Source organism: Diabrotica undecimpunctata, chromosome 5 (assembly GCF_040954645.1).
Source record: "Diabrotica undecimpunctata isolate CICGRU chromosome 5, icDiaUnde3, whole genome shotgun sequence".
In the NCBI taxonomy this organism is placed as follows: Eukaryota; Metazoa; Arthropoda; class Insecta; order Coleoptera; family Chrysomelidae; genus Diabrotica; species Diabrotica undecimpunctata.
The window spans coordinates 19110501-19350665 of NC_092807.1; the positions used below are offsets into that span (position 1 = coordinate 19110501).

General features: G+C 33.7%; 1 protein-coding gene and 1 pseudogene across 1 annotated transcript; one reads left to right on the forward strand and one right to left on the reverse strand.

Moving 5' to 3' along the window:
* Positions 1 to 24828: 24828 nt before the first annotated feature.
* Positions 24829 to 148290, reverse strand: LOC140441140 (homeobox protein Hox-A4-like). The gene is made up of 4 exons (XM_072531604.1): positions 148134 to 148290; positions 122899 to 123440; positions 40324 to 40487; positions 24829 to 34366 (listed from the first exon to the last, which is right to left on the reverse strand). The coding sequence occupies exons 2-4, from the start codon at positions 123407 to 123409 to the stop codon at positions 34136 to 34138; spliced, it is 906 nt and encodes a 301-aa protein (XP_072387705.1). The 5' UTR covers positions 123410 to 123440; positions 148134 to 148290; the 3' UTR covers positions 24829 to 34135.
* Positions 148291 to 174464: 26174 nt separating this feature from the next.
* Positions 174465 to 174581, forward strand: LOC140442537 (U2 spliceosomal RNA; annotated as a pseudogene).
* The last annotated feature ends 65584 nt before the right edge of the window (positions 174582 to 240165 follow it).

The window sequence follows — 240165 nt, forward strand, 5'->3', positions numbered from 1 at the left end:
GTAAAAATTAGCCAAATCGATCGAGTCGTTCTCGAGTTGCTATAAATTTTTTTTCATAAGTGAATATTTATGTATAATATGCATATTACTGTATACCGCAAGGTTGCTACACGCGTCTTGATCACGCTAAATATTATTTCGGGTCTGTTAAATAACTATAAGAAGTATTCACTTCAAAAACAGGTGTTATCTTCCAGGGTTAAAAGAAGCAGTACATTATGTTGCTATACATTTGTTACAGTTTTTCCTTATAATATAATCGCATTAAAATACACTTCTATGAAAGTTAACAAACTTTGATGCTTCGTTTTCGTGGATCGTAATAATAGATATATATTTTACGCCAGTTTTCTGAACTAGTAAAGATCTACATTCCTAACGTCAATTTACTAAAAGTAAATTTCCAATCTCTTGAACATCTTTAATAAAAGTTTTCTCCTCGGATTGTACTCGCTGTTAGAAACTCACCCTAGCAATAAATTATGAGTTTCTCGACCAAAATTACAAAGATTGGAAGCAATCTAAAAGTTTTCAACCAATCAGTGGGCAACATTACCCCTTCCGAATAGAACTCGATCAGATATCATCCTCTCTCGCCTCAATGGCTATTGTTTTACGTATGTTATATTTGGCCGACTGAGATGGCGCCAATTTCGATTTCCGTCTATTTTGATGAACGGCGAATCTATAAAAGGTCACTAAGATATTTTCTTAATTTACATCCGCTGTTTTTTGATTTTATTATGTTTAAGTGAGATAAATAAAGTAAAAATAATGAATCTTGTTTTGATGTTTGATGATAATTTTCATATAGAGCTTCTATTAAAGAGTGATAAACTTATAAATAAATATTTAAAGATAAACCATAACTACGAGCCCCTTCCAATATCAGTTGGCCCACCTATGGATTTTGCAGTTTATGTCGATAACCATAAACAAATTATACTCTGCATGTTTTTATAAGTTCCCATATTAATTAATATGGCATTTTTATTAATATTTATTAAATATATCGAACAGAAGTGCGCTGAAGGGTTTTAGGGGTGAAAACTACCCCTAATTGTCAAAAATTATAAAATAACATATTAAACCTGAATATGGGTAAGATTTGGTTTGAATTAGTTAAATAATGATTATTTTATACTTTTGAATATTATTGAATGAGTTCCATCATATTTCAACCCTTAAAAAGCAACCCTTGTTAGAGATTAATGTAAAAAAATTACTAATTCTAAAAAAAAAAAATCTTTTTGGAACCCTTGGTTTTTAAATGGGGTGAGTTTAAAGGGCTCGAAAAAGATGGTGCTTGATCGTAAATCGATGCTTTAAACGGCTATATCTCGCCAAATATTCATTGTACAACAAATGTAAATAAAGGAAAATTTTAGTCATTAAAAAAGCTACAATTTAGTACTTACATTTTTATTTTTTTCATATATTCAGTTATTTCGGGGATATTTAAAAAAAGAAGGGTAAAAAATATGAAATTGTAAATCGTTTCTCGCTTTAAGCTGTACTTTTTCTAAAACTAAGCATTTTCTTATTTTCATCATAACTCACTCAATTTTTGAGCTAGACTCTTTTTTTTATGATAGGTCTATTTATATATATATATATATATATATATATATATATATATATATATATATATATATATATATATATATATATATACCCGGTATTTAGGCGTTCGACGCCCTTCCGGTAGGGATCTATGGAGGAGTATCACCTAGCCGCAAGCCCTTATCTCTTGCCGTACTGCTCCACCATAGGCCGATCAGATACCAGCATATTCTAGACTAAGCCGCAGATTCATTTTAGAATTTTAAACTGCTGCGTTAGCCTTTTTGTTTGCTGCACACCGAGCCGGGGATCGAACTGACATCTCTCGCATTGAAGCGAAGGAGAAGCCAGCCGCCCAGCCCGCTTGGCTAATCCGATCGACAGGTCTATTTATGCTCTTTAAAAAAGGTTCTATGAGTTTTCTTCCAAAAATGCATCATTTTCCCGATATTTGACTTTAAATGTTTCAAATTTGGCATTTGAAGAAAACCGCTGAACATTGATAGGCCGTATTTCGGTTCCTATTATATCGCAAAACATTTTAAAAAATGAATTTTATTTGTCTTTTTAAAAGCTACAAATTTGTTCTCCACAATTTTTTTTGATAAAATGCACCATTTTCGAGATATTCGCGAAAAATCGATTAAAAACGTCGATTTTTTTGTCTAAAAGTTGTTACTTTCAATCGCGAATAACTTGAAAAATATCAGTTTTACAAAAAAAATGTATAGAACATTTTTAATTTAGAATCACTTTTTTAATCGAAACCTGTAGTTAAAACGTAAAAAAAATTTTCACCCCCGAGATAGAGTGTCAACCACCCCCAAGGCTTTGGCGCACTTTGGTTCGGTATAGATTTTGATCCTTAGGCTATTACCTACCTTCTGTTAAAATTTCAAGTCAATCCACGCAGGACGAAAAAATTGCGAGGTGAAATGCTTCATTTCCTGGACGTATTTTGTAGTATTGTAAAGCTTTTTGCCATTTGTGGATTGTACATTGGGTCGAGGTTTTTTTTGTTAATATTACATATTTTATGCGTTTTTTAAAATTTATTATTATTCTGTTTAATCAATAGTTTCCATTACGTTATATAATATTTTCTATAATTAGGAAATTCAAAAATGTTGTTCGGTGCATTAAAACTTCTAAAATTTACGCTGCGCTTTTATTTTTGTACTCTAAAATTTAATTTTCTTATCAATCTAACGTTGGGCCAACTGATATGGGAAGGAGTTCATATAAAGATAAAATCATCCAAATTAAATTACGCCAATTAGGGTAAGGAGGATAGTAGTTGTTTCTGATTATGATCATAATTACATAAAAAAATATTTTGTACATTTTTTAAATTTGGTTTTTAAAAAAACTAGGTACACTGGGACAATCAGTATAAAATATATAAAACAAATTTGTATATAAAAATGCATACAGACCAAGAAAACATTTAATAAAAATACAATATACATCAAAACCCATTGTAATTAATTATGAGTGAAATATTTTGAAACACTCTCTCTGCTCAATGCAAAAAGTTATATTACATTTTTCACACATCCATCTAACTCTCATGTGGCATTTGCGACATCTTCAAGGGTTCCTGGTTCTTTAAGGAAAAGGCGAACATGAGTATCCAGTATACTCTTTGGCAGCGAACCAAATGGTTTGATAGATGTGGATCGTCTTTGTATGGCTTTGTTGAAAGCTCTGCAGTAATAGATAATATTTCTTTGAAATGGTAGCAAATCTGTTTTGTCATTTTCATTTGTAATCTTACATAGTTTCTACGCATTGACAACTGTCACATTTATCATATAGGTAAAGAGCACTCACCACCATTTTTTACATGGATGCCGATTCTGTAATTATTTACCCCTTGATCAAGTAAGTCCACACCGTCCATTGACAAATTGTAGGATTTGAATAACTGAGGTTGTGACATGTCTATTTGTTCTTTCTCTTTTGCACACCAACGCTGCACTTGAGCAAGGGACTCTATGGTATCGTAATTGTTACCCATGGTTACAGCACTGTTGTCGTTCCATCTTAAAAATAATGAAGAACTTTCTTGATCGTGATCATAATATCCACAATATTTTCTCTTCATCTCTTTGCCTTGTATAAAAGGTCATTTTTTGATATAATTATCACGAACTGTGCTCGTAGCTCTGATACTTTTTTGTTTTAATGTCACTGAAAGTTCATAACTCGCAAAATAATTATCGAAAATTATTATGTGATTAGTTTCAACTGTAATAATACTTCGGAACTCCAAAACAACTTGTGATCCTAGTGGCAGTTTAGACTTTTTCTGGTTCATCTGTTCTTCGCTAGCTGAAGGCTTAGCTTTTCAGTAAGTATCAAAAGCATAACAGTAACCAGTAGAACTGCACAACACCCAATCCTTGTAGCCAAAACGTACAGGCTTTGATTTGATAAATTGCTTAGTCAAATGGTGGCCAATGTGTTTGACATTGCCTCATCGATGAATATATTGTAATGAAAAATGCCCCATTGTTAAAACTTAGCATTCAGCAAATCCATAAGCGGTCGTAGTTTAAACATTTTATCAATTTTAGTATTGTCCGCAAATGTATAATATACTTTTTAATTTCTGTAAACCTATTTCTGCTCATTGCCTTGGAAATAAATGAAACTTTCAGATCTTCATCCAAATTCCAATACATCCTTTCACGCGGTAATTTATAATACCCGGTAAAACAAAAAAATTTGATCTCATCTTTTGTAATTTTAAAATTATCATTAATAGAAGCGGTTGGGTACAGACTGGTTTGCTCTACAATATGATTTACAACTTCATTAACAAATAACTTTAAAAAATTTGTAATGTACAAGCTCCACTTTTACCCTTTTTATTCGTTATTTATATAAACCATCTAAGTATCCGACAACTTCGAGAAGAAGGAGAGCCCATGTATAGTAGGGAAAATAAGCGCATTTGATTGAATATGGAGTTAGATATAGAAGAAAGACAAGAAGGTAACTCGCTTAAAAGCGAACTCGAAAGTAAGGAAAATATATTCAATACTATTGAATCAAGTACTAAAATCGTGCAACCTCGTAAAAAAAAGCTAAAACCGAGATCAAATTTCATTGGGAAAAGGTGATTTAGGAAGTTCGATTTTATCTTGGAATGATACTTTTGTGCCACCATTAGCATTATGTAAAAATAGTCATCCTGTATGTTTGGGAAAGTATGTAGTATTTATTTTCATATTTTACATTCAATATTTTTCTTTTACTGCACTATAATGTGATCTTATTTAATAGTATTTTCAAGCTGCACACACACACACAAAACGTTATAATTAAGTGAGTTTGTCGCCATTCGGAAGCGAGTTCGCCATTCGCCTCTAAGTTTTACACAATCGGTCATTGAAGAGCTAGTGAAATATACTATTATGTACGTTACTCAAAAAAATGTTTCAGTATTTGAAGTATCAAGCCAAGATTTGTATGTATTTATCGGAATTCTTCTGGTTAGCGGTTACCCCCCTTTACCTCGTAGATGACTGTTTTGGGAAGCAGCAGAAGATGTGCACAATACACTTGTATCTCAATCAATGTGGCAATAACAACACCTTACCTCAGGGAGACAAAATGGGTCTGAATGCACTGAATACAAAATTTTTCCAATATGCTCCCTTGCAGTCAAATATATCCATCGACAAGTCAATCAATCCGTATTATGGAAAACATGGCTGTAAACAATTTGTACGTAGTACGCCAATTCGATTCGGCTATAAAGCTTGGGTCATGTGTAACAAATTAGGCTATTGCTTACAGTTTGATATTTATCAAGGACGAAAAAACAACTAAATATCTAATCAATAAAAAATTTAGCTAATATTTTACAAAGAGAATATTCTGGTTTGCGCTTTTCATTATATTTTGATAATTTTTTTACCTTCCCAAAATTAGTATACCAACTTACTCAGATAAATTTCAGGGCAAATGGAACAGTAAGGGAGAACAGAACCATGAAATGTGTATTAAATAATTCAAATATAATGAAAAAACAGAAAAGGGGAAATATGGATAGTGTGGTTAATTCAGACAAAGGTATCGTAGGCATAACATGAAAAAATATCAGTGTAGTAACAGTATTGTCGACTTGAGAATATTGGGAGTACGAAACTGGAAAGCCAAGGCGAAGAATAGGAGAGAATGGAGACTTATCCTTGAGCAGGCCAAAACTCACCATGGGTTGTGGAGGCAATGATGATAAACAGTATTGTCAAATAAATTTGGTGTTAAACCCCCTGCAAAAATGCAAATGATTTTCGGTCAAAGACAAAATGATTGTAGAAATATTACGGTCACATGTCATAAAAATGTATAACACATATATAGGGGATGTAGATCAAATGGATAATAACATATTTAGTTACAGAATTGCTATGAGAGGGATGGAGACCTCTTCATTGTACAGAGAGCAATGGAGATGTCAATGTTGAACATCTCGCTCAGAGACAGAGTTTTAAATCAAATGGTAAGGAGAAAAACTATTGTTTCGGACTATGAACCAAGAAAATTTTAGAATGGTGACCTAGACATGATGCTTATCGAAATCTAGGACCTTCTCCAACTAAGTGGTCACACTAGATCAAGCGCACCCAGCACAACTGGATTCAGGGTGCTGAAGATCGGTTTCTTCTTCTTGGTATGCTCTTCTTCCTGGCCCACGTTTTCCAAATATTTGTCGTTACAGGATGGCTTAAAGGAGAGCATATCTGGATTCATTTTGCATAATATGTCCGAAGAATTGTAACTTTCGAGATTTGATGGTGGTCAGTACCCCGGTTCTTATTCATTCTTCTGAGGACCTCCTCATTTGTGACTCGGTCAGTCCACGGGATCTTAAGTATTCTCTGATATAGCCACATCTCAAATACTTCCAGTTTTCTGCACATATCTTCGTTCAAAATCCACGATTACACACCATAAAAAAGGACAGAGAAGACGTAGCATCGCAGCATTCTTACTTTTGTATCAAGAGAGAAATTGTGACTCTTGAAGAAGGCCCCCATCCGATTGAAGGTGGATCTAGCTTTTCCGATGCGTGCTCTAATCTCCTGGTTGTTGGTCCATTCTTCATTTATTATGGTGCCGAGGTAGCAAGATCGGATGCAATGGAATTATTTACGGAAATCCTATATTCAGCAGCGGACGCAAAACGGTTAATGATGATAATGATGAGAGAAAAAAAGTGGCATATCCCAATATTACATTGGATAATTGACTTATGTGTTATTAACGCTAGTCAGCTAACCCGCTCTTATGGATATAATCAAGATAATCTACATTTTAGGAGTGAAATTGAATATTACCTCAAAAAGTCGCCACTTAATAGTTAATAGTTTGCACGAAGAAGGTGTTTCCTGTGTAAACATAAAACTACTAAAGCATGTGAAAGTTGTCAAATTTCACTTCACGATAAATTTGTTGACGAATTTCATAAATTGGGTACATTTATATTTCAATAAATTAAAAAAAACTTATTTATAGTTTTTATTTCATTAAGTGCCCAATAGGTCCTTAACGACCCACTCTCAAACTTTTTTTCATGTCTTATTTAATTACAATTTAAACATAAAATATTGATTTGAATAGTTTTAATAACATTTATAGTTCTAGGCAGTAATGGGTTAATATGTTAGCATGCTGTTTTCGCTATCTTTGACATGGTTTAAAAGATAGAGCAATAGTTGGTGTCATCGCTATAGCAGCAAAGGATAAAGAACTTCTATGCGCATCAAAAGGTTCTTGATTACAAGCAACTTCCAAAACAGGTTCAGAGCATTTGTTCTTATTTGATGGACTTGCGAAAGGAGATGTATATCTTGAAACTATGCCTATACCTCCTGACTACGTTACTTCAAAATTCTGAATATTTGGATCTTGGTTTTCAGCGATTTATTCCGATTCTTGGAGTAAACAGTATTGCCCAAAATAAACAGTACTGAAACTGAAACATAGACCTGTATTGACCTGTCAAGTAATCCTTAAACAATTAATTATTAAGGCCTAATTATTAAAAATGGTGTTAAGTACAGAGGAGAAAGTGTTTCTTGTGGAGCATTATTTTCGCTCATACGGAATCTAATAATAGTGCAAGTTTGCAACACGTGTGTGATCAATTCACACAACGGTTTAATAAACGTTCTGCAAGTAATGCTGTAATTTTGCAGGTTGTCGAAAAGTTTAGAAATACGGATAGTGTATTGTGCCAACAAAAAGGGATCTCAGGGCGTCCCAGGGCAGTTAACAACAACGATAACCGTAAACGTGTTTTTGAGCGAATCTTGGAAAATCCGAAAGCCAGCCAGACAAGAACAGCGTTGCATCTTGGCTTAAAACGAACTTCCTTGCAAAGAATCCTGAAGGAGCTGGATCCATTTTCGTATGTGATTCAGGTACATCAACAATTACATCCCAGGGATTATCACAGTAGAGTGGAATATTGTGCCAGAATTCTTGCATTACAGTATGAAAATCCTAAATTTTTGAAAAATGTATGGTATTCGAGACCAATTTTTCCAGCAGGATGGGGCAACTTGCCATACTGCTGTCGCAGTTCGTCAATTTCTTCAGGGACATTTTTCAAACAAATTCATTTCACGATTTACTGACTTCCCCCTATCCTGCACATTCTCCAGACATCTCCAGATGCATACATTTGGGGCATGGCTAAAATTACCGTTTTTAATCGAGCGCCACAAATCATCCATGAGTTAAAGGATGCCGTTAGCGCCTTCTTCGCGGACTTGAGACAACCTTTATTCCATAACATGACGAGAAATCTGAAATATCGGTATGAAGTCTCTTCTGGAGAGAGGAGGAGCTCATTTAGAACATGTTATAAAGTGTCAATAATATGTATTTTTTTAAAACAATAAAATAATTACAAGTTCAGTACTGTTTATTTTGGGCTATACGCTGTACCGTATTTCTGTTATAAGCTACTGTAGTACCATTATGGTGTCATAGCCACCTTCTTTATATAGTTCAGCTGGAAGATTATCTATTCTGGTTGATTGTTTTCTGGCTAGTTTCTAACAGCGTCTTTAAATTTAAGAATCGTTGGTAGTTCCTCTTTTTTCCCGTCTGTTTTGCTTACTTCATGCCAAGTTTTCTTCTTTTTCTTCATCTATATTAATTACCTGGTTAAAGTATACCAACCATCTATTTAATATATTTTTCCTTGTTGTTAATAGGTCACCACTATGACTTCTAGATTGGGTTGTCGTTGCCTTGAATTAATTTCTGTTGATGTTAACTCTCTTACGGAATGCTCTGAATTCTTTCCCTCTGTTAAATTTTTCTATATATTTAAGTTTTTTATTTAAATGGTTTAGTTTTATTCTTTTGTGTATCCTCTTTTCCTTCTCTTCTCTTTACCTGGTAATTTTCTAGAGTTGTTTTAGTTTGTCGGGTAAACATCTTTCTGTAGGATTCATTTTTTCTTTTATTGTATTCTTATGTTCATTGTTAAATCAATGATTTTTACTTTAATTTATATTTAAATGGGAATAAGCCACAATTAAAGGTTAAAATACGTTTATTGACGTTTCAATTTCCACTTCGGAAATCGTTCTCAAAATACAAACATTAGTAAATTAAACAAATTTTGTTTTTTGTTACTTAGTGAAAAATTCTTCTAATAATTTAATTTTATCTGACTCATCTATATTGACAATTCAGACATACCTTATACATTTTAAAGTAGACGACTTTAAAATGATATTGCCAATATTGTTGAGTTGCGTTCCTGGGACGACTTTACTTATAAGATAGTTCATTCGATTACATGAACTCAACTTTAACTTGAGAATATCCGTCAGAAAAGATCATAACATGTAATTCGTCTTTAAAAAGACAAATACATGCCATGATGACAGTAAAATTCTCCTGTTAGTGATTCCATAGTAAATTATGAGGGAAAAACCAGGAAAAAAACCTCATAATACTATCCCGACATGGTAAGTATTTGATCGTGCATTTAGTTTACCTTCAATAAACTCCAAATCCCGATTTTATATGTTTATTTAAAAAACATAAATGATGTATTCTCTATATGTGACTGACTTACCAATACTGGTATTTTCCTTTTAATAACTTCCTCTTTCAATATGGGTAACCAGATCCTACTACATTCTGCCGAGGAATTCGCGACACAATTGGTCTCATTTAGCATAATTAGAGCCGCTTCTTTGATTTTTCTCTTTTTACCATCCGTTTCTTTTAGGACTATATTTGAATCATTATTGAGTTATATTTAAATAACTAAATCTCAATTTTGAGGTTTGAACACATATTGTATTATGATTTGCTAATAAATAAATTCTTATCCTAATAAATCGAAAACGAAGGTAAAGTTTAATGATTATAACAACTATTTGTTAAAAAATGTGTATATTACTATAAGCGGTGTCAAAATAAAAGTTAATGAATATAGGTGAATCAATCTCCGACCATCGTCCTATGGCTATATTTGTTCGATGTATACTGTTGTCTATGGACAGGTGGCTTAAGTTCATCGTTTTACTTTTTGTAAGCAGGAAAGAGACGTAATGTCAAAATTAATTCGTAAATAATGTCATACCTATTCAAAGTTTCAGCGGGTAGACTGGATGTTATGAATACAACGCCACACATTTGTATTAGAAGCAGTTTATTTAACTAGTAGGTCATCCTTCGTCAGTCCTTTATCCATACTTGATATAAATGTATTATTTCATTGACATATCAAACAAGTTTTAAACTTATTAAAAGATTAAACTTATAGAATAATTTTCACCCTGTACACAAGAGCTATAATCTTAAAAGCAATTTGTAATATCTCGGAGGTATCGCGAAATATCCACTCCTAGTAGAAAGTTGCCATCGACACCCTGATCATAGCTATCTTGTCATTGTTATTCCGAAGGAGTGGATCGAGAGTGCCGTTTTCTGCACCACTACTCTCGCTCGTTGATTGGCCGTCTAGAGTCGCGGGGAAACAATTACCAATCAACCTATGCCGCGGGGTACACGACGCACAGCTCTAAAGAGCCCCGGTTCGACCTACACCTACGCGGGAAAAGTGTTTTTATGAACAGAAGAATAGGGGTAAAATTCCTTTGGGCTGATTTTCGACGAAGTGGTGTTTTGGAGTTTACAAAGTTTTCTTGGGATCCTTTTTCGCAATTTGTTTCATCAAATTAGGGAAATGTGCTCGACGATCCTTTTGCTTGGATTCAGATGATGATATTAATGTTGGACGATGGGAGAATTAGCGATGAGTTTTGTTGAAATGAAACGAGTCTTTGGTAATTTTGGCTTGGAGTCAATTGGCTCGTTTTTCGTGTGGAGTAACTGGGCGATATTATGAAATATTTTTGTTCATTTTGAAAAAGAATATTTTCATTTTTAAAAAGAACATCTTTGTCTTTAAGTAAATGTGTTTTTAAGTAAATATAAACTTTATTTTCTAATTATGGTATATTGTTGTATTACTCTTCTGTTGATATATTTTTGTTTCAGTCTGGCTCTTCTTTCTTTATATGAGAATTTTGTACAAATGCTTGATTTATTTACATTAGTTTTTAGGGCAGTTTTACTTTTGTCAGTATATAATTGATACGATTGTTTTCGTTCTTTCGTAGTAGTAGCTATTATTACTTTGACATTTATATATCTTTAAGTTGATATAGTCGGTTGTCAGTCTGAACTGTCTAGTGAATTTAGTAATTATTTTTGCGAAGTTAGTTACTTTTTGACAGACTAGAAGTTTCTGGGAATTACTATACAACCAAGCACACGTACCTATAGCCAATAGATCTTTTAAATATATACTACCCAAAATTTTTTGGGTTCAGTATACACTTCCACTATTTATATTAATTCTTCTTTTTTCAATGAAAGAAGTCTGTAATAAAAGTTTATTTAAGCTGTTAATACTGTGAGCTAGGAACTTTTGTGTTGTAGGTTTACAGCTATGAATCTTTCAAAATATGCCCGAGTTGAGCGAATGGACCTTAGGTAGTTTCCATGTATATTTATACTCGAATAATTAATACGAATAATTAAATACACTATGGCTGAGGGATTTAAAAATATAATACAGCCAATAATGCTTCTGCTTCTAAAAGTATCATGGCATTAGTGAATAAATGTATTTTCAAGATATTCTAAGAACACCAATAAGTGTTTGTTTCTTTATTCCCATTGTTGATCTGGCTTGACACAACATCAGTAGCGATAATGGATTACGACTGATTAACTTAGCAGCAGCACTAAACATAACAGTGACTAGCACCTATTTTGAACACAATAATATACACAAGGTAACGTGGACCTCTTCTGATGGAAAAAGCATGAGCAATCACATCACTATGTATGTATTTATCTACGTATGCATGTATAAAAAAATTGAAAAGGAATCCAGAACGTCTGCACTTCTGGACGTCTGAGATTCTAGATAAATTTGGATTTTATTATCGATATTATTGATGAAATTGAATTGGATTCCATTTGCCTGGTTGCTGTTCGGAGGAAATACTCAGTAGATTCTGTGGACGAAAGATGCCTAAGATAAGAATATATACCATCGGTTTTGTGGTTATTTAATAACGCCTTTAACTATGCTGTAGTTCTACTCAGATTGGTTTTGTCTTTTGGAGCTCTCGTTAGCTGCCATCTACGTCTTAATATTCGTTTCTCAATAATTTTTTGTTTGATTTTATTGGGTATTTTATGACTAGGGCGGTTTATTTCTTAATTGTCATTGATGCCCATGCAGCTTCTTGTATGGATTGTTTGAGGTATTCAGTGGCATTGTAAATTTCCAGGTTTGTTTTTAGTGAGATATTTAATTCTAATTTATTAGTTAGTATTTCTCTGAATTGTTCTAAGTTTGTGGACTTGTTAGTTAATGTAGCTGACGGTGTTCTGTAAAGGATTTCTCACCTTTCTTAAATTTAAACAGAAGAATTGTCAGAAGACATCATAACAAGAAGAAACCCTCAAGTGGATGTTTGGTAAACCCATGGTGACACCAAAAGGTAGGTAAGTAGGTTTACTCATGGATATGGTTTTAAGATTGTTGTCTTGCATACACATACAAAGTTGTCTTCCTTTTGTAGAAATAAGTCTATATCCCCAGTGTGTATGTTTAGCGTTGTAGTCTCTGCCTGCCAAGAATCTGTTTTCAACAAATCTGAAGAACTGTGTGAAATATTGTTTGTTTATATTATGTCGTGGTGGGCAGTAGATAATTGATATTGTTAATGGCTCTTCCTAATCTTCAATAGATATGCTGGTGGCTTGCAAATAGTCTTTAATGATTTTGTTAATTGTTGTTTCGTGATGCTTACTTGATTTCTTGATTATGACTGCAGAATCGCCGTATTTCGTCTGGATGATTGGTGCTGTATATTACATAATTTGAAATAACTGCGGCTGGTAAAGTGGGTTTCAGACATAAGCATTATGTCAACGTTATTGTTAATAATAAAGGGTTTGACCTCTTGAACATGTTGGGCTAGCCCGTTGGCATTCCAGAGTGCCATTTTGAGAAACTTGGTCATTCGGATAGTGTAGCGATTACTGTAGTCAAAAGGTACTTATTTGTTCAATGAGTCCTTTCATCATTTGTTTCAGTTCGAACATATCGTCTTTGGTTTCGTGTGATGTCTGGTTTTGGTGTTGCTGCGCACTAGATGATGTAGACCTGAGCATATGTGATGCTGAGTTGTACGAGTATATATTGTTCTGATTTATTATTGGTAGGCTTTGGACGAAGTACCGGATATTTTTTCTGCTAAAATTCTTTGTATATCAAACAACCCTTTTAGTTGTCTGGATGATTGCCTTCGCATAGTATTTTATATTAGTTGATCTTTCTTTCCTTGGGCATTTGCTTGTCGCGTGGTCTCCAGTGCTTTTGACACAACGTGGCCTGTAATTGCAATAATTCTTTGTATGTACATATCTTTGGCACCCATTGTGGTATGTCTCTTTTCTGTCGCGGTGGTTCAAATTTTATCTTGTGGTGAACATATATGGTTTTGTTGTTTGATGCTGGTTTAAAAACAACATAAAACATAGGCAGTGGATTTTTGATTTTGTAGTGTTTGATATTTCAAACGTTCTCTACACAGTGTTCATGTTTTTCTATAACTCCTTTTATGTTGTTTACGTTGACTGACTGGTGTTCAGAAATGTAAAATAATGAGAATTATTTAAATTTGCCGCGCATTTGTAGACGGGGCCTTAGCTGTATTGGCGGTTGACACTTCATGTCTTGCCGAAAAAGAGAAGAGTCGCCACCCGCCAGCCGAGAGTGACAGTCGGTCGAAAAAATAGGTTAACAGATGGCATGTCGATATAGTCGATATTATTTTGTTATAACAGTTTGGATAATAAATTTGGTATCTGTGCACATATTCTTTAATTTTTACTAGAGATACAGTCCACTAACGAAGTTAAACCAGCGCACCAGTTACAAGGGCGAACAGAATCATTCAAGAGAACAAGAATGGTCTAACCTACGCCAACAATAAACACTACTACTACTAAGGATTTCCACAGTTTTCACTGTCTTCCTTCACTCAACCGTTTTCTCCAATTTTCCCTGTCATTCCAGTCTCCATCTCGCAGGGTTCTTTTCTCCATAGCCTCGTCGATTTCATCTCTGAATGACCTTCGGGGTCTTCCTCTCTTTCTTCTTCCAATCGGGCTCCATTCTGTGATTTTGTTTATCCAGCGTCCTCTGTCCGCTCTTCTGACGTGGTCGTACCAGGATAGTCTCTTCTCCTCTATATAGTCGATTATGTCTGATTGCACTCCCATTCTCCGCTTAATCTCTGCGTTTTCAATTCTGTCTCTTTTTGTAAGTCTACAGCTTCTCCTCAGGAACTCCATTTCTACTGCTCTTATTCTACCTCTATTTCTCTTGTTTATTGTCCAGTTTTCGGACCCATATGTCAGGATACTTCTTGTCAGGGTGTTATATATTCTCTTTTTTGTCTTTATCGTAATGTTCTTATCCCACAACACTGAGTTTAGTTGTCTTATACAGTTTCTTGTTTGTCTCAGTCTGTTGTTTATATTTTCTTCTGTTGTTCCCTGGTTCGATATTATGGTTCCTAAATACTTGAATTTATCTGTTCCATTTATTTGTCTTCCCTCGTCTATCTCTAGGTTTCTCATATCCTTGTTTTCTGTTGTTAGGTATTCGGTTTTCTCTAAGTTTATTTCCATTCCGTTGTTTTTATATTCTTCTTCTAGTTTTCTGAGCATAAAGCTGAGATCTTCTTCATCTTGTGCGATGACTACTTGATCGTCGGCAAAACTTAAGGTGTATAGGTATTCGTCTCTTACTGGTATGCCCATTCCTTCGCACTTTCTCCTCCATAGTTTGAGTGTCTTTTCCAAGAATATTTTAAACAGAGTAGGGGACGTAGCACAGCCTTGTAGAAGTCCTTTTGTCGTCTTAAATGGATTGCAGGCTTTATTTCCACATTTAATAGCTACTTTGTTTTCTTTGTATAGTGCTTTAACTGCTTTTATTAGTGTTTGTCGGATTCCGAGATCATTCATTGCTTCCCATAATTTGACTCTAGGTATTGAGTCATATGCTTTCTTTAGATCAACAAAGGCCAGATGGACCGGTCTACCTTTTGCCATTTTCTTCTCTATCAGTTGTTCTAATGTGTACGTATGATCTAGGCATGATTTTCCTACTGTGAACCCTGCTTGGTCTTCTCCAATGTTTCCTATTATTTCAGTTTCTAGTTTTTCTTTAATAATTTTTCCGTAAAGTCTACCTACCGACGATATTATACTAATTCCTCTATAGTTTTCACATTTTTTCCTGTTTCCTTTCTTATGTATGGATGTGATGTATGCTTGTGTCCATTCCGCAGGTATTTCTTCTCCATTTACAATATATAACAATAAACAACTGGTGCTTATTTTTCAGTACTACTCGGAAGCTACGTTCTTCTTTCAGGTTAAGTGTATGACATTGTGTTTTTTTGTCCGCTAGGGCTTTAGTTATTATCCTATAATTTTCCGATGCTTCTGGTTGGACTTTTTGCCTTGTTTTAAGCTAAGAACCTTTATTTCATAGCTATCTTTGGCGATTTCGTCCAGCAATTCTATTAAAGGAGTGACATTCTTAACTCCACTAATAAATATTGAAGGTGGTTTGGTGGTTTTAGGTTTTTCATTAACATCTGTCTGTGAATTGCTGTCATTCTCACTCTCTAAATCATTATCTAGACTTTGAAATCTGTTAGAAGTAGTGGTTGGCGAATTTAACCAATAATCATTTAATTTCGTTTGCTTTACAGTTCTTTTATCAGGTTTTTGTTCCTTTTTCTGTTTGCAACTGCTTCCCCTTTTTTCTGTTTGACCTGTTTAGTGTATATATTGATTGAGGTTTTGGGGTTGTTGGTTTAATTGTATGGTGTAAAGAAAAAGTTTGGTACATGACCTTATATATTTTGTTGTTTAGTGAGCATCTGTGGTTGTGCAAATTGCATTAGTTGAGGTTCATACTGCCCTGTTTATATCATGGGAGGTTGCATCATATTTTCGGTCGTTTGTAGCATTATTTGGAACGGCTATATCATGTTCGTATTTGGATGTTTTCTTGTTTATGGGATATTTGTTTAACTTTCCCTGACTTCTACTAATCCACTTATCAAATAATCGTAGGTTGATTGACGCATTTTCGCCATCAGCTTTCGGACAGGACTATTAGTTTATTATTTATTTATTTGATTTTTATAACCGGACACACTCATTGGAAGATATATCTCTTAATATTACAAATATATTTTTTTTTTGGGTATTGATTTTTTTCATTGATTTCACTGATGAAAAAATTAAAACTAATGAGCTGGTTTTTGTTTAATGTTGATACTTCGAAGGTTCGAATAATAAAAAAGGCTAGAAGGATGAGAAAGTAAAATACTGAGAAGCATTTTTCTTGACGCTATATCAAGGCACAAAGCATGAGGTGCTGGGGCATACACAAAGAATGCCCGTAAAAATAGTACTAAAGATGGTCTTACGATGAGCAAGTGGAAGGAAAGGAAGATTAAGGGCAAGATGGGAATAAAAGGTTAAGAATAACTTAAAGGAAGTAAAAAACTTTTTTCTGGATCATGGATTTTCCATTTTTCAAAGCCTTGTATATCTGTTTTATTGTTTGTGTAACTGTTTAATTTTATTTTCACTGCAAAAATCACGTTTCATAAAGAGTAATACAAAAAGAAATAATAAAAAGAAACTATATCAATAACTTAAATACTGGGGTGCAAAAAACTAGGAATCATTTTTTTACAACCAAACAAAATATACCCTAATTGAAAAATATCTCTAAAAAGATACAGAAACTGAGACGAGGACATTTTATTTCGGAATAAAAAATTTGTGCTGTCTCTACCTACCGTTTAATTTTCTAATAGCAGTTCTCTAGATCCATTTGTATCCCTTGAACCCTCTCGATCGCCGATCAATTTCAATTAATCAAGTAGCTTCCGATTCCACAAGAACAAAACAAATGAAAATGTGGTTTCATGGGCGGACTTTTTACGACATCTTCTAGGCTTTTAAAGAGGATCAGTAAATTGCACAACTAATTGAAATAACAAATGACAAAAATAATTTGGTCGATACTACTAGTCGATTTTTTACCCTTTGTTTCCTTATTTATTTAACAAAATTTACCATGTTCTGGCGAAGTTAATTTAACTCATTTAGTTAACTTAGGAATGTGTGTATTTGTGTGTATATAATGACATTAGACACATCAAGAATATTTGCACATAATAATATAAATTCGCATCATGATTCGCATTTTGCTTTAACAAAAAAGTAAACTAATAAATCTTTCCATAAAACGAAGTGACACAGGTCAAAACATGGCTTCTTGAGTGAACTTTAGTTAAACTAGAATAACTTTAGTTAAACTAGAGTGAACTTTAGTTAAAATTAGAACATGAAGGACGTTATTTCTTTATATGAATATATGATTTAGATTATGTTAAAGTCTCCTTAAATAAAAGACACATTGAGATGGTTAGAAGCGCTTTCAATAAGATGAAAACAGCGTTATGCAATGGAAAACTGGGAATAGAAATTAGAACTAGAGTATTGAGATGCTACATATTATCTCCCCTTTTATATGTAATTAAAGCCTTGACAAATTACGGATGCAACTGAAAAAAGACTTGCCAGCTTTGAGATGTGGTGTTATTAAAGAATGTGGAAGTTATTATAGACTCAACACGGAACAAACACGGAGACATTAAAAAAGATGAAAAAAGAAAAGGAAATACTATAAGATGAAGGAAAAAAAAATAAGCTACTTTAAGCACATACCAAGAACTTAAAAATATGAGTTGATGAGAAAAAAAGGACCGGGGAAACGACGCACGTCCTGGTTTTAAAACTTCAAGCAGTGGAGCGGAAAAACAACAAAAGCACTCTTCAGAACTGCTACAGACAGAGTAAAATGGGCCATTTTTGAACTTTCATGTGTGTTCCAGGTGTGATATTGCGAAGCCATCTGATGTTTTTGCTTCTCTTCCTACGCCTCTACGGCTTCCTATCTTTAGAATATAGGGTCCTTCTTTTATTAACCGTTGTTATTAATTTTAGCTCTTTGTTTATGTTCTTCTTGAAGAACAAAAACAGCATATCTAGTACATCTAGTACTTGTTGATTTGTTATGTTTTGTCTCCATAATATTCTAAGCAAGTATTCTGCGATAGGGCCACATTCTTCCTCTTAGTATGCCTTGTCCTTTAACCCTTGAGTAATCGGATACATGCAAATTATATGAACAGTCGAGTGGGGTCTGTGAGGCCCATTTTCTATTTTCAATTATAAAATAAACAACATCTTTAATAACACGCAAAAAAAGTTAACAAAAATGTACTTCTCTTACATTTGACAAACAAAATTCTAATCCTAATTTTATTTTCATTGCAAACTTCTCATATCGGTTTAACATGCTCTAAGCATAGCCATTTTTGGCATTTGACACACAAATATTGTGTTTTACTATTTGGACAATAGGCGCCACGACCTCGTGTATTTGGACACGCAGGCGCTGGATCTGCATGTACTCCGCTTAATTTTTGGGCAATATTTCTGATATCCTTTTGTAAACGAGGGTATCTTGCTCTAGTTAGCATGTTATCTCTTGTCAAGGCTAAGCCAATTGATTTCAGAAACAATCTTTGTTCCGAAATTAGGTCGTTTTCATTTGCATTACATTTATGTATGACGTGAGAGTTTATGCCTGCAATGTTGAGTAAATTATAAAAAATGACCATTGACCATATTCGGGTGTTTCTGCTTACGTTATAAGATGCACATTTCTGATCGACTGAGTCAACCCCCGATTTAGTAATGTTATAAAAAGTGATCATATTGTGCTTACAGGATCTCCAGAATCTTCATCAATCGAGTCATCATAGTAAAAAGATGATAACAGCGTCACGACTTTTTTTCTTTGGTATATACGACACCAAAGTAATGGATTTGGAAAATGCAAACATAGACGAGTACTGTGATCTGCTGGGATCAAGAAATTCCTATGGAATTTCCCTTTTATTTTTTCGAATTGTTCCAACAATTGTAATTTTGTGCTGCTCCAGCAGGCATTTTACAATTTCGTAACTTGTAAACCAATTATCCATGGTTTACAAGTTACTAGACGAGTTACTAGATATTTCTAGACGATCCAAACACAGGCTCACATATTTTTTCCACTAAATCGGTGGCTTTAGTACTAACACGATATGGCCCTGGAAGCTGAGCTTCAACGTATACTTTCATATTTACCGTGTAAAAACATTTGGTGTCCACTAAGGAAAATACTTTAATGCCATATTTAGCTGGCTTATTCGGGATGTACATGCGGAATCCGCAACGTCCACGGAATGCAAAAAGCATCTCGTCTCTCGTCTAATGTTAAGTAAGATCCAGGAACGTAATTAAGTTTGCATTTCTGATTAAATTGGTCAAAAACGTTTCTTATTGGTGGAACTTTGCCTCTGGTTCCTCTTTCTTCTCTAGTATTTACGTCATCAAAACGCAAGCAACATAGTAGCAAGAGTACAAGTCGCCTACGAGCCATAGTAGCTGGAAACACTTCTTCGCCTGTTCCATTAGTAGCCCAAAATTCTTTGCACTTTCGGCGGCTCTAGGTATAATAGACCAACTAATGCCTTTATTCCCACAGTATCTGTAGGTCTGGCTTCATTCAGATCTGCATAATTGTTTCTTGGTTTGGAAATAAATATGTTTGTGTTCTTTACAATGGTTTCGAGAATATTATCATCAATAAAACATTTCCAACACTCTAAGGGATCAACGGCTTGACGAGCATTTCCTTTTGAACCTGGTAAGTATAAAATTAAATTAGAACTTCTTGTTCTAATTTAATTAGGATAGATAGAAAAGATAGGATACCCTATCTTTTGCATAATAAAAGAACCGCCCATTTTCCGTATTTGTTTAAAACTATTTTGAAGTTGCAGGTTCATCCCCCAATCCTTCCTCCAATTATGTTTCCAGTTCTTCCTCCCATTCTTCTTCTGTGTCTGTGTTGTGGTCACTTTCTTTACACCTGTCTGATTCTGGCTCGCTTTCCAAATCAATATTTTATTTTTCTACTTCATCATAGAGCTATTGTAATCTTTGAGTTTCTTTCAGGTAAGGATTCATCACTGAAACGTTAAATAGAAGAGAAAAAAATGAAAGGCTGGAACATTACTATATTTATATATATATATATATATATATATATACAGGGTGTCCCAGACTAATTTACCGACGCTATATCTGTTAAACGAATAGAGATTTTCGAATGGGACAAAAAGTTATCTATTCTACTTGTAATACACTTTAATGTGGCGAAGAAAACATTATACCCTAAATATTAATCTCTTAGTTACAACCCCTAACTTAAATTTTTTAATGGCACCCTGTACATTTTTTATAGTTTTGGATGTGGTTTTCTATCGTCTATTCAATCGATTTCTTAAAAATAAAATGAGTTTGTAAGGTATCAAGAAAATATCAGTTTATTTTTGTTAAATTAATCAAGATAGCCTTAAAAATAGAATAGAAAAGAAATATTATGCTTTATTATCACTGAAAACTTTACTATTTTAACTACGTAGTATAACTTCTTACGTGCGTACGAAGTACACACTTTTTTTATTTAAACATTATTTTTAATTTTTCAAAATTTGGTCTTTGTAGGAGCATACGTTATCTTCCAGTGTGCAAAATTAAGTGTGCAAAAATTAACAAAAAAATCTCTTATAATAAAATCACAATATTTGAAAAACTTTTGCGGTTATTTTACGTCTTGAATATTACCTTTAATTCAGGTTGCCATGATTGGATCTGTCAAATCAACAATTATCATTTTTGACGTTTGGTTTTAGACCAGTAATAATTATATTTGTTGTAATTGTGTATCTATAACATTTCAATAAGCCTTATTTATTTTCGCCTGGCGAGTACGTTGATATCATTTTAATTTATGGAGAATGCCTAAAAAATAGGAGAATTTCCTGACAATTATATCAAGAAAGGTTTCCAAATCGAAACATTCCAAGCGAAAAAACCTTAAGAATTTGGAACGCTCACTTAGACAGTGACAGTTAGAATGGGGCATTCCAGAAAGTTCTGTGCATATAATTCTCAAAGATTTTAAGTACCACCCTATTAAAGTGCACCTACTTCAAGGATTACAGCCTGGTGATGACCAAAGACGTCTTGAGTTTTGCAAAAATGATGTTAAAAATCAGTGATGATCCACTTTTTTTATCAAAAATATTGTGGAGTGATGAGGCCAGATTTTACAATAATGGTGTTGTCAACCCTCACAATTCCAATTATTGGTCTCCCGTGAACCCACATTGGATGATGGAAACAAATTTTCAGAATATTTGGGGTATAAATGTATGGTGCTGTTTATTTAAGGGCCATATTATAGGTCCTTACTTTTTTAACGGCACTCTAACACGCGTTCGATATTTAGACTTTTTAGAAAACATTCTACCCGATTTGCTAGAAGATATTCCTCTTCATGAGCGTCAAGAAATGTGGTGGCAACAAGACAGAGCTCCTCCACATAATGCGAGAATCGTTAGCGACCACCTACAAAACCGTTTTGATAACCACTGGATAGCAAACAACTGTCCAGAAATTATGTGGGCCGCACGTTCATGTGATTTGTTACCTCTTAACTCTTTGTTTTGGGGAGCGATAAAAGATATTGTTTATCAATCAAAACCGCAAAATTTGAGGAATTAAAAGAAAAAATAGGACAAGCATGTCGCCAAATTACTCCCAAAATGATTCGAGCCACATGTACCAGAAATCTTCTGGAACGATTCGAAATGTGTGTTGCAGAAGGTGGGTTACAATTCGAACATTTAATGTAAATAATATTAGTTAGTTAGTTGGTGTTTTGATTTATTGAAGTTATACTTCTATACGCGCGCTCCACGTTGGAAATTTGTATAGGAGTGAATCTGTAAAATCATTACATATGTAAGATAATGAGTAAAAGAGAGACAGAAGATATATTTTCTCTCTCTTCCTCTATCGAATATAAAAATGTTCCTTTTGTATATATAATTTAATATTATATATATATATATATATATATATATATATATATATATATATATTATATAAAGATATATATACATATAATATTATAGATATAATAAAATATTTATTAATATTATTATTTATGTGATATGTTTTGTATTATTTATTAAATGTTCATAGTTATATTATTCTTTTGTATTTCAAAATAATAATCTCAATAAATCACTGTATGATCCAGAACTGTCAATTTTGAAATACATTTGTGTTATGTCCTCGGTAGTGTAGTAGTCAGTATCCCCGCCTGTCACGCGGGAGACCGGGGTTCGATTCCCAGTCGGGGAGGACTTTTTTGTTAATATTATTACATTATTGTCATTTTTAAATACTTATGGATATTGCATTTTAATTTGTATTGTATTATTATATGGAATTATGTTGCACTGTATTGTAGTGTATTTTTTTTATGTATATTATTGTCATTTTTAAATACTTATTAATATGGCAGTTTAATTTATATTGTATGATTTTAGGTCTAAATTTTGATATTTTAAATATCATTTTACCGTTTTCTAAAATAAAATTAGAAGACTTTTCTAACAACAAAAAACAAACTTGTACTAAATATAAGCAAAAGCCTAGCTCGTATATGGAACTTGCTTTGCTAAAAGACAGTTCAAATCGAGAAAAGCATATCTACAATAATACTCATAACATTTTATGCCCAAACACAAATGCTGAACAAGATGAAAACACAATTGTATTATTATATTAATAACAAAATAAACAATGAATTTTACTGCAGAGTATGTGTAAAAAAAATTTGCATTCAACTCCTTTCATACATATATGAAAATAAAAATATACATTTTCATCAAAATATTGATTCAATCCTTCATTGTTAGTAAGTTGTTATTAATTCTGTTTCTCTTTCTGATATGTCTTACCTATAGAATTACATATGTAATGATTGTGCAGATTGACTCCCAAATAAATTTGTAACGGCGAATGCGTGTATAGAAGTGTAACTTCCACCTTTTCTTTTCTATTCTATTTTTAAGGCTATCTTGATTAATTTAACAAAAATAAAAAATAAACTAATATTTTCTTGATACCTTACAAATCCATTTTATTTAAAACAAATCGGTTAAATAGACGATAGAAGACCACCTCTACAACTATAAAAAAATGTACAGGGCGCTATTAAAAAATTTAAGTTAGGGGTTGTAACTAAGGGATGAATATTTAGGGGATGATTTTTTCTTCGCTATATTAAAGTGTATTCTCTATTTTGTTAATAAATATGGCCTGGATGAATTAGTCTGGGACACTTAATTAACAAAAATAAAAAATAAATTGATTTCTTGATTATTTACAAACCGATTTTATTTTTAATAAATCTGTTGAATAGACGAGAGAAGACCACATCCAAAACTATAAAAAAATATACAGGGTGCTATTAAAAAAATTAAAGTTAGGGGTTGTAACTAAAGGATAAATATTTAGGGGATGATTTTTTTCTACGCCATATTAAAGTGTATTACAAGTAGAATATATCACTTTTTGTCCCATTCGAAAATCTCTATTCGTTTAAGAGATATAGCGTGGGTAAATTAGTCTGGGACACCCTGTATATATATATATATATATATATATATATATCATGTCATCATGCAAGGAAGAGTAGAGGGAAGAAAAGGCTTGGGAAGAAAGAAGAAATCAACAGATATTTCAGGTTGCAAAACACAGGAAAGCGTTTAAAGAAGTGATCGACAACCTTTGTTAGAAGATGGCACAATAAGAAGAAGACGCATTTGGTAGTAGCATAAACGTTTATTTAACATAATTGAGTAAGGTGTACAGTAGCTACACTTCCTGCCAAGTATGACAAGAATATGTCAAATAGTTTTAAAGGACTGGGTACAAATAGTTTTTTAATTTTTAAATAAAACACCCTGTAACTCAGTAAGGAGCTACATTTCATTTAAGAGATTTGGGTTCAACCTTATTATTTTGTGTCCAGGAATCTTCAGTTAAAATATTTTCAATTATTAATGAAACATCCTGTATACCACATTATATATTGCCCTTTTTAGTCCGATCGTTTGGTAGTTCTTCCTCAACAATATCTTGTCAAATAATTTCTGTAGAATTTCTACTAACTCATTTAGGGTGGTCTGTGTTAGATTCATTGCTAGGCTGTCAATTCCAGCGTCTTTGCCATTATTAGTTGTTTTTTGTTCTGGCTTGCTAATGGGCTCTGGCTATTTATTATATATTAAACTAAAATAAAAATATTGGTATAATTGATGACACGTTTGTTAGATAAATATAATTTGGTTCATCCTTTTAATCAGTATATACCTATTCTAATTAACAATAAATCCTCTCTTATCGACAAATAGAGTAATAATCTGTAATGTATCACGCCACCCAAATATTCCTCAGTAAAATACGCATATTTGAAATAATGGTTAATATTATAATAATCTTTTAAGTCAGATGGAAATCAAATATGTTACTGATATCGTCAATCAGATAACTGATTAATCCGTTTCTTATCCCCAATGTGAAGGTATAGTCATATGAAAACACACAGTATTGGTAAAACTTTTTATTAATTACATTATTTTATCTTACTTAGATAGAAACAGAGATGGACTGGATTGTAATTGTACGTGTTGTGTGAAAAATACAAATTTGTCGGCCTAAAAATTATAATTTTAACTAATGTACATACCTAAACTACTTCTATTGTGGTAAGGAATGGTAACCACCCCCAGAGAAAAAGCACATATTGACATAGGGTAGATTTTGGTCTTTGAGCTATTTTTTATTTACTGTCAAAATTTCAAGCAAACTCATGCATAAAAAAGAATTCTTAGCAGAAAACCGTCAAATGCTAGACTACTGCTTCAGTTAAAATTACAAAGATATATGGTTAGACAAAAACCTGGAAGACACAAAATTATAAGGCTTTAACATTTGTGTGTTCTGATTTAACTTCGCGCAGTCGTCAATAATATAGAAAATGCTACGATAATCGCTCACGTTCGACACGAAATAAACTCAAATTAGGTAAAAATTAGTTGTTCAGAAATATACACACTCAAAAATGTTTTGCATATTATCTGTAACGCCACTGAACGTTTCTCATTTGAAATTTTTTGCGCTGTTTTCTTTTTGTCTACTAAAATAATGTATTTTATTGCTTGTTTTTTGTTTCTTAATCGTCGAAAAGATTCTCAGTATTCATATTGTGTTCATCAGTTTTCGAAAACCGATATTTGTAAAAATTGGTTTGCGTTTTATTCACTTTGTAGTAAACAATATGAATAGACAAGTGATATCTGAGTTCAACAGAGCTAGAATCGTTACTTTGATTGAAGAAGGCCACACACAAGTCGACGTTGCTGTCCGGGTTGGAGTTAATCAGAATGATGTGTCTCGGATTGTGAAAAAAAAATCGAGAGACGAATTCTGTTAGCGATCGTCCAAAAAGCGGAAGATCCAGAATTACTACCAATGTCCAAGAACGCTTTTTAACGTTAACTGCCGGAGAAACCCCACTGTGACTGCCCCAGCTATTAGAAGAGAGCTCCAGCAAGCTCATAATATTTTAATTTGCGATCAGACTATTAGAAACAGGTTATATTCGGCGAATTTATTTACAAGAAGACCATTGTTTGTACCAAAGCTTACGTTAGAGCAGAAAAGGACTCGACTGGAATGGTGCAATGAACATTTACAATGGCATGACAACAAATGGGGAAACGTGTTATTTTCTGATGAAACCAAAATTAGCCTTTTGTCGGATAATCGCCGAATTAGGATTTGGAGGAACCCAAATCGACAGGATAGACTTAACCAAGCTGTCCAAAGAGTCCCATATCAAGGTGGCTCCATAATGTTTTGGGGCGGCATCATGCTAAATAATAAAACTCCTTTAATTCCTATTGTTGGTAACATGAATGGACAAATTTATATTGATACCATTCTTAGGCCTGTTTTACGCTTGTGGCGAGGGGCTGTTGGTCCAGAGTTTATTTTTATGGACGACAATGCGCCTCCCCATCATATGAGACATGTGGCAGATTTTTTAGAGACAGAAGATATCGTCAGATTACAATGGCCACCTTGCTCACCTGACCTCAATCCCATTGAGCACGGATGAGATATGCTCAAAAGAAAAATTCAGTCTCGGCAGCCACCCCCAAGGACACTACAAGACCTTAGAATAGCAGCGATTGAAGAATGGGGTACCATGGACCAGAACTACATTAGTACACTTATAAGAAGCATGGGACATCGCATTCAGTCTTGCATTGATACAAGAGGTGGAAATACGGTATATTAAGTATTGGTTCCTATATCTGTACAAATTTAAAAAAATTTATTTATAATACATATTATAAATAATGATAATAAATTGTTAATCCTTTAAATTTTGTTTATTGTTTTTTTCAAAACATACAATTTTATATATATAATAAAGTATTTTGTTAAAAAAAATAGATTTTACCAGATTAGGTGGATAATTTTGAAAATATTACATTATGCAAAACATTTTTGAGTGTGTGTATTTAAAACACTTTACAACTGTTTGATGTCAAGAATATTGTACGTACTTATATAACCCAGTTCTTCTCTGTATAGGAACCTCAAATATATACATCAGAAACACGTAAAAAATAATGAGGTAGTACTTACAACTTAAAGAGATCCAATAACAACCAAACAAAGCTGGTTGGGATGAAATAAATTATCCTATATACACATAATATACAGTATGCTACAAAATTCTCCGAAAGTGTTGGTTTATCAATACCAAGAAATATTTACCGTTCTCTATCTATGTTTATATAAACATAGCTGCATTTCAACTAAAATTAGTATTTATTAATTTTCCTATTATTTGATAAATACTAAATTATATAATAATTTTTTTTGCAAATAAATGTATTTTTACAATCAATTAATACTAGTAATATTCTTTATTACAAGATAGGTATAGTTAAAGTATATTTTACAAAGGTTCTGAGAAATGCATGTGAGTACTTTTTAATAAATTATATCATGGAAAGGTTATATAGTGAAAGTATTGGTTCAGTATACATGGGTGTGGAAGTGGGATAGTCTCCTCCCACGCAATTGTTGCCTGCTTGTTTTGTAGATAAAGTAGGCAGGTTTATGTTTTGGTTGGATTTGGTTTTAGGCGATTTTTCTTGTAGTCCTCCCCCTAAGTGCCTTCTCTGTTGAGGTTGGCGATCAATATGGCAAAATTCTCTCTATTCTGAGCTTGATGAATTAATTCATTTCCCTTTGTGTAGGTCCAATCTCTGATGTTTCGTAGCCAAGATTTTTTCTTTCGTCCTATGCCCCTTTTACCTTCAATCTTGCCTTCTAATATTACTTGGAGCTGCTCAAATTCCCTATGGCGCATTATGTGTCCTAGATATGACGTTTTTCTAATTTTGATAGTATTGACCAGATGAGGGCGTGTGTTCATTGCTCTCAGTAGTGCACTAGTCTCTTTCTTGTAGTAGGCGCTAGTATTTACGAGGACTTATTTAATTTTTGTTCAATAGTTTCGAATTTGTTAGCCTGGTCTGCAATGGCACAATCGTTTGCTTATTTAAAGCTTCTGTTAAACTTCTAGTAAGTATTTGTCAGCAAAGTATGCGCACTCTTGGGCGAGACAGTGTGACGTCACTGTCGGTAAGCGTTGAATCTGCATTAAAGGCCGAGTATGAACCATAGCCAGGTCCGGTACCATTTGTTAACTTTCGGACAGTCAATTCTTCTTCTTTACCGTAGTTAATGTCCGAACGAAACTACACCGACCCTGGGGATGTGACACAAGCATGTAACTATATATATTAAATTAGAGTTGGGGTTAAAACCCTTCCTTGTGACAGTCGATTCGTTTGTGTCCCTCAGCGATTTCTATTTGCTCGGAATTCTACGAAACATCTACGATTTTGTAGCAATCTGTTCATTGAATAAGTGAGATTTAAGTCTTTTGTCATGCTATAAAGTTCCTTAAGGAGTATTCTATGGTTATCCATATCATAGGGAGCTGTAATATCTATAAAAACTACCCCAGTGATTTTGCGATTTTGGAAACCATCTTGGAGAAGAGGATTAATAGCAGTTGTCAGCCTGTTAAAGATGATTCGTTCGAAGACCTTATATAGGTGACATAGCAGCGATATTGATCTATAGCTCTCGAATCATCTATAGCTGTCCTAGGTTTTAAGAACTCCATGACTTTGGATTTCCTCCATATATTTTTTTCATTTTATCAGATTAAGATCGATTGTTCATTAGTTTTGCTAGCCATTTCTTTTTATTGTGCCGAATTTCTTTATTTGTTTCCTTATTAAATCATCAAGGCCAGTTGCTGTTCCATTTTTACAGAAGCTGATAGATTTGTTGATCTCCACCAAGGTAAAACGTCTTGAGAGCTCCTCGGCATCCCGTTTTAGCCGTCATTAGATTTGTCCATACAAAAATTTGGTGAACTCCTGATGTTCCCACTTTAAACAGTTGCTGAGCGATCTGGTCAGCTTTAATCACATTTTTAGTGATTTGTATGAGATCGCAGGTCAAACGCCTTAATAGTGACCACGATTTTTGGCTATTTCTTCCCATATCCAGGTTCTCCAATATTATCCATTTTTTTTTTAGTTTCTGTAATTTAAGAGATCATTTTTTGTCCTTTAGCGATAGTCTTAAGGGTGTCGTTTTCAAAGAGACTGTAATATTTATTAAGTTGTCAACATTTTCTGGGGTTAACCATTGTACATAGCTAATTCTACGTTCTCGAGGGATAGTTGCCTGGGGACACGTTTTAACAGCTTTTACAAAGCATTCGAGATCTCTGAGATAGACCTTCTATGGTAAGATGTCAACTAGTAGAAAGACCAAGAAAGAGGTGGATATAAAAAGTACTTACCGATGCAAGGGAGGTATTAAAGGTGGATAAGTGGAGAAGAGCAGCAGAAGAAAGAGATGGTTGGAGGAGTAAGCTGGGGAGGACTTTGCCCGGCTTGGGCTGTAGCGCCATTGGAGAGGGAGAGGGAGAAGGTAGTCCCTTTAAATTATTCCGTTATATAGGAGCTCAAAATTCTTAGAAACCAAATCGATATAAAAATTAAATTAATTAATTAATTGCCTGATTAAAAGAAACCTTGTATACGGTTATAAATATACACAGAGTCGTAGGCTGCTTTGTAGTCTATAAATATGTGATGAGTATCACTGCCATATTCAGTATTTTTTCAAAAATTTATTTCAGGGTTGCAATCTGATAAATTGTCGATTTACCACCTCTGAATCCAGCCTGGTATTTTCCTACTATCCGTTCTGCATATGGTGCCATATGGTGACATAGTACTGTGGAAAATATGTTATATGCTGCATTTAGAAGCCTAATTCCTCCGTGGTTAGAGCATTCAAAGATATCTTCTTTTTTGTGTATAGTGCAAAGTAGTCCAATATTCCAATCATTGGGGAGGTATTTCTGTGTCCATATTTCTTTTATAAGCTGCTGTAATGCCATTACTGTATTATGGCCATCTTCTTTATATAGTTTAGCTGGGAGATTATCTATTTCGGGTGATTTGTATCTGGCTAGTTTTTTAACTGCATCTTTAACTTTAAGAATCGTTGGTGGTTCCTCTTCCCTCTCGTCTGTTCCCCTTAGCTCATCTCTTTCGTCTTCCAGGTTTTTTTCTTCTTCCTCTATATTAAGTGCCTGGTTAAAATACTCCACCCATCAATTCAATACATCTTTCCCTGTTGTTAATAGGTCGCCATTCTGCATTGTCTTGTGGTTGCCTTGAATTCTTTTCTGTTGATGTTAACTTTGTTATAGAATGCTCTGAATTCTTTCTCTCTGTTGAGGTTTTCTATATATTATTTAAGTTCCTTATTTAAGTGGTTTCGTTTTTTTCTTTTGTGTATCCTCTTTTCTTCTCTTTTCTTTGTTTGGTAATTCTCTACAGTTGTTCTAGTTCGTCGGGTAAGCATCTTTCTCTGTAGGCTTTCTTTTTTTCTTTTGTTGTATTCTTGCATTCATCGTCAAACCAATGATTTTTATAGGCACAAATTTTTGTTTCTATTTCCTCTTTTGCTGCTGCTTTATTGTTTTCCTTTATTCTGATCCAGCAGGAGTCTATAGCTGTCTGGCCTTATTCATTTGCATTTTGATTGCTTAGTCTGTTGGTGATGTTGTACTGTTCTGCAATTGTCGCCTCTCTCAGCTTTTGCACATTCCATTTTTTTTTATCCATTTTATTTTCTTTGCTAGTGTTTGAAATTCAAGCCCTCAATGTTGAGATCACTAGGCAATGATTTGAGTCTATTTACGCCCCTAAAACTTCGCCAGTTTATTACGTCTGTGAACAACAACATTACGTGTGAACAAAAAATATTTGGGATAATAATTTATGTTCTAAAATAAATAACTAATAAAACATTATACATTATCATAGAAAGAAGTGTCAAACATAACATAACAGGCTACTGTTCCATCCTAATGCCCTACTACAAGACTACAACCACTAGCACAAACACAAAATAGGAGACTCAAGAAACATAAACAGGAGAATATCAACAGAAGACCTAAGGAAAGACTAAGACTTTTTCATTGGAGAAGTAACCCATCGCGCTAGTAAAAGGAGACACAATAAGCTCCCAAGCCAGTATATTATCTTATAAAATTATGTTAATTTTAATTTCTAAGTAAACAAAAAAAAATGAAAATAGCCGATCTTATTGCGCATCATGTATTTACCGCATATTTGTTAGAATTATTGTAAAATCGTAATTGACTCAAGTATACATGTAATTAAAATATGAGCTTTTTGTTTTGAAAATATTTTCTGATATATATTTCTTGGTATATAAAAATGATGTAAAATCGCAACATATCACATACCTAAATAATCCCCATAATCTTACTAAATGAGATTATTTTCGTAATTGAACTAAAGTACCTACTAATATTTTATTGTTTCTATAAAACTTATCGTAATATGTTTTCGAGGATTTATCTATTTTATATGGCACATTTTCAAACTATCAATTTCAATTTTAAGTGCCAAAAAGAGCGTAAACATTTGTTATAGGTCAATCAAGCCATTTTACCGTTTTATAGAGTTCAATGTGTGGCCATTTTAAAGTGATATATTTATTAGTATTAATACTCCAGTTGTCCGAGACGAAAATGCCACTGAATCTCTAAAACTCATAAGAACAAGCTGATTTTTGCTGAGAATGTCAAATTTGAGACCCCAGAAGAAGAATTTTGTCATTTATATCCCCGGGCTTCCCTCTAAAATCGCCTTTCGCTTCAAGGTGGTTCATACTACACAAAAAGTGTAAATAAACATTTTTATTCAGAAGAATATGGATGGGCTAGCAGCTCCCACAGAATCCGTGCAGAATCCCACACCGGAAAACCGATGAGCCTCACGGATTCTGGAGTAGGCACAAGCTCAACAAAACGCGTCAAACTAGATACGAACAAACAAAAACAGTTACCACTAGCCATATACAACTTCCAATCAACGGCTAAAAATGAAAAGGTCTACGAATTAGAAGAAGAACTATCCAAGATAAAGTGGGATATTGTAGGATTGTCAGTAGTGAAAAAAAGAGGCAAACAATGCATGCATCTAAACTCTTGGAAATCGCCCATACTATACACGGAAAATAGACAAGACATATGGTGGAGTAGGATTTCTTATCAAAAAGTATCTCACATCATACATTTCTAGATATAAAAGCATTTATCAAGGTTATACAAGTGTATGCTCCCACAACAAGACATCAGAAAAAGGTAGTTGAAATGTTTTACGAAGATTTGATAACAGCATTAGAAAAAAATGGTACAAAGTATACCATCGTTATGGGAGATTTCAATGCAAAATTAGGTAAAAAGAAGAAAATACTGAAACTAAAATATAGATGCATGGTTATGGCACACGAAATGAAAGAGGAGAAAAATTATATAACTTTTTAGAACAACAAAATTTATATGCCATGAACACACACTTCAAGAAACCAGCAAACCGAAAATAGACGTGACATAGAAATGCTGAAGGAGGGGAGTGAAATTATTTTCGAAGAATTGAAAAATTTTTTCAACGAATGTTTTCACAGAGGAGAAGTCCCAGATAATTGGAATAAAAGTTTGATAATACTTTTCTTCAAAAAAGGAGACAGAAAGATCTGAAGAACTATAGACCAATCTCCCTGCTGTCCCAAATATACAAACTGTTTATGATAGTAATAACTAACAGGTTAACGTCGAAGCTCGATAGGTATCAACCGGTAGAGCAGGCAGGATTCCGAAAGGATTACAGTACAGCGGATCATCTTCCTATAGACAAAACGCTAATAGAATAAGCCAATGAATATCACTTGAACTTTTACATTGGCTTCGTTGATTATGAAAAATCATTCGACTCCATAGAACTTTGGGTAATAGAGAGAGCTATGAACAACTGCAGGATAGACTCCCTATACAGAATGCTCATACATAATATTTACAAGAAAGCTACAATGAAAATACAAATAGATGCGAAAACCAAAGCTATACCAATCAACAGATGAGTTTGCCAAGGAGATGTTATCTCACCAAAGCTATTCACACTTGGACTGGAAGACGTGTTCAAAGACATTAACTGGGCAGATAAAGGAATAAATGTTAATGGAAGAAAACTGAGTCATTTGAGATACGCTGATGACACTGTAATATTCGCTACAAGTTTCGAAGAACTACAGACCATGATGATGCAACCATTTCAAGCTTCGGAAAAAGTAGGTCTTAAGATGAACTTGGAAAAAACCAAAATAATGACAAATACACCGAACATTAGAGAAATAATGTTGAACGATATGAATTTAAAAACAGTAAGCGAATACATCTACCTGGAACAGATAATGAAAGTTAACAAAGAAAATTAAACTGCCGAAATTACGCAAAGAATAAGGTTACCGTGGGCAGGATTTGGAAAACTAAAGGCTCAAAGAGCAACAGAAAGATCAATTTCTCGCTTAGAGTAAGACTTATAGACAAAAAAAAACAAATGGATTAGAAGCAAAACCAAAGTAAAAGGCGCAGGAGAACATGTGCCAAATTAAAATGGAGCTTCGCAGGAGACAATGCCCAACTGAAGGATAAAAGATGGAACCACGAAATACAACATTGGAGACCATGGTTAGGAAAGAGAAGCAGACGAAGACCACAAATGAGATAGGCTGGTGACATTAAGAAGATCGAAGGACAAAACTGGAAGCAAGTGGCGCAAAATAGAAAACACTGGATTGACTGATTGGGGGGAGGAATATGTCCAAAGTTGGATTACTTAAGGCTGAAGAAGAGGAAGAAGTTCAAAATTATCTTAGCTAATTTTTTTCCTACGACTCCCCTTGCGAGGGGGGGGGGGAGTTTCAGGGAAATCCGGCGGTAGAAATGGCAAACTTTTTTGCATCTTATTGGGGTATCAAAATTGACATTTTCAGCTAAATTCAGCCTATTAAATCATTAAGTAATAGATGTCATTTTAAAAACAACATTATAAACATATTTGGATTAAATCGATGTTAAGGCGTCATCTTTAATAAGCTGATCATTTACATGTATTACTAAGTTGATTTATGTAAAATCGTGCAATTATATTTTGAGAAAGAACATTGTTTACAAACCCCGTATATTATTTTTGTTTTATTCATTTCATTGAGCTTGGCTTGACTTGTACAAGGAAAAAATTAGATACGTGATCGTTGCGTTTGAAAATGTATTTTGTTTAAAGAAAAACCGTATACCGGCTGTCTTAGATGTACACTCCTATCGACATTGAGCGAAATTCTGATATATTTACACTTTGTCCACTAACTTATGTCTCTAAACAACGTATGGCCTATAGAGAGATTCGTTTTCCTCAGTCCTTTTTGAGGGTTGGCACATTTCTGTTGTAGTAGTACATTCTGTTGTTTCGGAACTCGAAGAACACGATTTGAAGCAGCTTACAGGTTGTGATTTACTCTCCGAAGGTTCTTTGGATGACTTGGCTTCTTGATGGGCCTTTTTACTACGTTTCCATTTCATTCTGCGATTTTGGAACCATATTTTCACCTGCAACAAAAAAAGAAATTTTTTAAAATTTTTCTTTCGATTCGTTTTAATTCTTTTCGTTTTTTTTAGGTTGATGCATGGAAAACTAAAATACTGGCATAGCTTTACTTCTTCAACTTCTTTTTCAAAGAGATAAGAAAAACAGAATATAAAAATTTATAAGTATGCTCACAAAAATAAACATAGATGATCTGGATGTAAAACGCATTCTTGAATATAAAAATAGAACAGGAACCTGGTGTTAAAAGATTCTTTAAAATACTAGACTAGACAATAACACATGAACTTAAGGAAATACTGGACAATAAAAGATTTCAATGAAGAACCTAAACCCCACTTAAAATGTATGAGAAGCTATATAAGGTTGACCCCTTTTTGGAATCAACAATACAGGCTGGTGAGAACGTGCTACATGCGATAGCCACCAATAGAACAAACAGGTGGTGCGAGCTGGTGATGGGTCTGGATATGAAACAAAACAGCAGATGTGCTTGAAGGTTGATTCAAAGACTTGGCAACGATGCCGTCCTGATACCCAACCTGAGACAAGTCACACCCAATCAGATAGCCTACCGTCTCCTGACGAACAGTAGGTCAATATCAAGGAAGAACAAAATGAGAGTTCAACGAAATGTTTACGAAGAAACGGATGGTCTAGGTACCTCAATTTGTCAGAAGGAAATGAGAGATACGATCCATCAAATGAAAGATAATTAAATAAATAAAACGGCTGGCCTAGACGAAATACGAAAAGAACAAATAATGAAAGAACTTTGGACCAATAACCGTTGAGTAGCTTGTACGAATCATAAATTACTCCATATGCACACCACAAATCCTTCAAATCTGAAGAAAAGCTGGAGTGGTGGACCTCTTAAATCCAGGAAATATCCGGCGGATACAAAGAGTTTTAGACCTGTCTTTCTTTTGTGTCGCATTTTCAAGGCGTCCTAGAGAATGATAATTAACTGGATTGCTGAATTTATGGAGACTAAAATTATTACAGAACAAGCAAGGTATAGATCCAGAAATTTCTGCTGCAAACACTAAACTTCACCCACATAGAGAAATAACAGGGGGAGCGTTGATAGGCTCAAAAGTCGGTGGAGGGATCAAAAAATGGTCTCCGACAGGGAAGTCTCCTTACGCCGATTTTATACAACACATAGGTATACCAACGATCAACCCATAAACGAACAAACAAAACAATTAATTTACGCTGATGCTACAGCAGTGGCAGCTTCGGGAAGAACCTTCAAGGAAATTAAAGAAAAATACCAATGCTCCAAGACTTATTCCTATACTATTATTATAGTGAATTAAAACCCAATCCCACAAAAGCGCAGGTGTGTGCTTTTCACGACGAGAAGCTTTTTCTCGCTTTCAACGAGATGCCAAAATATCTTGGTATAGCTCTAGATAGAACTCTGCATTACCGATACCACTGTCAAGAGGTCAAGAAAAAAGTAAGCGTAAGAAATACCACCATCCACAAACTAACTAATAGGTAATGGGGAGCACAACCACACACTTCCCGCCTTTATTCCTTAGTATTATGTTTTGTAACAGCGGAATTTGGAGCACCAGTGTAAATAAATTCTGCTTACGCTAAAAACGTCAACATAGCTCTCAATAAGACAATACATATAATATAGGGTTCCCTGAAACCGATATCAATGAAAAGATCGATCCCATAGTTAAAATCGTTTCCCCACCTATCAGAAGACGGGTCACGCCAAAGGTGGAACCAAAGAAGTAAGAGATGGATTGAAGACACTCTTTATATGACCACCAAACTCAGCAAAGCTAACTAAGTTCTCGAAAAAGCTTCCAAAAAACATCATGGTTCGTCCCCGAAGCAACTAAAGGACAACGAATAAACCTAGGGCAAGCGCCAGCTACTTCAACACTTATTACTCCAGAACAAGTTGATGATGGATATAATTAACTTTACCCGACATGGAGAGCGCTAAACGGACTAAGAACTGGCGTCTCACATTGTGCTAGATACCTGAGAAGATGGGGAAGCCGATACCTGTGACTGTGTCGCAATTCAGAATAGTCACTACCTACAAACATGCACAAATATAAGGAAGACCTGCGCAGCTAATGACAGGATCACCTATATGGCCAACCATTGGAAATATAGAATTCAAGTCGTTGGTGTCTCGGACACGAAAAGTAAGTAATTGATCTTATTAAAAAAGTTTCATTTAATTACCTAAATGTCTAACAAGAATCTCAGATGCGGCCTAACTTTAATACTTTTTTACTGTATTTTACTATACATATTCAGAGGCTGGTATCTTTGGAACATGTTCATAGGAGAGAGGCACTAGAAGGTATAAAATCAATAAAGAACATGTAACATTAGAAACCGACAGGAAGACGAAAGCAAAGAAGAACCAGAAGTTCAGAACAATATAACCGTAAAAAGATGGAAAAAAAAGAGCACAACATCTGAACTAAAAAGAAAAAATGTATTCGACTGTCAAGTAACTGAAGGCTACATATTGATAATTGATATTGATAAAGAAGAAATTTGTATATAAAACACCATGAGTAACTCCCGACCCTGTATATACGACATTTTGTAATAGCCGAATATATACAAACTTCGCTTTGTATCAAAACTGTTTTCTTTTTCCTAAGAGTTATGGCTGGAGTTAAGAAGAACATCAAACAAACAGACAGAAGTTATAATTCACGATTAGCTTGACTAACTGCTCCGAATATGACGGCCGTTTATCAAGTTTCTGCCGCATTTTCGCTCGGTTATTACAGTCTTGATAACTTTTTAATGCATAGACTCGCCTTAATTTGTGTAATCGTCAAGAAAAAGCTTTTAACTCAAGCCGAGCTTTAAAGTTTAATCATATTTTATTTATTATTATAAAGAGAAATTTTAAATTTTTAAATTTTAAAATTATACAAAATTATACAATAATATGTTTATATATATATATATATATATATATATATATATATATATATATATATATGAGGTCAAATACCAAAAGCACAGACTAGCAGGAGTTTTATTAACACTATGGCGAAACTGACATAATAACATTTTTTTGTACGGTGTTTGTATACTGCTACAAATGACCGATTATCAGTTAATAAACAGCGAATACCCTAATCTAAGGGGTTACCCTATGGTTTACTCTTATTTAATCTATCAACTAATGCACTACAACTAAGATGCGATAACATTACAGCACTGTAATCTGTTTTTTATACTAAACTGTTACACATTTACACTAACTCAAATGGTTTTGTCCCTATGAGTCTTCTCTTTAGTTCAGTGTTGTCAAGAAGCTGGATTGTCTCGACATTCACATGACTATGCAGCCTCTGTTCGTGACTTACTGCCGTTCTCTTAATTACTTCAGTCACAGTTTCCATACTCAGGTCCTGGTGGAGGTTGCTGTTACGGATATACCAAGGAGCATCAACAATGTTCCTCATTATTTTATTTAGAAACCTCTGGATAATATGTAGATTACTAGCTTTGGTACAGTCCTAGAGTTGGCACCCATATACCCATACTGGCTTCAGTACTTGCTTGTAAATGGATAATTTATGATAAATGGATAATGTTGAAATTTTGACATGGACTTTTCGGCGCAGCCTTGCGTCTAGGGTGATGCCCAACTATTTTTGCTGATATTGCATAAGGAACTTGGGTATCATTTATTCTAACTGGGAAATTTTCTATTTTTTTAATTGTAAAGTTAATGTGTGCAGATTTAGTCTCCTTTAATTTTATTTATCATTTTCTGGTCCAGGTATGTATTGGATTTACTGATAGTTCCAACTTATCAGTCGCTTCTTCACTAGTGTCTTCTATCGCTAGCATGGCTGTATTATCCGCAAAGATGGCAATCGTGTTTTGTTCTAGCTCTGGAATGTCACTAGCTGTGAAATATCTATTGGTAATGTATGATTTTAAGATCTCTGAATACTGTTGAGGCATGAACGTTCTTAGTTTATAGTTTAAACCCTCATGCTAGACTTTATCAAACATCTGTGCTACGTACAAGAAGATTATAGAGCAGACTTTCTTTTCTTCTAATGTTTTTTCTATTATATTTCTTATGCTGTGAACTTGATCTATAGTGGAATGTTTATTTCTAAAAATTGATGATTTGGTATAAGATTTTTTCGTTCTATTATTGGTTTTAATCTTTTCAATAGAAGTTTTTCAAAAGGTTTTGACATCACCGGAAGGAGTGATATTGGTCGATAGGATGTCACTTTATTAGGAGGTTTACCTGGTTTGACAGTCACATTGACTTCGACTACTTTTCAGAGTCTAAGAACATATTTTAATATAAAAGCAGGATTTAATAGGTGTGTCATTTTACCTATGGCTTTTCTTGGTAGATTTTTTAATGGTTCTCCTATTATGAGATCATATCCTGGAGCTTTCTTAGGATGTATATTCTCTTTTATCTCTGTTGATACTTCTCTAAATAATGGCAACATTATTCTTTCTTCGGCTTGGAATGGTTCTTCCCATTTCAGTTCTTCACCATAATTGTCGTTGAGTTTGAACATGTTTTCTAAATAATCTGCAAATCGTTCTATTTTCTGTTCGTTCGATATTTCTAATCAAGAATATATAAAGTCAATCTGAGAGCAATATTGACGTGCATTAGAAATAAGACCCTACACAGCTACAATGCAAGGGCTATTGAAAATTGCGGATATGAGAATACCAAAAAGACTTACAGAAAATAAGCTAAGAGATCGAAAGGAAAGACATCAGAAGAACATCCGTGTAAAAATGTATTGGTAACCGTCCACAGGGGCCTCGATTTCTCCAATATCTCTTAAATTGGAACTTTAACTAATGTGCATAGTGAGATTTTAATGACAACGAAATGATTTCTGACTGACATTTTAACCTTAGAATTAAATTATAATGGTGTCAACATTTTTACAATTTTTATTAAAAATTATTATTATTAGTGCAAAAAGCATTATTGTTAAGCATATCTCGGTTTCCTAATGTCAACGTTGAGCCCATTAAATTACTCACAGTGTTACTTATATACAACTGCTAAAAAGCAAATAAATATGCAGAAAACTTGGTAGCTTCTGTCGAAAAATTGAAGAATTTCAACAATTAATGTTATATTTAACTGAAAATATTTAAATACCATAAAATTATTATTAAGAAATAGCACTAAATAGATATCAAGTTTTTCACAAATCATCTACATTAAAAAATGCTTCTTGCAATACAATTCATCTGGTCTAAGTATTATATTATATAGACCAGGTAATGGCCTATAAATACCTAGGTCATGAGATTCGCATAGGAAAAGATAACCAAACCGTTGAGCTTCTCCGTCGTATAAGACTGACTTGGGCAGCCTTCGACAAGCTGAACCATATTTTCAAATCGTCTGATATACCAATATGCCTTAAAAGAAAAACGTTTAATCAGTGTGTTTTGCCAGTGTTAACTTACGGTGCGGAAACGTTGACCATGACAAGGAGAACAGTTCAAAAGATCCGTGTGTGTCAAAGGGCGATGGAGCGTGCTATGTTGGGCGTTTCACTACGAGACAAGATCCCAAATCGCCAGATACGACAAAGAACAGGAGTGGCTGATGCAGTAGAGAGAGTAGCAACACTGAAATGGAATTGGGCAGGTCACGTGGCTCGAATGACAGATAATAGATGGACAAAACGGATACTGGAATGGAGACCAAGAGATGATGCCTACCGAAGCAGAGGTCGTCCACCAACACGTTGGACTGACGATCTAAAACGTTGTCATAGGAATTGGATGCAAGAGGCACAAGATCGAAATAGATGGAAAATTATGAGGGAGATCTATGTCCAGCAGTGGATAAGCGAAGATTGAATGATGAAGTATTATATTATATCTTATAGACGCCATTAATATTTTTTAAATACCAAGAACATTTGTAGTGGCTTACCTGTGTTTCTGTTAACATTAGATTAGTTGCCACCTCAAACCGTTTTGGCCTGGAAAGATATTTGTTTTGCCTAAACTGTTTTTCTAATTCCAAAAGTTGCTGCGAAGTAAATGCTGTCCTTGGCCTTCTTGTTTTTCCTAGTAATGCGTGACCAGGACCACATCCTGAAACAAAGGAGAAAAAATTATATATTTGATCTCTAGCTCTATAGATTGTTTGATATATTTATATACGTTTAAATTAATACAATTTCAATCAACGTTTTAGTTTTTATTTGAATATGAACCATGAATCAAAGACACCATATAACTTGTCAAATTTAACGTGATACTTGGCCGATTTAAAATTAGGCTCCACCCACGATGCGCATTCGACCACAACACAATTCGTCCTTATTATTTCTTGGCTCTTCGAAGTGCAAGGTACTTGTATAGTCTGCGACAAAGTTTTTTTATTTTACTTATGTTTAAAGTTACTGTGTGTTGAAGAAATATCGTATTACAATAGATTTGACTTTTTAAATAATTATTGTTATATTTTAATTAAATTATAAACATGGGTTTTCATTCAAAATTAGAAGGCAAAGTCTTGTCTGGACAAACTAGTGAGGTAACAGCAAATGTAATTATTTTTATGCAGAGAGGAGCGATGCAAAATCCGCATGTTAAAGATTTTAAAAAAGTTAAAAAGCGTGCTTCCTTAGCAACAGGAGTAAGTATAGCCACTATAAAACGGATCTTTCGTGAAATGAAAAATATAGAAGAAGGTGCTTCTACATAATTTTCGAAGCCTAACAAAAGAATGAGATCTGCCCCAAAATCCAACTTGGGCGATTTTGACAAAGGTTAACTTCGGCGTATAATAATAAATTATGTCACGGAAAAACGGGTTCCTACATTGTGACATATTACAAAAAAAATTAATGAAGACAATATTTATACAGGGTCGCATGAAACTTTGAGAAAAGTTTGAGTCTTCTCAAGAGAGATATGGGATTTCGATGGAAGAAAGCGAAGAATAACAGGAAAACCCTAATGGAAAAACCTATACAAGTGCCCCGGAGGAAGTTTCTCAGAAATATTAAACAATATAGGGAAGAAAATCGGCCCATAATTTACATGGATGAAACTTATATTCATTCCTCTTGCACAAACCCAGAAATAAAACTTATGAAATAGATCAAATTATGAACAATGCAGGTCACTCTGTCTTAAGACTACCTCCCTACCACCCGGACTTAAATCCAATTGAGTTAGTGTGGGCTGCTCTAAAACAATATGTGGCAAATAAAAATGTAGATTTTAAATATAAAAATGTTTAAACATGCTGTGATGAGTTTTTCTGCAAATTTTCCAGTCGCCGAGGAGAACAAAATTTATTTTGCCAATTCGACGGCTGAGTGACCGAACACACACAGTTTGGACAGCGAGACATCGACCCACGTCGATGGGCGATGGCCCACTGTCTGAACAACACATTTAGGGAACAAGAGTCCTAAGTAGTCATTCAGTTTTTAGTCATCCAAAGGGAGAAAAGTTCTTCTAGCTACCCCTAAAATTAGGTGGCTTAACCACATACGGAAGATGTTCTATTAAAAAGGGTCTCCAAAGTAAAAAATTAGTACAGTCTCCTCTGCGAGGGGGAGGGGTGGAAGGATAGCTTGTGGGTCAGATAGGTACCACTCGAAGGGAGTGTGACCGGTTTGATCTTCAGATATTTGAGTCCCACTATTCCATTGGAACACATATCTCTGTAGGAGCTGCGTTGTAAGCTTGTGTGTGTGTGTGTGTTTTTATTTAAATTAAAAATTATTCTTAGGCTATTTTCTTGTGGCATAATAATGTAATTTACTATTTTTATTTGGAATAAGCCACAATTTTAGTTTAAAATAAGTTTAAAATAAAAAATAAAATATTACGACAACTCTAGTATAAAAATTAGGTAATAAATGTTTCGTCGGTATGTTCCAGGTATCAGATTAACTACTATTCTTTTATTCTTGTAGAGTTTACTGTAACGCAAATGTAAAGCTTTCATCTCTGCCAATATTCCTCTTATTAAATTACAGAACGAGACATTTATAGAAGTGTTCGAAAAAACTGCCGCTTAAACATGACTGAATGGTCAATATTAATGAGTCAAATAAAATATAATTATTAAAAGAATTTTTTACCAAATTACAAAACAAAATATTTTGTATTTTGAGAAAAATTTCCGAAGGAAAAATTGAAACGTCAAAATAACATAAAATATAGACATATCATAGAAGTTACATTAATAAATAAGGCCACTCTCTGTAAACTTGTAGTATGGAGTGTACCAACGAGGTGAAGAGATCGAGCGCATTATGTATCTCTTTTCCTCCCAATGCGTTCTCACTTAATTTTCTACGCAAGTGGACAAATTTGTCAAGTATCACCTTAAATTTGACAAGCTGTACTATACATGATCTGCTCATTAACTTTACACAGGTAAATAGGTAGATCGAGAGGCAAAAGAATTTTACAAACAACTACAAAAAGTGCTTCTATCACTTAAGTCACAAGACATACATGCAGTGTGTGTCAAAAGATGCGGGACGGCCGAATGTTTCGAGAAATTTAACATCATCATAAGTGGCTCGACAATCCGTTGTGAATCTTGCCATGCTCACAAATAAGTCGCCACATCTGTCGATTCCTGGCAACTTCCTTCCATCTTCCCTTAGAACCTGTAGGTCTTCTTCCGCATCATCAATCCATCTCCTTTGTGGTCGTCCTCTACTTCTTGTGCCCTCTGGTTTTGAAAATGTTAATCTCTTCGTATATTCGTGATATGACATCCTAGCAATGTGTCCAGCCCGTCTAAGTCGCTGCACTTTAACGAATTTCGCAATATCTGGATCGGTGTATAACTGATATAGTTCAAAGTTGTATCTTCGACGCCATAGCCCATTTTCATTTACGGCCCCAAAAATCTTTCTAAGAATTTTTCTCTCAACAATACCAAGAAGTCTTTTATCATTTTGAAATAGGGTACACGATTTAGCTCCATATATCAAAACCGGTCTTATTAAGGTCTTGTATATATTGAGATTTACTGTACGTTTTATATTTTTATTTTTAAATGCTTCTCGAGACCGTAAACAGTTCTGTTTGCTATTGCTATGCGTCTTTTTATTTCGTCGCTTGTCGTGTCGTGTTTGTTGCGTTTACTAGCGATCCAAGATATGTGAATTCTTTGACTTGCTCAAAGGTATGGTTGTTCATTTGAATTCTCTGTTGGATATTTCGGGGGTTTTTAGAAACCACCATATATTTAGTTTTTTCCTCGCTTACCACAAGTCCTAATTCAGTTGCCGTGTAAAACACTGCACCATATCTCTCATACTTCTGTCCACTATAACTATATAGTCAGCGAATGCGAGAATTTGCGTCGATTTATTAAAAATAGTTCCATTCGTTCTAATATTTAACTGTCTGATGGCCTTTTCCAAGTCAATATTAAAGGGGAGATACGCCAGCGCGTCCCCCTGTCTTAGTCCATTATTAATGTCAAAAAACTTAGAGTTTTTCCTTCAATTCTAACGCATCAGCTTACTTTTTGCATTGTTAGTTAGGTCAACTTAACTAACTTAGGTGGAATCCCAACGTCTATCATTGCGTTATATAATGCAGTTCTTTTTACAATATCATAGACTGCTTTGAAGTCGACGAAGAGATGGTCTGTATCTATGTTATATTCTAGTGACCTTTCAAGAATCTGCCTAGGTGCTTGAATTTGATGTGTAGTTGACTTTCCAGCAGTAAATTCGCATTGATATTGACCAACAGTATCCTTTGAAAAATATTTAAGTCTTTCAAACAATACATTGCCGAAGAACTTATACGCAGATGCTAACAGAGTAATGTCTCTATAGTTCTGCCACTCCAGTTGATCACCCTTTTTATGCAACGGACATATTCCCTTTAGCCACTCTTCTGGTACCAATTCATTCTGCCATATAAGTACTATTAGTTTATGGATTGCTGCAAAAAGTTGATCACCAGCTTTATTATACATTTCCGAACAGATTTCAGAGAAGAAGAAGAAGAAGAAGAAGAAGAAGAAGAAGAAGAAGAAGAATTTCATCGATTCCTGGGGCTTTATTGTCTTTGTGTTTTAGGATGGCATTTGACACTTCTTCTCTTGTTGGCTCTTCACTGTGTAGTTGACGTTGTAGATTTTGTTGATTGTCTATGTTGTATCCTCCTTCAATATCGTTTATATTTAAAGTTCGCTGAAATGTTGTGTCCATCCGTTAAGAACTGAGTTTTTATCATGTATAATTTCATCGCTAGTGTCTTTACAAATTTTTAATCGTGGTTTAAATTCTCGACGGCTATTACTTAAGGATTTATAGTATTTCCTCGTTTCATTTTTATCGAGTAAACTTTGTATCTCATTGAGAGTATTCTGTTCGTATTCCCTCTTCTTACGTCGATGAATACGTTTTTCCTCTCTTCTAAGACGTCTATACTCTTCTTTTTTTTTCCGTGTACAACCTCTGTCAATGGTTTTTTGATACGCTGCGTTCTTTCTATTTGTGGCCATTTCGTATTCATGGTCAAACCAATGATTTCTTTTTTCTAACTTGGTTTTGCCCAATATTTCAACCGATTTCTGTAACACAATATCTCATATATATGCCTATAGTTGGTTAATGTCTTCTTCTAAGTTTTTTGTCCTTATTTGATCTTCTCTTTGCTGTCTGTATACATTTGTAAGGTCGGGATCTTTTAGTTTATTTATCATTATCATTATCAGGAGATTTTCAAGTTCCCTTATGTATATCTTTATGGAAAATTCGTGTCTTAGCTATTACTATGTTCTTAGACATCGCAAAGTTTATGATTCTGAGACCGTTATCATTAGAGTCTACGTGTAGGCTCTATTTTCCGATGGTGGGCGAAAATATATTCTTTCTTCCATTGGCAATAAAGTCTCCTGCTATTATTTTGATGTCATATTTTGGGCACTCATCGTACTCTAGGTTTAGTGCCTCAGAGAACATGTCTTATTATCATCCTCTTTTTCTTCCGTTTGAGCATGGATGCTAATGATACTAATTATGGTCTTTAAGTCTTATTTAACATATCCTATGATAAATAGCTTTGAAATCAATTACACTATGTTTGACCTTGATGCTTACAATAAATCCGGTACCAAATCCGTGTCGGGTAGGATGTCCACTATAGTAAATATTGCAGTTATTTTTTCCCAGGATGCCTGAGCTAGTCCACCTCATTTCCTGTAAAGCAATGATATCTATTCATTTCTTGTATAAGCAGAGCCGTGGCTCCAGGCTGATAAAGGCTTCTTACTTTCCACGTGCAAATTTTTAAATCATTATCCTTATTTCGGTTGTGAGTTCGTCGTAGGTTAGATAGTCCGGTTTCTTTCTTTGTAGCTCTCATGAAAAAACGTTTTTTTACAGGGTTGGTTAGTTAACCCAACGCCAAACCTCCTGTTCGGAGGGCCATTTCACCAGCTCTCGTCAGTTCCCGACCCAACTTTCCACCCGGGTTGGATACCGGATCTCCAGTTGGATTGCTCGATTTACAGGAGACACCAGCGTGAAGGTAAGAGTCGGATTTGAGTAGAAGAGGCTAATTGTCGCGAAATTTATATCGGATAAAAAAACTGAAACACAAGTGTTCAAGATTTTTAAAAAATCTATCAAATAACATCAATTATGAATTCCCAGCTTACCCTTTGGGGCTGAAGCTGGGAATAACTTTAAAATCTTAAACAGGAACCCCTATTTTTTATTGAAGATTTGTATTTCTTATGTCGCTAAAATCGGAAAAAAACGGCAAATTGTCATGGTGGCTACCAATTTCTCAATTTGGACATTAAACTTAAGAAAAAAGTGGTACCGTATGCGGTACTGTAGACTAGAGCGGAGCTCATGTATATACTATGTTTTCTGTATTTTTAAAATTAATAATATTTTTAAAATTGAATAAACTAACTTTATTATTTTTTTAAAGATTTTTTATAGATGTTAATAAAATTGCAAAAGTTTACATGTTGTATAACGGACTTCCCTCGTCGCGTAATGGACTCTTCCAACTGTTTACTGTGACTGTGAATCACGAACCGCTATTTCGTTGCGCTACTTCCGTGATGCTCGCCTCAGTACTTTACTATAAAGAAAAAGTAACACAACACCAGTACGAAAGCTTCGTTTTAAAAGAGAAGAGACAATATATGACAATTCTTATGTCCGCTCTAAGTTGAAATAATAAATTAAGATGTTTTCAGCTGGTAAGTGACCGGCGTATCCACTGTGCTATCAAGGGCGGTTTCTGTTTTGATTAATTTAGTTAATTTTTGTATGTTACAGCAGAAAAGGCTAATTTATTTCGTAACTAACTCCATTTCCACACCATTGCACATGTTGCAATTATCGATATTACTCGATCAACATATTATAATAACAATAAAAGCATGTAATTGCCGTATTTAGTTTACCGTATCAAAAACCACCCCATATAATCCATTTAAACCATGCTGGGTCACGGCTCCGAGCACTCATAAACATCCACCTCATTTCTATAATTGCATCAACCCGGCCCCTTCTCTTAAAATGCACAACGCCTAATTGTTTGGAAAAATATTTAACTTCAATTCTTCTAGATTGGGGCATTCGTTTTGTATGGTGTTTGAAATTGGTATAATTTATATCTGAATCTTGCAGATCGAGCATTAAAATATACATGGCACAATAGATAATAAATAAATAATATTATATTAATATTTTTATACGAATAAAACTTTTAAATTAACAAAAAGTAATCAATCAATAAGATATATGACACAGGTAAAATACCAACAGACTGGCTAAAATTAACATTCGTAGCATTACCAAAAAAATCGAATTCCTCACAATGCGATGATTATTGAATATTAAGCTGGATGACTCATGTCCTTAAAACTTTTCTCAGAATTGTCCATACACGAATTTACAAGAAGTGCGAGTTCCAGATAAGTGACACTCAATTCGGATTTCGAAACGGATTGGGAACACGAGAGGCTCTTTTTGCTTTAAATGTGTTAACGCAACGATGCAGAGACATGAATGTAGATATATATCCATGTTTTATTGACTATCGAAAAGCATTTGACTGCGTTAACCATCAAAAGATGATTGAAATTCTGAAAACAACTGGAGTTGACGAACAAGACTTGCGAATTATCTCAGAACTATACTGGCACCAAACGGCAACAATTGAAATAGAGCACACAACATCCGAAGATATACAAATCCGACAAGGAGTGAGACAGGGTTGCGTCGTCTTATCACCGCTAATATTTAATTTGTATTCGGAGTCTATATTCAGAGAAGCATTAGACGAGATCCAAGGCGGCATAGACAATATCAGATATGCTGATGATACCGTCTTAATAGTAAGCAACGCACAAGAACTACAAAATATAGTAAATGCAGTAGTTCACCACAGCGAAATGTTCGGTTTACATCTAAACGTTTCCAAAACTAAAACTTTAGTCTTTTCAAAGACACCAATAAACGTACATATGTATACCAAGGGTCAAATAATAGAACGGGTAAATTCCATAAAATATTTGGGATCAAATATCAATAGGGAGTGTAATCCAAAAAAAGAAATTCTATCAAGAATCGAACAAGCAAGGAAAGCATTCATGAGCATGAAAACATTTTTTACAAGATCAGACCTTAGTCTGCAGCTTAGAATGCGAATGATCAGATGTTACGTTTTTTTCTGTCTTACTGTATGGCTGTGGAAGTTGGACAATGGACTCTGAAATAGACTTACTTTACTTTTTCGTGTCTGGATCCGACTACAGTTTTTCTGCCCAATATCGGGCTACGTCTTCATACTTTGTATTTGCGAGCCATAAATCATCGAGGGTGCACTGTGATAGGCAAAGTCTGCATACTTTCAGGTGCTCCACGTTCTGTATTATCCCACATTCACAAAGTGCGTCGCTGTCTGTCTTGATGCCCCATTTAATGAGGTTCTATTTTACAGGGACAACACCTGTGCGTATGCAATTGAGTGTCCGCCAGGTTCACCGGTTCATTCCATTAGGTCGTTCTGGATGTAGGGGGAATAGTTCGGGTGGTTCGACGCTGAGATTTCTCATAAACCTTTTCCTTGATTTAAGTCGGCTGATTCCTGGCGGTTCGTCAAACCCGTATAATTGGTGCGTTCATCGAAAGTTTGCCTGAACTTTTCCACATATTGTGAGGCGCATCTACGGTCGTCTGGTGATGCAAATCCCGCTACCCAGTACAGTAGGGGTAGAGGGATAGGCTTCATACAACCGGTAATTATTATTCTACACGTTTCATTTAACGCCGCGGTGACTTGTTGGGCGTGTCTAGATCTACCCCAGACTAGACAAGCATATTCCCCTGTTGAGAAACATAAGGCCTCAGCTGTTGTCTTCAAGACCTGGGGGTTTGCAATAGAAAGGAAGGGGGGTTGTCTAAAATAGAAAAAAGAATAGATGCCTTTGAGTTGTATATATATACAGACGAATGTTGAGAATTCCATGGGTACAAAGAGTTACTAATGTTGAGGTACTTCGTCGCATGTGTAAACAAAAAGAATTACTAAGAATAATCAAAGAGAGGAAAATGCAATACTTGGGTCATGTGTTGAGAGGCGAAAGATATGAATTACTTCAAGTTATACTGGAAGGAAAACTACAGGGCAAAAGATCAGTAGGAAGACGCCAGAACTCATGGCTGAAAGATCTGAGGAGATAGTTCGACCGCTCATCCGCAGAAATCTTTCGCGCAGCAGTTTTCAAAACTACAATTGCCATTTGGATCGCCAACCTTCGAAATGCGAAGAAGAAGAAATGCCATGGCGATCGCCATGAGAAGAAGAAGAATTAATCTGGAGTTAAATGTAGCACATAAGTAAAAACCGGACTAAGTGCCGAAATGTTAGTTAAGTGGAAACTAAAAAAAAACATGTAAATCAACTTTCCCTTATTTAAATAGCTTTAAAATACAAAAATAGGTTGTAATTGGTAGCCTGATAAATTTTATTCATAAAGAATATAAATATTTTTGCTATATTTGTTTTAGTAAAATTTAAAAGAATGTAATTTTTGAAACGGGCTAAGAGCAGTACAAGTTTTGGTAAATATTGTGCTAAGTGCCATATATCTTTATAAAATAATATATAAAAGAAAGAGATATATGCAGAGTTAATAAACAATAATAGGTTTAACTGAGGGCTTAAATTAAAATAATAGGGAAAACCTGTACAAATTATTTTGAAATTAACATGTAATTATTATAAGAAGGAACAGTTTTGATTATATAAAGCTTTACTATAGGCTATTGTAATTAATTTACTGAAGTAATTCCTTATAAAATATTTTGTTCTCTCTTTCAAATAAGGTAAAAATTTTTCAAATCTTCTTTCTTCTCTTGTTTTATTTTACTTTTACCATCCAGTGGTACAAGTAAGTGTTTATTTGTTTTTCAGTTATATTCTTTTAAAATACATTTGGTTCTGCCCATGGTTCGAATTCGTTCAAGGTTTTCTTGACACTTGCCAGCTCAGGATGTTCTTTTGAAACTTTCAGCCATCGAGCTTTAGAAATTTCGAGTTTTGTGGTGCTGAGATACTTGTTTGTTGCTTCTTTAAAATTACCAGTACAAGTATCAATGAAGGCTTTTTATGACAGAACCTAACAACCATCTAACACCTCTCCAGCCGTTTTCTTTTCTCAGTTAATGCAAAATCTCTGTCACATGACAAAAATGAGTGACCAAAAACTAAGTATTTGTGTCGTATTTCATGAAAATAACCATTAACAACAAGGTAGATCCACAAAAACAACATCATTTTGTTTTTGTTTTGCTCCGAGCAGTTATCACTCCATATAATAATTTTTTTTTGTTTGTCATTCTAAGGGTGACTGCTTTAAGTAAGCAAGAAGATATTTCGCCACTTATTCCATCATGCAAAATAAACATTAGTGCTTGATTATTTTCCCCCAAATGAACACCTATATTGTAACATGACAACTGTCGCAAGTAATACATCTGCAACTGTTTCAAGGTAGGTATAGAGAAAACCAGTTGGAGATCCATAGAAATAGTGCAATACCAGCTGTTTGGAAGCTGCAATTTTTCATGGTCCAGTTTCATCACATGTCCTCAGTTTTTCTATGGTGTAGTTCTAATTTTTGTTGATTTACAGCCTTGCTACTTGGTAAATTTTAAATTTGATTTTTAAGTAAATCACAAGTGGCACAAGTATTGTGGCTTTCCCGTTTAGGTAACGATTCAATATTTTTTGTAATGATAGATTCATCCTCTTGAGTATACATACTTCCTAATTGTTTACCTATCTCCTCTTAGTTCTACGTATACTAAATTACCTTGTTTTTTTGCTTTTACTACTGTTTCAACTCTTCGTTTCGTTATATTGTGGACTTCTAGAAAGGTCTTTTTGCACACCTGTATAGTTTCACCACTTCCGTTTGGAATAGTAAAATAAATCGAAGCTTGACGCCCACTTGCACCAGGTTCAGAAGGACTATAAGATCCGTGCCATCTCCACTTTACTTGACAAACACTCATCAATCCAATTAAATAAGTGTTTTGTTTAACGTTGTCACCAATTTTATATAAAAACTTGAACAATAGTAGTTTTTGGTCGAATGTAACTTTTCTGCAGTTATATTTACAGTTACAGGATAGCTAGAAATAAATAAAAAGGCATTACAGGCTTTATAGAAATGCCAGTAATAACATTTTTATTTACTAACTCTACACATTCTATCGGCAAAAGATTTAAATGATCTAAGATCATTCTTAGAACAATATAGAGCTGGAATACCGAAATGAGGAACTCGTGGAACCCCCCTCGGTAGATGAAGTGAAAATATCTATAGAAAAACTAAGGAACCATAGGTCCCCAGGTAGCGATGGCATCCCAGCAGAGTTATTTAAGCACGGTGGAGAGCAGCTCACCAAGGTGATGCGAGAAATTGTTTGTAGAATTTGGTCTGAGGAGCAAATGCCTGAAGAATGGAGCTTAGGCTTAATTTGCCCGTTACACAAAAAGGGAAACCAACTGGAATGCAATAATTACCGCGGAATAACTCTCCTAAATACAGTATACAAGATATTGTCAAATATTTTGCACGAGAGATTAAAGCCTTATACTGAAATGTTTCTAGGAGAATATCAGGCGGGATTCAGGCGTGGACGTTCAACCATTAACCAGATCTTTACACTACGACAGATCCTCGAAAAAGCGCAAGAGTTTAACATGCTATCAGCAGTAAAAATTTAAAACGACTCATCAACCCCATTTCAAATACATAGGGGGTTAAGGCAGGGAGATGCGCTGGCGTGTCAGCTTTTTAATGTCGCCTTAGAAAAAGTTGTACGAGACGCTAATTTAGATAGCAGGGGAACAATATTTAATAGATCAGTCCAAATTCTAGCATATGCAGATGACGTGGACATTATAACAAGAACTAGAGCGAGAACTGCGGAAATCCTAACCGAGCTAGTAGCAGCAGCAGAACGAATGGGGTTACAGATAAATCAAAATAAAACCAAATTCATTTCGACTAACACAAACACAAGAGCTGGAAATGTTGACACAAATTTAAACATCAATGACCAAAACTTCGAAGCAGTCAAAGAGTTCATATATCTAGGGACATCGGTTAACCCCAATAATAACACATCTGAGGAAATAAAAAGGCAAATAATAATTGCAAACAGGTGTTATCATAGTCTATCAAAGTACTTAGCTAACAAACGTCTGTCTCAAAAAACTCGTATAAGGCTGTATAGAACACTGATAGTCCCCGTTCTCACATATGGATCAGAGACATGGATGCTAACGAAAACAGATGAATCCGCTCTATCCATTTTTGAAAGAAAGGTGCTACCCAAGATATTCGGAGCGGTCTGTGAGAACGGAATATGGAGGCGTAGATATAACTTTGAACTGCAGTATATCTACAAGCATACGTTTGGTGGTAAAGATATTACCACTATAATTAAGCGAAACCGCCTGCAGTGGGCAGGACATGTAGCCCGGGCCCCTGAGTCAAATATGATAAAAAAGATTCTAACAGCGCAACCCGTGGGAATGAGTAGACGGGGTAGACCAAAGCTGAGGTGGATGGACGGGGTAACACAAGATGCCGAGAATATCGGAGTCGGCAACTGGAAAATGCAAGCGAGGAACAGAATAGAATGGCGTAGAAAGCTTGAGAAGGTCGAGGCCTTCTAAGGGCTGTAGCACCAAGATGATGATGATGAAGATCATTCTTAGATCATAATTAAACTTAAATTTAATAATATACTAATATAAATTATCTATGTAAATACAACCTTGCCTACCTCATTTGGTGGAGGTTCTTTAGGTGGCATGATTTCACTTTTAAAGTTTTGGTATTGCTTGCCCTTTAACCGCAACTTCTTTCGAAATTCCACTTTTTTCCCGACTCTTTCTTACGTCGTTCTGTTTTATTTCCAACATTAACACTGCTACATACACTGTTGTCCATTGTTAATAATTAAATACACAATTCTAACCTCAAACAAGACAATCTCACATGTCACACAGCACTATTGCAGTTTGTTTGGTCTATTCTATTGTCTCTTAGCGCGCTGGCACTTAGCCTGGGTTTTACTTATGTAATACAAATGAAATTTTTACAATCTAACTATTGTACCTCATCATCATCATCATCATAAACGTGTACGTGTCCACTGCTGGACATAAGATCTTTCCATCTATATCTGTCTTGTGTGGCTTGCATTCAGTTACCGTTAACATGCTCCTTGTTTTGGCTTCCACTCGACAATACGTTTTGTCCATCGGTTGTCTGATAATCTAACGACGTGTCCTGTCCAATTCCATTTAAGCGACCTGATTTTTTCGATAGCGTTGGTGTTTTAGTTCTACGACGCATTTCTTCGTTTGATTCATATGATTTAATCGACTTCTTCAACTTCTTCAAGATAAGCAACTTACTTTATCACTCATACGTAATAAAACTAATTAAACATTTTTATAAATAGGAATTAGTAGCGGATAAAAAAAAAGGGTGTGAAAAACGTGTTGGACTGAAGCGGCAGATGTAGCTATTTTAGGTCATGTTTTTATGGAACCTACTTCAAGCACTAAAAAAATAGAAATAATAAAAAAATAAAATATTGAAGCATTAGAAATTTCATCCGTACATCACCATGGCATAAACGTAAGGCGATATCTAAATGAACGGTTTCCTAGACGACCTAGAGGTTTAACGAAGAGGTTTTAATGACTTCCCCCTAACTTCACTGGAATACTTTTTAAGGGGGTATTTAAAGAGAAAGCTTATTAAAATACCATTCCTGCTTGATTGGTAGAACTAATACGACGAATATTGCATCAATGTAGTGTAGTCTAGTAACCCCTGAAATGCTTTAAAATATTCATCGCAATTTTAAAAAGCTACTTTATAATTGCATGGACGTTGGTTGATATAGTTTTAAATAATAAATTAAATAAAAAAATTTTTGAATAAAATCCTTTATAAAAAGGTATATAAAAAACCCAGTTGGGCTATGTTGAATTGACAAAACGTTTTTCGGAATAAGTATTCCATCATCAGTGTCCTAAAATAGTATTTAACCACTTAATTAAAAAGAACATGAAATAATTTAAGTTTTGACTAAGGTTAATGTAAAATGTGGTTAATACTTACTAGTTAATACATGGATGTAGCCACTAAATATGTGGGTAAAAACCCTTTAAAAATTATTAAATGAAATTTAGTTTACATTATGTCTAATTTACAGTTAAGATGGTAAAGTTACCGTTGGATTGGTAACATGGCGACATATGACTCTACATTAAGTTGCAAGTCCTGAGACGGTATGTCTACGAGGACTTTATCAAAGCAACTGATATTTTTTATTCCCTATTTAAAATTAAAGTACTCTTTCTTTGGTACCAAATCTCATTGGCTTGTATTGTTTTTTTTGGTATTGTTTTGATATTAATTATTTATAAAATTATTTAATACATCAAATGCAACGAGCGTTATTTTACAATAATTTAATTTTTATAATCCACTTGCCATTTGGAGCACTTCTTTATCCAAATTATCATCGATGTTTATATAATTATTCATAGTTTCTCGAATTTGTCAGCATATTGCGCTTATAAAACCTGTGGCCAAAAAGGGCCGTATGTTTGCAGTGTATTTATCACTGGGACCCCTGATTGTGCCATTGTCATGATAATTTAATATCCTAATACATTTAACGACACCCTAATTTCACCCTCGTACGCTCTAAAAGCTTAGAAAGGGCACCAGAAAGATTCTACATAGAAAAGATTTCACGGGTGTAATGTAGGGCCTGTAAAAATTGCAATTGTTGCGATTTAATTAAAGCTTGTTTTAAAATATGAAATAAACACGAGTGAAATTGAATATTTTTAAGCAGAAGGTAAAGTTTGAGAAACATCGTAATGAGTACTGTTTTAGAAAAATCGGTTTTAATATAAAATCTTTGTATATAAGCTGCTGCTTCTTTTTTATTTATTACTAGCTGGCACGACCTAGCAATACTAGTCAAAAAAATGAATGGAATCTGGCTCGTTTCCGGAAACCAATATATGTCGTCGATTTGACTTGGTCAATGACACAGCACAATTAAGGGATTTTATCTTTAAACTTAAATGCCTGGCAATATGGACACACAACGTCTATTTGTCCAGTAGCAATTGAATAAAGCGCAATGAGAATAAAACGCTACATTTGTACATAGTTTTATTCGATTCCATCGATTTCGTTCAACTTAATTTCGCGCTTCGCGTTGGTCGTCAGTTTGACATGCTCGCATATTTTACATTTCTATATATTTTATGGCTTGCAGCCTTGCGCATTCTACGGTCCAAGTTGCTACGTCCAATTGGTGGCATTTTTAATAATCAAAATTTAACTAAAAATAAAAAATTGGTTTCTTGAGTGGTTCTGTATAACCATATATAGCACGTGTTAGCCAGTTAACTTGTTAATTAATCAGGCTAATTAATAAGCCAAGTTAATCTGGATGGAGGCCTCGATAGGGAGAAGGTCCTTAGGACTCAACCTCTGTGGTAGAGAGATAACATAATATAGTCAGTTTTAAGAATAATAGAGCTATCTACCGACCCAACTGTCATGAACAACCGTGTGCGATGGAATATGCAGTCAGCCAAGACTCATCCCGGATTGTAGTGATACGAGAAGAAGCTATTAAATTAATTAATAATTAACTTGTTTTATAATTTATTTATGACTCTAATGAGTATCAATTGTTTCGCCGAACATTTTCGCCAAAGAGAATCAATCAACTTAATCAAACAGATAAAAAATAGAGTAATAAAACTATCAGATCCTTCATTTCATACAAAAAACCTACAAATCCTACAGAAACCTTTTATTTCAAACGCTTATCCAAAACCATTAGTGAATAGGACTTTGTTTAATACTATCCATAATGAAGATACTTCACCTTCCTTCGCGACTAACAATGCTGATCCTGATGTCTTAAGTGGGAACTCAGTCTCTGATACTCCTATCAACAAATATTTTTCATTACCATATTTCAGAGATATCACTCCGGGGTTAACAAGGATTCTGAAAAGTGTTTAAAATAGCTTTGGTAATAATAATAACAACATTAAACTTAATCTGGCTTGTAGATCAGCCCTAACAATTAATAATCTTTATTCTAAGATAAACTATAACACTCCCATAGATAGGCTTAGTAACATTGTCTACAACATTCCATGCCTCTCTTGCAGCAATTCCTACATCGGCCAAACATCTCAATTATTGAAATCACGTATTACACTACACAAAAGTGATTCTCGACTTCACCCTGACCGCTGTGCATTAGCTAAACATGTCCATTCCACTGGTCATCTCATGGACTATACTAACACTACAATTCTCCACCGTGAGAACAATAAATCTAAAAGAGAGTTCATTGAAATGTCTTATATTTTCCTTAACAATTTCTCCATTAATGTTAAGAGTGACATTAAGAATCTAAGCGATATATACCACTTCTTACTTAAATCAGATACCAAGAACAATACAACATCACAGATAACTAACTTGACTGATATATCCATTAACAACTAACCTACTTTAATAATTAATTTTCATTAACTAAAAAAGATAACATTCCCTTGCTTTTCTTAGATACATCTCAATAAGATATTATAATAATACATGAACAATAATATAATTAAAAATAGAAAATCTAAAATAATATTTCCCTATACTGGGATTTAATTTCATTCGGTTTTACCAATGAACCTTAACGACATAAAGATTCAAAAGAACTAATTGAATTGTTTCTGGCTAAAACAGAACCTCACATTTAAACTTTCTAACCATCAAAAATTTAGTTATTGCCGACAATTCAAAGAATTACCTCCTTTTAAATGTAGTTACATTGGGTTTTTCGATTAACCTTGGGTAAACCTTTACGTTTTAAGTTCAAAGCTACCATACATTTCCAACGTTAAAAAAACTGTTTTTTGCACATAGTAACAAAAAACACCATTATGTTGTTACTAGCAAAGTTTTTTAATATTCTAACTCTACAATTCTAAGTTACGGTAAGATCAATAATGTTTTTAATAGACAATATATGGTAGCTAATTATAATTTATTCTCTTTTAGCCCTGAAGAAGCCAAATTAATTCTCTTTGGCGAAAACGTTCGGCGAAACAATTGATACTCATTAGAGTCTTTCTTGCAGATTTTCCCAATATTTAAGAGTTTACTATTTAACTTATCTGCAAAGATAAAATTTCTTTTCTATATATATATATATATATATATATATATATATATATATATATATATATATATATATATATACATGAAAAAGGATTTTTTTAATTAATGTCGAGCGAACCACTGGGGTATAGGAGATAACAATGGAAAAACACATACAAAGGTTACAATATTAACTACATCATATATTGTAATGTCTTTTATTTCTATAACTTTCAGAATCTTATATAGATAATGTTTAGATTTTGATTGTCTCTCAGAAGCTCTGATATGTCATTGAAAAGGTTGAGCTTACTTCTTGTTTCCTGGAATATTTGATATTCGGTTAAAATATGTTTTACTGTAATGTTTGTTTGAGACTGCTTGCAGTATGGGGGGTTGTCTCTTGTGATTCGGTAAAGATATATATGGCGGCTGTGACCAAGTCGGAGTCGAGTAAAGATGACTTGTTTTTTGCTAGGTAACAAAAAAGCGGGTTTTGATAAGATATTATCTTTAATTTGTCTTAGTTTTTTGTAACATTGCAACCATTTGTTTTGCCACGCACTATTAACTATGTTTTATAAGCACAATTTGGCACTATTTTATTTAGTTGAACATGATCATCACTTGCTGCTGCCTCGTCAGCTAGGCGATCTACAACCTCGTTACCGTGTACTCCAATATGAGATGGAATGCAGATAAATACCATGTGTTTATTTTCCTTTGCTACCTTTTGAAATTCTTTTGAAATGTCTTTATGAATAGAGTTGCTGGAGAATATGTTTTAAATGTCACAAAGGGTGTTATCAAATCAGGTATGAATTTGTAATTTCTCTGGTCTGTTCTGTTAATGTAACGTGAAACTAATATTCGCGCACAATCAATTTTAGGCGATAACTGGAACCCCATCAGTAAGGAAGAACTGTATGCATATATCTGGATATTGCTTATTGCCATATGCTTCAAGGCAAATTTCAAACCAATTTTGGAGCTGTCGAGTACAACACCCAGCGTTTCAGAGGCCTGTTTCCCTGCAACAATTTCCCGCAACAGAATCATGCCTTTGCTTCGACTTCTAATGTTTGATGATCTCGCAACACATCCAGAAAGACGCGCTTCGGATAAGTTAGCTCTAATAAGAGAGATACATGACATTTTTGCCTAAGGCCTATACTCTCAACCCTGGTGTTTGTATTGACAAACAGCTTGTGCTTTTTGATGGAAGATGTCCATTAGGGTCTACATGAAATCTAAGCCAGATAAATATGGCATAAAAATTTGGGTATTGTGTGATACGACTAATCTTTTGTTGGAATCTACAAGTCTATACAGGAATGACAAATAACGTACTAGAACAAAAAAAGGTAATAATTGTGTCGTTTTGGATTTAGTAAATGGATTACATCTACAAAAATCTAAAATACTTACAGGGGCAATTAGAACAAATCATAAGGAGGTATCTAAACAATTTAGCCCCGACAAAAACCGAGCGGAACATTCAAGCCAAATTTAGTATACAAAAAAAAAAAAAACAGGAGCGTTCTGCTGCTCAGCACGCAACATTCTGACCTAAATATCTCTAGTGAAGAAACAGCCTATAAGCCCCAAATTATTTTGAACTATAACAAACGCAAAGCTGCAGTAGATAGTTTAAATAAAATGGCCAAGGAATATTCATGCAATCGTAATTCGCAATTCATACAAAGCGGTGTCCTTTAGTTGCATGTTTCAAATGACATAAGTGATATAAATGCACTTTCATTATGCAATATTTACATAAACACATTCAGCCATAGATATGGTACTAACAAAATTTTCAGAAGATTTTGAAGATGCAGAGCCAACTGAAAATCACAGGAAGCGTAACCAATGTAAAATTTGCAGTCGGGATTTTGTCTGGAGGGAACATTTTAATATTTAAAAAAATATATTTTCAAATTTCTTTAGTTCTAAGTTTAGAATGATGTTTCCTGTTTTTGTTCAGTTGTAATTAACAATATGTTTTATTAATATTTTTTAATTATTTATTGATACAATGCCAGCATTTATTATAAATAAATACATTATTTTACAAATTATAAATACATTATTTTATTTCTTATCATCATCATCATCATCAGTGGCGTTACAGCTCTTTATGAGCCAAAGCCTTCTTCAGAACAATCCTCCATTCGCCCCTGTCTCTGGCAACTCTTCTCCATGCTCTAATTCCGATAGACTTCAAATCATTTTCTAGGTTGTCTTGGTACCTAAGTCTCCGTCTTCCTCTTCTTCGTTGTCCGATCGGCCCTCTTCGGTCAAAAACTTTTCTGACTATGGCATCTTCCTCTCGTCTGATTACATGACCTATCCGTCTGAGGCGTGCTACCTTAATGAATTTTACAACGTCAGGTTCTCCAAATCTTCTATACAACTCAAAATTGTAACACCTGCGCCACAAACCTTGTTCTTTTATGCCTCCATATATTCGTCTTAGTATTTTTCGCTCAAAACGTTTGAGCAATTCTTGGTCATTCTGTGTTAGTGTCCAAGTTTCTGAACCATATGTTAGCACTGGTCTTATTAGTGTTTTGTATACAGTCAGTTTAATTTTTCTAGGCATTTTTGAGGCCATCTGTCTTCTTAAGCCATAGTAACACTTATTGGCGAGCACTATTCTTCTTTTTATTTCTTCACTGACGTTGTTATCTTTGGTTACCAGCGACCCTAAGTATATAAAGGTGTCAACTCCAGTTCTAGGTCATCAATTATTATTCGTGTAGGTGTCGGGTTGCTTGACCTAGTGCAACACATATATTTGGTCTTTTGAACATTTATATTTAGTCCCATTCTGTGTACAGATGCTCTTAACGACCGAAATGCTTTAGTCAGAGATTCTGTGGACCTACCTATGATGTCTATGTCATCTGTATTTTATTTCTTATAACAACTTTATTTTTTTATCAATTATCATTTTTGACCGGGGATCATTTTTTACCCCCGCTGACCACCCTGTATGAAAAAAACATTGGTCGGCGGAAGCTTAAGGACAGATTTCTTAGCTGAGTTATACAGGGATGAGTGCCTTAAGAACCGGCAAAATATCGCAAAAGATAGAAAACATAATACGTTGTGAAATAAAAAGAGATGAAAGCAGTAGAGGTGAGAAATTGCTAGGTAACAAAAAAGCGGGGTTTGATAAGATATTGTTTTTAATTTGTCTTAGTTTTTTGTAACATTGCAACTATTTGTTTTGCCACGTACTATTAACTATATATTTTAAGCACAATTTGGCACTATTTCATTTAGTTCAACATGACCATCACTTGCTGCTTCTTCGTCAGCTAGGCGATCCACAACCTCGTTACCGTGTACTCCAATATGAGTTTTGCACCTTTGCAACATTTTGATATTCTTTTGAAATGTCTTTATGAATAGAGTTGCTGGAGAATATGTTTTAAATGTCACAAAGGGTGTTATCAAATCAGGTATGATTGTGTAATTTCTCTGGTTTGTTCTGTTAATGTAATGTGAAGCTAATATTCGCGCACAATCAATTTTAGGCGAGTACAAAACCCAGCGTTTTAGAGACCTGTTTTCCGTGCAACAACATCCCGCAACAACATCATGCCTTTGCTCCGACTTCTAATGTTTGATGATCTCGCAACACGCCCAGAAAGACGCGCTTCGGATAAGTTAGTTCCAATAAGAGAGATACATGACATTTTTGCCTCAAACTGTAAAAAGGCCTATACTCTCAACCCTGATGTTTGTATCGACAAACAGCTTGTGCTTTTTGATGGAAGATGTCCAGTAGGGTCTACATGAAATCTAAGCCAGATCAATATGGCATAAAAATTTGGATATTGTGTGATTCGACTAATACCTATTGCTGAAATCTACAAGTATATACAGGAATAACAAATAACATACCAGAAAAAGAGCAAGGTAATAATTGTGTCGCTTTGGATTTAGTGAATAGATTAGGATCTGGCTATTGTGTAAACACGGACAACTTTTTTACCTCGATACTGTTATCGAAAGAACTTCTAAAATAATCTAAAACACATACAGGGACAATCATAAAAAATCATAAGGAGGTATCCAAACAATTTAGCCCAGACAAAAACCGAGCGGAACATTCAAACCAAATTTAGTATACAAAAAAAAAAGAAGCGTTCTGCTGCTCAGCACGCAACATTCTGGCCTAAATATCTCTGGTGAAGAAACAGTCTATAAGCCTCAAATTATTTTGAACTATAACAAACACAAAGCTGCAGTAGATAGTTTGAATAAAATGTCCAAGGAATATTCATGCAATCGTAATACAAAGCGGTGTCCTTTAGTGGCATGTTTCAATTGAGATAAGTGATATAAATGCACTTTCATTATGCAAGATTTACATAAACACATTCAGCCATAGATATGGTACTAACAAAATTTTCAGAAGATTTTGAAGATGCAGAGCCAACTGAAAATCACAGGAAGCGTGGCAGATGTAAAATTTGCAGTCGGAATTTTGTCTGGAAGGAACATTTTAATAATTAAAAAAATTTATTTTCAAATTTCTTTAGTTCTAAGTTTAGAATGATGTTTCCTGTTTTTGTTCAGTTGTAATTAACAATGTGTTTTATTAATATTTTTTAATTATTTATTGATACAATGCCAGCATTTATTATAAATAATACATTATTTTATTTCTTATAACAACTCTATTTTTTTATCAATTATCATTTTTGACCGGGGATCATTTTTTACCCCCGCTGACCACCCTGTATGAAAAAAACATTAGTCGGCGGAAGGTTAAGGACAGATTTCTTAGCTGAGTTATATACCATTAAGCCGTAGTAAATTTTTGATCGAATTGATGATGAAAAGATTCGTAAAAAAAGTATATCGTTGCTCCAGGAGATCTTCGATAGTGTCTGTAAAATATGAACAAAGAAAAAAGAAGAGTATAGACGTCTAAGAAGAGAGGAAAATCGTATCCATCGACATAAGAAGAGGGAATACGAACAGAATACTCTCAATGAGATACAAAGTTTATTCGATAAAAATGAAACAAGAAAATACTACAAATCCTTAAATAATAGCCGTCGAGAATTTAAACCACGATTAAAAAATTGTAAAGACACTAACAGTGAAATTCTACATGATAAAAACTCAGTTCTTAACAGATGGGCACATTTTAGCACCCATCTAAATATAAACGATATTGAAGGAGGTTACAACATAGACCATCAAAAAAAATCTACAACGTCAACTACACAATGAAGACTTAACTGTAAATGAAAATGAGCTATGGCGTCGAAGATACAACTTTGAACTATATCAGTTATACACCGATCCAAATATTGTAAAATACGTTCAAGTGCAGAGACTTAGATGGGCTGGACACATTGCTAGGACACTAGTAATCACGAATACACGAAGAAAATAACATTTTCAATACCAGAGGGCACAAGAAGTAGAGGCCGACCACGAAAGAGATGGATTGATGATGTGGAAGAAGACATAGAGATTCTAAGGGTCAGAAGATGGAGGGAAGTTGCCAGGAATTGACAGGAGTGGCGACTTCTTTGTGAGCAAGTCAAGATCTACAACGGATTGTCGAGCCACTTATGATAATGATGAGATACTTTGTTTTTTAGTTAGACAAGCTGATTGAGCTTCACGAAAAATAAAAAAAAGGATTAAAAATAGTAAAGAAATCTACAGCGGCAAATTGTTGCAACGTCAAGTAATCAAGTAATTCGGAAAGACGCAGTCATCTAAAAGTTTTTATTATTTAGCCGATTTATTGGCTAAAATTAATTAATCGTAATTTATTATATGAGTCAAGTTATTCTTTTAAACTAGACCTCGATTTTTTTTTATAATTAATGAATATAGACAAACAACAGTTGTTTACAAAATAGTTTTCTCTCTTCTGATTAAACATTTTCATAAATATCTGAGAAAAACAAACCGAAACTAATGTCTCCTACTCTTTTACAACGCATGAAGCTTCACTAGCCCTCGACAAAACTACGCACAATCACAAAAACTCCTTAAATCATTGTTGGCAAACAGAACATTAAGCATCGCCGAGTATAATACCTCAGATAATGGCTCAGAAACGTGGAACACCGGCTGTAAATCAGCTCTGAACGATCATCGAAATGTTTTAAAGCTCTCCTGCGACTTCGCCGATTGCTTTCTGATATATGGCGATATGGGGGCGCCTTTTTGACTATAAATTGCCCGCATTACGGACTTATATGGCTGCGAGCACACTTTTTAGTACTAGAATTTCAAAATTAACATAAAAAATCAGAATATTTTTGATGTAATTTCAATATTATTCAAAAGGAGCAGACAGATTTTGTCATATATAGCACAATATTTTGCTAAGGAATAAAGGAATCCTCTTTCCGGAGTAGGTACATGTTTTGACAGATGTAATATTGTTTCGAAACCTGAGGTTTTTCATACTGAAATTAATTTACGCTTTAATTAGACTTTAACATTGGCAAATGGACAATATCGACAAATAACCACAAACATGAACCCATATTAAGACTTGTAGCACATAGTTTCTATGTATATGTTGCTCTATAATAACGCTAAATCGTTGACAAAATTTTATTGAAAAGATAATATACTTGTAAATATTAAGCTCAAATTCCATTCCTGTTGTTTAAAGATACAAATATTTCAATAACCGCTCTAGCAGTAAGACATTCGGAAAATCCAATTTAGTCTTGACAGATCCTTAATATCAATAGCTGATTCAGCTGCTGTCTAAACATATGTAAAACCCCGCGAACACAAAGAACACTTAACAAGTCGTAACCCAATAGAAAAGAGTTATCAGAAGACCAAATAAAGCGCTACGACATCACAGGGGGTGCAGAAAATTTATTAAACAAACATTACCACTCCTAGTATACATATAAGCTATCATTGATGGTATGGAAAATACAGTGTTGTATTGAGGAGTCTGCATTTTGTTTCTTTCGCTTTCAGTGTTTGTCAAGGACACCAATAAATTTTGTGCGAGCGGAAAAAGCGAGTCAAAGCGATAAGATAGTAATAAATAAAATAATCAGATGATATTTCGTCATTTCTCAGATCGCTACTTTAGTCGCGAGAGTTTCTACTATGATCTTTTGATATCTTTTATCTAATTTTTGGTTATTATAATGTTATTTAAGAATGGTGCTCGCCAGTGTTACTATGGCTTAAGAAGACAGATGGCCTCAAAAATGCATAGAAAAATTAAACTGACTGTATACAAAACACTAATAAGACCAGTGCTAACATATGGTTCAGAAACTTGGACACTAACACAGAATGACCAAGAATTGCTCAAACATTTTGAGCGAAAAATACTAAGACGAATATATGGAGGCATAAAAGAACAAGGTTTGTGGCGCAGGTGTTACAATTTTGAGTTGTATAGAAGATTTGGAGAACCTGACGTTGTAAAATTCATTAAGGTAGCACGCCTCAGATGGATAGGTCATGTAATCAGACGAGAGGAAGATGCCATAGTCAGAAAAGTTTTTGACCGAAGAGGGCCGATCGGACAACGAAGAAGAGCCACTGATGATGATGATCTAATTTTTGTTTCAAAGTATGCTATTTAGTTTTTCAGGATCTCTTCGGAGTAGGCATTAAAAATAATTGGCGACAATATGCATCCCTGTCTCACTCCACATCTTATTTCAATTTCTTCTGACAGCTGTTCGTTAACACGTACTTTTGCTCGCAGTTTGTAGTATAAATTTGATATGATCCTGAGGTCGTTGTAGTCAATCTTCTTTGATTTCAGGACATTCATTAATTGTTTATGTCGTACTTTATCGAATGCTTTATTATAGTCATATTTAAATATAGAAGGTATTAATAGAAATTAATACCTTTAAAAGGTACTCATTTTGAAAATAATATCGATGTGGTCGCAATTCATGAAACCCATGTAGAAAACGAAGAACATATTCTCGCTAGAGGAAGAATTCATGACTATGATTTATTGGGTGCAACTTACCATCCAGCTTATGGAGTGGCAACCTATGTTCGAAACAAAATAGAAAATGCACACATATGTTCTACATCAGACATAAATAACATTCATACGGTTACTATACAAATTGGCAAAATTACTGTTAGCAATATTTATAAACTCCCAGCAGTCGTGGCCTCCGAATGTTATTCACGCCCACCCACACCCCTCAGTTTATGTTGGAAACTTCAACAGTCATCATGAACTCTGGAAGTATAGGCACTGTGATCAAAACGGCGAGGCTCTGCCAAACTGGAGCAAAGAGACTGACACTTATTTAGTCTTTGACGCTAAAGATCGGGGATCTTTTTGATCTGCAGCCTGAAGGCGAGAATACAACCCAGACCTATGTTTTGTTTCCACACATGAAAACAATTAACCACTGGCTGCTTCACGTACGGTACTTCCTAGTACTCCCTAATATTCCACATAGCCAACATAGACCAGTTGTAATAGAAGTTAACATCAAAGTACCAATAATATCATCTTTTCCTAGACCTAGTTCCTAGGTGGAACTGTCAAAAAGCAGACAGAACGACTTTTACTGAGAGATTGGACGAATGTCCGGGACGGATAACACCAACACGTGTAAACTACATGAGATTTGTTGGCACGGTTTCCTCTACTGCATAGAAAACTATACCCAGAGGATATCGTAAAGAGTATGTCCCAAGATGGGATGAAAAATGTGAGAAATTGTATCAAAAATACAACGAAAGCCGAGACCGACAAATTTCGGACAAACTACTACACGGTTTGAATGCAGCCAGACGACAAAAATGGATGAAAACTGTGAAAAAAATAGACTTTAGTAAATTAAGAAGAAAAGCATGGTCTTTACTTAAAATACTTGGTAGTAGCAGACTCCCAACTAGAAATAAAGTACCAATAGCTCAAAACAGAGTGGCATCCCAGATTATGGCAACCTCAAGAGCACCTAGAGATCGTGACCACATCACCAAAGTAAAACAAGAAATAAAAATACTCAAGTTTGCATGCCCGCCTACATCTGAATACTATGACGAGTTTACTCCAGAAGAAATTATTTTAGCAATATCAGAAATTAAGTCTGGAAAGTACCCGGCTTCGAGAAAATCCATCCAGAATTTTTACTCCACTATGGCATATATGCTAGGAAGTGGCTGGCTGGCTAATTTCTATACAGATATGTTAAAATCAGGAGAAATCCTTCATTCACTCAAAAAGGCTTCCATTATAGCCATATTAAAACCAGGAAAGGCGAATGATCAGCCTCAAAACTACCAACCGATTGCACTACTGAGCTGTGTCCATTAACTGTTGGAACGCTTAATCTACAACAGAATTAGTAGCAATATATTTGAATTGATACCTATTGTGCAAGCAGGGTTCAGACCTAAGCGCAGCTGCACAGATCAGATCCTATCCCTAACAACACATATCGAAGCAGGTTTTCAAGGAAAACAAAAAACATCCGTTGCTCTCATTGACCTATCAGTTGCATACGATACTGTCTGGAGACAATGACTAATCTGCAAACTAATCCGTGCCATCCCCTGTCAAAAGGTAACTAAACTCATTAATAGCATGCTCACCGACAGATCTTTTCAAGTCACAATTGGCAACTTTAAAAGTGTCCAAATGAAACTCAGCAATGGGATCTGTTTTGACACCCTTACTGTTTAATTTATACATCGCGGGCCTACCTGGGTCAACTACGCTGACGACTGCGCCATAGCAGCAAGACATAATACCATGGATGTTACAGAAACAATACTAACGGATGACCTTGCCGTTATGGGAGAATAGATGTGCTGGCAGCTTATATAGATGGGGAAAAGCCCTTACTCTTGAGTGTAACTCCTTGTGTCAGAAGAGATTCCAAATTCTGTAAGTAAAGAAAAGAAAAAAGCAGGGCCTGCGTAGCGCAAGCGGTAGGATTCTTGGCTCGCAAGCCGGTGGTCCGGAGTTCGAATCCTACCGCCGGCAAGAACATCTAGACATTTTAAAAATGTCTATAGGCCCCAGGTCGACTCAGCCTGAATAAAAAATGAGTACCTTGGGTAAAACCAGGGGTAATAATAGACGGTTGAAGCGTAGCACTGGCCATGTTACCTTCCTTGTATACCGTAGGCCCTAGATATAGCAGACTACCCTGCTATACTCCCAAAGCCGCGACAGCGGTATAAAACGGGAGACTATTATTATTAAAGAAAAGAAAAATTGTATAAAACTTGCACGAGACACTCAGTCGAGGCGAAAAAACTTTTGGGCTGAAAGAGTGTCATTATTATTTTAAAACGAGTCGAAGATTTAATTTGTGGAGAGAATCTAAACGAGTGCTGTTTTTCGTAACGGTTTTGGAAGGAGGAAGTAGAGAAACACGTGTTGGAGAATTTGGACAGCTTTGTGGGAACACAATCAGGAGAAGCAATAGGTGTCCGTCGGAAAACATCACGGAGATTACATTAAAGGTCAGTCAAATTATTTGTGACATAAGAGTTGTTTTTGTACCATATTTGTTTTGAAATCCATATCAAGTCGCAGTTGATATATCCACAAAGCCACATGGCAATCACCAGACGGTCAAACAAAAAACCAAATTGACCATGTACTAATTGATAGTCGACATATTTCGGACGTACTAGATGTAAGAGCATGTAGAGGTGCTAATATAGACCCTGACCACTACCTTGTAAGAACAAAACTCAGGACTCGTATATCAAATGCTAAGAAAAACCAGAGCACAAAATCTACGAAACATAATACTAATGTGCTAAAATCTGAAGACGCTAGGGATAACGACAGGAAAATGTTAAATGAAGAGCTGACAAGAATTGACGAAAATTTAGGTATAGAAGAACACTGGACCAAATGCAAGGAAGCTATCCATACAGCGGCTAAAGGCTTTTTAAAACCTAACCAGGCTAAAATAAACGAAGATTGGTTTGACGAAGAATGAAGATCCATTACTACTACTACTACTACTTGTCGGTTTATAACGTTCTCCGCCGTTTTCCGACTTCCAATCGCCACTTAGACCGGTTGTTCCATAGATCTTCTTCTATGGTCCTCTCTCTCAGTTCATTATTTATTCCTTCGCTCCAACTTTTTCTCGGTCTACCTCGTTTTCTCTTTCCTTCTGGTTGCCACTTTAGTATTTCTTTTGGCATTCGTTGTTCGTCCATTCTTTGTAAGTGTCCGAACCAGATAAGTTGTTTTGTTGTTAGGTCATCTGTGATTGTTCGTTTGATTCCCATTATTTCTCTAATGCGTTCGTTGGTAATCCTTTCTCTTCTAGATCTTCCTGCGGCTCTTCTCCAAAAATCCATTTCCGTCGCTTTCAGCGTTGACAGTGTTCTTTCTTTCAGTGGCCATACCTCACAGCTGTATAAAGTGATACTTTTTACTATAGTCCATTAAGTCCATGAAGATCCATTAACCATCACAAAAATAAGGCATATAAGAGACTTCAGCAGCGCAGAACGAGATCAAACCTGGAAGACTATGAAAATCTTAGAAGAGAAGAAAGAAGGACGTTTAGAAGAAAAAAGAAAGAGCCATACGAAAACGCTCTAAACGAGATTGTTACCCACCACAATAGAAAAGACTCGCGAAAATTCTACCACAAGATAAACAGCTGCAGGAAAGAATTCAAACCCAGAATAATAGCATATAAAGAGAGAGATGGTTCAATAATTAGTGATAAAGAACAGATACTAAACAGGTGGGCAAATCATTTTGAAGAACTGCTTAGCGACAGTCGTAAAGAAGACCAAATAGAAATTACTTTGACTGAAATGGATGAAAACGCTCAAGAGCCGCCCCCACCGAAGAAAAAATTAGAGAAACCATTTCAAAACTGAAAAATAATAAAGCTCCCGGTTTGGACAATCTTCCTGCCGATTTCTTTAAAAATGATGGTGACACCCTTTTTAACACATGCATAAATTAGTAACCGAAATCTGGCAACGGAAGGAAACACCCGCGGACTGCAAATTTGGCGTAATCCATCCTCTTCACAAAAAGGGAGATATGATGGTGTGTGATAATTATAGAGGCATCACCCTACTTAATGTGTCATATAAAGTATCGTCCAACGTATTGTACAGAAGATTGATCCCCTATGCTGAACAAATAGTTGGGTACTACCAGTGCGGTTTCTGACCCAATAAATCAACAATGAATCAAATCTTCACAGTCAGGCAGACTCTTGAGAAAACGCTTGAGTTCGGAGTCGACACCCACCACATATTCGTAGACAAACATACAAAAACTTCTACAGGCTATGGTGGAATTTCAAATGCCGCTTCATCTTGTTCAACTAACTGACTGTTCAAATGGACTGAGACAGGGAGATGGACTGTCGTCTCTCTTATTTAACCTTGAACTAGAAAAAGTAATTCGAGAGTGTCATATTAATACGAATGGCACCATCTTTAATAAATCTGTACAAGTGGTTGGATATGCAGATGACATAGACATTATTGCTAGGTCCACAGAATCTCTGATCGAAGCATTTCAATCACTAAGGGCGTCTGCACTGAGAATGGGATTAAAAGTAAACGCACAGAAAACCATGTATATGTATTGTACTAGATACATACCTAGACTATTAATTGATGATCTGAAACTGGAAAGTGTGGACACCTTCGTCTACCTGGGCTCGCTGCTGACCAAAGACAACAATGTCAGCAAAGAAATTAAAAAAAGACTAGTGCTTGCCAATAACTGCTATTACGGCTTGAGGAAACAAATGACCCCAAAACTACCCAGAAAAATTAAAGTTACCATATATAAACCACTAATAAGGCCAGTTTCAACATACGGGTCAGAAATGTGGTCACTTACACAGAACGACCAAGAATTGCTTAAACATTTCGAGAGAAAAATTCTAAGGAAAATGTATGGAGGAGTCCAAGAACAGGGTTTGTGGCGTATGCGCTACAACTTTGAGTTATACAGAAGTTTTGGGGAACCCGAGATTGTAAAATGTATTAAAATCGCCTTCGATGGATAGGACATGTAATTAGGCGAGATGAAGATGCAACGATCAGAAAAATTTTCGACCGAATAAGACCAGTGGGAAGACGAGCCAGAGAAAGACTAAAACTTAGGTATCAAGATAACATAGGGGTTGATCTAAAATCCATCGGAGTTAAAGCATGGAGAAGAGTTGCCAGAGACAGGGCGAATGGAAGATTGTTCTGAAGAAGGCTTTGGCTCATAACGAGCTGTAATACCACTGATGATGATCAAGTCGCAGTTATTGGGACACACATTTTTTATCCATAATTTCTTAGGGTTACAAAATAATTGATTTAAAGAGTAGAGTTTCACAGGGAAAAATAAAATCAGTTAAAAGTAAAATTAAAATCAGATAATTGACACATAATTAAAATTTGTTTTCTTTTAAGAATAATAATTAGAGCAATTTTCACATTAATTAAATAGATTTGGTTAAAAAGGAAATAACTAAATTAAGGTTTCGTTTGTTTGAAGATTAGATAAGAAATTGGGCACGGTCTTTATGTCTTATATGGTATAATAAATAAATGGTATTTGAAATTTTATAAAATTTGTGTTGGTTATGCTACTAGAAGCCACGAATTAAAGGTAAATTTTGTGCAGTAAAGTAACCCTGAGAAATTTGATTTGAGCAGATCATAATAATATTTATATATATATATATATATCCCATGTTCCACTCGAACATCGACAAGAAGCAGACCATCCAGAGAGACTTGAAAATGGCAAGTGAGATCTTGCCGAAACGTCGTCAAAATGGTTTTTATCAAAACCAACAACATTTAACGCGGAGTCAAACCCGGAATACCATTGATATAACATACAGCTCCCGCGGAAATATCAAAACTAACATATATATATATATATATATATATATATATATATATATATATATATATATATACAAAAAACTATTAGTTAATAGAGTATCTGGTAATTGTATTTTAATTTGGTCATTTATTCATTCCCTCCTAGAAGTCTTACTCCACCGCTGATCCGCACAAGCCACGAACAGTAAAGTGTGACATATCTCGACACATATGGCATTTAGAGCATAAATTAAGCACAGAAAATCCGAGTAAACCGCATGGAGGTGGTGTACGACCCCTGCAATTTGCAGCCCTCTCTCTTTCGCGCTGTCGATGGATCATGATACCACCACTCTCTCTATGCTGCGATAAATTACTTTAAATGAAACCATTTAGTAGCTAATTCGTTCTCTCAATGATACCCCTTTATCATCCCAGTGTTTGTTGGTGGATAACGTGAATGCGAGTTTTAATACTAATAGCTCCATGGAACATTTGTTAGTTTAATTAGTCATCTATACTTACGGCCACTGTAATGCAAATAATAAAAGGTATTGTTATTTATGTATGTCAGAAATATGATACAATGTACAGAATACAAATATTGAACATACAGGAACAAACTATGTAAAGACTAATAACCATTTGCGCGTATGTACCAATAAGCCATGTTACATTACTCAGATTGTGTAATTCAGATTCAGATTGTTTAATTTAGTTTTTTGCAACAACTTTAAAAATTTTTATTAAACTATATTTAATTTAGTCTTTCAAATTTTTAACCATGCATTTCTCGTTCTAATATTCTCTCCATCGCATATCTTTTCGTGTATTGTGAACCTATTATAAGCATCACATTAATTAACCTAATAGAAGAACTTAAAAAATATAAAATACACATCATAGCAATATAAAAAACACATTTGACTGAAAACAACATTGAAAAGAATAGTCCATACACGTTTTATACAAGTGGAGGCGATAATAGGAATTTTAGAGTGGGTTTTCTGGTACATGAAGACGTGGAGCAGGTATAAAATTGCTCTGATAGCCGATTATGTTGACCATAAAATGAACGTAGTAGGCGATACGTATTTCGAACAGAACCATGATTTTCAAAATAAATTTTCACAATTTGGAAGCATTGTTCAGGCGTCGGTCTATTGATGCTGAAATGCCAAGCCAAACTAAACATAAATCACTTGACAGCTGTCAAAATTAAATCACAGTAAATCACAGTTAAAAAAGTGTTGCTAACTTATATTTCTATACCTCTAAAAAACACCCATTATTAGCAAGGGTGTCAGTATCTTTGAGTATATCTATTTACATCGTGCAATCGCATTCTGTCAAATGTCTCAGTTAAACCTACGAACTACTTTATATAGTCATATGTGTTGCGTTCGATTTTTCTTTAATTTGCCGAAAACGAAATATCAAAACAACTGTTTTAAAATAATATCGATTATATTATTCTTATAAAATTTTACAAAAACAAAAACATAACATGAAACAAAACCTAAAATATAAAACAAAAACTTTAGCAAATATTTTTTATTTATTTATTTATCGTATGGCACTTGACACTTTTACATTTAAATTTACATAATATATTTTGTATAAAATATAGTACATATATGTTTACAAACTAACATCTAACTTATTTATATAGCCTATCGACTCTGAAGTCGCCATTAGGAAATCCTCTGACCTTCCTTGATAGGATCTTGCGGGACACTGTTCTGTGATGTGACAGATGGTTTGTGGTTATCCGCAGTCACAGAGTGGGGATGGTCGTTTATCCCATTTGTGCATCATGTAACCGCATCTGCCGTGTTGGGTTCTGATTCGGTTCAGTATGTGTTGCGTGGTAAGTCAAAACCTGGTGGTTTTTGTGTGATGCAGGGTAAGCTGCTATTTTGTTGTTCCATCCATTCTCGAGTTTAAGTGAATCAAGTGGTCGTTAAGTTGAACTCATTTTCTACTGCAGTCTGTGCTGCTTTTATTGGCGGTCGTCTGGAGCGTAGACGGTTACCGTTGATCTATATCTTGATGGATTGGCACGATCTCGTTACTAAGTATCTTTCTGTACTCACTAGTGAGGAAGTGTATGCTCCGTAGTTTGGGTGGCGGAATGTGGCCCAGTACTGGGAACCATTGTGTAGGGGTGGATTTGATAACACCAGCAATCATTCTCATTGTATTATTCAATTGGGCATCTACTTTGTGTATATGTGGGCTATTAAGCCAGGCTGAAGAGCAGTATTCCGCGGTTGTGAAGACAAGGCACAGGGCAGATGATCGCAAGGTGGACGCCGATGCTCCCCATGTTGTGCCGCACAGCTTTTGGATGATGTTATTTCTGGATTTAAGTTTTTCCGTTGTTTTTGACAGATGTTCCTTGAAAGATAGGGTTCTGTCAAGAGTCACTCCAAGGTACTTTGGTGTTTTATTGTAGGCGAGTGTGATGTTTTCGAATTGGACGTTGAATGTTCTTCCTGCAAGCTTCTTATTTAGGTGAAAACTGGAAACCTCTATTTTGGTAGCGTTTGGTTAGAGACTCCATTTACGGAAATACTTTCTCACTGTGTGTAAGTCTGCCGTGAGGATTTCTTCTGTTTGTTCAAATGACTTATACCTTGTTTGCAAGAACTTGGTCATCGGCGTAACCAAACTTCCTTAATCTGGTTTCTGATATATCAGCGATGTACAGGTAAAGAGAAGAGGAGCTACGACAGATCCCTGAGGCAGTCCATTCTTCAGTTTTCTTGGGGTGCTGATGAATCGTTCGGTCGGCTAGCATGCTGTTGATTATTCAAGCGGTGGATTTACAGGAGATTGTACGGAGGAGCTTGTATATCATGCATTCTCTTCAGACTGTATCATAGGCCGCTGTTAGGTCTATAAATTCGGCTGCAGTTTTAAGTTTTCTCTGGAACCCTGCCTCAATAAATGTGGTAAGCGAAATAACCTGATCTCAGCAGCTTCTTTTCGGTCGGAAACCTACCTGATCAACCGGTATTGATTCAAATAGCTTGGGACTAATTCTGTTGTAGATTCTACTTAGTAGCTTGAACGTCGCTGATAGTAGGGCTATTGGTCAGGGTTGTTATCATTTGGTTTTCCTGGTGTTAATATGGCAATTATCTTTGAGCGTTTGAGTTCCTGTAGTATGGTACCGGTCTTCATAATGTCTGTGAAAAAGTGGGTCATCCATTCTCTCCATTTATTAGGAAGTGGGAGTTCTGCTTCCTAATTTTCTTAGTAGTGTCCATGCTTGCCGACTTGATGTTTGAAAATTAAGACTTTCTACAGTTTCCGTCTATTTTTGTTATCTCTCTGCATCTAGACTATCGAGCAGTTCATCGGCTAATTCTTGATCGCCGCTTTCAAGGAAATTTTGGTACAGTTCTTCACTGTTATGGGACCAACCAGGAATGTATTTTTTTCCGTAGCCTCTTGGTATATGATTTTTGGCCGTGCTTATTACGGCTCCAACGAATCTTTTGTTTTTCTGATGGTAGGTGGTATCCAACCTAGAGTCTTGTCCAGTTCCGCAGAAAAGCTACCCCACATAGCTTTCTTTAGATTCCACCGTGGGCGAGGGATGGATGTGAATATTGGAATCTGGGTTCTAGGAATCTATAGGAATCTCTATGATCACTGGGCGGTGTTGGCTGTGTGGGAAGTCGTGCATTACTTTTCGAGAGACTGCTAGAGGTTGTCCGTTTTTATTAGTAGAGACAAAACATAGATCAGGATTGTACTCCTTCTTCCATGCTGCTGACATGAATGTAGGTTGGTCTTTAGCATCAAAATGCTATGCTATGCTACAAACGCATCCTGCCAAATGTCTTAGTTAAACCTACGAAGTACATAATATAGTCATATGTGTTGCATTCGATTTTTCTTTAATTTGCCGAAAACGAAATATCAAAACAACTGTTTCAAAACAATATCGATTATATTATTCCTATAAAATTTTACATAAACAAAAACATAACATAAAACAAAAACTTTAAGTTAACTTTGATTTATGTCCAATTTAATTAAATCATATAATTCAAAGAACTACATAAATTGAGATCTATATTTTTGCGTGTGAATTAATAAATAATATATTTTCTAAAAATTTTAACAGTATATTCTAGTTATACTATAGATAAGAAAATAAAGAAAAGTATTCGTATTAGTGATAGCAAAGAAGTAAGTAAAATTTTAATTATAATTTCAAAGTTTATTAAATTAGCGTTTTTAAAATAAATGCTCAGATCTGTGTTTGCACATTGTCATCCTTATCACCACCACCAACGTATTCGCTCTCCGACCATGCCATTAATTGGCCTTATTCAATGCGAACATATAGCCAGCAAACAAACAACGTTGACAGAATAATAGCGCACTTTGGGCTCCCCTCATTACATTTAACGAGCCGTCCCATTCTAATTCGATGGTTTGTTGATGTTAAGCCTGTTTAGAATCACCCTGTATTTATATAAGTTATATTTTAGCAGGTGGCCATCTGTCGTTGTGACAAACGACAAACGACACAATTGTCGCTCTCTGTGGGTGACGATAAACGCGATTAATTTATGTATTATTATGATTGCGCATCCATTGGGGTTAAATGGCTTTTTTCTTTTGACATATTTCAGCTTAATGGAAGGGTAAAACAGTTTAAGGTGGCACAGTTGTAATTGCAAAGCTTTAATGGATTTAATAACACGGGTTAATACGGAAAAGTTTTGTAACTTTTGTTTATATTGTTCAATAATTACAAAATTTTAAATTCCAAAATTTAATAACATCGATGGATATTGAATTATTTTTAAGCTACGCTGACGATAGGGGAGAACGGTGGAATTCCGAGTGGGTAAGAACAAATTAACACAATTTTTATAAAAATGTAAATTAAACCGAGATATAACGAAATAAAGTAGGTGTAGGTAATATGTCCATGTACGATGTACGGTAATATGGCCATCTAACAAATTTCCTACTATTTTTTTGTTTAAACGATAGAAATCTTGATACTAATAGTAATACAAATTTAGTGTCGAAATTGTTAAACAGATGGTCCCACATTCATTATATGTCAGCACAGTACGTCATTTTTGTAAAAAGTCGCCATTGTAGAAGCTGGATATTAATTCCATAATTAAAAAAAAAATCATAACTCGTTCTAATAGGTAAGTTTTTATTATATTAATTGTACTTACTTGTTTCGTAGACCTTAATATTCGTGTACATGTTCTTATTTTAGTGCATAGTATTTGATTTATTACATTTTTTCGTAGACAAATATCAAAATACAGTGTTGAGTAATATGGCCAGGTGAAAAGTAGGGTTATATGGCCATGGCCATATTTATCTCCCTGTGGCCATATTACTCTACAATAAATATTTTGCTTGCTGTATTGATATTCTTTCTTTTGTTACAGAAATCAAAAATGCCTCAGTATCAGTGCAGGGCCCTACGAGGCAACTGGACCAAAGAAAATTTGTCAGCAGCTTTAAGAGAGGTGGAAAATGGAACCGCAGTTAACATAGCTAGTCGTAGATATCACATCCCAAGGCGGACACTTCGACGATATTTAGAAGGGGGAATGCAAGTAAAGTCTTGCAAAAACTATACTTACAAATGCCCAAGAAGCAGAATTAGTTCAACGTATTATCCGTCTTTCATAAATTGGATATTCACTTACTACAAAGGTATTTTGTAAGTGTGTATATCGGTATACAGAACTCAATAAAATTCCAAATCCTTTTCAAAAAAAAAACAAAAGGAATAGCTGGTCGTTAATGGCTACGTAGTTTTATGAAGCGAAATCCTCAAATCAGGACTAGGAAAGCACAAAACTTAAATCATGCTAGGGCACAAAAGCTTAATAAACTTATTATTGTAAAATATATTTTATTAAGCTGAAAGGTATTTTAAGAGAAATGGACATAATCGATAAACCCGAACGGATATATAATGTAGACGAGAAAGGTTGTAGGTTAACACTTCACCATCAGCAGAAAGTTTTGGCACAAAAAGTCGCAAGAAGAGTACATGTTGTTGCAAATGAACATGGACAAAGTATTGCCATCGTTTCTTGTGTTAATGCTCTTGGTGCAGCAATCCATCCAATGGTGCTTTTTAAGAGTAAACGTAGTAAACTAGAACGGGTTGACTCATTACCTCCAGGTGATGTTGTTGTGCAAAAGACAGCATGAATATTGAAACTTGTTCAGTTTGGCTTCAACACTTTGCAAAATTTAAGACTGATGGTCCATGCATTATCATACTTCACGATGCAAGATGTCACTTGGATCACACTATTGTAAAAACTACCGAAAGATGCGGAATCACTTTATACTGTTTACCTAGTAATACTACTCACGAGCTCCAACCAATGGACAAAGATGTATTTAGAGCTTTTGAATATTACTGGGATGATGAAGTTATGAAATACTATTCTATCCATAGGGATCGTGTTATTACTAAACTGAGATTTGGAGCAATTTTTTTGATTGTTTGGGACAAAACAATGACACCATCTTATATAAAATCGTAGTTTCCTTCAATAGGAATTTATCCATTTAACCCAGAAGCTATCCCAGAGATAGCGTTTGCTCCTAGTACTATCACGTACCAACATCAGGAAGATAAAGAGAATGGGCCATGGTCAAAAACTAACGTTGGTAATAAAGCAGATGATTGTATCCCGTCAACTTCAGGCATGCAACACAAAGATTACCGTTGTCATTCTTCTTTGGGATTACAATCGAAAAATAGCTTAAAAGAAGTATGTCTGGATACTGATAATAGCAACTCTTGTCGTCCATTCACTTCGGGTATTCAACCGAAAAATCGCCCGAAAAAACCCTTTTTAGACACTGATAGTAGAAACTCTGACTCATGATGAAGTTCTTGATTCAGAAGACGATCAGGGGGATTCCTCAAACATCCACAATATTTCATTCACAAGTATGCTCGAAACTCCTAAAAATGCAGCAATCAAGAACAATAACAAAAAGCCAAGAAAACTAGCTATCAATAGTAGAGCTCAAGTTGTTACTAAAGATTTATTCGGTAGCTGCATTAGAATAAGCGATTCAGAAAATATTAAAGCCAACACGTATACTACAGGTGGTAAAAGTCCCATCAATGCTACGAAAATTACCCAATCCAACAGAAAAATTGAAGTCTTTGCCTGCTAAGAAAAAGGGAACAAAAAAACAAGAATCTTGGTTCTGGAAATTATGCAAGGAAGACAGAATGGTAGAAATGAGACTATTTAGCGTATGTAGCACTTATGTCCACGAAGAGTGCATGGGTCTCACAGCCAAAGACAAAATTGATACATTCTTATGCCCTGATTGTGAAAAATAAGATATTAAGTTTTTCTACTGTATTTGCTTAACATTTAATAAAACTGTTAAAAATTCTGAAACTATTTTATTGTTTTATGTGTTAAGTTTCATAGTTAGAGATAAAAATTTACTTATTGTAGAGTGGCCTTATTTCCGACACCATGTTGGTAATATAGTCAATAGCAGTAATTTTTTAACTGCGTCATAAATTGTCGTACATAGGGCTCTGAAGCACTGACTTTACAAAGAATAGTTACGTTTTGCCTATTTCCCAAGAAGTCACTGAACCTACCCATTTTTGGCCTTTTTCTCCCAAAATGTCTACTGGTTTTTGTACGGGAGTAATACCAGTCTCGTCAGTACTATAAATACGTTCTTCAGTAAATTTATATTTATTTATCACAGTTTTAACATTACTAAAAAATAATTTTACTTTTTCCAAGTTGAAAGCAGTGATTTTATTCAGACTAGTAGCTTCAGGCTGGCGTAACCTGATCTGTGGATTTCGCTTCTGGAGTAGTGCTAACCAATCTCTTCCCCCCTTATTTTTCTGTATTAAAAACATATTTTATATTATCTCCGAAGTTATCTGGAGATAAACCAAAAACCATTTTGGATAATTTTAAAATGTACTCTGTCAATTCTGCTTCCTGTTTTCAGAAAATACAGGCTTTCAGCTCAACTTTCCTTTTTTTAGAATTGATATTTTCATTATATCTCGTAATGTCGACTCTAGTATACCAAAACTTTGGCCAACTTCTCTTATTTTTCGTCCAGATAGTACAACTTTTGATTTGATTTACAACTATTAATTGACATTCTTTATAGCTGAATTTAAGAGGCGTAAACTATAATATCTTGGACATATAATCAGAGGACCAAGATATGAGTTCCTTCGGTGAATTCTCAACGGTAAAATCGAAAGAAAGAAATGGATAGGACTGAAGAAACTCTCTTGGTTGAGGAATTTGCGGCAGTGGACAGGTTTGACAGCGGACCAATTGCTACAAGTAGCGCAAGACCGAGATCAGTATAACAATATTATAAGCATGGTAGTCGCCGACGTTCCGTAGGGATATCGCACTCTAAGAAGAAGATAGCTGAATTTATTGCTTCTTCTATGCTTGCATGAAATTACTTCACTCTGATTGCGCGGAATCGCCCAAAACATATTTGTGTCGTTCCAAATTAAATACCTGATGTTTATTAAAGATACACCAATGGAAATTATATGTAAATGATGTAAAAACTATGTATATTTCAGACAAAATACTGTACTACACTTAGGAAAGGATAACTACAGGATTGCTCCTGTAGTTATCCTTTGTTAAGTTAACATACTCCTTTTCTAATTTGGCTGTACCGTACTGATGACGACCAAATAGTCAGAAATACGTATTTATGGTTGCCTTCCATTTTTTTTCCTTGTCGCGAAACATGCCATGCCATGGTAATATTTATCTCAAAGGGTATTAGCATCGATGGAAAGATATTCAATCATCTCAGATATGCCGATGATATTGTTCTCAAAACAGACAACTTAGAAGAAGCCAGAGTTACGCTACAACAACTACAGCAAGTAACCCAGAAAGTCGGTTTAAAAATAAACTATGGAAAAATAAAAATGATGACCAATCTCGTCCCAAATGAGCTAATAGAAATCTAAAATTCGCCCATAGAACTTGTGGAAAAATATGTGTATTTGGGTCACGAAATGAGGTTAACGCGAGATAACCAAACATGCGAGCTACTCAGAAGAATAAGTCTGGGTTGGGCTGCATTCGGAAAAATGAGAGACGTATTTAAAACAAATATACCGATACCGAAGGACACAACGAAAGATGGAGAGATCAATGCTTGGAATAAGCTTAAGAAATAGAATAAGAAACGAGGAAGTTCGTAGACGAACTGGAGTGGAAGACATTATCGAACATATTACAAGGCAAAAATGGAGATGGGCAGGACATATTGCAAGAATGAAAGACGACAGTTGGACAAAAAAATTGCTTGAGTGGAGACCACGGGCTGACAAGCGAAGCCGAGGAAGACCCCCAACGCGATGGACCGACGACCCCAAAAGAATCGTGACCGATTGGATAGCAAAGGCGCAGAACAGAAACAGATGGAAAAGTCTAGAGGAGGCCTATGTTCAACAATGGACAACTCAGGGCTGATTGATGATGATGATGATGATGATATTTATCTCCCTATGGCCATATTACTTTACAATAAATATTTTGCTTGCTGTATTGATATTCTTTCTTTTGTTACAGAAATCAAAAATGCCTCAGTATCAGTGCAGGGCCCTACGAGGCAACTGGACCAAAGAAAATTTGTCAGCAGCTTTAAGAGCGGTGGAAAATGGAACCGCAGTCAACATATCTAGTCGTACATATCACATCCTAAGGAGGACACTTCGACGATATTTAGAAGAGGGAATGCAAGTAAAGTCTTGTCTAGGGCGAAAAACTATACTTACAAATGCCCAAGAAGCAGAATTATTTCAACGCATTATCCGTCTTTCATAAATTGGATATCCACCTACTACAAGGGTATTTGGCAAGTGCGTATATCGGTATACAGAACTCAATAAAATTCCAAATCCTTTTCAAGAAAAAAAAAAGAAATACCTGGTCTTAATGGCTACAAAGTTTTATGAAGGCAAATCCTCAAATCAGGCCTAGGAAAGCACAAAACTTAAATCATGCTAGGGCACAAAAGCTTAATAAACTTATTGTAAAAGATATTTTACTAAGCTGAAAGGTATTTTCAGAGAAATGGACATAATCGATAAACCCGAACGGATATATAATGTAGACTAGAAAGGTTGCAGGTAACACTTCACCATCCGCAGACAGTTTTGGCACAAAAAGGCGCAAGAAGAGTACATGTTGCAAACATGTTGTACAGTTGCAAACGAACATGGACAAAGTATTACCATCGTTTCTTGTGTTAATGCTCTTGGTACAGCAACATCCAATGGTGCTTTTTAAGAGTAAACGTAGTAAGCTGGGTTGACTCATTACCTCCAGGTGATGTTGTTGTGCAAAAGGCAGCATGAATATTGAGACTTTTTCAGTTTGGCTTCAACACTTTGCAAAATTTAAGACTGCTGTTCCATGCATTATCATACTTCACGATGCAAGATGTCACTTGGATCACACTATTGTAAAAACTGCCGAAAGATGCGGAATCACTTTATACTGTTTACCTAGTAATACTACTCACGAGCTCCAACCAATGGACAGAGCTGTATTTAGAGCTTTTGAATATTACTGGGATGATGAAGTTATGAAATATTATTCTATCCATAAGGATCGTGTTATTACTAAACAGAGATTTGGAGCAATTTTTTTGATTGTTTGGGACAAAACAATGACACCATCTTATATAAAATCGTAGTTTTCTTCAACAGGAATTTATCCATTTAACCCAGAAGCTATCCCAGAGATAGCGTTTGCTCCTAGTACTATCACGTACCAACATCAGGAAGATAAAGAGAATGGGCCATGGTCAGAAACTAACGTTGGTAATAAAGCAGATGATTGTATCCCGTCAACTTCAGGCATGCAACACAAAGATTACCGTTGTCATTCTTCTTTGGAATTACAATCGAAAAATAGCTCAAAAGAAGTATGTCTGGATACTGATAATAGCAACTCTTGTCGTCCATTCACTTCGGGTATTCAACCGAAAAATCGCCCGAACAAACCCTTTTTAGACACTGATAGTAGAAACTCTGACTCATGATGAAGTTCTTGATTCAGAAGACGATCAGGGGGATTCCTCAAACATCCACAATATTTCATTCACAAGTATGCTCGAAACTCCTGAAAATGCAGCAATCAAGAACAATAACAAAAAGCCAAGAAAACTAGCTATCAATAGTCGGGCTCAAGTTGTTACTAAAGATTTATTCGGTAGCTGCATTGGAATAAGCGATTCAGAAAATATTGAAGCCAACACGTATACTACATGTGGTAAAAGTCCCGTCAATGCTACGAAAATTACCCAATCCAACAGAAAAATTGAAGTCTTTGCCTGCTAAGAAAAAGGGAACAAAAAAAACAAGAATCTTGGTTCTGCAAATTATGTAAGGAAGACAGAATGGTAGAAATGAGACTATTTAGCGTATGTAGCACTTATGTCCTCGAAGAGTGCATGGGTCTCACAGCCAAAGACAAAATTGATACATTCTTATGCCCTGATTGTAAAAAATAAGATTTTAAGTTTTTCTACTGTATTTGCTTAACATTTAATAAAACTGTTAAAAATTCTGAAAATATTTTATTGTTTTATGTGTTAAGTTTCATAGTTAGAGATAAAAATTTACTTATTGTAGATTGGCCATATTTCCGACACCATGTTGGTAATATAGTCAATAGCAGTAATTTTTTAATTACGACATAAATGGTGTACATAGGGCTCTGAAGCACTGAATTCACAAAGAACAGTTACGTTTTGCCTATTTCATAAGTTGAAAGCGGTAATTCTATTCAGACTAGTAGCTTCAGGCTGGCGTAACCTGATCTGTGGATTTCGCTTCTTGAGTAGTGCTAACCAATCTCTTCCCCCCTTTTTTTCTGTATTAAAAACATATTTTATATTATCACTGAAGTTATCTGGAGATAAACCAAAAACCATTTTGGATAATTTTAAAATGTACTCTGTCAATTCTGCTTATTGTTTTCAGAAAATACAGGCTTTCAGCTCAACTTTCCTTTTTTTCGGTTTGATATTTTCATTATATCTCGTAATGTCGACTCTAGTATACCAAAACTTTGGCCAACTTCTCTTATTTTTCGTCCAGATAGTACAACTTTTGATTTGATTTACAGCCATTAATTGAAATTCTTTATAGCTGAATTTATTGCGTATTCTATGCTTGCATGAAATTACTTCACTCTGATTGCGCAGAATCGCCCAAAACGTATTTGTTTCGTTCCAAATTAAATACATGATGCTTATTAAAGATGCACCAATGGAAATTATATGTAAATGATGTAAAAACTATGTATATTTCAGACAAAATACTGTACTACACTTGGGAAAGGATCACTACAGCATTGCTCCTGTAGTGATCCTTTGTTAGATTCCAGAAATACGTATTCATGGTTGCCTTCCATCTATATACCTATATTGTTTTTTTCCTTGTCGCGAATGCCATTATATTTTACTTTACCCATATATATATATATATATATATATATATATATATATATATATATATATATATATTCTTTTATAGGATTTTGTGATTAGGTGAGCATGATTGTAGTCATCGATTCGGCTTTGAGGTATTTTGTTTTATTTAGATTTATTCTTAAATCCTTAACCTATTAACACAAAATATTACCTAATTAAATATTATACTATTTGCATCTTGAAAATATCATTACTAAATAATATATTGAGCAGGATATATCAATAAAAGGAAAAGATTAATTTAAAAATCAGACCGACTAACTTCTGTCGTACCATTACAGCAATAATAAAAATAAACCAAATAAGCTATAAATATTTTTCCTAATATCCTTTCGACAGCGCCATGCACTTTTTGAATCTTCGTCGAAGCAATGACTCTACTTTGCTTCTTTCCCCGAATTTAGGATCCCGGCACGGCCGCTTGCGTTTAATGCGCATTATATGTGATAATTAAATGCAAATTGCAGCTCATCTAAGCGGCATTGCTGAAAACAGCGCACTCTTGATGAACTGTAATCGAATTACGCTAACAATGAACGCTAGCGATTCACTTGAATTAGAGAGACTTCTCTCGTTTTCGTCTCGTCTCTTGTTCGCGTTACTGTTCCGTGATAAGGCTCGTTCACAAGACGATTTGCTCATAATTGTGTTTATTTCTCTGCCTGAGAGAGAACTTTATTCTCTGTTTGCAGTTTCTTGTTTCGAAGCTAGTTTTAATTTTAATTGTTTAGGTACAGTTCAACTTATATAGGAGTTAATGATGAAAAATATCGGTGATACAATTATTACAAATACATGTGTCTTCTATTTAACTATTTATATTAAACCATACGAAAATAAAATTATTTTATTTCACTAATACACATCATGCTTAACACATACTTTCAACCTAGCCTTAAAAAGTCGTTCGAGATGCCCATTTAGACAGCAGGGGACCTAAATTTTACTAGATCAGTCTAAATTTTGGCATATTTTGATGACGTAAACATTATAACAAGGACCAGGTCGAGAACCACGGAAATCTTAACCGACTTAGTAGCAGCAATAGAGCTGATAGATACATATAAAATTAAATTTATGGCTACTAAATGACATATTGTGAATGACCAAAACTTCGAAGTGGTCAAAGAGTTTATATATCGAAGGACATCGATTGACTCCAATAATAACATTCTTTTTCTTTTTCTTGCTTTATATAAGCAGTTGTCATTGTTGATTAACGGGTTGTTACCTCTACGGAAGCTTGCTTCTCCAGTTCTTGAGCGATCGGCCGATACTGCTTATGCCAATAATAAGACATCAGGCAAAATATAAAGGTGGATCATAACTACAATAGATGTTATCATAAAAAGTACTTAGCTAACAAACGTTTGTTTCAAAAATCTGGGAAAAAACTGTATAGAACACTGCTACTCCCTGTTCTCACAAATGGAACTAAAACCGATGAACCTTTTTGGAAAGAAAGGTATTACGCAAAATATTTGGAGTGGTCTGTGACAACTTTAAACTACAGAATATCTAGAAGTATAAGTTTGGTGGAAAAAATATTACCACCATAAGTAATCAAGCGAAACCGTCTGCGGTGGGCAGGACATGTAGCCAAGTCCCAAAATCGAACATGATAAATAGGATTTTAACAGCATGGCCAATTGGAATAAGAAGAGGGACAGAAAAAAGTTAAGGTGGATAGAAGGCGTAACATAGAATGCTGAGAAGATCGGTGCTTCCAACTGAAAAACTGCAAGGGATAGATCAGAATGGCATAGAAAGCTTGAGAAGGTCTTTTAATAGCTGTAGCACCTTGATGGTCATAAATGCAAGTCATATCCAATTTGGAACAACCCGAAAATACTCAAATATTTACAAACATTGTAGACAAACAAAACAAACAACCCACGGTATGGTGGAGATATATAGATGATGTGTTCTCCATTTGGCCTCACAGATCAAAAGCATTGAATAAATTTCTGATGGACAGCCAACGGTAACTCTGAAAGTATTCTTTTGCCTGATAGGTCACGACCTAGTTATGAGTTTGAGGAAGCTACAGCATTTGACTCTGATGGTTCTTTGACGGATTCGGCTTATCAATATTTAAGTAAAAAAATATGTCACTCTGATGATTACGTGATGCTATTAGATGATGACGACGATGGTGATAATATTCCTACTGATGACGATGACAATTTTCTTACATATAAAAAAGAAGCTTCAGATCCTCTCTTGTTTTCAAAAGCTGCATTTTCTGAACGAAGTGGGAGTACTACATCAGTCAACGTTGACTCTCCGATGTCCATCTTCCACCAACGTTTTGGTCAAAATATGCTGCAGCATATAGTAAAACAGTCTAATTTATATGCCCAGCAGCTTGAGATGACACTAAAGTTAAACGTTCAGGAGCTCAATGCATTTTTGGGGTGCTCGTCATAATAGGATTTCATTCCTTACTGAATTTTAAATTGTATTCATATTTTATATAAATGATAATTCACAAATCCCAAAACAAGGTGAATCCAATTTTGACAAACTATATAAAATTCGTCCACTGATCGATAATATCAACAATAAGTTCAAACAGAATTATGTGCCTTCTCGAAATATATGAATCGATGAAAGTATGGTTGGCTTCAAAGGTAGGTCAAGCTTGAAACAATACATACCTCTAAAACCAACTAAGCGAGGTTTCAAAGTTTGGGTTGCTGCATTGCATGTACTGAAACGGGATATATGTATTCGTTTAAAGTGTACCAAAGTAAGTCGAATGAAAGCGACAATTACTCATTAGGGAAAAGGATTGTTCTATCCCTTTCATAAGACGTGTGGAATAAAGGTCATTGCTTTTACTTCGACAATTTTTTTAGCAGTATTTCTCTTCTACAAGAACTATCTTAAAGACAATCATTTGGCTATGGGACATTTATAATTAACCGAAAATATTACCAAAAAGACTTTTTACGAAGTGAAAAAGGTATAAAACTTGGAGATTCCGACTTTGCTCAAACTGGAGACATATCTGTGGTAAAATGGAGAGATAGAGGAAAAAAATGTGTGGTGGTGATCAGCAATATGCATAATCTTGCTGAAAAAGGAACTTTAAAGCGTACTAGTAAAGCTGGAGTACAGGAAAAAATTGAATGTACAAAAGCAGTTTGTGATTAGAATTGATTTATGGGAGACGTCGACAGATTCGATCAGATGCTTTCTTGCATCTGCTATACATCCTAAATGCTACAGCAGTAAACAGATATATATTGTATAATATTGGAATGAAAAGAAATTCACGCAAGCCTATGTCACATTTGGCATACCGCAGCTTTTTTGCCAATGAGCTCATAAATAATTTTTCAAGTAGAAAATGAAGGAGTCCTGTAGCGACAACATTTCGTAAAATAAACAAGATTGAAGGACGAAAGATGTCTACTGATCCTGTAGTTAGAAGTTCGATGGTTTGTGAACATTTACTTGTAAAAGGTACCTCTCGGCGATATACTTTCTGTAGCACAGAGAAGAGGCCAAAGCGATCTTGCATGATATGCAAAAAATGTGATGTTGCCCTTTGTTTGGAATGTTTTACACCTTCCATTTGTAATTGTCTCTTATAATAATTGTCTTTTGAATAAAACGTTGTCTTAAGTGTTTTTTTTTTATTTAGTAACACAATTTCCTTAATAAATTGAACAAGCAACTGATTTTTCAATCTGTGAAATTTTCAAAGTCGTTGGGACCGCAATGGTCCCTTGGTTGAAAAATCAACCACATAATGTTCGACAAAGAAAAAAACATAATGACCAAAGTATACATTATGGCTCTATTTATACTTGTTTTGCATCGTTTTGCTAAACCTAAGCTTTGGACGACGTAAAAAAAAGTTTTGCGACTTAAAGGGTTAATACAGTTTTGCTCTGATCTCTCGATTGATTCGAACAAGGCTTTGTGGAGATCACTTTAAAAACAATATGAATATTATGGTTTTAAAGTTCATAATTGTTCTTTTAAATTTGTTTTATTGATATATATATATATATATATATATATATATATATATATATATATATATATATATATATGTATATATATATATATATATATATATATATATATATATATATATATATATATATATATATATATATATATAGAAAGAGAGAGAGAGAGAGAAAGAGAGAAAAGGAGTACGACCGTCAATGCAATATAAATTAAGGATCACTCAGAAGAGTAGTGGGTTTTTTCGGTCAAAAGGTGGAGAAAAAAGACAAAGTTGATGGCTACTTCATCTATTTATTGAAGACGTTTTGCTTTCTTAATCAGAAAGCATCATCAGTTCATCTAAAAAGAACAATATGAAAAAACCACACAAGCATGGAAAAGTTGTTTTATGTGCTACCTTAAAAAGATATGTAGCAGTCAGTGATAACAAAGTTGTAAAGACACTTAAGTAAATGGTCATTATACGATTATGATGTATAAACAATAAATTGAACTAGATAAGTTAACAATTTGTTCAAACTAAGCACAGCATAAAGAACATGTGGTTTTGTTTTTTTATATAAATTTATAAGTTAAAAAAAACATTAAAAAAGAGAATGAAGAACTAAGAAAATCAAAGAAGCACTTCCAACAATATAGCAATAGTTATGATTTAATTTTTACTTTACGTAGCATTATTGTATTAATTAATATTGAAATTGAATAATTTAATGTATAATGAAATTACCACTCCTGGCTTCTTGAATGCTGCCGGTAAAATGGAGTTCAATTAAGACAATCACGCCATCAACGTAAAAGACAGTCAAAAACAAATATAACAAGCCAGTTCTGTCTACACTATATTTGATTTTAACGAAATTTTATAACTCAGATAATTTGTAAAGAGTAGTATACTTAAAGCCTCAAAATTGAACTTATAGCTGTTACATTCCAATTTGAAAACAAAATGTTTGCCAATAGCCCAAACATCTAGATTCTTTGCCCTGACACGCCAATTTTTCAAAAAGGTTCACAAAGAGAGTATGCGTCATCTTATCGGCTGGCGAAAGCAAACAGACAGACGCACACAGGGTGACGTCGACGTATATCCAGCATCGTCTTGACGATTGCCGACGTTGGCGTCGCATGAGAGGCGAGGACTACGATTGTAAATTGGGCTTGTAAACACATTCTAACATGATCAGCACTACATTAGGTCCGGGCGGCTCTGTTACGCTACTAAACTAACCGGAAAATTTCGTGAGGGGGCGAGGGAGACCAGGAGGCAGGGTGGAAACTTGCCCAAAAGAAGTGGTGGGGCGAGGGAGGGACTTACTCGAATTTGGAAAATATTTAATATTCATGGATGGTCAGTTCTAGTACGCTTAAACAAAAATAATGGAGACAATGATTTATTTTAAAATTTAACCACACAGTCCCCTGTGATCACATATTATCTGCTATAATTGTATTATAATTAAAAAAAATTAAATTACCAAAAATATTTTTGAAGACATAAAACTACACTTACATTAACTGCATACGCTAAATTTCGTGTAGTCTCTGTAAATTGGTTAAAAGTATTTATGTAGGCATATCAAAACATCTACAAGAAACAATTTTTTCAGTTTTTAGGCTTCATCCATCGAATTAGAATCTATGGAGAGAGCATCACGTGATTAAAAACGACCTCACTTCGGCCATATTGTTAAGATTGTTTTGACACTTTTGACAGATCGTATATGTTTGTTTACGTTTGTTGTTTTTCGAATATTTTTAGTTTTATAATACTTTTATAGAAACTGTAATAATATATTGTGATGGTGCATAATAATGGTTTCTCGTTCTCAACGTAGTTGCAGTAGCAGAAGCAATGTTAATAAAAAATCTTCAAGAATAACATTTTACAGGTTAGTATACAAATATGTAAACAAAGTAATGGCCCGTACTTCAGAGAATAAATTAATAGTATTTGACTGTATTAATTTATCTTTATGTATAATATATCGTGTTTTTAGTGTTTACCGCGGGATAAATAAATCATAGTTTATTAAAAATATATTGCACTTTTTTAGATTATGATTCAATCTTCTGAATAACTAGTCACATTTTTATAGTAGTTGTATTATTATCGAGTCCGGCCATGATCCCACCGCCATATTGGTATCACCGTTAGCCACGCCTACCTACGCCGTTTTTAATACACACGTTAATATGCTCATAGCTTCTCCATAGATTCTAACTCGATGGCTTCATCATATCACTTTTTTACAAAACTAAAAAAGCTACAAAATTTTTTGTGGTGCCTAGATTTCAGTTGTTTTATATTACTACTTAAATCCTTAATTTGGGTCATAATCTGGAAGGTATTGAATCCCTTAAGTTTAAAATTATCTTTCTTGTCATCTATAAATCAAACATTTTTTTTTGCCCCCACCAAATCAATGCGTGAATTTATTGGAAAATGAAGCAGTGAAAGAGAAAATTAATCATTTATGGAGATTTCAATTTTAAGGATTTAAAATGGTCAGTTTAAACTTAGCTTATTGGAAATAATTCCAATGTTCCATTATACAATTTATTTTTGCAAACTAATCTGAACCAATTTGTAACACGACCTACTAGATATCGGTAATACACCTTCAGTTTTAGACTTGATAACCACAGGTATATCGTACCATGTCGTTCTTCAGACACAAGCTCAATTGGACATTATTGGTGCAATAAATAAAAAATAGTCAAAGAATTTAGTAAAATATATTATATTAAATTATATTTGTATTTTCGCGATTGGTAACTGACTGGTTTGGTATTAAAAGCTCTTTAATTGCTTTGAACATTTTCCTGTGAATAGGAGTGACCAAATCAATTGGTAAATTTAACAAAACTAACTCTTGAAAAGTTGAATTCTTCATTCAACTTTTCAAGAGTTAATTTTGTACTAATTTGGGGGGAAACTATCTGAACCTTGTAAAACAAATAACGGGCTGCGCCAGGGAGACCCTCTCTCCTATATACTGTTTAATCTGGGTCTACAAAAAGTAATAGGTATGTCACAAATCACAACGATTGGTTCAATTTATAATAAATTAGTGCAAATCCGTGCCTATGCTGATGATATCAATATTGTTGGGAGAACGGAAAATGCTGTACGAGAGGCGTATGTAGCATTAAAAGAATCAGCTACAAAAATCTTCTTCTTCTTCATGTACCATGTCCTTTTAGAACGTTGGTTACCATCATAGCTATCTTAATTTTATTCACTACCACCCTAAATAGCATGATGCTTGTATCAACATCATACCAATCTCGCAAGTTCTTCAACAGTGATGTTCTTCTTCGTCGTGGACTGCGTTTGCCTGCTATTTTTCCTTGCATGATATTTTGTAGCAACCTATATTTGGGACCTCTCATTACATGTCCGAAATAGTCCAGTTTTCTCGGCTTGATGCTTTTTATGATCTCAGTAGTCTTGCTGAGACGTTCTAGTATTATGGAGTTTCGAATCTTCTCCATGCAAGAAAAATTATTCTATAGCACCACATTTCGAAAGCCTCAAGGCGATTTAGATTAATTTTATTCACAGTCCAGGACTCGACACCATAAAGTAAGACCGAGAACAGGTAGCAGCGAAGTAGGCGGATCCTGAATGCCAATGTTAGGTCTCTGTTACATAACACCTTGGACATCTAGCCTGCTCTATTCTAGATCTAATTTCGCTGTGACTTTCTGCGTTACAATTTAATTGCTGTCCAAGGTAAACGATTTTATCAACTTGCTCAAGTATTCACATGGTATTCACAGTGGTATTATTTAAATATATAGACGGTTTTATATGCTGTTATTTACTTATTACGAGTATTTTGGTTTTCCGTATGTTCAGATCCAGACCTGCCTCCCTATAACTCTCAACGACACTATTAAGTAGTGTTTGCAGATCTTCTTGACTAGAAGCTAGGAGTACTGTATCGTCCGCATATCGCAAATTATTGATGACTTCACCGTTCACAAGTATTCCTTCTTGTTTTTCAGAAAGTGCTTTTCTGAAAATTCTTTCGGAGTAAACGTTGAAAAGCTGAGGTGACAAGAGGCATCCCTGCCATACTCCTCTTTTAATATTAAGAGCCTGTGATTCCACACCATCTACTAAAACTGATGTTGTTTGATTCCAATATATATTTGCAATTATTCGAACATCTCTGCCGTCCAAGACAATATCTTTTAGAGCTTCGATCAATATAGAGTGCTTAACACAATTAAATGCCTTTTGGAAGTCAATAAAACAACAGTATATGTCTACAGATATATCTCTACATCTTTAAGCAAGTACGTTCATTCGAAACAGTGCCTCTCTCGTTCCAAACCCGTTATGGAAACCAAATTGTGTGTCATCCAGGTATTCCTCACATTTATTGTAGATACGACCATGTATTACCTTCAGAAAAATTTTCAATAAGTGGTTTAACAAACTGATGTGGTTCTATAATCAGCACAGGTTTTTGCTGTTGACTTCTTAGGTAGAGCTATAAACAGTGAATTAGACCAACCATTAGGTAGTTGTCCGCTGGTATAAATGGTATTGAAAAACGAAGTTATAGCCTCTAAAACACTGCTATCATTTATAAGCTTGTATGTTTCAGTTGGAATTTCATCAGGACCAGTCGCTCTGCCATCTTTTGATGATTTTATGGCTTTTATAACCTCAGAGCGTGTTATTAGGGGTCCGTCGCAGTTAGTAATATCGGGAGGTGAACTACTCTTATCGTCTTCGAATAGGTTCGTGACGTAATGTTCCTATTCTTTAAGTTTGTCCTCTACTTCAAATATTACTTTACCATGTTCATCCTGTAGCAATGCAGTTTGTTGCTTATTGAAGATACCAGCCGCTTCTTTCACTTTTTTATACATGTTAAACGTGTCTTATTTATTTTCAAGTTTTTTAATGTCATGACACTGTTTGGCTAGATGTTGACTCTTTGCTTCTCGTATTTTACGTCGAATTTCTTTTTGTATGCTGTTATAAAGTGTGCTAGCAAATATGCTACAAAAATTGGTTTAATAATAAACACCAACACAATAAAGTATATGAAAATAATCATGCAACCACAAATCCTATGACCATTTATTATAGAAAACGACGTCATCGAAGCAGTGAACGAATTTCTATACCTGAGAGCGCTCCTTAATACTGAAAATAATACTACCGCAGAGATAAACCGCAGAATTTGCACGGCCAACAGATGCTATTTTGGGCTCAATCTCCTCCTTAAATCCACAATTATATCGAGAAATACAAAAATAAAACTCTACAAAACAATAATACGTCCAGTCCTAACATATGGTTCAGAGATCTGAACTCTAACAAAAAAATCGGTTGCCTTTAAAGTCGGTTTTACGGGCGAAGATTTTACGTGACAACGTCTTTTTCTCGGTAGAATATTTATTGATATGAATATTATTAAATTGCACAATAGTAACAAGGAATTGAATGAAAATAAGAATTGCACAAATTTTAACTATAGAAATATATTTTGTTTACTAAAACATTGTACATGTAAACTTAAACTTAACTAATTTCTATTTGAGTGATTTTGTTGAGGATAGGACGATGATAGGAGAAATATGAAATGAAAGGAAGTGTTTCTGCTGTAATGTGTCTTGAACGCCAAGAACGCTCGAGAAAGACAGAGACCAGTGATGTTCCGTGGAGCTTATCCAATATCGGGAGATGCCTTCGGCAAAATTCGGTAGATTTCGGTAGATCATATGCAATGACGTAAATTATATATATATATATATATATATATATATATATATATATATATATATATATATATATATATATATATATATATATTATAATACAGTGCGTCCAATTAAGTGAACACCATAATGGAATTTTTTTTTAGTTTTATGACCTAAAACCTAAAATCAATCATCAATTAAATTTTTTGAGCCATATACACGAGGTTTGTCAAAAAATATGAACATAAAATTCATATTTTTTGATAAACTGCCTATATTACTAAAAAAATTTAATATCTGATGATTGTATTCTAAGTTTTAGATCATCCAGAACTTTTTAGAAAGAATAACTTTTTTCCATAAAACTAAAAATAGGAAAGTTTCCCATTATGGTGGCGACTTAATGGTTCAAAAGTTAAAGACCTTAAATAATTATGCTGAACTAATTATTAGAAATAACCATAATTCATTGAATTTTGTTTAATAAATAAAGAATCAAATTATTGGAACCAAATGCTCACATCAGCTATTATGATACAAATAAGGTTTAATAATATTTTGAGAAATAGTTATAGGTCATAATATTTACAGAAAGTTAAAACGTTCTGGTTCAAATAGATGTAACAACCATTATCTGCTAATGGATTAAGTCGGCAGTCAAAGAAAACCGACAGCACACACACCGTCATTTAGCTAATAATTTATCACTTGATACTTGAGATTCTTTGAGAATTGAAGAGATGTGTGTGAATGATTATGATTACGGAATGATGTTTATACAATATGTTATTATTAGGTATAAAATTACGAACTTGAATCTCGGGGTATTTCGCTTTCTTTGCATCTTTGCAAATATATTTTTAAACACTATAGGAAAGTATCAAATGAATTTTAATACAAACGTATTAAAAATACCAAGTATTAGGTTACACTGAAAAGTTTTTTGATGGTAACACAAATAAAAAGATAAATTGTATTATCCGAATTTATTTTCAAGTCATTGTGATATTTGTTTTAAAATTAGGTAGATTCAAGGGGCAGTTCGGTAGATCGGTAGATAGGAATCAAATTCGGTAGATCTACCGAAAAATCGGTAGACGGAACAACACTGACAGAGACACAAGCACAGAAGCACGCACCGATTCAACGCGCCTAATTCTCTAGTGCTGCGCGCGCAGCGGACCGATCATGTTTGAGTGGGAGAGAGACGCAAGGCATTCGCCGGTCCGGCGGGCCTCTCTCTCGTTCGGTGACTCACTGTAACAGACGTGAGCGGGCGTTACACTTTTTCATGAATGACTCCGAGTCACAACCTAATTTAAGACGTTGTCACGTCAAAAATAATGAAAACATGTTAGGATGGTTCGAAAGAAAAGTACTAAGGCGAATTTATGGAACGTGAATTCCAATGGAGTGTGTAGAAGACGATACACCTTCAAACTTTACAGAATATACCAGGAACCTGATATCGTAAACATATTAAGATAGGACGTCTGAGGTGGATAGGGCATGTAATGCAGACGGAACAAAATGATCCAGCTAGAAAAACGCTCCTTGATAGAACCATTGATCAAAGAAGAAGAGGAAGACCTAGAACAAGGTTCCTTGATAACATCGATGAAGACATGAGAAATATGGGAATACGTGCTTGGCGGAGAAAAGCGATGAATAGAGACGACTGGAGAGAAATTCTTGAGGAGGCCAGGACCCACGTAAGGTTCAGGGTATGAGATTCTTCATCCAGTTGTTTGCATTTTTTTGTCAAGATCTTAATCAACAAAATATTTTTTATGAAGAAATATTTAATATAGATCTTGTTGGATCATATTAGTAAAAAATATATAGTGAATTTTACAATTTACTATTATATTTGTGTACCCCGGAGGTAAAGGACACTATGTTCATTTTTATCGAAATTTAGATTATTGCACTTTTGAATATAACTTTTCTGGCTCTACACATAGGTAAACCATACTATGTCCAGAGACAATTTTACGGCAAGTTACCGACTTTTTAATAAACACCAAGTCCACTTCCAGTCAGAGGTAAACAACACCATGTGGACTTGGTGTTGTTTACCTCTACTATATGTGTGCACCGTCATTTACCATCCGGGCATAGTGTTATGTACCCTTGTACACTTCCCGTCTGGAAAATAAAACTGATACACTTTTTTTCCTAATGTAAACCAGTGTTCAGACTGGACACAATGGTTCGTAAAACAATTCATTGTTGCCATCAGAGATAACGGAATTGCACTAAATCTAAATAAAAAAATAACGTTCAAAAATGTATTCAGATAAATATTATTTTTATCATTAACAACAAAAAACGGTATCTAAAAAATTTAATAACCAGAGAGACGGTTGAGTTAATGTCCAAAATGTTTGAAGAGGTTTTTAATAATAGAGATATGACAAAATACTATTATCTCAACAGTTTCGAATTATAATACATATATTTAAATTCCACACTTGTTCACTGTAAAAGTTCTTTATTTTGTATTAATTTTAAATTAAATTTTTAATTTTTCCAGTGTGTTTTATTTATTCTAGTATGCCACAACTCAATACAGTTTTGTGCTACACTTCCCGTCCCATCATATAAAACTGGTACACTTTTTTTTCCCAATGTAAACCTGTGTTCAGACTGGACACAATGGTCCGTGAATCAATTCGTTGTTGCCATCACAGATAACGAAATTGCACAAAATCTAAATATAAAAAATAACGTTCAAAAATGTATAAAGTTTTTAGATAGGTATTATTTTTATCATTAAAAACAAAAAACTGTATCTAATAAATTAAATAACCAAAGATAGGGTTGAGCTAATATCCAAAATGTTTGAAGGGAACATTGGAATGCATCTACTGTAATTTTATACTTCAATTACCTACCGAACACGAACTGTATTTTGTGTCAATAAGTTTAGTAACAGGCAAACTACCAAGATTAAATTATTATTTATTACAAGAACAATAAATGTGAAAAATTAACATTATACTTTATCCTACGTATTATAAACTATAAAATATCCGGGACGAAAAAACGCTTTATAAAACGTGACAGTTACAATCCAATATCTCACTGTAATGTTTTATTATAATAATTTATTAGATTGATTATCATTATTTTTGAATTGAAATATTTTCATAAATTATAATAAAACACAAATCTATGTGTGGGTACTTAATTGAGATTATGGAAAATTACAATAGTAATAGGAGAATTTTTTAGGATGCATGTTTAAATAAATGTGACTGACTGATAGAGAATGCTCGATAATGTTTTAGTTTTTAGTATACTCAAAACTGGCGGTCTGTCGCACAGCCCTGCTTTTAGCTGGTTTCATATAATATTTTCGTTAAACTGGCAACAGTGCCCTAGAAATTAGAATGACACATGTGACAAAACCAACGTACACAACTTAAAAAACACGATTTTTGGTTATAAGAGTTGTACCAGTTTTTTATGACGCGAATTGTACACTTTACGAGAAACGAATGACACCTCTCGATTTGAAATTAAACATAATTTAAAGTCGTGTCTAAATTTTTGATTATTTAACATTATTTTTGAATTAAAATATTTTCATAAATTATAATAAAACACGATTCAAGTCCTACTTTTAGCTGGTTTGATATAATATATTCGTTGTTCTGGCAACGTGGCCCTAGAAATAAGAATGACGTATGTGACAAGATCAACTTACACAGCTTAAAAAACACGATTGTACCTGGTGGAATTGTCATAAACTAAAATCAAGGAAGTAGACGAAAATGATAATTTGTTTGGAGATTAAAATTCGGATATTGATAAAATCTATGAGCCTGTAAGTGGTGAAAGCTCAGAATCGGACGACAATGTCGACAATGATATGAGACGTATAAGTAAACCAGCAAAAACAAAGATAAAAGAGAAAGCTATTATTACTCCTACGACTAGTGGAGCAATAACATCTTCTTCAGGACAATTTATCCCTAAGCAGTGATGCAGGCAATTTCAATGAACATAATGAAGTTATTTTAGAAGAAGAGAAAAGTGTTAAAAGAAAGGTACAAAATATAACTAAGTACGAACAAAAAGGTAAAAAACGTGTAGTAAATGAACAAAATTGGGCCTGTAATGTTCGCAAACGAAAAATAGCTGGTGGGAAAGAGTATCTCAGTAAAAGAGGCAAAAACATGCCTGTAAAAATGTTAAAGCCTCCTTGCATGTGTCGCATGAAATGCTCTGAAAGATTGCCAGAATACGAAAGACAAAAATTTTTAACTCATACTGGACTGAGACAAACGTTTCAGATGTTAAAAAGCAATTTATCTTCTCATGTGTCGACATCCAACCTACTCTTCGATCAAGAAAAAAAGACCTAAATTTTACCAAATCTAAAAATAATACACTACACTACCATTTTACAGTGAACAATCAGCGATTGAAGGTGTGCAAGGTTATGTTTTTAAACACACTTTGTGTATCTAATTTAGTAGTAGTAAATATGTTGAAAAAAAATGAGCCAGGAGGTTTAATAAAAGCTGATCAAAGAGATAGACACACGCCAATCAATAAAACTCCTACCGAAACCATAAATGGTATACATCAACATATTAAATCATTCCCAAATTGGGGATTTTATAATGGCTAAAGAGTCACCAAAATACAAAGTACTATCTGGTGATTTGCAAAAATGTTTGCATTCACCTCTAACAAACAATTGTATTAGTTTCTACAAAAGGAAGCTTTGGACTTTAAATTTTACATTATATGATGCCAGTGATTTTTTTGTACAATGTATGATGTGGGACGAATCGAAAGGGGCCCGAGGTGCAAATGAAATTGCCTCGTCAATTTTGAAATGGGCCGACAATACAATTCCAGGTAGTCAAGTAGAGGACATCACTCTTTGGACCGATAACTGCTTTAGACAAAATAAAAATATAAGTATTATAATGTGCTATTTTTGGATACTGCATACGTACCCTCAAATAAAGACGATCACTCAAAAGTTTTTACTGAAAGGGCACACATATGGAAACAGACAGTGTTCATGCTTTAATCGAAAGAAAAAGAAAGAAACTCTCCAATTTGGCCATTTTAAAATCATGGGACTGACATCTAGTTAGGCAAACATCAGGTAAATACACAGTGTACAATATGGAACTTGCAGATTTCAAAAACTTCAAAACACTGTTCAATAAGAAATTGTCACCTAATCATCCTTTGGTAAGTAGAAAAAAGAATGTTAATAAAGACCCTGTTCTACTGTCAATCTGTGTTTACTTACAAGTCCAACAAGAACACATTGAAAAGCTCTTTTATAAGACTGATTTCAATAATAAAAATATGTATGAAGTAGACTTCATGAGGTATCGAAGACAGCAAGTAACGTTTCCAGCCCAATTAAATCAAGTCTCAGTAATCCGATTACCAATCACAAAACAAAAGTACAATGACTTAATTGCACTACTGCTTTTTGTTCCGTCAGTTTGTCATGCGTTTTATCAAAATTTAACACATAGCGATGTAGCCACAAACGATTACCCATAAGAAGATGAAGATGATATGGAGCATCTTTCACAATTTTGAAACTTGTCTATAATTTTACTTAATTATTATAACATTATAATATTTACCTCTCATAAAATAATAGTATAGGCTGTTTAATGTGTTTGTATTGTTTATTTCGTAGATATCTTAACATGCAATGCCACTTTATTTAAAAAAGTTGTTAGAGGTAAACAACACTATGTCCAACTACACATTTTTAAAAAAAATTTAAATAATGAACGGTAAACTTCAGGTATATAACACTTCATGGAAGGAAACACGATCATACATTCCACAATAATAATATATTAATCTTGGTTAAATATAAAAAACATTTGAGTATTTACTGATTACAAATTTAAAAAATGTTAAAACTGCTCTCCTGAAAATGTAAGAAAATGGACATAGTGTCCTTTACCTCCGAGGTACCGATTTTTAAATGAATAATTGAGTGATCAATTTCACCCCATTTTACGGTACTAATATTACTCTGCAAATAATTTATCTAATTATTTTGATAGCATTAAACAAAATTAAATATCTATTTGAGCATACAATTGTCGATAAAATATCATATGTAATTTCATATTAAAATTTTGGATTAGTCGCTGGCATCTGTCGCGGATTCAGATAATAATTTAGGAATAGTATGCCATTATCTTTACCAAGGGCTTAAATATACCCAAATTGAATAATTGGACTCGATTAATAAATATAGATTAGTTGAAATTAGAGATAAACGACAAATTGCTGTGGATAATTAATTTTGATTTTCCAGATAAACAACTTTTGTCTATAATTTACTTATCGATATCACTATTTTATAGATAATTGAAAAAATAATATAACCATGGAATACGTATCTATATGAGGAATTTCCAATCCAATTCTGGTGAAAAATACTTTAAAAATTATTGAAACTAAACAAAAAATTATGAGAAGCACCAGATAAATATGATTGTCTAATCATAAAAACTAATTTGCCCAAGACTGTTTTAAAATAAACCCGTTTTTTATTTGTTTTCTCCATTAAAATTATATATCTTAAGCACTATTAGCAGTGAATCAACGATTGCAATTTTCACACCTTTTATTAGTGAGCAATGGCTGTCATATAACAGTTAAATTAAATTCTTTAACTGAGATGTCAAATTTTAACTCCACCAGAAGTGAAAGAAGCTGCTGAAATTGCATATGGAAGAGCAGTCCGTGATGGCACCCTGAGTATGATGGCTCCCTGAACGCAGCTATACTACAATGTGCCAACTTCACACTGTACTGCATAAATGCGTAAACGTCACTTTATTTGACGGGAACGTTAAAGTAAGCTGAGTTATCAAAATTAAGGTATGTAATAAGCTTGTAATACCTACTAATATTTGTTGAATAATTTTATTGTATTAATTTATATTGTTAAGAAACATGCCTTGTACGCGTTGTATTAAAGTTAGAAATAAGTAAGGTTAGAATTTAGTTATGTAAAACAAGTTTGTTTACTTCGTTGCGTATTATTCAATGATGGAACCTTAAACGTTCGGCTTTGTTGGCATAGAGTGCCATCATGGTCAAATGCAGCATTCTTATATATTTATTTTATTGTAGAAACAACAGGCAATTCGATAAATAAAAAAGGCAATCTTGGTAAGAAGATAATATGAAATCTGCGCTGAAAGAAGTAAGAAACAAACGTATGGGTTGGGAACGTGCTGCAAAAACTTACAATACCTGCAAGCACGTTACGTAAAAGATTTCAGGAGAAAAATCGTTTTGCTATAGATTTCTTCTTCTTTAAGTGCCATCTCCGCGGCGGAGGTCGGCAATCATCATAGCTATTCGGACTTTTGAGACGGCTGCTCTGAAAAGTTCATTTGATGTACATCCGTACCACTCTTTCAGATTGCGCAGCCATGACATTCTACGCCTCCCTATGCTTCTCTTTCCTTGGATCTTTCCTGCATAATCAGTTGGAGCAAGGTGTTTTTCTCTCCACGTGTAATATGTCCGAGATATTTCAATTTTCTTGTTTTAATTGGGTTTAAAATTTCTATTTCTATATTCATCGTTCTCAGAACCTCTTTGTTTGTAACGTGTTCTGTCCACGATATTTTCAGAATTCTTATAGATTTCAGTAAAGGTAATTTGGCTACTAAACATCCTACATTTAGCAAGGAGTTTAAAGACATACTGGTCACCCATTTAAGAATTCTTGAAATCCGTTTTTTTTTGTTTAAACATGGTAGAACTTCGTAAACTGGCATTTGAAATAGGAGAGTACAACTATTTACCACGCCCTTTTAATAAATAAAATGAAGAAAATGGCAGGATGGGATTGGTGCACAGATTTTTAAAAAGAGAGACTTTATAAGTTTGCGACTACCAGAAAAAACTTAATTAGCTAGAGACCAAGCGGTTAATAAACCAAAAATTATGGAATTTTTTTTAACGTTGACAAAGGTTATTGACGACAATAATCTGTCTTCAAACCAAATCTAGAATGTGGATGGAAGTGGCTTTTCCACTATACATTCCAGATCTGCAAATATATTCGCAACAAAAAGGCGCCAGTAGGTTGGCATATCTTAAAGTGCAGAGAGAGGTACTCATTTTATAGTGATTTGTGCCATGAATGCGATTGGAATATTTATTTCTCCCCAAGGAAAAAAATGAAACAAGATCGTGTAGACCACACTTTGATAGGTTGGTTAGAATTGTGCTAAGAAAATGTACGGGATAATGGACATTTTAGAGATTTCGTGAAACCATCATCGACCTCAAAAGTGCTTTTATTAGTTAATAGGCATGGAAGTCATACGAACTTAGATGTATTGCAATTTGCAAAATAAAATGGTATAATTCTATTTTGTCTTCTGCTTCATAGCACACATCGTTTACAACCATTGAAAGTAAGCGTTTATGGGCCTTTAACTATTTATTATGATCAGGAAATTTGGAATTGGTTGCAATCAAATCCAGGTCGTGCTGTGACGCACAGTCAGGTAGGAGAGTTATTTTGTAATGCATACAAAAAAGCAGCTACAATAGAAAATGCTTTGAGTGATTTTTCTAGAACAGGAATCCAACCGCTAAACATGGGTATATTTTCTGATTATGTTTTCGCTGCTACTGAAACTACAAATATTGTAAATAATAACTAAAATGACTTGCCAAATGAAGTCACTGAACTTGAAGAATCAGCTAAAGAGGCAGTCCTTTCTTCAAAAGTAGTTTCCAAATCAAGTTCTCCAAAACCAGACGAAAATAAAATGTCAAAATTTAAGGAATCTCTCCTTCAAATATCACCGATACCTAAAGCGCCTACATCACTGGATCGCCAAAGAAAAAAACGAAAAAGAGGGAAAACAAGAGGTATTTTAAACAACTTACTAGCTACTACAGCAGTAGAACTTGCACAGGCAGCAAAGAAATTGAACGATAGACGGAAGAAAAATGAAACCATGAAGAGAATAATTGATGAAAGCGAAGAAGCGAAAGAAGTCAAAATAAACGAGAGCTACCATGAATCCTGGATGACCTGAATGACCTGGATTCATTTTCAAAAGTGTAGCAGTTGGTGTTATACAGAATGTACAGGTGTAAACAGAAAAATTTAAGTGTTTAAGTGTGAATTATGCTTATAAATCTTTTTAACTACTCAATAGAGTTTTTAAGTTCCTTTACAGTTTTGTTTTATTTATTTTGAAATATTTAACTTGGAGGTCAAAATAAACCATAAAAAACAAAAGTATGCCATTATATCCGACTATTCGAGTAAGATGGCATACTTTTTTTTCAAATTTAACTGTCAAAGTCTTAGTTTTGTTTTATTTGTCAAAATCTTTTGTTATTACAAAGAGTAACGTGTTACTAACTTTTTCATAGCTAAAACAGTCTTTTAACTATTTGATTAAGGATTTCGCAGACAATTTTTGTTAGGGGTTCCAACATAGACTGGTCTCCCCTACTTGAATTTATTACCACAAAAATCAAGAAAATTGTATATGGCGGCCTATGAAACTTTCTTAAACTGGATAATGGAAAAAAATATAAAATCCTTGTTGTTTCTCATCATCTCATCTACACATTGCCTTTTATATTAAGAACAGATGCTTCGATACATATATTTGCGGGACTGTTGTCCCAAGTACAGGAGGCAACGAGGTATCTTTTGTCTCTAGAATAACAAAAACTCATGAAAGGAAATACAGCGTTACTGAATTAGAATTTGCAAGGGTACTTTTCTGTATCAACAACTTAAGAGTTTATTTACTGGGTTCGAACTTTATGGTCGAAACAGACCATGCTGCTTTAATTCACATAATGACGAAGAGACTGATTAAGAATAGAATACATCACAGAGTATTATTGGTATAAGAAAATGACTTCGAATTTAGATACATAAAGGAAAAGATGACATCATCGCAGACGTCTTTAGCAGGAATGTAAATTTAATTAAGGAAGATCAAAGACTACTACAATTAGGAATTAATAGACTGAGGCATTTATTCTATGAGAGAAATCATGAGAGACCAACAAAATTTGAATGAAACAGTGAAGAAGGACAGAAAGAGAAAAGAATATTTCAATTAAAAGATTAGGAAGAGAAGGAAGAGAAGTATATGTTATAACCAACGAACCGGCAGGCGAAATTATAGAGAATATTTACCAAAACAACAAAAATATTGCAAGCAGGAAAGTTTAGCTTGTTTTAAAAATATACCACGATAAAATGCTATATATATCAGTGTTTGTTTGAGCTAATGTTCAAAAACCACTGAACCGATTGCAATAAAAGTTTATGATAGTGTATTTGTTGGTCCAACTTAGGAAATATGATAGTTTTTATCACAATGAATGACCCTTATTTTTTTTAATTCATATTTAAAAAAACCGTTGTAAAGTTTTTCATAAAGTTTCGTCTGCATTGAAAAAATTCCTTCGTATATATGCATTCGTTGTTATCCTGTACTATGTCCGATCGTAAAATTGCCCTTTCGATAATAAAAAAAACCTCCATCACAATTCGGAAAACATTATTCTCCCTTGTACCCGAATTAAAGGCATATCCATAGGGCCATTCTCCCCCTTCCTGCACGATGCCCCTTCCTCATCCTGCTTTCCTCTCCCTGCAATTAGCTAACTTGATTTGGGAGATCCCTATCCAAGAGCGGATCACATCTCGCAACGTGTTGTCGAATGTTTTGTTCAGTTGCCTCCGGCTCCCGGCTAACTCGATTTTGCGCCACGGAATTTTGTACTTTTGTTTTAAACGCAGTTTTCGCCATTCGGATTACTACTACTGTACGGTCATTAGCGAAATCGATATATTTTTTTGAACGAAAATAACTCAAAACAACATCCTTCATTTATGGCATATACGTATAAAAAATTAATCCAAAAGTACATTTCCTTAAATTAAACATTTGTTAAAAAGCATTCTTACATATATGATGGCTTTTTCTTCGTCTTTCAGCATTTCAGTTGGAATTGTATTCTTTTCATAGGCTTTGTTCTTTCATTTTCTTTGATGACGTTCTCAATTTCGTTTGCGCTCATTTGGGACATTACTATTGAGATATAATCGTTAGTTTCAGATTCCGTTTCGAAAAGTAACGTGAATTGTTATTTTAGGCATGCAGATAAAAAAATTTAGCCGTAAAACCTTAAGATTGCTTTAATTATTTGTGTTGAACTATATATTGCGATTAAGAAAAATATACTAGAAGCAATAAAAACGAATTTGAAGAAAAATCTAAAAATGCTAAAATGCGAATAAAAATAAAATGAAAATAAAAACATTATAGATTCTCAGAACAACTAAGATATGTTAAACAAACAGAAAAACACGAGGCATTTCGTGAGAGCTTTGTCAGACTGAATGAGATAGTACACCGTACTATAAATAAGTATGTGGTTAGGTTAGGTAATGATAAGATCATTACACTATAATCTCAAAAAAGAGACTTAAATTCGCATGACCTAGAAAATCATATAATTTTTCGGAAATTCTCAATAATTCTAAGAATTCACCGTTGAGTAATAACCAAGGTTAGCGGATGAAATTGTTTTGACGACTCCAAATGTCATTATATATATATATATATATATATATATATATATATATATATATATATATATATATATATATATATATATATATATTTCTAATTATTTACGACCGTACTGTGTTAAATATTGATTTATTTATAGACCGATATTATTTATAGAGAATTAATTTGGCTTCTTCAGGGCTGAAAGAGAAGAAATTATAATTAGCTACTATATATTATCTATTTAAAAAAAACACTGGAGATTTTACCGTAACTTAGAATTGTAGAGTTAGGATCTTAAAAAAAAACTTTGCTAGTAACAACATACTGGTTTTTTGTTACTATGTGAACTCAACCATACTTTGCAGAACAAATATATCGTTCGATCTTTACAGAAACATTGCGATAAAGAAACTACCATTTCCTGAGCGAATAAAACGTATTGGTCTTAATCTAGAACAGTTCAACCTTACTATGCCTATTCATGTAAATTTTTCTGCTTGGATGATCAAACCTCCAAAAATAGACACGTCTCTAAAAGAACTCCCGAAAGATTCCACACATCCTTTCCTTATACAGCAAGCTTATAAAAATGTAATATCCAAATACCCAGCAACCCATCAAATCTTCACTGATGCTACCAAATGTGGTGAAACGGATGCTGCAGCCTACATCTACGAAAACGTCAAGTCTACCATACGAATCTCAACAAATTGGGGTATATATACCAGAGAACTTATGGCAATTCACCAAGCCATAAAAAATGTGGTTTAATCAATGAAAGCAAATTTGTTATCATCACCGATTCAATGAGCGCATTACTTGGAATAAAACAGCTATATAAAACTCACGCCATACTTCTCAAGATCAAATAAGAGTTATCTTATCTACAGACTCAACCAAAAGATATTTCCTTCATCTGGGTACCTTCCCATATGGGAATAAGTGGTAATGAGGAAGTGGACAAGTCTGGCAAGCAATGCAACAACCGACCAAAGTATTGCTATCATAAATCAAATGCCTTAGACCGATCACAAAGTAAATATCAAAGCCCACATGTACAGAGCGTGGCAAACTACTTGGGATCACGCCAACAAATTCAAAGAATGTCTAAGTCAAGTAGGAACCAAACTCATCTTACCAAGTAAAAGAAAAGACCAAGTCATCATCAACTGACTCCGAATAGGACATACTTTCCTTACCCACAAGCATATCTTCAACCAGGAGGCTGCTCCGATGTGTACCAAGTGCAACACTCAGTTATCAGTGAAACATATAATTGTCGAGTGTCCAGTGAAGCAGAACGAAAGAATTTCGTGTGCTCTTAGTGACAATTTAAAAAGTGTACCAACGTCAAACTTACAGTCTTTATTAAGTTATCTTAAAATGACTAAACTATATACCAGATTGTAAAAAAATATTATTTTTTTTATGTAACAATATGTATCTTACTGTTTGTGTATATCCCTCCTCTAATAACCCTTAGTAGTTGATGCGGGTATATTTGTTTAAATAAAAAAACTTAGAACAAGATTCTACGGCATACATAATTAATAATTCGAGGAAAATAACGATACCATACATTAAAGGATTATCAGAAAAATTTAAAAAGATAGGAAATAAATTCATTTCAACAACATTCAAAACAACAAACATATTGAGATATATTTTATCTAAAACTAAACCTAACAATGAACAAGAAAGGACAAAGAATTGCATTTATAAAATACCTTCTGAATGTGATCAGTTTTATTTAGGTGAAACATCAAGGCCATTAAATGTTAGAATAAGTGAACATCGATCTTATATTCAAAATAGTGAATTTGATAGATCTCAAATATGTAAACCCGCGTGGGAAAATGAACATAGGGTTCAATAAAATGATTCAAGTATTGCCCTAAAAGAAACAGATGGTAAAACGAGAAAAATCAAAGAAGCGGCTCTAATTATGCTAGATGACACCAATTGTTTCACAAATTATTCGGCAGAATGCAGTAGGATCTGGTTATCCATATTAAAAAAGGAAGTTAATAAAAGCAAAATACCACAACTAGTAAGTCAGTGACATATCGAGGATACATCATTTATGTTTTTTAAATAACAAAACAGAATACATAAAATCAACATTTGTTGTTTATTTAGTTTTAAAAAATTAGCAATGGGATTAGACATGGGCTAATCATTATCTCCATTATTAGCAGATATTAATTATCCTTCATATTAATAAAGGTTTTCGAACAAAACATTGTGCACAAAGTCGGCACAATACATAAACATGTAATACATAAAGACATAATACACAAACGCATAACATACAAACAAATGAGACGAAGCTATTTTTCGATCCCCCCGTAAATTTCCAGTTACTACAAGATGACCTTGATTGCATTCGAAATGGTGCTCTACTTGGATGCTGCCTCTTAATGTGGACAAATGGGTAGTTCTTCACATGGGTGAAAATAATCCGTGTCTTTCTTACTCTATTAATGGGCGCGTGTTAAAAACAGTAAAATCACATAATGATCTAAGTGTTATAATTAATAAAAATCTAAGTTGGTCGGAACATATTTTGCATATTTCTAAAAAAGCCAACAGTAAATAATATCTACTAAATAAAACGTTTGCGAAAGTGTCATTTATGAGCTCAGTTCATCTGTATAAACTGTACATTCGTCCAGTTCTGGAATATTGCGGAACTGTTTGGTGTCCGGTATTAGTGCGCGATCGTAATATACTCGAAAACGTACAGCGGCAGTGCACTAGGATATCTTTTGGTCGCTCAAGACCTACGTATACAAAAAGAATGAATATGGCAAATCTCACTACATTTAAATAACGTCGACTTCTAGGCGATTTAATTATTACGTTTCGGATAGTAAAATACAACTTTGGAAATGTGAGGGATATGTTTATACTAGAAAATGACAATCGTCTTCGTGGCCACAAACTTAAGTTTAAATAGGAAACTTTTTTAACAACAACTAGACAATTTTTTCTCTGTAATCGAGTGTTCTCGATATGGAATAGCCTTCCCGCTGAGATCATATACACTAGTGGCAAAAATTCTGGAAACTTATTGTTTTTTTAGCAAGACTCGTCTCATGATCATGATTTATTACTATTACAATTACATTTTTATTTTATTGTTTTATATTCCTGCATAATATTTTATGTATTTCTCACTCTTTTTTTATTAACATCATTATTTAATAAAATATGGAACCAGATTCAAGCGAAACGCCGAAAATCCGAGATTTGTGAATGGCAACATTGGCAATACTGTATTGTGTCAGGGTTTTGCTAGTCAGTCAACAACCCAACTGGAAGCGGTTAGGTGGCCTTTAGTGCAGTTTTGTGCTGATTCCAGTGTTTATTAGTGACATTAGGTAGCTGTTACTAAGGTGATATTGTTTAATTGTCGGAGAGGAATTCATCAGCGTCGGTTCAACGAAAATGGCAGCCAGAAACCCAAAACGTGTTGACTGGTCGCCAGGAAAGAGAGCCAAAGCAATTATCCTTCGAGAAGAAGGTTACATTTATCAAGAAATAGCAAACAAATTGGGTGGTGGCGCCACAAAATCAGGTGTAATGAAAGTTTGCAAACGTGGAACCAACAAAATCAGCAAAAAGATCTGGCAGAAAACCCAAAGTTAGTCACTACGATGTGCGTAGAATATGCCGACTTTCTTTAGAAGATCGTCGCAGATCCGCAAAAGATATTAACGGTATTGTCAAATCAACTGGATTACAAATATCGGACCGCACTATCAGAAGAAAGTTGTGTGAAAATGGATTGCGAGCACGAATTCCTAGAAAGAAGCCGTTCCTGAACAAAAAACAGAGGCAAAAAAGCATTGATTGGGCTTTGGCATACAGAGGGTGGACAGGAGAACAATGGAGTAAAGTAATTTGGAGTTATAAAACCAAAATCTCGATCTTTGGGAGTTACGGAGTGAAGTTTGTTCGCCGCCGACCGGGAGAAGACCTTTTGTCCCAGTGTACTACGGTCACTATGAAGCATCCTGTGAGTGTTATGGTATGGGCTTTGCATGACCACTAATGGAGTTGGACGTTTAGCAGTAATAGAGGGCAATATTAATGCAAAAAAATATCAGGAAGAGATACTGCAAGCCAAACTGCTGCCGACTATCAGAGATTTGTTCGAAGGGGATGCCCAACAATGCACCTTCCAGCAGGATGGAGGACCTTGTCATACGGCTAAGACTTCCGTGGAATGGTTGAGAAACCATGATGTTACTGTTCTGCCTTGGCCTGGAAATAGTCCCGATCTAAATCCAATAGAAAATTTATGGTCAAGGCTGAAAGTCTTAGTATCACGCCGAAACCCAAGCAACAAGAAAGAACTGATAGAAGCCATTATTAAAAACTGGTTTAGAGTTATTACACCAGAAGATTTGCCTCGTCTCGTCAACTCCATGCCTCGCAGAATTTCCTAAAAAACAAAGGTTATCCTACCAAATAATAATTTTGTTGATAATAATCATTGTTCCATTTTTTTTAAATATATCTACTAATAGCTAACGGCTGTTGTTTTATTTATTTTTAAATTTTTGAGGATTTTACCCCTTAAAATAGATGTTAAATATTAAGTAGAGGCATAAAACGATGTATTAAAATTATAGATAAACGTATAAATAACAAGTCTTGTAAAAAAGAGGAATGCTGATAACAAAACTAAAATTTTTGAAAAGTTTCCAGAATTTCGGCCACTAGTGTATGCTCCATCTGTCAATATTTTCAAAATTTAAACTGCATGACCATCTGCTCCATAGTTGAACATTTAATTTGTACTAAACACTTGCTATTGTTTTTGTATATTTATTTAGTTAGTTAGTGCTTAATATGTAACTATTGTAATGTAACCATTTAATTGCATACTATATAACATTGTATTCACATGGGCATATGGGTTTTGTGGCCCCTGCTCAAATTTATTGTAAAATAAAGAAATAACTAAAATATTGCACAAACACACAAAATAATCAAAATTTAATATCAACCTGAGAGCACAAATAGATACCCCCTCAGAATTTTTTAACTAAAAGCGTGGCTATTTTTCTATAAGACCGCTAAACACCTTTGGTTACAATAATAGCTCACATTTTTAAAATAACCTTTTTTAAAAACGATTTCTGGAGTGGAGAAACGTCAAACAGAAACAAACAGACGAGAAACAATAAGTAGAAAATGTAATTTTTGTTACAATCAATGGTGGCTTAATCCCATATAAACATAGTATTTAACTTAGACATGCCATAATAACAGTTTCAGAACCAATTGAATTGAAATTGTGTTTAGGTTATGTTAGGTTAAGTTAATTTTCAATAAATATATTAAGTAAAATAACAATACCACAAGAAAATAGCTTCAAAATAAAAGTTTTTATTGAACCAAACCCCGTACATTTAATTACAGTATATTAATTGATAGGACAATTAAAACAGTTTAACTGCAACGACTAAATTACGGGAACCAAATTTTGACGTTTCATGCACTAAACAATAAATAACGTAGCAAAAAACAATAAGCGGTATGTTACATATTCATAAATCGATAGAGAATTTTCAATTTTTGACGAATTGTTCATTCATTGTCGAAAATTCCATTGTCAATATTTCCGCTTCAGATAAACTCGGCGTAAATATTTGCTATTCATTCGGTCGAAACATATCTATCAAAATCTTTAATAATCTACAATTGACATATGATGTCTTTTTCGTTATTTAATTACAAATTTGGCAACGATTTTTTTGGCCTTAGGTTTGAGACCTATTTAGTCAGCCAATTGGTTGAATAAGTAGAAACAAATAACTTTTATCCTTCTTTTAAAGGCTATAGCGGGATAACATGGTCAAAATTGTACCATGCTCGATTCAGTTTTGGGTCTGACCATTCGAAAGGACATAAATAAAAACCCACTCAGTTAATTTTTCAAGTCCCTAGGTGCCTCTGGGGGTTCGCTATAGGAAAAAAAGTATTTTTTTAAAAAATATTTTTTTTAGACGCTTTATTGCTGCAAAAATCTGAAAAAATTCATGAAAGCGTATTTTAATAATAAAAAACTGCCTGATTTTTTTCAGATTTTTAGCTTGAAAATTGAGCCCAGGAAAAATATTTGAAATTTTCAGTGATATTTTAGGTTATGTCGGAAATTTTTGGCCAACTATAAAACAATTTTTTTTATGGGTTTTTTCCCGTTCTGTCGAATGGCATAGGTATTATTATCATTTTCAACGTGAAAAATGCCTAAAAATCGAAAAAACTGCTTTTTTGGCATTTTTCTGAAGTTTTTGACTCGTAACCTCAACAACCTACACCTAAATTATAATTCATATTTTTATATGTATTCTTACCTTTACAATCGAAATAAGCTTTTTAAACTATTATTTGTTTCCTACAGCATGCTCCAAAAACCGAAAAACCCCGTTTTTTCGGCGTTGTTTTTAAGCTTTCGCTATGTAACCTCTAAATTCAGTGTCTAAATGAATGGTAATTTACATTATAATTTAATTAATTAATTTACATAGCATTAGTTTTATCTCACAACATTCTCAAAAACCGAAAAACCCCATTTTCTCCATGTTTTTACTGCATAACCTCAAAAGACTCTAAAAAATGAACCATATTTTCGATATCTTTTAATTAATTTTTACAGCTGCTCGTACGCAGGAAAACAAAATATTTGTTTTAGAGGTAAAGAAAATTTATATATTTACTAATTAACAACCTATATTTACAATATTCTATTTAATCTAGTTACATTGAATGACATAATAATTACATTTTATTAATCTTCCTCACTATCCTCGTCGATTACCGGATCAATCACCGTTTCACCAAATATTTCTAAAAGAAATTTAGCTGGTCTAATAATGTCCGATTTGTACCTAGCTTGCTTAAATAATATATAATAGCAGCAACATGTGAGCAGGATCCAACATTCATTAGCACAATCGCACTAGTGACGTAAAATTGCATTGTAGCCAATAGATTCTGTTTTATACTCAATGTAACATTTATAAATTTTCTAATTGCGTCGCGTAATATCAACTACCATGCGGCGCAACTATCAACGCCATGCTTTATGTTACAATCAAGCTCCCTGGATATGCGGAATGTAGGGCTAAGACATGAAGGCCAAAACAGTTAAGTAAGTATAAAATATAAAATAAAAGAATAATGATATAAGTATGGGTATAACGTATCTATCTACTCTTGTATCTAAGCGGAAGATTAGGGCATGGACGAGCGTGGTACGAGCTTATGAATGTATATAACAAGGATCTCCAAAGGTATGGAACTATATAGATATGCGTCTGTGTATAAGTGCATGTACATTGTGATATAATATCACGTATATAGATATATTTGCTAGCTTAAAATTCCACAACTTTTGAGTGTACAAGTGCGTTCTAATTCACGATTCATTTTTCAGAGTCTTTTGAGGTTATGTAGTAAAAACATGGAGAAAACGAGGTTTTTCGGTTTTTGAGAATGTTGTGAGATAAAACTAATGCTTTAAACAGCTGATTTTGATTGTAGAGGGAAAGATACACGTGAAAATGTAAATTATTATTCAATTAGACACTGAATTTAGAGGTTATATAGCGAAAGCTTAAAAACAACGCCGAAAAAACGGAGTTTTCGGTTTTTGTAGCATACTGTAGCAAAAAAATAATAGTTTTAATAGCTTATTTCGATTGTAAAGATAAGAATACATATAAAAATATGAATTATCATTAATTTAGGTGTATGTTGTTGAGGTTATGAGTCAAAAACTTCAGAAAAATACCAAAAAAAGCAGTTTTTTTCAATTTTTAGACATTTTTCACGTTGAAACTGATAATAATACCTATGCCATTCGAAAGAACGGGAAAAACTCTTAAAAAAATATTGTTTTAAAGTTGGCCAAAAACTTCCGACATAACCTAAAATATCACTGAAAATTTCAAATATTTTTTCTGGGCTCAATTTTCAATCTAAAAATCTAAAAATCTGAAAAAAATCAGGCAGTTTTGTATTACTAAAATACGCTTTTATAAATTTTTTCAGATTTTTTGCAGCAATACAGCGTCTAAAAAAACTTTTTTTTTTAAATACGTTTTTTTCCATAGCGAATCCCCAGAGGCACCTAGGGACTTGAAAAATTACACACTATACTAAGTTTGATTGGAAAAGAAGGTAAGACATTAAGATGTTTACAATTAGCCTGAAAAAATAAACTCCAAAATCTGAAAATTTACTTCAAAAACCAAGTACCTCTGACATCAGGTTACTACTACAAGATTGTAAAAATAAAATCAGTGAAAACAATCACTCGTATACAAAAGAAATAGGGATTTTTTATGAATAAAAAAATTTCACATTTTTATACCTATGTTAGATTTAAGTTTTAATTAAATATTTTATATCTATCCATCATGTTGTTCTGCTTTATTGTGTTCTTCCAATATTTGTAGGTAGTAATTAATAAAATTTAGTTTTTTTTATTATTTATCACATTAACAATGCACCTAATCCTAAGACTAACGAGCATTTTATGTTTAACTTAATCTACTACTGTAGTTTCCTAGGTATTCCCAAGGGTTCATCTTAGAATCTAATAATTATTGTTGCACACTTCACTGTTGTGGCTAGGTTCACTGCCCGAATTTAAACTGACAGTGACATTTATAGATTGATCACTATCACACAAGTTCAAAAGGTTTGGTGGGTTTGAGCCTGCGGACTAGGTCTTGATTATCTAAAAGTTCTAACACTTCCCTGTTCGTATGGTTGTGGAGTCAGTTTTCATGACCTTTGACAATTTTCTTTATTTCTTCTTTAATTGTTGTTATAGGAAGTTCCCGATGTAGGTCTTTGTTGCGGATATACAATGGGGCGTTTACTATGTTTCTTATTATTCGGTTTTGGACTCTTTGAAGGAAAGCATAGTTACTCTCACTAGTACAGCTCCATAACTGTTAACCATAGGACCATCCTGATTGGAGCATTTGTTTGTAAACTATTACCTTGTTTTTGATTGTAAGTTGTGAGCTTCTATCTAATAACCAATATAACTTCTTGTATTTCAGTTTAAGTTCTTGATTTTTCTTTCTGATATGTTCCTGCTACTTTAATTTGCTATCATATTTGAGCATAATCATTTAAATTTCGTAACTGATATTTTAAAATTCAACTGATAGGTACATTACTTTACATAAATCGAAAATTCAACATTAATAACTAACTACACTACTACACAATAAAACTGAAAATGAATATTTTTATTTCATTTTTTATCCAACTTATTTTATATCCATCAGTTTTTTCCAGAATTTTTCAACCCTCCCGTCAAAGTAAAGGATGACATGTGACAATGTGACATGAACAAATTAAGAACGCTAATTCGGAAATGTTCGTTAGGGGCGTTGCAGTAGGATTCATTCCTCCCGTGACCGGCTAGTGTACAAAATTACAAAATGTACATGTTGCCAAGTTTCCCTTTAAGAACATGGAACTTGACGAAATATTTTAAATTATTTCGTATGTTTAAATTGAAATTTAAACACTTATTACATCAACCTATATATCTGTCACAATTTTTAGGTATCTACTTAAATTAAATTTATTGTGTACTTAAGGTACAACGCGTTGTACTCGCATGTGACATGTTGTACTAAAATGAATAAAGCCGGAGACACACATGCCTATTATTAGCACAATGGTATACCAATACCTAACAAGCACCAGCTACTTTCCCCAAACTGGCATGCTGCTTCCTGGCATGCTAGCTAATCGCAAAGAATTTGATTTTTCTTGGTAGTAGCATGCTATGAGATGCAAGGCGCATGCGTGGGGAGTGTCACTGGCATGTGTGAACGCGCGCTACCGCTACGGGCATGCCAGTGGCTAGCAGAGGATTGTCAGATTTTTGTTGTCTATTAAAAATAAAATAACCCGTGACAATGCTTACACACCCAAATCCCAAATTTTTCTCTTTTTTCTTTTCCGCTTCGGATTAATTATTAAATTTCAAACAATATTTGCTTGTTTAATTCATTCCGAATACCTTCCATGGATACCCTGTTTTTTTGTTGTGAAACTCACAAATTTTTAATTACAAAACAAGTACTTTAGTTTTAGAAGAAAACCACCCGATTGTGACTACTAGCACTGGCATGTGTAAAAATCTATCCTGCTTTTTCGCATTGCCAGTATAGACAAGCGAGCTACTGGCATGCCAATTACTAGCAAATGTGTTTTGTGCTATGCCAGCTACTTTTTCAATTTACTGGCATGAGTATAACCGGCTTAATGCCCGTAAAGCCGGAGATACACATGCCTACAGCACAATGGCATACCAGTACCTAGCAAGCACCAGCTACTGTCCCCAAACTGGCAAGTACGTTAACTGGCATGCTAGTTCCTGGCATCCTAGCTAATCGAAAAGAATTTGATTTTTCTTGCTAGTACAACGTTTATAGCATGCTGTAAGATGCAAGGCGCATACGTGGGGAGTGTCACTGGCATCTGTGAACGCGCTTCTGCTGCAGGCATCGGCATGTCCGTAGCTAGCAGAGAATTGTCAGATTTGTTATGTTGGTGATAAAAATTAATCGTTTTATTTTTAAACTTGTTAATTTAAAAAATGTTTAGTTGGGGTAATGAAAAAACCATCAAATTTATTGTTATATATCGAGAATTGGAGTGTCTTTGGAATTCTAAATCATCTCTATATAAAAATAAAATAGCCCGTGACAGTGCTTACACACCAAAATCCCAAATTTTTCTCTTTTTTGAGTTCCGCTTCGGATTTATTATTAATTTTTATTCATTCCGAATACCTTATTAACTACAAAACAAGTACTTATGAAAACCACTCGATTGTTTACTAGCACTGCATGTGTAAAAATCGACCCTGCTTTTTCACCTTGCCAGTATCGGCAAGCGAGCTACTGGCATGCAAATTGCTAGCAAATGTGTTTTGTGCTTGCCAGTTACTGACCTATGCCAGCAACTGGCATAGGTCAGTAACAATTGAAAGTACAATTTATTAAAAACAGTAATTAATATTTTAAAAATGGAACTTCAAAGCATTTCTACTGTCAAGTAATTTTCCGAGAAGGCACTGAAATCTATTTTAACTAATCACAAATAATAATATCCAACTAATTTATGATACGCCCTGGTGTTAATATAAAAAACGACACTGGTTTAACCAGAACAAGGAGTTCATTAATAAAAAGTATTAGTCACACTAACACCAGGCTTAACGATAAGTTACACAGTGGCGGCCCCAAACAATAAATATTTTGGAATAAATATTAAATTAATATAAAAAATTATAATGATATTAAGAATTTATAAAGTAATAAATTATAATTAATAAAGTATTCAGAAAATTATTCAGTAACAGATATTTTAATCTTGTTCAGTAATAATGACAATTAGAAAGGTCAAGTTAAAATATATCTTAATATGGTAATATGTGATTAAAAGAAGTTTTCTTTTTATTATAAAGCTAGATTTGTCTTTTTGTTACATTTATAACATTCATGTTTTTTTGGAATATCAAAATTTTTTATTCAAACCAATTAAAAATATTACTTTTTCCGAAAATATAGTGAAATTTCACCACATATTTCATGTTAGCACCAGGAAAATGACAAACCACATCATGCTACTCACGCTTGTATACAAGCACTTATACAGCACTACAGGTAAAACTTATTGCAAAAAGAGATTTGAAATTTGTTATAGGGATTTCTTCTTACCTGATTTTCTTCAATATGTACAAATTAAATATGTGTTTTAAAATACACTAGCAACAAAAGGCTACAAAATAAGTATGTACAAGAACAACTTATAGCAATGCATTGCTGAAATTAAATAAAAACAATACTCGCTGAAAGTTAATCACGTTTTATACATAATTATTTGTGTAAAATTTATTTATATTCACGGTTCTTTTATATAATTCAGCCTTTAGTTATTTATTTCGCTACTAAACCTCACTTTAAGAAAAACTACGAATGAGTTATAATTAATTTCAGTTAGTTTTGTGCTAAATGTAAAGTAATACCTTAAAATAATTGATATAATTGATACTGATCAGTTGATCAATATTTTTTCCTTACATAAATGGTAGTGTGTGTTTGTGTGTAAGGAGAAGTTTGTCTTCGAACTTTGTCCAGTAACCACAGATCAAGTAAATGGTACTCAATATCAGGAAAATTAAAGAACTATTCCCATATACTTTATAAAGCATTTGATGAAAAATTACGATTTGTTCTCGCTGCCAGAATATTTAATGAAGTTCGTTTAAATTGTATAGGTTGTAGGTCGATTGGCTAGTTTATTTCAGACCTTAAGTGAATGTATTACAGTTTTATGTAACTACTCGATTTTTATAAGATAAGATTTCATAAATCTTTAAAAAAAGGAATTCTAGTAGCAACTTGATCTACTGGGCTAATTTTAAATGCAATGAATTATGTCTAAGTTGAGTATTTTTACGTATTTAAATCAATGGGTGTAAAAGTTTACAAGGTTAGTGGTATTCATTCATTATAAAATTATATCAGTTGTTGACTCCAAACACAAGTCACGTATGTCATTGTATTGGTCAGTCCCACGCTACAAATTTACATTCACAGGATACACTGAATTAAATAACTGATAAAAACTTTGTCTTAGACATGTTTTCAAAAGTATTTTGAGATAACACAAACATTCTAGAACAAAATCGCACACTTTCTCATGAAACAGCCTACGGTTATCTCACTCCAAGTGTGTTTCCTTGAAAATATTTGAAACTTTATCGACAAAAACGCTGTAAATTAATTAAATAAAACCAAAAGGGATGCCACAGAAACCACTAAACTTGAATTGATATAAGTTTATAAATAGGTCGATTTGTAACGGTCTTTTAAAGGCGTTTGAAGCAAAAACAAGGCTTTCGAGATAAATATTTACATGTAAAATATACGATTGTGTCTTATTTATAAAATATAGTTATAGAATATTTATTACAGTAATTTAATTCGCACTTTTGTTTCGAAAGTAATAGACGCCATTTTTACGAGCACCAATGACATCATTCTATCACAAGTAACACTGAATGGTACGTTTGTTATAATATCATCTGATATACGTACATGAATTAAAATAAATTTTTAAACTAAAATATTCGCCTTTAACATTAATAATGTATGTATTGTATTTGATAGAACATACGTTAATCAGCGCATTAATCAGCGCCTCCATTTATTTTTCCTTCATGGTTGTACCAAAAATACTAACACCTTGAGTTCTAAAATAAATTTAGACCTTTTCTAAACATTTTTGTTGCAATCTAAATTATAAAATGCAATAAAACCAAACTCAAAGTTGGTCGACCAAAAAATTCTAAAGGACATACGACTCCCTTTTCTCCAAAAATTGTCCCGCCTATGCTTTAAAGTAAAGTATGTAGATTTGTAATCTAGTGTACGTTGTTAAAAATATTTTACACAAGCTTTTATATCTCTATCTCACTCGATACGAGTACTGGAACTACTTGTTTGTCTGTTTTTTGGGAAAGATTGTTACAATTGGATAAATAAAGAAGAAGAATTACTTAAATAATAAATATAATTGTTGAAATTACCGAAATAAAAGGTAAAATATGATGTTATGGGACAGCTAATGGATATACCTTGTACGCTCTTGCCGCCATATTTTGAATTTTAAATGAGTTATACTCACCACAAATTATCGCTATCACTATAATCCAACATATTGTTACATTGTATGATAAATATAGACATATGATATATATATATATATATATATATATATATATATATATATATATATATACAAATGAGTGACAGAAAAAAGAGTACCTAGTAATACTGAATTTATTATAATTTCTAGGAATATACTTGTTTAAGTTAGGACAAAAAACGATCAGTGTTTTTGTTATATTGTCTGTTCTTATATAAAAAGTAAGTAAGCGATACCTAATTGTATTTTGTGAACACAATTTGGCATTTGATCATTGTACAATACGTTGGCTTACTTTGGCCACATTATGCGTAATAATAAATACTGATCGACTTCTATCGACTTCTACAGTTGATTCTACAAGGCAAGATGGAGAACAAGAGAGGCCCTGGACGTAGACGTATATCCTGGTTGGCTAATCGTAGCAAATGGACTAATCTAACGTCTATTTCGAGCTGCCGTGAATAGAATAAGATGGGTCAACGTGGTCGCCAATATCGCTAGAAGATAGGCACCAATAGAAGAAGACAATGAGTTGTGAAGAGCTGCTTCAATATGTTCATTATGCCTAGAATGAAAAGATGAGCCAATTCTCAAGAATTTAGCAAGTTTATAGGTGGAAAAATGCAAGGTTACTAAATGCATGCTCATCAGCAGAACACAACAACCTCCGATGCAATTGACATTAAACAACCGAAAAATAGAACAAGTGGAGACATACACATACCTTGGAACCACAGTCAACACAAAATGGGACCAGTCAACAGAAATAAGATCACGAATTGAAAAAGCGCGAAACGCGTTCAACAATATAAAAAAGTGGTGCACAAGCAAAATCTCAATGGAACTAAAATTAAGACTGGTCAAGTGTTATGTCTTCCCGGTCTTGTTCTATGGAGCAGAGGCATGGACCACAACGGAAGCCACCCTGAAGAAACTAGAATCCTTTGAGCTGTGGATATATCGCCGTATTCTTCGGATATCCTAGACAGACCAAATCACTAACGTAGAAGTAATGCAGAGAATGGGCAAAAGCAAAGAAATAATCTTCACCGTAAAGAAACGGAAGCTTGAGTACTTCGGACATGTCATGAGGCATACTAAGTACCGGCTGCTACAGTTAATAGTCTAAGGAAGAATCGACAGTAGGAGGGGACCGGGAAGAAGACGACACTCATGGATGCATAACCTGCGACAATGGTTCGGACTAACATCGACCGAACTGTTCAGAGGTGCCGTAAACAAAGTCAAAATAGCCTTGTTAATAGCCAACGTCCGAAACGGATAGGGCAAAGGAAGAAGAATAGGTGGCAAATAGAGAGCTTGCGTGAGGCCAATTTGTCCTTTATAGAAATACTCACGAGGGTACAGAGAAGTACCAATACGGTACTCTGTTCTCTGAAGTGGCATCAGGAATGCCGTACACAAAAAGCTAGAGATACAGAGATGCAGTGTTACTTCAGAGATGCAACCCTGTCCCTGACCTCCCATAATTGTCTCCCAATCTCCTGGTACATGGGAGAAATTATCTGCTGGACCCATTCTCCCATCTAATTACCACAGTTTATCTTCTTATATCTGGGACATGTCATGAGGGGCAAACGTTGCAATTAATAATGCAAAGAAGAATAGAGGGTAGAAGGAGTCGCGGAAGAAGACGCAACTCCTGATTAAACAATTTACTGCACTTCTGCTGACCTCTTTAGACCAGCGGTATCGAAAGTGCGAATTGCCATGATGGTTGCCAACCTTCTTAGATGAGATGGCACATAAATAAGAAGATCTTCCCATATCCTACTCTGATGTCGGATAGCGGCATCACCAGTACCAAGATAGAGCGTAAGGAAAATGATCCTGGATCGGTTTATTATTGGATACTACAAGTTTTAAATTAACCGAACGATTACCGGTATAAGTCATCCCCCACTGGTAGGTCAACAGCTATAGGTTAAATAGCCCACACGTGGTAGGGCACTTCATTGCCCTGGAGCAATGAAGAGCTGAGAAATTAAATCCGAAGACGAAAGAGCTAAATTAGTCAAAGGCATTGAGATGTGGAAAGCCACGGGATGACTACCACAATAAAGTTCCGCATATATATCCTTAGTAAAATCATCACGGACCCACTAATCGATAATTTACTTAATGATCATGAAGCTCGGAGAGAAATGGAAAAGTTTTAAATGACTTGCGTTTTAATTAATGCTGTCGATTTGTTGTAATGAAACAACTTTATGAATACTGTCATGAATACGGATAATGATGAATTTGAAGAAAATTAAATGCATGATAACTAAATCCGCAAATTGGTTGTTGAAAACACTGTAATTGAGAATGTGGATATCTAGAAATACTTGGGAATATAGATATCATCAAATGTAGGTCAAACCAAAGAAATTAAGACACATATTGAAATAGCAAATGCATCATTTGTTAAACTTAAACAGTTTCTTTGTTGTCGGGATATAAGATTAGGACTACGCCTAAAGATGCTTCGTTGTTACGTGTTTTCTACTCTTCTTTATGGTTTGGAAGCATGGATATTAAAACAGGTGCATCTGAATGAGTTGGTCGCCTTTAAATTTTGGTGTTATAGAAATCCTGCGAATATCATGAACTCAAATAATGTCAAACTTAGAAGTAACTAGAAGGATAGGAAATTAAGCGGAAATAATATTGACGATCAAAAGAAGAAAACTTAAGTATTTAGGACATCTGATAAGAGAGCAAAAATACTCATTATTGGATTCTATTATGGAAGACAAAATTCGAGGAAAACGAAATGTAAGAAGGCGAAGAATATCATAGCTCAAGAATTTGAGGGAATGGTTTGAATGCAGTAGTCAAACTATTTAGAGCGGCGCCAACAGGATCTGCTAGCCATGATGATTTCCAACCTTTGATAGAAGATGAAACTTAAAGAAGAAGAAGATGCTGTGCAAGGGTGAGGAGGCGACGTGGTGAAAGGCGAGATCCTCAATGTTCTATGAAAAACTTGTGCACCACACTGTTGAAATTATGGTATGTAGGGCAGGTCAATTATAGTGTTCATCAGAAACAGCATTGCCAGGCGTGTGTTTCCACCAGGAGGTGAAACATTCACATTTAAGGACGTTTTTCAACCCACTTTTCCAACAAGATTATGCTCGACAGCATAAATCCAGAATTACATTGGCCCATTTTGAAGACAAACTCGATGTTTAGGCTTGACTTTACAATTTTCTGTACCGTCGCCTTATGGATAGGAGCATAGTTTGGCAAAGTATGGCTAACATAGAATGGAGACATTAGCACCAAGAGGATGAAATGGATCTACAATTACCAAAGGAGAAATTGAAAAAGCACTATACCATATGACAAATGATAAAGCCATAATAACGGATGAAAAACCTATAGAAATCTTAAGACTAATAAGAGAGAACCACATTGATATAATACTAGTAGAATTATTTAATGAAATGTGGAGAATATAAAATAATCAGCTTGATGAAACAAGTTTTAAATCTTTACATACTTTAAACAGCACTACATACTTGGAAAAGAAATTGTAATGGTATGGGAGATGAGTTAAATAATACTTACATATATACACAACAATTTGCAGATAATCAAGCTGTCACTTTAAACGAAAAGAAGCTGAAGTTAGCTGTAGAATATCAGAAAGGGAGACTAGTATTTAATACCAAAAAAACCAGAGAACAGACCCAGCAAATCTTATACTAGATAACAACAAGGAGAGATTGTTGATAAATACAAATATCTACAAAGAATATTTAATCGAGAAAGAATAGAATACCAAGAAATTAACACCAAAATAGTTTAAGCCAGAAAAGCTATAGGATGCCTTAACGGAATTCTCTGTCTGGAATAAGAATATAATAAAAAAGAAAAAGTTTAATATGTATAAATAAAAGTCTGGTAAAAAATATGCTATTAAACGAATATGAAACGTGGCGATTCACAGATAGAAACCGAAGAAAAATAGAAGCCACGGAAATGGAGAGAATAAGAAACGAAGAAATCAGAATAAAGAAATGGATAACATATAACAAAAGAAGCTTATATAGTACGGGCTTGTACAGCAAATAAAAAACAATATCTGTTCGTATATAATTGAAGTGAGGGCTCGAATAATAATACAATATATACAGTATTCTATTTCAAAAAACCAAATTGACTAATAATATCAGAAAAACAATAAATCTGGTAACATATAACATTATTTGCCAACCGTTTGGAACTAAACAAATTTAAATAAAAAACTTACCGGTTAAATCTGGTAACCTTGGATAAAACATGCCAGTTCTTGCAAACCATTCCAATTGCATTTGATGAATGTGATTTTGGTTGTGGTGTCCTACGGGCATATGAACTTTTTGAACCATACTTCCATCTAGCGAGTGAAATGCGGAGCTTTGGTTTTGCGACTGATACCCATAAAATCCTCCTCCGTTGGGATAGATGTGACTCAGTAGTCCTGGCCTTGGGACAAATGTGCTTTGTGGTACTTCTTCGCTACCAGGGGATATAGGAGGACTTCTACTTCTCGTGGAAGTTGGGGATATACTTCGTGAGGTTTCTGGAGAATTGACCTGGTCTCGATCTGTTCTGGTTATTATGGAATCTGTTCTGGCAAGTAAAGCATCCGATCTAGATAATAAAGCATCTATACAGAAGGATGGTTTGTTTTCTTGAAGTTTAGTGCTCATATCTAGAGATCTGGTTTGATATTGTGGAGATAATATTTGACGGTGATCCGAATCCAAGTATTGCGCCATATTTCGTTACTCGCACGCTTAGGTGAAATAACTGAAACAAATAAATAATATTATCTAACATAGATAAGACGCTGAGGAAAAGTTGGTATTTGTCGAGTAGCTAGAAGGAGCGGTAAAGAAGTGCAAAATACCCAAAATGGAATGATCAATAGAGCAACTGGATTTATAAGGGTTTCTAATAAAAAATGCTCTAAAACAAAGCCGGAGATGAAGCTAGTTACATATTCTTTTAAACAAAAAAGGTTTCTTGTAGTTTTTTTCTAAATTTGATCGTTTTTGAGCTATAAATAATTTAAAATGGAAAATGAAACGAAATATTGACGATTTTCAGGCTCAAAAACACTAGTAAAAAATATTATTTTTAAAATCATATATATACAATAGGGTGGAGCGAAAAAATCGATATTTTTTTTTGACATGTAATACCTGCGAAAAGTTGACCCTACCTATATATGCTCCTACCTGTATACTTGCTCCTAAAATTTCAGTAGAAAATAAAAATATCTTCAGAGCTCCACTGCGCATCAAAAAAAGAATAAAATCAAGAAAAATCGATTTTATTTATTTTTTACTTTTAATAAATAAAAGAACCTTTTTTTTATCGATGTTAAAGAAGTAAACCAAGAAGTATGAAAGAATTTCAAAAGAAAAAGGGAAAAATTATCTTAAAGATCACAATCCCTAGTATAATGTACAAGATAATATTACAAATTTCAAGGAAGACAATATATCCTATTCGTCGTATTCTGAGTTGTCGGATGAACTTGGGAATATTTCAGAAGGTTAACCCTGAAACTTCAACAATCATATCACGTCGCAGTGCCAATCAGCAAATGATATTATATATTCCCAATTTAGCATGGATTTCGAAACAATTTGGCATATCAGACCGGTCCGCAGCAGCACTTGCATCTGCACTACTGCAAGATCTGGGAGACATTTCGAAAAATGACACCTCTTAAAATATCTTATGTGGACCATGTTACCAACGTTGACGTCCTACAGCGCATGACAAAAGAAAAAGAAGTGCTTAATTTAATTAAACAACGTAAGCTTGAGTACCTCGGCCACGTGATGCGGAACGGAGAAAAATATCGAATTCTTCAACTCGTTATGCAGGGTAAAGTATTTGGCAGAAGAGGACCGGGACGCCGTCGTATCTCGTGGTTGAAAAATCTCCGACAATGGTTTGGGATGACCTCAGCGGAGCTGTTTCGCAGAGCAGTCAACAAAACCATGATAGCCTTGATGATCGCCAACATCCGGACCGGATAAGGCACTGAAGAAGAAGAAGACACCTCTTCCGTTAGTAAAAAAGTAAGCTCCGAAGAGCACGTCAAAAACACCGTTCTGCTCTGCAAAGTGAATTCGAATCATCCACCGCAGAGATAGGAGGATTATACTTCGATGGCAGAAAGGATAAAACTCTGTGCCAAGAAAAGGTTGGAGAAAAACTTCATCGCAAGATAAAAACCGAAGAGCACATTTCGTCACTTGAAGAACCAGGTTCTAAATATCTAAATCACATTACTCCAACGTCAGGTATAGGAAGACATATTGCCACATCTATATTAAATTTTTTTGAAGAATCCGATATTGGCACAGGTAATCTTTTGGTAGTAGGCTGCGACGGTACAGCAGTCAACACTGGGAGGAAGAATGGGGTTTTACGGTTTTTAGAGACAAAACTGAAACGTCCTCTGCAGTGGTCAATTTGTCTGTTACACATGAATGAATTGACCCTCCGGCATATCTCTCAATATCTCGATGGAAAAACTTCGAGACCTCGTGAATACTCTGGCACTATAGGTAAACTACTGGAGTCTTGTGAAAATTTGCCAGTAGTCCATTTTGTTTCTATTCATACCACTCTACCACAATTAGATGCTGCAGTTATAAGAGACCTCAGCAGTGATCAAAAGTACTTATACGAAATTTGGCATTCGGTTTCTAGTGGAAAGTGCTCGATAGGTTTAGCAACTCGTAATCCGGGTAAATTATCACATGCACGATGGGTAACAAAGGCAAATCGTATATTGCGTGTTTACGTCGGAAGTGAAAATCTTTCTTTGGTTTTAAGATCTTTGGGTCAATTTGTGATAAAAGTTTATGCGCCAGTGTCGTTTAATATTAAAACAGAGCCATCGTGTAGTGAAAGAGCAAGATACGTCTTTAAAATATTTCAATTGTCACGCTACCTGAGCAACGAGTTAAAAGCCGTCATTGAACCTGTTAATTTAGTAAATGGTTTATTTTCTATATTAAAAGTATTTACAAAATAAGAGATTTGTATTGTTTTCTATATTAAAAGTTTTTATAGAATAAGAAATTTGTATTTTCTTGTCTATTTAAATGTAGAAGACTTTTTGAAACTATAAAAGTTGGTAAAAAGCCTAATAGTTATTAATATATTTAGCTTCCGCGCAATTGCATTAGAAAAAAAAAATTTTATTATTTTTTTTTGTTTCACACTGTAGAACCCTGAAGATGAAATAGGAGAAAAAAAATACATGGTACCTTCTGCTCTATGCAGTAAGGCTCTCGAGCGTTTTCATCCATTTTAGGCAAAGTAATTTCTATTTGGTCTTCTTCACGACTGTCGCTAAGCAGTTCTTCAAAATGATTCGCCCACCTGTTTAGTATCTGTTTTTTGTCACTAATTATGGAACCATCTCTATCTTTACTATTTCAGTTTACATAAAAATTAAATTAGAGTCTCTAAGACCTATTTCAAAAATACATTGAATATAAACAACAAAGCTACACATACAGCTTTAAAGAAGATTACAAATACAGGTTTTATATGAAATGACAGAAGAGGTAATAATGAAAAGGCTGGACGTCCAAGGATAGATAATAAAAGAAAGAATTTAAGAAGGCACATAGATTCTTTCCCTGTAATAGAATGTCATTACTGCCACGAAAAACATATGAGTACGCACACAAAAAACATATTTATAGGGGGAGTTGAACTTATCTGAAATGTATCGATTGTATTTGAAGCAGTGTACAGAAAATAATTGTTAGTCTTCTAAAAAGCATTTATATGAAAATATTTTCAATACTGAGTATAATATTTTGTTTTTTCAGCCAAAAAAAGATGCATGTTGTATCTGTGAAGATTTTAAAAATCTATCCAATGCAGAGAAGCTGAAAAACCAGAAAAGCTTTGATACTTGCATTAATGAAAAGAACCAAAGTCGATTAAAAAAAGAAAATGATTTAAAAATGTCTTCTTCGTCAACTGTAGTATGTTGTTTTTACTGAAAGCAGTTTAAGTTGTTCCAAACGGAGACAGAAGTGATTTTTTATAAAAGAAGGCTTGCCTGTTATAACCACACAAATACGATATAAATAATAAACAAGGATATTGCTATTTACGGCACGAAGAAGTAGCTCGTAGAGATGTTAACGAAATAGGTAGTTGTTTGCTAAAATATTGAGGGACCATGTTACGGTAAAACATATTTTACTCAGATAATTGCCCTAGGCGAAATAAAAATAAGTTTGTATGGGCTCTTTATTCCTACATTGTACTAAATACACATACTGAAATCATTACTCACAAGTTTTTTGTGGTGGGACACATCCAGAACGAAGGCGATGCAGCATGCTCTTATAGAACGTGAAAAAAAACGTGCTCTGAAAGGAGGACCACTGTATATGCCTTCACAATTAACACCTATAATAAATTTGGCAAAGAAAAATAAAAAACCCTATATTACTAACGAATTACAAAATGTCATGGATATTAATGCTTTGGTTAAAAATTCAGACAACTATACCAAAAATAACAGCGGAGAAACAATTTAACGGACTGATATTATGAGTTCATTTTTGAGCCTTAAATATCGTCATTTTTCGTTTTATAGTTTTGAATCATCAATCATCATAGTTTTAAATTGCAAAATGCAAAAATATTTCATGGGTTCATTTTTTCGAACGAACCCCCGCTTTTCGCCTTATCTAAATAGAACTATTCAATAACAATTATTCAAATCATGCGACAGTATACTAGGAGATAATATTATCTGGGAAACAAACAACAGATATTGAGACAAGATATAGACATATCAACAAATTGATGAGGTTAGTAGTTTATTTATCAAAGGTTGTGGCTTGATATCGAATTTCTACCTGACTAGAAAAACATGTTTATCGTCAAAATCCCCAATTTGTTAAACCAAAATTGAACCAATTTTGTGTGGTGATGTTATAAAAATATTGATTGAACTATAATATTTGTAGTTAACATTATAAGATAAAGAATTTGTTTTAAGAACAAAAATGTATTAGGTTTAAGAAACACTCACATATTTTAATAAGATTAAGACACATAATAAACGACGATATTAGGAGACAAATGCAAGTATGAAGTAATATAAGAGAAAACATAGAAAATAGCAATTTGTCTGGTATGGACACCTCAGATAACTGAAAGAAAGCAGAATCTCCAAAAAATATTAGAGTACACCCTCACAGAGAAACAGAAACGAGGAAGACCGACAGCAACATGGATGAAGGGCATAAAATCCGTTTTAATATATTCGAGCCCCTTCCCATATCAATTGGCCCACCTATGGAATTTGCAGTTTAAGTCGATTACTATAAACAAATTATACTTTGTATGTTTTTATAAGTCCCCATATTAATTAATATGACATTTAATTGTAAAGTTATCGATGAGAAAATTTGTTCAATCATTATTAGATTTTTTAATTTTGGCAAATACTACAAGATACAGTGTATAAGATTCTGGCCATATCAATTAGAAATAAAATTAAAACAAAAGTTGAAAATTGTCTAGGTGAATATCAAGCAGGTTTCAGAGCAAACAGATCGGTAATAGACCAAATTTTTACAATGAAACAAATTTTAGCTAGCTCATACGAACTCAACCTAACATTACACATGCTGTTTATTGATTTTAGACAGGCATATGATTTAAATTTCCACCAAAAATAGTAAGACTGACTAAATGCATACTCAATGATACTAAAAGTAAAGTCATGTTAGAAAGACGGGTTTCGGATAGCTTTATCACCAATAGAGGTCTGCGACAAGGTGACCCGTTATCAACAGATTTTTTCAATTTGATCTTAAAGAAGATTTTACGAGAATGTAACATCTACACTAGAGGCACAATATATCATCACAGGCATCAATACGTAGCATATGCAGATGATGTTACCTTAATAACAAGAAGACCTGCAGAATTAAGAGAAATCTTTACTAGAATAGAGAGAATAGCCAGGGAATATGGTTTAGAAATAAACGAAGAAAAAACAAAATATATGTTGATGAGGGGAAACGAAAATCATCTAGAACAGTCCTTTAAGATACAAAGCCCAAATAAAGAATATAACTTTGAAGTTGTTAGCCAATTCGATTACTTGGGAGTAACAAATAGGAACGAAGAGAACCAAAAAATCATAAAAAGAATGGCCAAAGGTAGTAAGAGTGCTGGGAGCCTGACCAAGATACTGAGGTCGAAGATAATATCCAGAACAGCAAAAAAACGAATATATACAACAAATATCCGATCTACAGTACTCTATGCTAGCTAGACCTGAACACTAAATAAAGATATGGAAGTAAAATTAGATAGATGGGAACGAAAAATTCTTAGAAGGATATACGGAGGTGTAAAAGAGGGGAACATCTGGCGAAGAAGAACGAATGAAAAAATAATGCAAATATATGGACAACCAAAAATAACAAGACTCGCTAAAATTCAAAGATTAAGATGGCTCGGACATATAGCAAGAATGAAGGAAGGAAGAGTTCCCAATGAGTTAATAAACACGGAGGCTGGTACAAAAAGAAAAAGAGGCCGCCCCCGAAGAAAATGGCTGGAGTCGGCAAAAGAAGATCTGAAGTCGCTGCGGGTACAAGATTGGAAAAACTTAGCACAAGATAGAAAGAAATGGAAGAAAACCGTTGAAGCCTTAGGCCTTTGGGGCCTGTTGAGCTGAACTATATATAATTTTGGAAAATTCAATTCGGAAATCGCCAATATGTTGCAATTGTCACGCTATAGTGTAAGAAATATAGTCAAAAGATGCAAAACTACAGGTTCGGTCGTCAAAAAAGTAAGTAAAACAACCGAAGCAGACCGAAGGGCATTAAGACGCATTATAGTGAAAAATCGACAAGCAAATTATATGGAGTTAAGCGTTTTATGGAGTGACGTTATTGAAAGACACATTTCTAGATCAACATGTCACCGAGAGGCCCACAAATTAGGATTTGGTACTTACAAAGTAAGTTTTATAGTTGAAAAGATTAGTACGAATTGTTTTTAATAAATTTCATTTTATTTTAGGGTAAGGAAAAGCCACTTCCAACATTACAACAAAAGAAAAATTGACTTAGATGATCAAAAGAGCTTATTGGACTCTTGAAGTTCGAAGAGAAAAGTCAAATTTCCTGCATCTGTCATGATCTGGAGCAGCATGTTGTCTAAAGGTGTTTGAAAGTTGTAAATACGGACAAATATTTGAATATTTTAGAAGAATCTCTTTTACCGATTATGGAACACCGTTTAACATCAGTGGAATATTTTGTCTTTCAACAGGACGGCGCAGGTTGTCATACATCAAAAAAGAGTTTAAAATGAATTAAAGACCATGGCATACTACTTCTGGAATGGTTTTCTTACAATCCCGACTTGTCTTCGATCGAGACTTTGTGGTGCAAAATAAAAAAAAGCTTTGAGAAAATATCCTGCTAGGTCCGTTACCGAATTAAAGGAAAAATTGCAAGAAATATGGGATTTGTTTACATTAGAATTTTGTCAAAACTTAGTAAAAACTATGCCTCGAAGAATTGCGGATGTCATTAAAAATAAAGGAGATGTAACTCAGAGGTAAACTTTCACATTTTTTTTTGTTAATATTACATATTCTATGCGTTCTTTAAAATTTGTTATTATTTTGTTTATAGTTTTCATTACATTATAAAATATTTTCTATAATAAGGAAATTCAAAAATGTTCGATGCATTAAAACTTCTAAAATTTTCGATGCGCTTTTATTTTGTTCTAGAGTTCTAGAGAAAACACTAGAATACGGTGTAGACACGCACCACATATTTATAGACTACAAGGCAGCCTACGACTCTGTAAATAGAAGAGAATTGTTTAGAGCAATGATAGACCAAATCAGTTGGTAAGTTTAACCAAACTAACCCTTGAAAAAGTTGAATGCAAAGTACGAATCCAGGGGGAACTCTCTGAAGAGACCCTCTCTCCTGTATACTATTCAATCTAGCTCTGGAAAACGTAATACGTACGTCACAAATCACAACTACCGGTTCAATATATAACAAATCTGTGCAAATCTTAGCATATGCTTGTCATCCAGGTGCCACCAATCACGCACCTCGACGTGCATCGCCCTTCCTTCTGGAACTTATAATTAAATTTAATTGGTTGAGAAATGAAAAAGTTTCATATAAAAGTTAATTTATCTTTAAATATGGGACATTTTCAGATCTCAAGTCAGTAGTGTCTAACTCATGGTTTTACCCGTGTACGGTAGCTCCCTAGAGCACTTTGCTCGAAGGGCTCTGTTTCTTTTTTTTAAGACTCTGAAGCTGAGTTTTTTTCTTCTTAGAAAGAATGTGTTTTATTTCAACCCCCTAATAAAACCACAATGGCATTGTCTCTTCAAGATAATGCCACAATAAGAGCGTACCGGCCAACTACGCAATATAACACCATATTGCGCAATAGTTGGACAAATTAATAAACACGGAATTTTGCACCAAGTTGCTAACACATTTTCATACGTTTATTAATTACACCGGAGACAACATGGCGCCCAACCTTCAACGAACTCTACCACGACTCCGAGATGTTAGAGTTCTCATGCTCCGCGATCGAAAATCGCAAACAGTTCCAACACGATGCCTGCATCAAAACCACTCAAGAAAACAGCGGGGAGAAGCATCGGATGTTAGTACACCAAACTAACATGCCGATATCCACCTTCTGCAGCCCTGAAACCGTCGATGTGCCATATCTCCGACGAGCCAGCCTACTTGATGCTAAGTACCTGATGCAATGGATGTCTCCGCAGTAGCCAGTCACTGCCTGCCCTACCATTATGTGGTCCAGAGCACCACGGAGGCTCAGACAAACTCGCCTATGACACACCGGCGACATGCAGATGGGAAACGTACAGCTAGAGAGGACGAAGCCGCCGTAGAACGAGAGCACGTCGTCGAGGATGGACCTGCAGATGCTGTCAACAACACCGACCACCGCCTGTGAGTGTTTTTGTGCAGTGCAAGTGCGCGCTACGCGAGTGTAGTGTGTGTTAAAGGACTGTAAGTAGATCTGACAATATGGACATATACACTTTTAATATATTTTATGCATTTTTTTTTCTTTCCTATATGTGATTTGTAAAAAAATTGTTTTCTTAAGTTTTTTAATAAAATCAGCTTTTTTTATCAGCCTCAGAGTCTCCAAAGCAGGGGGGATGTCATCAAGTGCCACCAATCACGCACTTCGATGTTCATCGCCCTTCCTTCTGGAACACATAATTAAATTTAATTGGTTGAGAAATGAAAAAGTTTCATATAAAAGTTAATTTATCTTTATATATGGGACATTTTCGGATCTCAAGTCAGTCAGTGTCAACACATGGTTTTACCCGTGTTGGGTAGCTCCCTAGAGCACTTTGCTCGAAGGGCTCCGAATCTTTCTAAGACTCTGAAGCTGAGTTTTTTCTTCTTAGAAAGAATGTGTTTTATTTCCACCACCTAATAAAACCATAATGGCATTGTCTCTTCAAGATAATGCCACAATAAGAGCGTACCGGCCAACTACGCAATATTACACCATATTGCGCAATAGTTGGACAAATTAATAAACATGGAAACTTGCACCAAGTTGCAATCACATTTTCATACGTTTATTAATTACACCGGAGACGACATGCTGATGATATCAATATTGTTGGGAGAACGGAAAACGCAGCACGAGAGGCGTACGTAGCATTAAAGGAAGCGGCTACAAAAATGGGTTTAATAATAAACACCAATAAAACAAAATACATGAAAATAGGTACGCAACCACAAACGCTACGGCCACTTGTTATAGAAAATGACGTCATCGAAGCAGTTAACGAATTTGTATACCTGGGAACGCTCGTCAATACTGAAAATGACACTACCGCAGAGATAAACCGCAGAATTTGCACGGCTAATAGATGCTATTTTGGGCTTAATCTCCTTTTTAAATCTACAGTTATATCAAGAAATACAAAAATAAAACTCTACAAAACAATAATACGCCCAGTCCTAACATATGGTTCAGAAACCTGGACTTTAACAAAAAGCAATGAAAACATGTTAGGATGTTTCGAAAGAAAAATACTAAGGCGCGTCTATGGAGCGGTAAATGAAAATGGTGTCTGGAGAAGACGATACAACTTCGAACTCTATAGGATATACCAGGAACCAGATATCGTAAAACACATAAAGATAGGACGTCTGAGGTGGGTAGGCCATGTAATGCGGATGGAGCAAACCGACCCAGCTAGAAAAACGCTCCTTGATAGACCTATTGGTCAAAGAAGAAGAGGAAGACCCAGAACAAGATTCCTAGATAACATCGATGAAGACATGAGAAATATGGAAATACGTGCTTGGCGGAGGAAGGCGATGGATAGGGACGACTGGAGAAAAATTCTTGGGGAGGCTAGGACCCACACAGGGTTGTAAAGCCAAAATGATGATGATGATTTTATTTTTGTTCTCTAAAATTTAATTTTCTTATCAATCTAACTTTGGGTCAATTGATATGGGAAGAGGCTCGTATACAATATGTCCCACTAAGTTGGAACCATATAGAAAACTTTTATTATCAATTTTACAAAAAAAAATTATTCTTTATAAAAAGTTTTGCATGTTTAATCTAAAATACAATCATCAGGTATCAAATTTAATCGGTAGTATACGAGGTACGTCAAAAAATATGAATTTCGCTCAAGAGTAAAGTACCTTTATATTTCACAATATAAAAAATTGTTATTAAAAAAAGTAGATCAGAACTAAAAACTATGTTTAAATACACAATTACATACATTTGCATGAAAAAAATTGGTTTTATTATTTTTTACTAATTATTTTATTTTGAATGAACATTGTGATTAAGAAACACATGATAACCATATAGGTCCTAAATGTTTTCTAACAATTTTACATTTAAAACATGTAATTAATGCATGTTCATTTATTTTGGAAATATGATAATGCAAATATTAGGATAATTCAATAAGTAATGTAACTAACATAACATTATTACTGGAAATAAATAAATATTTATTTTCCGCTCATTCTACTAATGCCTTGACATATTCACCTTTTCTTTCAATACATTTAATCATTCTATTCACGCAAATTCACGTAATACATTTCTTATTATTTGTGGAGAAATTTCTTGGCATGTTTCTAAAATTATTCTTTCCAAATGGTTAACATCTTGAAGCGGCGCTTTCTTGTAGAAATTTTGTTTTAATTAAGAATTAACCAAAGGGGTTAGGTCAGGAGATCTAGCAGGCCAAAAAAGATCAGAATATCGGTAAATATCTTTTCCATGGAACATATGTTCAAGGTATTCCCTAACATTTAATATACTGTGGCCTGTGGCAAAGTTGGAAATAAATGCAATATAATATAATAAATACGTTCTTGTAACGGTATTTTGTCCATGAAATCATTGATATGAGTTAGTAAAAACTGCAAATATCGTTCGGCGTTCATAGCTTGGGGGAAACAAGTCCTATTAACCTTTTATTATAAATGCCGCACCACACATTCGTCTTAACTGAATGTTGGTCACCAGATTTAATACTAAAATTTGGATTTTTGTCGGACCACTAGCGACAATTCTGTGACGAGACTATCCCATTTGATGAAAATGTTGCTTTATCAAAAAAAAACTATATTCCTCGTAAAAAAGGTCCTCTTTTAACTTACCTTGGACGATATAGCAAAAATCAAAGCGCCTATCAAAATCCCTTTCTTTGTGTGAATGATTCTTGGTCTAAATGGCTTGTATTTAATTAGTTTTAAAATTCTTGCTATTGTATTTTCACTTTCAGTTTGTTACATCAACGATTTTCTCTTACGCAATAAGAATTATGGATTTTCTATTCTAGAATTCTCCCAGAATCAAAACAATTTTAATTTTATTTTTTGTACTTAATGTTGCAGGCATTTCTACTAAATTTTATAAACACTTTCCAACAAATTTGTCTAAACACAATTGATGTTTTGAAAGTAAATGTCAAAAATATCTTGCTATAAACAAATAATATGTTAATCAGTGCACCTTAGATTTCACGTAACTATTGTTTAACTTGCATTAATATTGTAAACAAAAATGTGGATATGTCGAGGCATTAGTAGAATGAGTGAAAAATAGATATATATTTTTTTCCAGTAATAATGTTATGTTAGTTACACTAGTTATATATTGTTACGATAGATAATGACGTGTCATATGACTCAAAACTGTAAACATATTTATTGCTTATATCTTTTTTATTCAAGTATTTTCTATATAATACATATACCTGCCGGCAGAAACCTCTAGAGCCATGGGTCCCCCTACGATATAAAAAAAATCTGTTTACATTGATGGAACTACTTTGGATGGAAGGTCATCGATTCATCGCCGGGATTCCGGAACTAACGGCATTTTATATTTAAAGAAGGAACTCTGCTGAAAACAGTTAGTTTTTGAACATCGCGTCGAGTTTTAAAATGTAACGCACGTATTATAATAAATGTAGATAAATTATATAATTATTACTGTAAAATAAATTAGTAATAAAGACTTTAATAAATTTGTAAGTGTTATAAATAGAACCTTTAATAAGAAATAAAAACAATAAATTAGATTAATAATAAAAACAGTACAGTATGTTCCTATTTGCAAAATAAATGCATATGCATAAATTACGTGTTATTTGCAAATTTTTTAGAACAGATAAGGTTATCATTGGGTTCTTGATCACAAGAAACAAAAATGTTGGTTCAAAATAAAAAGATTAGTAAAAAATAACAAAATTTATTTTTGTAATGTAAATGTATATTTAAACGTAGTACTTTACTCCTGAGCGAAATTTATATTTTCTGACATACCCCGTATACTATCTATACAATTTGATATATGATGATTGTATTTTATATTTTAGAACATGCAGAACTTTTTATAAAGAATAATTTTTTTCCGTAAAATTAATAATAAAAAAGTTTTAAATATGGTTCCAACTTAGTGGGACATATTGTATATATGTATATACAGGGTTGGCCACTCAAAAGAGTTGGATTTTGTAAAAATAAATTAGGTCAATTTTTATTCTAAAGTGGTCATCTTTTACGGATATAGATATCTGTCAATTGTCAACCCCCTCTCTTCCAGTACTCCAACACTTAAAGTTTAAACATTGGAGTTATCTATTTGAATTTTTGTAGTTTTAATTATAGATTTTTAATTATTTCAACGTGGCTATTATCTATAACAACTTTTTAATTATGACATCAGTTTGTCATGCTTTATTCTGCCAAAAACCTTTCGACAGTCTGATAACAATAAGTCAAAAATAACAGTTGTTAATATACCTGTATTTTTGAAATAGAACCTAATGGTAAATAGAGCATTTTGTATACCCAAATCATCATTTAATCCAAACTTTGTGCGCAGTACTTGTTTATTACCTATATTACTTTGAGAAGATCTGTATTGGGAAACTCATAAGACCGTAGAATAAAAATTAGAGATGATAAAGAATAAGTGGAAGAAACACAAGAAGAAATGGTCAAAGATCAAGACAAAATAATCACTCTTACATTACCAGAAGAGATAACTGGGCTAATCAGAAAAGGCTCAGTAAAAAAAGCACCTTGATCAGATGAAATAACAAACAGAGCGGTAAAGTATCTCCCAATGAAAGTTATTGTATACCTAACAAACATATCAAATGCAATACTGAGATACAAGCTTTTCCCAAACCGGAAGAAGTCCACGTAATCATGATATTCAAGCCTGGAAAAAACATCATATTCCTGCACAACTACAGCCTAATTAGCTTACTAGTCAGCAAGATAACAGACAGAGTAGTCCAAACCAGACTCCAAGCTGAGTCTCCTCCTTCTCATTCCTTGAGCCCTTGTTAGGCCGTGGTGACAATCTAAATAATATTAGCTTGCTGTCTTCATTGACTGCGATCCTGTGCCATATGGATAGCTTCATGTAGAAATTTTTCCACCAGAGTATTTATTTGATCTGCACATCGTGTTGGGGATCTTCTTCTTGGTCTTTGACTTTTTATCTTTTCTTCTATGGACTGACATTCAAAATAAATGAATATGGATATAAAGGGGCTAACGAAACTCGTCACCTTGAACTTAGGCGACCGGAGGTTCAGGGTTCAGATAGGACATGTCCTTTAAACGAAAAACAAAAGAGCCAACAAATAAAAAATCAAACAAGCAGCCTAAATGAAGACACATTTATAGCAAACACATCAATAAATTAGCAGGCTCTGGTAACCAATAAGAAAAGAAGAACTCAGTAATAAGAATATACCAATATTAACGAGTAAATATTGTTAATTATTTAATAATTTGATATCAATCCGACAATACAACATGTTTCAGAATTTCATTTAAGAGACGGCAAATGCCTACAAAATTGAGGCCAAGTAAGTCAACTGTCAGATTGGTATTTCCACCCATCGCCAAGTTATAAACATTTACATGTTAAGCATTAACCATTTTTATTTTAAAATTTTTTAAAAGTGATTTCTGGATTGCAAAGGGACATGTCAAAACAAATATAAAATGTAATTCTAATTACAATCATTGTGGTTTAATCTCATATGAAATAATATTTAATAATAAAGTGAGAAGGTAAACGACCTTATAAAATGTAAGCAGTATAAGAGTCAAGTTAATTTTTATTGAATTTAGTCCAGTTAAAGTCACCACCCTGTATATTAAGAGAGGGTCTTATATATATATGCAACACCCATTTCTAAAATTGGGCTCAGATCGCTCAGGAGAACTAAACCTACATAAAAGTTGTAGTTGAAACTGTTTAAAAATTGGCGTATGCGCTAGAACTAATAAGAATATTTATGTACCTAAAACCAGGTTTATGTTGGATAAACATTTACTATGAATTTTAAATTTACATACATGTAATATATAATGAATGTTTATATGTGAAAGAACACTTAAAGAAAACAATGATCTTACGTACAGGACATCATATTGAACTTTCTGTTCATTTTTAACTCTACGTCAAACCGTATTCAGTATAAGGTATACAATAAAACTCTTTAAGGGCCGGTTCTACAATGCTAGTATATACTGAGAATAAATTTATACTTGAAATAACTTCAATAATGGTGTTCTACAAACAAAGAATAAACAAGGAATAATATTCTCGGAGTATATCTGTAGAATAACTTTATCCCTCCAAAGTTGAGCAGATATACTGAGTATAAATGTATAATGCATTTCTATTGGTCGGCCACGGGTTGTTAAATCTGTAATATTTTAACCTCACTTTATGCCATTTGATCTTTGAACTGCCGTTTTAGTTTTAGTTTTAGATGATGAAGATTTTGAAGAAGAAATACCTAGGCTAAGGTATCCAAAAACTTTTAAAATTCGGTATGAATTAGATATATATTTACGGAGCATTTGAAGTTTTAACAAAATTAAATGATTTATTACAAAGTATTTTGAAGAGTATGACGAATTAGAATTATTCACTCGTTTTCGTTTACAGAAACATACGTGCAGAATTTTATTGCACCAAATAGAAGGAAAAATATTGTCTCAGACTGAGTGCAGTCATACCATATCAGTAACTACTAAACTGTTATTAACCTTAAGATTTTATACTTCTTGTTGCATGCTAATAGCAGCTGCAGATTTTGTAGGTGTTAGTAAAATATTTGCTTGTTGTTAGTAAAATTTTTATAATATCGCACGATTTCCATATGTACTAGGAGCAATAGACTGCACTCACATCCGGATCCAATCACCAGGTGGAGATCAAGCTGAACGTTTTTTTTCATGGAATGTTCAGACTGTATGTGATGCAGAATTGAGAGTAATGGACATAGTGGTGCGGTGGCCAGGATCAACACATGAGCAAACAATTTTTAATAACTTTAGATTGAAAGCTCGCTTAGTAGAAAGGGAATTTGGTGCATATTCTGTTCTGCTGGGCGACAGTGGATATGGTATTAAAAATTATTTGATAACACCTCTAGCAGCTCCAAATAAACCTACAGAGATGTGGCACACTTTTAATTTAATTTAATTTCATTTAATTTATTTTATTCAAATTTTATTTATTTATTTTATATTATTTTTTTATTTAATTTTATTTTATTCTAGATTGGTTTACTTTATTTTATTAAGGAACGCGCATGGGGCTGTGTTTACTGCTTCGCGTAGTGTGTGGTCCCGCAATATTTCGTTATATTGCGTTTCGTTGAGTTTCATCGCTTGTCATTTCGTTTTCGTTTCGTTTCATCGAGTTTCTGTTGTTTTTATTTTTTCACAAGTCTGCGCGATCCATTGAACCGACCAATGCATTCCGTCCGTAGCCGCAATATGAAAGCTATCTATCTATCTATCTATCTATCTAATTAGCCTTCTTCGGTCCATCTTCGGGCCCCCTTCATAAAGATGAGGAAATTCTTCTGCAACAGAGATATAAGCATCCCTCTACGATTAAGAATGCTAAGGGGCTACGTATTTAACACGCTATTATATGGTATAGAGGTCTGGACTCTCAAACAGAACAACATAAAAAATATTGAAAGTTTCAAGATGTAGTGCTACCGTCGAATAGTTGGGTTGAAAGAGAGAGTCACAAACTTTGAAGTAATGCGAAGGATAGAAAAAGACCCAGAAATTTTGTCAACGATCAAACGAAGAAAACTCGAATATTTGGGTCATCTGATGAGAGGACATAAATACGCACTACTTCAAAATATAATGCAAGGAAAAATAGAAGGAAAACGGAATCCAGGCCGTAGAAGAATGTCATGGTTGCATAATTTTAGAGAGTGATTTGGCTGTAACACTAATGAACTCTTTAGGTAAGCTGTAAACAAGGTATGGATAGTCTTGATGATTTCCAATCTCCGATAGAAGTGGCAAAAGAAGAAGAAGGTCCATCTTTGGACATAGGTCTCCCCAACCCTTTTCCATTCTTCTCTGTCTGTCGCTACAGTCATCCACCTAGAGCCCACGTGCTTCTTGATATCATCTGCCCATCTCATTTGGGGCTTTTCTCTGCTTCGTTTATATTCCCACGGTCTCCAACTTATAAGAATTTTGTTCCATGGGTCTTCTTTTTGTCTTATATTTAGTCTGGCAAATCTCCATTTCAATTTTGCAACTTCTTGTCTAACATCCCTCAATTTTGTTTTCTCTCTTATCCACTCGTTTCTCTTTTTATCCATTAGTCTTATGTGCAACATTTGTCTTCTCATTATTCTTTGGGTTTTTATGATTTTGTCCATGTTTGCTTTTGTAAATGTCCACGTTTGGGAACCATAAGTGAGAACAGGGAGTACGCATTGATTGTATACTTTGGTCTTAAGATGCTGTGGATATCTTTTGTTTTTAAGAATGTAGCTTAGTTTGGCAAATGCCGCCCATGCCAGTTTAACTCGTCTTTTTATCTCTGCTGTTTGGTTTTCTTTGTTAAGTTTCATGGTTTGACCCAGATATATATAATCCTGAACTTGTTCTATTTCATCTTGTCCAATCGTCATTGTGATGTCTTCATCTGTATTTGTTATGATTTTGATCTTGCTGTAATTCATATTAAGGCCTATCTTTCCAGCTTCTACGTCCAGTTCTTTAATCATTTCAAATAATTCTTCTTTTTTATCGGTTATCAATGCGATGTCATGCGATTTTTATACCTTTTTCTTCCCATTATAATCTTTTAAAAATATCTATCTATTTATTTGTATTGATTTTGTTCTTTCAGATACTTTAATTGTTGTTTTGGCTTCCTTATATATATATATTGGCTATTAGTTCCGTATATGTGTGGTCAATGCTGCTGTTAATCAAAGAACTTTTCACTGCCCAATGTTCAATACTGTCAAAAGCCTTTTCGAAGTCTATGAAAGCTATATATAGAGGAATGTGGTATTCATTTGCTTGTTCTATAAGTATTTTCATACTCAGTAAATGGTCACTGGTGCTGAACCCCTTTCTAAAACCAGCTTGTTCTTTTGACTAGTATCCGTCGAATTCTGTCGTCAATCTATTGGTTAAAAATTTTGTTAGGACTTTATACATTACATTCAGGAGTGTTATAGGACGGTAGTTTTTTATATCTGCTTTATCCCCTTTCTTGTGCAGGATAATGGTTACGGATTCCTTCCAGTTGTTTGGGATATGCTTCTATGCTAATATAAAAGCTATGCTTCCAAAATTAAAATTTTAAGATATAGTAAATTGTTCGCACACAAAAATAGATACTTCAAAATTAATATTTTTCTAAGGAAGGTGGCAGAGCAGTCCTCGAATCACCTTCGATCCTAATAAACGACCCGGATTATAATAACTTCTAAAACCATTATTTTCAAGTTAGTGTAGAAATTCAAATCTTTGATTCGAATCTTTCGTGATTGATCTATTACCAAGTTTAGCATACAAATACTGAACACATACCTGTTGACAAATAAGATAAAAATTTTCGTTTATGCAATGCAATAGTAGAACCAATTACAACTTGTGGTACGCAATATTGGATTATGTTAAAAAAAGAAATATAGAAAATAGAGACGCTCGAAATTAACTCCCTTAGATGATCATGTCAAGATTCTAAAATACAGTTAATTATACATGAAGAAAAATGAAGTAAAAATACAAACGAATTTTTCGAAACAAAGAAAGAAAAGAGGATGACTTCCATCCTTATATAAAAACCAAATCCTGGTTCACAATTAAAAAAAAGTCCTTAAAGTAGGTAATTAGAAAGATCTGAAGAGATTGACACTTAAATACAAGAAGCAGCAGATTCTATAGAACCTTTGTATACAGGGTTAGAATAAAGTGTGGAACCCACTATCTTTGAAACAAAAAATAGCCCATTAATAAAACTTTGCATGTAAGTACAATGACACATAACGCCATTGTGATCTGTATATACAGACAAGATATCAACAAAAATAGCGAAACACATAAAAAAGAAACGAATAACACCAGCTTTTAGAACAACTTAGACAAATATAAGTATTAAGAATAACAAGAGCCAAAAGAAAAAGCACATATACAGTTGTGTATACAGACTTAAATGTGGCGACTGCCCAAAAACTTACATCGGTCAAACTGACAGAACTTTTAACAAACGTATAGCAGACCATAAAATTGCTTTCAATAAAAGAAAAGCAGATTCTACTTACGCACTTCACCTTTTAGACCATAATCATTTTTTAATGACGAACTTCAAATTCTTCACAATCAAAATAAAGGCCTTAAGCCATATTTATTAGAATCTATGGAAATTAACAAATAAAAAATACAAACATAATTCTGAATGACCAACCTGAGACAAAAAAAGTTCTTTCCTCCTTAACTTATTCAGTTAAAGGCTATAAAGTGTACATGCATACCAAGAATAGATTGGTAGTAGTAGTGATAAAAAATGTTTAATAAATTTTTGTGGAAGTTTTGAAAACAAAAGTTTTCAGTGTTTTGTTGTTAGGTAGGGAAATATACAGTAAACTCTTTTCTAATGGACGTGTCCTCCATGTGGATAGTTATTAAAGCAACAATAATTGGAATCCATGAGCCTGTACATTTAAATCTCCCTTCAACAGACAGTCAATAAAGGAAGCGGAGAGTAAATTATGTGTAAAAAATTAATTTTAACTCAAGTTGAGACGGGATTATTTTTTAGAGATTTATCCAACGAAACTTATAACCTGAGAGAAGACACCAGAAGATAAAAAAATTGAGTTAAACTGATCTTTCTACCTCCAAATTCTACCATTTGAGTGCCAGCCAGTGGTCACGGAATTATAAAATGTTGTAAAACACACTATAGACAGTTTTTGATTCGAATTCTACTATTGTCGATGAACGAATATGATTTTTCAAATTAGATTGAGAAGTTTATCAACATAACTTAATATTACCAATGCCTCCTTTTGTATCGCTCCTGCACTAAAGAAAGTGAAACGGAAAACAATCATCAATTGCTTTTTTTAAAGCTGGATTCGGTTCACAGATATTGAACCTGAAGAAAAAGATTTGAACGTTTTGCCATTTTCTGAGTTGTCTAGAAGAAACGAAGACTTTTTCATAGATTAAGTTACACGAAAATTTAAGGAATCTTGGGAACTAAAAATCCTGATCAAGAGATCAACTATTCATAGTGAAATAAAATATAACTATCTATAAAATATAGTAATAAAAATAATATCTTAAATAACAAAATCAAAATAGATTTAACCATCGAATAAATAAAAAATTATAATTCTTCTAAAGCTCACAGACCTATTTAGTATGATTTAAAGTACCTAAAATTAAAAAGCCTCAGAATCAATACAAAATACATAAAAACAAAACTTTCAAGCCCGTTTTATGTACCCTTCACGTTTTTTTTTAACTGCGTGAAGAATGCTGCGTTTTCCTCTTTTTTGCTGATGATCTTATACTTTATATTGTGAAAGTTTCTATCACTTCATCAATTTTCAAGATATACTAAGTTTTAAGAAGAGACAAAATATATTTTTAAATTAAAACCAGTAATTTACGACTTTTTCTCATGGCGCCGTCTCCTTTCGAAGGTTGGCGATCCAAATAGCAATTGTAGTTCTGGAAACTGCTGCGCGAAAGATTTCTGCGGATGAGCGGTCGAATCATCTCCTCAGGTCTTTCAGCCACGAGTTCTGGCGTTTTCCTACTGGTCTTTTGCCCTTTACTTTTCCTTCTAGTATAACTTGAAGTAATTCGTATCTTTCGCCTCTCAACACATGACCCAAGTATGCATTTTCCTTCCTGATTATTCTTAGTAATTCTTTTTGTTTACACATGCAACGAAGTACCTCAACATTAGTAACTCTTTGTACCCATGGAATTCTCAACATTCGTCTGTATATATACATATCAAAAGCATCTATTTTTTTTTTCTATTTCTGAGTCCATCGTCCAACTTTCACAGCCATACAACAAGACAGAAAAAACGTAACAGCTGATCATTCGGATTCTAAGCTGCAGACTAAGGTCTGATCTTGTAAAAAATGTTTTCATGCTCATGAATGCTTTCCTTGCCTGTTCGATTCTTGATAGAATTTCTTTTTTTGGATTACACTGACTATTGATATTTGCTCCCAAATATTTTATGGAATTTAACTGTTCTATTATTTGACCCTTGGCATACGCATGTACGTTTATTGGTGTCTTTGAAAATACTAAAGTTTTAGTTTTGGAAACATTTAGATGTAAACCGAACATTTCGCTGTGGTAAACTACCGCATTTATTATATTTTGTAGTTATTGTGCGTTGCTTGCTATTAAGACGGTATCATCAGCATATCTGATGTTGGCTATGATGATTCCGTTAATAATAATTCCGCCTTGGACCTCGTCTAATGCGTCTCTGAATATAGACTCCGAATACAAATTAAACAGTAGGGGTGATAAGACGCAACCCTGTCTCACTCCTTGTCGGATTTGTATATCTTCGGATGTTGTGTGCTCTATTTCAATTGTTGCTGTTTGGTGCCAGTATAGTTCTGAGATCATTAGCAAGTCTTGTTCGTCAACTCCAGTTGTTTTCAGAATTTCGACCATCTTTTGATGGTTAACGCAATTAAATGCTTTTCGATAGTCAATACAATTTACGACTATTATAGGTTAATTAGCATTCCTGTATTACCAATATTGATCTCGTAGGTTGCATAAAAGCTTTCTTTACGTCCAATGTACTACTAAGGTATGCTTTTTAAAAGCTATTAGGCCAACTCTCTCTTGATTTGATCTGCTACTTAAAATTTCTTTCGTCTTTTTATGATTTGTCTCCTGCAATTCATTATATTTCATATGCTGTTATTTTTAAAAGAAGATTTTTATATTTATCCCCTTTACCATTAACGCAACTAGTATACTAAACTAATTACATGATGTTTAGTAAGAATCCGATTTATCATAGCAATAATTCAATAAATAGAACCTTTCAAAAAAGGGTACAATTAAAAATAGGTTCTTATTGTGATAAATGAAATAAGTGACAAAATCGTTGAAAATCTAAGACATATTGAAATTGCAGGATGAATATTCATAAAAATAAAAAAATTGTTTACTCTGCAAATAAGAGAGTTAAGATCCTATGTGTCTAGTACCTTACTGTACGGCGTAGAAACGTGGACTCTCAAGCAAAACGATTTGCGAAAACAAAAAAGCATTGAGGTTTCCGATATGTGCTGCTATATGTCTATATGATATTCAATCTCTAATGGAAGAAGGACATAAAAATCACTTCTTCTTAGTGCGCCGTTCTCTTTCCCTGAAGATTGCCTTTGATGATTAAATAAAATTCATTCATGACTTGCTGAATTTGTTCAAATGAATTGTGTGTATGAATTGTATTACAAAATTAGGACTTATAATAATATTTTTGATAGAAGCTTATAATGTTTTTTAAAAGAGCTTTTTTATTGTTTGTAGTATGTTATAATTGTATTAATGTGGTTCCACTGACTCTCGATGGATTCTTGTTGTTCGTTATTCGCAAGATTGCTCTTTAAATTGTTTGTAATCGCCTGACGGTTGTTTCACATAAAATTCAAAATTAGTTTGTTAGAAGATCGCTGTTATTTTACCTGAAGATCTGAATGATAAACAATATATGAATATATGTCTAGAAAAAGAAATATTCTTACATTGCAGAAGATAAAACAGATGAATCGTTGAGATAAGTAGAGTATTTCGAAGACTTATTAAACGCGAGAATAAAACAACAACTATAGAAACACAAAAACGAATACAGGAAAATGATAAACACAAATAGAAGAGCGAAAAGGTGAAGTAAATGAAGTGTCAGAATAACTAATTGATTATAAAAGTGAAGTGCCAGCAAATTGAAATACGAAGCAGTAAGATTATAGAAACACCAGCACTCCTGGACGTCACATACAACGTACAATTAACCATACTAAAAAGAAAAATAGAAGTGTACACAAAAAATATATTGGGCGACTATCAAGCTGGTTTTAGAAAAAATCGACCAACTAGTGACCATGTATTTATGGTAAAACAAGTTCTCTGGTACATATGAATACAACATACCGACCCACCTTCTCTTTGTGGGTTTTAAGGGTGCTTATGACAATGTAGGTAGATCAAAACTGATGAAGGCACTACAAGAGTTCACAATCCCTTCTTAGATAATCAGACTGGTACATATGACGCTTTAGAACACTACAAGCGCAGTTAAGATTAATGAGAAGAAGAGCCAATACTTTAGAGTTCAAAAAGGTGTAAAACAACGAGATCCTCTATCCACCACACTGTTTAATTTGACCCTTAAAACGATAATAAGAGACAGCAATATGAATAGAGTGGGAAGAATATTTAATAAGAGTCACCAGTGTCTAGCCTATGCTGATGATATTGTACTTTTGGCTAGAAGTAAAAAATAATTAGAAAAAATTGCTAATAATTTTCTAGAGGCCGCAGGAAATATGAGATTACAGATAAATATAAATAAAACAGAATACATGGAGCAAAAGGAAAAGCAGAAAACTAAATATGGAAATTGCATTAGGGATAGAAATTCTGGAAATTGAAGAGGTGGAGAATTACATGTTTCCGGGAGTTCTTTTCACAAATACATGCGAAGAAGAAAAGGAAATAGATCTACGAATAGCAAAAGAAAACAGGTGCGCGAAAACAGGTAAAAGCGGAAGAGGTATCGAGAAATACAAAAATAAGGCTGTAAAAAACTATCCTGCGACCTACTATAACGTATGAGTGCGAGACATGGGTGTTAACAAAGAAACTACAACAGAAAATTGAAATATGGGAACGAAGAATATTAAGACGAATTTTTGGAGGAAAGTTGGCAGAAATAGAATGGGGGCGAAGAACAAATGCTGAAATTTATGCAATATTTATGAAATGCGAAGGGAGAATAAGCGATTTTGTCAAAGCTAGAAGATTGCAGTGGCTAGGTCATCTTGTTAGAATGGAGCACAGTAGAGATGTAAAGAACATAGCATGGAGAACACCGGAGGATAAGGGGCAGACCGACGAGAAGATGGAGGGAAGCAGTCGGAAGATCTATAAAAAAAGAAGACAGAAAATTGGAGGAAAGAAGCTAGAGACAGAAGTAGATGGAAGAGAATTACTAAGCCATGGGCCTAAAACGGATTGCTACAACCTTTTATATAAGATTATAGAAAACAATAGCAAGACTCATGTAAAAAGTATGTCAAAATGAAGATATGCTAGTTCAATGGATTAATGCACTAATATGCCCAATTTACAAAAAGATGATATATGCGTGAAAAAACACTCATCAAATTTTTACTTTACAGTTAATACAAATTAATAGTAATGAACAAAATATAGAATTACACATGAGATTGATTGATTTTAAATATATATACATCCTCTTCTGTCCTTTATCCTTCGTAACTTTGTAATGTTTTTCCATTCGGTTTACTGTTTCTCTTCTGCGTGCATGTTGTGTTTTGTGTGGCAAATTATTTAGTTAATGCATTTGAACACAATGGCGGGATCTAAAAGTTATCACGTGAAGACTAAAGCAAGTGAACATATAGTAAACCTAATTCTGCTGATAAACACATGGCATAAAATGAAACATGTCAATAATTAGTCCTGAATATTGGGATGTCCGAGAGGATTTTACGGAATGCATAATCATAGAAATTATAAAATGAGAATATTTAAAACATGATGTAGTGTCTTACACAACTGAAATCAGAACTTAAGTATCACAGACACAATAGTTGATAAGAACGACAGAAAAGAAAATGGTGATAAAATAATCTCACTGTATGAGGAATGAACAAAAGTGGGATGAGAAACATGAGTTTTAGGATAAGATGAAATGAACAAGGCATGACGTTGACAATGAAAATATTACGTCGCTAGAAATGACAACATATTAACAAAAACACCAAATCTAAGATCAAGAAAAGATAATCAGAGGTGATGTGAATAAAATAAACGGCTTTCATTTAAGTCCTACTGAAACAGGAAGAAGGAGAAAAGAAAACAATACTTAGATGTTCTTTTAAGTAAATACAACTTATTTTACGACGAAATGAAATTGTATAAATATGGGATAGGTAAAAATCATCTAAAAGTAATGCTATTCAGAGAAACAACGACGCAATAACTGAAGCAACAATAAAAACCATTTTGCAGTCAATTTTGTTAATAAATAATTGCAAAAAATATTGTTTTTGGTTATTATGATGATTATTATGTATAAATTAATAATTTATTATTAATTATTAGTAAAAAAACCTCAATTTTTTCTAGAATATATTCATTTTTTTATTCCTAGTGTTTGTTTATTGCTACATATTAACTTCAATATTTGATTGAAATTAAAGATGACTTTATGTTACACTCTATATAAACTCATGCCCAAATAGCACCTCTAGAAACAAAGCCCAATTACCTGTTAAGCTTAATGATCACTTCCAATCAATTTTCAATTGTCCTAATAGTGCGCACTAATCACTCACTATTCCCGATTCATGCCGATTTATGTATACAACAAACTGTCAACTGTCTATTAGCGATACTCAGCTCAGCTGTCAACCAACTAACCGATTTGAAATGTATTATCCTAATAATACCCAACATTACAGCAACATTAGAAGTGTACATATTACATTGAGAGCGTTGCGCGTTTGTAGCCTGCAGCCGATTGGTGGGTGAGATGGGGCTCCGCCTACTACCCTAACGTTGCTAGGTAACCAGCGTGCTCCTTTTGATAGGACTGTCGACTTTTTGATCACTGAGTGCTGGCGTTGATTGCTGCTAGAGGGTTTTTTAAGGTGAAACGTAATTTGTTAGGATTGTGTTTTTGGAGTTAAGGTGAACGGGGATGGGGCGGCATCGCTACCGTTTATTGGGGTAGTAACTTCAATTTTGAAGTGATTTTTAGTTACCTAACTAGTCGGAGTTTGTTGAATTAAATCAGATTTGCACAGCAAAAAATATTATATAAATTATCCTAATCTTTAATTGAAATTTAATAACGAAACATAAGTTTTAGCGACAAATTTAGCTAGAGAATTTTTATATGAAAATAATCTTCTTAGTCTTCTATATAGCTATACAGCCCTTAAAGATGCTTCTCCATGTACTTATTCCCAGTACCTGTAACTCTGCTTCCACATCGTCCAGGAAGAAAATTTTTGCGTTCCACACACATCACAAAAGTTTACGTGTTTTGTACAACTCTCACGCATCTAACGGGTATAATTGAATCTGAATCCAGTCTTCACGCTTAGTGGTCTTTGATAATCTTTGCCGCAGCTAACACATGTTGCTCCTTCTTCATCACCGCTGGAAGAATCGTCGTAAATAATAGATTCGTCCCCATGGTCTTCGTCAGAGGAACAATATTTCGTATTGTTTTTAGCGCGTGGTTTCTTAATTTTACGTTTCGACACTGTAGTACTTTTCTTCTTTTTACGATTAGATTCAAATATGTTTTTTATCAATATTGGTGCTATCGGTTAATATAGTTGTAACTTTCTTACTTCTCTTTCTGAGAGAAGCATCATTAGTTAATGCAGGTGTAGGCGAAATGATATCTAGTAACTTTCCCGGAGTCTATTCCTCTGAATTTTCCTTTTCTGTGATGACTGTTTCTGCAGGCAGCGGAGTAATATCTCTGGAACACTTTGTTTGTTTATGTTAACTGAACGATTGGTAATGTGCTCCGGAACTCTTTCGGAATTTGCTTGTGAATTGCTATTAGTACTGCTTGTAACCAAATAAGTGTATTCTATAATAGATAGTTCAAATGGGATAGGACAATACCAGGAGCTCTAAATGATGCAGTATTTTGAACTGTTGTTTGTTTTTTCCTAGGCTGTGGCGAAGAGTCGACCAAATTGAAGTCTGCCTCTTCTTTGTCCTGAGTTTCTTCTTAAATATACATTACACGACTGGCAATAGAAAGCTTTTAGCGATTTAAAAAATGCCCTAGTAAGAGGGTGTAAAAACTGAGTGGTGTGGCTTGGAAGGCAAAACAGAATAACATCATTTTCGGAAGCCTATTCTAATGTTTCGACACTACTGCAATGGGTAGACTGGCCATCCAAAAGTAGTAACACTATTCCTATCGGTTTACTTGGGACAAATTGTTCTTTAAGTCATCGCAGAAAAAGTTCCTTGGTAACATACGCTGATTTTTCACCCATAAATACTGTTGCATCAGGTGGCATACCTTTATCGAATTCCGCTTTTTGGTTTTTACCTTTAAAAATGCACACCGACGGTATAAAGGCCCTTAGCGTTACAGCATGCGATTACGAAAATCGTTTACTAACAAGATTGTTAGCAATGTGAGTGGGGACGAAGATAGTAAGAGCGAGTCATCTCAGCTGATACGCCATCTCTCCTAGAACTACTCTATACCAATTATCTCAGTCTGTTGATTTTAATTAAGTATTTTTATCAAATTTGGTTCTCTGTATAAGAGTAAGTATAGCACAAAATTAAAACATTTCATTTATAACCGATTCTCATTTATGGCCACATTTATTTTTCTTAGAACTATTCTTTATAAAGTTCCCAGAAGAGTTTCATATTTTTGAGTAAGTGTCTAAATCTCTGAGTCATTTGTTAAAACTGATAGTACCGTAAAACGGGGTTACTTTGCTTCATTTTTTTAGTTTTATTTTCTTAGAGTGGATATAACGTCACTCGAAAGAAGATATGAACTTTTTATTATAAATATCTATTAAACAGATTGTAATACAGCTCTTATTTTAGCTATAGACTTATTTTACTATCTGATTTTCTTTTAGGACAGTGCACTAGGTGACTTTCTTGTAAGGTGTTTATGATGCAATTATTTAAGTCGTTAAATAGTTCTCGGAGTTTTCATGCAGTAGTAGCTTATTATTGATATGTGCCTGATATTGGTTGATATCTAATGGGGGTGTCCAGAAACCATGAGATTTATTTTTAATCATTATGTTCCTTTCTCCTTTTATGTTGAATTGAACTTTCACTAGTATCATTCTGTAACCACTGCTTGTCGTGAACTTGTACATCTTTGAGTACTTTTACATCTTGATTTGTTTTTTGTCACTTATGATGTAGTCGATTTCGTTCCATGTTCTACCGTTTGGACTTTCTCAGGTCCATCTTCTGTGTGTCTTTTTGTGAAAGGGGCTGTTCATGTTGAATAGTATTGTTCATGAAAGTATTCTGCAAAGTATAAAGCAATTATCTTTTTTTTTTAATCTGACATCAATCGAATAGAGCCATCTAAAAAACGCATTACCAAATGTCAGAGGTGGTTTAGTTTTGCTATAAATAAATAAATTTATTTATACCTTATTTGTCAGAGACGAAAATGCCACTAAACCTATAAAAATCATACGACAAGCTGAATTTTTCTGGGAATTTCTGTTAATTTTGGGACCCCAAAAAATATTTAAAACGTTTACTATTCCTAGCCCCCTATTTCCCCCTAAAACCAATCCCCCTCGTAGGGGAAAAACGAAAAACACCGATTTATTAAGAATCTGTACGTCATAGAAAGAAATATTGTAAATAAAAATGTAGCTGAGACAATTTGGAACAAAAATGAATATTAGCAATTTTCGTGTAAAATAAACCGTTCTCTCAGAAATACCGCTTGAAGTGACGCGGCTATGCACGTGAAATTAATTTAAATAAAATTTGTATTAATTCGACAGTAAAAAATCGATATCTTTTGATCAGAATGTTCTAACGACAAAATTCAAAAAGCATTTTAAAGGTGAAGATTGCAGCTTCCTTATGCGATTTTTGTATTTTGCCGAAATTAAAGTAAGTTTCCACAAACGTTCCGCGATTTTTGTCATTTTTTACGATTCTCATGAGATCATTAAAATGTATCACTTTTCCATTAACCGTCACTATGGAATTATCTTTGTTACAGCCAGTCTTCAAAATATATAGCATGAAATTTTGGTTTTGATTTTTGGCAACAAATGTGAGACATTTGAAATATACCTAAAAAATTCCGATAATTTAAACTTTCATAATATTGTTCTGAAGCTATTTTCTTGTGGCATTTTTAAATTAATTACTATTTAAATGGGAATAAGCCACAATTAAAGGTTAAAATACGTTTATTAACGTTTCAATTTCTACTTCGGAAATCGTTCTCAAAATACAAACATTAGTAAATTAAACAAATTTTGTTTTTTTGTTTCTTAGAAAAAAAAACTAAGAAACAAAAAAACAAAATTTGTTTGTACAATGTTTGTATTTTGAGAACGATTTCCGAAGTGGAAATTGAAATGTCAATAAACGTATTTTAACCTTTAATTGTGGCTTATTCCCATTCAAATAGTAATTAATTTAAACTTTCACATTCATTACAAACGATCTAAAACATATAAAGCTCCTTTTTCCGATTATTCAAGTTCCTTTCTTATACACTATACTACTTGGCATAAAAACGAACTATTCTGCTTTGCAAAAAATTCTGCTGAAATTTAAAAATTGCATCAACCAGCCCTGGTCTTCCCTATTGTGTGTGTTTTTAACCCCAAAGTAGGGCTTCGGGCTATTAATGGCTCATAAGCGCCTTTTTGGGCTAGTTTATTAGAGTTATTATTGCCTATGTAGCCTTTGTGTACTACAATCAAGGCTAGTGTCAATTTCCGTGCTTCCGCATGGCCTTTGATAGTGTCTACCATATTTACAAACAAACCATATGGCAATGCATTAAACAGAAGTATAAATACTTCTTTTTGTAATTGGTATATTTAAATATTTTTGAGAAAATTATTCAAAAGGATTAGTTAATATCGAAACGTTTTCGGACCATCATCAGTGATACTTGTACACTGCAAAAGCCACTTACTACTATTCTTCGTTCACAAATTGTTGAGAGCATGAAATATGCCTCAAACTCATAAAACGGTCGTAAATCATAGGCGTTCCTAATATATTTAGCAAAAAAACAATTTAAACTTTCACGACTAATGTTGGTTATTATATTATATTAATAAAAATAAGAATTTAACCATTAACAATTTTATAAATAAGAATACCTTATCTCTTTGGATATTTCAATACTAATCTTCGCGTTTAATCACTTTACTAGAAAACCTGGAATTCATATCCTAAGGTACTATTCGTTCCAAGATAATTAAGATGGAATTCCCCAGATTTTTAATAATATAATTATATTAGAAACTTAACTTGAAAGGGTGAAGTTATTACGAACGAAAACAATTTTTTTGTTTAGTACGTTTTTGATCGCATGTAATTTACGGCTCGTCGGTGTTTCCGCGTCTACGGCAGTAATTAGCGTCTCGAATATTTCTTTTTCGAATCATATGCAGTGCGTGAGTGATTTTTTATTCCATATACCTACGAACATATACGTACCTTTCGCTCGTGCTCGTTTTGTTGGATTGTTTGTGATGGCTTCATCATCAAGTTTTACACCGGTACTGTTGCGTACAGTCAGTAAGTCTGTCTATTCACCAAGAGAGAGGACTATTGTCCTAAATGTTCACGATGCTCTGGTTTCTCAGAATCCCACAAACACTGTTCGCAACATAGTCGAAAGTTGTGCCAACATGACTGGCGTAGGAGAGTCAACTTTATATAGGTTCCTATCAGAAAGAAAAAAACACAAAAAAACCCAAACACAAACGAACACTTAAAGAGAGGGAAAAAGCCTATTGAAATTCATGAATTTGCCAAAAATGGTATTCGAAGGAAAATTCATGGATTTTTTTTCAAAAAAGAAATACCAAACCTAAACAAAATTTTACAAGAAGTTAGAGACGACCCGGATTTGCCTCATATCGGACGAACTAAATTGTGGCAAGTTTTAAAAGAATTAAATTTCCGGTGGGAGAAATCAGACCGAAAATCACTTTTGATTGACCGGGAGGAAAAGATGATGTTGGAGAAGAAATTATCTAAGATTCATACGAAAATTCCGGGCTGAAGAAAGGCCCATCTTCTACCAGGATGAAACGTGGGTAAACTCAGGTCATACTCTAAAAAAAATTTGGTTAGATAAATTGGGTTCTGGTAAACCCAGTAAATTAATAATTTCTCACATTGGCAGTGAAAAAGGATTTGTTAAGCATGGTTTGTTGGAATTTCAGTCCAAAAGCACAAAAGACTATCACGAGGAGATGACAGCTGATGTTTTCGAAGAGTATTTTGAGCAGATGATTGAACACATACCACCAAATTCAATTATAGTATTAGATAATGCACCTTATCATTCACGACTAGTAGAAAGACTTCTAACGAATGCGTGGAAGAAACAGGATATTCTTGACTGGCTGCGGAATAAGTATCTGCTTTACGAAGATGGAATGGTAAAAGCAGAACTTTTAAAAATTGCCCGGCAACACAAATCTAAGTTCAAGAAATACGTAGTTGACAAAATGGCGGAAAGGCGAAACATCACAGTCTTTAGACTTCCACGCTACCACTACGAAATAAATCCAATTGAACTCATTTGGGCACAAATGAAAAGTTATGTGGCTAGAAAAAATACGTCATATAAAATACAAGCTGTACGTGAATTGTTATACGAGTCTTTATAACATATTACAAAACAAAACTGGAAAGATGCAGTAAGACATGTAATAGAAGAAGAACAAAAAATGTGGGATCTTGATAACATAATTGATGCGACCGTAGAGATTATTAACCTAATTATTAACCCTCAAGACGACTCGGATTCCGAAGTTGATCCTATTTATTTTGAATTTGAATAGTTTTCTAATCGTAATTATATAAGGTAAGTAATAGTAGTTGTAATCGTAAGGTATTAAAGGGGAAAGGCGCAAAACGTCGCCTGTCAAAATGTTCAATGTGTTTTAAATGTATCCATTTTTTATTCAAATCCTGAGAAAACTAAAAAGCATTTTTGAAAAATTTAAAGGCAGAATGAAATATTTTTTAGAATAAATAAAAAGTTTCTTTTGCATGCAATATTTTCAATTAAAAATTATACTATATTTTCTCTTTTATTTTCACCCCTGTTACATAACATATTAAAATAAACATTGTAGAAGTTTTCACGGACTTTCTGCCTTGAGTAATAATGTAATCTTTCATTCTGCGTTTAAATTTTTCAAAAATATTTATTAGTTTTCTCCGGATTCGAAAATAATGGATACATTTAAAACACATTGAAAATTTTGCCAGGCGACATTTGGCGCCTTTTTCCTTAATTAAATAAACGTATCTTTTACAAATGGCAAGAAACTTTTTATTTTTGAATAAAATAAATAAGTTTTATTAAAAAATGCAATTTACATAAGTACAATTTAAAAAATATATTTATTTAGTTCAAATAAATGTTTCAATCATATACTCTACGACACTGGTCGTTCATCTCTAACCATTCAAAATACCCCCGTAATAGGATTATAAGGTATTGTATTCCTTCAGATATAAGGTGGGTTAGTCGAAAACGTCTTAAACCGTCAGTTTTAGGTTGGTTTTTACTATTATACCGCATTACCTATCCTCTCTTTATTTCAGTTTTCTAATTAGGGTTAAGCTTGTAGTGAGCTATCAACAAATTGTGAACCGACTATAGGTATAAAAATTTTGGTTTACTGGTTATTTTGGATATACTTAAACTTTTATAAACTTTAAAATAAATGTCTTAATGTCGATGATTAAAGATTTTTAATCAGAAGGGCATATTTAGAACCATTATTATTACATTAATAGACAGACTTTGATAATATCCATCTCCGATAGTTGCTGGGTAAATTTAGTAGCTCCGTAACTATCAGTAACGGCCACAAGCCCGAATAAAATAGAACGGATTGCGTCAGGAAGGGCATCCGGCAGTAAAAACTTGCTTAAACCATAGGAAGTAGAAATATGGAAAATAATTTAGAGGCTATGGCGTAAGCGACGAGCAGTTGCAGCTTCTCCTGACCTCCGCAAAAAGTGAGCTAGAGGACGGAAAGGGCCAAAGAAGCTAGTCCTGAGAGTTGCAACTCTCAACGTCGGAAGCATGACATGTTAAGGAAGAGAGCTCACTGATTTCATGCAGAGGAGGAGGGTTGGTATACTTTGTGTTCAGGAAACTCGTTGGGAAGATAATAAATCGAGAAATCTTGGAGATGGATGTAAGTTAAGATATAGTAGTTCGAATAGTCACGGTAGAAATGTACTAGGTATTATTTTGAACAAGGAGGCGAAAGAAAGTCTTGTAAGGGTAACCAAAAGAAGTGATAGAATAATTAGTGTCCAACTGAATATGGGTAATACCAACGTGAACATCATATATGTGCCTACGCCCCACAGGTAGGGTGTGAAGAACAGGGAAAAAAAGAATTTTAAAGGGTCCTTGATTGTGAGATGCTCAAGATTTCTGTAGACGAAAAGTGTTTTATTGGAGGTGATTTGAATGGACATAAAGGTAAAGAATGAGAAAGAATAGGAAGAGTTCATGGAGTTTTAAGGATGGGAATAAGAAATAATAAAGGGAATAATGTGATTGACTCTGCAGTGGCATGCGATTTAACTGTACGTTTTGATTATTTGATTAATACGTTCTTTTTAAAGACCGAAGACCAGTATGTTGCTTATAGAGGCGGGGAAAGGGAAAGTTAGATAGATTTTGTGCTGTGTAGAAGAAGTCAGCTAAAAGAGGTTACGAACTGTAAAGTGATAAAGGATGAGTGTTGTAATTTTTAGCGATAATAAAATCTCTACACGACCAGAAATGGGAATTTTAAAGTTTTTCTAGAATTATTTGGAAAGTTATTGGTGTTTTGCTCTAAAAATTTTTTAGAAATAATAATAATTGGAGATTTCAACATTGATTTCAAAAAAGCTTCTAATTAACTAAGCAGTTTCCGTGATCTAATTTCTACTTTTGGCCTAACAATAAATATTAATGAATTTACTAGAATTACAACTAGATCAGCAACTTGTTTAGATAACATCTTGACAAACATAAGCAGTGAGATAGTTGGTTTTGGAATTGTGGACCCATGTATTTCTGATCATCTTGCTCAATTTCTCTACTGAAAAACAAAATGTGAAAAAATTCATAGTGCTAATACATACAGAAGACATATAACAAGTAATGGCATCCTGATGTTAAAACAGTCGTTAAATAACGTTAACTGGACTTTCAGTTGTTCCTCCTAAAACAGCAACAGAATTAGCTCAATTTATTACCGAAATGTATGTAAAGTTAACTGAAATTAATTTTCCAATAAAAAAATCACGAACTCATAGTAAAGCTCCAATTTCTTGATTTGATGATGAACTAATAGTGATGACAGAAAATATTTCCACAGTCAAGATAATTGCTGATGTTACAAGACTATAGTGAGTATAAAAAGTTTAAGAAGCACTATAAATCAACAATATCATTAAAAAATAATTGGCTTATGAGAATGTCTTTTCCAATTCAGAAAATATATCTCGTGGCAGTTGGAAAGTTATAAATAGACTTCGGCAAATATGCAAATAAAAATGTAGAAAATATGCGCATAAATATGCACGTGTTTACCCGAAAATATGCAAATATTTTACAAAATATGCATACAAATAAATAAAAAAATCGTAAAATAGTAACAATTTTATTTAAAAAAAAAGTGTACATAACTAAATATTTCCTACTATTCATTTAAGATTTACATTTATTTTAAGTAACTACATCATTTTTAAGTATGAATCAACTTATTTAGAATTATGGTAACAATAAATGACCAAGTGGTGTTCAAAATTTTCTAACAAAAACTTGTGGCTTCTGTCTGAGTACATATATTTATATATGGAAAAACTTCGTTCAACATCAACTGATGTAACGGGAGCATTTTTCAAACTAACCAAAACATTTGGTTCTAAATTTATTGTTTCCGAAATATTTCCAGCTAGAACACTGACTACTTCAGAAAGAATATGGTAACCTTTATTTTTTTCCATAGTAGCTTCAAATTTTTTTAAAATATCTTTTCCAATATTACCTCTAACGTTCCGACAACATGACGCAAATTCTTTTATTAATGCTGTACTTTCGAACAATGACAGTTTTGGTGATTCTAACTGAGTAATTGTTTTTTGAACAAAACTAAAATTTGATTTTATAAATGAAAGTTCTTGTTGAAGCAAGTTACTCTGAAAAGTTTGTTTAGAATCCAAAAGAGATTGGGAACTTTCATCTGTTAACGTATCAATTATGTTCTTTATTTTAACAAAATGATCTGCATAAAAATTAGCTGCTTCTAACCATGTTCCCCATCGCGTTAAAATAGGTTGTGGTGGAAGAGGAATGTTAGGTAGCATTTCTTTATAAAGTTGAATTCTTATAGGAGATTTAAGAAATACTTTTTTGACACTGGATATCATGGTATTTACAAGAGGAAATTTTTTTCGTATTTCCTCTGCAACTCTGTTTAATCCATGCGCTACACAAGTAACATGTATTAAATCTGGGAAAAACATTTTTAAATTTTGTCCTGCTTTCACCATATAAGGAGCAGCATCCGATAAAATAAGCAGTAATTTATTAGAAGGAATAGTTGTCGGAAGTAAAAAAGTTGCTAATGTTTCTTGTATAAAACGCGAAATTATTAAAGCATTTGTTTTCTCAAGTTGCTGGCATGAAATTAGATGAGATTTTGGTAAGGTATCTTCTTTAAGAACACCAATCAATAAATGAGCAATATACTTCTCCTGAGGAATCAGTGGTTTCGTCTACAGATATGTAAAAATAATTATCTGCAATTTCTTCCTTAATATTAATTAACACCGACGAGTATAGCCCGTTCACATTATTTCTTTTTAGAGACCGATCACTTGGAACATTAAGTTTGCAATATTTTTTTAGAAACGAACTAAAATTTACATTTGCTAATTTTGAAAGCGGTATGTTTGCAGACACTAATGCGCGACACAAGTCTTCATTAAAAGTTTCTTGCTCATCTAATTTTTTTGAAGTAGATTGGAAACATTTAGCCATTGAAGTTTGATGTTTTCCTCCTATTTTTCCTTTTTTTGTAATCTGTGAAGCAGTTCTCACATGTTGGTCTATCTGAAATTTCTTCTCACATGCTATCTATAAATAAAAATAAAATCTTTATTTTAGCCCAACCTTTAAAATATAAAAATATACAAGGTGTTTTTGGTTAATCAAATAACTGGTTTGGAAAAAAAAAAACACTCGCTAAGTGTTTTAAATGCAGTATTAATCCACAAATTAGTTTTTGTTACTAACCATTATTACATCATATAACTTATTTTAAAATTCAACAAAAGTTTTTTTTTGTTAATTTAATTAAAATAAAAATAATTGTGTTTTAGAATAGCTGACTTCATAAAAAAAAGTAAAGGTGAAAAATTTTTCTAAATACACACCATTGTATTGTACCATGGACAATTTTTTCTCACTAAAGGAAGCTATTTTTTATTTAAAAACAACCTACGAGTACTAATTTCAAGTAAATACGTTTATTGGTTTTAAAGTTATTGTTGTTATTAACTAAAAGAATTTAATTTTTTTTAATTTTAACACCCTGTATCTCGAAAAGTAAATAAGTTTGACCCCTCATTAACTATATCGTTTTGTTCAATTTTTCGAGAAGTATCTACAGTCAAACGTTGTAAGTGTCATTTGAAAACACCCTGTATGTATGAAATATTAGATATTTAATAGAAAATATTAGATACTTACAATTTTGCCACAGACTGAACAGTAGATTTTTCCCATATCCATAGACAGCTCTTTATAAGGTTTAATCCAAGTTGAAGCACTGGTTGTTTTAGGCATTATAAAATCACAATCTTCCTTTTTGTTACGCACAACGAGTGTTTACGCTTTGAATATCACAACAAAAATGATTTACAAATCTGAGCATCAAATTAGAAATGTTTAGGTACCTAATTCAATAAACTGGGAGATTTTGGAAAATCCCTAAATTAGGAACAAAACTATTAGCCGTTTACCTGCTGTTAAGATACAATAAATTGTAGATTGATTTGGGGATTAGATCATAAAATGCAAATGAGCGAACCCTTAGCGATTATCCAATAACTGAATGCCTCAGTGACCGAGACTTTCTAAGAATGTTGAGGGCTACTTAAATTGATCTTCTTTGAAATTGTAAATGTTTTGTACCTGTAGAGATTACGTACTTAGATCATTTCTTGATTAAAATGACTACAAAATTTTATACAAGAATTGAAATAAATTGGTATGTTTAAAAATTTTCAAATACAGTATAAAAATCTGAACTTTTATGCACTTTATGCAAACTTTTATACAAATATGCCAAAATATGAAATATTTGCATAAAATATGCACAATATGCAAAATATGCAATATGCATATTTGCCGAAGTCTAGTTATAAATTATCACAGAAATAAATTTCAAAATAAAAAAGTCCAAGCGCGATTACATCAAACGATTTCAATAATTACTTGACTTCAGAAGCTAAACATATTAGAAGTTCTTTTAATTCCGCAAATGAAAATGTAGCCATAGATTTTTTGAACGATGTACACTCTCCTTGCCACTCTTTATTTTTATTACTTGTTAGCGATACTGAAATCAGAAATGTTTTGCATAGATTGAAAAATTCACCCTGCACGGATTTTTATTTCTTAAACACAAAAATTATTGTGGAAACAATCGATATAATTATTGACAAATTAATTATATTTTGTAATAATTGTCTTACTAAAGGGATTTTACCAGATGTATTAAAAGTAACAAAAGTGCTACCAGTGTTCAAAAAGGGAGCTTTAGATGAAATTGGAAATTATCGTCCCATCTCAATCATTCCCATTGTCGGCAAAATTTTTTGAGAGTATTTTAAATGTTCATTTGATAGAATATCTAAAAGTTTAGCACTACACTAGCTATACAGAAAATTGTTAGAGATATAGTTGATGGCTTTGAGGAAGATCATTTTGTGTCTTTGACATTGTGTGACTTATCCAAAGCTTTTGACTGTGTTTCGCATGAATTACTATTGGAAAAAATGCATAAATACGGTATTAGGGGAAACACTCTTAATCTATTTAGATCATACTTAACAAATAAAAAACAGGCAGTTTTTCTTAATAACAGCTATTCTGAGTTTAACACTGTCAAATATGGAGTTTCTCAAGGTTCGATATTAGGACCCACTTTGTTTTTTATTTATCTTAACGATTCATTTTACTATACTTTTCCTATAAAATGTGTTTGCTTCGCAGAAGATACAACTCTCATTAATACTTATATTAATCAGCATAATTAAAAAATTAAAATAGATAGTGATACCCAGAAAGCAAAAAAGTGGTTTTTAGATTACGGGCTGAAGCTAAATCAAAAGAAAAATCAGAATTTGATTTTTAGTTCCGATTGGAAGTATATCTCAAGAAAAAGTGTTAAACTATTAGGATTCTTTTTAGATGATAATTTGGATTGGAGTGCTTATACAGATTACTTAAATTCTAGACTTGCTACAAGTATATTTTTAATAAAGCAAATTAGTTTATATGATTTCTAAAAGTATCCTTAGAATGTGCTATTTTTCACTATTCCATAGCTAACTACAGTACGGAATAACTGTTTGGAGTAATTCTTGTCACGCAGATCGAATTTTTAAACTACAAAAAAGAGTGGTGAGAATACTTGCAAGAGCAGAGTATAGGGGATACTGTACAACTTTATTTCTGGATTTAGGCATTATGCCATTATGGAAGGACTGTATGGCAAAGGACTTGAGAAAGGTTTAGGTGAAAAAGACCTGATGGACAGAAATTAGTGGCGACGAAGAGTAAGAAACAGCAACCACTAAAAAGCGAAAAGCTGTGGAAGAAAAAGAAGATAAAGAAGTTGTAAGAAAATGACAAAGTCAGAATAAACATCTAATAGATGGTACGCATCGGATTTAGTTGGGTAGAGTTAGATATGTGCTATTGAAGAAATGGTTTCATCCGATTAAAGAAAATTTCTAAGATAAATGAATATTTTGAATGTGATGAAAATTTTAGTCGAAATTTACGTATACAGGGCGAGTCATAACCATTAGGACATAGACTAAGGACAGGTTATTTGGACCAAAATATGGCCCAAATATGCCTTAATAAAATGTTGCTGAGAAAAAAGATACAGGGTGTTAAAGTTAATTTTTGTTTTTCGTTTTTTGCTAATAGTTTCCCTGTATATTTATAAATTGCTATCAAAATTGGCACAGAGGCATAATCTTAGACAGGAAATAGTATTTTATTTACAATTCCACTATCAAATACCAAACTAATAAACAAAGTTACAACTAACGTAAGGTTTCCGTTTTGACGATAAATCAAAACTAAACACACTTTAACTTAAAAGAACTCACAAAAACTCAAACTAAATGTTCTACATGGTCTCCTCCGATTTCTATGCCTTTTCTAATTCTTTTTATAAAGGATTTTCGGACATTAAAAAAAATATTGTTCTGTCCCCTTATAAGATTAGCTGCATTTTGAATGTATCTCCAAAGTTCGTCTCGTGTATTAATTTCATTGGCATAAACTAAGGACTTCATATGTACCGAAAAATAAAAATCTAGCGGGTTGTACTCAGGACTTCTTGGTGGCCATTGAAAATCACTGTCTCTGCCAATCCATCGTTGAGGAAATACGTCAAGATGATTTCTAACAGCTAATGAAAAATGAGGTGGTGCTCCATCCTGCATTAACCACATTTTTCTTCTTACATCCAGTGACAGATCATCTAAAATATCACTAAGAGAATTTTCCAAAAAGAATAAAAATAAGAATCTCCATTTAAATTCGGAGGAAGAACATAAGGCCCTAGTAGTTGGTCGCCTATAATGCCACACCAAATATTCAATTTAAACTCATGCTGAAAATGTCTAGCTTTAATAGCATGCGGGTTTTCTTCTTCCCAATAATGACTATTTCGCCAATTAAAAACCCTTCGTCTGGTAAAAGTTGCTTCTTCGGTGAACATAATATTCTTAATAAAGTGTCTGTCATTGCAATGTTTATTCAGAATACGTTGGCAAAACTGTAACCGTCGTGGAAGATCTGTTGGAAGTAAATTTTGAACAGGAGTGAAGTAATAAGGATGGAGGTTCCCTTTTTTTAGAAATCTAACAATAGACGACTGACTTACTCCTGTTGCTGCTGATAGATGTCGTGAACTTATTTCAGGATTTTCATCTACTCGAATCAAAAGTTCATCTTCTTGATTAGGTGTGATTTGTTTCGGTCGACCACCCCGATTTTTAGTGTGAAATGACCCAGTTTCACCTAAACTACGATATAATCTTGCAAAAGTTTTGTGATTTGGTTGCCTTTTGTTTGCGTATAACATTCCATACCTTCTGGCTGCCGAGCGACCGCAAAAATTTTCTTGTGTATACGCAAATCATATCTCGCATTTCTTCATTAGTAAAATGATTGTGACAAGGCATTTCAATCAAAAAAAGTAATGATTACTTTTAAAAAATGCAACATTACACTACACTGTCACATCAAAAATAATTTACTCTGAACAAATGACATTTACCAACAACAATTATCTGACAGTCCAAAGCATACTTTTCATTCGACTGCGTTTTTATCGAAAACGGTTGAAATTATCATGTTTAAACAAGAGTACCAATTTTACGTAAAAATGATGTTTACGTCATATTTTCTAATAAAAATTACTAAAAAGTTTCATCAGAAAAAGTTTAGACTCAATTTGATCATTAGGAATGATCCACGTGGCGCCCTCTAAGACCAAACGTAAAATTGTAAATAAAATACTATTTCTTGTCTAAGATTATGCCTCTGTGCCAATTTTGATAGCAATTTATAAATATACAGGGAAACTATTAGCAAAAAACGAAAAACAAAAATTAACTTTAACACCCTGTATCTTTTTTCTCAGCAACATTTTATTAAGGCATATTTGGCCCAATCGCCATATTTTGGTCCAAATAACCTGTCCTTAGTCTATGTCCCAATAGTTATGACTCACCTGTAAAAAAAACTGATCGGCGTCTATGGAACAGTGCGTAGAAGTAAAAAAAATCTATTGACAAACACACTATTACCGATATTGGAAAGACAAAATATTTATTTAAAAAGCTTCTAATTTCTCTTGAGATTTAAAAATACCAAACTGTGTTGATCTACCCAGATAATTAGGCAAAATCGCCATCAACCATTGCAAAATATTGTTATAATGAGCAAACAATTGGAAGTCTAATTGTCCGTACTAGCGTTATACAAATTCCAATTATGTATGCTAAGTCAATACGTGTACCGGGTGGTGAATTGTTGAACGCACAAAAAATACGTGAAAAAAATATTAATTATCAAGTTCCTTCGTTCCTTATGATTTTATATTAAAAGTCATTAAAACTATTTGTAAAAGGCTGGAATCTGTAATACACTGTGTAAAATATTACAGTGACGTTTTTTATTAAATTTATGTTGATTACACTTCTCGACAAAAACAGAATTTTTATGTTTCCTTTACAATGAATCAAATCTAACTAAGTTTTAGGAGTTCTACATGAATCTTCTTTTTCTAGTGCCAAGTCAAACAATAAAGGCTGGCTATAACCATTGTAAATTCGTCTCTATCTTGTGCTTTTCTTAAAAGCGCCTGTGTGTTTAATCCGGTCCAGTCGCGAATATTTTTCAGCCAGGATATTTGTCGTCTACCAGGACCCCTTTTTTCTTCGATTTTACTTTTCGTAATCACCTGGAGCAACTCGCACTTCTCATTTCTAAGTCTGTGCGCCAAATATGCTGTCTTTCTTCTTTTAATGGTGGTCAAAAGTTCTCTATCTCTTCCCATTTTGTGTAACACCATTTCGTTCGAAATATGATTGATCAATGGCAGTGGCGGCTTTTGGGGGTAGGCAGGATAGGCCGGGCCTACCCAATAATTTTAAGAGCCTTAAAATTGAAAAACATATATTCAAAAATTATGTTAATGCATGTAAATAACTTTTAAATGTACTAAATCATTCAATACATTAGCGTCCCTTAAAACAACTATGTTATTATATTACCACAGAAAGCATCGAATCGTATTCAGGCATTTTAAATATCATTAATAGGCCCGATCGGAACTGGCCGACCCAGCTCACATAAGATCCCCGTACAAAAAGCGTTTGAAGTTAAGCAGCTTGCCGGCCAACGATTTATATTGTCGTGTTTATGCTTGCTGTTTAGGCACCAGACGATCGGGCCTACGACGACCATCGTTGTCACTTATAACGTAATTATCGAATTATAATATAAATTTTCTTTTGAATTATGATAAAAAAATATGTAACATAATCTATAATTGTAACATATTTTTAAACAAACAACACAATTGCAAACAAGTGCAGGGTTTCACAAATAAATTTAAAAAAATTCGTAAAATTCGAAGAAAAAAAAATCACATTTGAGTGATTTCTATATCGCCTGATTGTATGCAACTTATATATGTGAGATTGTTTTATAACTGATACATAAAAATGAGTTTTTATGACGCTTTACCAGGTTGTAGTAATAGTAATGTTGATAGTGAGTGTTTGGACATTGTTGTTTCACTATTGGAATCGCCATTATCTAGAAGAACTGAAAGTGATAGAAAAAAAATTATTATAAATGAAAGGCCTACTCCAACATTGTGTATTGACCAAAAAGATGGGAAAAACGTGGGTACATTTAATTGCTCTTGGTATGATGTCTACAAATGGTTGTCTGGAAGTATTACGAAAAACAGACTATATTGTTGGCCGTGTTTGATATTTTCTAATAAGAAATGTGTATAGAATTGTGAAGAATACTTTGATTTAAAAAATATGTCTGCCTCCTTAAAAAAATATTCCAGTTGCAAGGAACATTTAAGTAATTTCCTGTCCTTTAAGGATGTACGGAAGAGGGCGTTTTCTGTTCGCGATTTGCTAGATGAAAAATCAAAAATCGCAAAAATTAGATACAACGCAGAAGTTAAAATGAACAGAGAAATCATTAAAAAATTAGTTAGGGGGGGGGGGGGTCATGACCCCGTGACCCCTCCCTCTGGATCCGTCACTGATTACACATAGCTATATGTAATTTGCTGGCTTGGCCTACCCAAAATTTTACCACACCAGCCGCCACTGATCGATGGTATTTTTAAAATTTTTCTAAAAAGACACATCTCAAAATTTGCCATCTTTCTCATCGAGTCAACATTAACAGTCCAAAGTTAGGCACCATAGAGGAGAGTAGAGTGGATACAACATTTTACCATGCCATATCGTATTTGCAGATTGACACTTTATTTATTTAGAAATTTCCTCATCTTCAATAAGGCTGCTCATCTAGACCAGGACGACTCTTTAACAGATTTACTAAATTTGGACGTGAGAGGTGGAATTAGGACTTTTGTAGAAATAGTTAAGTGATAACTTCAGTAATAATAATTGACTTACCCTTCCTAGAAAAATTAAATGTGAACAAAAGATGTGAATGTGTAAATTTGATAAGCATTTATACAAAAACAGTATTATCGTCAAAATTTTAGAAAATCAACTAAAGCTACTTAAAATAAATAATTCAGTCTCTTTTATTTATTTTTTGAACAAATAAAAGGCATATATCGAGCACAGTTTAATTTAATCTTGCCCAAGTACTTTCGATCCCTAGATCATCTTCAGGGGCATTTCTTCAATTGCGGCCTATCTGACAAGAACAAAATGTCATAAACATATAATTGTACATTACACTACACTACAAAAGGACAAACAAACACTTTAAAATTATTAAAGAAAAGCTACATTGCGTGCCGAAGCCGGAGATAGAATGACAGATTCCGGCTTCGGCACGTTTCCGATTCTGTCTCCGACTTCGGCACGCAATGTAGCTTTTCTTTAATAATTTTAAAGTGTTTGTTTGTCCTTTTGTAGTGTAGTGTAATGTACAATTATATGTTTATGACATTTTGTTCTTGTCAGATAGGCCGCAATTGACGAAATGCCCCTGAAGATGATCTAGGGATCGAAAGTACTTGGGCAAGATTAAATTAAACTGTGCTCGATATATGTCTTTTATTTGATCAAAGTTCATTTATTCGAGCATTCAACCTTATATTTTTTTTATTTATGTAAAAGGACATGCTGGTATCTCGGGTAACACCAAAGCAGATTATTTTGCTAAAGAAGCGGCTTCAAAAGGATTAGAAATTAGTTGCCTCAATAGAAGTGATTTAGTCTCGCTGCGTAAACAAGAATTAAAAGAAAACTGGGAAATTGAATGAAATGCTTTTTGTAACATAAGTAACAACCTTTATACAAAAATTCACCCTGTTTTACCTACTGCGTCTTTTGGTGCAAGAAGTCATCACAATAGAAGAGTATATTCAATGTTTGTTAGATGCCTTGTTAATCATGCTACTGTGAAAGCCTATCTTCATAGATTTAATTTAAGTGAAACAGAACTTTGCGATTGTAATGGTAATACTGACGATATCAATCATTGGATGTTCGGGTGCATATATAATGATGCTGCTATTAAGTATCTATTCGAAAATCTGATAAAAGAACAAATACCTCTTCCTCAGTGTCAATCTTCTATTTTATATATATCTCCTCATAATATTAGGCTTATCCAAATTTTTTGGGAATATTTAAGGACTAAAAGAAAAATTTAGGATGGGAATGTGTAATGTGAATGTATAAATCTAGCTTTGTTCCCCCCGTCTATCCTTATGTTATATATTTACCTCCTAGCCATTGCCTGTCTTATGTTGTAATAAAGTGGCTATGAAAGGCACCTTAGCATGAAAAGTATCTCTATATTATGTAATCCCTTGTTGGTTCTAAATATTCACATTAAGTTGGTTAGGGTCTTGAATGGAACAAACGAAAGTGTGGTTTGTTGTCAATTTACTGATTCTTGTGATACTGATGTTAACATTATATTTTTAATTTACCTCTATGCGAAGTACTATTTTGTTAACAAATGAAATATGTCAATACGTCATTAAAAAATTTAAGTAGTCAAATACATTATCGTGGCTGAATGGATCAAGTTATCCAAAGCCATTAATTAAATAAAAAAAAACTTTAAAACATTTTTGAGTCGGTCCAAATAATTAAATTTTAATACCATAAAGTACATTAGATGTTTTTATAAGTAAAAAAATTGGCAAACTTCTATATGGTAAAAAAAATTTATATATTTTTTTTAATTTAAATTGCAAAATTATTATGCAAAATCTGTTAAATCGATTTTAATGAACTTTGGAGGACTGTGTTACTATGTTATAAAGGTTTTTTAGACGAATTATGAAGGTCCTAAGTGTAATGGTCCTAAGGTTTGTTTCCCACTTTTTTGTTGTATTTATTGTTATTTTGCAGCAAGGGTAATAAATTAAATCATTTATAACCAACTTTATCTTATAGAAAATTTATTTGTCGCTATTTTATTTCATTACGACTTTGCTCCAAAATGAATTGTTTTATAGTTACAAGGTTTTTAGTAATTTTTAAATATTTTAATTTTTTTTATCATTGTTCCCTATTTGGGCGGGAGGATAATTCAATTATTATTACTGACGTTGTCACCTAACTATTTCTGCGAAAACCCGAATGCCACCTCTCACATCCACTTCAAACCAGATCCGCACTGGTCTAATAATATTGACGGTTTCAACGTATTATTTGTTCGTTGTCGATTAGCCCTGACTTATGATTTCGATTCTCTCAAGGAAAGTTAAATTTGTATTATATTTTCCACAAGGTTTTTAGCACTATCTGAGGCAAATTTTTGTCTTCTATACAAGCCTTTCTCACAAGATTTTTGTGATTTCGGTGAGTTTTAAGATTAAATTCCCATGATTTCCATATTATATACACTGACCGACAATAAAATTGCCAACCTATAAATTTCCCAAAGTAAAAATTCATTGGGAGTTTTATGCAATGTTTCATATTGTATATTGTATATTGCATAAAACAAAAAGTGGCCATTACACTTGATTTCTTAGCATAATTTATTTAATTAGAAGGCTACAAAAGAAAATAGTGTAATATAGAAACGAATTACAAACAATAAAAATTACGAGTAAACTTGAAAAAAATTGTCTAACATCGGGTGTTATGCCCTAAAACATCAATAACCGTTTACATACGATTTGGAAGGGAAAGGAACAAATTTTGAATTTAAACTTAAGGAATACGTACATATACCTCACGAAGCATGTTTTGAATTTCTGCAAAAATTTCTGGCTGGCCTAGTTGACTTTTTATCCTACGATGAAGTTCATTCCAAAAAGTTTCGACGATATTCAGATCAGGGCTACAGGCTAACCATTCTAGAGTATTAATTCCTACTTCCCCAATGTAATTTGTCACGATTCTTGCAGTATACATAAAGACGAAATTGTCCCCAATTAATGGATTTAATGTATCTATTGCTTCTGGCAAAATATTCTCTATATACCGGTGAACATTCAGGGGGACATTAATGAAAATAAGTTCAGTTCGAGCTTCAAATGAGATTCCAGCTCAAATCATGACACCACCACCGCCAAACTTTCTTTTCTGGGACCTACCAGTTGGGACATATCTTTCATTTCTTCGTCTCCAAACCCTCTCTAGGCCATCGCAAGATTTCAAACAGAACCCCGATTTATCATTAAAAAGAATTCGGCTCCAATCCTGTATATGCCAGATGTCGAGAAAAAAATAATCGATTCCTACGGTGTCTGGGTTGTAACTCGGGAACAATAGCCGGCCTTCGTGCCATTAGTCCTCTTTCACTGACGCGTCTTCTAACCGTTCTCTTGTCCTCCGGAAGCGTGTCAGCCGGGAGCTGACAGCCGTGCCGGACGCATCAAGGAATTTGGATATTGGTCAAAATACTTGGGAATTCCAAGTTTGGCCAAATCCAAATTTCTAATTGACTCGATGCAGGGAAATTCCACTTTTGCTACGTAAAACAAAGGATTTGTTTTACATAAAAGCAGGTAGATTTTCTCTCATCGGGCAGTCGAGCTTGCCTCTTCTACTGTAGACCTAGTCGGTGCTATTATTGTTCCTACTAAGTTATTGTTTTATTTCTGATTTCCTATATACCATTTTATTTTAGCATTTTTGTATATTCAGACCTTTTCAGGTTAGAATATTACATTGATCTATATTTGTTCATGTACTGATTGTTTGATATTTTATTTGATTATTTTGATTGTTTATTTTTCTTGTATTTTGTGTCTAAGTTGTTCTTCCGTAAGTTAAGAACACTTAGAAATATTTATCTTGCTTTTTCTATTTTATATTTTGATTTGTACTTTGTCTAAGTAGTTCTTTCCGGTAAGTCAAAGAACTCTTAGAAATATTTCTCTGAATATTTGACTTGTTATTTTAATTGTGCGTCTAAGCCGTTCTTTTCCGGTAAGTCAAAAGAACACTTAGAAATATTTTCATAATCATTGTTGCATTATTATTTCCGATATTTTATCTAAGATATTTTCTTCCTTAAGTTAAGAAAATACTTAATACATTTGTCTCTTTCATTTTCTATTTTATGCTAAGTTGTTTCTTCCGTAAGTCAAGAAACACTTAGCAATATTTCCACATCTTTTCTGTATTTGATTTTTCGTATTTGTAAGTCGTTTCTTCCGTAAGTCAAGAAACACTTATAAATATTTGTATTCTTATTTTTCCATATTTGATTCTCTTGTTTGTTTTCACTCTAAGTTGTTTCTTCCGTAAGTCAAGAAACACTTAGAAATATTTCCATACCTTGTTTCATATTTACATATTTCATTTATCTGTATTTCTGTCCTAAGTTGTTTCTTCCGTAAGTCAAGAAACACTTAGAAACATTTTCTTTGCATTGTGCTTTTGTACCATTTTATTTTTCTTGTTTACTAAGTTATTTCTTTCGTAAGTCAAGAAATACTTAGATCATTTTTACCTATCTGTTTTCCATTTTTGCTCTGTTACTTTGTAACTGTTCCTTGGAACCGTTACCTATAACAGATATTTGTCACTGGAACTGTTATTTATAACAGTGGTGGTATTTAACCTTTCTACCAGCGACAAACCAAAGATGGTGAATACCCGATCCAATTCCGGGGATAGGAAGAAGCCCGAAGAGCCGGCGATGGGTCCTACAGGCCCAAATGCCCCCTCTCGGCAACACTCTCACCTACATTCTTATTTCGAACCTCCTGCAGACGGTTTCTTGCAGCAATTGCAGTGGAATGGCGATTTCGTAAAAGTTCTATCCTATTACAATAAAACGATCATCTCTTTACGAGATAACTCTTCTACGACCGGAGCCAGGTCGACGCGAATATGTGCCAGTCTCTATAAAGCGATAGAAAGCTCTCCATACTGTAGTTCTTGAAATACCTAAAATTCCGAATACATAAACCTAACTTCTTCCGTCTTGTAGTAGAAAGGCAATAATTCAAGGAACATCTACTGTAGATAACACCATATCCTAATTATTCTCTTAGACGAAAGCCACGTTTGAAACGCTAATTAATTACTGAAGATGATCTAGGTTATATGGACTTCCTAAAATCCATAAACACAATTGTCCCATAAGGCCTGTAGTAAGTTTTTGTAACACTCCAGTTTCTATTTTATCAGAGTTTATTTACAACACAATTCAGTCTATCACTAATTTTAAACCTAAGTTCTCCATCTAAAATTCTTTAGATCTAATAGAACGGTTAAATAACATTAGGATAGAAGAGGGTTTTTATTTAGTTTCTTTTGATGTTTCCAATCTGTTTACTTCTGTACCAAGAGATGAAACATTACCTTTAGTACACAATCTTCTAGACAATTGCAACATATCGGCAAAAGACAAAGATGCTATCTTAACTATACTTAAATTCTGTCTGGATCAGGACTTCTTTCAATTCAATCAAAAAATATATAAACAACCAACAGGTTTAGCAATGGGATCTCCACTATCACCTTTTCTGGCTGACATTTTCTTAGACAGCTTAGAACAGAAGTTTGTTAACAACAACAACAAAATAGTTTTTTGGTCAAGGTATGTTGATGATTGTATAGCTCTCTATGCTTTACAGATTCTGGATAATCTTAATAACCTCCATCCCAACATCTCTTTTACTCTGGAACCAGAATCTGATAAAAAGTTGAACTTCTTGGATATGACTATTTCCCGTAATAAAGATTCTTTAGAGTACAATATTTACAGAAAACCTACCCAAACAGATCATGTTATACATGATACATCTAATCATCCAACCCAACATAAAATGGCTGCTTTCAACAGTTACATTCATAGGTTACTCAAATTTCCACTTTCTAATGATAATTTTAATTCAGAACTTAATACTCTTAAACAAATTGCTTTCAATAATGGTTATGATCCTAACATTATCTATAAGCTTCTAAATAGAGCTAAACTAAAAATTGCAGAAAAGCTTGCATACTCGTCACAATGTTTTCTTCAACCTACTGCTTCAAATAACACCAGATATTTCTCCTTCACCTACATTAACAGCATTTCCAATAAAATATCTAAACTTTTTACTTCTACAATCGATAACATGAAAATTTCCTTCAAGTCACACAACACCTTAGGTTCCTTCTTAATCAACACCAAAGATAGGATGAACACACTTGACAAAAGTGGTATTTACAAATTAAAATGTGATGATTGTGATGCCTCTTATGTAGGTAGAACCATTAGAAAGTTATCCACTAGAGTTTCAGAACATTTGAAAAGACCAAACTCTTCAAGTTTTGGTCAACACTTATTATCCAGTAAACACAATTTTAACATCAACACTGGTTCATCTATCTTACATGACATTAGTAGAAAGAAAAACTATATGGAGTTGGATTTATTGGAAGATTTGGAAATTACAAGGGAAACAAATGAAAACTCTCACTGTCTTAATACTCAAATTAATTTAAATTGTACTAAATTTAAACCTATTTTTAAAAACTTTATTACAGCTTCACCTCGTAGGGGACCCAGCTCGACTGTTTAGACTTCCTGCACTGAGCACATCCATAGTAATTTTATAGTTATACCATTGACTGTGGGTTCAACTGAACTACTTGGATTACACCCCATTTATATACTTTGCTTTCCATTTTGATTTTCAATTATTAGTATTTTAATCACATAGTCAGATCTCTTCCTTTCTACATTACAGATAGTGCTTGGTAGACCATTTTATTGTAGTCAACCACCCACTGTCTAATATATTGTTTAGTCCGCTTCTTGCATTCTTACTTTTCGTCTATTTCAGTTGCTCTCAAACTAACACCTTAATTATTACAGACATGTTTGAGTGTGAGATCTGGATTATTCAATATACTTAAAAAATATTCTATATAATTTTATATTTCATCAGTGACCTCCTATAGTGGTGTCAGTTGGACTTTTGGTCAATACTTAGTTTCATAGAATTGTAAAAGGTGCAGATCACATATCTATGATTGTGACTGCTCATCCAAGTTGTCATTTGTCACATGTCACCCCAACATTTCCGTTAGATCAGGAGCCATTCTGTCTCCGGCTTCTTCAAGTAATGTAGCCTTCCTTAAATTATTTTAAAGTGTTTGTTTGTCCATTTGTAGTGTAGTGTAATGTACATTTATATGTTTATGACATCTTGTTCTTGCCGGATAGGCCACAATTGACGAAGTAAGTCTATAAACGTTAATCACATAAAAACCTTTTTTTCAACCATAAACTTCGAGTTTTTATCGAAGTTAATCAATTTCTTTGGTTATAAAAAAACGTTTCTTGGCTTATTTCAGATGCCCCTGAAGATGATTTAGGGATCGAAAGTACTTGGGCAAGATTTAATTAAACTGTGCTCGATATATGCCTTTTATCTGATCAAAGTTCAATTACTGTTTAATTGAATGTTTTCAACTTGGACGATAAACAGCGACTACAGAAAACAACAACATAAACGTCAAAACTATCAAAAACAAACATACATGATCGTAACAAATATTTAAACTGAGGCGCAATTTAAAACAGTGCATAAAAAAGTTCCAATGAATTTTTATTTTCGGAAATTTATCTTTTTTGCCGTTCAGTGTATGTATAAACATTTTTGTACTGATTATATTAGAATTGTTGTACTGATTAGATTATGCAGTGTTATTTTCTAAAGTACTAAAATAATCGGGACTAAGGTTTTTTTTTATTAGAGGCTTAAAGACTTCTGCCATATTTTGGTTCCTTATTTTTATTGTCTTGCTTGGAAAACGTTTGATCGTTTAATCAATCTAGTACATTGTTAACATCAAATTATAAGTCCAAAATAATTATTTACATGAAGTACCATACAATAATAATATATCTAAGCAAATATACGTAGTATCTAAAAAATGTATTTTTACATATCGTCACCTTCGACACTCCACAATTCAGTTCCCATTTATCATTGTATTGTTAGACGTTACCTGTTGGTTCTCCTTCTTTGAAGAAGTGTCTACAAAAACAAGCAGCCGTCTCACGATTTTGTCCACTTAGGCACGATTTCCAACAAAAGAAAACACTGAATCAGCTATTAGCTTCTTCTTGTTCGTTAAAAGCAAATACCTACACCCGGTTAATCGATGCGATTTTAAACGTATTTGAATAACAAAATACTCTTTCTCTCTGTCATCCTGCGGTATTGACATATAATTAGGTAGGTAAATTTTGGATTTTTAACTGCTTTTCCTCAGTAGCGTACTAAGTTTATTAAAGTCGGCCTTAAAGAAAATTTGCTTATAGAATTGTTCTCAAAAGATAATACTCAACCGTTATTCAGATATATTATTTATCGCTTCTCGGCCTCTGGCTAAGATCAAAGTGTAGTATCTGTTCTTATCAGCTTAATATATGATTCGTGCTTGCAACCCATTACTGTGATACAACCGAATTACCATGTAAATTCTTCTGTTAGCTCGAATATTTTGAGGTCCTGTTTATCTAGTCTGTCAGACTCTTTAGTTATTTATACGGATGCCTCAAAGTCTATTGTTGGTACTGGGTGTGCTTTCTACATTCCATCAACTAATACAGAAAAACTTTGTCGACTAAATCCTAGATTTTCAATCTTTAGTGCTGAAGCTGTAGCAATATATGAAGCATTAAGATACTTTGAAAACACTTAGAATACATCTGTTACAATAGTATCTGACTCATTGTCTGTTATGTTAGCCATTGAAACTTTAAATTTTCCTAGTAATAACTCAAATATATATGTCTTTCAAATTAAAAAACTTGTTTATGACCTTTATAAAAACCGAAGAGTTGTTCATTTTTTGTGGGTTAAAGCACATATAGGTCTTAAATACAACGAACATGTTGACCTATTAGCTAAAAAGGCCATTGATACCGGAACGCAAGCTGATCACCAAATCTGTAAACAAGACGCATTAACAATAATTAAAAATAATATCAATAGTAAATGGAAACAATCTTGGCATATATATAGTACGCAGTCCTCCTCGCAATATGCTTCTATACAGCCTTTAATCCCAAGTGATTATTGGTTTAAAAATTATTCTGTTCCACGAAGGTATATAACATCCATAATTAGAATAAAATTTGGACACGCCTGTTATCCTAGTCATCTGTCCAAACTAAAAATCGTAAATTCAAATTTATGTCCAGACTGTCAAAAAGAAGGTGATCTAGATCACATTTTCTTCGAATGTAAAAAATACACAAAACAAACTAAAGATCTAATAAAAAATTTAGTCAACATCAAAATTTTTCCTCCGTACAATATGTGCTGAAAATACACAGAATGAAGAAACGAAACCACTTAAAAAAGGAACTTCAATATATAGAAAACCTCAACAGAGAGAAAGAATTCAGAACATTCTATGAGAAAGTTAACATCAACAGAAAAGAATTTAAGGCAAACACAAATCAATGTAGAAGTTTAAATGGCGATCTCTTAACAACAAGAACAGACGTACTAAACCGATAGACGGAATATTTTAACCAGATACTTAATATAGAGGAAGAAGAAAACCCGGAAGACGAAAGCTGCAAGGTAAGCGGAGCAGACGAGAGGGAGGAGGATCCACCAACGATCCTGGAAGTTAAAGACGCTGTAAACAAACTAGCCAGAAACAAATCACCCGGAATAGATAATCTCCCAGCGGAATTATATAAAGAAGGTGGCCACGATATCATAATAGCCCTACAGCAGCTTATAAAAGAAATATGGATACAGAAGTCCCTTCCCAATGATTGGAATATTGGAATACTTTGCACCATACACAAAAAGGGTGATATCTTTGAATGCTCTAACTATCGAGGAATTACGCTCCTAAATGCAGCGTATAAAATATTCTCCAATATACTATGCCATCGTATAGCACCATATGCAGAGCGAATAATAGGACAATACCAGGCTGGTTTCAGAGGTGGTAAATCAACAATTCATCAGATTTCAACCCTAAGACAAATTCTAGAGAAAACACTGGAATACGGTGTAGACACGCACCACATATTTATAGACTACAAGGCAGCCTACGACTCTGTAAATAGAAGAGAATTGTTTAGAGCAATGATAGACCTAGGAGTACCAAATCAGTTGGTAAGTTTAACCAAACTAACCCTTGAAAAAGTTGAATGCAAAGTACGAATCCAGGGGGAACTCTCTGAACCTTTTAAAACAAATAACGGGCTACGTCAGGGAGACCCACTCTCCTGTATACTATTCAATCTAGCTCTGGAAAAAGTAATACGTAGGTCACAAATCACAACTACCGGTTCAATATATAACAAATCTGTGCAAATCTTAGCATATGCTGATGATATCAATATTGTTAGGAGAACGGAAAACGCAGCACGAGAGGCGTACGTAGCATTAAAGGAAGCGGCTACAAAAATGGGTTTAATAATAAACACCAACAAAACAAAATACATGAAAATAGGTACGCAACCACAAACACTACGGCCACTTGTTATAGAAAATGACGTCATCGAAGCAGTTAACGAATTTGTATACCTGGGAACACTCGTCAATACTGAAAATGACACTACCACAGAGATAAACCGCAGAATTTGCACGGCTAATAGATGCTATTTTGGGTTTAATCTCCTTTTTAAATCTAGTTATATCAAGAAATACAAAAGTAAAACTCTACAAAACAATAATACGCCCAGTCCTAACATATGGTTCAGAAACCTGGACTTTAACAAAAAGCAATGAAAACATGTTAGGATGTTTCGAAAGAAAAATACTAAGGCGCATCTATGGAGCGGTAAATAAAAATGGTGTCTGGAGAAGACGATACAACTTCGAACTCTATAGGATATACCAGGAACCAGATATCGTAAAACACATAAAGATAGGACGTCTGAGGTGGGTAGGCCATGTAATGCGGATGGAGCAAACCGACCCAACTAGAAAAATGCTCCTTGATAGACCTATTGGTCAAAGAAGAAGAGGAAGACCCAGAACAAGATTCCTAGATAACATAGACCAAGATATGAGAAATATGGAAATACGTGCTTGGCGGAGGAAGGCAATGGATAGGGACGACTGGAGAAAAATTCTTGGGGAGGCTAGGACCCACACAGGGTTGTAAAGCCAAAATGATGATGACAATATGTGCTATCTCTAAATATAAGAGTTGTAAATGAATGTTTGATGGAATTTATTTGCAAAGGTAAGCTTAATATTTAACTGTAATTCGAATCCTAACCTCTGTTTTACCCCATTTGTTATTACCTTTTATCCGTGACCCAAACTAGTTTGTCTTAAAAGCAATGTCTTGACCCTAGACGAGAAACGAGTGTCCATGTTTTATCTCTATCCTATCCTTAATAATAATTTTAATTGCTTAAAATTTGTAATGCTACTTAAGTTTGAAATTTATATTATCTTTTTATTTTTTCTGGGTAGAAAATTTTCATGTTGTGACTGGCTGTATGGCACTTGCCTATGCCATTAAAACAAAAAAAAAACAAAAAAAAAAGATATATTATTATGTTAAGCAAATTTGTGGATTTGGAATTGTACTACAATGGTTCAAATACCTTACCTTAACTCAATGTTACCCAGGGTCTGTTTTCTTTTTGACGTGACAACGTCTTAAATTAGGTTGTGGCTCGGAGTCACTCATGAAAAAGTGTAACGCCCGCTCACGTCTGTTACGATGAGTCACCGAACGAGAGAGAGGCCCGCCGGACCGGCGAATGCCTTGCGTCTCTCTCCCACTCAAACATGATCGGTCCGCTGCGCGCGCAGCACTAGAGAATTAGGCGCGTTGAATCGGTGCGTGCTTGTGTCTCTGTCTTTCTCGAGCGTTCTTGGCGTTGGAAAACCGAGAAAGCGTCATAATACAAGTTCACACGTGTGGTTAAAGTATCGTCAGCTGTGTCTGTAGTGAAAATGTGGAGTGCTTAGATTCGTCATTTACAACAACTACAACAATAAAGGTAAATAATTGTACACTAATATTTCATTATCGTAAACTATGATTGATTGATTAATTGTTAGATTGACACAAAAGTTGAGAAACTGAGTTTATAGGTTATGTCATACTATTGACAAATTATTAGTTTAAATCACTCTGCAATCAATCGTAATTCAGTCGATTGAGAAGAAACAGCGCGTTTCAACTGCAAACAACTATTGTGCAATTTAATAATATTCATATCAATAAATATTCTACCGAGAAAAAGACGTTGTCACGTAAAATCTTCGCCCGTAAAACCGACTTTACAGGCAACCGATTTTTTCAGTATCTCTGCAGTTGTAGTTGCAAGTAAGAGGACCATAAGGAATAATAAAACACAAATATCAAAAATAAATTTCATCACTATATTGTATAAATAAAAAAAATCAATAGAAAATGTCGTATGCAAAATTCCTCAATACAACATCAGCAACAAAAATTCATATACTTGCTAAAAAATGGATAAAATGTTCTAACAATTTCCAAATTATGACATAGAAATTATAAGGAAATCAAAACATACAAATTACATGTTTCTAGCATGTTTGACAAATTGTAGGAACAAAAGAAAGTTTTTTTTTATTTAGAAAAAACATATAATCCACATCAACCACGCAGGGTTATTAGTGAAGTAACGTACACAAGAATTCATTTTATTTACATTAAATATATGTATATAAACGTAAATCTTTTAAATAATTTATTACATGGTCAGTGTTTATGGTTAAAGTGGTTTTGATGTCATCTGAGATTCCATATTTTTTTCTTGTTTCTTCGTGGTACTGGCAGTCAATCAGAATATGCTTCACCGTCAATGGGAGAGAACAGTTTCTGCAGGTTGGAGAAGATTCTTTGTTGATTAAGAATTTATGGGTCAGTGCAGTGTGTCCAATTCTTAGTCGGTTAGTTATTACTTGGTCCCTTCTATTGGATGGATTATTCGAGATGGTCTTCACAAGGGGATAAATCTGATATAGTTTGGTTCCTGAATCTTTCCAGTAGTCTTGCCATATGTTCATACAGTGGTCTTTAATTAGGTTTTTGAGATCGGAGTATGGGTAATTTCTTAATTTGGTTGTGTGTTGTGAGTTTATTCGACTTGTGTTTTCTAGGTTGTCCAGTTTCTCATTTCCAGCGATTCCTACATGCGACGGTACCCAGATAAATGATACTTATTTTCGAGTTGATTGAATTATATTTATCTCATTTTTTATAGCCTGAAATATTGGATTTGTAGGGTATATTTGTTTTACACCTAATAGGGCATTTAATGAGTCTCACTACGCGTTTTGAAGAAAATTAAGGCTTTCAAAATGGCTGTGGTCTCGCCTGTGAGGATACATCAGTTTGAAGGTATGGATATAGTGTGAGTAGTGTATTTACACTAGTATGCATCAGCGTGTCCGTCATGAGCTTTAGAGGCATCACTGAAAATTTGGAGATAATTAGGATAATGAGATATCACTTCGGAGTACAAGTGTTTAATGAAAATCATCCCTTGATTATCCCTACACTAGTGATGATTCGTCAGTTTCGTCAGCTGAAGAAGGGTTAGGGTTTATTTTTTTCTCTAATCGGGTGATATTATTTCTTAACCTAGAATTTTGTTTGTAACAATAAACAAAATTAAGGATCTGAATTAGTTCCTCTGGTTCATTGGAGTAATCTTTAGAAGTTAATTCAGGGTTATGAGAGTTTAAAACATTTTCCATCAAATCACATATGTCATTGAAATTTAGTATAAATGGAGGTGATCTATTTTCGATTTTGTCTTTGATGGATTCTAGAGAGTGAATGACATCTTCGCGGGGGGTTTTGGAAGAGGTTTTGGGTTTCTTTTTTGGTTTATATTGTTTAGGGGTATTAAAAACGGATGAGTCGGTTTTTGGGTTGTCTTCGTTAATTTCAGGAAATGATATGTTATGTCTTTTTATCTGTTTAGAATTGACTACATTATTTAAGGTTATTGGTGTTTCTGGTGACATAGTATTTTCAGTGTTATTTACAGCTGGTGCTGTTGTTTTGGAAGAAGAAGACGAAGTGTTCGAATTATCTTTAGACATGTTTTGGATGAGGTCGATTTCCGTAGTATTTTCAGTGTTATTTACAGCTGGTGATGTTGTTTTGGAAGAAGAAGACGAAGTGTTTGGATTATCTTTAGATATGTTTTGGATGAGGTCGGTTTACGTAGATTGATATATTTTATCATTAGGTTTAGATAATAACGATGTGGTTTTTGTATCTGAGAGGGGAGTTGAAGGGGTATCATTAGGTTCATGAGGTTTAGATAATGATAATGTGGTTTGGGTTGAATCTAAGAGGGTAGTTGAATTAGTTTGGTTTGAAATGTCAGCGCATTCTGATTCTTGATGACCAATGGTTTTACATTTGGAGCAATTGAATTCGTCTATGAAGAGAAATACCCGGTAGGAAGTATTATCATGAGTTATGGTAAAAGAGTCAGGAATAGACATATTTTTCAGGGGTGTAATGAATGATTACCTTCTAAAGCTCAGAACATGACTGTACTCACTTTCAGACATACCTACTCGAAGAAAAGTCATTTTGGATACAGTGTGAATACCAAGTTTTTGTAATTCTTGTTCAATTATTTCGTTCGGGATTGGAGGACATGTATTAGATATTAGAAGTCTCTGTGCTGGAGAAATTAATCTTCTTACTTCGACTTGACATCCATTTATTTCGATATATTTATAAGAATGAAGAAGAGCATCATCAGTGGTTTTTGAAGAGAGGTATATGCATATCCCATTGTTAGCAATTCTGGAGGCAAAAAGTACATTAATTGGACCCACTAGTGATCCAACCGCTACGACGTAATCATGGATTTTTGTACCTTCAATGCTGAAAATGACTATTACTTGTTTTTTTGTTGGATGTTTAAAATAATTTACATCTGAGTAACTGTGTTTAGTGGAGTTGTGAGTAGTATTATTGTTGTATGAAGTAATTTTATTAATTTTCTTGATTACAAGTAGAGACGATCCTGTGGCCGGTCCAAAAAACTGGTCAAGACCCAACTGGAATTTTTGTTATCTCTTTACGTAGGTATTATTTAAAGATTATTTTGTTGTTGTTACAAAAATAATACGAAAAGAAGTGCTACTCACTTGAGATAATATTGTCAGCACTAACTAATGCACTTAAATTTGTAGTAGAGGTATAAAATATTAAATTATAGTTTGTTTTTACCATTTAAAATGACTATATTTCGGGACAGCTGATAACGTGGTCAAAAAAGAAAGTTGTTTCTCTAAACATGTTGGTCGATAACTATTAATAAAAAACAAACTTATCTCCCTATAATTGTCCTTTTTGGGAAATATAAGATCAAAGATAAAATTATAAATTAGATCGTCTTCTTCTTCTGGAATCTGGTTTCTCCTGGCTGAGTGACCTTCAAAATTTCATTTTGGTACAGATTAAATAGTTCTTCGACGCTCATGTCGTCATTTGCATTATTCTTTAACCTCTGGCCCACTTTTGTTCCATAGTCTTCAAGATCTTTTTCAGTTACCATTTTTGGCTACTCACATATTTTGCTTTCAGTTTTTATTTGATGGTCTGTTTCGATGCCTTCTTCATTTTCTATTTCTTCGGGTTTTTATAGACTTTGTTGTTGTTTTCATTACCTTCGCTACTTTCTACTTGTTTCGGTTCGTCGCACAAATTGCTGTAATTTTTTTTCTGGACGTTTATTTCACTATCCTTCTTATTGCCAATTTCTTTTTTTTTGATCGGAGTATTCTTTAATGCTTTCTATTTTTTTTTTGATAATACTTTTTTTCGTTTCGATATCTTCTTCACTTTCTATTTTTTTTTTTTTTAATTTTTTTGTACATTATGTGGTCAAGTCCTTTTTCATTACATTTTGCCGTCTTCTTCACTTTCTATTTCTGAAATAACACCATCATCGCTTTCCTTAGTATAACACATGCGACACATGTATAAATCATCATCAGATTCTTCAGGAACATGTAGGTTATATTTTTTTCGGAACACATTGTTGATGATTTCTTTTCTTTCAGGTATTACATGTTATTCTTCGTTCACAAATTGTTGAGAGCACGAAATATGCCTCAAACTCATAAAACGGTCGTAAATCATAGGCGTTCCTAAGGTGTTTATTCATTAAATAATAATATAATGTTTTAATACTGTTATATATAATATTGATAATATTTTAATACTAATATATTTAGCAAAAAAACAATTAAAACTTTCACGACTAATGTTGGTTATTATATTATATTAATAAAAATAAGAATTTAACCATTAACAATTTTGTAAATAAGAATACCTTATCTCTTTGGATATTTCAATACTAATCTTCGCGTTTAATCACTTTACTAGAAAACCTGAAATTCATATCCGAAGGTACTATTCGTTGCAAGATAATTAAGATGGAATTCCCCAGATTTTTAATAATATAATTATATTCGAAACTTAACTTTAAAGGGTGAAGTTATTACGAACGAAAACAATTTTTTTGTTTAGTAGGTTTTTGATCGCATGTAATTTACGGCTCGTCGGTGTTTCCGCGTCTACGGCAGTAATTAGCGTCTCGAATATTTCTTTTGCGAATTATATGCAGTGCGTGAGTGATTTTTTATTCCATATACCTACGAACAAATACGTACCTTTCGCTCGTGCTCGTTTTGTTGGATTGTTTGTGATGGCTTCATCATCAACATCATCAAGTTTTACACCGGTACTGTTGCGTACAGTCAGTAAGTCTGTCTATTCACCAAGAGAGAAGACTATTGTCCTGAATGTTCACGATGCTCTGGTTTCTCAGAATCCCACAAACACTGTTCGCAACATAGTCGAAAGTTGTGCCAACATGACTGGCGTAGGAGAGTCAACTTTATATAGGTTCCTATCAGAAAGAAAAAAACACGGTATAGCTAACCCAAACACAAACGAACACTTAAAGAGAGGGCCTATTGAAATTGATGAATTTGACAAAAATGGTATTCGAAGGAAAATTCATGGATTTTTTTTCAAAAAAGAAATACCAAACCTAAACAAAATTTTACAAGAAGTTAGAGACGACCCGGATTTGCCTCATATCGGACGAACTAAATTGTGGCAAGTTTTAAAAGAATTAAATTTCCGGTGGGAGAAATCAGACCGAAAATCACTTTTGGTTGACCGGGAGGAGAAGATGATGTTGGAGAAGAAATTATCTAAGATTCATACGAAAATTCCGGGCTGAAGAAAGGCCCATCTTCTACCAGGATGAAACGTGGGTAAACTCAGGTCATACTCTAAAAAAAATTTGGTCAGATAAAAATATATTAAGCTCCAGGCAAGCCTTTATGGAAGGTTGGTCTACTGGTATCTCCCCACCTTCTGGTAAAGGCAGTAGATTAATAATTTCTCACATAGGCAGTGAAAAAGGATTTGTTAAGCATGGTTTGTTGGAATTTCATTCCAAAAGCACAAAAGACTATCACGAGGAGATGACAGCTGATGTTTTCGAAGAGTATTTTGAGCAAATGATTGAACGCATACCACCAAATTCAATTATAGTATTAGATGATGCACCTTATCATTTACGACTAGTAGAAAGACTTCTAACGAATGCGTGGAAGAAACAGGATATTCTTGACTGGCTGCGAAATAAGTATCTACCTTACGAAGATGGAATGGTAAAAGCAGAACTTTTAAAAATTGCCCGGCAACACAAATCTAAGTTCAAGAAATACGTAGATGACAAAATGGCGGAAAGGCGAAACATCACAGTCTTTAGACTTCCACCCTACCACTGCGAAATAAATCCAATTGAACTCATTTGGGCACAAATGAAAAGTTATGTGGCTAGAAAAAATACGTCATATAAAATACAAGTTGTACGTGAATTGTTATACGAGTCTTTATAACATATTACAAAACAAAACTGGAAAGATGCAGTAAGACATGTAATAGAAGAATAACAAAAAATGTGGGATCTTGATAACATAATTGATGCGACCGTAGAGATTATTAACCTAATTATTAACCCTCAAGAGGACTCGGATTCCGAAGTTGATCCTATTTATTTTGAATTTGAATAGTTTTCTAATCATAATTATATAAGGTAAGTAATAGTAGTTGTAATCGTAAGGTATTAAAGGGGAAAGGCGCAAAATGTCGCCTGTCAAAATGTTCAATGTGTTTTAAATGTATCCATTTTATTTTCAAATCCTAAGAAAACTAAAAAGCATTTTTGAAAAATTTAAAAGCAGAATGAAATATTTTTTAGAATAAATAAAAAGTTTCTTTTGCATGCAATATTTTCAATTAAAAATTATACTATATTTTCCCTTTAATTTTCACCCCTGTTACATAACATATTAAAATAAACATTGTAGAAGTTTTCAAAGACTTTCTGCCCTGAGTAATAATGTAATCTTTCATTCTGCATTTAAATTTTTCAAAAATATTTTTTTAGTTTCCTCCGGATTCGAAAATAATGGATACATTTAAAACAGATTGGAAATTTTGCCAGGCGACATTTGGCGCCTTTTTCCTTAATTAAATAAATGTATCTTTTACAAATGGCAAGAAACTTTTTATTTTTGAATAAAATAAATAAGTTTTATTAAAAAATACAATTTACATTTTAAGTACAAGTACAATTTAAAAAATATATTTATTTAGTTCAAATAAATGTTTCAATCATATACTCTACGACACTGGTCGTTCATCTCTAACCATTCAAAATACCCCCGTAATAGGATTATAAGGTATTGTATTTCTTCAGATATAAGGTGGGTTAGTCGAAAACGTCTTAAATCGTCAGTTTTAGGTTGGTTTTTACTATTATATCGTATTACCTATCCTCTCTGTATTTCAGTTTTCTAATTAGGGTTAAACTTGTAGTGAGCTATCAACAAATTGTGAACCGACTATAGGTAATTATTTTTTATTGTCCGAACCTTGCACAGAAAACATGAAATTATTTTTGTCAGTATCTTAGACAGTATTTTTCAAGTTTTTGCTGCTGCACTCTCTTCTCTTTTTCGTATTCCCTTCAATTTTTCATTATCTAATTCTAACGTTAAGGCACGTTTCTTTTAAGACATATTGTTATTCTTGACTTCATTTACCGCAGCTTACATCGATTTCGCATTACTACTACTACTTGTCGGTTTATAACGTTCTCCGCCGTTTTCCGACTTCCAATCGCCACTTAGACCGGTTGTTCCATAGATCTTCTTCTATGGCCCTCTCTCTCAGTTCTTTATTTATTCCTTCGCTCCAACTTTTTCTCGGTCTACCTCGTTTTCTCTTTCCTTCTGGTTGCCACTTTAGTATTTCTTTTGGCATTCGTTGTTCGTCCATTCTTTGTAAGTGTCCGAACCAGATAAGTTGTTTTGTTGTTAGGTCATCTGTGATTGTTCGTTTGATTCCCATTATTTCTCTAATGTGTTCGTTGGTAATCCTTTCTTTTCTAGATCTTCCTGCGGCTCTTCTCCAAAAATCCATTTCCGTCGCTTTCAGCGTTGACAGTGTTCTTTCTTTCAGTGGCCATACCTCACAGCTGTATAAAGTGATACTTTTTACTATAGTCTCATATATCCTCTTTTTATTTTCTTTGCTGATGGATTGGTCCCATAAAATGGTGTTTAATATTGTGATGGCTTTTCTCCCTGACGTATTTCTCTCTCTTATGGCTTTGTCTAATGTTCCATCTTGTGAAATAGTGATACCTAGGTATTTGTAGTCACAGCAGTGCTTTATCGTAGTGTTATCGTCTAATATGAGATCTTTTTGTTCTGCTCCAATGCACAGGTATTCGGTTTTCTTTTTATTTACTTCTAGACCCCATATATCATACTCTTCAATTAATTTTCGTGCCATATAGTTTAAATCGTCATAATCTTGAGCCATTATTACTTGATCGTCTGCAAAGTTAAGCGTATATACCATAGTATTGGTGAGCGGTATCCCCATTGTCCTGCATTTTTGTTTCCATCTTTTTAAAGCACTTTCGAGGTATATTTTAAATAAAGTGAGAGACAAGCAACATCCTTGCTTTAATCCTTTTGATGTTATAAATCCTGTTGTTATTTGTGTCCCCGCTTTTATCTTTATTATTGGTTGGTTGTATAGCACTTTGACGGCTTTTATTAATTCTATATTAATATTCGTGTTTTCCATTGATTGCCACAGCTTCTTCAGTGGAACGCTGTCGTAGGCTTTCCGTAGGTCGACGAACAACATATGAATCTCTTGATTCCTTGCCATCTTTTTTTCTATTATCTGGGTTAAGGAGAAAATGTGGTCAATAGTGGATCGACCCGTACGAAATCCTGCTTGTTCTTCTGCTTCATAATACAAGTATTCTCTCTCGATTCGGTTCTTTAACACCTTTCCATATATTCGACTCATAGATCCGGTTACAGCTATTCCTCGGTAATTTTCACAATTATTTTTATCACCCTTTTTATGTATAGTGCTAAGGTGTGATATCTTCCATTCCGTAGGGATTTCGCTTGTGTTTATGCATTCTTGAAAAAGTTGTCGAAGACATTCGTACAATTTGTTCGTTCCGTACTTAAACAATTCTCCGGGTATATCTCCTGGTCCGGGTGCTTTGTTCCTCTTCAGCTGTTTACATACATTTTTAATTTCCTCTGTTGTTAATCTTATTGGCGAGCCAACTATTGAAATTCTATCTTGGTTTTGATTTCTACGTTCCTGAAATTCGACTCTATTCTCTACCAAAAGTCCTTTGAAATACTCTTCCCAGTCTTCAGGTTTTATGCTCTGTATTACTTCTTTATTCTTTTCTTTTCTCAATTTTTTTATCAGTTTCCAGCTTTCTGTGCTTCTGGTTCCTCCTAGATAAGTATTTATTCGTTGGCAGTTTCTTTCCCAAGACTCGTTCTTCTTCTTAGAGATTTTCCTTCGTACTTCTGCTTGTTTTTCCTTATATTTTATTTTGTCTTGTAATGATTTAGAACTTAAATATTGTTGGTATAGTTGTCTTTTACATTTTATTTCTTCCTCTATTTCGTTATCCCACCAGTATGGTTTGTTTACCTTGGGTTTTATGTAGTATCCCATTGCTTCAAATGCTGCTTCGTGTAAACAGTTTTTTATATGTTTATATAGCTGGTCGATATTCTTGGGGGCGGGAATTTGTAGCTTCTTATCCAATCTATTTTTAAATAAGTCTTGGGTACTTTCTTCATCTAGGCTTCTGATGTTGTATCTTCGTTCCTGTATCTTTTCTGTTGTGTTTATGTCTATGCGTGTTTTTCTCTGTGGTCTTCGGATTGGGAAGTGTATTTTTGAACGTAATAAATAGTGATCGCTACCGCATGTTGAGCTTCTCTGAACTCTTACATCTTGTACTCTTAGTCGGGTTTTTTGTTTTGTTACAATATAATCGATTATTGATTTTATGTTTCGTGTTTTCGATTTCGCATTATATTATATTAAATGTTTCAGTTATAGGACAGATTGTGAACCAGTTATTGGACAGGCGTCCAATAACTGGCTACACTGTGAATATTGACACCAAAATGGAAGTGCCAGAAACAGAGAAGACGAATATTTCACACACAAACTATATAAATTTTGCAAAATGCAGTTATTGGACAGATGTCCAACAATTGAAAAAACTCATATGTTTTGTAGTTATTGGACACCCATCTAGACTTAAATATAGTGATTTAAATCTTAAAAATGCTTACTTTTTCTGTACCACTTCTTCTTAAAGTGCCCTCTCCTCAATGGAGGTTGGCTACTACAATTTTAAAATCTTCTCTATCTTTAGCTGTTCTTATTAGCTGTTCAAAATTTAGCCCTGTCCATTGTCGGATGTTTCCGAGCCACGATAGTCTTTTCCTTCCTAGGCCTCTCTTTCCCTCGATTTTTCTTTTCACTATAAGTTGGGCATATTGGTACTTATTATTTCTCAGTATGTGGCCTAGGTATGATGTTTTTCTAACTTTTACTGTGTTAAAAAGTTCTCTTTCCTTGCCTATTCTATGCAGCACTTCTTCGTTTGAGGTATGCGATGTCCATGAAATTTTGAGTATTCTCCGGTAGATCCACATTTCAAAGGCCTCCAATTTATTTACGGTTGATGTTTTAAGGGTCCACGTTTCAACTGCATATAGAAGAGTCGACCAGACGTAGCATTTTGATAAACGTAGTTGAATTTCGAGTTTTATTCGAGAATCACAAAGCAGTTTTCTTATTTTTTCGAAAGATTTTCTGGCCTGTTCTATTCTCGATCTTATTTCTAGATCAGGATTTAGGCTGCTATCGATCCAACATCCCAGGTACTTAAATCTATTGACCTGTTCTAAAATGTGCCCATTTATTGTGCAAGGTTGAGGTACGTTTTGACATCACTTTGGATTGACATCACTTTGGTTTTTTTTAATGTTTATTTTCATACCAAATTGCTTACAGGTCGAGTTGGTCTTGTCGATGAGTCGTTGTAGACCTAAGTCGGAATCCGCAATTAACACTGTATCATCGGCGTATCTGATACTGTTGATATTTACGCCATTCACCTTGACTCCATCCTTGGAATCCTCCAATGCTTCTTTAAATAGAAACTCGGAGTAAAGATTAAATAGCAGAGGCGACAGAACACATCCTTGTCTAACTATTCTCCTAATTTCTACTTCTGCGGATGTGGAACCTTCGATCCTAACTCTGGCGTTTTGGTTCCAGTACAAGTTTTTTAAGAATTTGATGTCTTTTCCATCTAAACCGACTTCTTGCAAACGTTCTAATAGTAGGTCGTGTCTTACTCTATCAAATGCTTTTTCGAGGTCTATAAAGCATATAAATATATCTTTCTGTTGGTCGTAGCATTTTTGGGCGAGAACTAGTAAACTGAACAGGGCTTCTCTCGTTCCCATGCCGGCTCTGAATCCAAACTGATCGTCTCCGATGATTGTTTCGCACTTTCTATAGATACAATTATGTACGATTTTTAGTAGGACTTTTATTGCATGACTCATAAGGCTTATCAGACGGAACTCATTGCAGTGTTGTGGGTTTGGCTTTTTTGGTAGTGGGATGAATATTGACTCCAGCCAATCTTGGGGTATTTTACCTGTATCATAAATGCGATTGAATAAAAGGACAAATATTTCGATATTTTCTTCGCTGATTAATTTTAACGTTTCTGGGTATATTCCGTCTGGACCTGGGCTTTTATTTGTTTTAAGATGATTAATTGCATTTATGATTTCAGATTTCAGAATTGTTGGCCCTTCGTTGTTATTTTCCAATCTTGGTTCTTCTCGTATGTCGTGAAAAAGAATTTTAATATAGTTTTCCCATTCTTTCAGTTTATCTTCCGTTAATTCTAACAGTTTACCACTAACTTGTGTATTTATGCGGAGCACCATGGTAAAATTTCACTACTAATTATAACACAAAAATTCACCTAAAATTTCTTAAAATAGGGTTAAGAAAACTGTCTTTTTGGTGCATAACCAAAGAATCTCTCATTTGGCGGTAAAACAGAAACATTAATCAAATGTCATTTATGTCAATATTGATAATAATAGTACAATGGCGACATCTCAATAAAACTTAGCTCACATTGTTTATTGATATCAACTACGAAGCTCATTTTATAAAAATGATAAAAATATTTACACTTAACATTGAATATGTTTGTATGATGTTTATTATGAAGTCGATGTCTGTGTTTGGTAGCTACAAAATACATTATCCTCTTAACTGTACCCAGAAATCTATTACTCAATGTAAATGTTATTAAAATCATAATTTAGTCAGCTCATCGATAATCAAACATTTTTGTTGGCAATCACTGTTTCAAGTACCGTCAAATTAGTCAATTAAAATAATTTTAATGTGACAGATGGATGGAAGTATTTGTCAACAATATATCATATGCTACCGTACACACAAAGTGAATCTAGTTGGCTGGCTTTTCCCCTCTGTTTGTTTGGACAGGTACCCAGTTTGATAAATGCTGTTAAATAATACTTATGTTTGAATATACCTACTGATTATCGAGAGCCACGGTTTTGTTTTCGATAATAGAGATAATGCTAGAAAAACGTGGGAACGGATCAATCACGACGTGAGGTCAACAAAATTAACAGATACTGTCACATAAAGAATTTCTACTTATCTACCTTTAAATGATAACGGCATGAAATAGTTTCAATATTATATCTGTATTAATTGTATTATTATATACGATAAATAAAAAATACAGAAAAGTAAAATACAGTTACAAGAAGAAAAAATAGTGAAAATAGTGGAACAAAACAAATAAGAGGCGTTGTCGATAGAAAAGGCGAACTTCTTCTTCTTCTTCTTCTTCTTCTTCGTGCGACTAGGATTACTCCTGTTTGTCTGCCTCTTATTCTGTTTCAGTCGTTGTTGACTGTACATTATCCTTCCACCTTTTTGGCGGCCTTCCAACGGACGACGATACGCTTGCTTTGGCCGCTTTTGTTCTTGTGAAAAAAAGAAAATCCCTTCTTCTTCTTCTTCTTCGCGCGACTAGGATTACTCCTGTTTGTCTGCCCCTTATTCTGTTTCAGTCGTTGTTGACTGTATATTATCCTTCCACCTTTTTGCCGGCCTTTCAACGGGTCTTCTGCTATACGGCTTGTTGTTTTTACAGATGTTCGCTAATCTATGTGGTCCCATTCGGTTTTTATGTTCGTTCCAGTTTTTTTTTCTTGTGTTTATTCACCTGTTAATATTTTGAATTTTGCATTGTTCGCGTATACTTCTGTTGGTTTGTCTGTCTCTTAATGATATGTCCGCTATTGTTCTTAATAGTTTCATTTCGATATTGTTGATTTGTTGTTTCGTCCTTGTCTCCGCTGCATATGTAGGGTTGGTCTTACCGTTGTCTTGTATACTTTCATTTTGCTTTCCTTGGTCAGATATTTGTTTCTCCATATGGTTTGTCGGAAGCAACTACTTACTCTTGCCGCTTTTGATGCCTTGTGGTCTCTGTTCTTACATCCCTGTCACTAGTGATCTCTACTCCTAGGTAATTGAATTTCATTACTTGTTCTACAATTTTGCCGTCTATTTCTAGTTTGCATCTACGCGGCTCTTTACTGATCACTATACATTTAATTTTTTCTACTGAACTTACACTCACAGGCGTAGAGAGTGTAGTCAGAATCCCAAACGACTTTTCAAGACCCTTCCATTGTAAAAATGGACTGAGACAGGGAGATGGACTGTTGTTTCTCTTATTTAACCTTGCACTAGAAAAAGTAATTCGAGAGTGCCATATTAATATGAATGACACCATCTTTAATAAATCTGTACAAGTGGTCGGATATGCAGATGACATAGACATTATTGCTAGGTCTACAGAATCTCTGATCGAAGCATTTTGATCACTAAGGGCGCCTCCACTGAGAATGGGAAAAAAATAAACGCACAGAAAACCAAGTACAGTAAAACCTCCCTTAACCGAAACCTTTTTAACCGAAACATCGTTTAACCGAAACGGCTGACAGTTTCAATAATTTCGTCAAGAAAAAATAAATGTTTGTCGCAAAACGTAAACAATTCCGTTTGTTTCACTCACCAATTGATGTCTATGTGTGTTGGAAAATCACAAAAACCAAGAGCTCTTAAAGATATTTCCTCCGAAAAGGCATTTTAAGGTATAGAAGCCAAAAAAGTTCATGGATGTCGACCACTTTATTTTTAGAATGGTTTGAAAATGAAATCGTGTCAAGTGTAAAATCCTTTTTAAAATCAAAAAACCTTCTCATCAAAGCATTGTTGCTTGTTGACAATGCACTCTCACCCTCAAAATCTACGAAATGGTGACAATTGTCAGATTTTTGCCACCGAATGTCACAAGCTTAATCCAGCCGTTAGACCAGGGAGTCGTAGAGACATTCAAGAGACATTATAGAAAAGCATTCTTAAGAAATCTGTTATTACAGGAGACGAATTAATCCAAAAGTGTTCCCGAAATTCTCAAATCTTTAACAATAAAACATTTTTATTGGTGAGCTGAGTCGTGGGCCAAGATGAAATCTTCAACTTTGGAAAAATGCTGGAACAAACTTTTTGATAAGATTTTTATTGATGATCCTGAAGAAGAAAATGGTAAGAAAACGACAGAAGAAATTAAACCTTTCATTAAAGATTTGCCGGGACTGGACGAAATTAACTAAGAAGAGATACGTGACTGGTTAGCAGCTGATGACTCACAACGTGAATTAATCGATCAGGATATCATTGATATGGTTCTTTATCAAGACAACCTGAGCATATCAGATGACGAAGATGACGACCCAAGAGGCAACAGGCAGCACAAGACCGTCGACGAGATTTTCAATGCTTTAGAGGAAAGAATTTTATACAGTAGGCCTAATTAGTTAGGGACACGACTAGATTCTTAATTTTTGTTGTCATTACATAAAGTTTTGTCCTTTTCGGATTGCTTTACGTTTCGTCGAACAATCGAATGAGGCAAACTCATGACGTTCTGCAAATTAACGATGGAGGGAGAGAGAAACATCGTTGTCAAACGAAAACGCAAAAAAAATAGCAGATTTCTTTAAAAAAGCATGTTAAACTTGTTCATTTTCCTTAATTTTATTACTTTATTCTGTATTTACTTATTAGAAAACATTACGAAATCACCTCATAGTATTTTTTAATACCAATACTTTGATCAAGAATATTATAAAAAACAATGTTATTTTTAACCGAAATTCTTGTTATCCGAAACGCCCCCCCCCCCAATTATTTCGGTTAACGGAGGTTTTACTGTATATGTATTGTATTAGATCAGGAAACCAGATACCTAGACTATTAATTGATGATCTGGAACTGAAAGGTGTGGACACCTTCGTTTACCTGAGCTCGCTGCTGACCAAAGACAACGATGTCAGCGAAGAAATTAAAAGAATGTGCTTGCCAATAAGTGCTATTATGGCTTGATGAAACAGATGGCCCCAAAACTATCCAGAAAAATTAAAGTTACCATATATAAAAAACTAATAAGGCCAGTGTTAACATACGAGTCAAAAACGTGGTCACTTACACAGAACGACCAAGAATTGCTTAAACGTTTCGAGAGAAAAATTTTAAGGAAAATATATTGAGGAATCCAAGAACAGGGTTTTGTGGCGTAGGCGCTACAACTTTGAGTTATACAGAAGCTTTGGGGAACCTGACGTTGTAAAATATATTAAATTAGCACGCCTTCGATGGATAGGACATGTAATTAGCGAGATGAAGATGCATTGATAAGAAAAATTTTCGACCGAAGAGGACCAGTGAGAAGACGACCCAGAGGAAGACAAAAACTTAGGTATCAAGATAACATAGAGGATGATCTAAAATCCATCGGAGCTAAAGCATGGAGAAGAGTTGCCAGAGACAGGGGCGAATGGAAGATTGTTCTGAAGAAGCTCTGGCTCATAACAAGCTGTAATGCCACTGATGGTGATGGCACTTGAGTGTCTGTAGGAAAATGTGGTGCAAGCTTTGTGATTGTACAAGCGGCTTGAGGATTAAATGGATCTTAATTATGCATGCTTGAATTAATCGTGCTTGCGCAAGGAAAAAGGTTCGTGTGATTTTCAAGCTTAAACGTCCGTTGTGTTGCTTTGTGAGGTAGCATTTGAGTACTTTTCGTCATGACTAGTGATCTCAAAAAGGTTAACCATGAATTATTGGAAGAGTTTATTCAAGAATACCAAAATCAGCCATGTCTTTGGCACGTTAAATCCAAAGATTATCATAACAAAGCAAATAGGGATGCAGCATACAAAATATTATTAGAAAAATCTAGGTTAATTGACATTAATGTCGACAAGGATGCAGTTGTTAAAAAAAATAAACTCCTTACTGACTAATTATAGAAGAGAAAAAAAAAATTTGAAGATGCCGATCACTCTGGAATGGGTAAGTCTAGTAAGCTAATGTGGGAATAGGTTTTCCTTTTCATCAACCATTGTTTACACCACACCGCAGGATTTTTTTTTTCGGGATTTTCTTTCTGTTCGGTTCTCTGAGCATTGATTTTTTTTACAGTAAGTAGGCTGCTAACCAACCCCCTTTTCGGAGGACCACTTTTCCCTTCCTCGTCAGCCTTGACCCTGCTTTCCATTGGGGTTGGTTACCCAATCTCCAGCAGGGTTTTCCAGGGTTCACCCGTGCAGCCCAAGCCGCAATTCGTGGAGGTGAGGATAGGGATGGAGTAGGAGAGGCTAGAGAATGCTAACTTGAAACAGCATCTTAGATTGCGCTTCACTACCCCTTTCAAACTAGAAATAGACGGCAAAATTGTAGGACAAGTAATGAAATTCAATTACCTAGGAGTAGAGATCACTAGTGACAGGGATGTAAGAACAGAAACCACAAGGCAAGCATCAAAAGCGGCAAGAGTAAGTGGTTGCCTCCGAGAAACCATATGGAGAAACAAATATCTGACCATGGAAAGCAAAATGAAAGTATACAAGACAACAGTAAGACCAATCTTAACATATGCAGCGGAGACAAGGACCGATACAAGAAAGACGAAACAACAAATCAACAATATCGAAATGAAAGTATTAAGATCAATAGCGGGCACCTCATTAAGAGACAGAAAAACCAACAGAAATATACGCGAACAATGCAAAATTCAAAATATTAACAGGTGGATAAAAACAAGAAAAAAAACTGAAACGAACATGTAAACCAATGGGACCAGATCGATTAGCGAACATCTGTAAAAACAACAAGCCTTATAGCAGAAGACCCTTTGGAAGGCCGCCAAAAAGGTGGAAAGATAATGTACAGTCAACAACGACTGAAACAGAATAAGAGGCAGACAAACAGGAGTAATCCTAGTCGCGCGAAGAAGAAGGGATTTTCTTTTTTTCACAAGAACAAAAGCGGCCAAAGCAAGGGTATCGTTGTCCAAGCTCGACATATTTTATTAAACTACCTCTATTTTTATCAAGCATGCTTGTACTTGTGATGCCAAAGGCAAATTGTGCATACTCGTATAAAAAGATTGAACAAGCATGCCGGATAAGCTTGCAGTTGTGTCTGTAGCCGCCTTAACGTAATTTTGGAGGAGGGGTGTTGTAAAACTGTTACGGTGCGTTACAGGAGCGGGAAGGGGGGTTCGAACAAAGTGTTACGTAACATTGTTTTTTATTTAAATTAAAAAACTGTTAAAAAATTAAAATTCCCCAAGCTGTCAATCCTTTTCGTTGATGTTTTACTGGGAATCTCTCAATTGTATTGTACAACTAACTGACGCAGCAGACTTCGTACTGCCTTAATAGATTAAAAAAGCTAATCTTTTGTATATAATAAACTTAAAACTAACCACATAAATTCGTAATTAAACAAAAAATGCTGGATATGAATGAAGTTTTATTATTTTTTTTTAATTAATTACACTTGATGTTTGAAGTGTAACAGTTATAATATAATCTTTACTTATAATTTACAACTTTGCTAGAATACGCTTGTAAAACAATAGATTGGAACGAAAAGGACATCAGTGTAGATGGAAAATTTTTAAATAACCTTAAATTTGCAGATGATATCGTTTTTATTGCAGACAGCTTTGATCAGGCACAGATAATGCCCCAAGAACTCCATACTGCCACAAAAAGAGTTGGTCTTAAAATAAATTTTTCAAAAACACAATTTATGACAAATTTACTCCACAACAAAAACATCTCGGTAGAAGACAAAGATATTGAGCCAGTTGACTCCTATAAATACTTGGGCCATGAGATCAGAATAAGTCGAGACAACCAAATAATCGAGCTGAAAAGAAGAAATAAACATTTGGAAAGATGAAGGATATTTTTAGGTCTAAGATTCCAATGTGTCTGAAAAGAAAAGTATTTAATCAGTGTAGTTTGCCAGTGATGACCTTCGGTGCAGAAACCCTAACACTCACAAGAACAACAGTGAGTAAACTACAAGTTGCGGAAAGGGCAATGGAGAGAATAATGTTAGGGATTTCTCTACGTGATAGATAATCCAATGCTACTATACGCAAAAGATCAGGAGTAGGAAAAGTGGTACTGGGCAGGTCATGTAGCAAGATCAGTTGATGACCGGTGGACAAAAAGAATTTTGGGCTGAAGACCCCGAATACAAGCTAAGAGAAATAGAGGTCGACACCTAACGAGATGGACAGATGACATAAAAATAGTGACTACAAATTGGATTCAGATGGCGCAAAATCGGACTAAGTGGAAAAGCATGCGAGAGGCATATGTTCAGCAGTGGACGTTAGAGGCTAGTTGATGATGATGATGAGTTATAATCTGAAACTTGCTTATCTTATAATGAATATAACATATTTATTAACCTATATTCAAAACTTCTTCTTCTTCTTCTTTCTTCTTGTATGTAGGCTTTAAAGCCTGTTTCTTCTTCAATATTAGCCTTCTAAATTGTTTAAATTATCGCACCATCTTTATCTTGGTACGCCAATACTTCTTCGTCTATTTGGTGATTTATCTCGTGCTGTTCATACTATCCATCCTCTGCCATTATACTAATGTGTTCGTTCCACTCCTGTTTTCGTTTTGTCACTCATCCATTTATGTCTTCTATATTGCATACTTTTCTTATGTTTTTGCTTCTCTCTCTCTATCCTACAGACTTTTCCCTGATATTCGTCGGAGTATTTTCATCTCTGTTGTTTCTAGTAGTCGTCTCGTTTTAGATGTGTCAGGTCTTGTCTCCGCCGTGTATGTTAATATAGGTCTAATTACTGCTTTAAAGATTCTTGTTTTTGTGTCTTGTCTTAGGTGTTTGTTCTTCCAAATTGTGTCATTAAGAGATCCCGCCGCTTTACTAGCTTTTAAGCTTTGTTGTCGTACTTTTTCTTCAACATCTCCGTAACTAGTTATATCTATTCCCAGATATCTAAACCTTGCTTCCTGCTTTATTATTTTCCCATCAATTTCGATTTTACATCGTAGTGGGTATTTATATTTTGTCATACATTTGGTTTTTTCTGCTAATATTATCATATTGTATTTTTTTGGCTGTTATATAGAAGATGTGTGTTAATCTTTAGAGCTCGTCTTCTGTCTCGGCGATTAATGCGGCGTCGTCTGCAGAATATAATATTTGGATTTCTTTGTTCTTCATTCTGCAACCATGACTTTTACATACTGCTTGTCACCCTGTCTGACTCCGCTTTGTACTGGTATACATTGTGTTAGTTTTCCATTTATTTGTGCCTGTATTCGATTATGGAAGTAGATATTTTCGATACTTTGTATAATATTGATTAATATGTTTCTTTTATACAGTAGGTGTAAGACGTCTTCCACGAACGCGATCGAAAGCATGTGTCTGGTCTATAAAACATAGATATGCTGGTTTATTGTACTCAATGGCCTTTTCTGTGTTTTGTCTTAGTACCAATACGGCGTTTACGCAGAATCTTCCGGATCTAAATCCTTGTTTTTCATCTGATAAAGTTGTTAGTTTATTGATTTTGTTGGTTAGGACTTTTATGGTAAGCTTAAGTGCGGTGTTCAGTAGATTTATACCTCTATAATTGTTGGGGTCTTCTTTATCCCCTTTCTTGAATATTGGTATCATTATGCTGTTTCTCTATGCGTCTGATATCTTGCAGTGCAATATTAGTTTTTGTATAAGTTTTGTCATCTCTAGGGTTATACTTTCTCCTCCGTGTTTTAGAAGCTCGTTGGTTATTCTGTCTGGTCCTGGTAACTTTCTATTTTTAAGTGAATTTATGGCTATCTCTACTTCCTGAATACTGATTTCTATTTCGTGTCTTAATTCAGGTACGTTATTGTGTTGATTATTTTGTTCCTTTGCTTTAAACATTTCCGTCAGGTATCTTTCCCATTCGTTTGCTGGTATGTTATTGTATTCCTTCAATTCTGCAATTTCTTTTCGTTGGTTTCTTATAAATCTCTATATTTGTTTTTGTGTACCATAAAAGTCGCTTTTCATCCTTCTTGTAAACTGTTCCCAGTATTCATTTTTTGTTCTTCTTCTGCTTTGTTTCATTCCGTATTCTTCTAAAGGTGTCTCGGGATTCTAGAGTATTTGATGTTTTGTAGGTCTTTTGTAGATTTGTAGATGTCGTGTAGGTCTCTCGTTTCTCTTCACATTTCTCTTTTATTATTTTTCTAAACCATGGTATATTGTTGTCATTTCTTTTGTTTAGTATGATTTTGCTTTTTCCTGTTCTGTTGCTGCTTCTTCAATATTGTTTTTAATTTTCTCCCAGCTCGCGTTTATATCTTCGATTTTGCTATTTTTTTAAATTATTTTAAACTTTTCTTTCGTATTTACACTGTTAGACAAAGGTTTACTTAAACTTCTCTTTTGGACCTTTCTTATGTTCAGTTTGAGACACCCTATAGGGAGAACAAGGTACAAGGGTGGGTTTACATCAAAATTTTGTCGTAGTCTCAGGTTTTATGAACATTTTGTTTTTTTTTTTTAGTTTCTCTGATATCTTTAAAAACAAAGAAAATAGACGGTTGGATTCTGTAACATGTGTTTTAACTGAATTAATACTAAATTAACAATAAAAAAATTAATATTTAACAAAACTTAAAAAATAAAAGCGGAATCCGTTAATCCGTTCATAAGAAAATCAACTATCAAATTAAGCATAATTTTTGGTGAGGCAAAACTTTTGCGGTTAAGTTTATATATAAATATTATATTACTCCGATGATAAAGCTTTATTTGTTCATAAAATCAAATTTTCATTATAAAATTACCTCAAATATTACTATCCCTTTTCCCCTACCAATAAAGGCGTGCTAAATGGCCATCGCAACTGTCTGTGCGTACCCCACTTCCCTCCATACTTTTAATTAACAGAGCTAAATGGTTTAATGTGTCCCCAGACATTACTTTAATCTGGTGCTAATTATAACGTCCCTTCCAACGAATCTATTCTCACCCTCTTGCCTCACCCGCCCCCGCAAAGTTCCATCGAGCAGCATTCGAGTCGAGCGATTCTGTTTTTGTCTTCTGAGTGCCGTGGTATTGCCAGTTTTTATGAAAATGAAAGTTTAAAGATATATTTAATTTAAAACAATAAGATTACATAAGAGAAAATAGGAGACAAATAAAAAACAAAATATACCTTAGCTATGGTAGTTTATTAGCAAGTTATTTTTGACATTGACATTTGGTTCTAAATAAATTAAACTAAAATAAATAATTTCTTGGTTTACGATAATAGGCAATATTTCTCTTCATCTCATCATCTCTTAATTTTACTTAAAACCTGATTTTGATTAAATTTTTTTGTATTGAATTTGTTGGAGGATAGTTAATTTTATTTATATACCACATAATGCATCATATTAAATAACGAAAGTAAAACCCTCTTGTGAGTAATTTTATTATAAATCATGGATAAAACCTAATTAACAAAAGTGCACAGCAATAGACGAGATGGTAAACTTTTTGATGCATCAGAGCTAGACAAATACTTGTGAAAGAGGTCTACGAGAACCAGGTAAGCAGTAGAAAATCCATCGCCGAAGAAGGAATTGGTGTCAAAACTAAAGCACAAGAAATTAAGAACGAACTATTAGTTATGCGAAAAAAGAAATATAAAATAAAATGTCACGAAATAAATAGGCATCTTAGTTCGGAGTGAATGTTCGGAATAATGAAAATTCGAAGTAAGATTCGTAGTTTTTTTTTTATTTAGAATTTCCGCATCAACCATTAAAGGTTATTAGCGGGTTTTACAGATTTTACAGTTGTTACTAAATATACTAATTACAAATTGGGTATTAAATTTCAAATAATAAATTACCAAATTACAAAAGGATACATATAATATAACTTTAATTTTGTGTAGTAAACGTATGTCCTTAAGGAATTTGATTGTATTTGATACATTACAGTTTAAAATATCTTTAAGTTTCTTTGCTTCTTCTGGTACGTTGTTGATGGCTCTTTCGTAGGAATAAAGAGGACATTTAATCAATATATGTTGAACAGTTATTGGACATTCACAATAGGAACATTCAGGTGGTAGTTCTTTTGTTATGAAATGCTGGTGAGTTAACGCTGTATGTCCAATTCTTAGTCGGTTGAGAATCACCTGTTGCCTTCTGTTTTCTGGAAATTGTAGTTTAGTGTCAATCCTAGTTTAACCGTTTTTAAGGTTAGCCTTATTAGAATTCCACATTTGTTGCCAATTTTTTACACAGTGCTGTTTAATAATGAGCTGGATATCACTGAATGGAATTGTAGTCATTATTTCAGTTTGCTCGTCAGTAGCAGCTTTCTTTGCTAATTCATCTACTTTTTCATTTCCTGAGATACTTGTATGTGATGGTACCCAGAGAAATTTAACGTTCACGTGTCTGTTTTGTAGGTGATAAACTGCTAATTGTATTTGTTGCAGGATAGCATGTACTGGATATATTTGTCTTAAGCTCTGAAGAACAGATAAAGAGACAGTAATGATAAGAAAGTTTGAGCTTGCATGACCCTCACACATGTCTAATGCTTTTAAAATGGCTATTGCTTCTCCCGTGAGAATGCTGCAGAATTGAGGGATGCGAACTGCATATTCAGACTTTCCTAGAATAAAGGCCGCTGCATGTCCGTTTTCAGTTCTTGAAGCATCAGTAAAAATCTTGTTATAACCAGTGTATTCTGATATCCGTTCTTGATATAATTTGTTGATGATTATGGGATTTGTGGCACTCTTTGGATAGGCCGTGAGGGATGTATCAATAGTGGAAAAATTAATAGTCCAGGGAGGTATAGTTCGTTGTGTAGGATAAGAATGTGTCAGCTGCTCCATGTCAAAACCATGTCTCGTTAAACGTTCTTTAAGGGTTGATATTTAATTTGTTGATGGCAATGAGTAGAGGAATATATTTTGTAAAGTAGTGGATAGTTTGTGTTATTAGGGTTGGAAGACAGTCTCGCAGCATAATTTAAAGAAATGTGTTGTCTTCGTATTGATAGGGGGGGGGGGAGATTCGCAGTTATTTTTATTGTACATATATCTGGATTAGAAAGTTTATATTCAGTGAACTTTTCATCTGTATTGGCTTTTTTGCTATTAATCAACATGTTCGTTACAAAAGATATGCGCTTTAACCCACAAAAAATGAACTTACGTTTGTTTTTTATAGATTTTATAAAGTATTTTTTTAATTTTAAAGACGTTACTATTTAAGTTAAGACTTCGAAATTTAATGTTCACATCAATAAAGTGATCTTTTACGGGGATTATGGGGAAACAATTTATAGTGTATTTTTATGTATGAGAGAGTAAAAAAACAATAAATTATGTATGCAAATCCCTAAACTGTTGATACGGGTGACTCAATGAAAAACAGATATTTGTCAACAAGTTTACAGAAGTATATAGGAAAACAATTTTAAATTGAGTATGACCACCAGGTATAAAGGTTGGAGCAGAATAGAATACAATAGTTGTGAGGGTTACTAATCCCTAAATAAGGTTGCCAGTGTCGGAGTGATGGAGGTTAACAGGTACTAATGAATTTGCAAGAAATGTAAGATGTTTATCTTTGCCTATTTGCAAAATAAAGTTTAATTCTTTAGATAAAATAAAACGTTTTATTTTATCTGAAATGAGTGCATTTCACGAAGTAAGGGTTTCAACAATCAAACATTTAATTCTTTAATTCCAGGAATCTACGACAGTAATTGACTAGATAATTACCTTCTAAACTTATTCCACAGAAAATGTGATAGTGGGTTTTTCCATTTTGTATATAGGAAGGTCCAAGTGGCGTATTCAAAATTCTTAACAGTTCACTAAAAGTAGGTACTCCAGTTGCAAGGTGCAGTTTATTGTGTATACTAGTGTTATGGAAAATTTGGAAGTGCCGTGTAAACGCCGAAAAATTGGTCCTCTAACAGTTAATGAAAAAACATTAATATTTAATTGTTTTAAATCATTTACAGACAAACGTTTATGTGAAAGTGTTGATGAGACCGTTGAGTTAGTTAGCAGTACACTTGGTGTTGGGAAATTTACGATTTACAGAGTTATTAAAGAAGAGAAATGTGGTAGTTTTCAAATGGAAACGACGGAAAGTGCATGAATTCTTCTTTAGACAAGAATTTCCAACATTGGATAAAGTTCTTGTCTCAGTTCGAGATGATAAGGATTACCCAGAAATGAGTCGAAGTACGTTATGGAAACTTTTAAAAGAAATAGGCTTCCGCTGGAAAAAGAATCCCAGAAAGTCTATTTTATTAGAAAGAAGCGATATTGTCATATGGAGAAGACATTTTCTAAGAACCATAAAGGAAATGAGAAACCAAAAAAGAAAAATATTTTATCTTGATGAAACATGGATCAACGAGGGTCATACACCAAATAAATTTTGGCAGGATGAAACTGTTACAAGTCAAAGGCACGCTTTTGTAAATAACTTATCTACTGGTTTAAACCCACCATCAGGAAAGGGACGCAGGCTGATAATAGTACACATTGGCAGTTCAGACGGTTTTGTTGAAGGTGGTTAATTAACTTTTGAATCAACTCGTACCGGTGACTACCATAAAGACATGAACGCTGATGTCTTTCAAGAATGGTTCGAACAAATGATAGATCTTCTTCCTAAGAACTGTGTAATAGTAATGGATAATGCAAGTTATCACTCCAGACTTATAGAAGGACTGCCCACAACCAAGTGGTTAAAAAAAGACTTGCAGAATTGGCTGAGTTCAAAAAATATTACGTACCATCCCGGATCTATAAGAAAGGAACTTTATTCGTTGTGTGCCCTTCATAAAGAAAAATTTAAAAAATGCGAAATTGATGAAATTGCCAAAAATCGTGGAATGACAGTACTTAGATCCCCACCATATCATTGTGAATTAAACCCGATTGAACTGGTATGGGCACAGATAAAGAGTGAAGTTTCAAGAAAAAATACCTACACTTTTAAAATTCATGATGTTAAACAGTTGTTTTTGGAGGCCGTAAATAATGTAAAACCTGAAAACTGGGAAAAGGCAGTAAATCACACTATTAAAGAAAAGGAAAAAATGTGGAAGCTGGACAATATTACTGATAAAATGATCGAGCCAGTTATTGTAAATCTTGGTTCTGAAAGTTCATTTTCTGAATCTGATTTGGATTTGTAACAAGTAGCTGTAAGTTTTATATTAATATTTTTATTCATCTATTTAACATACCTTAGACGGTTTTAAAAACTCTTTTTTTCTTTTGTAATTTTTAAAAATTAAAAAAAATGTGAATTTTTTAAAACCCTTTTTAATGTAGGCCAGTCAGTTCTAATATAGTGTGTGATAAAAGAGGTTACTTTTGTTTACATACACATAACACTTTATAACACTGAAATAATTCATTTATTTTTTACAATTATTCAAAGTAATTTTTCAATTAATCTTGAGCACGCCCATGGAGTGGTCGGAGCTACCAGTTAAAATTATGCTAATTACTCTCTCGTTCATAAAAATAAACTATAGTTTGGTTATTTACAAATTAACTAAGTTATTAAAACACTATAAAATTAACTTTTTCGGGAGCTATTTTTGCGCTCATTGTAATAATTTCTTCTGGAAATACTATTTCGATGCTGCCGCTGGATCTGTGAGCAGCCCACGCGCACGTTTTCTACAATGGTTTAAACCACTTTTCACTGAAGAAAATTTTGGGATGTCTGACACGAAATCCAGTCCTTGACTATATAATCTTTGAAATTCATCTTGATATATTTTTGACATCGGCAAATAACTATTGTCTTCCCTAGCTCTTTTTCGAGCATTGAGGACACACTGCTTCACTTCTGTCGCTGAAACACTCGGCTTACACATATGTTCGGCTTCCTTAGTTATCGTGTTATTATCCATAATTATGTGGCCTCGACATTTTTCAGTTTTCTCTTTTAAACAACTCCAAAAAACCGAACCATCTTTATTTGTTTTTTTTTTTTTTTCATACAACAACTGTACTCTTTATACAATGCACATGGTTTTCCCTTCGAAGTTTTAATAATTTGCACATCCATTTTTAAAACACTAACTCACACTAACTCACACTGATTCGCAATAATTAATTCTTGATCCTACTATCTCAAAGAAGGCAATAGAAATGATTGACCATCAATATGGTCATTATCACGTAGAATTTTCAGGTAATTTTTCTGTTACCATACCCTTTGTTAATGACTTAAGTAGTTACCAGTTCGCATTATCAGGTACAGGGCCGCCGCTAAGGTATTGGCCGCCCGTGTGCAACTTAATATTTGCCGCCCCCCTTCCAACACTTTAGACATAAATACTTTTATTTAAAGAAATGTGCAGAAGATGCATAATATAACAATAATAATTTGTAAATAGATAAATACTTACTTGAACATTTAGACTAATCTCCATGATCAAATCCATATATTATCCTAATGTATATCCTAATATCCCATCCTAATATCCTAATTTAAACGTCCATAATCCTAATTTAATAACCATGATCCAACGTCCAGAATATGTATATCCTAATATCCTAAGTTCATTTAATTAAAATAAACCGTGAATAGAAACATAAACACATAAAAAAACTAAAAACGCACTTTTCGGGCTTTCGTCTCGGAAAACTTTTTGACAATATCTTTAATGTCCAATGTCGCAGACACTTCATGTTCTATAGATAACATTGCAGAAAGCAGAAACACATCTTAGTACAATTGTTATTTGTTCTACGTGCGCCCCAATGTTTTTTCTCCATTTCATATAATTTTTGATGAGCAGAGTCAACTGTTAATCCTTTTTTTAATGTTGTAGATAGTTTAAACAGTTTTTGAGAATATTTTATATGAGCTGCACTGGATTCATGTCTTTTTAAAATAATAGCTAAATTTTGCCAGTCACTTACCCCATTAGTTCCACTAAGTAATCGTCGGCTGCTTTCATCACAACAAAACAGTTTACAAGATGCACAAAAAACACCATTTTGTGATAATGAGTAAAGTAACCACGGGCGATGAATTTGGTCTTGATTAGGTAATGTGCGATAATAATAAGTTTCTGAAAATTTCCTATTATTTGTATCTCTGGTGAAGTTAATTTTTGTAATTTCCTGAGAAAAATTTTAAACAACAAATTGAACTTCACTTGGATTCATATTTGCAGGCCATTTTCCGGGATCATCTGAAACCAAGTATATGCTGGAGCTTCCTACACTGCAATCCAGATTAACTGGAACATAAATTGTTCTGTCTTGGTTGGTGGTTTCAGGTTCAGGCGTTTCAGCTTCAGCACTCGCACTATCGCTATTATTGTCATCAAATCATCCGTCTCTATCCGCAGGAATATTCAATTGTTTGGTACTTTTTTCTATGGTTTTGACTTCGCTTGAAGTTGAAAGTCCTAAATTTATATCCGAGTCTTCTATATTTTCATCAAAAATGATTCCAGTGCACCGCTAAGTTTTTTTTTCTCCTCAGTTTTTGCCTCTTTTATTTTTGTATATTAAAACCCTGAAAGTCGTTTTCTTTTTCTTTCGGACATTTTGAAATTATCACTTAAAAACGAAGCGGGGCGAATTTAACAAAATAAATCCAAAAACACTGCAAATAAGTTGTTCAAATAATGTTTCTCCAAATATTATATAGCCGTAACGCGTATACGAATAAAATTGCTCTGATCTCGACGTTACTTCGAAATACAGTACCCACTGTGCAAAAGAAACGGGTACACTACTATATTTTACAAACAAAATCGTTTATCAAAAGCGTGTCTAAATTCATCGAATTCTCAACTAAGACTGAACATAAGACATAATAACCCATCTATAAACATAACCATAGGAACAATATTATAACAGAAACTTTACAACCACTTGCCTAAATTCTTGTAAAGTATCTACGTGTGAAATCTCAAATAACTGAAGTCCGAAAGCCGCCAGCCGCTTTGAATTAAAAAGTATTCCCGAAACTGCTTTAAGACTGTACCTGCAAAAGGGCGGCAGTTCATACAATAAATAATATTTTCTGACATTTTTTTTTAGATTAGCATGAAAAAAAGAAGTATACACGATAAATGAAACGCATTTAAGTATTATCACGTACTGAATAATTATTATTGTTTGGAATATTAGAGTTCACAGAATTATCTGAATCATTACTATTTAATTATTTGAATTTATTTTCGTTTTAAAAAAGTATTATCATCAGTGGACTGCTTTTGGTCGCCCCTATTGTTGGCCGCCCGTATGCGATGCACACTTGGCACACATGGTAGCGGCGGCCCTGATCAGGTAGAAAGGAAAGTTAGTTCCAGCGATCTCTCATTTTGGGAATTCTAGTTACTAATTATATCTAAACAATTAACTTCCAGGTAGAATTATAAACAGAGGTATTAAAGATTAAAGAACACTCTGTTGTTCGACAGTATTAGAAAAATTTAATAATTTTGTTACTTTTGATTTGACATTTTTTTTTCAAATCTAAAGGAAAAGAATGTTTCTGTTTATTTGACATGTTAGTTTGTTCATTGCAGGTTCACCAGACTATTAACGTAGAATGAAATTAAAATTATATTGCAAGAGAGCGCAAATCGGCCGATTAAGGAAACTATAGTAGTTAGATATTTCTATTATGAAAATTGCAAAGCGCAAACCGGTCGATTTCAGGTAAGGGCGCAAAACGGTCGAGCGCAAACCGGCCGTATTCTGTTTTCGTTTCCTGAATATTGTGTACTGTTTTTTTCAGGAAAAAGGTAAAATTTCGATGAGCAATTAATCAGTTTTATAGATTTGTTCATGTATTAAATAATAGTAACTAATTAGTAATTATTAAAATACTTTCTAATGCCAATTAGGGAAGTGGTGCTAAGAAATTTCCCGAAAATGTACGATTCTAAAATTTATTTTAACCAACAAACCAAAACTAATCTTAAAATTATTTTAACTTTAATATCAAATTTAGTATATTAAAAAATTTTTAAAATATTTCCAAATGTTATTGAAACATTCTCTCGAATAATCTCTTATCTTGAAGTGTTTTTGATGTAATTAGAAACAATTACAAGATTTTAAAGTGCGATATCAACAATATTTTTAGCTCTTATCAGGATTTAAGTTGTTATTAACGATTTTTTAGGATAATCCAAAATGATAGATTGATTTTTCGAACTGTCAACGATTGTACAAATTAAATACTGGTTAAGATATAATTGATTACTGAGATAATAAAGGTTTAATTTAGTTACAATCACGAAATTATATTAGTTCATTACGCTTTTTATCCCAATAAAATTATTACTTAAACCAATAAGTATTTTGTTAGTATATAAAATTAGTACAAGTACTTGAGTGTATTCCACAATTAAATATAAAATGTGTTATATGTATTGAAGTGTGTATAATACCGGATATTACATCTTTAGGCGAGATAAATAGGAAATTCCGTTTGTCTTTATTTTTTAATTTTTCGCTTCCCTGACTATTTTAAATAAAAAAATTGATCTGTTTCAAGTTTTAAGTAAAAGGTTTACAAAAATATTAATATTAGTCGTTCCTAGTCATGGCTACAGTTGCCAATTTTTTGCAACAATTTTGCCTTATTCCAAAGAACGTGAAATGTAGAAAGTGGCTATTAGTATGTATCATCAAATTATACTAAAATGTAAGATAGCTTTAACACGAATTCAGATCATCCTCCAATTTATGCGACAATTAGAAACAAAATCATTATAAAACAGCAAAATATATATATATATATATATATATATATATATATATATATATATATATATATATATATATATATATATATATATATATTTAGGGATTCTACATTATTCACTGCCTTCCCTCGCTCAACCGTTTCCATCTCTCTCTGTTGTTCCATTCTCCATCGTTTAGTCCTCTCTTACTCATGGCATCGTCTACTTCGTTCCTCCAGGATTTTCGGGGTCGTCCTCTTTTCCTCCTTCCTACGGGGCTCCATTCGGTTATTCTCTTTATCCATCTGCTGTCGCTAGTTCTTCTTACATGTCCATACCACTTTAGTCTTTTTTGTTCTATATATGTTAGTATGTCTGTTTCTATTGATGTTCTTTGCTTTATTTCGTCATTACTTTTCCTATCCATTCTTATTACTCTGCAGCATCTTCGCAGGCATTCCATCTCTGTTGCTACTATCTTACTGCTGTTTTTCTTGTTTATGATCCAATTTTCAGCCCCATATGTCATAATACTTCGCACTAATGTTTTATAAATCTGCGTTTTTGTCTTCATATTTAGATGTCTATCCCACCATACTGAGTTAAGTTGTCGGATTGCTGTTCTTGTTTGTCCTAATCTTTGTGTAATTTCTTCCTCTGTTGTTGCCTTTTTCGTGATTATAAACCCCAGGTATTTGAATGTATCCTTTCCTTTGATTGTTACGTTGTCATCAATCTGTAGATCTTCTATGTCTTCTTCACTTGTAGATAGGTACTCTGCTTTCGCGAGGTTAATATCTAGGCCAGCCTTGGTATATTCTTCTTGTAGTTTCTTCATCATGTAGCTAAGGTCGTCTTGGTCTTGTGCAATCACTACTTGACCGTCTGCAAAACTTAACGTGTATGGGTATTCGTTCCGTACCGGTACTCCCATGCCTTTGCATTTTCTTTTCCATGTAGTCAAGGCTTCTATCAAGGCTTCAAAATCTAACGTTAATTAATACATACATAGATTGGATTAATCATCATCATCATCATCATCATCATCATCATTCTCAGCATATTCTACCAATTATGGTGTAGCGTCCCTTACATATTCATTCTTCATATTTGCCCACGATTGTCTAAAATTGGCTTTTCTGTGCCATGTTGTACCGGCAAGTTTCCTTATGTCATAGTTCCGTCTTAAATTTGGACGTCTTCTTGGTCTCTTAACTCCTCTTGGATACCACAGTGTAATTCTAGTGGACCATCTATTGTTAGTTCTTCTCGCTAAATGTCCCGCCCACTGCCATTTTAAATAATTAAATCCAATGGATTACATCAGTAACCTTGGTTTTCTGCATGATCCATTTTATTCTTTTTCGATCTCTCTTTGTTATACCTAGCATGCATCGCTCCATTGACCTTTGAGTGACTTTGAGTTTCGATATTATCTCTTTCTTTAGTGTCCAAGTTTCGCAGGCGTATGTCATGATTGGTAGTATATACTAATCGAATGCTTTTTTCTTCAGGTGGATTGGCATCTTCGATTTGAATATAACTGAATTTTTACCAAAAGATGTCCAAGCTAGTTTCATTCTTCTGTTGATTTCTGGAAGTAAGGATCCAGATTTATCTATTAATTGTCCCAGGTATACATACTCGTCTACTGTCTCAAGTGCAGTATTGTTTATTATTACATCTTGAACATCCACTAACTCGTTGTACATGGTTTTTGTCAGGTTCATTTTTAAGCCAACTTCATTGCTAGCTGCTTTTAGGTCTTATAAGCTCTTGTACTATAGGAATATTAGCAATCAGAACGATATCGTCTGCAAATCTTAGATGTCTGAGGTATTCTCCATCAATGGATATTCCTTTGTAGTACAGTGAATGAAGGTAAAAATCAACTATTACTTCCGATTTCAGTGAACCTCCATCGATTTGCATGAAAATTTGGGATTGAGTATATTTTACCCTCAACTTCAAAAGTGACATGTGCTCAACTTGCGCTTTTTGCAATTTAGGGGTTAAATCTACCCCTTTTGTTAAAAATGGTAAAAAATGCAGATTAAAGCATTCTGGCATAAGTAATCTCGATTAATTAAATAAAATAAATATTCTGCAACATTTATTAGCACGATTTATGATTTTAATTAATTTTTCAACCCTTTTAGCAACTATCCCTTAAATCTAAAATCATGAAAAAATCATTTTTTGTATTTCTGAAATATCAAATCGCATATTAATATTACCCAAATAGTCTCTTTAATGTTTATAATATAATTTTTGATTGACTGTGAAATTTTAACCCTTAAAAACCACCCCATTAAAGCAGAATCATTGAAAAAATTAATTTCAAGGAACTTTAATTATTTTAAATTCATTACTGAATTTTTAATTCATTACTGAATTGAAATCTCATTTACTGAGTACTAAAGTATTTATTTATTTATTGCGTAATTTTGTACCCTTAAAAACTACCTGGTCATAATGATGAAAATGTTTTTTTATTAGCTTTAATCATTTAGAAACTTTTTTATTGGTTATGATAAACTTTATTAATATATTCCAAACTTTATTAATATTATTGTTTCCACATTTCCTGAACAATTTGTTCAGCGCTTATGTGACTTATAAAAATTTAATTTGTTAGTTAAGAGGAAAACGTATTAAAATAAATATTAAAATATATGAAAAGTTCATCCATTTTTTATTTAAGTAATGTTTCATAAATTAATCAAATATTAATAGTACTTTAATTGTTAATTTTTCACTCTTCATCAGAGCTCTCTTCGCCAATTTCTCCTTTTTCATTAATTAGAGGGCTATTTTGGCAATTGTCCCCACTGCATGATCCGCAGACATGATTTGCATTGCAAAATAACCCTACACTTCGACACCCGCAAGAAGCGTTGCACCCTTTTTTTCAGTTGCAAAAAATCATTTTTAACAATTCTTCTGGAGCAGGTGGATTGGGATTTTTAGTTGGAAACAAAGACTGTTCAATTTTGCACCATCCCCAGTCAACTGGACGAATGTCTTTGTTTCCAAGCCATATCTGGGTTTGTAAATAAACTCTTTTGATGTGTTCATCCAATGCAGCAACCGTTGGGACCAGAGATGAAAACTTTACTGCACTATTTTTAGTGGTAGCCTTAATAAAGGACTCGCTACGCATCTGTTCGTATTGATACGTTTTGGCTCCTCCCTTTATCGATGAAGTGACCTTGAACGTTGCAGTTATACTGAAATATTCAATAGACACACAACATACTAGAAATCCCATAGCTCCCACTATGTTTTTGAGCAGATATACAAAATTCCTTTCACTAGCTTCTTTTATCTTCAAAATATACACACACACATCCACACATGTATATTTCGTGAGCATATACCTATCGACATGTCTACTTTTTATTACCTCTCTTTTTTCCTATATATACATACAAAATCTCTACTCCAAAAATTTTTCTAAAAAAATGTTATTGATTTTTTTACAATAACTCCGTTAATTTTTATGATATCAGGTTCATTCAAAAATCATTTGAAAGGTAATTTCAAAGGCTATAAAGTCGTATTAAATTAAATCTTTTAAAATCCTTATTTTTTAAAATATAAAAGGTTAAAGGGCCCCGGTTACATGGTTCTCGCAGTAAAATTTAATTTTTAAACGTTTAAAAAAAAGGAAAATCTTTGTTAAAAAAAACCTCAAATTTTGTTCTGTATCATTTTTTAAGTATATTGAGTATATATGGAGTTATTCTCAAAAGAAAATTAAGTTTATGAAAATTTGAAAAATTCTGATTTTTTTAAATCTAATTTTTTTTTTTCAAAAATATGCATTCTAAACCGGTCAAAATTTTTGAGGTTATTACTTATGCTAAAATAAAGAAAGTCTTACAGGGATTACTATAAATTTTAATTTTTGTGGAAATGGCGTATGTTTTATTTTACACTTTTTCCAAAAAAATTCGAAAGGGTCCTCTTATTTTCATCATAACTTACTTAATTTTGATGCTATCAACTTCTTCTAGAGCTCATTTTATAGGTATTTCTGAGTACTTGAATAAGTATATTTTATAAAATGCATTGTTTTCCCGTTATTAAAGCTTGAATATTCAGATTTGAGAACTCGCCCAAAAAAAATCTATTTAATTACCTATAACTCACTTTGAATTAATATTAAACGGTTTTTCAAGCAAGGAATTTATTTAATTTATTATTACCTTTAATTTTGGTAATAACAACTTTTTTATAGAAACTTATAGTTTTTGAGTTATTTATGAAAAACCGATTTAAAACATGCATTTTTTTTCACGAAAAATCAAAATCTTTGATCTTCAATAACTCAAAAAGTATTGATTTATTTTAATAACTTTATGAAATACATTTTATTTAGATTTAGTCCCTCTATCGATTCCTGGGGTTATCTTTAATAAAATAGTTTCCACCCCCGAGAAGGGGTGGCATCCACCCCCAGGGTAAAAGCGCAAGTTGATACCATGTCACTTTTGTTTCTTAAGATATCCTTTAACTACTCACCAATTTTCATGAAAATCGATGGAGATTTAACGAAATCGAAGTGAAAAAATTCAGTGACTGTACTATTGTTCTGCCAGTTCATTTTGCTGAATATATTTTCTAGAGTTGCAGTGAAGTGCTTTGGTGATATTACGTCTCCTTGTTGGACGCCTCTGGTAGTAGGAAATTCTGAAGTGTTTTCATAAATTTTAACCTTAACTTTTGCTTGTCTGTATATATTTGCTAAAGTTTGTATATACGGTTTGTCAATGCCTTGGTTGCTGAAAGCTTCTATTACTGCCTTGGGATAAATAGAATCGAAAGCCTTTTTGTAATCTGTGAAGGTTAATGCTAGCGATATTTTATATTCTTTCGCTCTACTCATTAGTTCTTTAAGTGTATGATCCACTTCTGAAGCCAACTTGTTCTCTCGGCTGTGCAGCATCTAATGCGTTTGTTAATCTGTTGTTGATGATCTTTGTAAATATCTTGTATACGATTGGTAGTAGACTTACAGGTCTGTAGTTTTTGATATCCTCTTGGCTACCTTCCTTAAGAATGAGAATTATGTTTGCTGTATTCCAGTGGTCTGGTATGCATCTCGATCTTAGACAGTTCATAAATATGCCTGCTAAAATTTTCCAGGTTTTATTGCCAGCGCATTTAAGCAGTTCCACTGTTATACCATCTATTCCAGCTGCTTTACCGCTTTTCATTTTTGTAATTGTTGATTCTACTTCTTCCGGAAGGACTTCTGGTACATCTTCTTGGTTACTGATTACTTCTTCAAGTGTGTTAGAGGCTTTGTATAGTTCACTGTAGAATTTAGTCAGGAGTTGTATTATTTCATTTCTGTCTGTAATTCCGGTGTTTTCGTTTGTAAGAGCAACAATTTGTTTTTTCCCAATGATTAACGTATTTCTTGTTTTTTTTTGTAGTCTGTAGCATGACGTCTCTGTTCTTTCCAGTTTCTTCCAGTTGGTATCTGCTATGGAACTCCAAACTGGGACTGCATTTAACATCACCAACCTACCGTAGGCCTGGTATAATTGGTCTTCTTGGTCTTCGTTAGGGGACTTGATCTGAAAATATAGGGAAGTATTAGTTTTTTAGCTACATTTGCCTTTACCTTAGTTTCTTGAACACGCTTCGTGAAATTTAATTTTCTGTCGAGGTGGACTCCTAATTATTTGACTGATGTTTCCCAATTTATGACGTTTCCTCTCATCGTAAGCTCGACAATTGGTGGGTTGGTTTGCTGTGAAATGATAATGCACTGTGTCTTCTCGGCGTTTATGTTGATTTTCCATTTATCCGTGTGAATTCTGATATCCTTTGCAAGTGGTTTTCTAACGTCTGGACGATTTTTCTTATTGTCATGATGTGTAGATTGCCGTGCCATCTGCATGTAGTATTGTATTTGCTCTTGCATCTATTGTTTAATCTGAAACAAAAATGTTGTATAAAATGGGCGAGAAGAAACTGCCTTGAGGATAAATATGAATCACATATTTCATCTAGCGCTGTCCATTTTACGAAGGGTTTTTCTTCAGACCATGTCTTATGCCTTTTCGATGTTGAGAATGGCCATTCCAGTTTTTTCATTTCTGTTGAAGCTTGTCTTCGCATCGCTGATTACGATTGCTAACTGTAGTTCACAGTTTCTTCCTGTTTTAAATCCGAATTGTATAGATGATCTTCAATATTTTTCCTAGTGATTCCAGAAGGGACACTGGCCTATAGTTTTCTGGTCTTCTTCTGTCCTTTCTTGGTTTTAGTAGAGGGATGATTTTTGCATGTTTTCAGTTGTTCGTAAAATGCGCTTTTTCTAGGCAAAATTTGAAGATGTAGTGTAGTTGCACTATCATTCTCTTCGGTAGTTACTTGAGTGCAATGTTGAGGATATCTTCCTATCCTTTTAGTCTTCTGATGATTTTAGCAAATTGTGTTGGATTTAGGTGATCGTTTTCATCTACTAAAAATTCATTCATTGTTGACTTCTTGTTTAGTTGCTTTGTCCGACATATTTTGATTTTGCCTATGTGTTGTTGCTATTCTTCTTGCGATTGCATCTGATTTTAACTGAGTTCTGTAATGAGTTCCTTCTATGTCAAATATTTGCGTTTACTTTTGTTTTGTGTTTCTCTTGGATTTTAACATTTTCCATACGTTTCCATTGTTTTCTTCTGCTTTTCTAATGTTGTGCCACATTGTTGTGCCAATAATTAATCCTATGCTGTTTGTCTTTTCCCTTAGGCTGTTGTTTTTCGTGGCTTGCTGGATTTTCCTTGTTATTTCTTCTATTTTTCTTTCCACTTCTTCTGTATATTTAAATTCTCCCTTCATTTCCATTTGATTTAGCTGTCGTCTGTAGTTTGGACAGTTGTCTGTAGTTTTGGTCGATTGTTGAGAGGTCGATTCTTGATGTCATGATTCCCGTCACTAGTTTGTAGTCGGAACAACATTCGTAGTGTATTCTTACATCTTCCATAATAACTTCTTTGGTGACGAATATGTATAACATTGAGTTGTTTTGCCTTGGATTTGGTTTAATTCTTGTAGGTTCATCTGGAGCAAATATCATCTTTTGTCTGTCTTCGCAGTATCTCGGAAGAAGTTCTCCTGTCCGTGTGATGGCGCACAGCCCCATGCTGTGTGATGAGAGTTGAAATCTCCTGCCAGTATGACGTTTTCTTCGAAGTTTATCATTGCTTCTGACCTATGTAGCTACTTTTATACTCTTAGTATACGAGGGATCAGTTGGAGCGGTGGGTCGTTGAAACAGCGGTCAGAAACGGTAGTCTTTTAGCGTCATCCCGCATGTTTAAGCTGTTAGGGCGCTTTTTTCTACCACAGGATAGTAAGATTTTGGATTGATCGGGAAGCAAGGTTTCTTTTTTAGATAAAATGGGGTTCTGATGTTTTTAAATGCTCCTATTGATTTGGATTTTGTGGTAGTCGTTTTGTAAAAGTGTTTCCCTTGTTAAATTGATTTCCGATGACCTGTGATTGTTGTCGCTAAGCCTTATAGAACGGAAAATAACACTGTTGATAACTGAATTGAGTTAGGCGGGGTGATAATGTGACTGGGCACTGAGATAACGGTTTGTATGGTTGTATGGTTTTTGGTACACGGAATAGGAAAAATTGTGAGGTAGGTGTTTCTAAATAAGAACATTAAGAAATGGCAAAGACTCTTTATACTCAACTTTCATCGTGAATTTAATGCTGGGATGTATTCCAATCAGGTGGAAGTGGAAGAAATGTAATGCGTCTTTACCATGGGGCCAAATAATGAAAAAGGTGTCATCAACATACCGTAACCAGTAGGTTATGTCTTGAGCCAAAACTTCCAACTTGCTTGCAATTTCATCCACGGCAATTTTGGTTGTTGTACCTTTCGCTTTCGGAAGAGCAGTCCCACAAATTAAAACAGGATTCATACAACTCTATTACCTGCCATATGATGGTTCTTGTCCAATTAACAATACATTCTTTTTTTTAACACCCCTTTAATCCCTCGGTTCATTCATTTTAATTTTTATCTTACAAGCAGCATCTGAAACAGATATTTCATACGAAATTCGTTTACATATTGAGATTTGTTTATGAAAGTAAAGTCTTATGGCACATTCTCTCACGAAATTGTCTCTATCACGTCTCTCAGGTATGTTTTCACAATAAAAATAAATGTTTCTTGATTTTTTTATTTCATGAGACAAAGATATCATGAGATACTCTCATTATGAATTCGTACCTTTAATCTAGTTTACTTATTAACTTGTTTGTTAATTTGTTTTTCTTAATAGCCAAGAAAATTGTACTACTTGACGGACTGTTAATTGTCAAAATATCAGTAAATCGAGCCACAGATTTACTCTACTTTTAATTATTTTTAAGTATATTAATTTAAGGACTTAAAATTGTAACATGATAACTAAAACCCTGCTTTCCTCAACTTTGCTAACCAAAAAGATTCCGTATAAAATATATGTACGATGACTTCTATATTATCCAATAGATTAAGCAAATTTGTTTTCGGAATTTTAAACTGTTTCTTTCTAGTCCCACTCCGACTGTCTAGCTCCGTCGACCCGTCTGTGCTACCAACTAAATTACCTCCAGATTAAAACTTCGATGTCCCCCAAGAGCCATTAAGAGTCCCCTCCCCGTTTATCCCCGACGAAACAGCAATTAATTACCCACCCCCGCTCTTCGCAGGCTATATATCGACTCGATAGTCCACTCTATCTCCACACTATCGTCTCTCCATGATGGGTTATTGTAGAAATGGCGATTATGGCCATTGATGTTTACCGTGAAGGATAAATTAACAATTATTAGAAAAATAAATTAATTGTAGGAGGATCTTGAATACTTATATGTGATGGTATTAAAATCGATTATTATACGGGGTAATAACATACAGGTTTGAACTTTACGGAACAAAAGTAACCAAACAAGTACAGTATTTAGGCAAATTATATTTTCATGCTTAAAAATATTTTATACTACTATTTTTTTCCTTTTACTTCAATTACGTGACAACGGTATGAAGTGAAATTAGTATTTAAGGATATATCAATTTTCTGGTTTCTGGTTTTAATTATAATTTATAGGTCAAATTGACAACAGGTTTATGTTCTCAAAAAACTTGATAATTCCTAATTTTTTTACTGAAATGAAGTACTTTCGGCATGTCACATGACATTTTTATAGCTTTATCTTATAGGTTGTTATAAATACCTCATGGAAGAGTTATTGTGAACACAAAAACACTTTGGTACAGCTGTTTCCCTCGATTAAACGAGTCAGCCAAGCTTTTGTATACCAAGCACTTTTTAAATGTGATTTTTACAACTTTTAAAGGGGTTTTATCCCTGTGGCATTAAACATTAAAAATATCTCTCTTCAATTATGACCATCTGGAGGTAGTGCAGTGGTCATCGTCATGTCGTGTATTGTCCATCTCCAAAGATCTCTGTTTCTGGTCATTTCTTTTAATTCATGCATAAGTCTTGTGCATATTCCTGTAACTTGTATTAAAAGCTTAAAAGGAACATTAAAAGGCATTGGCCTTATGTTTTTTATTGTGTTTTATATTGACAATAACTCTTCCATGAGGTATTTATAACCTCCTATAAGACGAAGCTCTGAAGATGGCATGTGACATGCTGAAACTACTTGGCTGATTTTAATAAAAAAATTACACATGATTTTTTTATAGTTTTTATGTTCTTTGAGAAGTTTTTTGAGAACATACACCTATTGTCAGTTTGAGCTTTATTTTAGAAGTGTGTATAAGTTAAACAATTTTTTTCCAATTTACTATAATTACTAAGAAAAAGAGTCAAACTAGTTTATTACACCTTCAAAAATAACATGTTAGAATACCAACAAAGAAACATTGTACCATTTTAGATTAGTAATCCTACCCGTAGTACTGATACTAGCAAAACTTTGGTAGATTATGTGCTTTCTAATCAAAATAATATAAGTGCTTGTGCTTACGGGTGTCCAAAAATAACTGACCATTCCGTTGCTTCAGTAAATATCTCCAATAATAATAGTTATGATCTATCTGATGGTAATATATCCAAGTTTAGAAATTTATTTAATCATAACTTGGATAAAATCAAAACTAGTCTTATTATGTGTCAATTTAATTTAGATTCTGTCAATGCTAACATCATTTACTAGGAAATTATGCAAAATTGTGAGAAGGTAATAAATGGTATAACACCAATTGTAACATGCCAGTTTCAATCAAAATTACGTTGTTATTTGTGTCCCTGCTTTTATTTTTGTTATTGGTTGGTTGTGTAGCACTTTGACGGCTTTTATTAATTCTATATTAATATTCGTGCTTTCCATTGCTTCTTCAGTGGAACGCTGTCGTAGGCTTTCGGTAGGTCGACGAACAACATATGAATCTCTTGATTCCGTGCCATCTTTTTTTCTATTATCTGGGTTAAGGAAAAAATGTGGTCAATAGTGGATCGACCGGTATGAAATCCTGCTTGTTCTTCTGCTTCATAATCTAAGTATTCTCTTTCGATTCGGTTCTTTAAAACCTTTTCATATATTCGACTCATAGATCCGGTTACAGCTATTCCTCGGTAATTTTCACAATTATTTTTATCACCCTTTTATGTATAGTACTGAGGTGTGATATCTTCCATTCCGTAGGAATTTCGCTTGTGTTTATGCATTCTTGAAATAGTTGTCGAAGACATTTGTACAATTTGTTCGTTCCGTACTTAAACAATTCTCCGGGTATATCTCCTGGTCCGAGCGCTTTGTTCCTCTTCAGCTGTTTACACACATTTTTAATTTCCTCTGTTGTTAATCTTATTGGCGAGCCGACTATTGAAATTCTATCTTGGTTTTGGTTTCTATGTTCTTGAAATTCGACTCTATTCTCTACCAATAGTTCTTTGAATTACTATTCCCAGTCTTCTGGTTTTGTGCTCTGTATTACTTCTTTATTCTTCTCTTTTTTCAATTTTTTTATCGGTTTCCAGCTTTCTGTGCTTCTGGTTCCTCCTAGATAAGTATTTATTCGTTGGCAGTTTCTTTTCCAAGACTCGTTCTTCTTCTAAGAGATTTTCCTTCGTACTTCTGCTTGTTTTTTTTTATATTTTATTTTGTCTTGTAACGATTTGGAGCTTAAATATTGTTGGTATTGTCTTTTACATTTTATTTCCTTACAGGGCTTATAAAGATAATAAAATGTGTATTGGCGTCATTAAAAAACAATGTAAATGGGCAGTTTTTAAGAGACACAGAAGTGTGATAGTAAATATGTTAAAGTATGCATTTTACATTCCACGTACAAATTTTTATACTGAACAAGGTAGATTACAGGTATACAACAGAAAAAAGACCGGGACAAATACAGTTTTCTATAATACCTCTGCTTAGATTTTCTTTATTGTAGAATAGTGTTTGTTTTATTTAATTTTTTTTTAAATTAATCACAAAATCTATCTACATTTTAAGTGTTTCTAATGACTATCAGTTTAAGTAATTTATAAATTTGATCAACTTGTTAAAATAACCTGTAGATAGTATTTCAGGGAACTTACCTTTCAAAAATCAAAAATAAGATTTGTCCTAACCTAAAAATTATATTAACAGCTTTATTAAAACTAAAATCTAGTGGTTGAGTAAGATGATTTGAATCTCTTGAATCTATTATTTTCTTCTGCTAAGTTAATTAGATCACTAACTAGTTTGTTTGGGTGTGATTTCATTCATTTCTGATAGGATACACCAAACGTTTTGATCACTTTTTTAATACTCGGAACACTAAGATCTCTATGCGAAGTATCTTGTTTTGGTACCTTTGTATAATGTCTATGTTAGATTTGCTAGTCATAGTTGAATATCATAAATCCTAATTGTTGTTATGATAATTTTATTTAGGAGGTGTTTGTTTTCGAGGCTGAGTTGTAAAGTCCATTTCGTGAACAATTATCCTGTTTCATAATAAACGTTACATGAACAGATTTACTGACATTTTCTTTTATATGCGAAATGTGTAACCAGTTTTGTATTTCGTCAAGAGCGATTTCTTAAGCCTCTAGAGGTAGCTTCTTTGTTATGTAATGCCATAATAACAGTGTCATCAGCATAAGTTCCAACTATCGTTGATTTGGTTGCAGGTAGATCGGCAATAAATAACAAGTACATGTTTGCCTTAGTATGCTTCCTTGCGGTAATCCTGTAGAGATAAGAAAAATTTCGGAGAGTGTTGCGTTTATTTTGACTTTGAAGTTAATCTGCATATCCCGATAAGATTTGATCATTTCGTAGGAAGGGTATAGTAAGTTTTATTTTATTTTATAAAGTAAGGCTTTATGCCATACTTTATCAAATGCCTTACTTATGAGGTCTTCAACTACTGGACAATATGGACTTAACAAAAGGTCTCAATGTCAAAGCCTTTTGAGTTGGTCTAGTTTCGGGGAACCGTCTCTTGCCTTCTTTACTACTCTATTTGTTGTTATTCGGCTTATATGATCGTTCTATTCTACTCTTCTATTTTTTACCCAGTCCTTAATGTTCTCCACCTTGCATCAACGTTGTATATCTGTACTTACATAAGGCTCTGTCCCATAGTGTCTTATCACAAATTTTTCTATGAGTTTCGATCTCTGCTCTTTTTAAAATTCTTTTTGCCCTCTCTGTGTTAGTTCCTGTTTCTCCGTTTTTCCAAAATATTTTTAATTCTCCATATTATTTAATTTAGGCAACCTGCGGCTCTGTTTGCTTTATTTACTTGATCTTCTACTTCTGTTTCGAGCTTTCCGTAGCTAGTTAATGTGATGCCTAGATATTTAAACTCCATCACTTGTTCTATTATCTGACCTTCCAGCTTCAATTTACATCGTAATAAATTTGCTGTTAAGAATAACCATGTATTTTACCTTTTTTTGTGGAAGTTAACATAATAAAAATTGGTCCAGCAAACGTTGTAAATTATCTTCACTTTGAGAGAATAATACTGCGTCGTCTGCATAGCAGATTATTTCAAGTTGTTTTTCTTCCATTTGGTATCGTTGTTGGTTCTTACTTTTTAATTATTTCATCCATAATCAGGTTGAACAATATAGGACTCAGGGAATCTCTTCGTCTTAATTTCATTGCCAGCTTCAATTGTGTCAGTTATTTCTTCTTTTACTTTTACTTTTATTGTGTTGTTTTGTTAGATGTAAAAGGAAAAGTAGAGTATAGTTTTAGTTTTTAATGTTCCAGTGCCGTAAAAGCAAAATTAAGTGATTAGAAGTTTTTGCGTTAGTGAATAGTGTAATAATTATGTTTCATAGGAAAAAAACTTACATAAACTTACATTAACATATAATATTTCGATACTACGGCCTTACACAACATATATTTCCTCCCTCGTATACATTTATTTCGAAATAGGGAAAATTTCCGGGAATAAAGCCCTCCTAAAAGGCCATAAAGATGATTTCACTGCCTACTAATTAAGCTTAAATGAACAATCAGCAGTTTTAACGACGCCATCTTGCTCGAGTTACTTCCAGATTAATGAGTCGGATGTACAGTTTTTTTACTGCTCGACTAATTTTTATTCGGGATTAACGCAGTAATTTGTTTGGATATTCTCGCGCAAAAGACCTTTTGGTGGGATTCCAGATATTTATGAGTCAAAACGTTCACTAACAAAAAACATAGAGGGTGTAACAATAATTTGAAGAACAGTATGTGATTATTAATAGATACTTTTGTCAAATTATAAAATTTTCTGGTATCACATTCATTCTATATCACACTAAAGTTTAGTTTTGGCCAGTGGTATTACTAAAAGAGGGAGGAAAATTGCGAACAAAAGTATATTACTACTATTACTCTTGTTCCAAAACTGTGGCATGTCTAAGTCAAATATTTTGTTTATATGTGGTTAAGCCGCAATTGATTGTAATGAAAATTACATTTTTAAATAATGTTTTACGTTTTGATTTCCACGGAGAAAATCGTTTTCAAAATAAAAATTATTGTAAAAAAATTCGGGAAAATGTATAATTAACAAGTTATTATTAGATTATGGTTATTAGATAGGTTAGGAAATCGTTTTAAAAAAAATAAGAATATTTTAAAAAATTTTGGGAAAATGTATAACTAACATATTATTAGGTTAAGGTTATTGAGTTATACCATAACCTATAATATATTTTTGATATGTAGTTTATTTAGTTATGTTCTATATCTATTTAATAAAGAAGTTTTTAAAATTAAAGTTGTATATTTTCTTTATTTTGCAATTTTTTCGAAATATTTGGTGAAGGAACAGGCACCTTCGCCAAAAGTTTAAAAACATACAAACGCGTCAGGTAATCTCAGGAAAAGTCAAATCAAAAGCCGATATTTCTCGAAACCGTATTAATTTCTATATAACTAAAAGTGTTTTATGCAAACACTTGTTCTCGAGATCTCAGCCTAATAGATTACGTTAAGATCAGCTCCAAAATTTGCAGATTATAAATTTATAATTTTATAGTTATATTTTTGCAATATTCAAGTGTTTTACATCAGATGTGCTGAAGTAAGTGATATTTACTTGTTATTAATAACAAATAGTCCGGGAACCGAAGCCCATTTTCACCATTTATTACTAACAAGCTAATTTTTCATGAGTAGCTTCATTTTGACGAGACGCCCAAAACAACAATTTTCTCCTTACAACAATTTGCGTTTGTGGTAGCTAACATGGGTAGCAGGGATAAAATATGCTGATTTGACGATTCTCCAAACTTTATTACTAGCAGGTTTATTTCTTGTTTATTCTCCTGATTATTATCTAAATTGGCCGAAAAAATATTTGTCCTACAAAAGGCAAGGTTTTATTAAAGAGTTCCCCCTTTCCTTCCAACATGTATCATTAACGAAGGTCATGAAAAATAATTACTAACCACCTGATTTTTTTCTGTTGGTTAGTTAACATATATATATATATATATATATATATATATATATATATATATATATATATATATATATATATATATATATATATATATATAATTTAACAAATACATTCTCATACAAATTGCGTTGTCAATGCCACTAGACCATTGTTGAATCATACTTGGTACAGACTAGCGCCCTATGAGAGTCATATATAAAAACAAATTCATGGGATGTATCAGCTTTCAAAACATACTTGTATAAAATTGTATTACAAGGTTACCAATTGTTTCGGCAAAATCGTAAAAAATATGTTTTTATATATTTTTTTTCTTTAACGCCCTTTATGTGTTACCTTTTTATGAAACACCTTATATAATATATAAGTATATTTATATATATATACATATTTGAAGATCTATAGCTGGACGACTGAAAATTAGTTTGTAGAAGAAATACGCTCTTCGTTGTACTCTATATTTTATAAAATTTGTAATCAATTTTAAAATTAAACTGAGGCCTTCGGTAAAGTTTCCAACTATCATTTGATCCTCAGTTTAAACAGGATCCAAACAATCAAGCTCTGCATTTCTGTGAGTTCATCAATTATCACCTCCTAATTATGAGAATACAACAGCTCTTGAACAATATCGCTATCCACTTCTAAATTTATTTGCATGGCGGTATTTACAACTTCTTTAATCGCATTTCTAGTTTCATCAGGCTCTGACGTCAATTCTACCTTAGTGTTAGTGATAAAAAAAAACCTGAAGAGTAGGAAATTGAGACCTCAGTGCCGTTTGACGGTTATCGTATTTCTGGATATATACATATATATATATATATATATATATATATATATATATATATATATATATATATGGTTAATATTATTATGGTATATATAGTTTAATATTAATTTTTATAATAATATTAATCTTAGCTCTAAGTTTAATTGTACTAACCGCGGAAATCTTTCCGAACATATATATATATATATATATATATATATATATATATATATATATATATATATATATATATATATATATATATATGTATCAGCCCAAAGTGTCTGATGAGGCTGGGATAGGCCGAAATGATCATAACACTTTATTGATACCGATTCGACCACGGGAAGTTTAACGAATTTGTCCTCCTAGGCCATATATTTGGCCATTTAATTTAATAAAGCGATAGCGGCTTTAGCTAAAAGATTTTATCTTTTACTACTTAATTCTCCGGAAGAACCGCGTTGTGAATTTAAAACAAAACTCGACGTTTCGGCACCCATTTTGGAGCCATTATCCAGAGTGATATGGTTATGTTCTAATTAGGAGGTCTCAATCTGCCTACTTCCCTCACTTGTGACGTACCTATATCTTGTTCTCCAGAAATACGAGAACCTGAGGAGTAGGCAGATTGAGACCTCAGTGCCGTTTGACGCAACAGAAATAGTTCGTGTCGTGATGAATTATTTTATGTCGTAACAATCCGCTTTGCATTTTATTATAGAGAAAAATTAATATAACAATAAGACAATAAATATAAACAAATAAACCAGAACATAGGCTATAGCACGGCAAGCAAACTGTATGAAAGAATAAAATCTTTAAGAATATATAGAAAAGAAAAAGTTCATATCAGTCTAATACATATTTCAGAGATAACTGTTACGAAAAAAAGGCAATAACACCAATTGAAGTGAAGGCATTCCTTTTTCTTCTTCTTCTTCCTACTTTATAAATAGGCTTAATGCCTGTTTTACTTCGGTTTTTAGCCTCAATTGACGTTGCCTGACCATCATTGCCTCGGTCGTCCCAATGATCTTCTTCCATTTGGCGATTTGTTTCTTGCCTTGCTATTCGTACTATTCTATTTTCTGTCATTCTTTCGATGTGTTGATTCCATTCCACTTTTCTTCTTTTGGTCCACGCGTTTATTTCCTCTATACCACATCTCGCTCGTATTTCCTCACTTCTTACTTTGTCTCTTAGAGTTTGGTTTGTTATTTTTCGTAAGACTTTCATTTCTGTTGTTTCCAGTAGTCTTTGTGTTTTCGCCGTATCTGCTCTTGTTTCCGCTGTGTACGTCATTATCGGTCTTATTGTTGATTCATATATCCTGGTTTTCGTTTTCGTTGTGAGGTATTTGTTTCTCCAGATTGTGTTGTTGAGACATCCTGCTGCTATATTTGCCATGTTCACTTGTTTTTGTACTTCTTCTTCCACTTTTCCGTAGCTTAACAGTTTTATTTCCAAGTGTTCAGTTTCCATCACTTGTTCTATTATTTTGTTATTTACGACTATTTTACATCGTCTCGGTTGCGCTGATATCACTATCGTTTTAGTTTTCTCTGTTGAGATCTCCATGTTGTATATGAGCGCCGTATCTTCGAATTCTTTAATTAATCTTTGTAGGTCATCTTCATTTTCGGCTGTTATTATGGCGTCGTCGGTGTAGCATATTATCCTTATTTCCTTTTCTCCCATTCTATATACTCTTCTTTTTTTAACTTTCTTTCACACTCACACTTCAAATTCTCACTATATCAAACGCTTTCTTCAAATCTATCAGACACATATATGCTGGTTTGTTGTATTCCAACGACTTTTCTTTTATTTGTCTTATTACAAAAACTGCATTCGTGCATAATCTTCCTGTCCGAAATCCTTGCTGTTCCTCTTGAAAAGATATTCGTTCGTTTATTTTTTGCCGCTATTATTCTTGTTGTAAATTTGAGTGTTGTATTTTATAGATTTATTGCTCGATAATTATTGGGGTCTTTCTTATCTCTTTTTTTGAAGAACATTACCATGATCGCCCTCTCCCATTCATCTGGTATTCTGTTCGTGGTGATTATTTTATTAATAAGAAGTTGCAGTTGTTGTACAAGGTGATCACCTCCATATTTTAAGAGTTCATTTGGTATTTGATCTTCTCCTGGTGACTGTCTGTTTTTTAATTTGTTAATTCCTTCTTTCACATCGTTTTGGGAGATTTCGGTCTTTTCCTCAGTTATTATATTTGACGTTTCTGGTAAAGGTTCTTTGTTTTGTTTTTTAAACATTTCTTTCAGAAAGGCCACCCATGAATCCTCTTGTATGTGTTCTATTTCAACTAGTTCTTTCATTTCGCTTCTTTGTTGTCTTATGAAGCGCCATACTTGTTTCTGTTGTCCATAGAAATCCATCTCTAGTCCTTTTGTGAATCTTTCCCAGTAATCCGTTTTTGTTTTTATTATGAATTGATGAGTTTCAGTTCTTATTCTTTTATATTCTTCATATGATACATTCGTTTTTTCTGACTTATATTTTAGGAAAGCTTTCTTTTTTTGGTGACATTTTTGTTTAACCTCTAGTGGAAAACATGGTGTTTTCGTTGACCACTTTTTGTTTATTATTTTCGTTCCAAGGGCTTCTCGGGCAGCATCCAGAATATTTTTCTTAAAATTTCTCCAGCTAGTCCCTACATTGCTTTTATTTTCGATATTCTCCATTTGTATTTTCTGTTCTAGCCTTTTTTGATATAATGATTTTATGGTGTCATCTCTTAAATTTTCTATTTTTATTATTTTCTCTGCATTGGTTTGTTTAAGCTTCTCTTTCCATCTTTCATTGAATCTAATTTTACCAAGTACCAAATAGTGATCGCTTCCCACATTGGGTGACGTCAAACTTCTCACATCCACTATCTGTTTATGGTAAATATTTCTGTTTGTGACCACATAATCTAAGGTAATTAGGAAGGCAATTCTAATTACCAAAAAACGTAAACTAGTTTTGGAGTTTAAAGACTCCTCATACAACTTTTAAAACACGTACTAAACTCATTACTACAACTTTTCATTTTTGTTTTGAATTGCTTCTTAAGAGGCAAAAAACTGCCGCCTAAATGGAAAAGAGACTACGTATCAAAAAAAGCCACAAAAGAAAGCCACTCCAACTATAGAGTATTCAGTGTAACAACCTCTGTCTCCAGACTTTACACTAAGATTATAAAATAACCAATAGAGATTTAAGTTACGGAAAAGGAGGAGCAAACTGGTTTTCGTGCAGAAAGGTCTTGTTCTGACAAACAGTTTTTTCTAAAATAGGTACCAAAAAAAAGCACAGCCAAAACACATACCATAATCACAGATCTAAAAAAACCTAGCACACATACATTTCGGTATATTGCGGCTTGCAATAAAGGATAACGGCGTTGTCGACATTAAAAGAACAGCTGGTCACGAATGGATACAAAAACAGAACAGAACCGAATGGGGACAATTAAGAGAGACTTACATCCGATGATGGATGATGATAATGAGATAATGATACTATTTGATAAGTGTTTCAAAAGAACATAAATAAAGGTTTTAATTATATATTATAATTAGTTATGTTCTTACTATGTAAAATATATATATTTAACATTTATTTATTAAATTAATGCACTAAATATAATTCCAGGATACATATCAAGCAAATCACCATCAATCAGTCCGAAGATATTCCATTATCAGCTATAACAAAACACGAGTCAGTGGTCCCAGAAGACTACGGCGAATACAACAAGGGCGGTTGCAGCTGATTACCGGCCGCCACAACGTTAATTGCTTGCCATAAAGCTGCCGGCTCGATCTGAATTCAAACTACTAATTAAATCGCGAATGGGTATCTTCCCGTAACAAACGTTTCACTTCACGCTGTTCTTGAGGCGTTAACTAACTTTGTAAATATAAGAAACACACAAGGGCAATACACGAATTACCTAAATTAAAAAGAAACAGTAAAAGAAATTGATTATATGAAAAATAACATTTATTTACATAATTTTTAAATAATAAACGATAGAAGTAGTAACAGAACGCAGAACGCTATAAAGATTTCACAAAATTGATCTTCTTTAAGAAAAAAATGTAACATTATATCGCTGGTACCTGTGAAAAAAATAAATTTTAATAATTTTTCGGCGAAACTAATCAATCTTATATCGTCGATGATGCCGTGGATCACTGACATCACGGTTGACGTAGAAACTTGGCGCAAAGATTCTTAATAGCCTGTGGGAACTATATTAGTGGATAGGGCAGACAATGTTTTATTATGACTGAGGTGAGATTTTCATGTTCAATGAAACCAGATGCAGTTATCTCTTTTATTGAGACAATTAGAGCACTTTTCAATCTCAACGACTTCTCGTATTATTATTTGTTTATTAAAGGTACACAATAACAAATAGATTATAAATTTCCATCACATCGCCTCAGCTCAATATTGGAACGGTTATTATACTGCTGAGAAACTAAAACGCGAGTATAGGATTGCGATAACGAGATAACGCGATTCATTGTTATGGCTTTCGGAATTCGTATAATTAAAGTTAGATCCGAATAACTTACAAGAAAGTGTAATTGGTATATAAAATTAATAATGAAAGTAGAAAAATCCAATTAAAATCAATATTATACCTTAAGTATATCATAATTAAGTCTATGTACCTACAACCAATAAACCTGGTACTGAGATCGAATAGTTCTTTAGATAGAGATTTAAAAGTATTAATACAGCTCACGAAAAAACATAAAATATCAATAATAATGGGAGATCTTAATGCAGAAGTGGGAAAAGGCAAAGTTAAAAACATCATTGGTAAAAATTGACTGGGACTACGGATTGAAAGAGCCGACAGACTACTTCAGTTCTGTCAAAAATAGAACAACGTGGTTCAGACCATCAACTCTCAGAATATACACGTAGAAATCGCCACAAAACGATAAATAAAATTGTATTAGAAATTAGATAGACTACATAGTGATTAATCAAAGATACCGAAATGGCATCATACGTGCAGAGCCTTCCTCGGTGCAGATGTTCCCACCGACCACACCTTGCAACCAAATTTAAAAATAAAATAAAAAGAATTAAAACAAAAAAAGAAGGAACCAAAACCTCAAGGAAGACATGAACTTACTAAAGAAAAAAGAAACGAAATAACTTACAATTCAAAAAAATTATCACACAACTTTTTTGAATTGTCCAGTTATTAATCTTTAATTTTCAATAAAATATCGGAAATCTTAACCCATTAACTTGGATTAGGATTTCTTAAAAAAGAAAAAAAAACAAAAATTTCTTAAAATTTTAGAAATTAACCATAATAATGACTAAAATAAGACCCTACAACATACTTTTGACCATATTTTTTTATTAGTAAAAACAAGATACTTAAAAATAGTTGTTCCCATATGGGCTCGTTAGGCGCAACCCATGTTATACACAAAAAAAATTATTTTTATAAAAATTAACTATTGATTATGAAACATTGTCACCCCCACATCCCCCCACATGACATCATAATGGCATTACAGCAGCTTATAAAAGAAATATGGTCACAGAAATTCCTCCCCAATGATTGGAATATTGGAATATTTTACACTATACACAAAAAGAGGAGATATCTTTGAATGCTCTAACCGTAGAGGAATTAAACTATTAAATGCAGTGTATAAAATATTTTCCACAGTACTATGGCACCATATGCAGAACGGATAGTAGGAAAATCCCAGGCTGGTTTGAGAGGTGGCGACAATTTTTTATATCGCAACCCTAAAACAAATTTTGAAAAAAACACTGGAATATGGCATTGATACTCAAGGGAAATGTACAAAGCAATGAAAGAGCTAGTAATACCAAATCTGTTGATAAATTTAACAAAACTAAGTCTAGAGGGAAAATAAATAAATAACAAATCAACAATCATAGAAAAATAATAGGATTTTGATTTAAAATGCAGCAAAATATGTTTAGACAAAGCAAAAAGCCCGGGTTCGTTAGGAAAAATATTCCCATGAGATTTTTTTCTTCATAAACACACCTCAGAATAAGTTCAAAAGGTCGCCTATATGAAAAATGTCCTATTTTATTTAAACAACGTTCTACAGGCGTATTGTTGGCTGTCGTAAATTTAAGAAAAATATATGTAATCGTCATTTACGTATTTCCGTTATAAATAAATATATAAATTTCGTTTCCTTAAATAATCTAAATTCATACATATAAGTAGAAACTACATTACAAGTTCCTCGTTTACGTATTCAATTTTACAGATCTATTCCGATTTTCTAGTCAGTAGTGTGTGTTAAATCTCCTTATTTTTAGATGGCGGCCACTTCGTTATTTTTGTGAATAGAAATAATTATTTAAACCAATACCTTCGAATTTAGTTTCCTATCGTTTACCATATTTTACTTTTATTTTATTTGTGATGTCGAATATCGAACCTATTTCTAAACACTATCCGATTCATATCAAGATTCATCATACCGATCTGATCGCAAAGTTAGTTATAGTTCCAAAGAACTAGTTCCAGGAACTAGTTTCTTTTTAGGAACTAGATCCAAAGAACTATGAAGCCCACCACTACTTGTCTGATCACTCAAACCGCTTCGGAGTCCCCACTACAAAAAATTCTTCACCTTTTAAAAACCTCCTTCTAACGAGCCTATATGGTACCGTTAGGCGCTAATGGGTTAATACAGATAATCACATATGTATGTAAACAGATGTGTTGTAGATTGCCTACCAAACAGGTGAAATAAAGTAAGTCTATAATATTTAAGGAGATAAAGGATTAAGACAAAAAAACGAGAAGAAACGGCGTACCGTTAAAACAAGAATATAAAAAGTTAGAAGAATGTAGAAGGGGAAACAAACGCAGAGAGAAAGAGTCACCAAATATACGACAAAAAGCAAAATGTATTGAGACAGTTAATGAAAGTACCAGAAATTGTTAACAACAAAAAAATTTAAAACAATGGAGATAGGGAAGAAAAATGGTCAAAGCAGAATAATAAAAAAAATTAATATTCGTTTAGAATTCACCTCGTACTTTCAGAAACTCGAGAGAGAGATTTCTCTCGGCAGGACAGCAAGAATATAATTTCGGCGAAGCATATCCTGGAGAGTCGTTAGTTCTAACGATGTCACTAATGAAACAATCCAAGAAGCAATTATGAGAAATGACACATTTTACTCTGAGTGTGTCCCAGAGGACAATTTTCGCATTACAAATGGACCCACCATTTCATTTCCGAGACAATTTGCACGAGTTAAACTTGGAACCGGTTTCAAGTTTTTGTTAGATCATAACAAAGAATATTTTTATAAATGTGAATGTTTTATATAAAATTAACTGTTATCAGTACAATGAGATTACAAGATATAAAAGTATTTTAGTGTATTAGTATTTGATCGTTTTCGTCTTGAAAACATCTAATCTAATTATCTAGTAAAATATTTTCTTTCTATTTTATTTATCTTCCGTTCACCTTCTTTGAAGTAAATTCGTAATAGGGATGTTTATATGCTTCTGTTTTTTATTTTGCTTTTGTTTTGGACATTTTATAATTTTGTAGCTGTTTATCAGACCTTTTTCCTTGCTATTACACTCTGGGCCAAAATTAACCGGCCACCTTAAAAATGGGTAATTTTTTATTTCTTATATCTCCTAAACCTGCTTTCCGATTTAAGTGATTTTTTTAATATGTTATAGCCTTATTCCTTGACAATAGCTTTATAATAATATTGTTGCTAAACAGGTAAATTTTCATTGTATACCGGGTGTACGAATCAAACTGTGTGTTTATCTTAAAGTTTGCATCACCCTGTGGAATATTCTACCATTTGTAGAATACTAAAATTAAATCGTAACTATAGCCTCATACTTTCTCAATATTTTGTTTTTTGATTGATTAAACATCCAACTTACGTTCGATAATACAAAAGTTAGGTGCTTTAACAACTAGACATGTTTTTTATCAATTTTTATCTCCGCGGAAGAGAAAAAATAATAAAAAAGAGGTTTATTCTTTGTATGTAGGTATATTTAAATATACCTACATACAAAGATTAAACGTCTTTTTGTGATACATGGTATACAGCCAACAGCAGGAATTTATTTCCCTTGTGGATTTTAGAAAAAGTAATCTTTTTGAAAAATAAATCATTTGTTACAGTAAAAATCCAATGAATAAAATCTTCGAAGAAAATTCAAATTAACAATATTTTAGAAATCAAAGTCTAATTGAAAAAAAAAATTGGGTATCAACAATAGGTGTTGCAGCCCCTAGCCCTTAGGACTTCTTGGAGCCGGTTTGGCAATGCATTCATGATATCCTGGATATCAGCTTGGGGGATATTGTGCTCTTCAGCTGTCTTCAGCTCTTCAAAGGATGCAAGGGCTGGTACTCTTGCTCTTACCCGTCTTTTGAGGTTGTCTCAGATATGCTCAATTGGGTTAAGATCGGGACTATGTAGGTAGTCCCGATGGTCATGGTAGAACTTGAATCCCGACCTCATTAAGGTACTCGCGGGTAGATTTTGCTGTATGGCAACGTGAATTGTCATGCATTAGTCTGAAGTTATCACCAATGAATGGTGCAAAAGGCATGACATGGTCTTGGAGAACTTCTTGAACGTATACTTGGGCATTCACACTGCCTCTACCGAACACAACAATATCAGTACGCGCTTCGTAAGAAATACCTCTCCAAATCATTATTGACCCTCCTCGGAAAGCCGCTGTTTTGGTTATAGCGCATACAGCAAACCTTTCATTTTGACGCCTATAGACACGTTGGTGTCCATCTGAACCTTTTAAGGCTATTCTGTTCTCATCTGAGAACAGTATATTCTTTTATTCCGCTGTAGTCCAGTTAGCATCTTCTTGCGCAAAATGAAGTCTAGCCCCACGGTGTTGTGGGAGCAGTTGTGGTGCACGAGCTGGACGAAAAGCCCTCAAGTTTATTTTTGACAGTCTTCTTCTAATCGTTTGTCTACTCAGACTATCGTTTCTCACCTGAAGAAGAGACCTACGAGCTTCAGGAGCGGTGCAAAAGCGATTTCTCAATACTTTAGTGACAATGAAGCGGTCATCTCGAACTGAAGTGCATCGTTTTCGGCCTTGACCTGGCCTGCTATTGTACGATCCTGTCTCCCGAAATCGTCTGATGGCATCTTGTACCGTAGTTCTGGGTACATCGAGTATACTAGCGATATGACGTTGACTGTAACCAGCATCAACTAAAGCCACTGCCCTAGCAGCATCAGTTGGAACGAGTGGCATTTTTTTAATCACAAACAATAAATAAGCACTAAAATTTCAACTTAAACAATATTCGCTCACAGTGATATAAAATTACAATTTTAATTGTTAATTTTACCTTACAATGTCATGCCCTTCATTCAGTTCATTAACCTCGTCGTTTCTCCTGATTCTCCATGTGCCGTCTTCTTCTTGCACCGGGCCATATACTTTTCTCAGTATCTTTCTCTCGAATGCCCTGAGTTGGGCTTCCTCTTTTTTCGTCATTACCTAGGTTTCACAAACATAGGTTACTACGGGTCTAATCAAAGTTCTGTAAATAGTCATTTTGGGTCTTATAGTATGTACGATTTCTACTGAAAATACGTTCATTAATTTCGCTACTTACGGAATTCTCCTGATTGATTTCTGTGCCCACACATGTGAAGGCATCCACACGTTCAATGATATAGATGTCTATTGCTACATGATTTTCATTCTCAGGTGTTCTTTTGATGGTCATGTACTTAGTTTTTGTTTCGTTTATTTCAAGCCCTCTTTTTTGTGCTTTAGGATCAATTTCCTTGAACGTTTACATTAGTCGTGTCTTGCTTCTACTAATAATGGCGACATCGTCTGCATATGCAGTAATTTGTACTGTTTTGGTGTTTATATGGCCGGTTACATTGGTTTTTCTGATGACTGCTTCAACAACTAGGTTGAACAGCATGTTTGACAGTGCGTCTCCCTGTCTCACCTCCATGTTTATGTTAAACAGGAGAGATAGTTCTCCATCTACTGTAACTGCGGCTTTTGAACCGTGCAACGTCATTTTTATGAGGCTGATATATTTTTTTTGGTATACCTAGATTTCGGATGTCTTCCAGATTTTGTCTCTTTTCACACTATCAAAAGCTTGTTTCTATATATATTATATGGTTCTATGTCGTATTCATAAGCTTTCTCTTGTATTGTTCCAAGTATGAATATGTTGTCTGTAGTGGCTCTATTTGGTTGAATCTATTTTGATAATCACAAATTATATTTTCGGAGTATTCTGATAATCTAGTATAGGTAATGCCAGAAATGATTTTGTATATTACATTTAGCAATGTAATTGGTATGTAATTCTGTCATTCCCTCTTATCTCCTTTTTCTTCTATTGGCTGTCTAAGACCAACTGCTCATTCCTCCGGCATTTACTCCTTGGTCCATACCAACTTTACCTACTATCAGGTAATGGTGAAGTGGTTTTGATCATTTTCATTGTCTGCATTTAGGTTTTTCTCAAAGTATTCTTTCCTTTTCATTATATTTTTTTGTTTTTTTGTTAGTAGTTCTCCGTTCTCATAATAAAGTATCTTGTCAAAATCAATTCTTTTTTAAAAAAGAAGTTTGTTTTCTAGATGCTCTTAGTACTCTTGTAGCAGACATAAACAAATTATTCAAGCAATAATTACCTTTCTGGGCTTTTCATAGACGTAGAAAGTGCATATGATAATATATGCCTCCCTATTTTAAAAGACAAGATGTTGATGAAATTATTTCACATCTCAAATCAGGTAGTCAACATGGTTATTTCATTCTATAGGTACCAATAGAAAAATATTTTTAAGAAATTTTGATAACACAATCTTAGGTCCAAGAAATAACAACAACATATTTTTAAGGCTTAGTTCTGAGCCTTACTACTAGTCTGCATACTATACTAAGGCTTAGTATAGTATGCAGACGACCTTTGTATTTATACTGAAAATAAAAAATTTAATACTACTATGACTTCTCTTAAAGATATCTTTCGTGTTATCTTGGTGCCATGAAAACAACTCCAGTTGAACCTCTTTATGTACAAGCTATTGGGCTATTGAGCCCCATTTGAATCACAGAAGGCAATCCCTTCTCAAAACTAAGACTTAATATTTGCAAGCTTTGAAGAATTTATGGCAATATATATATATATATATATATATATATATATATATATATATATATATATATATATATATATATATATATATATATATATCTACTGATTCACAGTCTACAATTGATTCTGCAATAAATATATCATATATGCAATTAAAACGAACATGTTAATATGCTGGCAAAAAAGTGTAAATATGGTTTGACTATAAACATCCTGTAAGCTTTCGTTTTCGGCGGTCGTTTATATTATAATGGAATATCTCACAATTTGGAACGAATGTAGGTTACAACATACTTTTACCAACCCTTCTAGATACGGCACTGTACTGAACGTGGTTCAAGCCATATTATAAATCATTTAAGAAAATATATCACAACTGTATCACAATCTTTAACTTCCTCTGGTAATTTTTTGTTTGTTTTCTTGACCTTTTCCTTTGTCGAATCCAATTCTTTAAGTAATTGTCTTACGCAGTTTCTAGTCTTACTATCCATAGCCAGATCTTTCCATCAAGTTATTTTCCTGAACCCCATCTTGACCTATTTCCGTGCTTGTGTCTCTTTTTTTGCTATTTTTCTTAAATTCCTTCATGTTTCCTGTTTTGGTTTGGTGAAATCATTATTTATAAAGATGCTTTCATTCTGTATACCTTTTAATTTCTATTGCTATTATTATATTCTATTTCTATTATCTATATTAGGCACGTATTTCTCCTTAGTTTCACTGGATTCTTCACTGTTACTTGTATCTGTAAATGTTTATTGAAAGGGTTGCATACGCATTAAATGTTCCATCATCTCATATACTTCCCAGTAGTATTAAACCAAACTCTTTTGTTTTTATAGCAGATAAGGCGTTTCTCTTGACATAAATATCAAGAAATCTTTTCCTTGATTCCATAATGAACGATCTGTTCAACGCATTTTCAATAATTCTAGATTGATTAGAATATCAGAAAATTGTTGAATTTCAGAAAAGCTGTTTGGAATACTTTCATCAGTTTTCAGAATACTTCGAAAACGGATACTGTTGGAACCGAATAAGGCTACTAAAATGGTTACCGAACTGCGCGCCGTCGACTTTCCACAAACCTCCGTTGACCCGTCTCCAATAATTTGTCATTATACCGTGGTTGTTTAAAGCAATAATAGATTTTTAATTTATTTTTGTAAACAACATGTCTGTTTCAACAACAGTGTGTAGATTTATTTTCTGTGTTTTTTTGAGGGGAGACCAATTTCTTGCGTACAGTCAGTTCATAATATTATTAAAAATTTTGAGAGTTGTTATTGAGTAAAAGCGTTGCTAGGGAGTTAGATGTTACCAATGTTACTGTAACGAAAGTGTGGAAAAAGCACGGTTACAAGAATTTTAAATATTCGAAAACGCAGCAGCTTTATCCAGATGACTACTTTCTAAGAATGGAGTTTTGTGAAACTCCAATTACGAAGGCTAATGATGAACCCAATTTTATTATAAACATTTTATTCACTGATGAATCTTTAGTTTCGTTAGTAGGGAGACACAATCCTTTCATTACGAGGTATTGTTCGCGGGAAAACCAGCGAAGAAGTGTTGTTTACCGAACTCAACATCCTCAAAAAGTGAACGTCTGGACTGGCATTTTAGGAGACCACATAGTAGGTCCATTTTTTATTCAACTTAAAGAGTAGAGTATACCTCGATTTGTTACAGAATCATGGTCTTACCGCTATTTTCAATCTTGCTGACGTAAATCTGGAGAATATTTGGTTCCATCAAGACGGCTGTTCAGTTCACAACGCTTGAATAATTAGGGAGTATTTAAACAATATTTTCCCGAACCGAGTTATCAGTGGAACATGCATATTAAGTGGCCTGCGCGATATCCAGATCTTACACCCATGAATTAAGAAACCGAATAAGAGAAGTCACCATTTCTATTACAGCAGAAACTCTTACATCTGTCCGCAAAAGTTTTTATGACAGATTGGGATACTGTTCAGCCGTAAAAGGTCAAATATTTGAATATTTCTGTAGGGTATAAAAAATTACTTATTTCTTATTTTATTAGGAATTATTTTTTACATACCATCGTCAGAAGAAAAATAATTGAAAGCCAAAAAGAAACAAAAAACAGAACAATGTCAACAAATAGAGGACTATCAGAGTCGATATGATAACTTCAATGTTCATCGAAAGGTGAAGGAAATAGCCAGAAAGTTCCGAAAACGTAACAGCGGAATAACAGATGATGAAGGCAATCTTGCCATAACCAAAAAAGATAAAAAGAAAGTATGGGAAGAATACTTAGAGAAACTTTTTCATGACCTTAGAACAATACAAGAGGCCACCATTGAAGAAAATTTAGGTCCCGAAATCCTACCAGAAGAAATAACGGCAGCCGTCAGACAAATGAAGGACGGAAAGGCACCGGGACTTGATGAAATTCCTGCAGAACTGCTGAAGCTATTAGATGATTAGCTGAAGTGCTGAAGAGGACAGGGATTGACGGAAGAGACTAAAAAATAATAGCTAACATGTATTGGAATCAATCAGCGGTACTCCGAATAGATGGAAAATATACAGATCAGGTCAAAATCTTAAGGGGAGTGAGACAAGGGTGCATAATTTCATCACTGATATTCAATCAGTACTCGGAGCACTCTAAAGGATATTGATGAAGCAACTCAATAAATGGAGTCAACCTCAATAACCTGCGGTATTCAGATGATACAATAGTGTTTTCTAATACCATAGAAGGGCTACAAAACTTAATGAACAAAATAACGGAAACAAGTAGAACATATGGACTGGATAGAAACACCAGCAAAACCAAGCTAATGATCATCAGCAAGGAAAACATAACTGGAGCAAATCTGTATGTGAACCAAATGAGAATTGAACGTGTCTCACAGTACAACTACTTGGGAACTATAATCAATGAGTCGTGGGACAATACCCAAGAGATTAAACGTTGCATCGGAAAGGCAAAAGGCGCATTCTTGACTATGAGCTCTGTGTTTAAGAGCCATGACCTAACCCTAGTAACAAAAATAAGGCTTCTTAAATGTTAAGTGTACTCAGTGCTTCTGTACGGAGTAGAAACGTGGACATTGAAGGCGGAATCTCTATCAAAACTTCAGGCTTTTGAGCTATGGTTATATAGAAGGATCCTGAATATACCATGGACAGACAAAGTCACCAATGAAGAAGTACTGCGGAGGATGCTGCAGTACCTACTTGGAACATATAATGAGAAATCAACTCAGATACGAGCTACTCCAATGCATTTTGCATGGTAACATTAAAGGAAAAAGGGCCCCACGACGAAGAAGAATATCGTGGCTTGGTAACCTAAGAGCATGGTATAGACAACACCATCAGAGTCATCATAGCCAGAATGATCGCTAACGTTCGGCAGGGACAGGCACCCTAAGAAGAAGAAGCTTTTATTTTTAATTCAACCACAAAAAAATTGTTCACATTATTAAAAACCGATACAAATGCATCGCCTTATAATGGTCAGTGTATTTTTATCGAGCAGAGGGGATGGGAGAATTACAATTACCGTTAATTTAAATATTAGAAATATACGCAATTACCTCCTACGAGGCAATGTTGCCGATTTTAGCGCTTTTTGTATTTGCACGTTTACACTCTCATTCTACGTTGCCAGGATTATATTTTCTTACTTTATTTCATCATCATCATTGGTGCTACAGCCCTATAAAAGAACCTTGACCTTCCCAAGTCTATTACGCCAGTCAGTTCTATCCATTGCCAACTGTTGCCAGTTTGCTGCGCCTATTTGTCTACCATCCTTATCTACATCATCCCTCCATCTGAGTTTTGGCCGACATAAGGATTCTTCTAGGAGGATTGTTCTGCTGTGATCTTGCCAGATCTCTTGCCTATCTTAGTCTTCCTATTTTTATAAAGGATACTACGTCTTTACCACCAAATATATGTTTATATCTGTGAGATATCTCGTAGTTGTACCTCCTTCTCCAAACACCATTTTCACAGATGCCACCGAACATTCTTCTCAGGATCCTTCGTTCAAATATAAGCAGGAGGTTTTCATCTGCCTTCGAAATGGTCCATGTCTCCGACCCATATGTCAACACTGGTTGTATAAGGGTTTTGTATATGGGTTTTGTATATGGTTATTTTTGTTTTTTTGGCTTTCTGCTTCTCATATGTCTACTCAGTCCAAAATAGCATTTGTTTGCTAGGATTATTCTTCGCTTTCTTACTTTATCTATTTCGTCTTATGTCTTGTTTAGTTTTCTGTAGTTCCTAAACACCGCTTATTTGCTACTGCATCGTTTTTCATACTAATATATCCTCGTCGGTCCACGCGAACACATATGTGTACAAATTAATCAAAATTCATATTTTTCATTGTACGTTTCTTAATTTGAATTTGGCGCCACATATCGTTCCTTGAAGCACATGTCTACTTGTTTAGGTAAGAAATACTTTAAATTGATACCAGTACCTGGCAATTAGTTGAACTGCAAAGTTTGTGTTTTAAGGGCGTTTAGAAAATGGATACTTCACGAGGTAAATCTTATTAAATTTCATGTAAAGTTAGTCATCGAAAAAAATAAATCTGGTTGTATGGTTTTCTAAGGATTAATTTACAAGATAGATTGTACAGTATTATTTAAATTTTAATTTCTGCAAAGTTATCAGTCATCAAAAAAATTTGTTCACAGATGTGTACATTAGGTTTTAATGCCATATTTGAAAATGATTTCTGAAATTTCATTCGAAATAAATCTACCTTTTTTTTAATATTCAGACGCTGTAGAATCTTTTTTGTATTACTTTTTCTAGAATAAACACTCCTCCTCCTCTATCCTTTATCCTTCGTAAGGATGTGGTGTCTTTATGGTATTTAACGAATGGTTGCTATCCATTCTTCTCTCCCCTGGGCACGGTGTGCTGCCTCAGACAGAGAGTAACCGGTAGCGCACTTTATTTGGTCTGACGATCGAAGTGGCGATCTTCCTCGACTTCTTTTACCATCTACCTTGCCTTCAACCACCAACCTCTCCATGCCTTCCATTCGTCTGTTAATGTGTCCAAAGTATCTTTATAATATATATACATCTATATAAATATATCTATATAATAAAAACTATTTAGCGAAAAATGTTTCTTTTTTATTACCTCTATACAATGACGAGTAAAATGTACGCATGTTAATATAGTGTTGTATGAACCCAACGGTCACATACGTGTACATATTCTTTTTATATTTAAGAAAACAAAAACTTGATAAAAATTGTTTCGATAACATATTTGGAAGTCATTCATATCAGAAATTAATAAAATAACTCTCTGATTAATTTTGCATAAGCTCGGATCTGACGAGGATATGTGGGCTTTATTGTAGTAATACTGAAGGCTTTATTTCATAAAATTCATTCTTCATTCATCAATGGCGCTACAACTCTTC

Bases quoted from the DNA above. Each gene is read 5' to 3' on its own strand.
- LOC140441140 (XM_072531604.1), bottom strand. From the start codon at position 123,409: ATGGCGCAATACTTGGATTCGGATCACCGTCAAATATTATCTCCACAA. The intron at 40,488-122,898 runs GTAAGTTTTTTA...CCTTTGTTTCAG, and splicing joins AAGGTTACCAGATTTAACCG to GATGTGGTCCTGGTCACGCA. The intron at 34,367-40,323 runs GTAAGCCACTAC...TTTTTGTTGCAG, and splicing joins TAATGTTAACAGAAACACAG to GTGAAAATATGGTTCCAAAA.